The 251,926-nt window shown below is 45.7% G+C and overlaps 4 protein-coding genes and 2 long non-coding RNA genes across 8 annotated transcripts in view; 3 read left to right on the top strand and 3 right to left on the bottom strand.

Moving 5' to 3' along the window:
- Positions 1-16,470: 16,470 nt before the first annotated feature.
- On the top strand, positions 16,471-34,118 carry LOC143963278 (proteolipid protein 2-like). The gene is made up of 5 exons (XM_077472876.1): positions 16,471-17,585; positions 21,214-21,369; positions 21,819-21,917; positions 27,710-27,800; positions 28,407-34,118. The coding sequence occupies exons 1-5, from the start codon at positions 17,472-17,474 to the stop codon at positions 28,448-28,450; spliced, it is 504 nt and encodes a 167-aa protein (XP_077329002.1). The 5' UTR covers positions 16,471-17,471; the 3' UTR covers positions 28,451-34,118.
- Positions 34,119-64,952: 30,834 nt separating this feature from the next.
- On the top strand, positions 64,953-69,312 carry LOC143988274 (uncharacterized). Its single transcript, XR_013276811.1, has 3 exons — positions 64,953-65,052; positions 66,332-66,422; positions 69,008-69,312. It is a non-coding gene; the product is annotated as an uncharacterized LOC143988274 (long non-coding RNA).
- A 9,194-nt stretch (positions 69,313-78,506) lies between these two features.
- PRICKLE3 (prickle planar cell polarity protein 3) lies at positions 78,507-122,331 on the bottom strand. The gene is made up of 8 exons (XM_077472718.1): positions 122,201-122,331; positions 98,315-98,400; positions 92,293-92,473; positions 92,088-92,201; positions 90,321-90,461; positions 88,782-88,985; positions 83,352-83,538; positions 78,507-79,642 (listed from the first exon to the last, which is right to left on the bottom strand). Exons 1-8 carry the CDS (start codon positions 122,231-122,233, stop codon positions 78,951-78,953), a joined length of 1,638 nt encoding a protein of 545 aa, XP_077328844.1. The 5' UTR covers positions 122,234-122,331; the 3' UTR covers positions 78,507-78,950.
- A 5,201-nt stretch (positions 122,332-127,532) lies between these two features.
- On the top strand, positions 127,533-130,009 carry LOC143963217 (uncharacterized). Its single transcript, XR_013270915.1, has 2 exons — positions 127,533-127,820; positions 129,619-130,009. It is a non-coding gene; the product is annotated as an uncharacterized LOC143963217 (long non-coding RNA).
- Positions 130,010-148,007: 17,998 nt separating this feature from the next.
- SYP (synaptophysin) lies at positions 148,008-223,919 on the bottom strand. 3 transcript variants are annotated; one of them, XM_077472615.1, is made up of 7 exons: positions 223,814-223,919; positions 218,916-218,981; positions 189,269-189,393; positions 163,845-164,043; positions 159,616-159,807; positions 154,459-154,780; positions 148,008-149,077 (listed from the first exon to the last, which is right to left on the bottom strand). In XM_077472615.1, exons 1-6 carry the CDS (start codon positions 223,829-223,831, stop codon positions 154,463-154,465), a joined length of 918 nt encoding a protein of 305 aa, XP_077328741.1. In that variant the 5' UTR covers positions 223,832-223,919; the 3' UTR covers positions 148,008-149,077; positions 154,459-154,462. The 3 variants fall into 3 exon arrangements, with proteins under 3 accessions (XP_077328741.1, XP_077328675.1, XP_077328604.1); XM_077472549.1 differs by lacking the exon at positions 223,814-223,919 and adding an exon at positions 220,670-220,723 and having other exon boundaries at positions 154,444-154,780; XM_077472478.1 differs by lacking the exon at positions 223,814-223,919 and adding an exon at positions 220,670-220,723.
- A 19,666-nt stretch (positions 223,920-243,585) lies between these two features.
- The window catches only part of CACNA1F (calcium voltage-gated channel subunit alpha1 F), a 287,992-nt gene continuing 279,651 nt past the window's right edge, over positions 243,586-251,926 (bottom strand). Inside the window, exons 48-49 of the mRNA XM_077472367.1 lie at positions 248,730-248,999; positions 243,586-246,536 (exon numbers count right to left, since the gene is read on the bottom strand). Of these exons, the coding sequence (XP_077328493.1) occupies positions 246,249-246,536; positions 248,730-248,999 (558 nt within the window). The 3' untranslated portion in view covers positions 243,586-246,248. The remainder of the gene's footprint in view (positions 246,537-248,729; positions 249,000-251,926) is intronic.

The raw sequence follows: 251,926 nt of genomic DNA, 5'->3' as shown, positions 1-251,926 counted from the left end.
TATCACCCCTGTATAATTTGTTTTGTCGTCCATCTTTTTTCATCTCACTTGCTGTTGTCTCCTTCCGTTTGCAAGTAGGAGATGTTTGTAAATTGGATGTTTGAAAGTAGGGGCCTGCCCTATATGCTCTGCAGAAATGGCGGAACAAGGTGTTGGTTTTGCAACAACATTGTAAGCCCTCAAAGTGACTCTTGGTGGCCGCTGGAGCGCCCTGCTGTGAACGATTATATCAAGAATTGTAATTACATGCCATTGTTGAACAGTGGTAGAAAAATTGACCTTTGGTGGTTGTGGTGCTGGTGCCACAACACTATAAGTCCTCACAGTTACTCTGGGTGGGCACAGGAAGGGGCCCTCCTGTGAAATATTATATCAAGAATTGTAATTACATGTCCCTGTTAAACAGGGGCAGAAAAATTGGGCCTTAGGCACTGGTGCCATCACACTGCAACCTCTGCCATACACTCTAGTTTTATTGCAGGAATTAGCCCTGCTGCAAAGCATTGCATCAAAAATTGTACTTAAACGCCCCTGTTAAACAGGGGCAGAAAAATTGGGCCTTAGGCACTGGTGCCATCACACTGCAACCTCTGCCATACACTCTAGTTTTATTGCAGGAATTAGCCCTGCTGCAAAGCATTGCATCAAAAATTGTACTTAAACGCCCCTGTTAAACAGGGGCAGAAAAATTGGGCCTTAGGCACTGGTGCCATCACACTGCAACCTCTGCCATACACTCTAGTTTTATTGCAGGAATTAGCCCTGCTGCAAAGCATTGCATCAAAAATTGTACTTAAACGCCCCTGTTAAACAGGGGCAGAAAAATTGGGCCTTAGGCACTGGTGCCATCACACTGCAACCTCTGCCATACACTCTAGTTTTTTTGCAGGAATTAGCCCTGCTGCAAAGCATTGCATCAAAAATTGTACTTAAACGCCCCTGTTAAACAGGGGCAGAAAAATTGGGCTGCTGGCATCACCCAGAACCAAAAATGTTCTTCCAACATATCAGCGGAGGAGGAAGAGGATAGACAATCAACATAACAGGACAGTCACTCAGCATCAGCATAGGCAGTCTTGAAGGGATGTGGTATTTCAAAAAAAATTATTCGGTTACATCAGCTTCAGGTGCTTGGTAGCTGTGGGTGATCCAAGACTGATTCATCTTGATGAAGGTCAGTCGATCAACTGATTCGGTGGACAGGCGCACCCTGTGATCGGTAACGAAGACACCAGCAGCACTGAAGGTGCGTTCCGAAAGAACGCTGGATGCAGGACAGGCCAGGAGCTCAATTGCATACTGTGCAAGCTCTGGCCAGTGATCCATCCTCAAGACCCAGTAAGCCAGAGGATTTTCAGTGGGAAAGGTGTCCAAGTCTGACCTTGCCCCTAGGTATTCCTGCACCATGTAAATTAGACGCTGGCGATGGGTGCTGGAACCAATCATACCTTGGGGCTGCGGACTAAAAAATTGTCTGAACGCATCAGTCAGACGGCCACCTTCTCCACCGCTCCTTCTGACTGATGCCTCAGCAACACGTTGTCCAGGACCAGGAGTTTGTGACCTCCCAGTCTCTGGGAACGCGTTGCACAGAGCTTTCTGCAAGGCCTCCCGGAGATGTCTCATCCTCTGCTCCCTCTGCGATGGCAAGATAAGGTCGGCAACCTTACCCTTGTACCGTGGATCAAGGAGAGTGGCCAGCCAGTAATGGTCCCTCTCCTTGATCCGAAGAATACGAGGATCCTTCCGCAGGCTTTGCAGGATCAGGGAGGCCATGCAGCGTAGGTTAGCTGAGGCATTCGGTCCGGAGTCCTCTGGGTCACTAAGGACAACATGATCCGCAGCTACCTCCTCCCAGCCACGTACAAGTCCACGTGTTTCTTGGGACTGTAAATCATCCCTATAAGACTGCTGCTGCTGATGCTGAGTGCCAGCCTCCACCTCCATGCTGACACAATCATCCTCCTCCTCCTCTTCCTCCTCCTCACCCTCTTCCTGTGTGATGGGTGGCACAGCAGGAACACTGTCTGGATAAAGGGGGCCTTGAGAGGCAAGGAAGTCCTCCTCTTCCTGCCTCTGTTCTGCCTCAAGTGCCCTGTCCATTATTCCACGCAGCGTATGCTCCAAGAGGTGGACAAGAGGTATAGTGTCACTGATGTATGCACTGTCACTGCTCACCATCCTTGTGGCCTCCTCAAACGGTGACAGGACAGTGCATGCATCCCTGATCATGCCCCACTGGCGTGGTGAGAAAAAACCAAGCTCTCCTGACCCTGTCCTGGTGCCGTAGTCGCACAGGTACTCATTGATGGCCCTCTGCTGCGTGTGCAGCCGCTGCAGCATGGCCAATGTTGAGTTCCATCTGGTGGGCATGTCACATATAAGGCGGTTCTTGGGCAGGTTCAACTCCTTTTGGAGCTCAGCCAGCCGAGCACAGGCATTAAATGATCGGCGGAAATGCACACAGACTCTCCTGGCCTGTTTCAGGACATCCTGTAAGCCGGGGTACCTGCCCAAGAACCGCTGCACCACCAGGTTAAGGACGTGAGCTACACAGGGCACATGGGTCAGTTGTCCCTGTCGGAGGGCGGAGAGGAGGTTGGTGCCATTGTCGCAAACCACCATTCCTGGCTTAAGCTGGCGTGGCGTCAACCACCTCTCGGCCTGCCCCTGCAGAGCTGACAAAACATCCGCCCCAGTGTGGCTCCTGTCCCCCAAACAAACCAGCGCAAGCACGGCATGGCATCGTTTTGCCTGCGTACTTGCGTAGCCCCTGCAACGCCTACGGAGCACCGCTGGTTCTGAGGACAGAGCACTGGAAGAGGCCGTGGAGGAAGAAGAAGAGGAGGGGGTGGAGGAGAGAGGTGTGTCACAACCAATAGTAGCATTTTGGAGGCGTGGTGGCGGAACAACCTCCAATACTACTGCACCTTGTCCTGCATCCTTCCCAGCAGCCAGAAGAGTGACCCAATGGGCCGTGAAAGACAGGTAACGTCCCTGTCCATGCCTGCTGGACCATGAGTCAGCGGTAATATGCACCTTACCGCTGACCGCCCTGTCCAGCGAGGCAAGGACATTGCCTTCCACATGCCGGTAGAGAGCCGGAATTGCCTTCCGTGAGAAAAAGTGGCGTTTGGGGACCTGCCACTGAGGAACCGCACATTGTACAAACTCACGGAAGGGGGCCGAATCTACCAACTGAAAAGGCAGCAGTTGAAGTGCTAGCAATTTAGCCAAGCTAGCATTCAACCGCTGGGCATGTGGATGGCTGGGAGTAAATTTCTTCCGCCGGTCCAGCAGCTGGGGCAGGGACATTTGTCTGCTATAATCGGACGTGGATGTACCACTAGCAGAGTTCCCGGAAGCACTTGGCTGTGACACACCTAATTCTACACCTTCATTCCTCTCAGAGCAGGTTTCAGAGAGGACTGAAGGTCTAGTGGGGTTGGAGATGCCAGCTGATGAGGAGCAAGGAGAGGTCCGCTTTGTTCTTTGGTGTGGGTCTTTGAGGTATGCTTGCCAACGAGCTGCATGGCAGGTCAACATATGTCTGGTCAAGCATGTGGTGCCCAAGCGGCTGATGTTTTGGCCATGTGAGATACGCTTGAGACATATGTTGCAAATAGCAGCGGTGCGATCTGATGCACTCGTCTCAAAAAAGGCCCACACCAAAGAACTTTTAGAATAACGCGCAGAGGAAGCGCTCTGCGCAGAGGAAGCGCTCTGCGCAGGCGGAGCTCTGCGGTGTGATTCAGTCGGTGTGCTGCCCCTAAGCTGGCCCCCGGAGGGCATCCTGCCTCGTTGGACATGTGCCTCCTCCTCCTCCTCCTCCTCCTCCCTCCTTCCAGGCACCCATGTGGAGTCAGTGCCCTCATCATCCCCTCCCTCTTCATCGCTGTAGCAAACCTGGCAGTATGCTGCAGCTTGTGGAACATTACTGCCAGATTGCTGTCCTTCTTGAGCATCCCCTCTCTCTGTGCTCACGCTACTGCCTTCCTCTAGCTGAGTGTCATCATCAGAGCCCACCAAACACTGGGCATCCTCCTGGAGCATGTACCCAACACTGTGCTCAAAGAGTTCAGGAGACTCCTCAGGAGGACGTGGTGGGTCTAGGGAAGGAGTCACTGATGATGACATTGAGAGGAGGGACGACGATGTGTTGGCAGCTGCTTTTCTACTACCCTGAGACTGGGTGAGAGAGGATGAGGAGGATGAAGAGGGCTTGGTCATCCACTCTACCAAGTCGTTGGCATGTTGCGGTTCAACATGTCCAGCTGCAGAAAAGAAGGACAAGCATGTCCCATGGCCACGTGCTGATGACAATGCACCGCGTCCCCGACCAGCACTGTTGTCTCTAGACACAGAGCCTGCTTGCCCTCTTTTATCGGCTCGCGCCTGTCTGCCTCTCCTTGCTGGCCTTCCAGACATGGTAATGGCCTGAAGGGAGTTGGGTAAAACAGTAGTTGGGTAGTTTATATTGTGCTGGAGGCACACAACACCCACTAACTCCTGCAGATGCCTTTTTTATAGAACAGCAGAGTTAAAGGGGTATATACAGATGTATACTGTGCTGTGCTGGAAGCACACACAACTTCCAATAACTCCAGCAGATGCCAATCGGGCCCAAATACAGAACAGCTATGTAGGTGGATAATAGCGGTATGTACTGGGTACAGAGCAGGCACACAGCACGCACTATCTCCTGAGTGACACTGCTGACTGCAAGCTCTATTGTTAAAGATGGACCACTAGCTATATAGGTGAGGTGAATATCACGGTGTATACTGCGGTCAGGGCACGCAGACAATAACAAGAAAACAGCAGAGTTAAAGGGGTATATACAGCTGTATACTGTGCTGTGCTGGAGGCACACACAACTTCCAATAACTCCAGCAGATGTCAATCGGGCTCAAATAGAGAACAGCTATGTAGGTGGATAATAGCGGTATGTACTGGGTACAGAGCAGGCACACAGCACGCACTATCTCCTGAGTGACACTGCTGACTGCAAGCTCTATTGTTAAAGATGGACCACTAGCTATATAGGTGAGGTGAATATCACGGTGTATACTGCGGTCAGGGCACGCAGACAATAACAAGAAAACAGCAGAGTTAAAGGGGTATATACAGCTGTATACTGTGCTGTGCTGGAGGCACACACAACTTCCAATAACTCCAGCAGATGTCAATCGGGCCCAAATAGAGAACAGCTATGTAGGTGGATAATAGCGGTATGTACTGGGTACAGAGCAGGCACACAGCACGCACTATCTCCTGAGTGACACTGCTGACTGCAAGCTCTATTGTTAAAGATGGACCACTAGCTATATAGGTGAGGTGAATATCACGGTGTATACTGCGGTCAGGGCACGCAGACAATAACAAGAAAACAGCAGAGTTAAAGGGGCATATACAGCTGTATACTGTGCTGTGCTGGAGGCACACACAACTTCCAATAACTCCAGCAAATGACAATCGGGCTCAAATAGAGAACAGCTATGTAGGTGTATATAGTGGTATGTACTGGGTACAGAGCACGCAGACAGCACGCACTAACACTACTGACTGTAAGCTCTATTATTAAAGCTAGATCACTAGCTATATAGGTGAGGTGAATATAGTGGTGTATACTGCGGTCAGGGCACAGACAGTAACCACTACACAAGAGCAAAATAGTAAATCAGCCAAAAACGATTGGTGTGTAACTGTGTTGAAGGTACACAGAACACCCACTGCTTCAGATGCTAACAAACACTACACGAGGCCGCCTGAAAGGCAGCTTTATATAGTGTGGGGCGTGCACTACACTGTCTGAGCTATGATTGGCCACAGGCAGGATGCCTGTGACCAACCATTGCTCTTCCCGCTACTGGCGCTGCGATTGGCCAAGCATGCGGGGTCACAGTGCATGCTTGGCCAATCGTGAGACAGCAATGCATTGCGCCATCGCAGTGCATTGTGGGCCACACGAATTTTGCCGCGAACGGCCCAAACGTTCGGAATTCGGCGAACGCACGAACGACCGATGTTCGAGTCGAACATGCGTTCGACTCGAACACGAAGCTCATCCCTAGTCATGGTATATTTGCTAAGGGCACAGCACCATCTAGTGCCTGAAGGGGAGAAGGGGCGCCAACATCAGTGCCTGACCTCACAAATGCTCTTCTGGAAGAATGGTCAAACCTTCCCATAGACGCACTCCTAGACCTTGTGGACGGCCTTCCCAGAAGAGTTGAAGCTGTTATAGCTGCAAAGGGGGTGGGCCAACTCAATATTGAACCCTACGGACTAAGAGTGGGATGCCAATAAATTTCATGTGCGTGTGAAGGCAGGCGTCTCAATACTTTTGGCAATATAACGTACACAACCTTGAGATTGCAAAACAGTATATATAAAATGTATTTTAATACTTTTTTTTTTTTGATTAGGCAAATATGAACGATCACACATTTAAATTGACTAAAGCCCCATACATGCTATTAGATTTTCTACAGATTTTTGTTTTCAGATTCACCGAAACCATGTAGTGCAAGGGCCTGCTGATTGCATATAAATTGAAACTCTTAAGATTTGACCTCATATTCTATTATGTTAAATCTGAAGAAAATCTAATAGCGTGCATGGAGTGTACACACAGACAGAGAGAGAGATATATATATATATAATATACATTCCTATACATTATTTATTTATTTTATTTTTTTTAAATCCGGTCATTTTTATTAAACTTTTTTTTGTGTTTAACAACATCTTATGCAGACTAAAAAAAAAAAGTTACAAAAAGTAGAAATCTGCTACAAAGTTTGTTGAACTCTCGGCGATGTCCATTGATTGATCGGACTCCAATTTCCAATTTACTTGAAGGTGAAAGTCTGTCTGTGACCCGTTTTATTTGTAGGTGGGATCCCTGGCAGTGTGTGTGTCATAAAATTTGTGAATGGAAAAAGAAATTGTGGTAGAAAACGGGAAACGCCTTCACAGACTATCGACCTTCCTCTTCCTTTTTTTTTTTTTTTTTTTTTTGCAGAAAAAAGATTCTTATAACCATTATCACCATCCGATACCGAGCGACTTTCTCAATCTTACAAAGATAGGAAACCTGTTCATGCTATTAACCCGAGGGTCAATGTTTGTTAGTGGTGTACCCCAATGTAAGAATACATAAGGGAGGGGGGGGGTATGATCTCCATGTATACATAAGGGGGGGGGGGATATGATCTCCATGTATAAATACATAAAGGGGCGGGGGGAAATATGATCTCCATGTATAAATGCATAAGGGGGGATATGATCTCCATGTATAAATACATAAGGGGGGGTGGGTGGGGGTATGATCTCCATGTATAAATACATAAGGGGGGGATATGATTTCCATGTATAAATACATAGGGGGGATATGATCTCCATGTATAAATACATAAAGGGGCGGGGGGGGGGGAAATATGATCTCCATGTATAAATGCATAAGGGGGGGTGGGGGTATGATCTCCATGTATAAATACATAAGGGAGGGTATGATCTCCATGTATAAATACATAGGGGGGATATGATCTCCATGTATAAATACATAGGGGGGGATATGATTTTCATGTATAAATACATAAGGGGGGGGATATGATCTCAATGTATAAATACATAAGTGGCCCGGGGCGTGGCCTGGAGCGGCATGAGATAGGACGCATGTGAGCTGAGCTCCGCCGGCCGCATATCCTGAAACACCTATCCTGAGACGCAGACTGCCTTTTTTTTCTCCGTTCTGATCGCTCCGCTGACTGGGCAACCACAGAGCACATGTCGCCGACGAAACGGAACAATGCGGCGGCCGCCAGACTATCACAATTCAGGCATGAAGGAACAGGCCCCACAGACCAAGATGGCGCCGCCATGCAGGGGGAGGAGGATGCTATTACAGCTTGCCAGGAAGAGGTAACGAACTGCCAGACTAACCTTACAGCCAGGATTGAGGAGGTAAAGGTAGATATATCACTGGTTAGGCAAGACTTTCAGAAACGAAGGGAGAGGGTCACTGATGTTGAAACCCGCCTGAGCAATGTAGAAGACTCCCTCCCCCCCCCTGCAGATCTCCTCGGAGGCCATGCAGCACTAAGTACATCAAATCCTCCAGAAACAGGATGACATTGAGAACAGGATTCGCAGATGTAACCTGCGTTTCATAGGCCTGCCTGAGGGGGTGGAGGGCAGAGACCCCCCAACTTATTTGGAAAAGTTACTTGTGGACACGTATGGAAGGGACTCATTCTCCCCCATGTTTGCGGTGGAACGCGCACATAGGCTGTCAGGTAAGCCTCCCCCTCCGGGGGCGCCTCTCCGCACTTTTATTGCCAAATTCCTAAATTTCAGGGATAGAGACACCATCCTTCGGCTCAGCAGGGAAAAGGGGAATATCCCTTTTGAAAACAAAACCGTAGCAGTCTTCCCAGATTTCTCCTCTGAAGTTCAGAAAAAATGCAAAAGTTTTATGGAAGTGAAAAGACGCCTGCGCATCAAGAATATAAAGTATGCCATGTTATTTCCTGCTCGTCTACGTGTGGAAGGCACGGACCGGGCCCACTTTTTTGAGGATCCTGAGACAGTGCTGTCGTGGCTGGAGCGCCGGGATGCTGGCAGATGAGTATATGTGCAAAAATGAAAATGCCCTTTCTTTTTCCACCTCCGCACTCCTGACTATGTTTGTTTCCCTGGATTGGGGCCGTATCTCTGCACCTCCTTACTGACTGCGCAATGGCCTGTCAGTTCTCCTTACTAGACACATTACGTCCAGACCCAAAATGCTGTGATGCTGACTGTCTCCGTTTTGCTTCGTGTGATCTAACATTCTCATTGGCGTGCCCGCATGGCTGGACCGGCCATGCTGTGACGGGGCACCTGTCCGCCTAGGCACACCCTTCACTGGATAATACTGTCGCCTAAGAGCATGCGGGCTGGGTCCCCCATCCCATGTGTGCTGGAACTCCTGACTCTGGTCTGGTATCCTATGCAGGATGGAATTGGGGCTGTTTTAGTTACTTTGACTGCCATTTTGGATGGAAGAAGTCCCCTGCTTCATGTGGGGCCCTGTGTTATCTCATTGCGTAATGCGGCTGCCCTTACCAATGTCTGTGCTGAAACTTTGACCTTTTTTTTTTTTTTTTTCTTACTACTTATTATAGGAATGTATTTTCCTGCGCCCTCCTGGCCGGCGGAGGGGACCAACTAACCAGCAAGCTCACCTTGCTCTGTGAGCACAGTCCTATAGTGTCACATAATACAGCGAAGTTTCGCCCAACGTTTTACTATGCACCTCTCCGACTGGAACAACCGCCATAACGCCTTGTTTTTTCCTCCTGCTGACTCTATAGGTGATTCCCAGTTGCGGTGTTGTTCCTTTCCGAGTTGGACACTGTTTATGCCCTGATGGCAGTTTGGGGTCAATGCCCGCACTAATTGGGGCCAGTGCAGGGCGAGGAGGGGGGATGTATGGTTTTCATGGGGTAAACAAGTTTTTTCTGAGTTTTACTATGATTGATTTCTATGGTACAATGTATGTCTGGCAGGGGGGGTGGGGCCCTCCTTTATTAGGGAGGGGCGGGTTTTGGCTGCTCTGACCTTGTGGGTTGATCTGTCTCCTGGAGTCAGACCACTGACTAATACGCACCCATGGCCACACTGAAATTTCTCACATGGAACGTGAGGGGACTGGGGGACCCTATTAAGCGGTCAGCCGTTTTTGGGCAGCTCAAAAAAATGAAGGCAGATGTAGTGGCCTTAGTTGAAACACATGCCGAGGGTCCTATGCTCAGGGCGCTCCGGCGTCCTTGGATAGGCTGGGGGTATCATTCTGTTCATACTACCCATTCCAGGGGTGTCTCCCTCCTGATAGCCAAACACACGCACTTTGAGCTCCAGGATTCGGTCATCGACCCATTGGGTAGATTTGTATTTCTAAAGGCAAAACTGCATGGGGATATGTTTCTTATAATGGCTTTTTATGTGCCCCCACCATTCCAGTTTGGTGTGCTGTCAGAGGGATTCAATTATATGGCTCTTCATCCCGCCGCCTCAGTGGTGTGGATGGGGGACTATAATAATGTGTTAGACAGGTCCCTAGATAGGATGGCGGGCCCCTCTCGAGGCACCCCGAGCCCCTCTCTGACCAGGTTTGCCAGACTTCTCCGCGATTTCCACCTGATGGACTTGTGGAGAACTAGGCATCCAACTCAATGCGTTTTCACATGTTTCTCTGCTACCCATCACTCTATGTCCCGCATAGACCTTATACTCTTCTCCACATCCCTCCTGCCTAGACTTTGCAGATGTGGGCCTGTACCCCAGATCGCTCTCTGACCACTGTCCCTACTGGGCGACGCTCTCCCTACGGCATACTCACCCCCTGACGACTTGGCGCCTTAATCCCTTCTGGTTAACTCTCCTTCCTGACGATGGGGACCTTTGAATCGGGATGGCGGGCTTTTTTTGAGACTAACGAGGGATCGGCCCGACCATACGTAGTTTGGGAGGCTTTCAAACTTCATGCTAGAATGACCTTGCAGACCCAAATTAACCGGGTAAAGCGATCTTCTGCTGCTAATGTAGCTGAGGCAACACATACTCTTCAGACAATGGAACAGGATTTTATGCGGGACCCTTCGGCAGAAAAGGCAGATAGTCTTAGGCTTTGCTCCAGAACACTTGACCTATTGCTTTATGAAAAATCCAAACAGAAGCTGTTCTTTCTCAGGCAGAGGTCGTTTGAGCATGGTGAGCGAGCGGGGAAACTATTAGCTTATTTAGTTCATGGTGAGGAGAGACCCCCTGTGGTGATCTCCCTCCGCTCGTCACAGGGTGTACTTGAGACTGATCCTATATGGGTCACGCAGATGTTTCGTGACTTCTTTACCTCTCTATACACCTCTACTGCCTCGGCCGACCCCTCCCTGATGGAATCTTTCTTGAATGGACTGCAGTTCCCCCAATTGACTGAGGAACAGGTCTCTGGGCTGGAGGCACCTTTGACTCGGGACGAAATAGCTTCAGCTATTGCTACATTCCCGTCATCCAAGGCCCCGGGCTCAGATGGCTTACCGATAGAATTTTACTCTGCTTACATAGAATTACTGGCCCCTAAGCTGCTAGCAATCTATGAGTCCATATTTCAGCACGCCGAACTTCCAATGTCTATGACGGAGGCGACTATTGTGTTAATCCCTAAACCTAGAAAGGACCCACATCTCCCGGAATCTTATCGCCTTATTTCCATGCTGCAGGTAGATGTTAAGATACTTGCTAAGATTCTTGCCATCCGACTTAATAAAGTAATCCTCTCGCTGGTCCATGTGGATCAAGCAGGATTCATGCCCGGTAGTAACACGTCGTTTAACCTCCGCAGACTATTTATTAATCTTCAGACTCCCCATGACGATCCCGGCTCTAGGATAATAGTCGCCTTGGACACCGCCAAGGCTTTTGATTCTGTTGAGTGGAGATACCTATGGACCTGCCTGGCTCGGTTTGGTATAGGGCCTAAATTTATTAGGTGGATCCAACTGCTTTATCAGAATCCGGTGGCTAAGGTCTTGGCGAATGGCTGGCCCTCGGAGCAGTTTCCCCTGTCTAGAGGTACTAGACAGGGGTGCCCCTTGTCGCCTTTGCTGTATGCTTTGGCGGCGGAGCCATTGGCTATGGCAATACGTGAGCACGTGGGCATAGTGGGTTTGTGTAGGGGTGGGATAATGGAGAAGATCAGCACCTATGCTGATGATACTCTACTGTACCTAAACGATTCGGATCAATCACTCCCCCTTGCTTTGACACTGATAGAAGACTTTGGCAAGTTTTCTGGTCTTAAAATTAACTGGGACAAGTCACAGATTTTACCCCTGGACAGTTTCCCGCCCCCTAGAGACAGAGCTCTGCTTCCTCTGCAGAGGGTGGACACGCTTAAGTATCTTGGCATCATGACTTCCAGATCCCTGTCAGATTATATTAAACTTAACATAACTCCTTTGCTTGACCTGATTAAACAGAAGACGCAGCTTTGGGCTTGCCTTCCCTTGGGGGTTATGGGGCGTACAAATCTGATTAAGATGGTTCTCCTTCCCAAAATTTTGTACATGCTCTGGCACTCCCCCGTCTACCTGGTCCTTAAACATTTTAAGGTGATGGAGGCCCTTTTAAAACCCTTTGTGTGGGGTAATAGTAGGCACAAACGTGCATGGCAAAAATTACAACAACCCACTGACCTAGCGGGACTGGCAATGCCGGACTTTAATGTCTATTATATAGCTTCTCAATTGTCGCAAATGTTCCATATAGATAAAACAGACAAAGACAGGTTCTTACACTTTTTGTGCCCGTCATGGATCAGGCTTACCTCAGACCCGATGGTGGCGATTGTTGGGGGGCCGGAGGGGGGAGGGGGGAGGGAGTCTGCCACATCTCTTCTTTACCATTATAGGAGGGTGTGGCGAATTGCCTCTTTGAAGTTGTGCCTTCCGTCCCTGCATGAATACACCCCCATATGGCATAATTGGTGTCTCCCAGAATTCAGACGGATTCTGGATAGCGGATCATGGTGCAGGAAGGGCATATTTTACATGTCTCACATGCTTACTGATGGCAAACTGAAATCCTTTTCTGCCCTACAGGCGGAATACGGGCTCCTGAATCACTTTTATTACAGATACCTGCAGATTCGACATGCCTACCGTGCCCAATTCCCCCTGGATGACCCATCTGTACCCCCCAATCCATTGATGGCGGCAATTAAAAACCCAGATCCCAAAAAATTCATTTCACAATTTTACGCTATGCTATCACTTCCTTCCATGACTGTAGCTGCCTTCACACTTAAAAATAGGTGGGTGGGGGAGTTGGGGCCTATCACTGATGATGAATGGAGTGATGCGTTGGAAACCTGTAAACTAGTTTCGCCCAAACTTTCTGACCGGCTAACCCAAATTTTCATAACACACAAAGCGTATCTCACGCCGCTCACGGTCTCCAGGTACAGGCGCACGTGCCCTGGCACTTGCCCCATGTGTGCGTGTGCATCTGGCACCTTTTTTCATCTTATCTGGGAATGTCCTAAAATTCAAGCGTATTGGTCCCAGGTGGTGAGGTTTCTCCATGATACGATGGGTTCCCCCGTTACACTTCAGCCGAAGCTGTGTCTTCTGGGTATTTTCCCGGACACGGCTTTGAACAAATACACTAAAATATTTTTACACGAAACCCTATTTTCTGCACGGAAAATGATTGCCAGAGTCTGGATGAGATCTGACCCTCCAACGGTCTCCCAATGGCTTGGGGACATCAATGGTGTCTTGCCTTTTAAGAAACTTATATACATCCATAGGGGATGCCCTTCCAAATATGAGAGGATCTGGGACAGGTGGCTTAAAAACTCTGCAACATGCATAGCTTAATCAGTCCCTTGCTGAGTATTGTTTGGTGCTATTTGATAGGACTTAGCAGAAGAGTTGGGTATGGGCGGGTAGGGATGGGGAGGGGTGGGGTGAGTGGATTTCTCGAGGGGATGTTCTGGATCCAGTAACAATTCCATACCGTGTACTGACTTGAACATTTATGCGAGACATGTATATACATTGTATATGATGAGTGCACCTGTGATTATCATAAGATTTGATGAAGACAACATTTATTTTTTCTGTATGTACCGTACCTCCTTTCTTTCAATAAAAAGAAAATACATAAGTGGCCCATCTAGAGAACTTGGCGCAGAGTTTTTGTTTTACTTTCAGGTCATTAAAGAGGTCTTTGAGATCTTTATATGGGGGGGGGCTCCACATCTGGAAATGCTTTGTATGCTATGATCTCCATGTATAAATACATAAGCGGGGATATGATCTCCATGTATAAATAAGGGGGGATATGATCTCCATGTATAAATAAAAAATAAGGGGGGGTATGATTTCCATGTATAAATAAAAAGGGGGGTATGATCTCCATGTATAAATAAATAAGGGGGGGGGGGATATGATCTCCATGTATAAATACATAAGGGGGATATGATCTCCATGTATAAATAAAAAATAAGGGGGGGTATGATCTCCATGTATAAATAAATAAGGGGGGTATGATCTCCATGTATAAATAAATAAGGGGGGGATATGATCTCCATGTATACATAAGGGGGATATGATCTCCATGTATAAATACATAAGGGGGGATATGATCTCCATGTATAAATACATAAGTGGTCCATCTAGAGAACTGAGAGTGCAGAGTTTTTGTTTGACTTTCATGTCATTACAGAGGTCTTTGGGGCCTCTTTATATGGAGGGGGGGGGGGGGGGGGGGAGAGAGGATGGGACCTCCACATCTGGAAACACTTTGTTACAGAGATAAGAAAAATAGCTGGTTCTAGATTTTAAAAAAAATGTAATAGCCGGATACATTAAGTGTTCAAAATATAACTGGACACCAACACTTGTAGGTCATTAACCACTTAAGGACCGCCGTATTGCCAATGTACGTCATTACAATGGCACCGGCAGGCACAAGCACGTACATGTACGTGCTTGCCTTCCAGCGGGTGGGGGGTCTGATCGGACCCCCTCCCACTGGATACGGTGGTCCGTTTCACTTCAGGAGCGATCCGGGATGAGGGGATGGCCGTTGGTTTCTGGCCATCACCTCTCGATCGCTCCTGGCGAATGAGAAGCTTCCTCCCACTGTGTATTGTATACACAGGAAGGAGGAAGTGATGTAATTCTCCTCGGGGCGGTCTTTTTGACCGGACTACGAGGAGAAGACAGAAAGTAAGTGTGCACCAACACTACACTGACATGTAGGCACACACAGGCACACAAACCCCCCCCCCCCCGATCCCCAATAATGGTTTTAACCCCCTGATTGCCCCTAGTTAACCCTTTCACCCCCTTTTGCCAGTGTCACTAAGCGATCGTTTTTCTGATCGCTACATTAGTGTCGCTAGGTAACTAGTTATTTTTTTAGGTTCACCGCCAGGTTTTTATAGCACTAGATACCCCCATATACTACCCAATAATGGTTTTAACCCACTGATTGCCCCTAGTTAACCCTTTCACCAGCGATCACAGTATAAGTGTCACTGGTGACGCTGGTTAGCCAGTTAGTTATTTAGGTTCCCCGTCAGGTTTTTATATAGCGCCAGGGACACCCATATACTACCTAATAAAAATTTGAACCCCCTGATTGCCCCTAGTTAACCCTTTCACCAGTGATCACCGTATAAGTGTTACGGGTGACTCTGGTTAGTTTGCTTTTTATAGCATCAGGGCACCCACCATTTATTACCCAATAAAGGTTTAACCCCCTGATCACCCGGCGGGTGATATCAATTAGGTTTTAGGGTCAGGGTCTGCATCGCCCCAGGCAGCGCTAGGCTAGTGCCAGTACAGCTAACACCCACACGCAAAGCATAAACCTCCCGTAGTGGTATAGAATCTGAACAGATCAATATCTGATCAGATCTATACTAGCGTCCCCAGCGGTTTAGGGTTCCAAAAAAACGCATTGTTAGCGGGATCAGCCCAGATACCTGCTGGCACCTGCGTTTTCCCCCTCTGCCCAGCCCACCCAAGTGCAGTATCGATAGATCACTGTCACTTACAAAACACTAAAAACATAACTTCAGCGATCTCAGAGTCAGGCCTGATCCCTGCGATCGCTAACAGTTTTTTTTGGTAGCATTTTATATTTAAATCTGGAAGGCAGTGCTTGGTTTTCGGGGTCCCGTACGTGGCTAGGCTCCCAAAAAGTCCCCTACATGTGGTATCCCCGTACTCGGGAGAAGCAGCAGAATTTATTTTGGGGTGTAATTTGACTTATGCCCATAGCATGTGTGAGCAATATATCATTTAGTGACAACTTTGTGCAAAAACTAAATAAAATTGTAAAATTCCTGCAACTTGTGGCAAAATATAAAATATTTCATGGACTCAACATGCCTCTCAGTAAATAGCTTGGGGTGTCTACTTTCCAAAATGGGGTAATTTGGGGGGGGGGGGGTTTTGTGTTATTTTGCCATTTTATGGCCTTCGAAACTGTGATAGGTAGTGAGGAGTGAAATCAAAAATTTGCACCCTTAGAAATCCTGAAGGCAGTGATTGATTTTCGGGGTGCCGTACGCGGCTAGACTCCCAAAAAGTCCCACATATGTGGTATCCCCGTACTCAGGAGAAGCAGAAGAATATATTTTTGGGTGCAATTCCACATATAACTATGGCATGTGTGAGCAATATATCATTTAGTGACAACTTTTTGTAAAGTTTTTTTTTTTTTTGTGTCATTATTTAATCACTTGGGACAAAAAAAATATTCAATGGGCTCAACATGCCTCTCAACAACTTCCTTGGGGTGTCTACTTTCCAAAATGGGGTCATTTGGGGGGGGGGGGGGTTTGTACTGCCCTGCCATTTTAGCACCTCAAGAAATGAGATAGGCAGTTGTAAAAAGGGGCGGCACAGTGGTGTAGTGGTTAGCACTCTCACCTAGCAGTAAGAAGGGTCGCTGGTTCAAATCCCAACCACGACACTACCTGCCTGGAGTTTGCATGTTCTCCCTGTGCCTGCGTGGGTTTCCTCCGGGTACTCCGGTTTCCTCCCACAATCCAAAGACATGCAGGTAGGTTAATTGGCTTCTGTCCAAAATTGGCCCTAGTATATGAATGGGGACCTTGGATTGTGGGCGCCTTGAGGGTAGGGACCAATGTGAGTGCGCAATGTACAGGGATGGGGTCTATTGTAGACACTCACTCAGGTTGAACTGGATGGACTGGTGTCTTTATTCAACCTTACTAACTATGAAACTATGAAATTAAAAGCTGTGTAAATTCCAGAAAATGTACTCTAGTTTGTAGACGCTATAACTTTTGCGCAAACCAATAAATATACGCTTATTGACATTTTTTTTACTAAAGACATGTGGCTGAATAAATTTTGCCCTAAATGTATGACTAAAATTGAGTTTATTCGATTTTTCTTATAACAAAAAGTAGAAAATATCATTTTTTATCAAAATTTTCGGTCTTTTTCCATTTATATCGCAAAAAATAAAAATCGCAGAGGCAATCAAATTCCATCAAAAGAAAGCTCTATTTATGGGAAGAAAAGGACGCAAATTTCGTTTGGGTACAACATTGCATGACCGCGCTATTACCAGTTAAAGCAGTGCAGTGCAAAATTGTAAAAAGACCTTTGGTCCGGGGCTGAAGTGGTTAATAATATCAGACATGGTTGGTGATATCTGGTTACCTCCTGAGCAATCCGGGAAGAATTTATTTTCCTAAACTAACAATGTAACTAAATAAGTAATTCTGAGTAATATTTCTGAAGAAACTGAAGCAGGTAACTTCCTCATACCAACTGTGATCTACATCACTTCTGCATGAGGACGGGAAGAAGAGGACATAGACTATCCTGCCCCGTGAGCTGCCCTCACCTACTGCCACCCCACTACCTACCCCCGCCATGATGTCAGATGTAGACGGAGCACCGGAGCAACATCAGCCAGATAATGATTGCATGGCTCTAATCACCGCGTACCTCCAAACCAACAAAGGGAAAATCCTGGCAGCAGAGACGGTAAGATCTCCGCACCTTCCACCCCAAGACCACTTCTTACTTTCTCCTCCAAAAAGAAACCCATTCTTTATTTCATTGTTTTAATTGACTTTTCTCCATTATTACTGTTTTATTATTTAGGGGGTTAATTTACTAAAACTGGAGCATGCAAAACCTGGTACAGCTATGCATGGTAACCAATCAGCTTCCAGGTTTTATTATCAAATGCTCAACTGAACCCTCCCCCAATGGTGGGCCAGTGGATCGATGTGGTCAATAAAATAGCCGCCAATAGAAGGTTTACCAGCGGCTATAAGATGGGGGGAAGAGCAGCACTAATTTTTTATTGAATATATATATATATATATCATTTATTTTTTATATAGATCTATCTATCTATATAGAAATATAAAAAAAATGTATTTATGTATGTATATGTGTATATATAAAATACATTTTTTTTTATATATAGATCTATATATATATATATATATATATATATATATATATATATATATATATATATATATACAATAAAAAAGAAAAAAATACCATAAGCCACTCGCTACTTGAGGTGTGTCCGTTGATAAATAACTTCCAAGTATTTTGGAGCACTATCGAAGTTCTACCAACCCGTGTTCCTAGTTGGGCTCTTTCTTTTCTTATTATTTTACCTTGGAAAATGCTAAATATGAAAGCTTAAGAAGTATTGCAATGTCATGTCTACCAGTTGCGGCTGGTGGTATATATTTTTTGGGGTGGGGGGGCAATGCCGACACTGCCTCCCCCCCGGTTGGCAGTTACCAGCCCCGTACTTACCCCATCTAGGTCGCGAACCTCCTCTGGGTGGCGGCTTCACCCTGCGTCTCCTCATTCCTCGGCTTCGCGGTGGTGTGGATTCCCCTGCGTCTCCTCCTTAATGGCCAATAGGATTGCTTCTCCTCCTGGTCCCAATCGGGGTCTCAGGACCCGCTTCCTGAGCCGGGATTGGCCAGGAGGAGAATTAGGAAGACAATAGCGCAAATGTATTTGCCGTTGTCACACAGCTGGGTGGGCTCAGGGCACAGTGCTCTGCGCCCCGAGCCCATCCTTTTTTAAGCCAATTAGAGCCTCGGACTCTAATCATGTGCTTCTACCAACAAAAAAAAGAACCTCATTGGAATCTGTGTCCGGTGCCCGACATGTAGATTAGGGGCTGGGCACATGGATTGGGGGGCGGCGCCCCTGCGTCCTGTGTTGGAAGGTTGCCCTGGTGTATACACAACCTGCGTTTACAGAGAGCATTTATAGTAAAGGGTTCCCCCCCCCCCCCTCTGGGTTGATCTTTGCGGTCTTGCCCCTATTTTATTACATGCTAAAGAAGCTTTGTCTCCATTCATCTTTCTGTGTATGTAACATGCTGTGATCCATTTTGCTCTGACTGTATGGTATCATCGGATGCACCTCTGTGTTTGGTATCATTACTCCTAATTTAAATATAACAAAAAAAAAGCTAAATGAAACAAGCTGAAGTTAGAAGCTGATTGGCTACCAGATTCCGAGTGCTCAAGTTTTAGTAAATTGACACCCTTAATGTCTTTTGTGACCTTGTCACAGGTATCCCAGGTATTTCTGAATATGAATCCCATCATTTCCCACTAATAAGAATTTTCATTCCCTGGATAAAAATGTCCTAACACCAGGGTGACGATTTCCCTCTCAAAAGTGAGATTCTAGTTAAAGCAGAGATTCTGAAATGTCATAGATACTTCAGCAGAGAGATCTTCCTGACTCCTCTTCTGACCCCCGTCTCTTCCACCCACCTCTGCGTCCTCCAGCTCCACATCCCATGTTCTCCCATTTACAGTGCCTTGAAAAAGTATTCATACCCCTTGACATTGTCCACATTTTCTCATGTTACAACAAAAAACTTAAATGTATTTTATTGGGATTTTATGTGATAGACCAACACAAAGTGCCACATAATTGTGAAGTGGAAGGAAAATGATAAATGATACAAATAAATATGTATCTTCTTTCATCCCTCTCCTTTCATCCCTCTCCTTTCTCCCGCTCCTTTCATCCCTCTTCTTTCTTCCTCTCCCTTCTCCTGCTCCTTTCATTCCTCTCCTTTCTCCCTCTCCTTTCATTCCTCTACTTTCTTCCTCTCCCTTCTCCCTCTCTTTTCAACCCTCTCTTTTCTCCCTCTCTTTTCAACCCTCTCTTTTCTCCCTCTCCTTTCTCCCTCTCCTTTCTTCCTCTCCCTTCTCCCTCTCTGTGCAACCCTCTCCTTTCTCTCTCTCTCTCTCTCTCTCCCTCCCTCTCTTTTCATCCTCTTTTCTCCCTCTCCTCCTTTCTCCCTCTTCTCCATTCTCCCTCTCCTCTCTCCCTCACCTTTCTTCCTTTCCCTTCTCCCTCTCCTCTCTCCCTCACCTTTCTTCCTTTCCCTTCTCCCTCTCCTTTCACCCCTCTCCTTTCATCCCTCTCCTCTCTCCCTTGCCTTTCTTCCTTTCCCTTCTCTCTCTCCTTTTCTCCCTCTCCTTTTCTCCCTCTCCTTTCATCCCTCTCCTTTCATCTCTCTGCTTTCTCTTTCTCTCCTTTCTTCCTCTCCTTTCATCCCTCTCCTTTCTTCCTCTCCTACCACCCTCTCCTTCTCCTTTCTTCCTCTCCTTTCTCCTCTTTTTCCTTTCCTCCCCCCTCTCCTCACGGAAGGACAATTTATACTCCCGATTCTCTGGTGGTGATCCCTCCCAGTAAGATGACTGTACACACCTCCCAACTTTTTGAGATGTGAACGAAGGACACCCATTAACAAAAGTATGTAAGGATACGTCACACCCCTTTAAGCCCTTGTACACACGGTCGGAGATTCCGACAGAATGTGTCCTAACGGATCGTTTTGTCGGATAATCTGACTGTGTGTGGTCTCCATCGGACTGTTTCCGTTGGAGTATCCAACGGACCAAGTTTTCCAACTTGTCTGTAAAATTTTCCGTCAAAATGCTCCGATCGGACATACTCCGATCATGTGTAGCCTACTCCGACGGACAAATTGCCATGCATGCTCAGATCAAATTCCTAGACCAAAGCTATTGGCTCCTAGCCTGAACGTAGTCCCGTCGTAACTAAATAACGTCATCACGTTATGTACAATCGGATTTTCCGACAACTTTGTCCGACCGTGTGTATGCAACAGTTTCTGACAAAATCCGTCGGACAAAATCCAATGGATTTGGTTGTCAGAATGTCCGACCGTGTGTACAAGGGCTAAAGGAGAATTGTAGAACAAAAAAAAATAATTTGTTAAACCCACAAGTGCTTTTTGTTTACCACTACTATTCCTTTATAATGGCTTTTGACATTTGAAAATGCAGCAATATAGAAATTGGATGAGGTTTAGCACTGAGAAAATCTTTTTAAAAGATAAAAAGTGCATTTTATATTCAATACCATCATGAGATCAAAATGAGAGACAAATAAGGAGGAAAGAGGGACAGATTTGTTCTAAATCAGGGGCAGTCCCTCGAAATCTGGGGCAGTCCCTCAAAAATCCGGGACAGTCCCTTGAAATTTGGGACATTTGGGAGCTTTGCTATTGTGTATATATAATCAGGATTCACTAGGCCTCCAGGTCAATACCCTAGAATTGCACGTGGTTTTGTCTCGGCAGGTGCTGTGCCTGGTGATCACGGTGTGTCACGCTGCCTCGTGGACTCCGGGGTACATGGGCTTCTCCCTCTCAGAATTCATATATTGCCTCATTCTTTTCCTGATCTTCGCTACAAAATATGACCTGGAATTCCCCTATGTGCACTGGGGCTGGACAGTAAGTGGCACCTATTTGCCGGTTTCCACATTTGTGATATGGAGCTCTGTGAGTTTTAATGGCTGTGTCCCACCTCTCCAGTCTCTAGAAGGAAGGTTCAGTTGAATGTTCTGTGAATACAGAAATTGGCTGATCTGTATTAATCTATTTATCAAAGAAACATTTTCTGCATTTTTTTTTTTTTAAATCAGAAGAAAGTTTTATTTGACCATAGTCAAGCATACATGTTCCATAAACACTCTCAAAAGAATGCAAAGTTGTAACGTACAAAACAGTAGAAAACAAATAGGCAATTACAGCTTCCAACTGCATAAAACTCACTAAAGAGAGCATGCAGCCCCACCTAGTGGCTAAAAACAGAGATGACAGTGCCAATAGAGCATTAATAATGCACACCCCAAAGTAAGATAGTAATGCTTTTTTTTTTGTATTTATTCTTCCTATTTCAGGATTTCTTTCGGGCCGCCATCGGCTGTGGTCTGTTTTTCATCTTTTCTTTGATTTCTTTAACCTGGAGGTTTATTGATAATTCCGGTATCGCAGCAGCGGTAAGTACTTGGGTTGTCCAAAATATGAATTTACTATGTTGATGGCCTCACAATTTTCACATTTCACATTCTGAATTCACCCCCAGAAAAAAGAAGGAACAGAGAAAACAGACAGGCTTCCCTAGATTGTTCATGAGGCTGAATTTTCTGGCGTGTTAGGTTAGGTTTGTGCCCATGGATGGTGTTTGCTTGCTGAGATTGGCCACCATAAAACGGTTTTGCAGCGATCCGAATAGAGTCTGATGGGCACTGGTAGGCTGCATCTGACGGGCACTGGTAGGCTGCATCTGACGGGCACTGGTAGGCTGCATCTGACGATCACTGGTAGGCTGCATCTGACGGCACTGGTAGGCTGCATCTGATGGGCACTGGTAAGGCTACATCTGACGGGCTACTGGTGAGGCTACATCTGATGGGCCACTGGTGAGGCTGCCTCTGACGGGCTACTGGTGAGGCTGCATCTGACGCCACTGGTAGGCTGCATCTAATGGACACTGGTGAGGTTGCATTGATCTCTTGTATAATGTCTGCAGTCTCTGACCATCTGCTGTATCATGTCTGCTAGAGGTACACCAAATGGAAATTTCGGTGTATAAATGACAATGGTCCCAAAATAGTTCAAAAGTGTCCGATGTGTCCGCCATAATGTCAGTCACGATAAAAATTGCAGATCACCGCCATTACTAATTTAAAAAAATGAATAATATAAATGCCATAAATCTATCCCCTATTTTGTAGATGCTATAACTTTTGTGCAAACCAATCAATAGATGCTTATTTGCGAGTTTTGTTTACCAAAACTATGTAGAAGGATATATATCGGCCTAAACTGAGAAAGAAATACGATTTTTTTAATATATTTTTGGGGGATATTTTATTGTATCAAAAAATATTGCTTTTTTTTCAAAATTGTCGTTCTATTTTTGTTTCTAGCGCAAAAAATTAAAAACGCAGAGGTGATTAAATACCACCTAAAGAAAACTCTATTTGTGGGGAAAAAAAGGTTTGTACAACGTCGCACGGCCACGCAATTGTCAGTTAAAGCAACTTAGTGCCGTATCGCAAAAAGTGCTCTGGTCAGGAAGGGGGTAATTTCTTCCGGGGCTGACGTGGTTGAGCATTGGGATATAATTAGCCTTGTACAGAGTTGCTAAAGATGCAGTTAACTTTATTCCCAAGTATCCCAGTTCCTCTCTGCACCATACAAAGGGGAATTTAGGTTGGGGTAGTTATATTCAGAATTTCTGATTTTAAAGTTTGTCAGCTTGCCATATCGATCCAACTCCTCTAACACACTTGGGATTACTAGCCTGGGATTGGAAATATAAAATAGCAGATCATCCGCGTATACAGCCACCCTATAATCCCTCTCCTCTACTCTCATTCCTCTGATATCTGTGCTTTTGCGGATAACGGGGGTTCCAATGCTATTATGAGCATTGGAGAGGGGGGGCATCCTTGCCTTGTCCTATTAAATAGTTTGAGGGGAGGGGATAGATTGCCATTAGTTCTAATGTTAGCCATTGGGTGATGATCTAAAGCAGTTATCCATCGCATCATCCTTTCCCCCACACCCAAATGTCTTATGCCGTGTAGACACGATCAGACTATCCGGCGGACCAGAGTCCGCTGGACAATCTGCCCGTGTGTGAGCTTAGAAAGTAGTTTTGACTCAAAAATTGTCAATCCGGCCGTCTGTGTGCTAGTCCGCCAGACTTTTGAAATGAATGGACTTTCCCACACACAGAGAAAAGTCCCCCCCAAGGTCCATATAAGACCCTTATCCGAGCACGCAACCCGGCCGGTCAGGAAAGGTGGTGGGGACGAGCCGTACCAGGCCGCGTGCCCTCAACATCGAGGGGAGCAGAAAATAGTGGAGGAGTCCGGGGAGAAGACCCCCCAAGATGGAAGAAGACCACCGGAGCTGTGCAATAAATTATTTTAAAATCTTGTGTTGTGTTTTATTTAAATTTTTTTCACCAGGTGAATGGGTAGGGGTACATTGTACCCCATACTCATTCACATAGGGTGGGGGGCTGGTATCTGGGGGCCCCCTTATTAAAGGGGGCCCCCCGATTCCGATAAGCACCCCTCCTGCAGACCCCGACAACCAACGGCCAGGATTGTTGGGAAGAGGCCCTTGTCCTCAACAACATGGGGACATGGTGCTTTGGGGTGGGGGAGCCGCAGGGCCCCCCCTTCCCCAAAGCACCCCCCTATGTTGAGGGCACGTGGCCTGTGTTTTTTTTGGCAGCAACATTGACTTCCTTCGCTAGTCCCGGCTACCTGGAGCCGCGTTCAAAATGAACGGACTTTCCTCCGTGTGTGGGCAAGTACGCTCATTTCAAAAGTCCAGCGAAGTCCGGTTGCGAGCGGGCAGGTCAGCTAGTTTGGAAAGTCCGACGGACTTTCTGGCGGTTTGTCCGCCAGACTAAGTCCGCCGGATAGTCTGATCGTGTGTACACAGCATTAGTGTTCCAAACATAAAACCCCAGTCCACCCCATCAAAGGACTTTTCTGCATCTATTGACAGCAGTAGGACTGGGGTCTCCTTCCCTCTTACTTCATGTATCAGGAACACAGGGACTTCAGGCAGTTATAGCTCCCCTCTCTCCCCATCACCAACCCTACCTGGTCGTTATGAATCCATCTAGGTAGCAATGGTTTTAATCTCTCTGCGATTATTTTAGTGAAGATCTTTATGTCTGTATTTAAAAGAGATATCGGTCTATAGCTCGCGGGATCAGCTGGGTCCTTCCCCTCCTTCAAAATAAGAGTTAAATAAGTCAGCAGTGACTCCTCCCGTAGATTCTCTACTTCTGCTAGCATATTCAGGTAATCGCATACTTTAGGAATCAGGAGCTTTTGGAATCTTTTATAATATAAAATAGAGTACCTGTCGGGGACTGGGCTCTTACCCATATTTGTTATTGCCCTCAGCACTTCTTCCTGTGTATTCAGAGCCTCTAGTTGTTCCAACTCCTCCTTAGGCACTGTGGGGAGGTCTAGGCCCTACAGGTACTCTTGAACTTCCAAATTCTCTCCTCGTCCACCTCCGTCCTTCCCCTTCGGTCTCACATTATACAGCGAACTGTAATATGAGTGGAATACCTTGGCTATTTCAGGGGATGAATGCACAATCTCCCCTTAATTTTGGGGATAAAGGATGCATTTTCTTTTCCGTTATTGCTCTAGCCAACCATTTCCCGGATTTATTACCCCAATGATACCTTTCATTATTAACTATGTGAAATGCTCGTTTTTTTCTCCTGTTCTAGTAATTCTGCGAGCTCATCTTTTTTTTCGTTAGTTCTTGTTTCTCTGGGATACCCTTAGGTCTCGTCATTTTTTATAAATCCCATATCTCCCGATAGAGGGTGCTCATTTTCTCCTTCTCTTCCTTCTTGCTCCCACCCCTATTAATATTCCCCTTATGTAAGCCTTGTGTGTATCATTAATAGAGCAGGAGCTAGTTTTTTTTTTCTATCTTTTTAATTATCTCAAGATCCTGAATAAGGGAGTCATTTAGTTTCCAATTCTTTCCCCAGGGGGACCTCCCTGTATTTCTAATTGCATCACTACCCGGGGCATGGTCCGAGAGAGTAATTGTTTTTATATCAGCATTTTTAAGACAGGGTAGCAATTGGTGTTCTATTAACACATAATCAATCCGTGAGAATGACCCATGCCCTGAGGAATAAAATGTATAATCCCGAATCTCTGGGTGTCTATTCCTCCATGCGTGTACTAGCGGACACTCTAATAATAATCTCTTTACTTCCCCCGCCTCTGAGCTGGAAAAACTAGGTGGGCCCCCTATAATATCTACCCCTGGATCTATACTCAAGTTAAGGTCTCCTACTATCATAAGTTTACCTTCTTTGAATACCAACAGTTTTTTCAGGGTTTTCCTTAGGAACATATCTGGATCCCTATTTGGGGCGTAAATTCTTGCAAAAGTACAATCCATAATAAACCTCTGCCCTTTTATGAAATTAAACCTTCCTTTGGGGTCTGCCAGCTGCTCCTTTACCACGAATACCATAGCTTTATGAAACCATATGGCTACTCCCGGGATCAGCTAGATGTTGAATCGCCATAGAACCACATGGGGAACAAGTGCGAAGACAATCTGCACCCAGAGGCATGTGCGATGTGCGTTTCCTGGAGGCAAACCCACTTTCGCCAGATAGAAATGCAATTCTTTATTTACTTTATACCTTTTACTAGGAGTATTTAGACAACTCACTAAGTTTATTGTAGCTATGATTCATCAAAAGGAGCACCTACCTGTCAGTCCTTCCTTCCCCTTGATGTCCCTTGAAAGAGAGGGAGAGCAAGAGAGAGAGAGAGAAAAAAAAAGGGAAAAAGACCCCCCCAACACCTCACCCCACCCTACCACCCCCACCCATCCTCTCAGGGAGAATACCCCTGTAGAAGACTGAACAAGTCACCAGCCCTTGTTCACTGTACAGAGCAGGCGGTCCCTATCAATGTGTCGCCTAATGTCCATACCTCCACCAACCCCTCCACACCTCCCCCCCACAACTGCCATCCTACCCTTTGCCCCCCTCCCCCCATTGTAACCCTTTCTTTCTTTTCATCTTCTGTTCTCAGACAACTCTCAGGCCTCTATATTCTTTAAATATCTCTCATTATTCAATAATTCCTCCCTATGAGTCCATTGTGGGGCCCATGATGTTCCTGTACTTTCTTCCCATCCTGGTAATGGTGGAAAGGTAGAGGTTCAGCTTAGTACAGAAATCCCCTAGGTCTTCAGGGAATCTCAGTACTGCGGTGCGTCCATATTTTTTTACTTTAAGGCAAGCTGGGATACCCCAGCAATATGGGATATTGGATGTCCGCATTTTCTCAGTCGGTGGCTTTAAAAGCCTTCTTTTGGTCAGAGTGTCTCCTGATAAGTCCATAAATATCTGCAGGTTTGTTCCTTCATGAGAGATTCTAGTCGACCCCCTTATTTTTTCCATGATTATCGATTTTTTTTCCTCCATATAATGAACCCTCACTATCGCATCTATAGGGGTATCTGTAGCCTGAGTTTGATATCTTGTGATCTTATGCACTCTATTTTTAGTATTTCTGTAGTTTCTTTTCCTAGCATAGGATTGAATAGCCCTACCATAACCCCTGTTATCTTTGTACTTCTCTGGGAGGCCTCTTATGCATAGATTTTTATGGCGGCTTAGATTTTCTTGGTCCTCCATTTTATATAAGAGCGATCTATTGGCTCTCTGCAGAGACCTCATCTGCTCATTAATCTCTTCTAGTTTTTGATCGTACATATCAGTTTCTCTTCCATCTCTTCCACTCAGCCTAAGAACTGTCCATTGTCTGTTTTCAATGATCCCTCTACCTTTGCCAAGATCTTTTTAATTTGAGGTATGCTTATCTGGGCTTCCCCCGGCCTTACTACCTGAAACCCGGACACATTATTCAAACAGGAATGTGGCTCGGAACAGGATTTGACAGGAGGATGAGGGGGCACTGTGCACACTGCATTGCTATTCTCTTTGGAGTGCCCAAAGGTGTCTTAGGCCCGTTACAAACCTATAGTGTATGCTAAAACAAAACCATTTTTACTGTGCGCTGCTAAAGTGTTCAGGTTTGGCTTGAAGAAAAAGTAGCAACCCTGGGTTCAGTCACACCCTCCAGAGGGTCCACAAAAAGCTGTTGGATTTGGCAGCTTGAGCTCTCACTATCAATCAGTATAACATACAAGCGGTGTGGTCACATGACCATTGTATATTTAACAATCGCTCCCATCATTGCAGGTATTCGGCCTATTCACCTCTGTCCTGTTTGGATATGATTCCTACCTCACCTTCCCCAAATTGAGAAAACCAAAAGCACAAGCCGCTGTCAGTAAGTACACTTCTCCTTCTTGTTCTTCTTCTTCCCGATAGGATCTGGTTCATTTGCACAGGATTGCTGGTTTAAAAAATGGCTGGTGTGTTAGAAAAGGGATGTGGTCATTTATATGTGGGAGGGACCCTGCCCCAGGACCTGGCACTAAACAAAAGTGATAGTGATACTATTCCTACCAGTGACCCCAACAATGGGGCACTATTTTCCCCACTGACACCAATGATAGGATGATGGGACACTATTTCTCCTCATGATACCAATGATGGGGCACTATTCCTCCCACTGATACCAATGATGGAACACTATTCCTCCCACTGATACCAAAAAAACTGATTGTGGCTACTAGATGACCATTAGTAATAATTATATTACACAGAAGATTGCAAGTTTTTGGAGCTATGAAGATGTTTGTCACATATGTCTAGAAAACTTTTTATACATAGAGTGTGATTAGCAGCTGCAGATATGTCTATGGTGAAATAAATGCATGCTGCAAATAAAAGCAGCACCATGAGCATTGCAAAAAAACAAAAAACAAACAATAGGTAGATTTGGGACATATGTCTGTTTTATCCAAAATAACATTGTAATATGTGTACACAGATGGACCAGGAGAACCCAAAATGCATCCTCATCAACTCCCATGAACTCTCGACTCTTGGCTCATTTATTGTGTAATGTCCGTTCCTGGCTCCACCTCCTCGCACTGTGAAAACCGGCACCGAAGGATCTGGGATGAGGAAGCTCGGAAATGGAATGTGGGACTGGGTGTGTGACAGAAAAGAAACATAAACAAAATGATCTACTACACAACTACTCTCCAATCTCCCATAGTGCCCCAACCTTCCATCTTACTCTCCAACCTCCCACCGTGTCCGCCTTAACCTTTGATACTACTCTACAATTTCCCACGGTGCCCCAACCTTCCATTCTACTCTCCAACCTCCCACAATGTCCCTCATTAACTTTCAAAACTGCTCTCCAACCTCCCAGGGTGCCCCAACCTTCCATTCTACTCTCCATCCTCCCACAGTGCCCCCCTCCCTTTACCTTCGATACTACTCTCCAACCTCCAGAGTACTCCAACCTTCCATTCTACTTTCCAACCTCTCACATTGACCTCCCTCCTTTAAGCTTCGATACTACTCTTCAACCTGCCGCAGTGCCCCAACTTTCAATTCTACTTTCCAACCTCCTAAAGTGTCCCCCCTTAACCTTTGATACTACTCTCCAACCTCCCCGAGTGCCCAAACCTTCTATTCTATTCTCCAACCTCCCACAGTCTCCCCATGTAGCCTTTAATACTACTCTCCAACCTCCCAGAGTGCTCCAACCTTCTATTATACTCTCCAACCTCCCACAGTGCCCTCCCTTTAACCTTCGATACTACTCTCCAACCTCCCAGAGTGTCCCAGCTTTCAATTCTATTCTCCAATCCCCCCCCCCACTTAACCTTCAACACTACTCTCCAGCCTCCCACAGTGCCCCCAAGCTTCCATTCTACTCTTCAACCTCCCACGGTGCCCCACCTTAACCTTCACTACTACTCTCCAACCTCCCAGAGTGCTCAATTTTCAATTCTACTCTCCAATCTCTCAAAGTTCCCCCTCCCTCCCCCCCCCACTTAACCTTCAATACTACTCTCCAACTTCCCACAGTGCCCCCAATCTATCATTCTACTCTCCATCCTGTCACACTTTCTGCAATGCGCTGCAGCCTACTGCCGAGCCTGCAACGCCCCATACTGCCCTCCAACGGTATGCCACACTGCCTCTCCAACCTCCCCCAGCATCTGCAGCACCCTCCAGTCTCTCACAGCTTCTCTGCAAAGCCCCCAGCCCCCTCCAGAGACCCCCTTCCCTCACAGTCTCCCACAGCCCCTCCAGAAACCTCATCCCCTACAAGGCCACCAAGTCTTCTGCTGAATCTTCTAAGCCCCCTATCCCCCATAGTAGCACCCACCCCCTCCACATTCTTCCAGAATTTTAATACATATTTGGTATTCCCATACTTTTATTGTCAGGGTATAAACTTTTTTTTTTTTTTTTTAAATCAATGGGACATTGAAGACTTTGGACAAATTTCTTGGTCCTGGGTCTCGAAAAGGTTGAGAATCCCTGAACTAGAGGCCGGGTAGATTAGCTACTGCGGTGACTTTGCCTAACTGCTGAAAGGGACCCTGTTAAGTCCTTAAATACATGAAAGCATGATGTGAAAGCATTCAAAACATTTTGATAGGGGTTGTAATGCAAATTTACATAAATGGAAGCATAATTAGGGGGCCACAATGGACCGCAATGGATCCCATTCTCAACGTTTGCTTGACATCTTCATAAAAGGGTCAGACACAACCTGGAAATGTCGAAAAATTTATCAGTATCACATGTTGTCATAGTGCAAAATCGTACCGGCTCAGCTTCACACAGATAAAATAGTAAACATAGACCCTCGAGCTTCAAAGGCATTTTTCCCTAAAAATATGGACCCCTGGAGGACTTCCCATTAGAGTCCACCCAAGGCTGACCTTTCAGTATCAGGTAAATAAGTCTATGTTAAAGCTGATCACCTCTATTCCCTAAGACTCAAGCAGCGTGTCCTCCCTTCTACAAGTACTATTGCCTTGTCTTCCTAAAATGGACCACCTATGTTAGGATTTGATTGTACAATCTTTGTGTGCTGCAAGGTCCCCATAGTATGTCATTTATAGCATGGTCATCAACCCTGTCCTCAGGGCCCACTAACAGACCAGGTTTGCAAGATAACTGAAATACATCACAGGTGATATCATTTGCTGCTCAGTGATTGCAGTATTCTAGTCTGCATCTCCCCAAGGTAATACATAAAAACTGGCCTGTTAGTGGGCCCCGAGGACAGGGTCGATGACAACTGTTCTATAGGATTATGGTCTGGAGATTGGCTTGGCCACTTCATGACCTTAATGTGGTTCTTCTTGAGCCATTCCTTTGTTGCCTTGGTATATTTTTGGTCATTGTCCTGCTGGAAGACCCGTCCACGACCCATCTTCAGTGTTCTGGCTGAGGTAAGAAGGTTCTCATCCAAGATTTTACAATACGTGGTCCCATCCTTTGGCCCTTCAATACGTCAACGTCGGCCTGTACCAGCCAAGAAACCGCCCCAAAGCATAATGTTTCCACCTCAGTGCTTGACTGTAGATGCTGTTCTTAGGGTCACAGTCAGCATTTTTCTTCCTCCAAACACGGTGAGTCGACTTAATGCCAAAGAGCTCAATTTTGATCTCATCTGACCACATTGCTTTCTCCCAATTCTTCTCTGAATCATTTAGATGTTCACTGGCAAACTTCAGATGGACCTGTACATGAGTTTTGTTGAGGATGGGGACCTTGCGGGAGCTGCAGGATTTCAATGCATGGCAGTGTACTGTGTTACCAATGGTTTGTTTGGTGACTGCAGTCCCAACTGCCTTGAGATCATTCACAAGCTCTTCCTTTGTAGTTCTGGGCTGATCCCTCACTTTTCTCATGACCATGGTCACCCCATGAGGCAAAACCTTGCATGGAGCTCCAGACCAAGGGCGACCGATGGTTATTTTATATTTCATCCATTTGAGAATAATCACTCCAACAGTTGTCTCTTTCTCACCAAGCTTCTTGCTGATGGTCTTGTGGCCCATTCCAGCCTTGTGCAGGTCTACAATCTTGTCCCTGACGTTCTTTGACAGCTCTTTGATCTTGCCCATGATGGTGAGGTTTGAATGGAAGAAATATTCTGTGGACAGGTGTCTTTTATACACATAACGAGTTGTCGTTAAGAGGACCTTCCTACATTGACAGGACTAATCTGCGTATCACATGAGCACCTACTGTAGACCGTCTGTGGGAGCCAGAATTACTGTTGGTTGGTAGGGGATCAAATACTTATTTTACTCCATTTATAACATTTGCACAGGGCCGGATTAACATAGGGGCTATTGGAGCTGCAGCTCTAGGCCCCTTTCTCAATTTGCCCATTTGCCCAAAAAAAAAATCAAAAAAAAGTTGACTTTGAGGATTGTAGCTTGGCGATCAGGTGTCACAGAGACCCCAATTTTGGGGGGTAGGTAGCTAAAGACCCACTCCAGCACTGGTTAAAATATGGGGCTGCTATCATCTATGGTTCCAGAGATACAGGGCTCCTTGTGCAGCCTGTCAGAAGCTACATACAGAGCGGCCAGTATAAATACAAGCTGGAACACTCTGCAGCAGACTGAGAGGATGAACTCACAGAGCTTATAATAATTATTTGTATATTACTTATGATAATTAACCCCTTGCCACCCAGGCCCATTCTGAGACTTCTCTCCTACATGTAAAAGTCATCTTTTTTTATGCTAAAAAATTACTCAGAACCCTCAAGCATTATATATTGTTTTAGCAGACACTATGGAATAAAATGGTGGTCTTTGCAACTTTTTATGTTACACGATATTTGCGCAGCAATTTTTCAAACTTTTTTTGGAAAGAAACTGTTTCATTCATAAAAAAAAACACTAAAGTTAGCACGATTTTTTGTTGTGTACTAAGCGATGCTTTACATTTTTTTTACAGGTTACATGTTTAGAGTTACAGAGGAGGTCTAGTGCTAGAATTATTGCTCTCGCTCTAACGATCGTGGCGTATGTAACCTGTGTGTATCTGGCTCTGATACTAACCAGTGCCTACCCAGGGACTGACTAGTATCTCTCCCCAGCCTGTCCCCACACACCCTCTCACCTGCTGACCTGTGAATGGGGCAATCACTCTCGCAGTGTTATTGTGTTCTGCCAGTGAATACAATGATTAGTGTTGCTAACTATAGCTGGCAGCACTGATTGTTTTGGGGAAAACCTGACAGGCTGGTTGTACTCAAGTCGGTTAATAGGTTGACTTGCATAAAACCAGCTAGCCCATACATAGATCCACTATGGCTGGTCTCTGCTTAATTGGTGTAATTTCAATCCATGTATGGCCCGCTTAACCATTACGCAGTCCCTAAACATCCTTCCACAAACCTTTACATTTTTCCTTCCCAAATTACTTCATCTGCCTCTCCTATACTGTACATAGTGCCCACTGTCATACTCTCTACACTTCTCTCCTATACATAGTGCCCACTGTCATACTTTCCACACTTCTCTCCTATACATAGTGCCCACTGTCATACTCTCCACACTTCTCTTCTATACATAGTGCCCACTGTCATACTCTCCACACTTCTCTCCTATACATAGTGCCCACTGTCATACTCTCCACACTTCTCTTCTATACATAGTGCCCACTGTCATACTCTCCACACTTCTCTTCTATACATAGTGCCCACTGTCATACTCTCCACACTTCTCTCCTATACATAGTGCCCACTGTCATACTTTCCACACTTCTCTCCTATACATAGTGCCCACTGTCATACTCTCCACACTTCTCTCCTATACATAGTGCCCACTGTCATACTTTCCACACTTCTCTCCTATACATAGTGCCCACTGTCATACTCTCCACACTTCTCTTCTATACATAGTGCCCACTGTCATACTCTCCACACTTCTCTCCTATACATAGTGTCCACTGTCATACTCTCCACACTTCTCTCCTATACATAATGCCTACTGTCATACTCTCCACCAGGGGTCATGTCCTGGGGAAAAAAGTGTGGGAACTCCCACCCAAGATCCACTCCCCCACCAAAAAAAAAAAAAAAAAAAGATATGCTCATATGCACGAGCCCTTCAAAAGTGGCATTTTTCATCCAATTTTCGTATTGTGTGTATGAAGCTTAACTGTTAGTACATAAAAAAAATAAAAATCCCCAATAAACATAAATACAGCAATTCTCTGAATAATCATGTGATCATTTGCTTCCATGCAAATGTGAACATCATGTTCTGATCTTTATTGGGGAATGTTATTTTGTATATAGAGTGTTTATGTGGTGAGTTTACACTTTTCATTGAACAGAATTTGGATAACGCAGGGTTAAATGGAAAGGTCATAAATGAACTGCACATTATCTGGACAGAATGCTTAAGAGATGTATGTCAGCTTGGGGGGCTGCAAACTCTGCAGGGGCTCCAACACACATTGGCTGCTATTCCAACCCTTCACATATTTCCACATAAACTTCTCTCCTGGCATTAAACTTTGCCAGGTATTGTGCTCAGCTTACCACCCCAAACTGATGTTCCTCACTCAGCTCACCTCTCTCCCTGCATGTCCTGTGAGCAGAATAGCTGTGCTCCTCCTCTGGGTTCTCTCATCATATGGCACTGAAGATAGATGAGGGGGGGGGGGGATTCAGCGGGACACACAGAGCAAGTATGCAGGAGACTGGGGGGGGGGGGGGGGGGGGAATGAGGAGACAGAAAATCAGGAGGGGCTGGCGGGGAGGAGCGCATCACGAGAGTTCTGACTAAATACAATCTCTTAGCAGCAGGGACCTGATCTACCTGTCAGCTAGTTGTGATTGACAGGTAGATCAAAGAGGAAGCTGTCATGGGACCCGCTACTGGCAATGCCTGAATGGTCAGTCCACCCCTGGTGTGCGGCACTTACTATTGCGAGCTGTGCCGTGGCTGCTGGTGTAGCATCTGCCACACAGCTCGCATACTTCAAAGTCTTGCAGGACGCGGCTGCTAACGGGAACTGAGTTCCTGTTGTGGAAAAAGTACAGGAGCTCCATTCCCACAGGAATAACACCCGCTGTCATATCTCACACACTCCTCTCCTGTACATAGTGCCCGCTGTCATACACTTCTCATACACTTCTCTCCTGTACATAGTGCCCACTGTCGTACCCGCCACACTTCCCTCCTATACATAGTGCCCATTGTAATACCCTCCACACTCCTCTCCTTTACATACTACTCATTGTCATACCCTACACACTCCTCTCCTATACATAGTGCCCACTGTCATACCTCCAACATTTCTCTCCTATACATAGTGCCCACTGTAATTCCTTCCACACTCCTCTCCTGTACATACTACTCACTGTCATACCCTCCATACTCCTCTCCTATACATAGTGCCCACCGTCATACCCTCCCTCCACACTCCTCTCCTGTAATTACTGCTTACTGTCCTACTTTCCACACTTCTCTCCTGTACATATTGCTCAATGTTATACCCTCCACACTCTTCTCTTATACATAGTGTCCAATGTCATACCCTCTACACTCCTCTGCTGTGCATACTGCCCACTGTCATACCCTTCACACTCCTCTCCTGTACATAGTGCCTTCTGCCATACCCTCTGCACTCCTCTCATGTACATAGTGCTCACTGTTAGACCCTCTACATTCCTCTCCCTCACCTGCACATACTTCCCACTTTTTTACCATCCATACTCCTCCCCTATGCCTCTTACCCACAAAAAACTGTTCTTTAAAATGATACTGAATATCCTCAATGTTATCAGCTCTAGAATGGGCACACTTTTTTTTTTTTTTTTTTTTTTTTTGCCACGTCAGCGAATTCTCTAGAGGGACATAAATCAACTTTCCGTTCATCACTGTCTCCTTTCGTCTTCACATCATTGTAGCATCTCATTATATATCAGAAAGTAACAATATCAATAACAATTAAATTAACTATTTTTCCCTTATTAAATTCATATCTTTTATTCATCATACACCTCTTTATTATTCCCATTCCCATTACCCATCCCCCCCTCTTTTCCCAAGCTAAATGTCAGCGTTTTCCCCGTCTCCTCTTATCCTCCTCCCATATTGGTCTATTATGGTCTTAAATATTCTGCGTAACTCCAATCCTTCTTAAAATCTTTCCAACATTTCCATTTTTTTATTACTGCTTCTCTTTTATTATCTTCTCCACTACTCAACTTTTCCATCTTATACACCTCTTCAACTGCATCTACCCACTCCCACATCGTTGGACTTTCCACCTCCTGCCACTTTTTAGGAATCAGTTTCTTTGCTGCGTTAAGGAGGTGTGGGATGATAGTTTCTTGATATTGTTTTTCGTTACTCTTTGTTCCGTGGAAAAGTACAATCCAAGGATCCGCCTTCACGCTTATTTTAGTTATTTCTCTTATCTTTTGCAAGATCTTTCCCCAATGGATTTAGATTTTTGGGCATCCCCACCATAGATGTGCCATTGTTCCTGTGGTTTTACAGCCCCTCCAACATTCTGCCGATCTTCCCTGTTGGTATTTTGCAGTCTTATCTGGGGTGTTGTACCATCTAGTTAGGCACTTATAGTTCATTTCGGCTGTTTTACTGTCTATTGCCGAAAAATGTGTTAATCTTAATATTTTGCTTATTGTGTCTTTATCCCTCTGTGTTCCTTTTTTTTTTTTTTTTTTTTTTATAATTCTTTATTTTTCAAGTTTAACAAACAATCTCATTTTAATACAAAATTGATTCCTTTTTAACATTGTCTCCAATAAGAAAACCCCCCGTCCACTCCCTCCCCCCCCCCCCCTCTCACTCGGTCCTTCTATTAATCGGGATCGCTAACATTCAAGTAATTTCCAATAATTGTCAGATTTTCTGAAGTGTAACCACTGTCTCCACTTATTCAGATACCTCTCCTCAACATTTTCTGACTTAAATATCCTAGCTTCGATATTTCTTACTTTTTCCAAACTCTCTACCCATTCCTTCATTGTGGGGGGATCTTGATTTTTCCATTTCCGTGGGATCAAAGCTTTGGCAGAATTCAATAAACAGGGGGTCAAGGTCTGTCCGTATTCTTCCTCTCCAGCTGCTGTGCCATGGAATAGGCACACCCAGGGATCCCTTCTAATCCTTTCACCTGTTACCTCCAAACTTGCTTCTATTATTTTCCCCCAGAATACTTGTATTTTAGGGCAGTCCCACCATAGGTGAGCAAAGGATCCCTCCGCCGAGCAACCCCTCCAGCACCTAGAGGAATTTTCCTTGCTGATCTTATTTCCTTGCTGTGGAGTTATATACCACCTAGACAGTAGTTTATAGGACATCTCCCTAGTTTGTGAGTCTATCGCTACTGAATACGTACGTCTCAGTATTTTATTTCTCTGTTCATCGCTGCTTAGAGAACCTATTTCCCTTTCCCATTTGCCCAGGTACTCAGGATATTTATTTCCCTCTTCTTCTAACATAATTTTATATATTTTTGTTGTTCTTTTTACCAGGCTGTTCCGGTTCGCAAGTAATTTTTCTAAGGGCCTCAACCTCTCCTTACCCCTCAAAGGGTGAGGCAAGGACTGGGCAAAGTAGAATAATTGTGAATGTCTCCATTTGTCTAAAGGTTTATGACCCCATTTCCCAATGATTTCTTCATATGTGCATAATCTATCCCCAACCATAACCTCGTGTAATCTAATACTATCTTTCCTAGCCCACCTACTAAAATATATGTACTCCTCTTGCCCTGGTCTGAAAAAAATATTATCCAACAACGGAATATATGGTGAATTGTATGTCCACCCATACCTCTTATTTATAGTGTCCCAGATCCGTAGTGTATTTTTTGTGAGTGTGCTTGTATTTACCGCTAACTCTCTAGTTTTTGCTGGTATCCATATTAATTCTCCCAAATTCTTTGTGCTTAAATTAATTTCTAATTCTGCCCAGTCCTTGTCCCCCCCACTGTATATCCAGTCCGTAACGCGCGATATCATAATGGCCTCGTAGTACTTCTTAAAATCGGGTAAGGCTAGCCCCCCTCTCTCTTTACTTCTAGTCAGGATGTGATTTGCCACTCTCGCTACCTTTCCTCTCCATATAAATCTACTGATCATAGTTTTAAGTTTATTTAAATACGCTGGGGATAAAACAATAGGGATCATTTGGCAAGTATATGTAAAAATCGGTAAAATAAACATTTTTATAACATTAACTCTTCCCGTCCACGAGAGGGCTCTATATTGGATCTTACTAAGTTGTTGCTTTATTTTATTAAGGAGAGGTATATAATTAGCCTCAAACAGGTCTCCCATTTTTGCTGTCAAGTTAATTCCCAGATATCCTAATTCTTTTGGGCACCATCTAAACGGCAGTTTCCCCTGGAGCGCCTTTTGCTCAGCTGTAGATAAGTTTAAATTTAGAATCTCTGACTTCGACATATTCACTTTGAAGTTTGAGACCTCCCCGAATTTCATCAGTTCTTTCATAGTTCCTGGGATAGAAATCCTTGGGTTGGACATGTAGAGTAAGAGATCGTCGGCAAACCCTGCTATCTTATACTCCCTGTTCAATACTTTAATTCCCTGGATATCTTGATTTTTTCTAATGGTTGCTAAAAGGGGCTCTAATACCATTATAAAGAGAATCGGGGAGAGGGGGCAGCCCTGTCGTGTCCCATTGAATAACTCTAGGGGGCGCGAAAGGGAGCCGTTAACTCTTATTCTGGCTTTAGGGTGGTCATATAGGGCCTCTATCCATCTTCTCATCTTATCACCTATTCCACAATACCTTATTACCTCAGACAGGAAGCCCCAGCTAACCCTGTCAAATGCTTTTTCAGCATCAATCGACACAAGTACCGTGGGGCCTCCCTGTCTGATTGCCTCCTGCATCAACAAAATGGTTTTCAGGGTATTATCCCTCCCTTCTCTCCCTTGAACAAAGCCCACCTGATCTTTCTGAACCCAATGCGGCACATAAGGCCTCAATCGCTCCGCAATAATTTTTGAAAATAGCTTGATGTCTGAGTTCAAGAGCGATATTGGCCTATAGCTTTCAACTGCCAAAGGATCTTTTGCCTCCTTCAGGATTAGTGCTATATGTGCCAGCATTGTTTCCTCCCTGAACTTACCTCTCCCCTCCCCCACCACATTGAAGTACTCACATAGTTTTGGGGCAAGTTGTTTTTTGAATTTCTTATAATATAGGATCGGAAGCCCATCCGGCCCCGGGCATCCCCCCACTGCTGTATTTTTAATCGCTATTTCAACTTCCTCAATCTTAATTGGAGATTCTAATGAGGCCATGTCCTCTTGCGTTAGTTTATGTAGATCTACCCCCCTCAAATAGTCGCCTATTTCCTCCCGGGTCGCGCCCCCCTTATTGTTTCCAATATTATAGAGGGCACTGTAATATCCATGAAACGTCTCCATTATCTTATCCGGCATGATTTGTACTTCTCCCTTCTTGTCCCTTACTCTTGAGATAAAGGTTCTGTTTTTTTTTTCCTTCACCCTCCTGGCCAACCATTTTCCTGATTTATTTCCCCAGAGATATCTCTCCTTTTCTAGCATATGGTAGACAGCCTTCCTCTCTTGTTCCAAACACTCTTCCAACTCGCTCTTCAACCTTTTCAGCTCCTGGCTCTCCGGGCTACCCTCCGTCCTCCTACTCCGTTCCCCTCTCTGTATCTCCTCATACAATGACCGCTTCTTTTTCTCCCTCTCTTTCTTCTTTCCCGCTCCAATCCCAATTAATATACCTCTGATTACAACTTTGTGAGACTCCCACAGTATTGGGGCAGAGACTCCCGGAGTATCATTCAACCTAAAAAATTGTTCCAATTCCTGTTCGATCTTATTAATTGATTCCTTATCCTGAAGCAGTAGTTCATTAAGCCTCCAGCTTGTTCCCGGTACATGTACTCCCCTAATCTCTAACTGGATTATTACTGGCGCGTGGTCTGAGATCGTTATTGATTTTATTTCAGCCTTCTTTAATGCTGATAGAAGCTGATACTCTAAGAAGATGTAATCAATTCTGGAGGAAGTACCATGTACCGAGGAGAAGCAGGTAGAGTCCTTATCCCTTGGGTGTAATGCCCTCCAGGCATCCTGTAGTTGGAAGCATGCCAAAGCCTTTACCAGCTTTCTTTGTTTCTCATTAGGTGGCCTACTTCCTCCTTCCCTGCCCTTCTCTTTCTTCACATCCATATTCCAATTCAGGTCGCCTGCTAGGATCAGGTTCCCTTCCTTAAAATCTTCGATCTTTTTTAGCAACTTCTTTAGAAATTTATCAGCATTCTTATTCGGAGCATATACATTTACGATAGTACATTTCATGTTCTGTAACCTCCCTTTTAGACACAAGTATCTCCCTTCTGGGTCCACCAAACGCTTTTCTAACTCAAATCTCGTTGCTTTACAAAAGCCAATCGCCACTCCTCTGGAGTAAGGAGAGGGGGAATCCGCATATACCCACACCGGAAAATCCCCTGTGTTTATCCTAATTCCTGAAATGTGCGTTATATGTGTTTCCTGTAAGCAGACTATGTTTGCTCCCATATGTCTTAACTCATCATTAATCCTATATCTTTTCTTTTTTGTATTTAAGCCCCTTACGTTGTAAGTAACAACGTTCAATAGTTCCATATTTTGTAGTGTATATTAATTTCCTCTTTCTCTGACGCGTCCAGTGGACCCAGCTGGATCTACTCCTACAACTCTAAAGAAGGACCGAGTGAGAGCCCCCAAAACAAAGAAAAAGAATAAGAAAAATCCCCCCCCCCTCTTCCCCTCCCTCCTCCCCCCCCCCCCTGTCTTATAACGGAACATCTCGAAAGATTGGGTAAGACAACCCTTTTCCCGTTGTTCCTATGGTACTGGACGATCTTCCAACTTGATCGAACCACCTCCATAGTTTCCCTAGGGCTAATTCCGGCCCACAACCATAGGAGACCCCACCTCCCTCACCTCCCCCTCCCCCCGGCCCCCTCGTCCCCCGCTAACTCCGCTCACCACTAATTATCCCATTTCCTCTCTGCTTAGTCCAGGGTTCCTGCGACCTACCATTTTTGGCGATTTTCCCTATCACCTCTACCTGCTCTTCCCTTTCCCATTCTAACTGTGGAGGGGTGTTTATACCTAACCGCTTACAGAAATCCTGCACATCCTCCGGATAACGGAGGATCGCAGACCTTCCCTCTTTCTTCCCAATTAAGCATGATGGGAATCCCCATTGATACGGGATCTTTGCTGCCGTCATCATCTCTGTAAGCGGTTTAAGTCGTCTTCTTCTCCTTAAGGTCTCTACTGCCAAATCTGAATAAATCTGGAGTTCTGCACCCCCATAGGACAGCCCTGGATTAGTTCTAATCTTTCCCATCACCCGAGTTTTTTCCTCCACATAGTGGAATCTCACCATTACATCTCGCGGGTAATCTGACCCCCTTCCTGAAGAACGTGCTATCCTATGGATTCTATCTATTCTTAAAGGTTCTGATATTTCCCTATCTAAGAGTGGATTGAAGATTTGTTGAGCTACTTCCTTAAGTGTCAGGCTATTATGAGACTCGGGGAGCCCTTTAATCCGTAAGTTCTTTCTCCTACTGCGATTTTCCTGATCCTCTAACTTATGCAGTAGTGCCCTATTTCCTTTCCTTAATGCTGTCACCTGCTCTAGTATTTCCTCTATTTTCTGTTCATGGATCTCAACTCTATCTTCTATTTCCTCTACTCTCCCCAATACTTGCCCAATATCTACCCTTATTGTGGCGATTTCTACTTTGAGGGAGGTTTCCATTTTTGCGAACATCTCCCCAATCCCTCTGTGTTCCTAATTCCTTTTCCCACTTTTTGATATATGGCGGGGTCTCCAGCTCTCCCACCGACATCAACAGTCCATACATCCTGGATACGATTCCTTTAGAGTTGTCTAATGTACAAAGTCGCTCCAACATGGTCAGCTCCTCTCCAGATCTTATTGGTTGAGGTAAGCTTCCAATAAAATGGGCCAGCTAGATATACCGCCATTCATACATTACCATTAAGCCCTTATGTGCTAATTCCCTAAGTGTTATGAGTTTCCCTTCTTTCATAATATCTTTTATTTGTATTTTTTCTTTTTTTATCCAATTACCTCCTATTTCCTTTTTCCCCAGGGGAAAAAACTAATTTTATTTCAGTGCTATAAACGGTGAATTAAAGTGCCCATTTAATTTTTTATAAATCCCATCCCAAATTTAAAATGCTATTCGTGTCAGCTCATTTGTGTTCGCATCCAAACCCCTAAATTTTGGAGGGTTCCATACTATTTTATCTAAATGTGCCTTGCTATATATGTATTCTAGGTGTATCCACCTTTTCTCATTTCCTGTCTCGCCCACCCATTCGACAATTCTAGACAGCGCCATTGCCTTGTAATAGTTGTATATATCCGGGACTGCAAGCCCCCCTCGCTTTTTTCCCTGTTTTAATATTGAATAGGAAATCCTTGGTTTTTTATTCTTCCATATAAATTTAAGCAATAAGGATTTCAACTTTGAAAAATAACCAGCAGGAATTTCGATCGGCATCATCTGGAATTTGTACAAGATCTTTGGGAGGATAAACATCTTTAATGCGTTTATTCGTCCCAGCCATGATATGGATTGGACTATTACTGTTAGAAAAGTTTTAAATGTTTATTGTGTGACTATTAGAAAAACAATATTCCTGAGACTGATTTTTTAAAAACTTACTTCTGAGCACATTATTGTATTAACTTGTTGTATTGTTTTGTCTTAATTAACTCCATAGTAAGTTGTAGGATGATTAGATTTAACTAAATATGATAGCCTAAGAATGTACGGGAACATGAATATCAAAATAAAGTACCATCCTGTACCATGACAACGTTATTTATGTTCCCTCAGCCAATAGAAGCATAGAGGTGGTATTCTTGTAGGGTATGAGGAGGGGGGACACATTCTTTTTGGTAGACATTTTTCTTCAGCTTCTGTCCTGTAAGCATGTCTCTCTGTTGTGGGCCACCTCAGAAATAAATTGTCTGCTTCTCAATACATCTGGAGTTTTGACTGATCACAAGAGAAGATTCCTAACATTTTTGGTCCTTCGCAGCTTGAAACAACACGCTGGTTTTCAGATCAGACGGCCCCCACAAAACTTCGGTGAGTATTGGACTTTGGAGCTCACTGAAAATAATAGACCCCCCATTCAATGTTATTTGGTGAAAAAGGGGCGGGGCCTAAGATCTGGATTCCACTGTCTGTTTCCGAACCTTGTGTGATCCAGTCCAGGTGTTTGAGAGGTAAGATAATTTAAATTATTCTTAATTCTTTCTAAGAGTCTTTTCTTCTCTTTCTCTTTGATTCTGGTTTAATGTGTTGTAATTGCCGACATTGGTATTGATAGCTTATTCCAGTGCTCGTAGACAGAGACACTTGGGGACGTTGTCTAGGTAAAAAATTACGTCGCCCGCTGTCCGGACAGATAACAAAAAGATTTGAGGTATACCGAACGTCAGAGGTTGATTGCCTGACGCTGTGGGAGGTTGAATGCCTGACTATTTAAGCGCTGTTTAGTTAAGTGATCTAAAAAGATCGCAAGGCTAACTTTCTTCTGTGTCTGTTTACTTTATCTTTGTTCATGTTTATTTTTTTTTGATTCTCTCGATAGTGTGGGGAGTGCTGATATTTTCACTCTTGTATTGTTACCCCACGGTACAACAGTCTTTGTTCGCTTACATGTTTTGTGCTGCGTATTCCTAAGAAGAAGATAAGAAGTCATTCTTCACGTTCTCATGATCTGTGTGTCTGTAAAAAAAAAAGGAACGCACTGAACTCACTCCCCCCCTCCCCCTCCCCTCATGTAAGGAATGAGGATTGCTCCTGTCAGAAGTTGTAAAAGTTAACCCTTGACTAGCTTTGACAATACAGAAGGGTTATATTGTAAATATTGAAACTTAGCATAAAAGAAAAAAAAAAAAAAGGTACACTGATAACACCAGGTTGCTTTATTATTTTAGCATGCCATGGTGTTACAGGAAGCAAGTGGTTTATAGTTTGGGTAGCTGGGACACATGAAGGTGGATTGCACTGTGGAGTGAATAGAATGTTGTAGAATTATTATCAGGTGGCTTGATGAATGTGAAAAGAAAAGAAAAAAAAAGGCTGAGGATGTTTTTATTACTATGATGGTCAAGAAGCTGTTTCTCGGAAACAAGAAAATGCAGATTGCCTGACAGAGGTCAATGTGTGCATCTGTGAAAATATTAGGACTTTTGGTGGGAAAGAAAGTCTGAATAATAGTCTTAAAGTAAATATTTCTATTGGATGAGTTATTTTTATTTTTAGAATACACAGACTTTCAACTGTGAAATGTTAATGATGCAATGTTGTTTATATTTGGGTACATTTATAAAGTCAAAAGGCTAAGTTCTGAATCAGAATACTAAATATTGATTAAAAAGAAAGAAAGTTCTATTTTGGGGCCCTGTGGATAAGCTTAAATTGTTAGGACCCAAAGTTCAAAAAAGGTATGGGTTGGAAATGGCGGAGTATTGGCTTCAGCATGCTAGAATTAGAGTAGAAGGAAGGAGAACAAAGGAAAAATGCCAAGCCCAATTGTCCCTAGTGGACAAAGAGGATGATCTCATCTGCTATACCCAGAGACCACCTCCTTATAATGGTCCTCCCCTTCAGGTGCAAGCAACTGCCCAGAGTAACACCTTCCCTGTGACATCCACCCCTGTCAAAGGAACCGCCTCTGAACAAAACCCCAACTCCACTTCCTCAATCTCTCCAGACAGTAGTTCAGTCCTGGAGATGAACAGATCGATCCTTGAAACATTAACTGACGCCATAACTCATGCACTAGGTGCCCCAGCAGGAGCCAAGAGACTAAGTAAACCTCCTATTAGGTATGGTGTGGAGCAGGCCCGGACTGGCCATAGGGCAGACCGGGCATTTGCCCGATGGGCCGGGACTGCGTGGGCTGGGGCCGCCCGCTCTGTGGTCTGTTGATGTCCAGGCCGCACAGCGGGAGGTAAGCGGCGGCCTGGATGGGGTTGACACAGGCCTGCGGCCGCCTCTCACCTACCGCTATGAGGTGGCCGTGCATGTGTCTTCTCCGGCGCATGGGCTGAGCTGTGCATCTCTCACACACAGCTCAGCCTCCGCTCTCCACTCAAATAGCTCCTCCTCTTCCTGCCCATCTAGTTCTGTGTCTGCCACGCCCCCACACACTCGGGGAGGTGTAAAGGAAGCAGAAAGCCTGTGCCTGAGCCTTCATTCCTGGGGTGAGTAAGATCACCCTCTATCCTGCCTCCCACTGTGAATTCTGTAGTCATTTAATACCCCCCAAGGCATCTTATTTAAAGAATGTGTGTATTTCTAATGTTGCCATTTGTGCCACATGAAAAAACTGCTCTCTGCTGAGAGAATGTTTTTTTGTTAGCTTTCCATTGGTACATGCTGCTTCATTTCAGTGCCCAGCTACCCATGTCTTTTTTTCAACAACATCTTAAAACAGGCCAGAAAGAAAACAGGTATTTTACACTAAAGAGGAAGTAAACCCTTCCAAACAACTTGGACCTATAGGTAAGCCTAGATTAAGGCTTACCTGTAGGTCCAAGCAATATCTCCTAAACCTATATGGTTTAGGAGATATTTGCCCGAAAATGGGCACCGCTGTCTACGGCGCATGCGCCGTAGACAGCGGCGCGCAGGCGCACTAAATGCGGCAAATCCAAGAATGGATTTGCCTAATTTGTCGACTCCCGTGCGCATGCGCGGGAGTGACGTCATCGCGGCTTCGCCGTATGGCAGCGGCGGAGCTGCGAGACGCGACTCCCGTGCGCATGCGCGGGAGTGACGTCATCGCGGCTGCGCCGCTGTGATTCGTCGGAGCTGCGAGACGCCACCGGCAACATGGATGCGGTGGACTACAGGGGACAGCGGCGACTTCGCTGGCTCCTGTGTCAGGTAAGTGACACATAATGAGCTACTATGCGATGCATAGTAGTCCATTATGCTTTACCTTTGCAGGGAAAAAAAGAGGAAGTAAACCCATCAGGGTTTACTTCCTCTTAAGCTCTGGGTTTTGCTGACTTCCCACTAAGTTCACTTAAACCTGGCTAAAAGTGAATCCTGACAGGTTTGCTTATCTCTAGTGCTCACAGAAATCGTTCAGTGGTTAGAGAATGTCTCCCAACATGTTAGATTGGGGTCTGCTTAATATCACATCCTAATATTAATGGCATTAATAAATGATCTCTGTAGGGCACTGTCACAAAAAGAATTAGATGCTTACAGCAGTTATAGAGAGTCAGCCTGGAACATGGCTAATAAGGGGTTAATTTGGGAGTGCAGGTACGCCCCCCTAAACCAGCCTATTAAAGACAGGAGGACTCACAAATTGGAGATAGGCTTTCAGTAGCTGCTGGGAAGTCATGGGGTAATGCTGAAAGTTGGCTTATTGTGGGCAAAAATTTGAGAGGCATTCTCTAGGAACTTATTGGCTGTTTTGTATTATTGCTTGATTGCGGAGTGTCATACTACATTAACCACGCCCCCATTTCAGCTTGCATATCGCACAACTGTCAGTTTGGAACATGAATCGGATTGCATAGGTGTGAACACCCATGCAATCCGATTCTGATGCAGACCAAAAAAAGTGTCCTATTCATGTTTGGTCTGAATGCATTTCGATATCAGCCATATTATCTGTATGACTGAAATCGCATTGCATGGACATTGCATGTGATTTGCACTGCAATGCAAATCACATGCGATATCGCATAGCACACTAGTGTGAACCTGCCCTAAATCAGGGTCCTCAGAACACCACTTTACATAAGATCCCCCTTAAGGCATGGTTCACACTAGTGCACTGTGCAATATCACATGCAATGTCCATGCAATGCGATTTCAGCCATACAAATAGTATGGCTGAAATCGCACTGTATTTAGACCAAACACGCACAGGACACTTTTTTTGGTCCACACCAGAATCAGATCACATGTGTGTTCACATCCATGCGATCCGATTCATGTTTGAACTGTCAGTTCGCAGTGCAATAGGCGAGCTGAAATGGGAGCGTCGTTAATGTAGTATGACACTCTCCAGCAGTTCGCATATGGCAGTGTGAACTTGCGTGCAAGCTGGGTGCGATGCGGGAACCCGCAGTGGATTCACAGGGTTCTCGGATTGCAGAAATGTGAACCCAGCCTAAATAAGGGTTCCCCTTTACATTGGAGTCCACAGAGCTCCACCTTACAGTAAGTGGAAATTCTGCAGACTCTAAGGGGGATCTGAACGGACTCTGATGTAAGGGGACTCTGTTAGAGGGGTCTGTGTGGACTCTGATGTAAGGTGGCTCTCTGCAGACTCTGATGTAAAGGGGCTTTGATATAAGGGGGGTCTGTGCGGACTCTGATATAAGGGGGCTCTGATATAAGGGGAGATCTGTGCATACTCTGATATAAGGTGACTCTGATATAAGGGTGGAGGTCTGTGCGGACTCTGATATGAGGGGGGTCTGTGCAGGCTCTAATGTAAGGGGGCTCTAAAGTAAGGATGGGTCTGTGTGGACTCTGATGTAAGGGGCTCTGATATAAGGGGGGTCCGTGTGGACTCTGATGTAAGGGGCTCTGAAGTAAGGGGGGGTCTGTGCGGACTCTGATGTAAGGGGCTCTGATGTAAGGGGGGGTCTGTGCGGACTCTGATGTAAAGGGAGGTCTGTGCGGACTCTGATGTAAGGGGGCCCTGATGTAAGGGGAGGTCTGTGTGGACTCTGATGTAAGGGGCTCTGAAGTAAGGGGGGAGTCTGTGCGGACTCTGATGTAAGGGGCTCTGATGTAAGGGGGGGGGTCTGTGCGGACTCTGATGTAAGGGGGCAGGAGGAGCTGGAGAACTGCACAGTGAGCAGAGAGTAAAAGGGGGCACTGTGATTATAGAGAAAAGGGGGGGGGGTAATTGCAGGGGCACTGTAATATAAAGGGGCCTACCTGTAAACGGGCATTGTAATTATTACAGTGCCACTTTACAGTGCTGTCCCCATTTATATCAGTGTCCCCTGTCTACCGAAATCAACCCCCCCCCCGGTTCCTAGAAAAATTGGCTGCTCAGTCTTATATGCCCGGGCCTATTTTTTGTCCCAGTCTGGGTCTGGTGTGGAGGACGGTGAGGAATACCCCTTGATAGAGGTCCCAAACCCAAGGGGAGGACAGAATGATGCACTGGGCCAGCCATATCCCTTGACTATGACTGTTTTTCGACCATGGACTGACAGTGATATACAAAAGGCTACAGAGCACATAAAACATCCAAAATTAGGTCCAGCTGAATTCATTGAAAACATAGAGGGATTACGCAACAGTTATAAATTGAATGGGGTGGAAGTAGAGATAGCCCTGAGGAGAGTATTAGGATCAGATTGGGCCTTGGTAAAGGGGGATTGGGACCCCTGTGCCCCAGCAAATGCACAGGCACGGGGGGATCCATTGCCTCCAGAAAGCCCAGACTTAGGAAACAGGTTGACTGCCCTACTGAACAGATGCCAGCTTAGATGGGTACAACGGACTGATTGGCAAAAAAATAAATAAATTACAGTACAAGAAGACAAGGAAAGTGTCAGTGACTACCGTATATACTCGAGTATAGGCCGACCCGAATATAAGCCGAGGCCCCCAATTTACCCCCAAAAAAACTGGCAAACTTATTGACTCGTGTATAAGCCGAGGGTGAGACATGCCTGTCCATCCCTGTGTGTGTGTCCGTCCCTGTGTGTCCGTCCATCCCTGTGTGTGTGTGTGTCCATCCATCCATCCATCCCTGTGTGTGTGTGTGTCCATCCATCCATCCATCCCTGTGTGTGTGTGTGTCCATCCATCCATCCATCCCTGTGTGTGTGTGTCTCCATCCATCCATCCCTGTGTGTGTGTGTCTCCATCCATCCATCCATCCCTGTGTGTGTGTGTCTCCATCCATCCATCCATCCCTGTGTGTGTGTGTCTCCATCCATCCATCCCTGTGTGTGTGTGTGTCCATGTGTGTGTGTCCGTGTGTGTGTGTGTGTGTGTGTGTGTGTGTGTGTGTGTGTGTGTGTGTGTGTGTGTGTCCAGCCTACCTGTGTCCCGAGCCTCCGTCCCGTGCCTTGCCTCCTTGCCTCCGTCCCGTGCCGTGCCTTGCCTCCGTCCCGTGTCGTGTCGTGCCTTGCCTCCGTCCCGTCCCGTGCCGTGCCTTGCCTTGCCTCCGTCCCGTGCCTTGCCAGGATCGCCTCGGCGGCCATTCTAAAATTCAAAAGCCCCGCCTCCGCCTCCGCCTGTGATAGGCGGAACACTGAATTTCCCAGCAGCCTGTGTTCCGCCTATCACCGATATCGTCTCATCCTCGTACTACGGACGAGGATGAGACGATGTCCGTGATAGGCGGAACACAGGCTGCTGGGAAATTCAGTGTTCCGCCTATCACAGGCGGAGGCGGAGAAGGAGGCGCGGCTTTCAAATTGTAGTATGTCCGCCGTCTGTCTGCTCGATACGCTGATCGAGCAGTCAGACGGCGATGACTCGAGTATAAGCCGAGGGGGGCACTTTCAGCCTCAAAAAAGAGGCTGAAAATCTCGGCTTATACTCGAGTATATACGGTACCTAAATAAATTACGAGAGATTTTTAGAGTGTTCTCCGGGCTCCCCGAAGCTGAGGATGTGAATAGTGCATATTAACAACAGCTAAAGATTGTTTTTTTAAATGGATTGAAACAGGATCATAAGGATTACATTGTTAAAAACATGGTTACTTACCGAACTGCATCAGTTTTAGATGTTTTATAATATGCTACGCATTCTGAGAAGTATTTGAAAACAAAGGCAAAAAAGAATGTGAAAGTAAAGGTTTTTGTGCAAGGTGATGAAGGAGAGGAGGATGCAGAAGAGTACACTGCTGAGGCAGAACCAGAGGGGTCTCATAGCGGGAGAGGCACAGGTGGTTTTAGAGGAAGGACTACTCTACAAAATTAGACAGTGCAACTAGAGCACTTCCACCCTGTGTACAAGCACTGGTAGCAGCAGCGGTGTAGTGGTTAGCACTCTCACCTAGCAGTAAGAAGGGTCGCTGGTTCGAATCCCAATCATGACACTACCTGCCTGGAGTTTGCATGTACTCCCTGTGCCTGCGTGGATTTCCTCCGGGTGCTCTGGTTTCCTCCCATACTTCGGGACATGCAGGTGGGTTGATTGGCTTCTGTCCCAGGTTGGCCCTGGTATATGAATGGGGACTTTGGATCCTTGAGGGTAGAGACCAATGTGAGTGTGCAATGTACAGGGGTAGGGGCTAGACACTCCCTTAGGCTGAACCGGATGGACTGGTGTCTTTATTCAACTTTACTAACTATAAAAAGGTACCACATGCAGTGTCTGTTATCCTGTTACAACAAAAGGTATCACATTTGAGCCCAGCACGACACCTTTCCTGTATGACAATACTCTTGACACAACCTCACTTAACAATACAGAGGTGTACTACATTAAACACATCCACACTACTACCACTTCCTACTGACGGGTATAAACATGACTGCACTGCTGCCATCGCTGAAAAGGTACTGCCACAAAGTCATCTGAAAGATGTACCATTATCTAACCCTGACATGATACTTTTTGTTGATGGTTCTAGTAAGAAAAATCCAGATGGCACAAATGCAACAGGATATGCAGTAGTGACACAGGATGAGATTTTGGAAACGGGGCCACTACCAAAACATTATTCAGCACAAGTTGCAGAACTTGTTGCACTGACAGAACAGGAAATCATAGTGATAGATCATACAGTCCTTACTGATATGCAGCAAAATGCCCCCCCTGGGGAAAAACAATATTGGAAAACAAAGGGTTGCACAATAATTGATGACATTTACACATCACCTGAAGGGAAACCGGTATTACCAAAATCTTTATTTAGGTATGCAGCAGTATTGACACATGGAGTAACGCATGTGTCAAACAGGGGGATGACTGAGATGTTAAATAAAGTATGTACAGCCTATGGATTCACAAATTAGTCAAAAACTTTTTGCTCTCAATGTCTTATATGTGCAAGACACAATGCTCAGGGAGGTATAAGACCACAGAAAGGGAAGTTCCCAACACCGCAATATCCATTCCAACACATTTGCATGGATTGTATTGAATTAGACAAATGTGAAAGGAAGAAATATTGTTTGGTAACCAGGCACCCTGACCAAATGGGTGGAGATATTCCCGATAGGAAGTGCAGATGCACAGACAATTATAATGGACCTCATTTTGTAATTAAAAATATACAACATTTGACAGAAGTGATGAGAATTAAAGTGAAATACCATTGTGCCTATCATCCCCAATCAGCTGGATTGGTAGAAAGACATAATGTCATTCTAAAAAGCAAACTGAGAAAAGGTATGGAATAAATAGGTAAAAAATAATTGAATGTATTGCCTACTAGTAGCTGTGACCAGTATGTATATCACACCCCCAAAAGAAGCTTTAAGCCAATTTGGAATGATAAGGCCATATAAGATACCCTTACAATTAAATGAAACACCTAGTGAGCAGTCTGAGCACACACCAGCAGAATACATGTCTAGGTTGTTAATACAAAGACATACTAATGATTTTGGTTCTGGTCTAGAAGGTCCAATTTAAGAAGATGAAAAGGTGCAAGTGGGAGATTGGGTCTCAATAAAAAGTAATAAGAAAAAAGCAGTGGTACTCCCCAAGGTGGGATGGTCTTTTTAAAGTCCTCTTAACTACCCCTACTGCGATAAGGATTGCAGAGAGGTCTACCTGGATTCACCAGTCCCATTACAAAAAGGTTTCACAGGCAGAATAGGGCCAGTTGGCTACAAGAGGTTCAGAAAATCCGGCTACAAAGGGTCTTGTCTCAAACCGGTGAAGTCTCCCTCCCCTTCCAATTCCCCTAACCTATCCGCTGGAACTCTGTAGCTGGTTAGGATGAAAGGGACAGTAATTATCCTTGGGTTACTGGTGACTCTAGGAGAGGCATCCATAAGAGGGGTTATACGTTATGGAAGAGTAGAGGAGCCTTTGGATTGGGAAAGAACAGGAAAAGCATTAAATCTAACCTTTATAGAGGGAATAACTAGCACTATACTGGTAGACTTCTGTCAGATTGCAGATTGTGGGGATACTACTGGGGCTAGAGGACTTCTATGGGCAGATAAATATATCTGCTGGCTCTGGAATAGGGCAGGATGTCAAGCATGGGATCAGGCCCTGTGGACTACAGCGCATCAAGATTGGGGGTATAATCAACCAGGGGCTAAAAAGAGTGGAATAAAGGGGAGACTCCTAATCACAAAAGCGGCCAACTCCCCCTGCACAAATAGTAAGAACTGTAACCAACTATTAATAACATTAAAGGAGCCGAGGAAGGAAGATCAGCGGTTGTATTCCATGGGAGCATGGGTGTCAGGAACTGACCCCTCAGGAACATTTTTCCTTGAGGTATTACCACCTAATAAAACTAGACAACAGGAAAAGGTAGACTCAGAAGGGAAAGAAGAAGGCCATACTAAAATAGAAGTTCTGAGTAAAACTATAAGATTAACTAACGTAACAATAGAAGATGCCATAGCTTTGGAGACGGGCTACCAAGAAAAAAATGAGTGGTTAGAATGGTTAAGGTTAAAACTCTGAAAAAGGAAAACTGTTTAGTTTGTGCCGGAGCCAGACCACATTTAGCAACAGTTCCTTTTCCTCTAGATCACAATACAGATCCAGAAGGTTTAAAATGTATGTTGCAATTGTATAATAAGAGCTATAAACCTGAAATAAATTCTACTTGTCACACATTGAGTTTGTTGTTTCCCCCAGTACAGAGACCTCAGATACCTCCAGCGGTTACCGCTTATCCGGGCAACTTTACTTGTTTTGCACTCCCAGGGAACCGTAGCGCGGTGGATCTTGGGTCACTTCCCGATGACTACTGTGTGGAGAGGATTAACATGGACAACGGTGACTGGGCCCAACATGACATTCAGAGAGCTGATGTCTGGTGGATGTGTGAGGATAAGAAACTGCGAGCTAGACTACCGGCCAATGCCCAAGGGGATTGCGCTATGGTCCAGCTGGCTATGCCCCTAAGAATCCTGTCAGAATACCCGTGGACTAAGAGTCGCCGACAGTATCGTAGGGACACCTCTCCCTTGGGGTCATTTGACTCTCAGATCTACATAGATGAGATTGGGGTTCCTCGCGGGGTGCCGGATGAGTTTAAAGCCAGGAATTAGGTGACAGCTGGGTTTGAGTCTCTTCTCTGGTGGGTGACTATAAATAAAAATGTTGACTGGATTAATTATATATACACTGGTGTGAAAAAGTGTTTGCCCCCTTCCTCATTTCCTGTTCCTTTGCATGTTTGTCACACTTAAGTGTTTCGGAACATCAAACCAATTTAAACAATAGTCAAGGACAACACAAGTAAACACAAAATGCAATTTGTAAATGAAGGTGTTTATTATTAAAGGTGAAAAAAAATCCAAACCATTATGGCCCTGTGTGAAAAAGTGATTGCCCCCTAAACCTAATAACTGGTTGGGCCACCCTTAGCAGCAACAACTGCAACCAAGCGTTTGCGATAACGTGCAATGAGGCTTTTACAGCGTCCTGGAGGAATTTTGGCCCACTCATCTTTGCAGAATTGTCCTAATTCAGTTACATTAGAGGGTTTTCGAGCATGAACGGCCTTTTTAAGGTCATACCACAACATCTCAATAGGATTCAGGTCAGGACTTTGGCTAGGCCACTCCAAAGTCTTCATTTTGTTTTTCTTCAGCCATTCGGTGGTGGACTTGCTGGTGTGTTTAGGATCATTGTCCTGCTGCAGAACCCAAGTTCGTTTCAGCTTGAGTACACAAACAGATGGTCGGACATTCTCCTTCAGGATCTCTTGGTAGACAGCAGAATTCATAGTTCCTTTTATCACGGCAAGTCTTCCAGGTCCTGAAGCAGCAAAACAGCCCCAGACCATCACACTACCACCACCATATTTTACTGTTGGTATTATGTTCTTTTTATGAAATGCAGTGTTCCTTCTACACCAGATATACTTGGACACACACCTTCCAAAGAGTTCCACTTTTGTCTCATCGGTCCACAGAATGTTGTCCCAAAAGTCTTGGGGATCATCAAGATGTGTTGTGGAGAAATTGAGACGAGCTTTGATGTTCTTTTTGCTCAGCAGTGGTTTTCTCCTTGGAACTCTGCCATGCAGGCCATTTTTGCCCAGTCTTTTCCTGATGGTGGAGGCATGAACGCTGACCTTAACTGAGGCAAGTGAGGCCTGCAGTTCCTTGGACGTTGTTGTGGGGTCTTTTGTGACCTCTTGGATGAGTGGTCGCTGCACTCTTGGGGTAATTTTGGGCGGCCGGCCACTCCTGGGAAGGTTCACCACTGTTCCATGTCTTCGCCATTTGTGAATAATGGCTCTCACTGTGGTTCGCTGGATTCCCAAAGCTTTGGAAATGGCTTTATAACCCTTTCCAGACTGATAGATCTCAATTACTTTCTTTCTCAATTGTTCCTGAATTTCTTTGGGTCTCGGCATGATGTGTAGCTTTTAAGGATCTTCTGGTGGACCTTACTGTGTCAAGCAGCTCCTATTTAAGTGATGCCTTGATTGTGAACAGGTGTGGCAATAATCAGGCCTGGGTGTGGCTAGAGAAATTGAACTCAGGTGTGGACAACCACAGTTATAGTATGTTTTAACAAGGGGGGCAATCACTTTTTCACACAGGGCCATGATGGTTTGGATTTTTTTTCACCTTTAATAATAAACACCTTCATTTACAAATTGCATTTTGTGTTTACTTGTGTTGTCCTTGACTATTGTTTAAATTGGTTTGATGTTCCGAAACACTTAAGTGTGACAAACATGCAAAGGAACAGGAAATGAGGAAGGGGGCAAACACTTTTTCACACCACTGTATTATAACCAACAACGATTTGTAAACTATACTAGGGATGCTGTGAAAGGCCTAGCAGAATAGTTGGCCCCCACATCTCTAATGGCCTGGCAGAACCGAATGGCTTTAGATATGGTCCTTGCTGAAAGAGGAGGGGTATGCAAAATGTTTGGTAGCATGTGTTGTACCTTTATCCCTAACAATACAGCTCCTGGAGGGACAGTGACCAGAGCCTTGGAAGGACTGACTGCGCTATCGAATGAAAACTCAGGTATTAATGATCCATTCATAACCTGGCTTGAAGGATGGTTCGGTAAATAGACTGGATTTATCACATCATGTTTGATCTCAATCGCTGTGGCTTTGGCTGTTTTGGTTACTTGCGGATGCTGCTGCATTCCCTGTATTCGAGGACTTTCATAAAAAACTGATTGAAACTGCAGTCTCAAGAACAATGTATCAAACCCTCTCTACCTCTGAGGAGACCTATGTGGACATTGAAGCTCAACTTAATGACATACAAATATTCCTGAGATTTTTTAACCACTTGCTTACTGGGCACTTAAACACCCTTCCTGCCCAGACCAATTTTCAGCTTTCGGTGCTCTCACACTTTGAATGACAATTACTCAGTCATGCAACACTGTACCCAAATTAATTTTTTGTCCTTTTTTCCCACAAATAGAGCTTTCTTTTGGTGGTATTTGATCACCTCTGGGGTTTTTATTTTTTGCGCTATAAATGAAAAAAGACCGAAAATTTAGAAAAAAAAACGCATATTTCTTTGTTTCTGTGACAGAATTATGCAAATTATTAATTTTTCTTCATACATTTTGGCCACAATTTATACTGCTACATGTCTTTGGTAAAAATAACCCAAATTAGTGGATATTATTTGGTCTTTGTGAAAGTTAGAGAGTCTACAAGCTGTGGTGCGAATCGCACAAAATTGATCACATCTGATGTACTGGTGGACTATCTCGCTTCTTGTGACCCGAACAAGTCAGGAAAGTACAAATGCCCCCCAAATGACCCCTTTTTGGAAAGTAGACATTCCAAGGTATTTAGTAAGAGGCATAGTGAGCTTTTTGATGTTGTCATTTTTTTCCCACAATTCTTTGCAAAATTAAGATTTTTCATATTTTTTTTCTCCACAAAATTGTCATTGTAATAGGTTATTTCTCTCACGTGGCATGTGTATACCACAAATGATACCCCCAAAAAATTCTGCTACTCCTCCTGAGTATTACAATACCACATGTGTGGGACTTTTTCACAGCCTGGCCACATAGAGAGGCCCAACATGCAGGTAGCGCCATCATGTGTTCTAGGAACATAAATTACACATCTAACTTGTTGACTATTTATTACACTTTTGAAGCACCAGGACAATGACATGTGACACATGACACTGATGACAGATGGCACTGATATGTGGCAATGATGACACTTATACGTGGCACTGATGACACGTGGCACTGATGACAGATGGCACTAATATGTGGCACTGATGACATGTGGCACTTATACGTGGCACTGATGACACGTGGCACTAATACGTGGCACTGAAGACACGTGGCACTAATACGTGGCACTGATGACAGATGGCACTAATACGTGGCACTAATACGTGCCACCGATGACAGATGGCACTAATACATGGCACCGATGACGCGTGACACTGATGACAGATGGCACTGATAAGTGGCATTGATGACACGTGACACTGACAACAGATGGGACGTGACACTGACAGGTGGCACTGATGACAAATGGCACTGATATGTGGCACTGATGACAGATGGCACTAATGACAGATGGCACTATGTGGCACTGATGACACGTGGCACTGATGACAGATGGCACTTGGGACAAATGGCACTGACAACAGGTGGCACTGGGCACAGGTGGCACTGGGGGCAGGTAGCATTGGGGGCAGGTAGCACTGGGGGTGGATGGCACTGGGGCAGGATGGCACTGGGGCAGGATGGCGCTGGGGGAGGATGGATGGCACTGCTGGGGGAGGATGGATGGCACTGCTGGGGGAGGACGGATGGCACTGCTGGGGGAGGATGGCACTTTTATTTTTTCCTTTTTTTTTTTTTTAATCAAGACAAAGGAAAGCAGAACGGCTGCCGCTGCAGCCGTTCATCTCTCCCCTCTCACACTCGGTCTGTGTGAGGAGGGAGAGTGGCGCTCAGAGTTGATCTCATATGTTTACATATGAGATCATCTCCCATTGGACACGCCGATCGCGCTGTAAACGCCCGCTGTGATTGGACGTTTACAGCGATCTGTGTTTGCCTGTCCCCGGGGGACACGGCAAACACAGAACTTCCGCGATGCGCGCCCGTGGCGGCGCGCATTGCGGAAGTAAACATTAGGACGTCCAGGGACGGCCTCCCGGACGAACGCGACTGCCCTACGGCCGTCATTCGGCTATAGGGCGGGCGCAAGGTGGTTAAAAACTTACTTCTGAGCACATTATTGTATTAACTTGTTGTATTGTTTTGTCTTAATTAACTCCATAGTAAGTTGTAGGATGATTAGATTTAACTAAATATGATAGCCTAAGAATGTACGGAAACATGAATATCAAAATAAAGTACCATCCTGTACCATGACAACGTTATTTATGTTCCCTCAGCCAATAGAAGCATAGAGGTGGTATTCTTGTAGGGTATGAGGAGGGGGGACACATTCTTTTTGGTAGACATTTTTCTTCAGCTTCTGTCCTGTAAGCATGTCTCTCTGTTGTGGGCCACCTCAGAAATAAATTGTCTGCTTCTCAATACATCTGGAGTTTTGACTGATCACAAGAGAAGATTCCTAACAATTACCAAGTCTTCTAAGTTCTTTTTTAATTTAGTTTAATAGTGGGATGTAATTTAGTTGATATATCTTCTTTAAGGAATTTGCCAGTTTTATACCTAATTTCAACTCTTTACTCCATGTATATTTGCATTCTTTTTGGATCTGTTGTACTTCTTGTTTACTAAGGTTGATGTTCAAAATTTTCAGATTTTATTTGGTTAATTTAAAAATTCGACAATTCCCCATAATATTCCAGGGCCTTATTTAACTCTCCACACTTCTCTTCTGTACCATAGTGCCCACTGTCATACCCTCCGCACTCCTGTACATATTGCCCACTGTCATACCCTCCACACTCTTCTCTTATACATAGTGCCCAATGTCATACCCTCTACACTCCTCTGCTGTGCATACTGCCCTCTGTCATACCCTTCACACTCCTCTCCTGTACATACTACTCACTGTCATACCCTCCATACTCCTCTCCTATACATAGTGCCCACCGTCATACCCTCCCTCCACACTCCTCTCCTGTAATTACTGCTTACTGTCCTACTCTCCACACTTCTCTCCTGTACATATTGCTCAATGTTATACCCTCCACACTCTTCTCTTATACATAGTGTCCAATGTCATACCCTCTACACTCCTCTGCTGTGCATACTGCCCACTGTCATACCCTTCACACTCCTCTCCTGTACATAGTGCCTTCTGCCATACCCTCTGCACTCCTCTCATGTACATAGTGCTCACTGTTAGACCCTCTACATTCCTCTCCCTCACCTGCACATACTTCCCACTTTTATACCATCCATACTCCTCCCCTATGCCTCTTACCCACAAAAACTGTTCTTTAAAATTATACTGAATATCCTCAATGTTACCAGCTCTAGAATGGGCACACTTTTGTTAGTTCAACTAAAGGAAATCTCACAGTCCTCATATTTATTCTGCCCCATTATTAGTACTCATTTAATTTTGTAATTACTATTGTGATGTATAGAGGAACACGGGGGATGTCAGCTACTCTAAATATAGCACTTTAAAAAAAAGCGTCCCTGAAAATATTTTTGAAATGTTGAGAACTATAGTGCGCTTAGGCACTGCCCAAGGGCCACAGGGTCAGTAGGGGCCCCATGAGAGGCTCCTGTGATATTAAAGTGGTAGTAAACTTTTCTAACATTACTGCTTTTTAGAGGCCCTGGGGTAGGTTATGTCATGATGTACAAGTATGCCCAGCATATTAGCACATTAGGGTACACTTAAATTGTCAGATTGAGCCATCCAGTGCTGTGCTGTGATCAGTCTGCCGGGCCCAGGCACTTCCATCTTCACCTGGTCTTTCTTCTGGGTTCTGTGCCTTCGGTGACTTGCCTTGGCCAGGCTGCGTTGATGTCACTCCCACACATGCTCATGTGCATCCTCTCTTTCTCTCATCCCCCCCTTTCTCTCTCATCCTCCCTCCCTTACCCCTCACACCTCTTTCATCCCCTCTCTCTCTCTCCCTCATCCTCCCTCTCTTGTTAATTGAATTTGATATAACAAAACAGTTTTCCTTTTTATTTATTTATTGTTTATAAAAGGCCCCACCAAAATCCTCAGCACCAGGCCCATGATGTTTTTAATCTGGCCCTGCATTTGCATCATGTGTTTTTTCTGGATTTTTGGTTGATATTCTGTCTCTATCATAAAAAAAACACCTATGATAAAAATGATAGACCCTTTCTGCTGCCAGTAGAATGTCATAAAAAACGAAAAATTAACTCTGATAGACAGGAAGCAATATGACAGCTTTTACAGGAAAAAGATTTTCATAACTGTGAAAACCACAAGTTAAAATTCTGATCAGAGTTCATAGGTGTTACAAAAAAACAAAAAAAATAATAATAAAAAACGTGTTTGTTATTACCCAGAATCCTTCACTAAAATCTTTACCTCCTCTCTTTTTTTTTCCTTAAAGTGGACCTGAACTCAAAAAAGTAAAGCTTTGTATGTTATCAGAGATATTTAGAATTGTTAAGTTTTCCCAGAAATGCAACTTTTGTTTGAAATTCCTCCTGAAAAATAAGTGCGCTGTTCGTTATGCCTCATAAGGGTACTTCCTGGTAGGTGCGTGTGCCTTAAACATGTGCGGTCCCATTCCTTCCAAACAAATTTTTTGTTATGACAATAGTAACAAATTTAAAACAAATCCAAAAAAAAAAAAACTAAGCAAAATTTTACATGAAATTCAAATTTGAATAGTTTTTAAATCGATTTGAGAATAAAATAGAATAGAAAAGAAAAGGAATATAATAGAAATGAATAACAAAAGAATAGAATGGAAAATAAAAAAATAGACTATAATAGAGTAAAACAAAAGAGAATGCAAAATAAAAGAATAGAAAAAAAAGGACTAGAATAGAAAATAAAGGAATAGAATATAAAAGAATAGACTAAAGCAGAACACAATAGAGTAGAAAATAAAAGAATATAGAACAACAGAAGAAAAAAAATAACCCGCACCCCCCCCCGGTCAGTCACCAGCTCCGCACTTACACCATCTATCAGGCAGAGCTTCCTCCAGCTTCCCCTGCGTCTCCTCCGCATCACGTCGGCTTCCGTCGTGCATCTCCTCCCTCCTCCTAGGCGGCAAATAGGAGTGCTTCTTCTTTCGGCCAAGTGGGTGACCCGCTTCCTGATTGGCCGGGAGGAGAACCGGGATAAAAATAGCGAATATTCACTCACACAACTACATGGGTTCGGGGTGCATTGCTCTGCGCCCCAAGCCCACCCTTTTTTTCGAATCATGTGCCCCAAAGAAACCCCCATTGGAATCGATGTCTTTGGCTCCCCGCATGTAGATTAGAGGGGTGGATGCATAGATAGGGGGTAGGGGAACGCCCCCTGTGCCCTGTATTACGGGCCGCCACTAAACACTACAAGGTAATAACACCAGAGTTTGTTGGTGATATCTGGTAGCCTCCTGGGGGTGGGGTTAGGAAATATTAACCTATGTAAGAAAATCAGTAATTCTGAGTAATATTTCTAAAGAAGAAGACGAAGGGTGGATACCAAGGATGTCGTGAACTTCCTCTTACGATCTGTTATCTGCATCACTTCTGCATGAGGACGGAGAGAAGAGGACATAGACTATCCTGCTCCATGAGCTGCCCTCAACTACTGCCCTGCCACTCGACTACCTACCCCCGCCATGATGTCAGATGTAGATGGAGCACCAGAGGAACACGAGCCAGATAATGATTGCATGGCTCTAATCACCGCGTACCTCCAAACCAACAAAGGGAAAGTCATGACAGCAGAGACGGTAAGATCTCCGCACCTTCCACCCCAAGACCACTTCTTACTTTCCCCTCCAAAAAGAAACCCATTCTTTATTTCATTGTTCTAATTGACATTCCTCCATTTTTACCCGTTTTATTATTTAGTGTCTCCATGTTTCATGACCACATCGGTAATTTTCCACTATAACGATTTTCATTCCCTCGGTTAAAAATGTCCTCCTAACACCAGGATGGCGGATTTCACTCCCGAAAGTGAGATTTGCGTTATAAGCGGAATGTCTAAAATATGATCGATATTTCAGCAGAGAGATCTCCCTGACACTTCTTCTGGCCGGAGCCACCGGAGACTCATGTTTCTTCCGCCCACCTTTGTGTCTTCCGGCTTCTCATGTTGTGTTCTCAAATATATACCATAATACTTCCAAAAACTCTGAGGTATATAAGACTTGCTAAGATCGTGTATACTATTGATGGAGGTATCTGTTTTGGGTGGACTGATCCATTAAAAACTACCTGCTCTTATCTACAGAATGGGTGTCTCTCCTGCCTCTTCATGTGAAGCGTTTCCATACATACATGGGGGCCCCAATACATCAATATCCAGCACTGCATTGGGGTTGGTCCGGGTTTCTTATAAGTGCCCATGAGTTTGTAATGACTATATGTGCATAAATGACACCGCGCCAGCCGCCAGGCGCATGCAGTGACCATGGGGGCAAAGGCTTTCCAGGATTCTTTTCTCCTCCTCTCTCCTCTCCTCCCTCTCTCCTCTACTTTAATTTCCTCAAATCCATCTCTCCTTTCCCACTTTTCTCCTCTCCTCTCTCCTCTACTTTCCTTTCATCTGTCTCTCCTTTCCTACTTGAACCTGTCAGTGGTGGTAGGTGGAAGCTAAGCTGTTGCCACAAAGGGACCAACCACCTTTACCAGGGACCACAGTGAGTAACTGAAGAAAGTACCAGAAACCATATTCTCACCAAATGGGAATGGTGGAAAATCGGGAAACTTCAGGCGGTGATCAAGTCAGGGACCCAACCCATGGAGGAGACACTTGCAGGACAGTCTTGTGAGTCAAGGGCCAGGGACCTTGCCGGTTAGAATGGGTGAAGCTTGAGAAGTATCGGGAGTGCCAAGCTAGGGACCCAACAGGGAAGCAGGGGTGACGCTTGAGGGAGATACCACCGAAAACCTTGGAGGGGCTCAAGGGACTCAGAGTCAGTGAATCAGAGGGTCTAGTGAGAGACCGGGAGCTCAGTGTTGAAGAACTACAAGAGGCAGTTGTAGTGAAGCTGAAAGGACTGTTACGTTTGAGTTAGGAACTGTTAAAGGACTGTTGCCATAGGAGACAACATTCCTGCATGTGCAGAAGTGGCGCCTTGCTGGGGCCTTTCCCTTCACGGCTGTCCTCCTATTGAAGTCTGAGTCTGACAATTTAATCTATAACTACTTAAGGGTGTCCTGGCTCAAACCCTTTTTCCCCCCAAATATACAAAAAGGACTGTCAAAAAAAATAAAACCTCTTTTACATCCAAGAAGTGTCTGGCGCCCAATGACTTTCACAATTTTTGCACCCACTATGCCTCACAACCCACTACATATTCAAGGATGTCAGCTATCTTTGGCCTTGGATACTCCTCATTAGACTGGACAAGGCCGGAGACCATGCTACATCTCTTTACATCACCCTCTCCTCCATCGTCTGACCTCCTCTCTTCTTCACGCTTTACATCCCCCTCTCCTCTCCTTCCCTTTCCTATCATCCCTTTCTCCTCTACTTTCCTCCTCTTCTCCTTTCCTCTCCTCCCCTTTCTCATGTTGGAACAGGAAGGGGCCCTCCCCAAACTGTTCCCACAAAGTTGGGAACGTAAAATTGTCTAAAATGTCTTGGTATGCTGATGCCTTAAGAGTTCCCTTTACTGGAACTAAGGGGCCAAGCCCAACCCCTGAAAAACAACCCCACACCATAATCCCCCCTCCACCAAATGATTTGGACCTGTGCATAAAGCAAGGTCCATAAAGACATGGATGAGGGAGTTTGGGGTGGAAAAATTTGACTGGCCTGACCTCAACCTGACCTTTGGTGATGAATTAGAGTGGGGACTGCAAGCCAGGCCTTCTCGTGCCTGACCTCACAAATGCTCTTCTGGAAGAATGGTCAAACATTCCCAAAGGCAAGTGTCCCAATACTTTTGGTCATATAGTATACTTGTGGACAGAACGCCATATTGTAATTTTTAACATTCAATTACATGATTTGTGTCACAATTGTATTAGGCAATTTTTTATTTATTTGTTAAATTTTTTTTCCCCACGAAAGTGGAGCTGCCCTTTAAGCTTCTGATTCTCTAGTGGCGATCACTCCCAGTAGGATGACTGCTGTATATATATGGTAATCCAGATTCACTGGCCTCCGGGTCAATAACCTAAAATTGTGTCTCGGCAGGTGCTGTGCCTGGTGATCACAGTGTGTTACGCCGCCTCGTGGACTCCGGGGTACATGGGCTTCTCCTTCTCAGAATTCATATATTGCCTCGTTCTTTTCCTGATCTTCGCTACAAATTCCGACCTGCAGTTCCCCCATGTGCACTGGGGCTGGACGGTGAGTGGCGCCTATTTGCCACTTTCCCCATTTGTGATATGGAGCTCTATACATTTTATTGGCTGTGTCCCACCTCTCAAATCTATAGAAGGGAGGTTCAGTTCTGACTAAAATGCCTGACAGAGGGTCTAACTCTTCCCCACTTCCCCAAAATTAGAAAGACCCACAAAGGTTCAGTGGAGTATCCTGAAGGTGCCTCGTTCATACAATTCAGGTCTCCAGATCCAGTCATATTCCATAAATCCTGATATGATGAAATTACATTGAGCTCCAAACTATGGCCCGCAGGCCAAATGCGGCCTAGAGGGGCTCTAAGGGAAGACATGGGCTTATAGGGAAAACAATGATGGGAAAGGGGGTCACTGATGTGAAGGTAGACTTTGATGGGGACCCTGATGTAACGGAGGAATGTTATGGGGAATCTGATGTATGGAGGACTCTGGTGGGGACCCTGATGAGGACACTGATTTAAGGAAAGTCTATGATGAGGACTCTGGTGTAAAAGGGTTCTCTGATGCCGCGGGGTCTCTGATGGGGACTCCGATATGATGGTAGAATTCAATGCAGACTCTGATCTAAGGGGGGACCCTGATGTAAGGGGGAGTCTCATGTGGACACTGATGTAAGAAGGGAGTCTAATGGATACCCTGATGTAAGTGGGAACTCTGATGGGGGCACTGATGTAAGGAGGGAGTCCAATGGGTACGCTCATGTAAGGGGTAAGTCTGATGGGTACCCTGATGTAAGGGAGTGGGGACTCCGATGAGGACACTGATGTAAGGGGGGAGTCTGATGGTTACCCTAATGTAAGAGGGGAGTCTGATGGGTAGCCTGATGTAAGGGGGAACTCTGATGGGTACAGTGATGTAAGGGTGTGGGGACTCCGATGAGGACACTGATGTAAGGGGGAATTCTGATGGGGACACTGATGTAAGTGGGGACTCTGATGGGGACACTGATGTAAGGGGGAACTCTGATGGAGACACTGATGTAAGGGGGAACTCTGATGGGGACACTGATGTAAGGGGGGACTCTGATGGTGACACTAATGTAAGGGGGAACTCTGATGGGGACACTGATGTAAGGGGGAACTCTGATGGGGACACTGATGTAAGGGGAAACTCTGATGGGGACACTGATGTAAGGGGGAACTCTGATGGGGACACTGATGTAAGGGGGAACTCTGATGGGGACACTGATGTAAGGGGAACTCTGATGGGGACACTGATGTAAGGGGTAAGTCTAATGGGTACCCTGATGTAAGGGGGGAATCTGATGTAAAGGCAGGCTCTGCTGTAAGGGGGATTTGAATGGAGACCCCGATGTAAGGGAGTGGGGACTCCCCTGGGGGGGACACTGATGCAAGGAGGAGTCTGATGGGCACACTAATGTAAGGGGGGTATAATGGGTACCCTGATGTAAGGTGGGGGGTCTGATGAGGACACTAATTTAAGGGGAGACTGTGATGGGAACTCTGGTGTAAAGGAGCTCACTAATGTGAGAGCAGACTTTGATAGGGACCCTGATGTAATGGGGTACTCTGATGTATGGAGGACTCTGCTGGGGACCCTGATGAGGATCCTGATTTAAGGAGAGACTATGATGAGGACTCTGGTGTAAAGGGTTCTCTGATACAAAGGGGGTCTCTGATGAGCACCCTGATGTAGGGGGGTGGGACTCTGATGTGAGGGCAGATTTTGATAGGTATTCTGATATACGGGGGCGGGGGGGAGTCTGACGGGAACCCTGATGCAAGGGGAGACTCTGATATGAGTGCGCTATTTTCTTCTCTATGTAAATACAGAAATTGGCTGTATAGTCTGTATTAATAACATTTTCTGATTTTATTTATATTTATTCTTCTTATCTTAGGACTTCTTTCGGGCCGCCATCGGCTGCGGTCTGTTCTTCATCTTTTCTTTGATTTATTTTGCCCGTGGTTTTCGTGATAATTCTGGTACTGCAGCAGCGGTAAGTACCTGAGTAGACCAAAATACAAATGTTTTCTTTCTCAGGCCTTGTGACATTTCTCTCCCATGTGGTGCCATTGCTGACAGCATGAACTGGGAGGGGTTTTCTTTGCCACTTGTCGACCAGCCGCCGTCATTATACTGCGGCGGGTCGGCTTGTACCAGCAAATCGCCATAGGAATGCGTTGGCACCTTTTAAGAGCGCGGTGAGGGGACACGATACGCATGGCCGGTGGACCAATGTCCGCCAGCCACCCTAGATCACGGGAAAGAGAGCCAGAACGGCGATCTGTCAATGTAAACAGACAGATCCCTGTTCTGTCAGGGGAGGAGACAGAGGTCTGCTGTTCCTAGTGATCAGGAACAGCGATCTCTCTCATCCTCCAGTCAGTCCCCTCCCCCCACAGTTAGAAGCACCTGCCAGGTAACGCATTTAACCCCTTGATCGCCCCCTAGTGTTAACCACTTCCCTGCCAGTGACATTTACACAGTCATCAGTGCATGTATAGATCTCATATTACATTCATTGAGAATAATTAGCCTCCTATATCATGTTTGATCCTGAATTGTTCAGTATTTTTCCTATACATTTGTTTAAACACTTGTTACTAATGTAAGTTTATCATATCAGGATTTATAAAATGTAACTTGCTTTGGATTTGTATGAACGGGGAACATGCTACTGGGCCCTTCCTCTACCGGGCTAGGAGGGAAGGGCTCCAGCCAGGGGTCATGGTCATGGTTTCTTGCACCAGGGCCCCTGAAAGTTCTAGTTACGCCTCAGGATGCCATGTTTAGTCTCTTTCAAATTATAATTTCATTTTTTTAATATTATATTGGTTGTTGGACTGGAAAACCTGGCTGTCTGAAAATATGGAGGCATTTAGAAATCCTGCCAGGTGGGAGGGTCATATGCACATTAGCCCTCCTACCCCACACCCCTCAGGCCATTTGATTGGGGGGGGGGGGTTTATTGGCACCCTCCAGGGGGTCCACAAAAAGCTGTTGATTTTTATTGCATTACTCTTGTCTTTTCATTAAGCAATATCTGAAAATAGTTAAGCATCGTTAAATGCTCTAAACTATAACTTAAAGAACCCCTTGTGAAGAAGTTCCTATACGCTGAACTCCATGCTCCATGGCTGCTGGTGTGTCAGTGGGTGCCACAGACATTTCGTAAAAGTCAGACTTGCTGATTATTCTAATAATCATCAGTATAACATACAAGCTGTGTGGTCACATGACCATGGTATATTTAACAATCACTCCCGTCATTACAGATATTCAGCCTAATCGCCTCCATCCTGTTTGGATACGATTCCTTCCTCACCTTCCCCAAAGTGAGAAAACCAAAAGCACCAGCCGCTGGTGGTAAGTAAACTTCTTCTTCTTAGGTGTATCAATGGGATCTGGATCATTTGTACAGGCTTGCTGATTTAAAAAAAAGGGGTGTGGTTATTTATATGCGGGTGGGACCCTGTCCCAGGACCTGGCACCAAAACAAAGGTGATACTGTCTGGGGCAGAGATCTCTGCCCAATAGTTCAAGGATATCCCTAGGTGAGTGGTCTCCAAACTGCGGCCTGGTGGCCAGCCGAATATGGCCCTTTGCTTGCTTTTATCAGGCCCTTGGAACACTGTTTCTCTGAAACCAGGCACTATTTCTTCTACACCAACAATGAGGCATAATTCCTGTCACTGATACCAACAATAGGCCAGTATTCCTACCAGTGACCACAACAAAGGGGCACTATTCTTCTCACTGACACCAAAGACAGGGGACTATTACTTCCCCCAATACCAACAATGGGACAATACTCCTCCCAATGACTCCAATGTTTGGGCACTATTTCTTCCCCTAATACCAACAATGTGGCAATATTCCGACCAATGATGGGGCACTAGACCTTGCCCTGACACCAACTGTAGGGTTCTATTCTTCCCACTGTCAACAGTGATGGAGCACTATTCCTTCACCTGATATCAACAATGTTATATTACTCCTCCCAATGACACCAATGGTGGGGCACTATTTCTTCCCCTAATACCACCAGTGGGGCAATATTCCTACCAATGATGGGGCACTATTCCTCCCCCTGATACCAACAATGGGACACTACTCCTCCCAATGACACTAATGCCGCGTACACACGAGCGGACTGTATGGCATACTTAGTTCGTCATACAATCCGACGGACAGTCCGTCGTACTTTCCACTGAACGGACTTGACCACACACGGATACACAAACAGTCCGTCGAAAGCTTGCGCGATGACGTGTACAGCACGTACGACGGGACTAGAAATAGGAAGTCCAATACACAGCAATGCACCCTTCCACCGTGTAAATCCTTTCTGGGCATGCGCCATTCTTAGTCCGTCGAACTAGCATACTGACGACCGTATTGTCCGCTGAAACCAAAGTACGACGGACAGAATTTCGAAAAAACCGAAATACTTAGTACTCAGGACTGCACGCTGAAAAAGTCAGCTGAAGCCCACACACGAGCGGATTGTCCGCTGAAATGTGTTTCGACGGACTAAGTACGCCATACAATCCGCCCGTGTGTACGCGGCATAACACTGACACTATTGTGTCTCCTGATATCAGCAACGGGGCATTATTCCTTCCAATGACACCAATGATGAGGTACTATTCCTACCAGTCCCCCCAACGATGGGGCACTATACTACCCAATTACACCAATGATGGGACACTAGACCTTCCCCTGACACCAACTGTAGGGCCCTATTCTTCCCACTGTCACCAATGATGGGGCACTATTCCTTCCCCTAATACCAACAATGGGGCATTATTCCTCCCTATGACACCAATGGTGGGGCATTATTCCTCCCATTGACACCAATGATGGGGCACTATTCCCCCACTAATACCAATGATGGGGCACTATTCCTCCCAATAACACCAATGATGGGACACTATTCCTCCCAATTACACCAATGATGGGGCACTATTCCTCCCAATGACACTAATGATGGGACACTATTCCTCCCACAAACACCAATGATGGGACACTATTCCTCCCAATGACACCAATGATTGGGCACTATTCCTCCCAATAACACCAATGATGGGGCACTATTCCTCCCAATGACACCAATGATGGGGCACTACCCCCCCCACTAATACCAATGATGGGGCACTATTCCTCCCAATGATGAGGCATTATTCCCCCCCACTAATACTAATGATGGGGCACTATTCCCCCCACTAATACTAATGACGGGGCACTATTCCTCCCAATGACGGGGCACTATTCCCCCCCACTACTACCAATGATGGGGCATTCTTTAATCCCAGTGACACCTGGACATTTTCTACTCCCACTGGCAACAGTCCAGCCCCCCTCAAAGTCTGAAGGACCATAAACTGGCCCTTTGTTCTGAAAGTTTGGAGACCCTGTCCCTAGGTGAATGGAGGAGAGAAAAAGTGGCATTGGATTGTGGGATTATGCAGATGCCAATTACCACCAATGTTGATGCGTTATATAGATATATATATCTCTTCTTTGATCGTAAGCGACATCTAGTGGCTATAATGCATATTTAAAAAAAAAAAAAAAAAAAAAAAATATATATATATATATATATATATATATATATATCTTCTTTGATCGTAAGCGACATCTAGTGGCTATAATGCATATTTTTTTTAACAAATCAAAAAAAAAAAAAAAAAAAAGATTGTGGCCACTAGATGGCACTGATGTTCATAGGTCATAATAATATTACACAGAACATTGTAAGTTTCATTGGAGCTGTGCAGATGTTTGTCACATATCTGGAACATTTTTTTTTTTACATGGTGTGATTAGCAAGTTCTCAGTGCGTAATATGTGTCTATGGTGAAAAAATACACGAAAAACGCAAAAAAAATAGGTAGAATTGGGACATATGTATGTTTTATCCAAAATACCGTTGTAATATGTGTACGCAGATGGACCAGGGGAACCCAAAATGCATCCTCATCACCTACCAGGAACTCTGTTCAATGGCTTTGGACCCTGGGCTCAACGACCCATGACACTGATTGTGTAATGTCCGTTCCTGGCTCCACCTCCTCGCACTGTGAAAACCGGCACCGATGGATCCGGGATGAGGAAGCTCGGAAACAGAATGGGGGACATGCAATGCACAAAGGACTGAAATATACATAGATATCCAAGCGACAGATGCATCACTCAGGGTCTACACTAGGGGGCGTAGTTCTAAAAAAAAAACAGCTGTGCTAACCAATTAAAGACTGGGCTTTTTTTTGTCACTTTTTGTTTGCCAGTTTATAAATCAGTAAGAAAATTACTTATAACCCCCAAACATTATACATTTAAAAAAAAAAAAAAAAAAAGCAGAGAGCCTAGTAGAGAATAAAATGGCATTTTTTTTTACGTCACACGGTATTTGTGCAGCGGTTTTAAAGTTCATGTGCGTGTAAAGGCAGACGTCCCAATACTTTTGGTAATATAGTGTATGTGTGAAATGTGATTTTCTATTTATTTCCAATGATCGCCAGCGCCATTTATTCAACCCCTACAGTGCCCCCCCACCCGCTAACTTTCCATAGTGGTCTCCAACCTTCCCCAGCACTCCACAGCCTACTGCAGAGTGTCCCACACTGCCCCCCCCACCTCCCAGAGGGCCCCCTCAACCTTTAATACTACTCTCCAATCTCACCGAGTGCTCCAACCTTCCGTGCTACTCTCCAACCTACCACAGTGCCCCCTCTTCCTTAACCTTTGATACTACTCTCCAAACTCGAGTGCACCAACCTCCCATTCTACTTTTCAACCTCCCACAGTGCCCCCCCCATCCTTTAACATTATTCTCCAACCACCCACAGTGCCCCTCCCTTAACCTTTGATACTACTTTACAACCACCCACAGTGCCCCCTTAACCTTTGATACTACTATGCAACCTCCCTGAGTACCCCAACCTTCCATTCTACTCTCCAACCTCCCACAGTGCCCCCCTAAACTTGGATACTACTCTACAACATCCCCAAGTGCCCCAACCTTTCATTCTACTCTGCAACTTCCCACAGTGCCCCCCCACCAACCTTTACTAATATTCTCCAACCACCCACAGTGCCCCCCCTTAACATTTGATACTACTTTCCAACCACCCACAGTGCCCCCCTTAACCTTTGATACTACTCTGCAACCTCCCTGAGTACCCCAACCTTCTATTCTACTCTCCAACCTCCTATAGTGCCCCCCTAAACTTGGATACTACTCTACAACATCCCACAGTGCTGCCCCCACCCCCCTTCGGTACTAATATCCAACCTCGAGTGCCCTAATCTTCCATTCTACTCTCCAACCTCCCACAATGCGCCCCCCCCCCCTTAATATTGGATACTACTCTCCAACTTCCCCAACCTTCCATTCTACTCTCTAACCTCAGACAGTGCCCCCCTTAACCTTTGATACTACTCTTCAAGCACCCACAATGCCCCCCTTAAACTTTGATACTACTCTACTACCTTCCTGAGTACCCTGAGTACTACTCTCCAAACTCGAGTGCACCAACCTCCCATTCTACTTTTCAACCTCCCACAGTGCCCCCCCATCCTTTAACATTATTCTCCAACCACCCCCAGTGCCCCTCCCTTAACCTTTGATACTACTTTACAACCACCCACAGTGCCCCCTTAACCTTTGATACTACTATGCAACCTCCCTGAGTACGCCAACCTTCCAGTCTACTCTCCAACCTCCCACAGTGCTCCCCCCCCCCAAACTTGGATACTACTCTACAACCTCCCCAAGTGCCCCAACCTTTCATTCTACTCTCCAATCTCCCACAGTGCCATAATCCTTGAATGCTACCCTCCAACCTCCCTGAGTGCCCCAACCTTCCATTCTACTCTCCAAACTCACACAGTGCCCCCCTTAACCTTCAAAACTACTCTCCAACCTCCCACAGTGCCCCCCCCCAACCTTTGATACTACCCTCCAACCTCCTTGAGTGCTACAAGCTTCCATTCTACTCTCCAACCTCCCACTGCACCCCCCCCCCCTTTAACCTTTGATACTACTCTGCAACCTTCCACAGAGCCCCCACCCCCCTCTTAATCTTCTATACTACTCTCAAACCTCTTTGAGTGCCCCAACCTTCCACTGTACTCTCCAACCTCCAGCAGTGCCCGCCTTAACCTTTAATACTACTCTCCAACCTCCCACAGTGCCCCAAACTTTCCATTCTACGCTTCAACATCTCACAGTGCCCCCTCCCCCCCAGCCTTCTGCAGAGCCTCCAGCACCCCATACTGCCCCAGCCTCCAAACAGTATCCTACACAGCTTCCCCAACCTCCCGTAGCACCCTCGTCTTCTGCCCCTGTCCCCTAAACACCCCATCCCCCTACAGTGGCAGTTGCACCCTCCCCATCCACAGTCTACCAGCTTTTTTAATATATACTTTTGATTCCCATAAATGTATTTTCAGATTAGAAAAGTTTATTTTTTTATTTTTTATTGATGGGGCATGGAAGGCTTTGGAAGAATTTGCTGGTCCTGGGTCACAGTAAGGTTGAGTATCCCTGCCCTAGAGGCCGGGTAGATTAGCTACTTTGCCTAACTGCTGAAAGGGAACCCTGTCAAGTTCTTAAAGCTCCATTCACACCTACGCAACCCCAAAGTCACACAATTTCCAGTGCAATTTTGAACCGACTTTACACCCCCTGGCACTAAGACGCATCAAAGTAGTGCAGGCATTTTTATGTGCCGTGCCCAAAGTCGCATGACAAGCCACATATGCGTGAATGAAGCCTTAATGCATTAAAGCATGACGTCAAAGTGTTCATAACATTTTGATGGGGGTTGTAATGCAAAAGTTACATATATGGAAGTAAGCGTAATTCAGGGGCCGCAATGGACCCCTTTCTTGACCTTGAGATCCATTGCGCCCCCATAATGTCAGTGTATTATGCTTCACTGTATATGAAGAGTGGTGTGCTTTTTTGACCAAGAAATGACAATGTATTTTTTCTTAAAAAGTAAATTTTTTTTAATAAACAATAAAAAATGTATCAGTATCACACGTTGTCATAGTGCAAAATCGTATAGGCTCAGCTTCATGCGGATGAAATGGTAAACATAGACCCTCGAGCTTCAAAGGCCCTTTGACCTAAAAATACAGGACTTCCAATTAAAGTCCACCCAAGGCTGACCTTTCAGTATCAGGTAAATATGTTTGTGTTAAAGCCGATCACCTCTATTCCCTAAAAGTCAAGCAGCGTGTCCTCCCTTCTCCAAGTACTATTGCCTTGTCTTCCTAAATTGCACCACCTATGTTAGGGTTTGATTGTACAATCTGTGTGGTGCAGGGTCCCCATAGTATGTTGTGTTCTATTTCTCTCTTTCTTTAATCATGGGGTCAGAGCTGGAGGTGATCAGATTCAGAGCTGGGGATACAGAGTGTCCTGGAGGTGATCACATGGCTTTGTTTATAAACAAAGAGTTAAGCCCCATACACACTATCAGTTTTTCTGCTGAGTTTTTCCTTCAGGTTTACCAAAACCATGTAGTAAAAGGGCCTGCATGATTGCATACACATTGAAACTCCTAAGGTTTGACCTCATATTATATGGTTTTGGTAAATCTGAAGGAAAAACTCGGCAGAAAAACTGATAGTGTGTATGGGGCTTTAGGGTCAGTATAGGTTGCAACACATCGCTCTTTCTTCCTTTCCTCTCTTTTTTTCAACATGTGGTCAGAACTGGGGGATACAAGGTGTCCTGGAGGTGATCACATGGCTTTGTTTATAAACAAAGGGTTAGGGTAAGGACATGTTGCAGCACTTTTTTTTGCTTTCTTATCTATTTCTCTTTTCCATCCATCATTGGGTCAGAACTGGGGATACAGGGTGTCCTGGAGATGATCACATGGCTTTGTTTATAAACAAAGGGTTAGGGTTAGGACAGGTTCTTTCACTTTTCTTTCTTTTCTCTTTCTTTCTTTCTCTCGTTCTTTCTCCCTTTCATCCATCATGGAGTCAGAACTGGAGTACATGGATTATGTTTATAAACAAAGGGGCTATGGTCAGGACAGGATGCAGCACTTTTCTCTCTTTTCTCTTTCTTCTTTTCCCCCTTTCTTTCATCATGGGACCAGAACTGGATATACAGGGTTCTGGAGGTGATCACATGGCTTTGTTTATAAACAAAGGGTTAGGGTCAGGGTAGGTTGCAGCACTTTTCTTTCTTTTTTTTTTCCTTTATTTATTTCTCTCTTTTTTTCATCATAGGGTTTGAGGATACAAGGTTTCCTGGAGGTGATCACATGGCTTTGTTTATAAACAAAGGGTTAGGGTCAGGACAGGTTCCATCACTGTTCTTTCTTTCCTTCCTTATTTCCTCTTTCTTTCCTCTTTCTTTCCTTCTTTCCTCTTTCTTCCCTCGTTCTTTGTTTTCTTTCTTTCTTTCGTTCCTCTTTCGTTCTTTCCTCTTTCTTTTTTTCATTCCTCTTTCGTTCTTTTCTCTTTCTTTCTCTCTCTGTCTTTCCTCTTTCTTTCTCTCTTTCATCCGTCTTGGAGTCAGAACTGGAGGAGGTAATTACATGGATTATGTTTATAAACAAAGGGGTTATGGTCAGGACAGGCTGCAGCACTTTTCTCTTTCTTCTTTTCCCCCTTTCTTTCTTATTTCTCTCTTTCTTTCATCATGGGGCCAGAACTGGATATACAGGGTTCTAGAGGTGATCACATGGCTTTGTCAGGGTCAGGGTAGGTTGCAGCACTTTTCTTTCTTTCTTTTTTTCCTTTATTTCTTTCTTTTCTATTTCTCTCTTTATTCATGATAGGGTTTGGGGATAAAAGGTGTTCTGGAGGTGATCACATGGCTTTGTTTATAAACAAAGGGTTAGGGTCAGGACAGGTTACAGCACCTTTCTTTCTTTCTTTTGTCAGGACAGGTTGCATTTCTTTCTTTCTTGGGCCAAAACTGAAGATAAAACATGTTCGGGATGCAATCATATGACTTTGTAGGGAAAAAAAAGGGAGTTGGGCTTTGTTGTACCTTTTTGCCCATGAACAGTTCCATGATACGTAGGAGCTCCTCTAACCCTTGGGATCCATGTAAAGCCCGTTGCAAACTTAAACCCCAATCTAAACCACTTTCATTCTGCCTTCTCTGTTGACTCCAACACATTTTGGCCAGAAATTTTGCCAAGATATCCTGATTTTTACCAAAATTTCAATAAAAGCTGATAATGCTCATCCTCATTCTGACTGACAGCTCCTTCCCCTAAATAGTCCAACAGGGTGAGAATGAATGAACTATTGTTTGGAAGGTGGTGGTGCTATATACAGGGCCGTCTTTAATATAGATTGGATCCTGGGCAAAAAATTTCTTGGGCCCCCCCCATGCAATTTCCCTTTCCACCTACTCTGACACATACAATAAATAGCAGCTAGATTTAAAATCAGTTTTCTGTATCAGATCAGGCAGCAATTGAGATTGGTTGCTAACATGTAACAGCATATCATTACTGCTTACTGACTAGTTGCTAGAGGTTACAGCACACATTACGGCTCACTGATTAGTTGCTAGAGGTTACAGCACACATTACGGCTCACTGATTAGTTGCTAGAGGTTACAGCACATCACCTCCTCACAGCAGGGGAGTATGATATACATAGGAATGCTGCCTTTATTTGCATATCAATGCCTCTGCCCGCAGCTATTTACTTAGTATTGTCGCCGCTATTTACATAAGAATGCCGGTTATTTACATGTAAACATAGGATCTGCAGGTGAGTCATCTGCACACAACAATAGGGCAGAGCTGGGCAACATTAGTACCAGCACTTCACACTGATATATTGGGACACAGCACAGGAATAAAACTTCAATGGACAAGGGAATTTAAACCTGGATAGTTGGCAAGTATGAGGCAGCTGTTTTGGGCCCCACAACAATGACAGGGCCCAGGGCAGCTGCCCCTTTTGCTCTGCCTTAAAGACGACCCTGTCTATATACCTCTACCTGATATCTTCTACCACCAGAACCTCAGATGGTCATAAGAATTTGCACCAGGTCAGCCTCCATTGAGTAAGGCCATGCTTCTTTTGGGTGGACTTATGCTTTAATAATACTTTGGGCAGCCCAGTGACTTCGAGAATACTCTTATATTGTTTGATCTTTGCATATGTGTGATAAGAATATTCATTTTCGGTCTTTGGTCTGTGCACCAGTTTGGTCTTCCAAAGTCCTTCTCATAACCTCAACAATCTTGAAGGAGTTTGATTAAAAAAATGGCTTTAGGATGTAAACATTGTTTCTAGAAGGTTCCTGAGGCCCGTTACTTCAAGGAGACCAGACGACACAACTGCAAATGTATTATTTCTCTGTCAGTGCATGTCCAGCTTAAACCTTTTAAATGTAAGTTTTAGATACAAGGGGGGAGGGCTAGAACCCCTGTTGGCTTTTTACTGATCTCCAGGGCTCCATTAGAGAGATTTTTTTTCTCTCCTTCTGTCCCGATGACAACGGTTTTTCTCAAACAGGTGAGGGAAAATCGGCAACAACAACATAGACTGCCATAAAAAGCTCAGAAGAATAGATGTGCGTTGTAAGAGTGCTATGAACAAGGATAGGTAGTCAACTTTCTGGGGGGCAACTTGGTTGCACTTACATATATATTGTTTAGTCTTACATACACTTCATTGTTCTATTAAGTTTTCTAGCCATGATGAAGAGGGATTTGTGCACTCCTGCACCAACAGAAGGCCTGCCTCTTTGGTGATGGCTCCTTGTTTTTTGGGCTCAGGACAGGTTTCAGTTCTTGACCTTCTTTGGTGATGGGACCTATGAATTATGTATTGAGATGACAGTTGATGGGCTCCTTGTTTTTCGGGGTCAGGACAGGTTGCAGTGTTTCTCCTTCTTCTTTGGCGATGGGGCTGGAACTGGAGGTATCGGGTATTCTGGAGGCCTCATGAAAGCAGGTAATGGGATGGGCTCCTAGAAGAAGTTCCCTTTCTCTTCATCATCTGAAGAGGAGGAGGATGAGGAAGTGAATGACGGGTAGGTGAACCTTATGGGTTTGTTGAGTTCAGTACTGAAAGATATACTGAAAGTGACTTAGAGACCTGTTAGGTTTTGACTTTGAAGGTCCAGTAGAGAAGGTCTTTGGGGCGATTCATGCATGAAGTGAGGTGGAGGCCCCCCCCCGAGACTAGAGAGAACGGACCTCACAGGTGGCATGTAAGTGGCATGTCTGTCCAAGACTGATCAATCATAGATATGGAACTCCTTCCTCCTCCCATTTGTGCACTACCAAAACAAGTTGGCTTTTAACCTTTACATTGTATCTAATAAAAATACCCATACTCTTTGTCGATGAGGGTATGTCAATAGGGATATCCTAACATCTCTCTGTTAATATTGGATACTCCAAAGGGATCTCTGAAACTATTGATAGGATATTGGAGGAAAGAGCACCACATTGATTAGTTCAGCCCACATCGGGTATTTTTATAATGTAAAAGTAAAAATCCAATGTGCTTCGTGGGGTTCACAAATATCGGAGACTCCATCAGGGTATCCATTGTCAACAGAGAGCTGTTAGGATACACCTGTTGATATTTATATATATTATATTGTAAAAAGTATTGGGACACCTGTCTTTACACGCACATCAAATTTAATGGCATCCCAGTCTTAGTCCATAGGGTTCAATATTGGGTTGGCCCACAGTTTGCAGCTATAACAGCTTCAACTCTTCTGGGAAGGCCGTCCACAAGGTTTAGGAGTGTGTCTATGGGAATGTTTGACCATTCTTCCAGAAGAGCATTTGTGAGGTCAGGCACTGATGTTGGACAAGAAGACCTGGCTCACAGTCTCCACTCTAATTCATTCCGAAGGTGTTCTATCGGGTTGAGCTCAGGACTCTGTGCAGGCCAGTCAAATTCCTCCACCCTAAACGCCCTAACCCAAGGTCTTTATGGACCTTGCTTTGTGCACTGGTGTGCAGTCATGTTATAACAGGAAGGGGTAATCCCCAAACTGTTCCCACAAAGTTGGGAGCATGAAATTGTCCAAAATGTTTTTTTATGCTGACACCTTAAAAGTTCCCTCCACTGGAACTAAGGGGCCAAGCCCAACCCCTGAGAAAAAAAAAACACACACCATAACCCCCTCCTTCACCAAACAATTTTTGATCAGTGCACAAAGCAAGGTCCATAAAGACATGGATGAGTGGGTTTGGGGTGCAGGAACTTGACTGGCCTGCCTCCACCCAACAGAACACCTTTGGGATGAATCTCGTCCAACATGAGTGCCTGACCTCACAAATGCTCTTCTGGAAGAATGGTCAAAAATTCTCATAGACACACTTCTAAACCTCGTGGACAGCCTTCCAAGAAGAATTGAAGCTGTTATAGCTGCAAAGGGTGGGCCAACTCAATATTGATCCCTACGGGCTAAGACTGGGATGCCATTAAAGTTTATGTGCGTGTAAAGGCAGGTGTCCCAATACTTTTGACAATATAGTGTATATATCGTGACAGGACGAGGCTCTGTCCCTGTGAGAAGATGAGAAAATGTGACACAGAATTCACATTTAGGGTAAATGCAACATTCTGGAACTGGTGTTTCTGGGCAGAGAAAACAATGGATTTTGTAGATCTGGATTGGAACGTTTAGTCCTGGCCCTGGGTCCAGGTTTTGCTAGACACCTGCAACCTGGCTAAGTACAAAGGTGTGCGAGGTCGTTCTATACTCAGGTCTGAGGACAGCTCACAGTTCACAGTTTGGGAGACAGAAGGTCTCATGGAGGGGCCAGAGGGCAAACCTGGAAGCCAAGAGACAAAGGGTCTCAGTTCCAGGAGTCAGGTCTGCTCCTGTTGGGGTATAAGGAGAAGCCCAATCCAAAGGTGGGCCATGCAGAGGGGCATTGTGACTAGCGGCTAAAGAGCCAAGCATTCAAGAGAGTTGGACAACACAGCCTGAGAGACTGGTAAGAGGTACAGCATGGTACTGCAGTTGGATCTGAGTGAGCTTATGAGCCAGGTGGCTCAGCATTTTCCCATGATATGTTCTGCTGAAAACTGGAGAACATCACCTGCGGGGGGGGAAGTCATTATTTTAAATAGGGATGCACCGATACCAAGTATTTTCACAAGTTCTTGTACTTGTGACAATGCCCCTGGTACTGAAACCGATACTTTGCAGTGCAATTTAAAATGAATGGGTGCAAATCGCACTGCAAAGAATTGCATGTGATTTGAACAGGAATGCAGTGCAGTTCCTGTCTGAATCCCATGCGGTTTCCCGCACCGCTTCTGTGTGAACCCAGGCTTGTCATAATGAAGTTCACACAGAAACGTATGTGTACAATGGGTTCCATCAGCTCCGGCTCTCATCCGACTGTGGACATCTGTGGCTCCTCCGGCCTCTCCCATGGCTTTGTTCTTGCCTTCCTCTATTCTACTAAAAAAAAAAAAAAAAAGGGGTTTTATCTGCTTCTGTGAGAAACCCCTGAGCCCCAGATTTTGGTAAAAACCCTTCAGAAGTCCTAATCCTTCATCAATGTTTTGCCTGGACAGACCCTATGAATTATGTATTAAGATGACAGTTGGGTTCCTTGTTTTAATCGGGGTCGGGACAGGTTGCAGTTCTTGTCCTTCTTTGGTGATAGGACCTATGAATTATGTATTAAGATGAGAGTTGATGGGCTCCTAGTTTTTCGGGGTCAGGAAAGATGGCAGTTCTTGTCCTCCTCCTTCTTTGGTGATGGGACTTATGAATTATGTATTGGGGTGACAGTTGATGGGCTCCTTGTTTCTTGGGTCAGGACATGTTGCAGTTCTTGTCCTTCTTTGGTGATGGGACCTTCAAATTATGTATTGAGATGACAGATGATGGGCTCCTTGTTTTTCGGGTCAGGACAGGTTGCAGTTCTTGTCCTTCTTCTTCTTTGGGGATGTGGCTGGAACTGGAGGTACCGGGTATCCTTGAGGCCTCATGAAAGCAGGTAAAGGGATGGGCTCTCCTAAGAAGTACCCTTCCTCTTCATCCTCTGAAGAGGAAGAGGAGGAGGAAGTGAACGATGGATAGGTGAACCTTATGGGTTCTTTGAGTTCAGTACTGAGAGGAATACTGAAAGTGACCCGGGGACCTGTCCGGGTTTGACTTCGAAGGTCCGGTAGAGAACGTCTCTGGGACGATTCGCGGGTGAAGTGAGGTGGAGGCCCCCTGAGACTGGAGTGAATGGACCTCACAGGTGGCATACGTGATTGACATGTCTGTGGCGTCCGAGACTGATCAATCATGGACATGGACCTCCTTCCTCCTCCCATTCTTCTCTCCCCAAAGCTGTCCCCTTCTGGGTCGATGTTTGTAGAAGTGCCAATATCCCTCGTCTCTTTACGTGGAGAAACCTCCGACTGCGTTGGACTGATGGAACGTTCGCTGCTTGCATGCGGCAGGCTGCAGGCCCGGGAGCAATAAATCTGGCCGTGGCGTGGTAGGAAGGGTTTACCAAGAAGGGAATTTCCACACTTTCCGCAACAAAAGCAGTGATCCGATGCGTGCCAGTGCTGTGCTCCGTGTGATAACTGACCTTCATCCACACCTAAAGGCAAGAGAAGTCCTATAATTATCACTGAGAAGTCACTTTATAACTGAAATGCATAACATAAGTAATCCTGTTGTTTGGAAAAGGGTTCGTTCCAGTAAGAGCGGTCAACCTGTTGGAGGTCCTGCCAATTGGTCCGTTATCATTCCTCTTCCTGTACCAGGCTAAGCTGTCCAGCAAACGTGACAGTTGCAGGAGTTGGGATGGACCATATAACACTAGACATGTGCTGAACAAAAACATTTGTTTTGTTTGATTCATTATTTAAATCATTTTGTTTTGTTAAAGTCGTTAAATTTGTTTAATTCGTTTTCGGAAATTCGTTATGTTCGTTTTCGAATTCGATTCAAATTTTCTGAATTTGGTCAAATTCAATTCGACTGATTTTGGAAAATTTTAATTGACATTCGAATTGGAATTCAAACTTATTTTATTTGAATTTCAGGAGATGGTTATATATATATTTTATTATATTCTATTCTTTTATATTCTATGCTCTTCTGTTTGAATATATTCTATTATATTCTAATCTATTCAAATTTCAGATGGTTATATTCTTTCTATTTTATTCTATTCTATTTAAATTTATTCTATTTGCTTTTTGGAAGTTGGTTATATTCTTTCTATTTTATTTTATTACATTATATTGAATTGTATTTTTTATTTTTTTTCTATTCTATTCTATTCTATTCTATTCTTTTATATTATATTCTCTTCTGTTCGATTTATATTCTAATCTATTCAAATTTCAGAGGATGGTTATATTCTTTCTATTTTATTCTATTCTATTTAAATTAATTCTATTAGATTTTTTGGAGATGGTTATATTCTTTCTTTTTTATTCTATTCTATTTAAATTTATTCTATTCGAAATTAGATTTTTGGAAGATGGTTATATTCTATTTTATTTTATTCTATTATATGGAATTGTATTTTATGTTTTTTTTTCTATTCTATTCTTTTATATTCTATTATCTTCTGTTCGATTATATTCTAATCTATTCAAATTTCAGAGGATGGTTATATTCTTTCTATTTTATTCTATTCTATTTAAATTCTATTCGAAATTCGATTTTTGGAAGATGGTTATATTCTTTCTATATATATATATATATATATATATATATATATATATATATATATATATATATATATATATATATATATATATTTTTTTTATTCTATTATATTGAATTGTATTTTATTGTGTTTTTTTTCTATTCTATTGAAATTCAAATGTATTCTATTTCAAATTCAAATTTTGGAAGACGGTTATATTCTATTTTATTCTATTCTATTGTTTTTTTCTATTCTGTTGTATTCTATTTTAAATTCCATTCTATTCTGTTTTACCCAATTCTATTCTATTATTTTCTATTCTATTCTATTTTTTATATTCTATTTTATTCTATTATTTTCTTTTCTATTCTGTTTTACTCTATTCTTTTAAATTCTAATCCTTTATTTTCTATTCTATTTTATTCTATTCTTGTTTTCAAATTTGATCTGAATTGAATTAGAAATTCGGCCAAATTTCATTATTTTTTTCATTATTTTTTTCAGTATTGAAATTTTGGAAATTCAGATACATTTTTGGATGATTTTGAAAAATAAAGGATCTACTGCCAAAGATCAATCAGTAAGAAAACTGTTACGGGGGGGGGGGGGGGGGCTCAGAAAAAAAACCTGCTGTATTAAAGGCACAGACCACCTTTTAGACCATGCTTTGTGGTTCACCCATATTTAGGGTATACCATGAACCAGGACCCCCCAAAGGGTGAAGCCATTCAACGCCGGCAAGGTAAAACAGTTGGCCAGACTCTTATTAGGGAGGGCAGGTGGGCACTTTTAAGAAGGCCGGTCAGGTCGGGGGGTCCCACCCCTCATACACTTTAACCTGCTTCTACTTCTCCTCCCTTATTCTGGCTCTGGGCCAATCATTAGGGGAATAGTCTTCCCAAGGGAGGGGGAAAATTCTAATTTGCTACCTTTCGCCGTCCATTATGGCTCCATTTCCTTTAAGGGGCCTTAATTGCAAATGTTTCCAAAATGCTAAGACCATTATTTATGTTGCTACCCGGACTCAAATCATCCAAAAACAGCCAATGCGTTTTGGGGGGGGCAACACTGCTCTCCCTTCATTAGGGCTCAATACCGATTGGATGGACTCAAGAGGCTCCATTGCTACTCAAACTGTTACACTGTCACTACATGATGAGAGTTTAATACTGGTTCTAATATAGACCTGTTAGGTCACTGTCCATCCAAGTTATATCCTGATGAGCAATGTTGCCTCTGAAACGAGTTGTCCCCCTGACCTTTTCTTAAGGTCAAGGAGCCTTCATTATAAATGTTTCCAAAATGCTATGCCCATTTTTTTGGTCTAAGATGACATTAAGTGTTGGTAAATAAGTCATATAAAAACGCAATTGTTCAGCGCTTTTCTGGGGCAACACCACTTCCCTTTTATACCAATGGCGGGCCACACTAATGGCGGTTCATAGTAATGGTGGTGCACACTATTGCCGATTCATAATAATGTGAAAAAGGGGAATAAAAACTGAGCTAAGATAAAAAAAATAGTTATGATGATGGTATCTATCATATGTTGGAAGCAGCGATTCTTCTGTGCAACATCAAACAGAAAAAATAAAAAAATAAAAATTATAGAACCACTCTGTTTCTCGGGCAACACCATTTCCCCTTACACTATTGGCGGCCCGCACTATTGGTGGCCTGTACTATTGGCGGTTCATAATAATGGTGGCCCACGCTATTGGCGGGCCACACTATTGGCAGTTCATAATAATGGCGGCCCGCGCTATTGGGGGCCCACGCTATTGGTGGCCCACACTAATGGCAGTTCATAATGGCGGTCCACGCTATTGGAGGCCCACACTATTGGCGGCCCACACTAATGGCAGTTCCTAAGAATGGCAGCCCACACTAATGGCAGTTCCTAATAATGGCGGCCCACACTAATGGCAGTTCATAATAATTGCTGCCCACGCTATTGGTGGCCCACACTAATGGCAGTTCATAATAATAGCGGCCCGCGTTATTGGCGGCCCACACTATTGGCGGTTCATAATAATGACGGCCCGTGCTATTGGCGGTTCATAATAATGGTGGCCCACGCTATTGGCAGCCCACACTAATGGCAGTTCATAATAATGGCGGCCCACACTATTGGCGGTTCATAATAATGGTGGCCCACGCTATTGGCAGCCCACACTAATGGCAGTTCATAATAATGGCGGCCCACACTATTGGCGGTTCATAATAATGGCGGTCCACGCTATTGGTGGCCCACGCTGTTGGCGGCCAACATTAATGACGGTCCATTCTAATGGCGGTCAATACCATTGGCAACATCACTCCCTCTTCATCAGGGCACAACACAGCAATGGAGTCCATTGCTGCTCAGCAACTGTTACATTGTTACTCCATGAGGAGATTTTAATACCAGTTCTGTTTCTCTGAGTCCATCCAGGTTTAATCCTGTGTTGAGCCCTGATAAAGGGGGAGTGGTGTTACCCTCGAAACGCGTTTATCATTTTTATATGACTTATTTACTTGCAATTATAACGATTTTAAACTCTTTTTGTTTGGTGCTCCTTTCTGTATTTCTTTGGTCTCTTTGGTTCACTAATGTCAGAAACAACTACTGATATCATTATTAGGATGTGTAGCTGCCTGTCCTTACCAATGCTTTCCCCGCAGCTGTCGCAGTACTGTGAGAACAGCCTCTCATAGCACGGGCAGCAGTAAGGCCTCCGCTCTTTCATTATGTAGCGCTGCCCTACCAGGCCGCATTCACACTCAAAACAGCAAAAGTGTCGAGTGTGCCAGTGGTAGCCCTCTGCCTGGGTGCACTCCCCCGAGAAGATCACCTGAAAGAGGAAGAAAAAATTAAAGGGATTTATGGGCTGTATACTAGAGATTAAAGCTGAACCCCAGGAACAAAAAAAAAATAACTTATAAGTAAATCAACCACCAATGCTGATGGAGGCGTGGAAAGTTTATTTACAATAAAGTTACAAAGTAATCATAAAACTTAAAAAGCAGAGAATCATCTATTACAAGAGACATTCATTTCTGGTATTTTGGAACACCTTCTCAGGTTGACTGTGACCCAGGACTGTCGTCGTAGAGCATGGAGACTAAACTGTTTGTCTACATTGTACAACAAACCATTCCAGAGGCACATATGCAAAGAACTTGGCGCACCGCTAAAAGTGCTACAAAGCATGGGCGTCCGCAGAACTTTTTCCAAGGGGGGGGCATCATTTTAAGGCCACTCATGCTCCGCCCCTTTTCAACAATCTCATGAAAATCTTTCCACTGGTAATACATACGTGTTATATAAGAGATAATTCATCTTCACTTTGTATTGGAAGTTACTCTGGCGGCTCTGTTCCATGCCCATATAGCCTAGAGAATGCACATCTTTTTACATTGCAATACATCCGTTGTGGCCATATTTTGATCTCATACTGTCACTGTATAGGCTGTTTTCATCAAGATAAAAATATGGCAAAAACAGATGTATTGCAATGTAAAAAGATGTACATTCTTTAGGCTATATGGGCATGGAACACAGCCGCCAGAGTAACCTTGCGGATGCCCATGCTTTCAAAAACCAGCCCTGGAAAAAATTTCATACCAGCCTCACAGCATTATTATACCAGCCAAACAGCATAACGTCATTATTTTCTTGTTCATGAAAGGGAAAACCATACATTTTACCAGTTAACCCCAGGAACTCAGAATGTGGGGGGGGGGGCACCTTCTGCAGAAAGAATACTTAAAGGTAAGGGGGGTGGGTTACAAATATAAGGAGGAAACCCTTTATATCAGTGCCCCTTACATTATCGTATTCACTCCCCCCTTACATCAGTGACCCCAGACTGGCCTGGCAGTGCTTTCACTGACCTCCTCTCGGGTGCACTGTGCAGGGCTCAGTCAGTCGGCTCCAGCTTGGTGGCTCTGGTTTTATCCTATAGTCTTCTGTCCACAGTCCACACAAGTCTGACTTTTCCCATGACCCCCATCCCGGCGGTGCTCCCACTCTTGACTCCTCTCCAGACTCCCTCAGAGACTGCAGACATGCTACAGGAGATGGTCAAAGACTGCAGACTTGATGCAAGAGCTCAATGCAGCCTCACCAGTTCCCATGAAATGCAGCCTCACTGTGCCCACCAAATGCAGCCTCACTGTGCCCACCAAATGCAGCCTCACTGTGTCCATCAAATGCAGCTTTACTGTGCCCATCATTGCAGCCCCTCCTGTGCCCCATGTCCCAGTCTGCAGTCCCTGTCTGTAGGAAGGTGTGTTGTTGATGCTTGGTACGGTACCTTGCATGCCAGCAGGATATCCATGACGGGCAGCAGCAGGCAGGGTCTGTTCTCGTTTTGGATGGGGACGGTGCTCCTTCCAGAGGATCTGTCTGCTGTGAGATGGAGTGGTCCCTGGCCACCTGCACCTTCAGCCATCCTCATTTTCCGGCCCCAGTCAGCCGGTTCTCTGGTCCTGGGGAAGTGGAGAGCACTGGGTGGGAGTTGGAGAGAAGGGGGAGCGTACTAGAGAGTAGAGAGTACTGGCGGGGTTGGAGAACACATGGGTGGGGGCAAAGAGCGAGGGGGAGTGGAGATCACAGGGGTGGGGAGCAGAGAGCGCTGGGGGGAACTTGAGAGCACTGGGGGGCCAATAAGAACATGGGTAGAGAGCACTGGAGGGAGTGGAGAGCACTGGGGGGGGCTAAGAGTGTGGGGCGGTGAAGAGCACTGGGGGGGCAGAAAAACAGGGGTGGAGAGCACGGGGGCTGGAGAGTACTGGGGGGGTACAAAGAGCAGGGGGGAGTGGAGAGCACCAGTGGGGGCCAGAAAGAACAGGGGTGGAAAGCACGGGGGACTGGAGAGCACTATGGGGGGTGGAGAGCACTGGTAGGGTTGGAGAGCACATGGGTGGGGGCAAAATGCAGGGGTGGAGAGCACGGAGGGTAGAGAGCACTGGGGGAGCTGGAGAGCACCAGGGGGGCAGAAAGGACAGGGGTGGGGAGAATGGGGGGCTGGAGAGCACTGGGTGGGGGCTGGAGAGTGATGGGGAGAGCTGAAGAGCACTGGGGGGGAGAACAGGGGGGAGAGCACGGGGGGAGCACTGGGGGGAGTGGAGAGCACTAGGGGGGAGATCAGGGGGGGAGAGCACTGGGGGGAGTGGAGAGCACAGGGGGGAAAAGAACAGGGGGAGAGCACTGGGGGGGAGTGGAGGGCACTGGGGGGGAAAGCACTGGGGAGGAGAGAACTGGAGGGAGTGGAGAGCACTGGGGGGAAAGAACAGGGGGGAGAGCACTGGGGGGAGAACAGGGGGAGAGCACTGGGGAGGAGAATGGTGGGAGAGCACGGAGGGGAGAGGAATGGGGGAGTGGAGAGCACTGTGGGGGGAGAGCACTGTGGGGAGTGGAGAGCACTGGGGGGAACAGGGGGGGAGAGCACTGGGGGGGGGGGGCAGGGGGGAGAGCACTGCGGGGGGGAACGGGGGAGAGCACTGGGATGGTGGCTAGAGAAGGATGGGGAGAGCTGGAGAGCACTGGGGGGAGTGGAAAGAAGAGGGGGGAGCACTGGAGGGAGTGGAGAGCACTGGGGGGGGGGGGAAGAACAGGGGGGAGAGCATGGGGAGGGGAGAACAGGGGGGAGAGCACTGGGGAAGAGAACGAGGGGAGAGCACGGAGGGGAGAGGACTGGGGAGGAGAACGAGGGGAGAGGACGGAGGGGAGAGGACTGGGGGGAGCGGAGAGCACTGTGGGGGGGGGGGGGACGGGTTGGAGCACTGGGGGAGGGGAGAGCACTGGGTGGGGGGGAACAGGGGGGGAGAGCACTGAGGGGGGAGAGCACTGGGGGGGACGGAGCACTGGGATGGTGGCTAGAGAAGGATGGGGAGAGCTGGAGAGTTGGGGGGGGGGCAGCAAGAACAGGGGAGGAGAAAGCTGTGTGGGGGCAGGAAAGTGAGGTGGAGGAGAGGGGGGGGGGCAGGAGAGTGTGGTGGAGGAGAGAGGAGGGCAGGAGATTGTGGTGGAGGAGAGAGAGGGGCAGGAGAGTGTGGTGGAGGAGAGAGAGGGGGGCAGGAGAGTGTGGTGGAGGAGGGGGGGGGGGGCAGGAGAGTGTGGTGGAGGAGAGAGGGGGACAGGAGAGTGTGGTGGGGGAGGAGAGCACTGGGGGGGGGGGGGAGGGAGCACAAGGTGAACTGGGGACAGTAAAATAAGTTGGATAGGAGAATTGGCAGCCCCCCCCTCCCTATCCAGGCACTGTGGCACATAGGGCAGGCTGTACCTGCAGCATCTCCTTCTCTTGATCATAGTGCTCTATGGCTCTGTGTACTGCGGCCGCTCTGTAACATGGCCCCGCCCCCCCAGACCGGCTCGTGTGATAGGGGGAACGTTGATTCTCTTTACTATCACACGAGCTGGTCTGAGGGGGCGGGACTGTGTTACAGAGCGGCCGCAGTACACAGAGCCATCCAGCGTTCTGATCCAGAGGAGAGGGCAGAGGATGCAGCCGCCAGCGGACAAAAAAATGAAAAAAAAGTGAAAAAAAATGCAGCATGGCGGCGGCTACGGCAGACACCTTGGGGATTCCAGGGGGGGGGGCACTTGACCCCTCTTGCCCCCTGCTGCGGACGCCCATGCTACAAAGCCTTTCCACTGCAGTCCAAAGCACAAAACGGGCTCCAACTAGTATATCCAGGCTAGTAGAAGCAAATTTAGAAGACAGAATGGTGGAAAGGCCACACACCGGAGCCTAGATTCAGCCTAAGAGCCTCCTGACTACACTGCCCTGACATGTTTCGCCCCACTTATGGGGCTTAATTATTGAGATCCCTATGATTAAGCCCCATGGGTGGGGCGAAACATGTCAGAAAGCCACTCCAAGGAGACAGAATGTTTCCTATCACTTTGAAATGTCTTCTTGTACAGATAGGAAACATGTCTGTTTCCTTTTGGAGTGGCTTTCTGACAAGTTTCGCCCCAGCTATGGGGCTTAATCATAGAGGTCTCTATAATTAAGCCCCATGTCTGGGTTGAAACATTTAGTTGGTGGGAGCTTAGACTTAAGCCATATCTTCACCTTTCTATACAGTGGCTAGGCTCCAGTGGGCATTGTTTTGACCTTTGGTCTTTTGATTTGCTTCCCCTAGCCGGGATGAGCTTCTTTGAAGGGCAACATCTATCTTGTGCTGTGGACTGCAGGGGCAGGCTTTGCAATGCTTGGAGCAGCGCTCCAGATTCTTTGCATTGGTTGCTTGGAATAGCTTGTTCTACAATGTAGAGCAGTGGTCTCCAAAGTGCGGCCTGAGGCCAGATGCAGCCCTTTCCTTGCCTTTATCCGGCCCTTGGACACCAACAATGGGGCACCATTCCTTCCACTGACACCAATTATGGGACACTATTCGTTCCCTGTAATATCAACGATTGGCACTATTACACCTCCTAATACATACATACATGGGACTATTCCTCAGACTGACACCAACAATGGAGCACCATACCTGCCACTGAAACCAATGATGGGAAACTATACCTTCCCTTGATACCAACATTTGGCACTATTCCTCCCACTATTAGCAATGATGAAGCGTTGTATAATCCCATTGATGCCATAGCATTTTCTACTCCCAATAGCCACATTCCAGCCCCCAGAAAGTCTGAAGGACAGTGAACTTGCCCCATGTCCTACAGTGAGAGCCTGGGTCATGGTCACACTAAAAAGTGTTCCAAAATACCAGGAATTAATGTCTCTTGTTCTGCAATATGCAATGTTTCTGCAATATGCAATGTATCTGCAAAGTCAGTCTAGCAAACAAACCTTTTATGATATAAAATTGTATTGTAACTGTACTGTCTGCCCTCATGCTGTAAAGCACTGCGCAAATGGTTGGCACCATATAAATCCTGTATAATAATAATGTAAAGAACCTAACATGAGCAAATAAGCACTAGAAATTTTAATTCAATCCTTAGTAACACGTAACTTTATGATTTTTTCTTTATCACAACACAACCTACCCACACTACTGAACACAGGTCGGCAATTTGCATACTTTAAAGGCAGTGCTTACTGTCTTCTGCGTCCACACTCACCTCATCGCACGCCGAGCAGCGCGGTCGCTGAAATTCAGCGTGGTGGCGACCGCAGTATACTTGTCCATTCTGATAGAAGTAGATGAGGTCACACAGGAGCTCCGAGCAGCGGGTGCACGTGAAACACTGAGGGTGCCAGCAGGCGCCTAGGCCCGCCCTGGATGCAAATACAGCCACATCACCACCGCTGATCTGATGACCACACTGCAGAATAATAGGTAGGGGTTTCTGTTATAATTATCTAATTATTCTGTATATATTGGCATCTGTGTAATGTATCATCTTCATGAGAAGAAATCCCTACCCAGGGACGTAACACGTAAGTGTGGAGCACAGGCATTAACATTGTTACGTTTGCTGGCTCGGCTCAGGCGAGCAAGCAGAGGTTGTATACTATCTTGTGTATCTTTATGTAATATTTATCTATTCTAATTGGAAAAAAATGTCTTACTTTACTACAGCTCCATCTTGTGACATGATACAAGTAATGCATGACTGTAGAGATCCTCGACACTTTTGTTATGGGTAGATGTTGGAAATTTTGCTACCTTTTTTAAAGTAAATGGAAAAAATATAGTGCTGTCTCCATTTCTGAAAATGCTAGTTACCAGGCTGCTACAGTATGTAAACCATTTGAATTTAGTGCTGGTCCCCACCCAGGGACGCAACGCGTAAGTGTCTCGGCACAGGTGGTTGTATACTATTTTATGTATTATTTATCTATTATGTATACAGAATGTATCTTATTGGTTCTGTCGGCACATTTAAAGGCCAAACTCCACCCAAAACCAATATTTCAAATCTGCATGGGCATTTGTGGGCTGAATAATCATCCTCTGGCATCACCATAATTAAAGGGTCACTCTCAGCTGGAATCCCAAAATTACTTATGTGTTGTAAAATATGAAGAGTTCATTATGGTGTCGGGGATCATCATTTGGCTTGGGTGATTCTGGGTTGGGGGGTTTCTCACCACTGCCATTTCTATAAAAAACTGTAAATTGCTTATTACATTTTATACCTTTTTTTTATACTGTATTTTGTCTAAACAGGATCCAGAATAAGGCAATCAGCTACCAAAATAAAAAATATCCAACATTACTACAGCGCCATCTAGTGAGATAATATAAGTAATGCATGACTGTAGTAATGCTCAACAGAAATTTGTACCCCAGGCCATGAAGGGGAGACCATTTCAACATGAGAAGCCTTACCAGAGAAATTGAAACATGTTTCGCCCTTGAGCTGGGCTTCTTCAGGGCGATGAGGATGAAACATGTTAAAACATTTCTTTCTTTTAATATTTTTCTCAGCTCTATTTCCTTGTGCATGCACCTTAAAAATCCCATAACAAACTCTAATATTTTTCTCCTCCTATCATTAAATTTTTAAAACATTGTCCGGGGAACATGCTGCACACAGCTACCTGCATTTTATGAATGATTTTCTAATTTAGGAATGTGGTGCTAATCTCAGTGGCTTTGCACGTGGTTTAGGAAATATCCTCCATGATAGAAGGAGAGCTTACGAGGCTCTTACCTTATTGCATACTGTCCCATTCGTGCTTCTGGGGATGGGACGCACTGCTCCGCGCCCGAGGTTCTCTAGTTTCCGTTTTTGGCTAAACAGCGTCAGCAGCTCCTGCTCTTCCTCTCCCTGCAAAGAGCAGCAGTACCGGACCTGGGGACAGGATTGGCTTACAACTATCAGCGGGTCTGGGCCTGGGACAGATCAAATGGCAGCGCTGGGTCTGCCGCAGAACCATGCAAATACCACCATAGAGAATGGAAACGAAAGAAGAGGACATTCAACCCAAGCAGGAGGAAGAGGATGGAGGATGAGGACAGAAATCTGCTAGATGGGTGTAAGTGGAAGGAGATAAATGACGTTATGGATGGGCATAGGTTTGCATGGATTCGTGGACATAAAAATCTAACTGCACACATCCACTGCAGCCAAGTGGGCTATTTAAACCTCAATTCTTTACAAGCTCTTTGCTGACTGGTCTTCAGTCTTGCTCCTGCGTTCCTGATTTTCGTTCTGATCCCATCTTCCACCTGACCTGCTTTCGGATTCCACCTGCCCCAGCTTCCACCTGACCTGCTTTCGGATTCCACCTGACCCGGCTTCCACCTGACCTGCTTGCAGATTACCCTCCTCTACTTATATTCGCCGTCTATCTCCGCAACCAGCCTCCGCCTGGAGTGCTAACCTTCTACTTTGTGAATTTGTACCTCGCTGCCCGCCTGTTGCTGACCGTAGCCTGTCCCGGACTCCGCTCCTGCCTATGACTTGGTGTCTTCTTGTTCGGCTGTCACTTGACCAGGCTTAGGACCTGACTCCAGCCTGACTCCACCTTTTAACAGAACTTGGCACTGCCAGCTGTACTCCTGCTCACCTGACACCGTTGCTCTCACAGAAACGCATGTAATGTGTGTTAGCGCAATGCAGTAGCGTAACTGGGCCATCAGACTTCCAAGTTTACATCTGATTGGTGGCTTAAACAGTGCTGCCATTTTTTTTTTTATATCTCTGCTGCATACACCTTTACTGACAAGCAATATGCTAACAGGAGAGAACAGAGGAATAACCTCATTAGACTGCTGCTGCCCCTTCACTGTCCAGTCACAGGCTGGGGGTGGGGCAGTGTCCAAACTGTATTCACCTGCAGTAGAGAAAAATCAGGTCACTGGCCTGGCTCTGTGGCAGAGTTGTGTAAATCTCAGATGAAGAATTCCGCAACCCTCAGACGCACGTAGCAAAGGGACGGAAATGCTGGTGATGACTTGACTTGAAATGCTTATGACATCTTTGACTTAATATGGTGACATTGACCTAACATGGCCACATGACCTCATTGACTTTTATATAGTGACATCAATGACCTATGGTGGCCACATGACCTCACTGACCTAATATGGTGACATGACATCATTGACCTAATGTGGCAACATGACATTGACCTAATATGGTGACAGCATTGACCTAATGTGGCAACATGACATTGACCTAATATGGTGACATCATTGACCTAATGTGGCCACATGACATCAATAACTTGATATGACCACCTGACCATATTTGGTCAATGACGTGATATTCACAGATGTGAACAGGCCCTATCTGTAACATTGCCTTGGATGACGCATGTGTTTCCAATGCAAATGTGTGAATGGGGCCTAAGAGATGGAGGGAAGAGGGGAAAAAAAAGAGAAGGATAAAGTATAGACCTAAAGAACAAAACAGGCCTGGCAAAGTAGGAATCCTGGGCGTTACCCCAAGCCTTGGCTTGGCCAATGTCCTCACCTCGCTGTCATGTGGGGGTAGTTGGCGGAGGAGTTGCCCCAGCCGGTATCTCTCTCCTGGGCTCTGGACGTAGGGGATCTTGTCTTCTGGTAGACATCTGAAATACTGGTGGACCTGGGACAAAACACAGAAAACATAGTTACATTTCTTACAGAGAACAACGACCACCGGTGGGAATCATCAAAGTGGTTGGTCAAGGTGGTACCTGCTCCGGCGACAGCCCAGGCGGTACCCATGCGTATTTCTCCGAAGCCGTATCTGAGCTGCTTTCCCCTGAGGAGAACCGGTCTGCGCCAACCAGCCGGCACAGAGAACGCTCCAGGTCTTGTGGAGGCGCCGCGCTGCCATGTTCTTCCCAATGGCACTGACAGTGCTGGCAGATCTTCCTGAAACAGAAACTGCGTGTGACCACCAATGGTCTTCAACAACCCGCCATGGTCAACATCTCACCATAACTTGCAGCCACATCTATGGCTTTTATACACAAGCTGAACTCTTTTAAAAACTCATCTGTGGTAGATCACGTTCCAATGCTTTTCAGTGGACAGTGGTTTCCAGGGTGTTATACTGCAGCCTCCGGAATTGGCAATTTTTTTTTGGGGGGGGGGGGTTGCGGCATTTAAGGCGGTTATGGGCAACTGCAATTTGTTTGCAATAGGATTTTGGTTATTTCCTCTGTCCGCCCCTCCTATTTAGGGCTAGATAGCTTAGTCCTACCTGGACCCTCTCCTGTTTTTAGCATGTTTCCTCTGTCCGTGTTAGTTGTTCACATTCTATGTGCTCCAGTTTTAGTAAATCTCCCCCTTTTGTCTAATTCAAAAGACTGGAAAATTGAAGAGTCAAGCTTCCTGCGGATGGTGCCAAGTCAGCAGGTGACCATACTGTCCATACAGACTGGGTCTAAGGTATGTCAGTGCATTAAGTTAGGGTGACCAGACATCCCTGGTTTCCGGGGACAGTCCCCAGATTGAGGACACTGTCCCCAGACCAAGTCTGTCCCTGGTTTTGTCCCCAGATTAGATTTGAACAGGGGCTGGGGCAATTTCAAAGACAGTCAGCGCAGAATTAAAAGAAAAAAATCTGAATTACACCCCCGCTCTGCCGCTCCTACTAGCTTAGGGGGTGGGGGTGTATTTTTTTCATTATCTGTGCCCCTTTCTGATGATCATGTGCTGGTCAGAGCGGAGAGAATATTTCTTCAGTTTCGGGTGCATGCCCGTTCCGCTCCTGCTTGCATGTTCCTCTGTCTTGGCTCAAGTCCCGGCCAGCCACCTGCCCATCTCCTTGCCTTCCCTGGCGGAGTGATCTTCCTCCGCTCCCCACCTAGTAGTAGCCAGGGCCCAGAGAGTAAGACTTGACAGGCTGTGAGGCGGGTGGCGGGAGTGACGGGCAGAGAGCCGCTAATTGCCACCATTACTAGTAAAAAATATATGTCCCCGGATTTCATTTTAAAAAATCTGGTCACCTTACATTAAGTGACATTTGAAACAGAATAAATGCTGTGCCAAAACTGTGGGGCAAGCATTCATTTGAATGGGCCGCATTTAGCAATGCTCATTGCCTGGCAAACATGACCTGTTGTATAAAATATTGCCGTACAGCACCATGACTGGGGCAGCTGTTTGGGGGAGGTAAAATGCAGGTCAAAAACCTATTTTATCACCTCCCTGGTATCCCATGTAAAGGAGGCCTTGGAGCAGGAGTCTCCAAACATTCTAAATGAAGGGCCAGTTTACTGTCCTTCAGAATTTAGGGGGGGCAGATGCTGGTGTCAGTGGGAGGAATAGTGTCCCATCATTGACGTCAGTGGGAGGAATAGTGCCCCATCATTGGTATCAGTGGGAGGAATAGTGCCCCATCAATGGCGTCAGTGGGAGGAATAGTGCCCCGTCATTGATGTCAGTGGGAGGAATAGTGTCCCATCATTGGTGTCAGTGGGAGGAATAGTGCCCCATCATTGGTGTCGGTGGAAGGAATAGTGCCCCATCATTGGTAAACATTGGAAGAATTATGCCCCATCGTTGGTGTCAGTAGCTGGAATAGCCTCTTGTATCAGTGGGAGGAACAGTGCCCCAAGGGCCGAATAAAGGCAAGCAAAGGGCCACATCTGGCCCCTGGCCCGTAGTTTGGAGATCACTGCCTTAGAGGGTCTATTTATAGATGTTTTCATAAAATATTCAGAAAACTTTCACCCTAGATTTACAGTGCCTTAACGTATTCATGCCCCTTGACATTTTCCAAATTTTTTGTTACAACCAAAAATGTAAATGTATTTTTATTGGAATTTTATGTGATAGACCAACACAAAGTGGCACATAATTGTGAAGTGGAAGGAAAATGATAAATTATACAAATATGTGAAAAGTGTGTGTGTGTGTGTGGGGGGGGGGGACATTTGTATTCAGCCACCTTTACCCTGATACCCCTAACTAAAATCTAGTGGAACCAATTGCCTTCAGAAGTCATCTAATTAGTAAATAGAGTCCCCCTGTGTGTAATGTAATCTCAGTATAAATACAGCTGTTCTGTGAAGCCCTCTGAGGTTTGTTAGAGAACATTCGTGAACAAACCGCATCATAAAGGCCAAGGAACACACCAGACAGGTCAGGGATAAAGTTGTGGAGAAGTATAAAGCAGGGTTAGGTTATAAAAAAATCTCCCAAGCTTTGACCATCTCACAGAGCTCTGTTCAATCCATCATCGGAAAATGGAAAGAGTATGGCACAACTGCAAACCTACCAAGACATGGCCGTCCACCTAAACTGACCGGCCGGTCAAGGAGAGCATTCATCAGAGAAGATCCAAGAGGTCCATGGTAACTCTGGAGGAGCTGCAGAGATCCACAGCTCAGGTGGGAGAATCTGTCCACAGGACAACTATTAGTCGTGCTCTCCACAAATCTGCCCTTTATGGAAGAGTGACAAGAAGAAAGACATTGGGGAAAGAAAGTCATAAGAAGTCCTGTTTGTAGTTTGTGAGAAGCCATGTGGAGGACACAGCAACCATGTGGAAGAAGGTGCTCTGGTCAGAGGAGACCAAAATTCTACTTTTTGGCCCAAAAGCAAAACGCTATGTGTGGGGTAAAACTAACACTGCACATCACCCTGAACACACCATCCCCACCGTGAGACATGGTGGTGGCAGCATCATGTGGTGGGGATGGTTTTCTTCAGCAGGGACAGATTACACATCTAGGGCAATCAATGGGTTAAATGTGTGCCTAACAAGTGTTTTCTCACTGTGGAGGAGGTGCTTTTACTAAGGGAAGACATAGATCCGTGTACCCCCTTTGCAGGAACACAGGATCAATGTCTTCAACACTGACAGACTGGCGAACTGCCTTGTTTACATAGGCAGGCCACCGAATCCGCTGATTGGCTCTTACACCCAGAAATGCAGGATCACGTATATACGTGATCCTGCGCAGCGCGACCCCCCTGTAGCAGTAAATCTGCTCTCAGGCGATCGGCAACTGGTTAAGATCATCAGCATTATGATAACTCACAGGCAGGGGGCACTCTATCATGGCTCTGGCTGGCTCTGTCACAGTGTGTCACATAACATGTGTAGCGCCACCCCCACAAGGGCCACTGTAATATACGGGTCTTCTGTCCCACACCAGTGATGACTCACCCTCCCCAGGATCTCAGTAACACCAAAACACAGTTTAAACTTTTAGCTGGGCTTTATTATAACTAGCAAAAAGCCCTGAAAAGAGATAAACTGATTAACAGAATACAAATATTAAGTGCAATAATGTACTACAACTTCTCAGTAAAGGAAAACAGGATCTGTGTTCATTCACTTTAACCGCCAGTGGGAGGCCTTGCCTGAAATGCACTGAACAAGTGGTGAACAAACTGTACAATACAATACAAAGAATAATGTTCAATAATTTCCCAAAAGTGATATTACTGACTATAAGATCCTACCTAGGTCTTGTAGGTTCTAGCTAACCACTGGCCAGTGGGAATTCTATTCACACAAACACACACAGAGTCTGCCAGCGTTGGGGCCCTTTAAATCCTATGTTTGAGTACTCAGACTTTTGTGAAGTAATATTTGTAATCCACAGAATGGAAAGGGATATCTTTACAAAGTGTCACAAAGATTAACAGATGTGGAGATCCACCTTTAAATAAAGCTGCATTAACAGTAAATAGGACCTAGCAGCTAGATCCACATACACAAGGATGGCAGAAGATCTCCCACCATTAGATGCACTTGATATATCTTCCTTCCAGCAATTGGAAGATTGATCGCTGTCTCAGTTGACTGAATGGTGATGTGAGCAACACATGCCACAGAAACCTCCAAACAGGATAATGATGATGATTGCTGCAGCACTGAAATTGGTCTCTAGATTTCGCACATCTTCAGTAATCAGGCAGAATAACACACTGCAAACTCCCTTCTCAAGTGTGCACCTTCCTTTAGGAGAGTCACAGGCTCTGGAAGTGCTCAAGAGATAAACACATGGGATACTTTCTTCTGTCTGCCTGCCACAATGCCAGTCTGTCTCTCCTCCTGTGTCCTCCTCTCTCTCCCCCAATCACAGCTCTCCTGGGCAGCTATCCAATCCTGTCTTTCATTGTTTTTGTTGTTAGGGGTGGGCTTCTTTCTTAGCTACAGCAGGACCCAATCTGCCTTCAATCCTGCAGCTGTACCCAATAGAGTCTCTCCTCCTATCAGTTTAGCCAGAAAATGCAATGCAATGTTTCAGAGAGCAATATTCTGCATATATTACAGAGGCAATACTAAGCCTGTGCTACACATGGCTGCTGGGTGCTGATTTTGTTAACTTATGACCAATAATTGCCCACTGCCTGTGAGTTCTGATACCATCCATTATGCCAGAGAGACAGACACAGTGCAATGTAGTCTATTCACAGACACCCCCAAAGCACACCCGTGTTGAAGCCTTGAAGGCACTGGCAGCCCCACGATTGGATCTGCTTCCCCTCTATTCCTGCTGCTGGACATCTTCAGCTGAGCTCAGCTGCCTCTCTCTGCCCGTTGCCCCCTCCACCTGCCTCACAGCCTCTCAGGTCTCACTCTCCGGGACCCGGCTACTACTGGGTGGGGAGCGGAGGAAAATGATTCTACCGGGGAAGGCAAAGAGATAAACAGGCAGGAGGCTGGCCGGGATTTGAGCAAAGGCAGAAGAACATGTGAGCGGAGCTGAATGGGCATGTGCTGGAAACTGAAGAAGTAGTCCATCCGCTCTGACCAGCACATCATCATCAGAAAGGGACACAGATAATGGAAAAAATACACCCCCCCTAAGCTAGTAGGAGCGGGGGTGTGTAATTCAGATTTTTTTTTTTTTTATTATTCTGCAGTGACTGTCTTTGAAAATTGCCCCAGCTCCTGTTGAAGTCAAAACCGGGGACAGAATTGATCCGGGGACAGTGTCCTGAATCCGGGGACTGTCCCCTGAAACCGGGGACATCTGGTCACCCTACTCTAGATGTGCAAAGCTGGTAGAGATACCCCCAAAAAGACTTGCAGCTGTAATTGCAGAGAAAGGCGGTTCTACAAAGTATTGACTCCAGGGGGCGCCATACAAATGCCCCTCCACACTTTTCACATTTATTTTTAAAACATTTTTGGTTGTAACATGACAAAATGTGGAAAATTTCAAGGGGTATGAATACTTTTTCAAGGCACTGTTCATGTTTTTGCCAAATAAATCCAACTAAGGAAAAAAGTTGAAAACAATGTATAGGGTAATGTCCCTTTAAGGCATAGTTTTTGCATTGATAAGCAATGTGTCCTCCTGATGATATATGCTGAGCTTGGGGAAAGTCTGTGAGCTGGGAGTAATTTTAGGAACGTTGTGGAATGCCAAACTAGAAATAACACAGAGAGATGTGAGATTAGCCCATCGGTGTCACCGGGACAGAAATTTCCTTGTATAGATAACGGCTCACCTCCAGAAACCTACCCATACCATGTTCCTGCCTTTTTAAAGGGAACCCACAATGGTTTTTGATTAACTCTCAACCTTGACCCTGATCTACATCAAACCATGATCTCGTTATTTTATCTTTTATTTAAAAAAATTTCCAACTTTTTTTTCATCGACATACTTCTCTTCTAGCAATCCCTCTGCTTAAACAAAAGGGATTTCACTGGGCCACTGAGAGCTCCCTCTAGTGTCTAGTGGAAGCATCCAATAATGCAACCGTTTATTTCATATGTCATGTCCCAGTTGTTTTACCCACCTCCATCGGTGGGCCAGAAAACCTGGACAGCGTTCCTTGCAGGTGTAACATGGCTGACCTTGACCCGTGACATTGATCTCCACTCCCTGTAAAATAAAGGCAAAAAATAAATGTGGAATCATAATCTTCCCAGTCAATAATTAAAAAATCTTCAACATAACAGCTGTTACTTTAGGTCTTTATGCACATGGAACGTTTTATTTCCTCCACTAGACGCCTTTGCCTTTGGAGGAAAATGCAGCCTAAAAAACGCGCTTGAGCTTTCATTCATTCAATGACCATTATGTATTTTTCTTTTTCTGGCCAATGGAATGAATAAACACCCAAATGCTTGATACGCCTCTAAGCGCCTAAACTCGGCTTTAAGCGTGTTGTGGTTTGTGTTTTTTTTTATTTATTTATTTTTTTTAAGCTGCATTTTCCTCCCCTGGAGCAAAGACATCCAGTGGAGGAAACAGTGTCCCATGTGCATGAGCCCTAAGCTGTCAGTCCATCCATATTTTAGAGCACACATTCTCAACCAGGGTTCCTCTAAAGGAGGGAATATTTAAATTAGCTGTGGCTGACTGACCTCATCTCATGGTGCCGGCATGGTCCAATGGTGCCGGATAGGGCCAATGCTACTTAGCAAAACCAACACCGTTGTTTATCTGTCTCTTAGGGTGGAATTCTGACCACCATTGAAAGGGTTGCATTCTTCCTACTAACCACCAATGTAAGGGTAGAATTCTGGCCACCATTGGAAGGGTTGCATTCTTCTATATACCACTAATGTAAGGGTGGAATTATGACCACCATTGTAATGGTTGCATTCTTCTTACTGACCAGTGAATACAATGTAAGGGTGAAATTATGACCACCATTGGAAGGGTTGCACTCTTCTTACAGACCCACCAATGTAAGGGTGGAATTCTGACCACCATTGGAAGGGTTGTATTCTTCTTACTGACCACCAATATAAGGGGGTATTATCCCCATTTCATCCCAGCTCTATTAGTTTTAGTAAAGGTTTCCCAAGACCTGAATTTTTTTTTCTCTGTTTTTCTAGGCTACCAACCTGCAGATCGCCGCTTTATAAATGAATGAACAAATCTAGTGAGACAATTGGCAACCAAGACCTGTTAACTTGAGTCAGTTTGGAACTACTTCATTAAGAGGCCCAAAAATGTAGAGTATGACGTGGGAAGGGCCATTAATATTGGCACTGCGGTGGCTGGTTAGTGTTAACCAAACACTGAAGAAACATTGTTACAGCAGCAAGCTGGCATTAGGCATCAATGGGATTTCTGTGAGAAGGAGGTGGTTTTAATGGAATGCACTCACAAGTATAGACATTAGGTGTAGTCTGCCTGAGGTCTGTGTGGGTGGAGTTGGCTGGTGAAAATAACCAATGTATTGTACAATAAAAGATGTACACAATCTGTGTCTTATTCAACACAAAAAAGTCTCACAAGAAAAGGTCTGTATGTTATGTTTTGGTCACAAATGAATAGGACCCCAGCAGGCCACAGGTTCAAACTGTCCCACCGGAGCCTCACTCATCTGACAGTATAGGGACCCTTCCAAAAGCTGGTGTGTCCCTATACCAAATATAGTGGGCAGCTAGGCTATAGTCATCCTGGGCTCTGATATTTTTTTGTCTGCATTTCTTGGGTGTCTGCACTTGGGGAGCGTTCCTCAGAAGATAGAGAAAGAAGATACAATGTAATGGGTTATGCATATTTATCTCACTGGTCCATCATGGGGGGTTATTTCCAGTGATTTCAGCTGGGGATGAAGAGGATGTATTGTGTTGGAGAGCCCTTTGCCTCCCAGGCCTACTGTCTGAGGAGGAGGTATCTGAAGAAGAGGCCTAGAGCCTGGAGAGGAGATATCTGAAGAAGAAGCCTGGAGCCTGGAGAGGAGGTAGCTGAAGAGGCCTAGAGCCTGGAGAGGAGGTAGCCGAAGAAGAGGCCTACAGTCTGGAGAGAAGGTAGCTGAAGAGGCCTACAGCCTGGAGAGGAGGTAGCTGAAGAAGAGGCCTACAGCCTGGAGAGGTAGGTAAAGAAAAGGCCTGCAGCCTGGAGGTGATGTGGCTGAATAAGAGGAGGTAGCTGAATGAGAGTCCTACTGCCTGGGGGGGAGGTAGCTGGAGAGGAGGTAGCCAAAGAAGAGGCCTACTGCCTGGAGAGGAGGTAGCTGAAGAAGAGGACTACAGCTTGGGGAGGAGGTGGCTGAAGAAGAGGCCTGCAGCCTGGAGATAATGTGGCTGAAGAAGAGGAGGTAGCTGAGAGTCCTTCTGCCTGGGGGGAGGTAGCTGGAGAGGAGGTAGCTGAAGAAAAGGCCTACAACCTGGGGGGGGGGGGGGGGCTGAAGAAGAGGCCTACTGCCTAGAGAGAATGTAGCTGAAGAAGAGGCCTACTGCCTGGAGAGGAGGTAGCTGAAGAAGAGGCCTACTGCCTGGAGGAGATGTGGCTGAAGAAGAGGAGGTAGCTGAGTCCTACTGCCTGGGGAGAGGTAGCTGGAGAGGAGGTAGCTGAAGAGGCCTACAGCCTGGAGAGGAGGTAGCTGAAGAAGAGGCCTACTGCCTGAGGAAGAAATAGAAAGTTGCAAGGTTCGGGATGAACCTATGCTAAGGCCTGGAAGACAGGAAGTGTGCTGGTAAAATTGAAGCACCCTTGGGAAAAATATTGCTCAGTCCATTGTCAGTCTTGGCTTAAATTCACACTACTGAAGACTGTGTGTCTTGGTTTGAAGGCACACCATTGGCTTGTTAGAGGGCCCACAGAAGTTTCTTTGGAGGGAATACTATGTTACTATATTATGTCCTGTAATTCCTAACCCTCTCCTAACAATAAAAAAAAATCCTACAAGAAGAGGTTAAAGGAGTTGATATCAGTGGCAGGGTAGGTAGGTCGGTGAATGTTTGGGGCAACAGACAGTCAATGCACCATGAGTGAGGCTAGGAGGGACCCAACTTTCCAGTGGTTTCCTTGGGTAAAGCGCTACAACAGCACACCATTTTTTTGATTGGGCCTTCTGAAATATGTTATATACTTTATAACCCAGTTGACCAACTTCCTTCTTGTAACTGTTCTAAGTGGTTCTGCAGATAGGTTAATGGATAGGAAAGCGTTCTTAGTAGACATCATTTTCTTTTGAACCAAAATGGGGCAGTTTGTACCATCAGTATGTAGGAGCGAGGAGGAACTCAAGGAGGGACTCTGCAGACCAGCCCTGACAGTCCAGTAAGTTGGGTTGGTGGCTCCAATGCAGTGGGCATTCTCTGTAGTACTGAAGGGAAAACAAACTATACCACCTTGTAAAAATTGGAGGCCAAGGTTCCCTTAACTTAAGTATAACTAGTGTTGGAGCCATTCTCAACCAGGATTATGTGGAACCCTAGGGTTCCTCCAGAGCTTGCTAGGGGTTCCTTGAGCCGTGGCTGATTGACCTCCTATTTGGTTGTGCCATCAGACTTTTGGAACCAATGCCACTATGCAAAATAAGCAGCATGACACCAACGATCTATTTTAGCTGTCTTTAACAATGGCATTCTGAACACCAATGTAAGCAGCGCTCTACCCACTGACCACCAACGTAAGGAGCATTCCTCCTATAGACCACCAATGTAAAGGACATTCTTCCCACTGACCTCCAATGTAAGGAGCATTCTTCCCACTGATGACCAAGGGAAGCAACATTCTTCCCACTGATGACCAAGGGAGGGGGCATTTTCCTATTGATCCCTGATGGACTAATCATAGCAGGGGTTCCCTGAGACCTGAAATCAATTTCAGATCTTCCTCTGGGGTAAAAGGGTTGAGGGAGACTGCCCTAGACATATCTCACTTCCAACCTGTATGTTCCTAGACTGTACATCAGGGACATTCTTCCCACTGACGACCAAGGGAAGGAACATTCTTCCCACTGACGACCAAGGGAAGGAACATTCTTCCCACTGACGACCAAGGGAAGGAACATTCTTCCCACTGATGATCAAGGGAAGGAACATTCTTCCCACTGACGACCAAGGGAAGGAACATTCTTCCCACTGACGACCAAGGGAAGGAACATTCTTCCCACTGACGACCAAGGGAAGGAACATTCTTCCCACTGACGACCAAGGGAAGGAACATTCTTCCCACTGACGACCAAGGGAAGGAACATTCTTCCCACTGACGACCAAGGGAAGGAACATTCTTCCCACTGACGACCAAGGGAAGGAACATTCTTCCCACTGACGACCAACGGGAGGAGAATTCTTCCCATTGATGACCAACGGGAGGGGCATTCTTCCCACGGACGACCAACGGGAGGGGCATTCTTCCCACGGACGACCAACGGGAGGGGCATTCTTCCCACGGACGACCAACGGGAGGGGCATTCTTCCCACTGACGACCAACGGGAGGGGCATTCTTCCCACTGACGACCAACGGGAGGGGCATTCTTCCCACAGAGACCAACGGGAGGGGTATTCTTCCCACGGGTGACCAACGGGAGGGGCATTCTTCCCACGGGCGACCAACGGGAGGGGCATTCTTCCCACGGACGACTAACGGGAGGGGCATTCTTCCCACGGACGACCAACGGGAGGGGCATTCTTCCCACGGACGACCAACGGGAGGGGCATTCTTCCCACGGACGACTAACGGGAGGGGCATTCTTCCCACGGACGACCAACGGGAGGGGCATTCTTCCCACGGACGACCAACAGGAGGGGCATTCTTCCCACTGACGACCAACGGGAGGGGCATTCTTCCCACGGGCGACCAACGGGAGGGGCATTCTTCCCACGGGCGACCAACGGGAGGGGCATTCTTCCCACTGACGACCAACGGGAGGGGCATTCTTCCCACTGACGACCAACGGGAGGGGCATTCTTCCCACGGGCGACCAACGGGAGGGGCATTCTTCCCACGGGCGACCAACGGGAGGGGCATTCTTCCCACGGACGACCAACGGGAGGGGCATTCTTCCCACTGACGACCAACGGGAGGGGCATTCTTCCCACTGACGACCAACGGGAGGGGCATTCTTCCCACTGACGACCAACGGGAGGGGCATTCTTCCCACTGACGACCAACGGGAGGGGCATTCTTCCCACTGACGACCAGCGGGAGGGGCATTCTTCCCACTGACGACCAGCGGGGGGAGCATTCTTCCCACTGACGACCAACGGGGGAAGCATTCTTCCCACTGACGACCAACGGGGGGAGCATTCTTCCCACTGACGACCAACGGGAGGAGCATTCTTCCCACTGACGACCAACGGGAGGAGCATTCCTCCCACTTACCACCAATGTAAAGGGTATATTCCTATTGAGCACTGATGGAATATTCATAGCAGGGGTTCCCTCAGAACTGAAAGTTATTTATTTCAAGGATCCCTCTGGGGTAAAGGGTTTGAGGAAGGCTGCCCTAGACATATCTCACTTCAATACTGTATGTTCCTAGACTGGACATCAGGGACATTCTTCCCACAGACGACCAATGTAAGGGACATTTTCCCACTGACTCCAGATGAGTTGGTTTATGCAGGGGTTACCCAAGACCTAATAAGTTATTTTAGGGGTTCCTAAATAGTTGAGAGAGCCTGGAATAGAAGAGGATCACGACAAGGGCCTCCTGCCCACTTCAGGCCCACGCAGGACCCCTAGGACTCTGTTCCTATACCGAGGCTTCCATGTGTAGGTGACAGGTCCACTTAACAACAGGACTGGGAGAACACAATGTAATTAATCCTGCTTACAAAACACAAGGCGTCCAAAAAATTCCAGAGACAAAACATCATCGATAAGACGCCACGCACGCCTATAAACACCAGATTCTACGAGTGTTGTGTGTAATTAGGGGGCTTCAAATACCGAGCTCAGGAATGGGAAGAACAGATGGGAAGACGCTGACACAGCCAAGGAATATGTGATCATGGGGGTGATATTTGGTAATTGCAGAGCAGAAGCTAAACTGTTTGAAGGTCATAGTTGTTTCGAGATCATTTATAAAGCGGCAAAATGGAGGCCTTCTGGGTGACTCACTAACATGAGCCACGTCCTGGACCAGCTGTCGGCTTCAAAGGGTCCCGTGGAATTCAGATTCTCTGGGCAGGGGAAATACATTGCTTAGTAAATATCTTGTGTTTTTTTTTTTTGTTTTGTTTTCAGCTACAAGCACTTGCCCTCTCAGAGATTTTTTTCCCCCCTTCATGATCATGCTATTTTTTTCTATTCAACACTGTGCTACTTTAACTGGCAATTGCATGGTCATGCAACACTGTACCCAAATTACATTTTTAGATAATTTTTTTCACACAAACAGAACTTTCGTTTGGTGGTGTTTGATCACCACTGGGTTTTTTATTTTTTGCAAAATAAATGGAAAAAATGCTGAAAATGTTGAAACCCCCTTTGATATTTTCTACCTTTCTGTTATAAAACCTCTCATATGAAAATCAAATTTCATCATAAATTTAAGCCAAAATGTATTCTGCTATGATCACAGAATCTACAAATTATGGGATATGTCTGAAAATTGATCAATCCTGATGTGCTGATGGCCGATTTTATTCCTTAAAGTCTGAAAATGCTAAGATAGTACAGATCCCCCCCCCCCCCCCAAACTTACCCCTTTTTGGAAAGTAGAGAGTCCAAGGTATTTAGTAAGAGGCATGGTGATTTATTTACTTTTTTTTTCTTTGTTTAAATTTTAGGGAAAATGTAGAAAATTATTATTATTTTTTTTTCTACATACTGTCACCAGTGCAGTACAGTGCCATCATAAAACCGATGTGGTGGTAATCAGGGATACAGACTGGTGACAGTATGTTAAAAATAATTACTATTCAATATTTGTAAACCTTTTTTTTAACATTTTTATTTTCTTAACTTTGTTTCAATTTTTTTTTTTTTTTTTTTTTACATACTCTCATCAGAGTAGTTCATTGTCACCATAGTACCACTGTATTACTCTGTGGAGTGGTCAGGGATTTTTTTATTTATTTTTATTAGTTTTTTTGATACTTTGATTGCTGTTACAATGATAATTGTAACATCAGTGTTTTGAACTGTCATAAATAGGCTACATTCATACCCACTGTGATTACTAGTGATCTATGATTGGCTACAACTAATCACATGGTGCAGGGTACTGTGATTGACCCCGGTACCATGTGATAGCTGTGGGCCAATCACAGCATCACTCAATTCGAAACACAGTTGTTGTGAATAAATTAAATTCATTCAGAACAGCTTTGTTGAAATTATTATACAATGGCATAGTGATTGCATGATCCAGTGGCTGCCTAAAGCATGGTAAAGTGACGGGCTGCCACCTGAGCAATAAGTCCATCCGTGTAATTTCCTTGCTACTCCAATATTCCATGGTCAACAGTTAGTGGTATTATAACGGGGTGGAGGCAACTGGGAACAACAGCTGCTCGGACACGAGTGGTAGGCCACAGAAAATGACAGAGCGGGGGTCAGCGCATACTAAAGTGCACAGAAGTCGGCAACTCTCTGCAGAGTCAATGGCTACAGACCTCCAAACTTTGTGAGGCCTTCAGGTTAGCACAACAGTGCATAGAAACCTTCATGGAATGGGTTTCCATGGCCGAGCAGCCGCATCCAAGCCTTACATCACCAAGTGCAAGCCATGTTGTAACGCACGCTGGACTCTAGAACAGTGGAGACATGTTCTCTGGAGTGACCAATAGCGCTTCTCTATCTGGCAATCTGATGGACTTAGCGGTTGCCAGGAGAACGGTTCATGGCTGAATTGTGCAAAGTGTGAAGTTTGGTGGAGGGGGGAGATTATGGTGTGGGGTTGTTTTTCAGGGGTTGGGCTTGGCTCCTTAGTTCCAGTGAAGGGAACTCTTAAAGCGTCGGAATACCAAGACATTTTGGACAAATTCATGCTCCCAACTTTGTAGGAACAGTTTGGAGATGGCCCCTTCCTGTTCCAACTTGACTGCTCACCACTGCACAAAGGAAGGTCCATAAACACATGGATGAGCGAGTTTGGGGTGGAGAAACTTGACTAGCCTGCACAGAGTCCGGACCTTAACTTGATAGAACACCTTTGGGATGAATTACATTTCCTTTATTTTGACTTTTATTGCTGGACTTTTCTATTTTCATGACATATCTTATTTTAGACCCAGTCTTCTCTATGCAATGCAGGCAGATAATGGCAGGTGGGAGGGGCTGGAAGGGTGCTGTACATCCGGCGGTTCAGGTAGCCAGCCAGAGAGGTGAACAGAGACCAGAATGTCTCTGATGACCTCTATGGTCTAGGATGCGGAAAGCGACATTTTGACATCACTTCTGGTTAAGGGCACATGTAAACACCCTGCCATTTTCAAGGTCCATAAAGACGTGGGTGACCGAGATTGGGGTGGAGGAACTTGACTGTCCTGCACAGAGTCCTGACCTCAACCAGACAGAACACCTTTGGTGATGAATTGGAGCGAAAACTGCGAGCCAGGCCTTCTCATCCAATATCATTGCCTGGCCTCACAAATGCGCTTCTGGAAGAATGGTCAAACATTCCCATAGACACACTCCTAAACCTTGTGTACGGCCTTTCCAGAAGAGTTGAAGCTGTTATAGCTGCAAAGGGTGGGCCAACTTAATATTGAACCCTACGGACTAAGACTGGGTTGACATTAAAGTTTGTGTGTGTAAAGGCAGGTGTCCCAATACTTTTGACAAGTGTGTATGTGTAATATAAATATATATAATGTATGTATATGTATGTGTGTGTGTGTATGTATGTGTATATATATATATATATATATATATATATATATATATATATATATATATATATATATATAAAATATAATATATATTTCTTTTTTTTTATGAATTTGTTTTTTCATATATTATATTATATTATATTATATATATATATATATATATATATATATATAATTTTTTTATTTTTTTTTGTGGTTTTCTCTGTGCACACCAGTCCAGTATTACTGGTCTTGTACACCCCCGGGGGCTGCTTCCCTGTTATCAGATTCCTCCCAGAGATCAAAGCCCTCCTGCACCTGGGGCCATGCACTAGAGATATATAATATATGTATAATCTCACCCAGTATACAGGAGACAGGTCTGGGAAGGTACAGCACCTGCCGGCTAACAATGGGTTAAAGGCGCTGGGCTGGAACAAACCTTGAATAGGAAAGTGAGAGCATTAATAGTTAACTGCGACCTTTGTAATCATTCACCGGCTGTTCAGCTTTAATTGTCACCTGTGAGAGCAACGCATGGTGGGAACCGATATGAACTGAAGGAGAGAATGTCACCGTCCAATCAGATTCCTCTGCCCATTTGCTCATTTCCTCCAGAGATATTAGAAAAGAACTGTCATTTGGAAACTTCCCACACTTTTTTTATTTATTAATTTTTTTAGATTCGGGGCTGTGCACCCTCACGCATTTCAGATCAGTTTTGTACTGACTGACATGCATGGGGACACACGGAACACCTGTGTGGGCAAATGTGACCCCTGCATCGGCGTATGGAATAAATAAATACATTTATTATTATTTTGATCACCCCTGCGGTTTTTATTTTTTGCGCTATAAACAAAAAAAAGCGACAATTTTTGAAAAAACACATTATTTTTTTACATTTTGCTATAATATTTTTGCTATAATAAATATCCCCCAAAAATATATAAATAAATATATATAACTTTATATATATATTTTTATAAATATATATAAAATATTTTATTTAATAATAATAACATTTTTCCTCAGTTTAGGCCGATACGTATTCTTCTACATATTTTTGGTAAAAAAAAAAAAAAAAAAATATCACAATAAGTCTTTATTAATTGGTTTGCACAAAAGTTATAGCGTTTACAAAATAGGGGATAGTTTTATGGGATCTTCAGTAATAATTTTTTTTTTTATACTAGTAATGGTGGCGATCAGCAATTTTTATTTTTAATTGTGACTATGACATGGCGGACACATCGGACATTTTTACATTTTTGACACGTTTTTGGGACCATTGTCATTTATACAGCGATCATTGCTATACAAATGCACTGATACCTGTGTAAATGGCACTGGCAGTGAATGGGGTTAACTAGGGGGCAGTGTAGGGGTTAAGTGTGTCCTGGGGAGTGTTTCTAACTGTGGGGGGGCGTGGCTACATGTGACACGTCACTGATCTCTGCTCCTGATGACAGGGAGCAGAGATCAGTGACACTGTCACTAGGCAGAACAGGGAGCTGCTTGTTTACATTAGCATCTCCCCATTCTTCCTCTCCGTGAGGCGATCATGGATATTTCCATGGCTACTGAGTCTGCAGGACCCACGACCGGACTCACGGAGCTTGCCGCGGGCGCACGCCCACTGGCCGCCTCTTAAAGGGCAATGAAAATTAGCCCTCGGCGGGAAGGGGGTAAAAGTGCCCGGTATTGAAGGCTTTTAAAAAAAGGTAATTTTCTTATACAGGATAGGTGGTGGTGGCGGTGGCAGGGGGGATGGGCGAGTCTTGGGTTAGTAAGTCTGGATGTTCAAATGTTCAAGGAATGGGTCATAGACTATAGATCAATTACTTTGATCAGGAGGGATCAATTGGAAAATAAATCGATCATTTATTGAAGCGTCTATGGGCAGCACAATACCTGGATCGATGTGAATGAAGTATGATACAATGTAGCGGTCTTCATTCACATGTAGGGATTTCCCCAGAAAGTTACAATGTGTATTTGTTTTGATACAATTAAATAATTCAGTGCAGATATTTAACATTCACTCCTCTTAGGATAATGGTAGACTTAGTTTATCTTCTCGGAGCGTTCATGTTTTACGACGCGGCGGAGACGGCTTCTTTGTGCGTTAGAAGCATGCATCTCCCCGGGTGCCGAGTGTCAGGTTAAGCCTTTAATTTGTCGGAGCAGAGAGATAATTGTTGTCTGGTTCTCGGGGCAGGGATTCTGGGAAAAGATTCTGCAGGTTTCTCTTTTCTGCATCAGGAGAGTTCAATCTTCATAGCCTCCCCCTGATTTATGACCACAGCCGCTAAGCCATGCACAGTTCTAAGCTGGAGATAACAAACACTAAATAAGTAAAGAAGAACGACGCTGAGAGATTTAATTTCCCCAAAATTACAGAGACATTTTTACGATGTTGACGAAACGCGCTGGAGTTCGAGGAGGATGGCAAATATAGAGTGAGGCTACCTTTTAAAGCTGAACTCCAGACACAAACTTTCATTTAAAAATATTTATTTTAAGCCACAAACGCTATAAATCTACATTGTGACGTTGCAAACTCAGATATTACCTTGTAAAAGTAGCGGTGACGTCATCACGGTGCTGTACATAGCCTGTGCAGAGAGCAGAGGTGTGGGAGGGTCCCGGCAGGCTCCACCCACTACAGAAAACTACAGAAGGGGCGGAGACGAGATTAGTCACCCTGCACAAGGAGAGAGCAGGGATGTAGGAGGGACGCAGCAAGCTCCACCCACTACAGAAAACTACAGGAAGGGTGGAGACAAGGCCAGTCCCCCCTGCACAGAGAGCATAGATGTGGGAGGGACTCAGCAGGCTCCACCCACTACAGAAAACCACAAGAGGGGCAGAGACAAGACCAGTCCCCCTGCACAGAGAGCAGAGTTGTGGGAGGGTCCCAGCAGGCTCCACCCACTACAGAAAACTACAGGAAGGGCGGAGACGAGACCAGCCCCCCTGCCAAAGAGAGAGCAGAGATGTGGGAAGGTCCCAGCAGGCTCCACCCACTACAGACAACAGGAGGGGTGGAAACAAGACCAGTCCCCCTGCACAAGGAACGAGACCGGAGATGTGGGAGGGACCCATAAGCTCCACTCACTCCAACCTGTCTGCAAAAAACTACAAAAGGTGGGCGGAGACAAAAAGCTGTTTTGTGTTTTGTCTTTTCAGCTCTAAGATTATAGAGATCCATACAAGGGGACCCGATCTTTCACTGCTACAGTTTCACTTTCACTTACAGGTCCTTTCACCACCCCCACCCTGTGACCAGATAGTAAAAGTAGAGACAAGGCACTAAGACGCTAATCTCCCCGTCACTCTGATCTCTACTCATATCAGCATGCATTTTTTTTTAGCATGGCAACACACCTGATTGGCTCACTGTGCTTCTCCTCCCTCCCCATCTCTGAGCTCTGCTGTAAGGACCATGCAGTAGAGGAGACTGAAAAAGGATGGTCCCATTCAGGTACTTCTACTGCTTGTTTTTTTAAAGAAAAATACCCTTAGCTGCAGTAATTTGTGTCTTTTATATCTGCCTGAAGTTCATCCGAATATATCAGCCCCCCCTTCAAAGCATGAGGGTAATAGGAAAACAAACTGTGCAGATCAAAAAGTAATGCTGTAAATGGTGGGATTTGGGATCAGACTTGCTAATCACTTGTGGAGGTGTGAGGCGGTGCCATCCAGGTGTTACCTGGGGGGGGCGGAGCCAGGTAATGACATCCAGGTGAGCTGTCATTGTTCTTTGCTATAGAACAGGAGAAGATGGGATTTGTGCCGTCTGAGGAACTGCCTGGCATGCTGGGACTTGAAGTGCCTTATACACAGTATGGTCCCTTGTTGTGTACAGGTAGGTGGACGTTCACCTGGTCCCTTGTATACAGGTAGGTGGATGTTCACCTGGTCCCTTGTATACAGGTAGGTGGACGTTCACCTGGTCCCTTGTATACAGGTAGGTGGACGTTCACCTGGTCCCTTGTATACAGGTAGGTGGACGTTCACCTGGTCCCTTGTTGCATACAGGTAGGTGGACGTTCACCTGGTCACTTGTTGCATACAGGTAGGTGGACGTTCACCTGGTCCCTTGTTGCATACAGGTAGGTGGACGTTCACCTGGTCCCTTGTATACAGGTAGATGGACATTCACCTGGTCCCTTGTATACAGGTAGGTGGACGTTCACCTGGTCCCTTGTTGCATACAGGTAGGTGGACGTTCACCTGGTCCCTTGTTGCATACAGGTAGGTGGACGTTCACCTGGTCCCTTGTTGCATACAGGTAGGTGGACGTTCACCTGGTCCCTTGTTGCATACAGGTAGGTGGACGTTAACCTGGTCCCTTGTTGCATACAGGTAGGTGGAAGTTCACCTGGTCCCTTGTTGCATACAGGTAGGTGGACGTTCAACTGGTCCCTTGTTGCATACAGGTAGGTGGACGTTCACCTGGTCCCTTGTTGCATACAGGTAGGTGGACGTTCACCTGGTCCCTTGTTGCATACAGGTAGGTGGACGTTCACCTGGTCCCTTGTTGCATACAGGTAGGTGGACGTTCACCTGGTCCCTTGTTGCATACAGGTAGGTGGACGTTCACCTGGTCCCTTGTTGCATACAGGTAGGTGGACGTTCACCTGGTCCCTTGTTGCATACAGGTAGGTGGACGTTCACCTGGTCCCTTGTTGCATACAGGTAGGTGGACGTTCACCTGGTCCCTTGTTGCATACAGGTAGGTGGACGTTCACCTGGTCCCTTGCTGCCTACAGGTAGGTGGACGTTCACCTGGTGCCTTGCTGCATACAGGTAGGTGGACGTTCACCTGGTGCCTTGCTGCATACAGGTAGGTGGACGTTCACCTGGTGCCTTGCTGCATACAGGTAGGTGGACGTTCACCTGGTGCCTTGCTGCATACAGGTAGGTGGACGTTCACCTGCTGCCTTGCTGCATACAGGTAGGTGGACGTTCACCTGGTGCCTTGCTGCATACAGGTAGGTGGACGTTCACCTGGTTCCTTGCTGCATACAGGTAGGTGGACGTTCACCTGGTGCCTTGCTGCATACAGGTAGGTGGACGTTCACCTGGTGCCTTGCTGCATACAGGTAGGTGGACGTTCACCTGGTGCCTTGCTACATACAGGTAGGTGGACGTTCACCTGGTCCCTTGCTGCATACAGGTAGGTGGACGTTCACCTGGTCCCTTGCTGCATACAGGTAGGTGGACGTTCACCTGGCCCCTTGCTGCATACAGGTAGGTGGACGTTCACCTGGCCCCTTGCTGCATACAGGTAGGTGGACGATCACCTGGTCCCTTGCTGCATACAGGTAGGTGGACGTTCACCTGGTCCCTTGCTGCATACAGGTAGGTGGACGTTCACCTGGTGCCTTGCTGCCTACAGGTAGGTGGACGTTCACCTGGTGCCTTGCTGCCTACAGGTAGGTGGACGTTCACCTGGTGCCTTGCTGCCTACAGGTAGGTGGACGTTCACCTGGTGCCTTGCTGCATACAGGTAGGTGGACGTTCACCTGGTGCCTTGCTGCATACAGGTAGGTGGACGTTCACCTGGTGCCTTGCTGCATACAGGTAGGTGGACGTTCACCTGGTGCCTTGCTGCATACAGGTAGGTGGACGTTCACCTGGTGCCTTGCTGCATACAGGTAGGTGGACGTTCACCTGGTCCCTTGCTGCATACAGGTAGGTGGACGTTCACCTGGCCCCTTGCTGCATACAGGTAGGTGGACGTTCACCTGGTCCCTTGCTGCATACAAGTAGGTGGACGTTCACCTGGTCCCTTGCTGTATACAGGTAGGTGGATGTTTTTCTGGTCCCTTGTATACAGGTAGGTGGACATTTATCCGGCACATGTCTAAACACGGTTCAAGAGTTCTGGGTTCCAGGTGAGTGGAGGTCGATTCACCTGCATCCCCCCCCACCCAACTCCATAGACCGATCATTTATATGAATGAGCGTCCACATGGAGGATGTCACTAGATTACTCGGAGCAGAGATGACCCACCAGAAGACATTCGATGTGACCATCACTTACCTCTCCTACAGGTGTCTTCAGGCACAGACGTGGTCACTGCTACTTTTACAAGGTAATATCTGGGTTTGAAAGGCGTGTTTGGGGCACACAGAGTGGATCCAGGTAGGTGGACATTCACCTGGTGCCTTGCTGCATACAGGTAGGTGGACGTTCACCTGGTGCCTTGCTGCATACAGGTAGGTGGACGTTCACCTGGTTCCTTGCTGCATACAGGTAGGTGGACGTTCACCTGGTCCCTTGTTGCATACAGGTAGGTGGACGTTCACCTGGTCCCTTGTTGCATACAGGTAGGTGGACGTTCACCTAGTCCCTTGCTGCCTACAGGTAGGTGGACGTTCACCTGGTGCCTTGCTGCATACAGGTAGGTGGACGTTCACCTGGTGCCTTGCTGCATACAGGTAGGTGGACGTTCACCTGGTGCCTTGCTGCATACAGGTAGGTGGACGTTCACCTGGTGCCTTGCTGCATACAGGTAGGTGGACGTTCACCTGGTGCCTTGCTGCATACAGGTAGGTGGACGTTCACCTGGTGCCTTGCTGCATACAGGTAGGTGGACGTTCACCTGGTTCCTTGCTGCATACAGGTAGGTGGACATTCACCTGGTGCCTTGCTGCCTACAGGTATGTGGACGTTCACCTGGTCCCTTGTTGCATACAGGTAGGTGGACGTTCACCTGGTCCCTTGTTGCATACAGGTAGGTGGAAGTTCACCTGGTCCCTTGCTGCATACAGGTAGGTGGACGTTCACCTGGTCCCTTGCTGCATACAGGTAGGTGGACGTTCACCTGGTCCCTTGCTGCATACAGGTAGGTGGACGTTCACCTGGTGCCTTGCTGCATACAGGTAGGTGGACATTCACCTGGTGCCTTGCTGCATACAGGTAGGTGGACGTTCACCTGGTGCCTTGCTGCATACAGGTAGGTGGACGTTCACCTGGTGCCTTGCTGCATACAGGTAGGTGGACGTTCACCTGGTGCCTTGCTGCATACAGGTAGGTGGACGTTCACCTGGTGCCTTGCTGCATACAGGTAGGTGGACGTTCACCTGGTCCCTTGCTGCATACAGGTAGGTGGACGTTCACCTGGTCCCTTGCTGCATACAGGTAGGTGGACGTTCACCTGGTCCCTTGCTGCATACAGGTAGGTGGACGTTCACCTGGTCCCTTGCTGCATACAGGTAGGTGGACGTTCACCTGGTCCCTTGCTGCATACAGGTAGGTGGACGTTCACCTGGCCCCTTGCTGCATACAGGTAGGTGGACGTTCACCTGGTCCCTTGCTGCATACAAGTAGGTGGACGTTCACCTGGTCCCTTGCTGTATACAGGTAGGTGGATGTTTTTCTGGTCCCTTGTATACAGGTAGGTGGACATTTATCCGGCACATGTTTAAACACGGTTCAAGAGTTCTGGGTTCCAGGTGAGTGGAGGTCGATTCACCTGCATCCCCCCCCCCACCCAACTCCATAGACCGATCATTTATATGAATGAGCGTCCACATGGAGGATGTCACTAGATTACTTGGAGCAGAGATGACCCACCAGAAGACATTCGATGTGACCATCACTTACCTCTCCTACAGGTGTCTTCAGGCACAGACGTGGTCACTGCTACTTTTACAAGGTAATATCTGGGTTTGAAAGGCGTGTTTGGGGGACACAGAGTGGATCCATATTCCTTGTAACCATCAAGGAATAGATTTAAATTACATTTTGTGGGCGGAGTTTAAGATGTCATTGGCATGAATGGGTGAATGGTGCCCATCGGCAACGACAGGCCCGGTCCTGTTTCTCCTCCATCACCGTGTGATCAGAGCATGTCATGTGAGGACATCATTAAATATTCAGCAATCGTTTAACCCTTTCCAGCCCAGCCCTGGCATCCCTATCGGGTCCATAAGATAAGGGGGTACCACCAGCCCTCCTGTACGGGGCCTGGGAAGCAGAGTGAGATGGATGTGGGCAGGAAGGGTGATTGGCCCCCTCCGGTTTTTGGCTTTCAGCTGCTGCAGAGAGAGCCATACAAAGGATCTCTTCCAGTAATGGCCCGTGCCGCACCGATCACCCACCCTGTGCACCATACTTTTTCCCCTGCTGCCCAGGCCACCCCGTGTGCCCCCCTATACCCACAGCGCTTCCCTCCTCTTCTTCCTACTGGCAGTTGCAAGCACACAATAGGATCGTTCAAGCTTGAGAATGGGGGAAGGGTCTGGTAAATATGTAATTTACCAGCTCCTTCCTTTCCTGAATGAAGACAATCAGTGATCGGTACCGATCAGGCACTGTGTTCATTCAAAACTGAAGCATTGGTTGTATGGGGCCCCATGTCAGGTTATCTGTAGGGGGGGGGGGGGGGCACCTGTGGTTTCTAACAGCAGGCGTGATCCTTTTAATAGGGTCTTGATGATGGGGGAGGGGGGATTGGCAGGAAGCAGCAAACGATCGTGGGACCACTGTGAGCTCAAAAAAAAAAAGTCGCCCATTATGCGCTTTCTCTGGCATTTTTTGGTGATTATTTTGGCTCAGCTCTGTGTGCCCAAGAACTTCCTCTATTCATAGCCAATTATTGTTGTCTAATCATTTCCTGTCTCCCCCCCCCCTTTTATTTTTTTTTAATTCCAAAAACTTGGCGAGGAAACGTGATGATTCAGACGGAGTAAGTTAATTATATTATTATTTATTTGTGACTGGCTCGTACAGTAAGGGACTGTTCACACTAGGATGCAGTGCAATGCGGTCCCACATTTCAGTGGAGGTCAGTACAAAGTTGAGCCCCCCCCCCCCCCCAACACAGGTTGCAAAGGAATTTAATAAAGCTGCTGCACCACTCTTCTGACGTTAATCTCTCTTGTTAACCACTTGACCTCCGGAAGATTTACCACCCCCTTCATGACCAGGCAGTTTTTTTGCGATCTGGCACTCCGTTACTTAGACAATTGCGCAGTCGTGCAACGCTGTACATGAATTCCATTTAAACAGTTCCCACTTTAACCAAGTTTGAAGGGGGGGTGGGGGGGGGGGAATTGCAACTAAGTAATTTTGCTTCTACTCTGATCAGGCCACAATGATGAGCACTGATGAGGGAGCTAAAGAAGACCCACTAATGATGGTCCTGATGGGGCCACGCTGATGAGGGAGCTGATGGGTTCTGATGAAACCCCACTGATGGGTTCTGACGAGGGAGCTGATGGGTTCTGATGAAGCCCCACTGATGAGGGAGTTGATGGGTTCTGATGAAGCCCCACTGATGGGTTCTGATGAAGCCCCACTGATGGGTTCTGATGAAGCCACACTGATGGGTGCTAATGAGGGAGTTGATGGGTTCTGCTTAAGCCCCACTGATAAGCGCTGATGGGTTCTGATGAAGCCCCACTGATGGGCGCTGATGAGGCCCCACTGATGAGCGCTGAAGGAGCTGATGGGTTCTGATGAAGCCCCACTGATGAGGTAGCTGATGGTTTCTGATAAAAACCCGAAAAATCGGCCACATTCTAAATGATTTCAACCAAATTCGAAAATATTTCTACCGGATTCGAAATGATTTCAACATGATTCGACATTATTTCAACCACATTCGAAAATATTTTGTGACCCGACTTTAGGGCCATGTATCTCGGGGTCACTTGGTGCTAGACACTTCAAATTTGGATATGCTGTAGTGCTAGTATTATTGTGTTTGAATACCAAATTTGGGGTTTCTAGCTATAAGTGACCCCGAGATATGTGGCCCCAAAATCGGGTCGCAAAATGTCATTCTCTGCTCTAATAACTAATAACATTTTGCGACCCGATTTTGGGGCCACATATCTCGGGGTCACTTATAGCTATACACCCCAAATTTGGTATTCAAACACAATAATACTAGCACTACAACATATCCAAATTTGAAGTGTCTAGCACCAAGTGACCCCGAGATACATGGCCCTAAAGTCGGGTCACAAAATATTTTCGAATGCAGTTGAAATAATTTCGAATCATGTCGAATTCATTCGAATTCAATCGTTATATTTCTTTCGTATTCGTTGTAATTTGTTATTTTTTTATTCGGACATTCGGATGCATCCGAATGCCCGAAAGATGCAAAATTCGGCCGAATTTCGATTCGTTACGAAACGAATTGCACAAGCCTAGGCGCTAATGAGGGAGTTGATGGGTTCTGATGAGGGAGTTGATGGGTTCTGATTAAACCCCACTGATAAGTGCTGATGAGGGAGCTGATGGGTTCTGATGATGGAGTTGATGAGTTCTGCTTAAGCCCCACTGATGAGCGCTGATGAGGGTGCTGATGGGTTCTAATGAAGCCACACTGATGGGCACTGATGAAGCCCCACTGATGGGCGCTAATGAGGGAGTTCATGGGTTCTGCTTAAAGTGGTTGTAAACCCTTACAACCAACTTTTACCTACAGGTAAGCCTAGATTAAGGCTTACGTGTAGGTCCAAGAAATATCTCCTAAACCTACACGGTTTAGAAGATATTTGCCGAAAGACAGACACCGCTGTCTATGGCGAGCAAACGCACTGAGCGCGCTGCGGTCAACGGCGATATGCCGCGCGCATGCGCGGGAGTGACGTCATCACGGCTCCGCCGAATGACAGTGGCGGAGCAGCGAGACCCACCGAGAAGATGGATGCGCCGGACTACAGGGGACAGCAGTGACTTCGCTGGCTCCTGTGTCAGGTAAGTGACACATAATGGACTACTATGCAATGCATAGTAGTCCATTATGCTTTACCTTTGCAGGGAATGAAAGAGGAAGTAAACTCATCAGGGTTTACTTCCTCTTTAAGCCCCACTGATGGGCGCTGATGAGGGAGCTGATGGGTTCTTATGAAGCCCCACTGATGAGGCAGCTGATGGTTTCTGATGAAAACCCACTGATGGGCGCTGATGAAGCCCCACTGATGGATTCTGATGAAGCCCCACTGATGGGCGCTAATGAGGGCGTTGATGGGTTCTGCTTAAGCCCCACTGAGCACTGATGAGGGAGCTGATGGGTTCTGATGAAACCCCACTGATGGGAGCTGATGGGTTATGATGAGGGAGTTGATGGGTTCTGATTAAGCCCCACTGATGAGCGCTGACGAGGCAGCTGATGGTTTCTGATGAAGCCCCACTGATGGGCACTGATGAAGCCCCACTGATGGGTTCTGATGAAGCCCCACTGATGGGTTCTGATGAAGCCCCACTGAGGGGCGCTAATGAGGGTGTTGATGGGTTCTGCTTAAGCCCCACTGATGAGCTCTGATGAGGGTGCTGATGGGTTCTGATGAAGCCCCACTGATGGGCACTGATGAGGCAGCTGATGGGTTCTGATGAAGCCCCACTGATGGGTTCTGATGAAGCCCCACTGATGGGTTCTGATGAAGCCCCACTGATGGGCGCTAATGAGGGTGTTGATGGGTTCTGCTTAAGCCGCACTGATGAGCTCTGATGAGGGTGCTGAGGGGTTCTGATGAAGCCCCACTGATGGGCATTGATGAGGCAGCTGATGGGTTCTGATGAAAACCCACTGATGGGCGCTGATGGGTTCTGATGAAGCCCCACTGATGAGTGCTGATGAGGGAGCTGATGGGTTCTTATGAAGCCCCACTGATGAGGCAGCTGATGATTTCTGATGAAAACCCGCTTATAGGCGCTGATGAAGCCCCACTGATGGGTTCTGATGAAGCCCCACTGATGGGCGCTAATGAGGGAGTTGATGGGTTTTGCTTAAGCCCCACTGATGAGCGCTGATGAGGGAGCTGATGGGTTCTGATGAAGCCCCACTGATGGGCGCTGACAAAGCCCCACTGATGGTTTCTGATGAAGCCCCACTGATGGGCATTGATGGGTTCTGATGAGGCCTCACTGATGAATGCTGATAAGGCCGCACTGATGGGTTCTGATGAGGGTGCTGATGGGGCCGCACTGATGAGGCCGCGCTGATCTGTTCCGATGAGGGTGCTGATGGGGCCGCGCTGATGAGATTACACTGATGGGTTCTGATGAGGGTGCTGATGGGGCTGCACTGATGGGTTCTGATGAAGCCCCACTGATGGATGCTGATGAGGCTGTGCTGACGTGTGCGCTGATGAGGCCACACTGATGGTTCTGATGAAGCCCCCACCGATGGATGCTGATGAGGGTGCTGATGGGGCTGCGCTGATGAGTTCACACTGATGGGTTCTGAGGAAGCCCCACTAATGAGTGCTGATGAGGGAGTTGATGAATCTGCACTGCTGGGTTCTGAGAGCCCCACTGATGGGCGCTGATGAGGGAGTTGATGAAGCCGCACTGATGGGTTCTGATGAAGCCCCACTAATGGGCATTGATGAAGACGCACTGAGGGGTTCTGAGAAAGCCCCACTGATGGGCGTTGATGAGGGAGTTGATGAAGCCGCACTGATGGGTTCTGAGGAAGCCCCACTGATGGGTGCTGATGAGGCCACACTGATGAGTTTTGATGAAGCCCCACTGATGGCCACTGACTGGTTCCGATGAAGCCCCACTGATTGGCACTGATGAGGGAGTTGCTGAAGCCGCACTGATGGGCACTGATGAGGCTGCATTGATGTTCAGTGCAAATATGTGCTGTCACAAGATTGCCGGTTATTGGCTTTCCTTTCCTTGCACAGAGGAAAGGAAATGTGATAACTGGCATGTGTTTACATGGGATCAGCTGTGATTGGACACAGCTGATCACATGGTAAAGAGCCAATATCATTAGCTCTTTACCCTGATCAATGATGCGCTGTGCCTGAGACACACGGCTCACAATCGATAACCGTACTGGGGGGGGTCGGCACGAGCGGTGTGACTGGCAGGATGTCCTGCCTGGCTGAGCAGACTGATGGCTGGGTGGGATTCTCCTCCTTCCAGGTGGACATCAAATGATGTCCTCCCGGTCACGTCTATGGTGCGCACCGATCAATGGTGGGCCGTGTCCCTGGTTAAGCTGCCACGGTGGCTGGACGGGGTGGTCCACATACCGCAGCTGGGATGCTTTGCAGCCATTAAAAAGAACCCCAAAATACTCGTGTTGCGTCTGGTGGAGCTGAACATGGGCCATTAAAGTGAATAGGACTGGGCGATTTTTAGCTAGGACTATCATGCGGCAAAACGCAAGTGCAAAATCGCTCCCAAAATCAGGGCCAAAATCTGGTGCAGAAATCGCTCTTTAAAATACCTTTTTTATTTATTTATTTATTTTCCTGCAAGGAAATTCAAAAACGCCGGATTCCAGACACTTAGTTGCACTCGCCTCCACCGCTTAGTGCGGCCCGTTGTGGATCACTTTTCAGACAGCTGTCCCATTTGACAGGCGCTGAGGAGGCCCCATGTCACCCCCCACCTGTTTTAACCCTCAAAAGCCCCTCCCACCGCACTGCAACTGAATGCGTTTAATGCGTGGTCCCATTCATTTTGAAAGGGATGTCATTGGAGGATGGTACTGACACAAGAGGTTGTAGAAGTTGTGGCACAAGGCTTTGGAGCCGAAGCATGTTCTGGGGGGGGATGGGGGTGGTAAAACCGCAGGCCAACTTCTTGTTCTTACTGGCCCCCTTGGAAAAATGGCACATTACTTAATGCTAATGTTCGAGGCGCCACGTAAACCCAAAGAATACGCCTGGGAATTCCTTCTGATTTTGAAGGGCTTTCCAGCAGTGTGAGTGGGATCAATGATGGCGAGATCGAATGTTCAGGGGAATGAATTTTCAGAATTTTTGTACGAATATTCCAATGAAATTCTACCAGTGTAGGGCCTTCTGATCCCTCCTGTATATAATTGTACTGTGTCCCTTTATATTGTAAAGTGCTACTATTGGCTCTACATAAACCCTGTATAATATTATTATTATTATTAATCAGGCTTTTTATTATAATAATAATGCAGGGTTTTTAATAATAATAATAATAATAATAATATTATTACACAGGATTCATATATTAAGATAAATTCTGAATAATAATATATAAACAGTGTATAATCATAATATAAACTCTGTATTCATATTATAATATTAATAATAAAAATCCTTAATAATATAAACCCATAATAATGTATCATATTATTATTATTATTATTATTAATAAGGCTTTTTTATTATAATAATGCAGGATTATTATTATTAATAATAATACAAATTATAATAATATTATTATAATACCGGTTTATTATTAATATAAATCCTGAATAATTTATAAACACTGTATAATAATAATTCTGTATTAATATTATATTAAGAAAAATCTTTAATAATATAAACCCTGTATAATAATCATCATACAAATAATATATATCCTGAATAATATTAATCCTGAATAATATATAAACCTTGTATAATAATATAAACCCTGTATTAATATTATTATAATAATAAAAAATCCTTATCAATCATAATAATATAATCCCTGTATAATAAAAATCCTTAATATCAACCCTGTATAATAATCGTAATAATATATATCCTGAAGAATAATAATCCCCATAATAATAATTTAATAATAAAAATCCTGAATAATAATATGAACTCAGTATTATAATATAAATCCTGAATACACTGTTGTTCACACTGCCACGGCTTCAAATCCGACATCTTTGCACAACTTCATCGCAGCTTGCATGCGACTTCCTCTTTAATAGAAATCAATGCAAATTGTGTTTTTGAAGTCGCGCCAAAGTAGTGCAGGAATCTTTTTCTGAATTGGAGAGACTTGAGCCGCACCGATTTTAAAACGGTTCCATTGCGGTTTAAAGGGGCGCAACTTGTCATGTGACTTTGAAGTTGCAGGTCACATGACAAGTCGTGGCAGTGTGAACTGGGGCTAATGTAAATCCTGACTAATAATAGAAATACTGTATAAAAATATAAATCTTGAATAATAATAATAATAAGAAGAAGAATTAATTACAATATAAATCCTGAATAATTATAATATAAATCCTGAATAATAATAATAATATAAATCCTGAATAATAATAATCCGTAGGCTGCATGTTCCCGGGGGATGTAACGGGTCGGCTGCATACATCTCGGCTCTCCGGATTGTTGCAGACAAAGAAAAAAATAAAAAGCTGAGAAGAAGAGACACGGCTTCCGGAAGACGAGAGAAAAGAAGAGCGCGGGCTGAACGCCTTACCTGAGAGCGGCGCCTCCTGGAACTGCGGAACATCCCGACCCTCCGGAGTGTCTCTGCTGACTGTTGCTGGAAGTCCTTCCTGGTATGTAGATCCGTTCACCTGAAACCTGAACCCTCCCCCATCCCTCCCCGGGGCACAGGCCGCCCTACCTGGAGAGACACTCCTAGACCGGGAGAGGACAGCACCGCCCCCCCCCCCCCCCCCACCACACTGTATACACCGGGATCACAGGAGGATATAGACAGCGATGACATCATATACACACTGAGATCTGAGGAGTATATATACAGATATGACATCACACTATCAGACTGTATATAGATACACCGGGATCCGAGGCAGTATATAGAGAGGGATGACATCACACATATGATGTAATGGATCGGCTCCTGCAGAAGGTGATTGGCTACACAGAACGGATACAATGTTGCAGACGGAGACCTGAATTCCGTATAATCGCTCGCCCTCTGCAGGAGCCGATCTATTAGTGGAATTCAACTCTCTCGTTTATCACTGACTATTTGTGTTCCGTATTCTGCCAGTGTTAGTAAATAGATAGGAAAGGAGATTATATTGACTTGTTTTATACTGTTTTTTTTGTTTTTGTTTTGTTTTTTACATTTCCTCAGTTTACTTCCAGGTTTCTGGCCTAGGCTAAAATAAGGTCCTACATCCCATGAGCCTTCATGGGAGGAGGGGCTTTCTCAGCTGAACACACCCTCCTGCCTGCATGCCTGAGCTAAGGGCAGATGGATTCCAGGAAGTAAATGCTACTTGAAACATCCGACCTTACTCAAGTCGGCCACAGCCAGAAATGCTGGGGGGGGGGGGGGGGGTGAGTGTATTGCAAAGTGATTTCTCAGAAAGATAGAGCAGGGAAGCATGGGCAGTGGAAGGGTGGATGGATGGAGACATGGATGGATGGGGGAGTAGATGGATGGAGACGTGGATGGATGGATGGAGGAGTGGAAGGATGGATGGAGACCTGGATGGATGGAGGAGTGGAAGGATGGATGGAGACATGAATGGATGGCGAAATGGATGGAGACATGGATGGATGGGGGTGTGGAAGGATGGATGGAGACATGGATGGATGGGGGAGTGGAAGGATGGATGGGGGCGTGGAAGGATGGAGACATGGATGGATGGAGGAGTGGATGGATGGATGGAGACATGGATGAATGGATGAGTGGAAGGATGGATGGAGATATAGATGAATGGAGGAGTGGAAAGATGGATGGAGACATGGACGAGTGGAAGGATGGATGGAGACATGGATGGATGGATGAAGACACGGATGGAGGAGTGGATGGATGGAGACATGGATGGATGGAGGGGGGGATGGATAGAAGAGGGAGTGGAAGGATGGATGGAAACATGGATTGGGGGGGTGTAAGGAGTCATGGATGGATGGAGGAGTGGAAGGATGGATGGAGACATGGATGGATGGAGGAGTGGAAGGATGGATGGAGACATGGGTGGATGGAGAAGTGGAAGGATGGATGGAGACATGGGTGGATGGAGGAGTGGAAGGATGGGTGGAGACATCGGTGGGTGGAGACATCGGTGGATGGAGGAGTGGATGGATGGCTGGATGTAGACATGGCTGGATGGAGGAGTGGATGGCTGGATGGAGACATGGATCGATGGATGGGGGGCTGGATGGATGCGGGAGTGGAAGGATGGATGGAGGAGTGGATGGATGGATGGAGACATGGGTGAATGGAGACGTGGCTGGATGGAGGAGTGGCTGGATGGAGGAGTGGCTGGATGGATGGATGGAGACATGGGTGGCTGGAGACATGAGTGGCTGGATGGAGACATGGGTGGCTTGAGGAGTGGATGGCTGGATGGAGGAGTAGATGGATGGTGACATGGATGGAGGGAGGAGTGGATGGAGACATGGGTGGCTGGATGGAGACATGGGTGGCTGGAGGAGTGGAAGGATGGATGGAGACATGGATGGATGGGAGAGTGGAAGGATGGATGGAGACATGGATGGATGGGGGAGTGGAAGGATGTATGGATGGGGGAGTTTACTTTGAATATCATGAATATAAGTTTGTGACTCTCAGATACAGTTCAGTTCTGCCTTAAATACCCATTTCCTATGATCATCTGCTCCATCTAGAGGTTATATGTGGTATTTTCCTGACTCGCTCTATTCTTATTCATTTAAAACATTCAAACAGGAGAAATTAACCCAATAACACGTAGTGCTCTATCATGTCACACATTAGAAACATCACCGTTATTATGTGTGACTTTCGGGGTGATGCGGACCCCCTCCGCACTTTTTATAAGTGGACCCCTCGGTATGACAACGAATGTTTTGTTTTTTCGGTGTACACAGGAGGAGAGTTTTGCGTAAAGACGCTCCGAACGTTTACTCTTCACAACCACCAACCCTGTGAAGGGTGACGGCTCGTTAACTTCCACCTCTCTCCAGTTTCAGGCAGTGGAAGGCGCTAATGAAAAGTAAACACTGGAGCGAAAGGGTTGCAATCTAAATTTTTTTTTTGGGTTGGTCACTGATCATGTATCTTCAGCCATCATACACAGGAGGAGATGGAAATCTAAAAAAAAAAAAAAAGATACAATGTATTCCCTCACCCACCAGAGAAAATAAATCATGTGTTCTGATTGGCAATGAAATAAATGCTCAGTTGTGGCACAGTCCAGCAATGTAAAAATCTGATTGGCTCACAGGGCTCTGCCCACTGAGCGAAACAATTTATACAATGTTTCGGCTTTGTAAAGGAGAGGAGGGTGACCGGTTCTCTTTAATAAGAGTAATTAGCAGGGAAGTATAATGTGAGTTGGGATCTCCTGTTCCCTTTGATGGTGGGAACCTGGATTGCTCGGTTGGGTGGGAGATCTCCGGAGATAGCAGTGAAGAGTGGAGACCCCCCACCCCCAACCTGTGAGGACACGGCGCCCTCTACTGAGCGATACCTGCGTTGCCTCTCTGCCATCAATGGTTACTTTGTTGCTGTAGAGGTGTGAGCTTCTGGAGAATTAAAGGGGAACTCCCGTGTGTTTCTTCCTTCTACAGATGATGTTCAAGAAAGTCCACAAACCGTTTGCTGAAGACAAGCAGACTAAGGACATGGATTACTGGAACCATCTCCTGTGGTCTGATGGGACCAAGATAAACTTATTTGGTTCAGATGGTGAGAAGCGTGTGTGGAGGCATCCAGGTGAGGAGGACAAAGACAAGTGTGTCTTGTCTACAGTCAAGCATGGTGGTGGGAGTGTCATGGTCTGGGGCTGCATGAGTGCTGCTGGCACTGGGGGGCTACAGTTCATTGAGGGAACCATGAATGCCAACATGTACTGTGACATACTGAAGCAGAGCATCATCCCCTCCCTTCAGAGACTGGGCCGCAGGGCAGTATTCCAACATAACGGCCCCAAACACACCTCCAAGATGACCACTGCCTTGCTAAAGAAGCTGAGGGTAAAGGTGATGGACTGGACAAGCGTGTCTCCAGACCTAAACCCTATTGACCATCTGTGGGGCATCCTTAAACGGAAGGTGGAGGAGCGCAAGGTCTCCAACATCCACCAGCTCTGTGATGTCATCATGGTGGAGGGGAAGAGAACTCCAATGGTGACCTGTGAAGCTCTGATGACCTCCATGCCCAAGAGGGTTAAGGCAGTGCTGAAAAATAATGGCGGCCACACAAAATATTGACACTTTGGGCTCAATTTGGACATTTTCACTTAGGGGTGTACTGACTTTTGTTGCCAGCGGTTTAGACATTAATGGCTGTGTGTTGAGTTATTTTGAGGGGACAGCAAATTTACACTGTTATACAAGCTGTACACTCACTACTTTACATTGTAGACAAGTGTCATTTCTTCAGTGTTGTCACATGAAAAGAGAGAAGAAAAGATTTACATAAAATGTGACTGAGGGGTGTACTTACTTTTGTCAGATATTGTGTGTATGTGTGTGTGTATCTATCTATCATCTTCTTCCTTTTTTTTTTTTGTGGAGACCCTAGAGAATAAAATGGTGATTGTTGATTGTTGCAATATTTTATGGCGCATGGTATTTGCACAACGTATTTTCGAACTTTTATTTTTTTTATTTTTTAATACACTTTCATGAATTTGAAAAAAAAAAAAAACACAATTTACAAGGTCACGCTTTAAAATTGCATACACTTGTAATATAAATAAGGATGACAGGTCCTCTTTATTGAGAAATCTATAAGCATTTTATTTATATTAAGAAATTTTTCTAGCAAAAAAATACTGTTTTTATTTCCAAGTGGGCAAAAAAATAATTAAAAAGCAATGATAATATAAATATTTGGCAAGAATTTTTTTAAGAATTTTTCTCTAGCAAAAAAATACTGTGTTTTTTTTTTTCCAAGTGGGGAGGGGGGATTAAAAAAAATATTAAAAAGCAATGATAAAACTTCCAAACATTTTTATTTATATTATTATCATTGCTTTTTAATATTTTTTTATTCCCCCCCCCATTTGGAAACAAAAAACATTTTTTTATGCTATAAAAATGTCTTAAAGCTTCCAAATATTTTCTTTATGTTATTATTAAGACATTTTTCTAGCAAAAAATACTGTTTTTGTTTCCAGGTGGGCAAAAATAATTAATTAAAAAGCAATTATAATAATATAAATAAAATGTTTGGCAGTTTTTAAATATTTTTTGTAGCAAAAAAATAGTGTTTTTGTTTTGAGGTGGGGGGGGGGGGGGGGTGGGTAGGAAATTAAAAAGCAATTATAATATAAATAAAATGTTTGGGAGTTTTGAGAACATTTTCTAGCAAAAAATACTGTGTTTGTTTTTTTTTTTCTTTCCAGGTGGGCAAAAAGAAATAAATTAAAAAGCAATAATAATAATAATATAAATAAAATGTTTGGTAGTTTAAGAAATTTTTATCTAGCAAAAAAACTGTTTTTGTTTCCAAGTGGGGGGCGGGGGGGGGGGTGAAATAAAAAATGTAAAAAGCAATGATGATAATAATATAAATAAAATGTTTGGCAGTTTTTAAAGAATTTTTTTGTAGCAAAAAAATACTGTGTTTTGGTTTCCAAGTGGGGGGAATTTTTTTTAAAAGCAATAATAATAATATAAATAACACTTTGGCAGTTTTAAGACATTTTTCTAGCAAAAAAATACTGTGTTTTTTGTTTCCAGGTGGGCAAAAATAAATAAATAATTAAAAAGCAATGATAATATAAATAAAATGTTTGGCAGTTTTAAGAATTTTCTAGCAAAAAAAATTACTGTTTTTGTTTGCAAGTGGGGGGGGGGGGGGATAAAAAGCAATACTAAAACTGCCAAACATTTTATTATTATTGCTTTTTATTCCCCCCACTTGGAACCAAAGCACTATTTTTTTTTGCTACAAAAAAAATCGTAAAACTGCATTTTATTTATTTAGCCTTGGCTGAGAAACCTGATCTTTGTTTTATTCCAGACCACAATGTGGCAATCCTTCATCCCACCCCCACGCCATGATGTCATCCCGCTCTGTAAATACACGCTTTTGTCCCGGAGATCACAAATATTTCAACACTTTCCAATACCTGGGTGGGGGGGTGGAGCTACAATGCTAAGACCCTAAAGAGGACCTGTCACAGGTACAAATCTTCTGCCAATCATCTGTTTTTGTGTGGTCGCCCAGCCGCTGTATCCTTTCACCACCTATCTATGAAGCCGATTATGATTTACAAGGCCAGCAGGCATGCAGCAGAGATGGATCCTTGTCTAGAAGCAGTGGTCTCTCTGCAGAGGTCCGCTTGCTGAGTAAGACCCTATAGCTCTCCAATCTGTGAATCTCATGCTGTCTGTTGATTTGGAGAGGGGTGTGCGCGCTGGATCTCTGCAGAGGGACTGCTGTTTAAACACAGAGATCGGAAGTCTTCCGCTGCAGCATGCTGGCAGGGGGACAGGCTTTTCTGCTGGAGCTGTGGCTGCTTTCTGGAAGACTCTGCGCAGCTTTCGCGCAGCTGGAATGCATTGAGTGGATTTAAAGTGGCTAACCCTAACTGGTCTTAAGTTTTCCCTCCCCATCTACATTTACTGTATATCCCGCAGCTGCCCCTTTTGCCCCGGGCCATGAGACGCCTATGGGTGAGATTATGGACCCCCCGCAATTCACAGCTGTTGTTGAGCGCTCCATTACACGAGGTGGGGGGCTGGAGTTGCTGAATCACATGACCTGATTGGATTAAACAAAAAGGGAAGTACACTAATTTATTTATTTATTTTTTGGTGGGGGGGGGGGGGGGGGGCAGGGAAAATGTTTTTAACCACTTGAGGACCAATCCTCTTTTTTTAGATTTGTTAAACAGTTTTTTTTTTTTTTGCTAGAAAATTATTTGGAACCCCCAAAAATAAGACAACAGTAAAGTTAGCCCAAAGATTTTTTTTTTAATTGTGCCCCGCTCGCGGAATTGCGACAAATTTTTACCCTTAAAAAATCTCCATAGGCGACGTTTAAAAATATTCTACAGGTCGCATGCTTTGAGTTACAGAGGAAGTCCAGAGCTGGAATTATTGCTCTCGCTCTACCGATCGCGGTGATACCTCAAATGTGTCGTTTGAACACCTTTTTCATATGCGGTGCTCTCCCACCATCGTTTTAAAAGTGATCTCGCGGCGAATCCGCTGCAGAGACCACCATTATCGGAAACCGGACCACCGGCCGAAGAAGAGGATAACAGGGTTATGGTAGCAAGCTGCTGCCATAATGTTATTGGCCTTTTGGCTTTACTACCACTTTAAAGTGGTTGTAAACCCATCTGGAAAAAAAAAAAAGCAGCAACCTGCAAGGCAAAGGCATAATGAGCTAGTATGCATAGCATACTAGCTCATTATGAATAACTTACCTGAGAACGAAGCCCCCGAAGTGATCCTCCGTCTTCATGTCTGCCGCTGCCATGGATCCCGGAGTGACTTCCGGGTCTCGCTGCTCCGTCGCTGTGATTCGCCGGAGCAGCGATGATGTCACTCCCACGCATGCGCACGGGAGCCGACACGCACGGCATATCGCCGCGATCTGCGGCCTGCCAGGTGCGCCTGTGCGCCGCTGTCTACGGCGCATGTCTTTTTGGAAATATCTCCTAAACTGTATAGGTTTAGGAGATATTTCTTGGACCTACAGGTAAGCCTTAATCTAGGCTTACCTGTAGGTCAAAGTTGTTTGTAAGGGTTTACATTAAGTCCTCCAGTATGAATGAACATTTGTTTATATGGATGGAGATGTTTGCAGCCAATAGGAAAAGTTCTGAAAGCTACCTGGTGCCCCCTTCCCTACACTGATCAAATGCCTAGCTAGACATCACCGCCATCTACTGGTGGAATAGAAGTACCACTGGATTTTGTAGAGGATTGATTAAAAAAATGAAAAAAAATGTCTGTTTTTAAATATTCCAGGTACATGAAATGGTGATGCCCACATCTGGTCCTCCATGATGGAAAGAACGGCCGTTGTCCTCCTCGCAGAGCCCACGTGCCGCCAACATCCATCTTGGAACAAGCAGGAGAAACTTCTCCACCAGAAATCCAATGTCCACGTCCAACAATCTTCTCATCCCCTTCTGGAAGTCCCACCAGTTCCCAAACCAATAAAGACACCCGAGTCCTGGAATCTGGTTCTTCAAAGTTACCACCATGACCTCTGCTGGTTCCTAAACCTGACCTAAAACCGAATATCATTGTGTGACATGCAAGTTCCCTTGTCGTTCTTTGTTATTATTTTAATTATTTCATTTTGTATGGTATTATTTTAATAAAAAAAAATAAAAGTACTTTTTTTTTTTTCGAATGGATGTCCAGCTGTCACATGACTCGGGTCTCTCCCAGCCTGTCTGCAGGGAAACATAATCAGGAGGAGCTTTGAAGGAGGAGGAGCTAATTTGAGATTATTATCTTTATAAATTTGAGCTAATAACGGATTTCTGCCAGTTACATAATGTGTCACGCCTCCCTCCAGCCTGCGTCTTCGAATAAGAGGGAGGTGAAGCCTCCATCAATCACATGTAATATCCAGCCCCCCTATTGTGTTTAACTGGTTAGTGGGCATGGAGGACGGAGGGGGTTGGCATTTACCACTTTATATACGCCCCTAATGTGTGACTTTTCCGTATTTAACTAATTTTAGTTTAGTTAAATTTCGTTTTCAGAATTTGTTTTGTTTTATTCGTTTTCGCATTTGATTCAAACTCAACCAAATTTGGGATATTAGAGATTGGCATTCGAATTTGAATCTATTCAAACTGAAATTCAGAAGATGGTTATATTCTTTCTATTTTATTCTATTCTTTCTTCTTCTTTTTTTTTTTCTATGCTATTCAAAATGGGAATTTTGGAAGATGGTAAATAGAAAAACAATACATTTCTATTGTATTGGTGTTTTTTGTTTTTTGTTTTTATTCTGTTTCTTTAATTTCTAATCTTTTTTTCTTTTCAATTCTGTTTTACTCTAATTCTTTTCTATTTTCTTTTCTATTCTATTACCTTTTATTTGTTTTTCTTATCTATTCCCATATTTTCTTTTATAATTTATTATATTCTTTTATTTTCTATTCTTTTCTATTTTATAACCTATTATATTTTATTTTCTATTCTATTTTTTATTTTTTACTCTATTCTTTTTATTTTATATACTGTTTATCCTAGTCTTATTTTTTGTTTCTATTCCCTTATTTTCTATTCTATTTTGTTCTGTTTATACAATAAAAGAATAGAGTAAGGGGCGTGACCGGAAGCCGACCTGGACAGACGCTTAGCCTAAGAGCTCCTGTCCAGCCCAGCGCTACATAGGCCAGAAACGGGGGCCACAGCCAGCATCCATGGGCCGCTCGCGGACCACCCGCTTCACGTCATCCCGGGGGTCATCACAACCGCCTCCGGGCTCCTCAGCGGCATTCCGGGGCTATTTTATCCAGCCTGAAGACTCCCTGGACGGGAGTAGCAAGATGGCGCTGGCCGCCGCCACGCCACACCAGCCCTCTACACCGCCGCCACTCTCCATTTCGAGCTCCCCGCGGCATGGCAGAGACACCGCTCGCGGATCACCGGGACCGGCTGATACGCTCCAGGGGGTGAGTCCTCAGTATGACTCCCCCATCCCCCCGGCTCCTCACCCGACCGTCCAGAAGACAAGGCCGCACCGCAGCCTCCGGGAAGTGCCAAGATGGCGCCGGCCGCCGCCATGCACCACAAGCCCTGCACACCACCACCTTATGGCTCCCGCGGCTCCCCAGGACGGAACATCTCTCCCAGGCGCAGATCCCCGGACCCGGCCGACCTCCATCAGGGGGTGCTCCGTCAGCGTGACCCCCCCCCCCTACTCACCTGGCCCACCATCTACCCATCCGGAGGACAGGGCCACGCTGCAGCCTCCGTCGCAGTACACACAGTGTACTGCAGCCTTCCCCAGACTGCTCCGAACATGCTCAGACCCGGGGGCCCTTGCTACCAGCAGCCACCCCCCAGATCCATCTGCAGGGCTGGAGGACTTTCCAGAGCTGATGCACCCGAACACCCCCCAATGACATCTGCTTTGGCAGGGGGAGGGGGGCAGTCTTCTGTGTGGCCAGGCCCCACCGCTCCAGGGATCACAGCGAGTCCAGGGGGTGCACGCTCACACCCCCTCTTATGCACAGATAGCACAAGCTCCGCCATCAACCCAAGGAAGGGACCCCCCCCCCCCGGAGCCATTGGTGATGTCCCTACATGGAGAGGCCTGGTCTGAGCCTTGGGACCCCCGATCCTCTTCACCCCACCTCCAGAACTGAGGCCCCCATGCTGCGGTCCCCCAAATACCTCTTCCCCCTGCCCCTGCGACCCAAGACCAGAAAGCAGGATGGGACTCTCATTGGCAAGCTTATTTACAAGCGATCCCAACTAAGGACGATTTCAAGCAACTTATTGCTGACGTGCAAGCCCCATGCCGAGCTGAAATCCAATCTTTACATGCCGGCCTCAAGCACCTAGCGGACCGGGTGGAAATGGTGGAAGAAGAGTTACAAGACACAAAGCTGACAGTTCACCATACCCAAATGCAGGGATCAGACCACCGCCTCATGCTCCGGGAACTGCAGCGCCAAGTGGAGGATCTGGACAATAAGGGGCACCGGAACAATATCTGCGTCTGTGGCCTCCCAGAATCGGAAGGTACTGAAGACCTTCACTCTACGCTACAAGAATTGTTCAATGAAATGCTAGGAGAGCCCACAGACAAACCTATTGAAATGGATAGAGCCCACGAGCCCTCCGCCCTAAAGGCTCCTCAACACAACCTCGGGACATTATCTGTCGGGTCCACTCTTTCCCCCTGAAAGAAGATATCATGCGGAAAGCACGTTCCATCCGCAACCTTACCTTTGATAACTCCCCACTGCAGATATACCTGGATCTTTCCTGGATCACACTCCAAAAGCGCAGACTACTGCAGCCCATTTTGCGCACACTCCAGGACAAGAGTATTGCCTACAGATGGGGATACCCCTTCAGCTTAACCGCTAAACACCAGGGGAAGACGGCCATTCTACGCTATCCGGAAGATCTGGACTCTTTCTGTGACGCCTTGGAGATCCCCGCCCCCAACTTGCCTGTCTGGGACCTGCTGGCCACGCCACCTCCACCGCCGGTGATCTGGCAGAAGGCCCCCCCCACTAAATGATCCAGGGGTCCTGAGCACCCGCGCAGACCCCCCAAACACATGGGATGACCTCTCTTGAGGAGCCATGCAGAACACTGCTTTTTCTACCCTCCCAACCCGACAACGATGGCAACGAATCTGCTCCCCTGAGCTCCCACGAGCACCACTACGTTCTTTTTCCCTTTTTGTCTTGTTTTTTCCCCCCCCTTTTTCTATTGTGCCCCCCCGTTGGCCTACAGCCTAACCACCCCTGCTACACGAACTGGGCTGGCCCTGGACTCTCTTCGGACAGACCGGTTTCTGAGTTAACCACCACCACCACCCCCCCCCCCCCCCCCCCGTGGTTAGCCACTTGATAGTTCCCTTTCTCCCCCTCCTTTTTTCCCCTTTGGTGTTTTTGTCAGTCGTTTTTGCATTTTTATTTGGACTCTTGTTTCTCCAGGTCTCCCTGCCTGGGACCTCCCTCCCCAGATTTTTTACCCCCTTTTTTTGGGGGGAGATCAGGGGAGCCCAACCAGGGAGCCCAATTGGAACTTGGCCCCGGGACCTCGCGGTCCCTGTAGGCCAGACTGTAAATGACTATGTTATTATTTAATTGTGCATGTATTCTAACTCTTTTTCTTTACTCTAGGCTTCTCCCTCCTTCTGCTCTACGGCCCTCCTTATCTGGCACGCCGCCTGACTTCCTATCATGGATGCCGCGCTTCCTGGTCACACACTGCTACTACTGGACTCAGTTAAGTATGCTTCCTACCTACTCCCCATATGACAATGGCTAAGGTACTGTCACTAAACGTCCACGGGCTTAATTTTAACAAAAAAAGACATCTGGCGTTCCGGGAGTTTCGGCGGTCACGGGCCGATATCATTATGATTCAGGAAACACATTTTAACAAGGGGGACTCCTTTGGATTCGCATCCAGTCACTACCCACAGGCCTACCAGGCTTTTAACCCATGTAAGAGAGCGGGGGTCGCTATCCTTTTTAAAAAAGGGGCCCCTTTTACGTGCTCTAGCGTATATCTCGACCCACTTGCCCACTTCGTTATTCTTTGAGGCACCTGGCAAGCGCAGGCCATTACCCTGTGTGCCCTGTACACTCCAAACACACGCCAACGTAGTTTTCTGGCTAAGGTTCTTACCCGGCTATCCCGCACACGCCCTTAGACCTTCTTGTGCTAGGAGGAGACTTTAATCCATCCCACTCAGCCGTCTATGATCGCCTGGCAGCGATCCCTCAAGCCCCACAGACACGGGCCCTCAGGGACTCCAAACTCTTCCGCCAGCTTACTAGGAGACACTGTCTTTTTGACGCTTGGAGGGCCCTTCATCCGACTGACCGCCAATATACTTTCTACTCTGCCCCCCCACCAAACCCACTCCCGCATCGATTACTTTTTTGTAAACAACAACGCACTACGTATCGTCGACTCGGCGCAGATTCTCCCCATCTCATGGTCGGATCATGCCCCCGTCGCAATGTCGCTGAACCTAGGTACTCCTATACAATGGCCATGTAACTGGCGGCTTAACAACTTCCTTCTACAGCACCCCCCATCCAAAATCTAACTAGAATCTACACTGGAACACTACTTTAGGGAAAATGACACCCCTGACGTCTCACTCCAGACCTTATGGTCGGCCCATAAGGCTGTCCTCCGGGGCCGGTGTATTGCCCTTTCTTCGTCTATGAAGAAAGATGCCGGGGCAGCCGAACAAATAGCTTCCAAAAAACTGAAGTCCCTGGAGGCAAGACTCCAAGACTCCCCTTCGGTTCAACTGCTACGACAGATCGTTCCTATACGGGCAACACTGCAGGACCTGGCCATGGGCCAGGTAGAAAAAGCCCTGGTTCGCTTAAAACAGGTGCATTACGATAAGGGCAACGAAGCACAGTCACTCCTGGCCCGTAAACTGGCAGAACGAGCGCATATGTCTGCGCCCCACCAGATTAAGGACAGGCGAGGTGTTCTTTTGACCCATCCACAGGAAATTGTAAACGCCTTTTCTGACTATTACACGGGATCCCCATAATAAAGCCGAGATACCGCATAATCCTCCGTCGCCCGACCTGACGGACCATATTACTCACTACTTAGAGTGCGTGAAACTGCCCCGACTGCGGACGGAAGACTTATTAGGTCTTTAAGCCTCCATTACGGCAGAGGAATTGGAGGAGACGGTGAAAGGCCTGCCCGCCCATAAGTCCCCTGGACCGGATGGACTACCGTATGAATATTACAAGACCTTCCTTCCCCTACTTAGCCCTCACATGACTAAACTATACAACGCCTTTCTCCATCAAACTCCGGACCCTAGTGACATGCAAAGATCCTTTATATCCCTGATCCTGAAGCCAGACAAAGACCCGGCACTATGCGCCAGCTACAGACCCATAGCTCTGCTTGACTCTGACTTGAAAATATTCACTAAAATCCTCTCAAATAGATTGAATGCACTCCTCCCCACTTTAATTCATAAGGACCAGGTGGGTTTTGTCCCTTTGCGTCAGGCGGGGGACAATACTCGGAAAGTCATTGATTTAATTGACATGGCCAATAGGGAAGGCATGGAATCGGTACTCTTAAGTCTCGACGCCGAGAAGGCGTTTCGATCGCCTGAGCTGGCCCTTTATGATAGTCACAATGCAGCATTTGGGATTTAGGGGACCCTTCCTGCAGGCGGTAATAAAACTCTATACTGATCCTACGTCTCAAGTTAAAACCCTGTTTGCTACTTCACCTGTATTCCGGGTGACTAATGGCACCCGCCAGGGCTGCCCCCTCTCCCCTTTGCTTTTTGCACTGTGCGTAGAGCCGCTGTCCATTAGGGGCAACCCGGATATTAGGGGGGTGTTGGTGAGAGGCGAGGAATTTAAGGTGTCCCTGTTTGCGGACGATATCATCCTGACACTGACCCACCCCAGGATCTCCCTGCCCAACCTTCATGCAGAGTTGGATGCCTATGGAGCACTATCAGGGTACAAGATAAATGCAACAAAATCCGCAGCCCTCCCCCTGAATTTTCCGGCAGCGGAGGCTGGACACCTGCAGTCCGCCTTCCCTTACAGATGGGAATCCGCCTCTATTAAATACTTGGGTGTTTATATTACTCCCTCCTATAGCACTTTATACCACACCAACTTCCCACCCTTGTACAGCTCGATAAGAGCCCTTCTCCAAAAATGGAAGCCCCACCAGATCTCTCTCCTGGGCTGGATCGCATCTATTAAGATGGTTATCCTGCCGATGCTCCTCTATCTCTTTCAAACTCTACCCATTCCCGTTCCTTATGCCCACTTACGGAAACTCCAAGGGGACGCGTTGAGGTATGTCTGGAACGATCGGAAACATAGAATACCAAGCTCCGTTATGACCGCGTCCCGGGCCAATGGGGGCTTGGCATTCCCGAATCTAGTGAAATATTATCAGGCATCCCAATTACGGGGGCTGCTCTCCTGGTTTCCCCAGCGGTCCTACAATAAATGGTCGCAAATTGAGAAAATATGGTTGGCCCCAATTCACCCCAACAGCCTCCTATGGAACATGCACGTGACGGTGCCTCCCAACCGATTGTTGGGACCGATGTCCCACCTTCGGCAGCTCTGGCGCAAGTTATCTAGCCCTGGGCTACTGCAATCAAAAAGTTTGGTCATGAATTTGTTTCTTTACAACCCCAAGATCCCAGCTAGCCTCACTCACCAGATGTCTTGGCCTTGGGCCTCTAGAAATCTGTTCCACTTTGGCCACTTGGTACATCCTGTAACCGGTAGGCTGCTGCCGTTCCCGGAGCTCCAGACCAAATTTGACCTACCAAGCTGGACCCTCTTTAGCTACCTCCAGATTAGACACTTTGCCCAGACTATAGCCCCTACCCTGCAATTCTCTCCTCCGACTCCGTTTGAACGGATAATACTTGAAGGACGTAATGGTAAGGGTCTCATATCTGACATATACCAGCTTCTTAATGCAATCCCAATGGACACGAAGGGCAAACACGCCTACATGTTGAGATGGGAGAGGGAGCTGGGGGAGGTACTCCCGATGGAGGTGTGGCAGACAGTCTGGAGGCAGGCAGCCAAAAGCTCTATATGCACTCTCTATAAAGAAAATTCTTATAAGATCCTCTATTTTTGGTATCAGACCCCAGACCTTCTCCATAAAATATACCCCTCCACCTCCGACCGGTGTTGGCGATGCCAGCGCGAAAGAGGCTCTCTCTTCCACATCTACTGGACGTGCTCCCTAATAATTTCCTACTGGACTTCCATCCAGCAATTACTGATTCACCTCTTTGACATACCTATACCCTTCACGGCACAATTTTTCCTGCTTGGCTTATCTCACCCGAAGGTGACCAAGCCGTGCAGGAAATTACTCCGGCACATACTCACAGCCGCCCACTGTCTGATAGCTCTAAATTGGAAAAAAAATACACCCCCATCCGAAGAGGACCTGTACGCCAGAATTAAGGATGCTAAACTGATGGAAAAGTTGACGGCTAGGATGAGGGACAAGCTGGACGAGCACGGTGTGATCTGGGAGCGCTGGAATCTTCGGGAGGACACAAGGTAAGCTGGCCATGGGCCGAGACGCTAATCTACCCACCCTTCCAATCTTTTACCCCCTCCCCCTCTCTTTTTCTTCTCTCTCTTCTACTTCCCCACTCCTCTCTTCTTCTTCTCCTGTTACTCCTTTTTATTACTAACTCCATGAGCTACGATTTAGTACTCTGTATTTCCTGCCGATTGCTTCGGTAGAGCCAAGTGTGCCAGTGATTGTTGATATCTTTCTCTTAAACTGGGCACAGTGGATTCCGCATTTGACAGTTCCATTTTGTATATCCACCCTGTCGCTGTGCCCGCGGCATGTACTGTTTCTGATTGACTGTGTACTGTCGATGTTTTTTTTCTTTTGTTTTTGTATAATCTAATAAAAAAACGTTAATTGAAAAAAAAAAGAATGGAGTAAAACAGAACAGAAGAGAAAATAAAATAGAATAGGAAATAAAATAGAAAAAAATTGAGTAGAAAATAAGGGGGGGGGGGGGGGGAATGAAGTAAACAAAATATAAAACAAAAGGATATTCTGTTAGAGTAAACAGAATATTTTTTTATTCTGTATTCTGTTTACTAATTTTTTCCCCTTATTTTCTATTCCACTCTATTCTTTTCTATTTTATTCCCTATTCTATTTTTTTCTATTCTATTTTGTTCTGTTTTACACTATAAAATAAAAGAATAGAGTAAAACAGAACAAAATAGAATAGAGTAGAAAATAAGGGAATAGAATAAAAAACAATGAGTAAACAGAATATAAAATAAAATTATATTCTGTTTACTCTATTCTATTTCATACTATTCTCTTATTTTCTATATTAAAGAAAATTGGAGTGCCCCCCAAAAGAGAAGACACAAGGGACTTTAAGGGCAACTATAACTATTGAAAAGTCTAACAAATAAATTTTTATATATATATATATATATATATATATATATATATATATATATATATATTATTAAAAAAATACAAAATGTATTTATTAACCACTTGACCACTGGGCACTTAAACACCCTTAATAACCAGACCAATTTTCAGCTTTCGGTGCTCTCACATTTTGAATGACAATCATGCAACACTGTACCCATATGGAATTTTTGTCCTTTTTTTCACACAAATAGAGCTTTCTTTTGGTGGTATTTAATCACCGCTGGGTTTTTTTTATTTTTTGTGCTATAAAAGAAAAAAGACAGAAAATTAATTTTTCTTTGTTTCTGTTATAAAATTTAGCAGATTAGTAATTTTTCTTCATACATTTTGGCCAAAATTTATACTACTACATATCTTTGGTAAAAATAAGCACAAATTGGTGGATATTATTTGGTCTTTGTGAAAGTTATAGAGTCCACAAGCTATGGTGCCAATATCTGAAAATTGATCACACCCGAAGGACTGACAGCCTATCTCATTTCTTGAGACCCTAACATGGCAGAAAAGTACAAATACCCCCCAAATTACCCCTTTTTTGGAAAGAAGACATTCCAAGGTATTTAGTAAGAGGCATGGTGAGTTTTTTGAAGTTGTCATTTTTTCCTACAATTCTTTGCAAAATCAAGATTTTCTTTTCTTTTTTTTTCACAAAATTGTCATATTATCAGGTTATTTCTCACACACAGCATATGCATACCACAAATTACACCCCAAAACACATTCTGCTATTACTCCTGAGTATGGCAATACCACATGTGTGAAACTTTTACACAGCGTGGCCACATACAGAGGCTCAACATGCAGGGAGCGCCATCAGGCGTTCTGGAGCACCCAGGCCAATTCGGACATTTCTCTCCTACATGTAAAAATCATCATTTATTTGCTAGAAAATTACATAGCATCCCAAAACATTATATATGTTTTTTTTTAGCAAAGACCCTAGAGAATACAATGGTGGTAGTTGAAACTTTTTATCACGCACGGTATTTGCGCAGCAATTTTTCGAACGCGTTTAAAAAAAAAAAAAAACTGTTTTGTGCTTAAAAAAAAAAAAAAACAGTAAAGTTAGCCCAATATTTTTGCATAATGTGAAAGATGGAGTTATGCTGAGTAAATAGATACCTAACATGTCACCCTTCAAAATTACACACGCTCATGGAATGGTGCCAAACGTCACTAATTAAAAATCCCCATAGGCGACGCTTTAAATTTTTTTACTGGTTACATGTTTTGAGTTACAGAGGAGGTCTAGGGCCAAAATTATTGCACTCGCTCTAACGTTCGCAGTGATACCTCACATGTGTGGTTTGAACACCATTTTCATATGTGGGCGGGACTTACGTATTCAATTGTTTTTTCTTTTTTATTGTTCATTTTACTTTATTTATTTTAGTTTGACATTTTAAAATTTTTTGGATCACTTTTATTCCTATTACAAGGAATGTAAACATCCCTTGTAATAGGAATAGGCATGACAGGTCCTCTTTACAGTGAGCTATAGGGTCAATAAGACCCCACATCTCACCTCTAGGCTGGGAAGCCTGAAATAAATAAAAAAATAAAATAAAATAAAATGGCAGGGTATTTCAGAGTATTGGCAGGGTATTGGCAGGGTATGGCAGAGTATTGGCAGGGTATGGCAAAGTATTGGCAGGGTATTGACAGGGTATTGCAGAGTATTGCAGGGTGTTGGCAGGGTATGGCAGAGTATTGGGTATTGCAGAGTATTGGCAGGGTATTGCAGAGTATTGACAGAGTATTGGGTATTGCAGAATATTGGCGGGTATTGCAGAGTATTGGCAGGGTATTGGGTTTTTTGCAGAGTATTGTCGGGTATTGCAGAGTATTGGCAGGGTATTGCAGAGTATTGGCGGGTATTGCAGAGTAATGGCAGGGTATTGGTGTGTATTGCAGAGTATTGGCAGGGTATTGGGTATTGCAGAGTATTGGCAGGGTTTGGCAGGATATAGCAGAGTATTGGCAGGGTATTGCAGAGTATTGGCAGGGAATTGAGGGGTTAAATTTTGGTGAGCAGCGATGTGGGCACTGCAGATGCAGCCCACAGCGCTGCTGACACCGATCTCACCCCTCTCACAAACGCTGGTTTGTTTACAAGTGATCGCTTCGTCATTACTGTGATCCGTGATGCAGGACCCGGCGGTCATGGATGCTCTCAAGTGTGCGCCCCAGGGCGGAATTGAGCCGGTTGTTAAGTGATTAAAGAAATCTTAAAAATATAGGTGCATACATCACCATATAAAGGCATAGGTAAAAACCTAAGAACAGTTGATACAATTAGAGATGTTGATCTCCTGTAATCTTGTCCAACGCATTTCAGGATTTCAATGTTAATCCCTTCATCGGGGACATTTGTTAAACTAGAACATAACAGAAAGTTGAGCCTATGAACATCAATTGGACAAAAAAAAAATAGCATCATGGGAGATACAACTATATATTTTTTTAATTTTCTATTCTGTTCTGTTTTACGATAGTCTATTCTTTTATACTCTATTTTTTATTTTCTATTCTATTTTCTATTCTATTTAGTTCTGTTTTACTCTAGTCTATTCTTTTATTCTATAATCATTTTTTTATTTTCTATTCTATTCCCTATTCTATTTTATTTTCTATTGTATCTTGTTCGGTTTTACTCTATTCTTCCATTTTCTGTTCGGTTTTACGCTATTCTATTTTATTCTATTCCCTTATTTTCTATTCTATTCTTGCTTTCAAATTCAATTCAGATTTTAGTTTCCTTTTTTCAGATTCATTTTTAATTTGTTACTATTGTAATTCGGAGTTTCCGAATAACCAAAAATGTGTCCGAATTCCAATCCAGGACTAAGCGAACGGCACATGTCTGCTCTATAATTGCATGGGCTGCTCAATTGTGATAGGGAGGAAATATAGGGAGGAAACGCTCAGCATAGAAACTCACTGAATACTGAGCATGTGCAGAGCTGCCAACTACGCTCTGCAAAATCCCACAACTGCAGTGGGGACAGGGACAGAAGGGGGAGATAGAGAGCAGCAGGATCAACCAGGTTTTTTGTTGTGTGTTTTTTTTTTTTTTTTGCATGATACAGATAACGAATCTCATAGTGACTGAGAGAGTATGAACAGCATGGAATATATCATTTTATTAATAGTTTTTTTATGATGTGGGTTTAGCGACTACTATGAGTACTGATCAAGTCAAGTCTGTAAAATGATTGGAGCCGTTCCTTGTATAAACGCAGCAAGCACAATCAGCTCCTGTTTTGGGATTTCTAAGTAGAGGTGACCCCTATAGACTCCATTGAAAATAGAAAGATTGTCGAGGACAACCACAGCAAATTATGTGATTGGTCGCAGTGATCACATGGTACAGAGAGGGCCAACCGCTGCCTGTCTATACCATGTGGTTCGCTTTGCCAATCACAACAAAATAAACTGAATCGATTTCATTTCAGTAAAATGCTTGTTTGTATCAATGAAATCCACTACTATAGGAAATCTCAATGTGTAAAAAAATAAAATAATAATAATACCGATCACTTCCCCAGATTAGTACAGTGTTACTATGGTAACATTATTCTGCTCTGGTCACAGTGTGTTAAAAAATATAAAAAGAAAAAATATATATATTTTTTTTGTACTGTCACCAGTCAATGTCTGTACACTGTTGACTGCATGTGTTAAAAAAAAATCTACATTTTATTTTTTACACATGCAATGTAGATTTTCTGTTTTGTTTTACATACAATGTAGATTTTTTATTATTATTATTTCTTTTTTTTCCCCCCAAAAAAAACTGACAAAAAAATTACAACTTCAAAAAACTCGCCACACCTCTTACTAAATACCTTGGATTTTCTACTTTCCAAAAAAAGGGATATTTGTACTGTCCTGGCATTTTCGGGCCTCAAGAAATAAGATTGGCCATCAGTATATTCAGGATCGATCGATTTTCAGACATATATCCTATAGTGTGTGGACTCTCTAACTTTCCTACAGACTAAACAATAGACACTGATTTGGGTTATTTTCACCAAAAAAAATGGAGCAGGATACATTTTTGATCTAAATTTATGAAGAAAGATTATTTATTTATTTTAAAATGTTATCACAGAAATGAAGAAAAACACCACAATTTTCAGTATTTTTTTATTTAGCAAAAAAAAAAAAAAACAGTGGTGATTAAATGCCACCAAAAGAAATCTCTATTTTTGTGAAATAAATGATAAAAAAATCATTTGGGTACAGTGTAGCATGACCACGTAATTGTCATTTAAAGTGTGACAGCACTGAAAGCTGAAAATTGGCCTGGGCAAGAAGGGGGTAAATGTGCCCAGTATTGAAGTGGTAGGTACACAGATTTTTTTTTTTTCGTTTCTATAGGTTTTTCACGGTAGGTCGAGGTGGGAGGGAGTCTTGGGTTAGTAACTCTGGATGTTGAGGGGGCTGGTTGTGCTTTGCTGTGGCTCGGCGGGGTTTAGCAGCCAGGCACCAGTGCTGATGAGGTTTTGGGGGTTACGGGTTCAAAGCTGAGGGAATCTAGTGAAGTTTGTGGTCATATTCCAGGTACTAGGTCTTGATTTTGTATGCTACTGTCCTCAGAGCTGGTTGCCTGAGGGTCTTAAGAAGCACCACCCGCCCCCCGAGCCAGTGTAAAAGTTAGCGTGGCCGGTTCAAATCTAGAGTCATCTTGAATTTGTGATGACTTTAACTCCCAAAATAGGAGAAGGAACCCCTCGAGTTCCTGAGCAGAGGTAAGTAGCTCAGTGGATGAGAGTGTTGATCCTTGGCACCGTAGACTCGAGTTTGAATCCTTGGAATGGCTGTAGACCCCCCAAGAGCAATTCCGTGAGAGCACCCGTGACCGTGTGTGCCAAATCCACCAAAGTGCTGTAGACCCCCGAGGATGTATCAATGAAAGTGCTGGAGAACTCCAAGGGTGGATCAATGAAAGCACTGTAAAGCTCCAAGGATGGATCAATAAAAGTGTTGTAGACCTCCAAGGATGGATCAATGAAAGCACTGGAGACCCCCAAGGATGGATCAATGAAAGCGCTGTTGACCCCCAAGAATGGATCAATGAAAACACTCTAGACCTCCAGGGATGGATCAATAAAATCACTGTAGACATCCAAGGAAGGATAAATGAAATCACTGTAGACCTCCAAGGAAGGATCAATGAAAGTGCTGTAGACCCCCAAGGATGGATCAATGAAAGCGCTGTAGACCTCCAAGGATGGATCAATGAAAGCGGTATAGTTCTCCAAGGATGGAGCAATGAAAGTGCTGTAGACCCCCAAGAATGGATCAATGAAAGCACTGTAGACCTCCAAGGATGGATCAATGAAAGCGGTATAGTTCTCCAAGGATGGAGCAATGAAAGTGCTGTAGACCCCCAAGAATGGATCAATGAAAGCACTGTAGACCTCCAAGGATGGATCAATGAAAGCGCTGTAGAGGGCAAATTCCTGGAAGTGCAGTAGACCCTTGAGCTCAAATTCACCAGTGAAAGCTTAGAGGCCATGGACAGCCCACCAGTCCGCTCCAGTCCCAAGCCTGTAACATGTGTAGGCTTCACATTAGGCCGTGGACACACTGCCTCCTTGGGGGGACCCATGTTCTGTGACGTCACTGCAACAGCTATAAATAGAATGGGCCCATTCAAAAAGCTGGGCTCTAGGTTTTTTCTTGGCCTTGCTCCCAGGTACTGCACCTGCAAAAATCCTGTTGCCTTCCGAAGCCTGCTAGGGCTCCCCCATCCCACCAGGAGACCCGAGCAACCAGCCAGCTGGCTGGACAGCTAGACAAAGGCAGGATCGGTGCTGAAGAGTCTTTTGAGGTTGTAGGTTCAAACCTGAACGTGTTTACTGAAGTTTGTGATCACATTCCAGCCACCAGCCACCAGCCACCAGCCACCAGCCCTCAGCCACCAGCCCTCAGCCACCAGCCCTCAGCCACCAGCCACCAGCCACCAGCCACCAGCCACCAGCCACCAGCCACCAGCCACCAGCCACCAGCCCTTGATTTTTTTAAATTTCTGTCCTCAGGGTTGGTTGGCTTGGAGGTTAAAGAACCAGCCTTCCTCCAAGTCAGCAGAGATGTTTGAGTTGCCGGTTCAAACCTAGGTTCAGCTTTTTGCATTTGCGATGACTTTCACGCTTGAAATAGGAGAACGAACCCATGAGTTCCTGAGTGGAGGTGAGTAGCTCAGAGGATGAGAGTGTTGACCATGGGTGCCATAGACCCAAGTTCAAATCCTTACAAGCACTGCAGATCACCAAGGGTAATTCCATGAGAGTGATGAAGACCCCAGAGGATGCATCAATGAGAGCACTGGAGACCTCCAAGGGCAGTAGAACTCAAATCACTGAGTGAAAGCTTGGAGGCCGTGGACAACCCACCAGTCTGCTTCAGTCACAGGCCTGCAACATGTGTGGGTATCACATTAGGTTGTGGACACCCTGCCTCTTTGGTTCACAGTCTGTGACATCTATAGAATGGGCGGTCTTACTGGGTTTTTTGGACACACACACATTTATACTTACTTTTATTTCAGGAGTTGACAAAATGCCCACATAAATAAAATAAAAAACACATCTAATTAAAAGAAGAAAATCAAACACTAAATAAAAGAAGAAAATCAAACACATAATAAAATAAGAAAATCAACAAGTAGAAAAAAATAATAAATAAAAGAAAATCAAACACTAAAGACAGAAAAAAATCAAACACTAAAGAAAGAAAAAAAATCAGACAAACTAAATAAATTAAGAAAATTAAACAAGTAAAAAATAAATAAATAAAATAAGGAAATCAAACACTAAATAGAGAAAAAAAATCAAACAAAAAACTAAATAAAAGAAGAAAATTGAACACTAAAGAGAGAAGAAAATCAAACACTAAATAAATAAAATATATCAAAACAACTAAATAAAAGAAAATTAAACAAGTAATATAATAAATAAATAAAAGAAAATCAAATACTAAAGAGAGAAAAAAATCAAACACTAAATAAAAGAAGAGAATCGAACACTAAAGAGAGAAGAAAATCAAACACTAAAAAGAGAAAAAAATCAAACACTAAAGAAAGAAAAAAATCAAACAAACTACTAAATAAAAGAAGAAAATCAAACAAGTAAAAAAAAAAAAAGAATAAATAAAAGAAAATCAAACACTAAAGAGAGAAAAAAATCAGACAAACAACTAAATAAATGAAGAAAATTAAACAAGTAAAAAATAAATAAATAAAAAAAGGAAATCAAACAATAGAGAGAAAAAAATCAAAAACTAAAGAAAGAAAAAAATCAAACAAACAACTAAATAAAAGAAGAAAATCAAACAAATAACTAAATAAAAGAAGAAAATTAAACAAGTAAAAAAAAAAAAAAAAAAAAAAAAAGCAAATCAAACACTAAGGCCCCTTTCATACTGGGGCGGGAGTGGCGTTGGCGGTAGTGGCCGAAAAAGGGTTAAAAACACCCGCAAAGCACTGAAAATTTGTATATTGTGACTCAAAACACCTGTAAAGGTTTCTTGAGTCTTTAAATGGTCTCTCAGTCTGGTTCAGTAGGTTACCCAATCATGGAGAAGACTGTTGACTTGACAGTTGTTCAGAAGATAGTCACTGACATGCTCCACAAGGAGGGTAAGTCACAAAAGGTCATTGCTAAAGAAGCTGGCTGTTCACAGAGTGCTGTATCCAAGCATATTAATGGAAAGTTGAGTGGAAGAAAAAACTGTGGTAGTAAAAGGAGCACAAGCAACAGGGAGCGGATTCATAGGACTATGAAGCAAAGGCCATTCAAGAATTTGGGGAGGATTCACAAGGAGTGGACTACGGCTGGTGTCAGTGCTTCAAGAGCCACCACACACAGACGTATCCAGAACATGGGCTACAACTGTCACATTCCTTGTGCCAAGCCACTCCTGAACCAGAGAAAACATCAGAAGCGTCTTACCTGCACTAAGGAGAAAAAGGACTGGACTGTTGCTCAGTGGTCCAAAGTCCTCTTTTTGGATGAAAGTAAATTTTGCATTTAATTTGGAAATCAAGGTCCCAGAGTCTGGAGGAAGACTAGGGAGGCCCAGAATCCAAGTTTCACGAGGTCCAGTCTGACGTTTCCACAATCAGTGGTGATTTGGGGAGCCATGTCATCTGCTGGTGTTGGTCCATCAAGTCCGAAGTCAGAGCCGCTGCAAGAGTCCAGGGCTTACTATGCATGCACCAATGGAGCGTTGCCGCAAGAGGAAATCCGTGCCAATTGAGCATGCGCCAAAGACCCCTCAGGGCACCAACCCTCACTTGCGCAGACTTGATGGAAAAGAGCAGGAAAATGCCCAGGACGTGCACAGGAAGTGACCTCAACCTGCTGGAAAAAGGCAAGAAAATACCAAGGAGGCGCACAGGAAATTACATCAACCTGATGGAAAAAGGCGGGGAAATCTCCAGGAGGCGCACAGGAAGTGACCTCAAACGTCCCTATATAAGCCCAGCCCAGACACAGCCAAAATTGCCAAATTGCTGGATTATCTTCAGTCCCTCTTGTTCCTGTGCTAGTGTGTGATCTCTCTAAACCTGTTGTGACCTGGAAACCTATTTGACTACTCTTGATTGCTGCTTGCCGTTGACCTCGGATATGTACCTTTACCATTCTACTTCTTTGCCCCTTTTGTACTCAGCTGCCAGATTGGAACCGACCCCGGCTTGTATCTTGACCAAACTTCTGTGGATTAACCCTTTTATGCTTCGTTGCCCAACTGGACTTGAACTTGGCTTGGATCTTGGACTAAGGCTTGCACGGTGCTCTGCACCCCTGGCACCCTTACCACTTGGTGTCCACCAAGTCTCGGTCTCCATCTCCAGAGACTTTAAAGGACCCAAGGTGCAAGGGAGGCCTCCCCACTACTTCGGTCTCACATCAGGTACGTGGCCCTCATGACAGCCGCCCTCTAGCAGGAAATTCTACAGCACTTCATGCTTCCCTCTGCTGACCAGCTTTATGGAGATGCTGATTTAATTTTCCAGCAGGACTTGGCACCTGCCCACACTGTCAAAACTTCCAATACCCGGTTTAAAGATAATGGTATCACTGTGCTTGATTGCCCAGCAAACTCGGCTGACCTAAACCCCATAAAGAATCTGTGGGGTATTGTCAAGAAGAAGATGAGAGACACCAGACCCAATAATGCAGATGAGCTGAAGGCCACTATGAAAGCAATCTGGGCTTCCATAACACCTCAGCAGTGCCACAGGCTGATCACCTCCATGCCACGCAGCACTGATGCAGTAATTCATGCAAAAGGAGCCCCGACCAAGTATTCAGTGCATACTATACTGTACATGGACATACTTTTCACTAAGCCAACATTTCTGTTGGCTTAGTTTTAATTTTCTGAGATACTGATCTTTGGGTTGTCACTCGATGTAAGCCATAATCCTCAAAATTAAAAGAAAGAAATGCTTGAAATCTATCACTCTGTGTGTAACGCATCTATATAAAATATATGAATCTCACTTTTTGAATTGAATTACTGAAATGAATTAACTTTTGGATGATATTCAGCTTTTTTGAGATCCACCTGTGTTTAGCCGACTTAAACTGAAGGTCAATCGGGCTTTACACAAAGCCCCGGAAAGCCCCAGATTTATGAAGAAACGAGAGACACGGTTTGTTCCAGTCTGTCTTTATTTCCATTCAGGATTACAACACGCAACTTCAGTGTCACAAATACAATATACAGCACAAAGGGAGGGTAACCAGGCATGGGTAACTTGGAGGGGATGTACATCAGAAGCGGGCAGTAATGACGTCGGCTGTGGGCATAGAGGTGGGGGGGTCTTTAGTACCCAAAGTGCACAGGGATGGGATTACCCTCGATATTTTATTGTAAAATCTGGTCCCTCGTCCAATTGTCACCAGAGATGGCCTAACTCTTTAACGTCGGCTGCGTTACCGTCCCGTCCCATCTTACCCATAATGCACAGGGCAGTCCGGCATCCTTCTATAATAATTACATTCAGCATCATCAATCCCTTTTATTGTGCAGAGGATTGGGGGGGGGGGGGGGGGGGTTACAAATGCATTGCAATGTGCAAAACGTCACAGATTGCTAAAGGAAATCTAAAACTAACCAGAAGCTTAAAAACTGTGCCTTGAAATAAATGCTCTGCCAGAATCAATTTCCCTGCCAGAAGAGTCAGAGGATTCGACGTTACGTTTGCTAATAGCCCAATACTGAGTTGTGCTGGCAGAGGGGGCGAGGGGGTGGCATTGTGAAGCACTGCAGCCCTAACGCATCTGTCAGGGAAAGAGATTGATGGCGGCGATCTACAGAACCAGCAGGGAAACGGCTCACACGGCAATGCTCTGCAGGGGGCTCTGGACGGTGGGGGGAAAGGTGGAGGTGCATGGCAATGCTCTGTGAGCTCTGGACGGGGAAGAAGAGAGGGGGGTACACAGCAATGCTCTGCAGGGCTCCGGAAAAGAGAAGGAAAAGGGGTACACAGCGATGCTCTGCAGGAAGACAGTCTCTGGTAGAATGAGATGGAAATTTTCCTGTGTTTTGGTACAGATAGATATCATTAAATATATTTATATATATATTATATTATATATTATATAAACATCACAGACACAACATTCTCCCATTTATATTCACTCTGGCAGCCGGGCTGCAGCACTGCACATCAGAACATCACAACCTGAAGCTTGACCTCAATGATCAGTCGTGGAGAAGCCTGCAAGCAAGAGAAGGGGGCCCAGGAAGGAGGCAAAAAAAAAAGTGAAATAAAAGGCAATGATGGAGCCAAGGTGGGCAGATGACCAGGGCATGAGGTACAGGGAAGAAGCCACAGCATGGAAGTGTTTAGTGATGGATATGAAGGATAGTGGCGCCATGGCAGAGGAATGAGGAAAGTTCAGAAGGACCAACAAAGAGAAGATTTGTAGAGAACATCAGAAAGGGGGTTTCCATGGCGAGGTTTTGGTGGAGCACAGTATGCAGGGATGGAGGAGTTTTGCAAGGGGGGGGGGGTTAGACCACCGAGTTTATATATTGAGCATAAAGGCGTAAGAGTGTTGAAATGGGATCAGGAAGGAGAAGGTTTGGTGATAAGGATTCAAAGAGTCAGGAATGGAATTTTTGGCAGGAAACAGAAAGGGGTAGAGGAGTAAAGATGGGAAGCCAAGAGGGAGGGAGGTGGGCACATGATGATGGACACAGAAAGTAGACATTTTAGAAAAGTGGGTGGTTTGAAGAGCAACAGAAGATGGTAGAAGGATGGCAGGTGGACGGATAAATGGAAAGTCAAGGTGAAGAGAAACAGAGGATAGAAAAAGAAAAAGTGCAGAAGAGTATATATGTTGGGTGAAGAGTGGAAGAGAAGGGTGGTCATGTTGGGTGAAGAGTAGAAGAGAAGTGTGGACGTGTTGGGTTAAGAGTGGAAGAGAAGGGTGGAGGGGAGGGGGGTGAAGGTGAGATCAAATGTAGTTGGGTGGGGAGGAGGCAGGTTTGAAGAAAAGGAGTTTGAATGGAATAGATATGTTGAGTGATGAGGGACAGAAGCGTGGAAGAGAAGGGTGGACATTTTGGGTGAAGAGTGGAAGAAAAGGGTGGACATGTTGGGTGAAGAGTGGAAGAGAAGAGTAAATATGTTGGGTAAAGAGTGGAAGAGAAGGGTGGACATGTTGGGTAAAGAGTGAAAGAGGAGGGTGGATATGTTGGGTGAAGAATGGAAGGGAAGGGTGGACATTTTAGGTGATGAAGTGGAAGAAAAGGGGTGGACATGTTGGGTGAAGAATGGAAGAGAAGAGTAAATATGTTGGATGAAGAGTGGAAGAGAAGGGTGGACATGTTGGGTAAAGAGTGGAAGAGAAGGATGGACATGTTGGGTTAAGAGTGGAAGAGAAGGGTGGACATGTTGGGTGAAGAGAGGAGTAAATATGTTGGATGAAGAGTGGAAGAGAAGGGTGGAAATGTTGGGTAAAGAGTGGAAGAGAAGGGTGGACATGTTGGGTGAAGAGTGGAAGAGAAGGGTGGACATGTAGGGTGAAGAGTGGAAGAGAAGGGTGGACATGTTGGGTAAAGAGATGAAGAGAAGGGTGGACATGTTGGGTGAAGAGTGGAAGAGAAGAGTAAACATGTTGGGTGAAGAGTGGAGGAGAAGGGTGGACATGTTGGAGGGGGTGAAGGTGAGATCATATGTAGTTGGGTGGGGAGAAAGCAGGTAGGAAGAAAGGTATTTTGAATAGTATAAACATGTTGGGTGACGAGGGACAGAGAAGGGTTGATATGTTGGGTGAAGAGTGGCAGAGAAGGATGGGCATGTTTGGTGGAGTGTGGAAGAGAAGAGTGGACATGTTGGGTAAAGAGTGGAAGAGAAGGGTGGACATGTTGGGTGAAGAAAGGCAGAGAAGGGTGGAAAGTTGATGAAGGTGAGGTCATAAGTAGTTGGGTGGGGAGAAGGCAGAAAGGAAGGCAAGAAGTTTGAAGGGAGAAGAGTATACAGGTGCAGGAGAGCATATCAGTGGACGGTTTGGGTGAAGATGGTGAACATCATGTATAAAGAAATTAGGGTGGACGGACAAAGGGGAGGTTGGAAAGCAGATGAGGCAATATGGACACAGAAGATTTAAGAAGGATATGTAGAGAAGGAGGGCAAATGAGTAGAAAAGGCAGATGGAACAAATTAAAAGGGTATCAGGTAGTGATGGATATAATGGAAAGATAATGGAAAGAGAGAGATGTGGTAGGGAAGGGAAGTGGGAGAGAAAGAGAAAAAAGTAAGGTACACAGTCTGCAAAAGAATTACAAAAGAAGTAATTTTTTTTTTTAACTTGAGCTAATATTACCATCAGTGCGCCCAAAGATGAGGTGTACCCATTGGCCCCCCAACCCAACGTGCCCGCTCCAGCAGGAGTGCCAGCTGTCAGTCTGACAACCAAGATCGCGGTATTTGTTTCTATGTTAATACAGAGTGTAACACTTTTCAATTAATAAATACATTTTACCCATATTGTTACATTGTATTTGGTTATCAGTTACCATTTAACCCCTTAGCTAACCCTGATTCGCCCCTAATTAACTCCTCCCCTTAGCTTGTACTTTTGGGCCTTTTTTAAAATCTTTTGTCTACAAACTTGTTTTTTTTAGGTTTTGTTCATTTCATTTTTTTATTTTATTTTTTTAGCACTGCCTTATAGAAATCTTGTGGAAAAATTTATAGAAAATTTCTGAATATTTGTAGAAAATGTATAGCATGCCCCAACATCACACATTCGCTGCAAATAATACCCACAATATGTGTATTTTCTATCAGCTCCATCTAGTGGCCATAATGCAGTATTTCCCCTGATGGTGATATTTCAGATAATTACCGCATTATGGCCACTAGATGGAGCTGATGATCGCAGGAAATGCACATATTGTAAACATTATGGAAATTATTTATGGCAGCTTTGTGAAAGCATCTGCTCCATTTAGTGGCCATAATGCGGTATTTTCCCTGATTGAGGTATTGCTGAAAACAACCACTTTATGGCCCCTAGATGGAGCCGACGATCACAGGAAATGCAAATATTAGTCACGTTGCAGAGGTTATTCATGACAACTGTGTGAATGCTAGGGCATCTGCTCCCTCTAGTGGCCATAATGTGGTATTTTCCCTGATTGAGGTATTTCAGAGAAATACCGCATTGTGGGCACTAGATGGCACTGAGGATCACAGAAATTACACATATTAGTCATGGCAGCTGTGTGAATGGGAAGACTTTTGCACCGAGAATTGTCTTATAAACAGAGCCTGAAGTCAGCGGTAAAACTGTACTACCATAGCCTTTAGAATGTATAGACAATAAAATAATTTTTTGGAAATCAATATTGTCCTATAAAACCTGATTTATATTTTTTATATAATAATAATTATAACGCAGCACAGCGTTTTCATATAACTGGTGTGGCGTTGATCAGGGGCACTGACTGGTTAAAGAATGTAAAAAAAAAATAAAAAAAAAATTCCTTTTTTTTTTACATTTTTTTCTAATTTTTTAAAAAAAAAATTACAATTTTTTTTTCATAGCAATACATTGTAACCATAGTAACACTGTACTACTCTGGGGAGGTGATCAGTTTTTTTTTTTTTGTACACTATGATTGCTTATAACTGTGAATTTTACAGTTCTAAGCAACCATTTTTACTCATTCAGAGTTTACTATTGTGATTAGCTGTGATTGTCCCTGTCTGTACCATGTGATCACTGTACCATGTGATCACTGTGGCCCATCACAGAGCTCATCACAATACTAACCAATGGATGAACCAAAGCCTTTCATTACGTACAATTGTCATGAGATCTGCAGTGATTGGCAACAGCGATCACATGTTATCGGCAGCGGGTCGGTACAGTGATCTGTCATCAGGTGGACACAGCGGGTGACAGATCACGCCAGAGCACATGTGGCTTTTGGGCTGCAGGTTGAACACCAGAGATCTAAGTCAGGGGTCTCCAAACTTTCTAACCAAAGGAAAAGTTTACTGTCCTGCGGACTTTAGGGGGGCCAAACTGTGGCCGGTGGGAGTAGAAATTGTCCTGTTGTTCAATGGGAGTAAAATAATGCCCTATCTTTTGTGCCAATGGAAGGAATAGTGCCCCATTGTTGGTATAATTGGAAAGAATTCTGCCCCATCATTGGTGTCAGTAGGTGGAATTGTGCCCTTTTCGTTGGTGCCAGTGGGAGAAATAGTGCCCCATTGGTGTCAATGGAAGGAATTGTGCCCCATCATTGGTGTCAGTAGGTGGAATAGTGGCCCATTGTTGGTGTCAATTGGAGGAATAGTGTACCATTGTTGGTGTCAGTGGGAGGAATATTGCCCCATTGTTGGTGCCAGTGGGAGGAATAGTGGCCCATGGTTGGTAACGTTGGAAGGAATTATTGCCCACCATTGGTGTCAATGGGTGGAATAGTGTCCCACTGTTGGTGTAAATAGAAGGAATTGTGCCCCATCATTGGTGTCAGTGGGAGGAATTGTGCCCTTTTAAAGATATCAGTGGCAGTGGGAGGAATAGTGCCCCATTGTTGGTGTCAGTGGGAGGAATAATGCCTCATTGGTGGTGTCAGTGGTAGGAGTAATGCCCCATTGTTGGTGTCAGTGGGAGGAATAATGCCCCATTGGTGGTGTTAGTGGTAGGAATAGTGCCCCATTGTTGATGTCAGTGGGGGGAATAGTGCCCCATTGTTGGTGTTAGTGGGAGGAATAGTGCCCCATTGTTGGTGTCAGTGGGAGAAATAGTGCCCCATTGTTTTTTGTCAGTGGGAGGAATAGTAGCCCATCGTTGGTAACGATGGAAGGAATTATTCCCCACCATTGGTGTCAATGGGAAGAATAGTGCCCCATTGTTGGTGTCATTGGAAGGAATTGTGCCCTTTTGATAGTGTCAGTGGGTGGAATAGTGACCCATTGTTGGTGCCAGCAACAGGAATTATGCCCCATTGTTGGTGTCAGCGACAGGAATTATGCCCTATTGATGATTTCAATGGAAGGAATTGTCCCCTATCGTTGGTGTCAATGGAAGGAATTATGCCCCATTATTGGTGTCAGTGGGAGGAATAGTGGCCCATCATTGGTATCAATGGAAGGAATGATTCCCCACCATTGGTGTCAATAGGAGGAACAGTGTCCCATTGTTAGTGTCAGTTGGAGGAAAAGTGCCAAATTGTTGGTTTCAGTGAAAGTATTTGTGCCCCATCGTTGGTGTCAATGGGAGAAATTATACCCCACCATCAGTGTCAATGGAAGGAATAGTGCCCTATCGTTGGTGTCAGTGGGAGGAATAGTGCCCCATCATTGGTGTCAGCGACAGGAATTGTGCCCCATTGTTGGTGTCAGTGGTGGAATAATGCCCCATGGGCCGGATAAAGGCAAGCAAAGGGCCGCAGTCTGGAGACCACTGACCTAGGCCAACATCAATCCTTGTCTTGTAACAACAATTTCTAACTGGCTTTAGTTTTGTGTGTGCCCAGGACACGTCCCTTCCCCATGGACCATGTATGACAATGTTATCTTTCAAGGCACAGTGTAGGCCGGTGTATGTCTACGTAGCTTACCCTGCAAGCACTCACCAGCTCACATCTGGTTGGAGAACGAGGTTGGGACACCTTGCTGGGTATACCCGCCTTGGCTGTACCCCTGTTGGTTGTATTCAGGCTGCTGGCCATAGTAGTCAGGCTGATAACCTCCTGGTTGTTGTGCGTATGAGTCCTGCTGACCATAACCCTGGACCTGGCCCTGGCCCTGGACCTGGCCCTGCCCATAGGAATCGGGAGCTGGATGCTTCTCCTGGGCTGGTGGTGGGTACTTCATGAATGGAGCTGTCCATCCCGTCTCTTTGAATACAAACCAGATGTTTCCCAGCCAGATTATGCAGTTCAGGAAGCCGAAGGCCTGTAGGGAGGGATTTTAAAATTTGTGTTATCACGTAATCGTATGGCTGAGCTAACTTGGACTCAACTTTCAAAATCTATATGAAAAATCTGGTAACAAATAATTTGACCAACCAGCACTAACAATCTATAGCTACTTCCCAAACATATCTAGAAATATGGGACCTATCTCAATATTGGACCTTTGTACTTAGCAAACAATCCATTTCATGGAGTTCATAGAGGGAGGAATTCAGAGACTGTTGGGTTATATTGACACCTACAGGAGGATCAGGGCTTCTTCAGCATTTCATTATGTGTTGGGGGGGGGGGGGGGGGGGCAACACCTGTAAAGTCCATTTAACAAAGCTGCGACCTCACTTTAACCAATTTCATTCTTTAATGACCTGAGCTGCTGCCCACCTGACCAGGAAGAGCCTGAACTGAGGAACAACGATGTCTCCAGTGGTGAGGTCCATTGTCTGCAGCAGGGGGATGTGGGCCGCACAAGGTACCAGCACATTGGGGGTGCCGGCCAGCCGCCCCAACATTTTTTTATTATTAGTTGCGTCTTGCACTCATCAGACAGGGCGCTGTAGTGCTAGTATCATGGATGTAGAAGACTATCACATCAAGGCGCAAAGTTTGGCTCCTTCACCCTGGGCACTGGATGACCTTATCCCGATACTACCCAGCATGCCTCAATGTGGTGGAAATGCAGTACCAAGAGAATGTTCATCAACACATAGCGGTAGGACCCGTGTCCCTCAATTGGCGTCCATCCTCCTAGGCCACTAGCAGAAAACTGAGGCATGCTGATAATGGGATGGGAGTAATAAAGGTTATACCTGGCTGGTCACTGTTTTTTCTTGTCTGGCAGTGTCCAAACCTCCTGTATAACCCAACAGTCCCTGAATGCCTATTTCCCCTCAATGAATGGACACCTCCCACCATCTTTGGACAGACCATCTCTCCAAGCACCAAAGCCAAGAGTCTCTGAGTCATCTTTGACTCAGAAATGTCAATGGATGCACAAATTGCATCAGTAGTCAGCGGATTTCACCATCTCCTCCGCCTGCTACCGGGGCTGGACTGGGACAAAAATTTGGCCCTGGACTTCATCCAGACCGGCGCACTTTAATTTTGCAAACACGCACAAAAACAATATATAAACTGTACACAATTGCACAAAAAAAGCCTCCCCCTTACATCAGAGTCCCTAGAGAGCCCCTCCTTACATTAGGGTCCCCAGAGAGCCCCTCCTTACATCAGTGTCGCCAGACAGTCCTCCATTTACATTGATGTCCCCAAAGAGCCCCCCTTACAGCCTTCCCCTTACATCAGGGTCTCCAGAGAGACCCTCTTACATCAGGGTCCCCAGAGAGTCCCCTTTACTTCAGTCTCCCCAGACAGCCCCTCACTTACATCAGGGTCCCCATATAGCCTTCCCCTTACATCAGGGTCCCCAGAGAGCCCCTCTTACATCAGAGTCCCCAGAGAACCTCTCCCTTACATCAGGGTCCCCAGAGAGCATCTACCTTACATCAGGTTCCCCAGAGATCCTCCCCCTTACATCAGGGTCCCCAGAGAGCCCCTCCTTACATCAGGGTGACCAGAGAGAGGACAGGCAGTGAGAGCTGCCTGCCCGCTCTCCAGCTCTCAGGTGCTGCCAGCCACACGGCTGCAGAGAGCCCATGGCCCGGTAGTAGGTCGGGACCCTGTGGTTGGGGAGTCCTGGTCTGACTCTGGGCTATGGGCCCCAGATTCGGGGACATAGCCCCAAAAGTCCCCCCCAGCGATGCCACTGGCTGTCACTGAAACCGACTCACTGAGCCATCAGCCCACCGGGAAACTCCCGGTAGTCCCGATGGCCAGTAAATGCCTGCCTGCTATGTAGACTCATCTCCTTCATTCCCACTGAGGACAAAGCAGCAGTAGTTGGAACAATCATTAATTGCCGACTCGACTACGCAAACTCCCTTTACATAGGACTACCCTAATATTAACTTGCGCGCTTATAACTCATCCAAAACATGGCGTCAAGACTGATAACAGGAAAAAAAAAACCTGGGAATCCATCTCCTCGCCCTGAGGAGCCTACATTGGCTAACCGTAAAGAATCGGATTACATTCAAGACCCTCTGCCTCACCCACAAATGCATACAAGGAAACGCTCCTCAATACCTACGCGAGAAGTCTAACCAAAGCATCCTCCTCATTCCCAAATCCCGCTACGAGTCAAAAGGGAGAATGACTTACATTCGGATGGAAGAAAACCATCGGGCCTTCAGGAAAAAACTCAAAACCCACCTCTTCTAAGAAGCTAGACAACACAGGACAGATCGAGCAACCTTGAGGCGATTCAGTTCGCATTTGCAGCGCTATACAAATCATTCATTCATTCAATGAGAACTGAAGGCAATGGCTGTCCATTCCAACCAGTGCCAAATGGTATATTGGAAGCCATTCAACCCGGAAATGACTAAGTGCCCCTTGTGGCAGAAAAGAAGTACTGCACGGGACAACTTCAGATTAACCACGTCCCATCCAGGCCGATTCTGACATCCCTCTCCTACATGTAAAAAAAATCATAATATTTTTGCAAAAAAAATAAAAAATTTACTCTGAACCCCCAAACTATATATATATATATATATATATATATATATATATATATATATATAATATGTTTGGGGGTTCAGAGTCATTTTTTTTTGCAAAAAAATACTGATTTATAAATATTTTATATATGCAAAAAAATGATGATTTATATATATAATGTTTGGGGGTTCCGAGTAATTATTATTTTTATTTTGCAAAAAAAAAATGATGATTTATATATATATATATATATATATATATATATATATATATATATATATATTTTTTATATATGAAAAAAAAATGATGATTTATATATATTTTATATAGGCAAAAAAATTATGATTTACATATATTTTAGCCGAGACCCTAGAGAGGGGGGTAGGCCACCTCGGCCCTCCAGCCATGGTGCAACTACAAGTCCCATCATGCATCTGCCTCTAGGAGTCATGCTTGTGATTGTCAGGGTCTTGCAATGTCTCATGGGACTTGTAGTTTCAAAACAGCTGGAGATGCCGAGGTTACCTACCCCTTTTGCCCTAGAGAATCAAGTGGCGGTCGTTGACATTTCACGCGCTACAATGTCACGCGGTATCGGCGCAGCAGATTTCCAAACGGAATTGTTTTTGGAAAAAAAAAATACACTTCAATGAATTTTAATGCAAAAATTTTATTTTGTTTGTAAAATATAAAAGACGATGTTACGCCGGGTAAATAGATACCTAACATGCCGCGCTTTAGGAATGGCGCAAAATTACGGTACTTTAAAATCTCCATAAATTCATTACAGGTTACCAGTTTAGAGTTACAGAGGGGGTTTAGAGTTATGTGCTCTTGCTCTAGTGATAATGTTTGTGGCGATAATTCACGTGTGCTGCGAACTTCGTTTACGTATGTGTGCGAGCACAAGGGGATGGGGACTATTTAAATAATTTTTTTGTTATTATTATTGTTTTTTTTTTATCACTTTTTTCCTATTAGAAAAAATGTAAACATCCCTTGTAACTATTAATATTATTATTATTATTATTATTATACAGGATTTATATAGCACCAACAGTTTGCATTTTACAACATGAGGACAGACGGTACAGTTACAATACAATTCACAATACAATTCAATACAAGAGGAATCAGACAACCCTAAATTCGTAAATTCGAAAATGCAAAAAGAAGAAAGAAAATAAAAAATTTGAAAGAAAAAAAATCTGAAAAATCTAAAGAATAACTAACTAATTAATAATGACTAACTATTAAATGATAGGTTTACATCAGAGTCCACAGTGTTCCCCCTTACGTCTGAGTTCTTCTTTACACCAGAGTCCACAGCGTTCCCCCTTACATCAGAGTTCTTCTTTACACCAGAGTCCACAGCGTTCCCCCTTACATCAGAGTTCTTCTTTACACCAGAGTCCACAGCGTTCCCCCTTTTTATATACTTTTTACCCTGCATTGGGCATTTGCATTAAAAAAAAAAAAAATGCCCCTGTGTTTGGCTTTAACCCTTTATTTTCCACCAACAAAAGGCTTACATTGAGAGCAGTGTTTTTTGTTTTTTTTTACATGCATTCCTGGCTGCTACAACTTCCAAGAATGCGTGTAAATCTGCCAAACCAAGTGTCGGTGGTCATTGTCACCTGGCATTGTACAAATTTGGCAATACATACAATGGCCACAAGATGGCGGTACAACCTCATACAGCAAACCAATAAATAAAAAAAAAATGTAAAAAAAAAAGCAGAGAGGGTGCTGTCATTATCAGACATTGAAAAACATCACCGGACATTTATTATTATTTTTTTTTTTTATGTTTTTCGGCACCAAGCAAAAACGGAATATCTCACTATCACATAGTTGTAATTTTCAAACATTTAAAAAAAAGGAGAACTTAAAATAAAATGAACTTGAAATCCCCCCCTACAAAAAATATTCTGAATGCACACGGCCTATAGAATAAAATGACGGTAGGTGAAATTTTTATATTTCATAATATTATATCAAATCTTTTTTTTTTCCAGTAAAAAATACACTTAAATTAATTTTAGTGCGCACAAACATGATACAATTCCCAATTTTTAGAACAATATTTATATGTTTTATACTTATATATTTTACATTTAAGGCTTGACATGTTTGCTATCCATTTACTCGACGCTAGTGATAAAAAAAAGAGGAGTAAATGGACGTCAAACATGTCAGATGTAACCTATATCTATATAACACATACACAAGGGTATGAATGAATCGCCAACTCACCACAGAGGTGTTGAGCCCGGACATGACAGGATCCCGCTCTTCCTGGCACTTGTTTTCGGGGTTCTCACAGGCCGGGATCTGCTCGATGATCAGCTCGGGGTCTGTGGCCATCTTAATGTCAGACAAACCCTTGGCCCATGCGCTGGAGCAGACCAGCCACATGAAGGTAAAGACAGCCGTCACAATGCAGTCCTGCAGGGGAAGAAAGGGCAGGACAATGAGAAGAAGGCTCTGTGGTTCACCAGGCACATGGGGGGGGGGGGGGGGGTCACAAGATGACACAAGATCTTCTGGGAGATGCTGGAATCACGGGGCACACTGGGGTCACTAGATGACACAGGTTGCTCTAGGGGGGCATTGGAGTCAGAAGGTGACTCAAGATCAAGATGAGTACACTGGACTGATGAAGGTGCACTGGAGTCTCTACACAACACAGGGTGCTCTGGGGGCACTACATAACACAGGGTGCTCTGGGGTACATTGAACTGATGGGGGTGCACTGGAGTCACTACACAACACAGGGTGCTCTGGGGTCACTACATAACACAAGGTGATCTGGGGTCACTACATAACACAGGGTGATCTGGGGTCACTACATTAACACAGGGTGATCTGGGGTCACTACATTAACACAGGGTGATCTGGGGTCACTACATAACACAGGATACTCTGGGGTCACTACATAACACGGTGCTCTGGGGTATACTGGACTGATGGGGGTGCACTGGGGTCACTACACAACACAGGGTGCTCTGGGGTCACTACATAACACAGGGTGCTCTGGGGTACACTGGACTGATGGGGGTGCACTGGGGTCACTACACAACACAGGGTGCTCTGGGGTACATTGGACGGACTGGGGTGCACTGGGGTCACTACACAACACAGGGTGCTCTGGGGTCACTACATAACACAGGATGCTCTGGGGTACACTGGACTGATGGGGGTGCACTGGGGTCACTACACAACACAGGGTGCTAACCAATAAATGGGAAAAGAAAAAACTCCGGATCGAACCAGAAATGATTTGTGCCTTTATTTTTCCAAGTAGAAAATCACATCATACGAACCACAGCAACAAGGGAGAAAAATGGAACAAAAATTTCCGACGCGTTTTGCGTTAAAATTAGCGCTTACTCATAGCCTGGTTAGCCTGGAGCGGTGGCTTTCTCTTCTCCACAACACAGGGTGCTCTGGGGTCACTATACAACACAGGGTGCTCTGGGGTACATTGGACTGACGGGGGTGCACTACACAACACAGGGTGCTCTGGGATCACTACATAACACAGGGTGCTCTGGGGTACATTGGACTGATGAGGGTGCACTGGAGTCACTACACAACACAGGGTGCTCTGGGGTACATTGGACTGACAGGGGTGCACTGGGGTCACTAAACAACACAGGGTGCTCTGAGGTACACTGGACTGATGCGGGTGCACGGGGGTCACTATACAACACAGGGTGCTCTGGGGTAACTACATAACACAGGGTGCTCTGGGGTACATTGGACTGATGGGGGTTCACTGGGGTCACCACATAACAGAGGGTGCTCTGGGGTACATTGGACTGATGGGGGTGCATTGGGGTCACCACATAACACAGGGTGCTCTGGTGTACACTGGGCTCATAGGATTGCACTGGGGTCACTGACATAACACATGATGCTAGGGGGTACACTGGACTGATGGGGGTGCACGGGGGTCACTATATAACACAGGGTGCTCTGGGGTCACTACATAACAAAGGGTGCTCTGGGGTACATTGGACTGATGGGGGTGCACTGGGGTCACCACATAACAGAGGGTGCTCTGGGGTACATTGGACTGATGGGGGTGCATTAGGGTCACCACATAACACAGGGTGCTCTGGTGTACACTGGGCTCATAGGATTGCACTGGGGTCACTGACATAACACATGATGCTAGGGGGTACACTGGACTGATTGGGGTGCACTGGGGTCACTACATAACACAGGGTGCTCTGGGGTACACTGGACTGATGGGTGTGCACGGGGGTCACTATACAACACAGGGTGCTCTGGGGTCACTACATAACACAGGGTGCTCTGGGGTACATTGGACTGATGGGGGTGCACTGGGGTCACTACATAACAGAGGGTGCTCTGGGGTACATTGGACTGATGGGGGTGCATTGGGGTCACCACATAACACAGGGTGCTCTGGTGTACACTGGGCTCATAGGAATGCACTGGGGTCACTGACATAACACATGATGCTAGGGGGTACACTGGACTGATTGGGGTGCACTGGGGTCACTACACAACACAGGGTGCTCTGAGGTACATTTGACTGATAGGGGTGCTCTGGGGTTACTACATGACACAGGATGCTCTGGGGTACATTTGACTGATAGGGGGGCTCTGGGGTTAATACATGTCACAGGATGCTTTGGGGTACATTGGAATCATGAAGTACACTGGGCAGCGGGTCCACTGAAGGGCTGGGGCCTCCCTCCTCCAGAATCTCCAACCACCTGAAGAACCCCTAACCTCCCACAGTTCCCAAAATGCAACCCAACTTCCCATAGCAGTCCACCGTGCCCCTCAAATTCTCATAGCGATCCACTATGCCCCTCAACTTCCCGTAGCAGTCCAATGTGCCCCTCAACTTCCCATAGCGGTCCACCGTGCCCCTCAACTTTCCATATCGGTCCACCGTGCCCCTCAAGTTCCCATAGCGATCCACCGTGCCCCTCAACTTCCCATAGCGGTCCACCATGCTCCTTAACTTCCAATAGCAGTTCACCGAGCCCCTCAAGTTCCCATAGCGGTTCACCGTGCCCCTCAACTTTCCATAGCGGTCCACTGTGCCCATCAACTTCCCATAGCGGTCCACCGTGCCCCTCAACTTCCCATAGCGGTCCACCATGCCCCTCAACTTCCCATAGCGGTCCACCGTGCCCCTCAACTTCCCATAGCGGTCCACCGTGCCTCTCAACTTCCCATAGTGGTCCACTGTGCCACCCTCAACTTCCAATAGCAGTTCACTGAGCCCCTCAACTTTCCATAGCAGTCCACCATGCCCCTCAGCTTTCCATAGCGGTCCACCGTGCCCCTCAACTTCCCATAGCGGTCCACTGTGCCCCTCAACTTCCCATAGCAGTTCACTGAGCCCCTCAACATCCCATAGCAGTCCACCATGCCCCTCAACTTTCTATAGCGGTCCAACATGCCCCTTAACTTTGCATAGCAGTCCACCGTGCCCCACAACTTCCCATGATTTATAATGAGCCTCAGTAGCTCCAGTAAGGGCCAAATTGGGTTGGGACTGGTGCTGGATCTGAAACAATCTCACTGATATTGTACACCTGTGACATAAGAATGGCTATCAGGCTGCTCCCAGCATTTCTAACGCTCCTTGGCCAGTTGTCTCCTGAAGCAAGGTAGGAGTACTCGCCTAACCAACGAGACCACTCCTATTGACTAGGAGGATGACAGTTGGAGCCTAGCCATGAATTCCGGCAGAGTAACAAAGTATAACGGAATAAGAGAGGAACACTGAACTGGCTTTGCTGAATAATAAATTTAATAGGCACCATGTCTACTGTTGGGCGGGACTATAATGGAGAGAAGGTCCATTATAAATAGAGAATTGCTTTATTAATATATATGATGTATACACTTCCATGTCCCAGTCTTGCTCCTTCACTAGGACCATGGGGTGCACACACGCCAGGTGATAAACACCAGGAAGGGGCTCATCCTACGCCTCACTAACCACACAAATCTTGGAAAGAAGGAGAGTGGCGGCACTTTATGTGATTCAACACTGGCAAGCTTTATTGATCCAGACAAACAATCAGAGAGTCCCGCATGGAAATCTTCTACCCAACACGTTTCACCCACAGGACTGGGCATAATTATAGAGGCTGTAGCTAAGCAAGATCGTGTGGGGCGAAATGCATCAATGGAGGCGGTTTCTCGACAAAGACTCTCTGCTTGATCTTCCAGGTCAATAAAGATTGCCAATATTGAAGCTTGCTACGTGTCACTGGTCTACCTCTTTCCAGGACCTTCTCATTTTCTGCTTGAAGAACCCAAAATAAATTACTTCCATGTCTGATGAGTATGTTGGCCCTGAGTTGCCCGAACTAGGACTTTCCAGCATCAGGACGTAGCTCAAGAAATCCCCCCCCCCCTATTCCATTTTTGTTCTCCTTCAGTCCATGTTTGATGGCTTTGCATGGAGTCCCCAAAGGCCGACTTACAATCATTGGCCCTTTGTTGTTCTCTCTGTACTTGGTCTGCAGGAATATGTAGGTGAGGAGCGCCCCCATCGAGTAGAGGAAAGCGAACACCGCGATTGTGACGAAAAACTCAGCTGAAGACGAGTAATCCCCGATTAAGAAAATCTTGTTTGTTGCCCCTCCTCGGCATGTTGGAGCATCAAAATATTCCTGATGAAGCCTGTGGGACAGAAGGGGGAAAAAGAAAATTTAAAGAGAACCTGTCACAAAGGATGTAACCATTTTGCGGACTTAATTATTAACTTACATCATGTCCATGGGGGACACTTGATGATCTGTTACTTTTGAATAGTGATGAGCAAAACTAGAGAGTTTCATTTCCAAGAATTTTCAGGAGATTTCACCAAAATGCCGCCATTTTGGCAAAGTGCTTTGAAGTGCATTGCAACACACTTCCCTGAATCCAGCCGGCTTCCCTTTAAATTTGGTGTGGCTACACCTGCATAGCCATGTCAACCAATCACAGAGATCTGTGCATGTAGAGGATACAAGCAGGGCTGTGGATAAGGGGTCACCCACTGGTCCTCCTGTATGGGGCCCCGGGCAGCAAGGGGGCCCAGGCAGCTGGGTGAATCATACAGTATGTGGGCAGGGAGCATGATCGGCAGCTGAAAACCATCAGGAGGGAGAGGAGACGAAGTCGTCAATCAGCCTCCCTACCCACATATGGTTCACCCTGCTGCCTGCCCCCCCCCCCCCCCGCTCTAAAGAGAGCCATACAGAGGATCAGTTTCAGTAATTTACCCCCCCCCCCCACTCTTCACCATACTTTTCCCCCTGCTCAGGTCCCCCTGTGTGGCCCCCTACCCCTGCAGTGTTCCCGTCTTTCCTCCTCTCCTTCCCGCCGGCAGCTGCAAGCACACAATAGGATCCTTCAAGATAAACAGTGGGGGAAGGGTCCAGTAATTGCCCCCCTGCAGCATTGATCACCCTCACCCTGCACCATACATTTCCCCCTGCTGCCCAGGTCCCCCTGTGAGCCCCCTATATCCCTGCAGTTTTTCCAGCTTCCCTCCTCGGCTTCCTGCCTGTAGCTACAAGCCTACAATAGGATCCTTCCAAATGGAAAGTGGGGGGGGGCAGTAATTTCCCCCCTGCTGCACCAATCACCCTCACTCTGCACCATACTTTTCCCCCTGCTGCCCAGGTCCCCCTGTGTGCCCCCTACCCCTGCAGTTATTCCGGCTTCCCTCCCCTGTTTCCTGCCTGTAGCTGCAAGCATACAATAGGATCCTTCAAGGTGGACAGTGAGGGAAAGGTCCAGTAATTGTCACCCTGCAGCACAGATCCCCCTCACTCTGCACCATACAGTTCCCACTGCTGCCCAGGTCCCCCTGTGTGCCCCCTAACCCTTCAGCACTCCTGGCTTCCCTCCTCTCTTTCCTGTCGGAAGCTGCAAGGACACAATAGGATCATTCAAGGTGGACAGTGGGGGAAGGGTCCAGTAATTCCCCCCCTGCAGCACAGATCACCCTCACTCTGCACCATACGTTTCCCTCTGATAAATTCGATCTGCCTCCCTACCCACATATGGTTCACCCTGCTGCCTGCCCCCCCCCCCCGCTCCAAAGAGAGCCATACAGAGGATCAGTGTCCCCCTGTGAGCCCCCTACCCCTGCATTGTTCCTGGCTTCCCTCTTCTGCTTCCTGCCTGTAGCTGCAAGCATACAATAGGATCCTGCTTGCCCCTCCCCCAGCTCTGCTCTCTCTCTCTCTCCCTATGCAGGGTGACTGGTCTTGTCTCTGTCCCCTCCAGTAGTTTTCTGCAGGCCGCTTGTAGTGGGTGGAGCATGCCGGACCCCTCCTACAGCTCTCAGCACAGGCATTGTACAGCCCAGTGATAATGTCACCGTCACTTTTACAAGGTAATATCTGGGCGTGCAAAAGCATTTAAATGCAACACAGGGTGGATTTTTATAAACTTTGTAGCTATAGAAGAATATATTGAAAAGTTTTTACAAAAAAAAAATTGGATAGAAAATAGAATTTTGGGTTGGAAGCCTAAAATGTAGGTCATTGTAGGTCATTCAAACAAGCATATACTAGTATTAGCGGAGATGATTAATAAAGATTAGACAGGACTTTTTTTTAGCTTCTATCGCTATGTCATATGATCATATGATTGAATAAACACATGCAATATTTCCATCAAAAATAGTGTAGCTCCGGAAGAGGACGTGCTATGTGTTTTTCAAAGTTAAAGTTACGTCTGAACGGCAGTTTGGTTTAGGTACAATTGTCTAAATTTAGACTTCAGCATCAGTCTGACTGGACCGTGAGATGTTCAGCCTGGCCACAGGGGGGGCGCTGTCTCTTCTGGCAGGCATGGAACTATGGTTTGGTTAGGTGCTTAAGTTACTCTCTATCGGAGCCCACCCAGTGGGAGTGGCGCTCTCGCTGTGCCCTCTGGGAGAGGGTATTTAAGATGCGGACGTCACGTGGTTCGGGATTCGGGTCCAGAATGATGTACTGACGTCATGGTCCTGGTCCTCCTGTCCAGCCCCCAGGAAGGCTATGGCCTGGGGTGTGGATCCACCCGATTTTAATGTCTTGGGGCTGGCTAGCCTGTGGCAAGGAAACTAAAGAAGGATCCTGAGGTGGTTGGGTGCAGCCTCCGGTTTGGGAGAGACCCAGTGACTTCAAGCATTCCAGGGGAGGACTCTTCAGAAGAACACCACGTACGGGTTGGTTTCTTAGTAAGAGCCTGGAAGGGCTGAAGTAACCGAGAGAATCTGGTCTTGTGGATATCGCCAGGCTGGCTGAAAGATCCAGGTATCCAACGAGTGCTCTTCAAGTTTAGTTTCCTACGTGTTCTACAACATTGTCTGTGGCAGAGACATTATCGTGTATGTTCTACAACAACGTCTGTGGCAAAGACTTGTTCCTGAATAGGCACCTTGTTGGCTGCTAGGCCTGAGAGAAGGACTGTCCAACCTAAGTGATCATCCAGTTGCAAATGGCTATTCTCTGGATGCAGTCAAAGTAAGCAAGTTCTTCAATATTTTGACTTTGACACTTAAGCCCCGTACACACGAGAGGACTTATGTCCGACAGACTTCCGAAGGAGTTCTGCCGGAGTTCTGCCGGAGTTCCGACGGAGTTCTGACGGACTTTTCGACTGAGCGGACTTGGCCACACACAATCACACCAAACTCCGACGGATTCGAACGTGATGACGTACGACTGGACTCGAATAAGGAAGTTCATAGCCAGTAGCCAATAGCTGCCCTAGCGTCGGTTTTAGTCCGTCGGAATAGCATACACACGAGCGAATTTTTCGGTAGGAACTGGGTCCGGCGGAGTTCCGTCGGAAAAATTTGAAGCATGTTCCATTTTCTAAAGTCTGTCAGACTTTTGCGAATCAAAAGTCCGTTGCAGCCCACACACGATCGAATAGTCTGACGGAATCATCCCGTCGGACTTTGGATGTTGAAAAGTCCGCTCGTGTGTACGGGGCTTAAGAATTCCCGGAACTTCCTTTCCAACCCTCTGATCCCAATTTAAGAGACTGCTCATTGTCTACGTTTTGCAAATAAAATCCATTCAAGTGGATCTGTTGTCAGTCTCTCAAGTTACTGGGCCACTTACCACAGGACACCCCTAGACATGCAACATGGAAAACAGAAAGTAAAGGTAAGCCCAAATCTAACCAGCAGCTCTTTTGGGGGTTAGTGCTACAACAGCATATTAGAAATGGCACTTGGGATTTATTCCGATTCGAGGAACACTCCATCCATCTGCAAAGCGCTCTTGCTTTTAGTTAAGTTGCCTCTTAAAACAGTCATGCCTTGGCAATGGCCCAAGGCCGTCATTAATAGGACTGACTGGAGCACTCCCTTCCTTCATATTCTTTCTTGACCGGTTTCTCCATAACACCCAATTACAACAAGGCGGGGAAGCAAATGCAATTTGTTACATTACGGAAAGGGTTGTCAAGGAACGGGTATGCATCTATTTTCTGAAACAACCTGGCTGGGTGAATGGGAGAGAGAGCCATGTTTAACACTATAATGCAAATTGAATCAACTGCAATAAAGAATTGGCAGGTTTACGGGGAGAATAAGAGATTGGTGACATAATAAAGTCTTGTTTTTAATCCTTCCCGCAGTGCTGTTGCGCTACTTTTTTAACTCATTTGGAAATGTTCAAATGCTAAGGAGCAACTACAAGACCATAATGAATAAAATTCCAGTCGCCTTGGGAAAAATAAAGCATGTGGTCAGCAAAAGTTTTTTTTTTAAATGTATATATATATATATAGTATAAACATATTTTTGTATAACTATATATAATAATTAAACATTTGTAATTATCTCTGCAATATAATTTGCTTGAATGAAGATAATACTTATTTCCATTAGCATGGTCCAACCATGAGTTTGCAACCAGCCACTAGATGGTGTCATTGTTGATCACCACTGTTTGAGACCTGTGCGGAATGACCATCCCTTCCTACAGGACAGCTTTTCTCAACCAGGGTTCCTCCAAAACTTGCTTGGGGTTCCTTAGCAGGGAGCGATGGCAGATTAACCTCCTACCCATTGGTGCTTGCTTAGTTCCAAATCCAACATCGTTTGTCCCACTGAGCACTGTTGTAAGGGGGCACCTATCCCACTGACAACCAGCGTAAGGGGGAACCCTTCTCCCACTGAACACCACTGTAACGGAGTACCCTTCCTACTGATCATCAATGTAAGAGGACATCAAGTGGACACCTCCATCACTGGCCCCCAGTGTAAGAGAATCTTTCTCCCAGTGACCAGAAAAAAAAAGGGGGGATGGCTCCATTGACCACCAACATAAGGGGAGACTCTTCTCTCACTGAGCACCACTGTAACGGAGCACCCTTCCTACTGATCATCAATGTAAGAGGACATCAAGTGGACACCTCCATCACTAACCACCAGTGTAAGAGAATCTTTCCCCCAGTGACCAGCAAAAAAATATTGGGGGGCTCCCACTGACCACCAACGTAAGGGGGAACCCGTCTCCCACTGAGCACCACTGTAAGGGAGCACCCCTACTACTGATCATCAATGTAAGAGGACATCAAATGGACACCTCCATCACTGGCCACCAGAGTTAGCCCTTGTACACACGGTCGGTTGTCGCATTTTTTCAGATGGATTTTGTCCGAAACTGGTGTTGCATACACACGGTTGGACAAAGTTGTCAGAAAATCCATTCGTTTTGGAACGTGATGACGTCCGTTTGTTATGACGGGACTACGTTCAGCCTAGTAGCCGATAGCTTTGGTCTCATAATTTGATCCGAGCATGCGCGGCACTTTGTCCGATCGGAATTCTCTACAAACGATCCGACAAAGTCCGACAAGATCATGTTGTTGGAAAATTTTATATCCAGCTCTCAAACTTTGTTGGTCAGACATTCCAATGGAAAAAGTCCAATGGAGCCCACACACGGTCAGATTATCCGACAACACGGTCCGATCGGACATTTTCCATCGGAATGTTCGACCGTGTGTACAAAGGCACAGAATCTTTCTCCCAGAGACAAGCAAAAAAAAAAGGAGGGGCCCTACTGACCACCAATGTAGGGGGGACCCTTCTCCTATTAAGCATCAATGTAAGAGGACACTTCTCTTACTGATCACCAATGTAAGGGGGGCACATCTCCCTTTGAGCACCATTGTATTGGGAGACCTCTCCTACTGATCAGCAATGCAGGGAGGACAGATAATACTTATTTCCATTAGCAGGGTCCAACCATGAGTTTGCAACCAACCACTAGATGTGTTGTTGTGGATCACCACTGGAGGGCGCTGTCTGAGACCTGAGCCGGATGACCTTCCCCTCCCACGATTTTCTCAACCAGGGTTCCTCCAAAAGTTGCTAGGGGTTCCTTAGCAGGCAATGGTGGTAGATTAACCTCCTACCTATTGGTGCTTGCTTAGTCCTGGGGCCAACATAATTCACTGGACTGAGTACTGTTGTAAGAGAGCACCTCTCCCACTGACCACCAACGTAAGGGGGAACCCGTGTCCCACTGAGCACCACTGTAAGGGAGCACCCCTTCCAATGATCATCAATGTAAGGGGGCAGCTCCTCTACTGAGCACCTTTGAAAGTGGAGACCTTCATCACCGACCACTAGTGTAAGGGTAATCTTTCTCCCACTCACCAGCAAAAAAGGGGAGGCTTTCCCACTGACCACCAATGTAAGGGGCAGCCTTCTCCCATTGAGCACCAATGTAAGGGGATAAATCTCGTACTGATCACCAGTGTAAGGGGCACCCTTCTCCCACCAACCACCAATGTAAGGGGCCCCCTTGTCCCACTGAGCACCAATGTAAGGGAGGCCCGTCTCCTATTAAAGAGGAAGTAAAGCAACATTTTTTTTTTAAAAAAGCACACCCTGTAAGGCAAAGGCATAATGAGCTAGTATGCATAGCATACTACCTCATGAATAACTTACCTGAGAACGAAGCCCCCGAAGCAGTCCTCCGTCTTCCTCTTCGCTGCTGCCATGGATCCCGGAGCGACTTCCGGGTCTCGCTGCTCCGGCACTGTGATTCGCCAGAGCCACGATGACGTCACTCCCGCTCATGCGCACGGGAGCCGACACTCGCGGCATATCGCCATGATCTGCGGCCTGCCCCAGTGCGCCTGCGTGCTGTAGACAGCGGTGGCTGTCTTCGGGTAAATATCTCCTAAACCGTATAGGTTTAGGAGATATTTCTTGGACCTACAGGTAAGCCTTAATCTAGGCTTACCTGTAGGACAAAGTTGGTTGTAAGGGTTTACAACCACTTTAAGCACCAATGTAAGAGGACACCTCCCTTACTGATCACCAATGTAAGGGGGGCACATCTCCCATTGAGTAACATTGTATTGGGAGACCTCTCCTACTGATCAGCAATGCAAGGGGGCAGATAATACTTATTTTCATTAGCATGGTCCAACCATGAGTTTGCAAGCAACCAACCACTAGATGTGTTGTTGTGGATCACCACTGGAGGGACGGGAATCTTTCTCCCACTGACCAGCAAAAAAGGGGAGGCTCTCCCACCGACCACCGATCTAAGGGGCACCCTTTTCCCATTGAGCACCAATGTAAGGGGATAACTTCCGTACTGATCACCAATGTAAGGGGCACCCTTCTCCCACCAACCACCAATGTAAGGGGCACCCTTTTCCCATTGAACATCAATGTAAGGGGATAACTTCCGTACTGATCACCAATGTAAGGGGCACCCTTCTCCCACCAACCACCAATGTAAGGGGCGCCCTTCTCCCATTGAGCACCATTGTAAGGGGATAACTCTTGTACTGATCACCAATGTAAGGGGGACCCTTCTCCCACCGATCACCAATGTAAGGGGCACCCTTCTCCCATTGAGCACCAATGTAAGGGGATAACTTCCATACTGATCACCAATGTAAGGGGCACCCTTCTCCCACCAACCACCAATGTAAGGGGCACCCTTCTCCCATCAACCACCAATGTAAGGCGCACCCTTCTCCCACCAACCACCAATGTAAGGGGCACCCTTCTCCCCTTGAGCACCAATGTAAGGGGATAACTCCCGTATTGGTCACCAATGTAAGGGAAACCCTTCTCCAATTGAGGGGACAGTGTAAGGGGACACTTTGAGTGTCAAGTATTCTCATAACACAAAGGACTTCTAGTCTGAATGATGTTGCTACCTGCTATGTGTCAATAAAGCTGTTCTTTGGCTTTGCCAAAACCCAGAAGGACCGATCATCCTTTTGTATTTATTTCAGCCCATAGTTATCCTCTTCTTAAATTGAGTGGAATTCAAATTCTCTGAAGGCCTATGTCATCGATGGCAGCTCAATGGTGATCAAATTGCTAGAGAAAGCACCTACCTGCTCCTAAGGTGTCACTTCTTCCCTGGCCAAAGTGCTGTAGGATCTCGCTGGTCAGCAAGGGAGTTGTAGTTCCTCATTGGGCTGACCAGCAAGGGAGGGACACCTTTAGGAGCAGGTACGTTGGCTCTGCTCTCTAATTCAGTAGTCATCAACCCTGTCCTCAAGGCCCACTAACAGGCCAGGTTTGCAAGATAACTGAAATAAATCACAAGTGATATAATTTGCTGCTCAATGGTTGCAGTATTCTGGTCTGCATCTCCTCAAGGTAATAAATACAACCTGGCTTGTTAGTGGACCCTGAGGACGGGGTTGATGACCACTGCTCTAATTGATTCTGTTGCTACCCACTGATAGGACTGCAAGTGTGACACGGGCCCTTGATACTGTCATAACACTATTAGAATGGCTAAGTTCCGCACCACTAATCCCTTTTCTCCTGATGCACGTCTAGTTCTTCCCTCTCGGGATCAGTTGGTTTTACCCCCAACTGGAACCTCATCCAGATGTGATCAGGAACTCTTTAAGTATAAAAACAGACAAGAGGAGGCAAAACACATTATGAGTGCTGCCAAAGCACAGAAAGAGAAGGAAATTTCGAAATCTATTAACCACTTGCCTACCGGGCACTTTCACCCCTTTCCTGCCCAGGCCAATTTTCAGCGCTGTCACACAATTGCACAGTTATGCAACATTGTACCCATATGACTTTTTTATTATTTCTTTCACACAGATAAGAGTTTTCTTTTGGTGGTATTTAATCACTGCTCAATTTTTTTAACTTTTTTGCAAAAATTTTTTTTTAAAAAAGACCGAAAAATTTTCTTAGTTTCTGTCGGAAAATTTTGTAAATAGGTAATTTTCCTCCTTCACTGATGTGCACTGATGAGGCTGCACTGATGGAAAATGATGAGGCTGCACTGATGGGCAATGATTAGGCTGCACTGATGGGCACTGATGAGGCTGCACTGATGGGCACTGATGAGGCTGCACTGATGGGCACTGATGAGGCTGCACTGATGGGAAATGATAAGGGCTGCACTGATGGGCAATGAGGCTGAACTAATGGGCAATGAGGCTGCACTAATGGGCAATGAGGCTGCACTGATGGGTAATTAAGAGGCTGCACTGATGGGCACTGATGAGGCAGAACTAAAGGGCACTGATTAGGTGGCACCAGGGCCAATGCTACCACTTGGCCAACTAGGCAGCCGCCTAGGCTGCACTGATGCCTAGGGCGCCTGGACACTGGTGTTCCTACTCTCTTCTCTCTGCAGCAAGCAACTATATCTCAGCATCAGCAGGCAGCGCCGCTCAGTTCGCACATAGTGTCAGAGGCGCAGCGGCAGTGGAGCACTGTGTCTGTGTCCCGACTCCCGAATTAATGGAAGCAAGCAAACATTCATTGATGGGCGCTGATAGGCTGCATATGATGGGTGCTGGCGAGGCTGCATTTGATGGACTCTGGTGAGGCTGCATTTGATGGGCGCTGGTGAGGCTACATTGATGGGCGCTGGTGAGGCTACATTGATGGGCACTGGTGAGGCTACATTGATGGGCACTGGTGAGGCTACATTGATGGGTGCTGGTGACCCTGCATTGATGGGTGGTTCATTAAAAAGTTGGGGTATACATGGGCATAGCAAAGGGGGTGGAGCCAGGGGTGGGGCCAAGGGGGACGGCAAAATGAGGTTTTGCCTAGGATGTCCAAAATCCTTGCACCAGCCCTGGGTGGCACTGCTGAGGAGGCACTAATATGCTGGACTGAGGGCACTAATATGCTGCACTGATGGGAACTGATAGGCACTGATAGGAGGCACTGATGGGCACTGCCAGGCGGCACTGGCAGGCAATAATAGGCAGCATGATGGGCGGCACTGATGGGCTCTAAAAGGCAGAACTGACTGGTATCACTAATGGGCACTGATTCGTGTCACTGATGGGCACTGCTGGGGCTGTACTGTCCCCTGCAAGGAGATGCCACTGATCGGATCTTCTCGCCACACACTCTATCAGTGTGGAGCAAGGAGAGACAATAAATGTCACTTCCTCATTTACATGTGACCGGCTGTGATTGGACGCGTCATTGGCTCTCTCCTGAGGTTGGGGGTCATGCCGTGTCCTAAGAACATCCCCGCCCGCACTGCCCCCCCCCCCTCCCCCTGCGGGAGCGAGAAAGGGCCGGTTCTGGGGCACCGTCATATGACGCTGTCCTAGAACGAGAGTGCATTCTGCCTGCCCTCATTTTACTATACGGTGGGGGCGGGAAGTGGTTAAGAAAGGAGATAAAACCTTTTTTAGGTACATTGGTGACAGAAGAAAAAAATACAATGGGATCGCTAAAATGAAAACCGGGCACCACACTTACAGTATGTTGAGGGAAACCAGGATGTAGCAAACCATTTAAACAATTACTTCTGTTCAGTCTTCACAGAAATAAATTGCACTAACGATAACAAATTGGGGAATCCTATTGGTTCTAGTGAATTTTTAGGATTTCTGGAGACAGAGGTAGCACAGGAACTGGGTCGGTTGAAGCCTAAAAAAGCAATGGGTCCTGATGGTATTCATCCCAGAGTTCTAAGTAGAGTTCCCACCTTTTCTTCAAGCCAAACCCGAACACTTTGGTGGTGCAGGGCATTTTTCTTCCCGTAGTATACACTATAGTATCATAAAAGACCTGGGACACCTTTGGGTGCCCCAAGGAGAGTAGCAATGTGGCGCGCATAACGTGTGGCCAAATTGCTCTTGCTGAAATGATAGGTATGTGGAGCCACCACTGACCGTCCTACACTCACCACACTGCAAGAAGAAGCCAGCCCATCCTCATCACCGTCTGCCTCTATAACTTCATCGCTGTCATCACCACTGATTCCCACTCTACTCCCCCCCCCCCCAGTCTCTGGTCTAGGTGGAAGAGACCACTGTGATGGGGCAGGTGGTGGGCAGTGACAGACCAGAGCCGGACGGAGAAGAGTCATGGCCTCCATTGCGAACCGGCAATGTCCACCAGGGATAAGTGAGGATGAAGAGCTAACCGATGGCTTTAAAAGCTGAAGGACAAGGAGAGGAGCGAAATTAGAAGAAATGGCCGCACGCCACTGTAGATGAAAATCCTTTTTTATTTGGACATCCCAAAAATGACAGGAATCAGAATGCTGGGAAGACGCATTTTGCAAACTTCACATGCACTTAGACATTACCTCCCAACCGGCACTGGGCACCCCAACACTGCTCATCCCCCAGCCACAGTCTGGTCTGAATAATGTGTCACTGAAACCTGGACACATGATTCAAAGCCCTGACTGTCCAGGTGAATCTCAGGCAGGTGGCAACCCTAGTTCTAAGAGAACTTTGAGATATATTTGTTGGACCATTAACCAATGTTTTTAATCAGTCTCTTCTAACAGGAGGAGTTCTACATGACTGGGCGCACAGCTAATATTGTTCCTATCCACAAGTAGGGCAGCAAGGTAGAAGCTAGCAATTACAGGCCAGTGAGATTAACATCAATTGTTGTCAAGTTAATGGAATCACTCCTGAAAAGAAGGATCATTGATCACCTGAAAACACACAACTTGATGGACCCAAAGCACTGAGGGCAGATCATGTTAGACTAATCTTATTGAATTGTTTGACTATATCACCAGTGTTTTGGGCCAGGGTGGTGCTGGGGACATAGCATATCTCGATTTCAGCAAGGCATTTGATACGGTTCCACATAATCATCTAATACAAAAGTTGTTCCAGCTAGGACTTAAACCTTGGGTGGTTCAGTGGATATGCAGTTGGCTAAAAGATAGATCCCAGAGTGTGGTTGTAAATGGGGTTCACTCAGAACAGAGACCACTGGTGTGGTACCCCAAGGCTCTGTACTGGGTCCTGTTCTATTTAACCTCCCTGGCGGTAATCCCGAGTCTGGCTCGGGCTGGAATTTCAGTACCACGAGCCAGACTCGGGATCGCATCGCTGGATACAGGGAGACTTACTTACCTTGTCCCTTGGATCCAGCAATGTCCCACCGCTGTGTGTGCGAGCCGTCCTCCGCTCGATTCACACAGTGCCCGAGTTGCGCCGAGCTCCGTTCCCTGCGACGTTACGACGCACGGGAGCAGAGATCGGCGCCAAAATCAAAAAAGTATTAAAACACAGTACACATACAGTACTGTAATCTGTATAAAAAAAATACACATCCCCTTTGTCCCTAGTGGTCTGTCCAGTGCCATGCATGCACTTTTATATTATAAATACTGTTTTTTTCTGCCTGGAATTTGGAGATTGTTCATAGCAACCAAAAAGTGCCCCTTTATGTCAAAAGTGATTTTAGACCAGCTAGAAAACAGCAATAATAAATTAGAATCACTTGCACAATTGAGCTATAGCGATTTGTGGGGAGATGCATCATCAAACACTAAATCTAATGACAGCGACAATTCTGCAAATGAGCAAATTTCTGTGTTTTTGGATTTAATTACATTATTGAATAATTTTTATTATTTGTTATCATTATTTATAGTTATTTATTATATTATAAACTTTATCATACCCGGGATGTCTACTAGACTCTTGTTTGAACAGATTTAAGAGAGTTATTTCTAAGAATTGCAGGCCTACAATATAAAATGCCAAATTTCCATGCAAAATAATTGTACCGCTTTCAGCACCTAAAATCAGAAATAATCCTACCACCAGGGAGGTTAATCTATATATAAGTGATATAACTAAAGGTTTGTTGGGCAAGGCATGTATTTTTGCTGATGACACAAAGTGTAAATAGGGTTGATATCCCTGGAGGTGTAACATGGAACATGATTTGGCATTGCTAGAAGATTGGTCAAAGCAGTGGAGACTGCAGTTCAATGTTTCTAAATGTAAAATAATGCACCTAGGGAAAAATAATCCTCTGACAGACTACTACGCTGGGGGTACAGTGTTGGTCAGCACTACGGAGGAAAACAATTTGGGGGTACTTATTTTCGATGATTGTAAAAATTAGCAAACAATGTGACCAGGCAGTGGGACAAGCGAATAGAATTCTGGGGCGTATCACTAGAGGGATCACCAGCAGCAGGAAGGAGGTCCAGATTCCTCTATATTATCATTAATGACAGGAATAGTACCACTGGATTGGCGCAGGGCCAATGTAGTGCCTATATTTAAAAAGGGAACAAAGTCTTTACCAAGTAATTATAGACCCATTAGTTTAACTTCTATAGTTGGGAAGATACTGGAGGGATTAATAAAAGACCACATAGACGAGTTCTTGCAGGAAAAAAATATTTTGAGCAACAGACAGCATGGATTCATGAAAGACAGGAGTTGTCAGACAAACCTGATTTCTTTTTATGAGGTGGTAAGTAAAACCTTGGACAGAGGGGTGGCGGTGGACGTGATATATTTGGATTTTGCAAAAGCGTTCGATACAGTTCCGCACACACGGCTCATGTGTAAGGTAAAGTCTACAGGTTTGGAAACATCAGTTTGTAGATGGATAGAAAACTGGCTAAAAGACAGAATTCAGAGAGTAGTGGTTAATGATTCTTACTCTGAATGGTCTAAGGTTATGAGTGGTGTACCCCAAGGTTCAGTGCTGGGACCCTTGCTTTTTAATATCTTTATAAATGATATTGGGTCTGGGATCAAGAGTAACATTTCCGTCTTTGCAGATGACACCAAGCTATGCAGTGCAATAACGTCCTTACAGGATGTCGCCAATTTACAAACCGACCTCAATGCTCTGTCTAATTGGGCGACTATGTGGCAGATTAGGTTTAATGTTGAGAAATGTAAGGTTATGCACTTGGGGGCTAAGAATATGCATGCATCATACACGCTAGGGGGAGTACAACTGGGGGAATCCATAGTGGAGAAGGATCTGGGGGTTTTGGTAGATCATAAGCTCAATAATAGCATGCAATGCCAAGCTGCGGTTTCCAAAGCGAGCAAAGAGAGATATCATTTTGCCCCTGTTCAAATCATTAGTAAGACCTCATCTGGAATATGCCGTTCAGTTTTGGGCACCAGTTCTCAAAAAGGATATCGGGGAACTGGAGAAAGTGCAGAGAAGGGCAACCAAACTGATAAGAGGCATGGAGCAACTCAGCTATGAGGAAAGATTAGAGGAACTGAATTTATTCACTCTTGATAAGAGGAGATTAAGGGGGGATTTGATCAACATGTACAAATATATAAGTGGTCCATATAGGGAACTTGGTGTCGAGTTATTCACTTTACAGTCAACAAAGAGGACAAGGGGGCACTCTTTACGTCTAGAGGAGAAGAGATTTCATCTCCAAATACGGAAAGGTTTCTTCACAGTAAGAGCTGTGAAAATGTGGAATAGACTCCCTGCAGAGGTGGTTATGGCCAGCTCAGTGGATTGCTTTAAGAAAGGCCTGGATTATTTCCTAAGTGTACGTAATATAACTGGGTACTAAAACTTATAGGTAAAGTGGATCCGGGGAAAATCCGATTGCCTCTCGGGGGATCAGGAAGGAATTTTTTCCCCTGCTTTAGCAAATTGGATCATGCTCTGCTGGGGTTTTTTGCCTTCCTCTGGATCAACTGTGGGTATAGAATTGGGTATATGGGCTGGTATATTTTATATATATATATATATATATATATATATATATATATATATATATATATTTTTTTTTTTTTTTTTTTTTTTTTGGTTGAACTGGATGGACTTGTGTCTTTTTTCAACCTGACTAACTATGTAACTATGTAACTATATAGATCTTTATATCACTACAGGGGTCACCAACAGGAGGAAGGAGGTCCTGATTCCTCTATATAGATCTTTATATCACTAGAGGAGTCACTAGGAGAAAGAAGGTCCTGATTCCTCTATATAGACCTTTATATTACTAGGGTGGTCACCAGCAGGAGAAAGGATGTCCTGATTCCTCTATATATAGATCTTTATATCACTAAGGGGGTCCCCAGCAGGTGGAAGGAGGTCCTGATTCCTCTATATAGATCTTTATATCACTAGAGAAGTCACCAGCAGGAGGACGGAGGTCCTGATTCACCTATAAAGATCTTTAGTGAGACCTTATTTAGAATACTGTGTCCAGTTCTGGAGACCTCACTTACAAAAAGATATTGATAAGATAGAATGAGGAAGGAGGTCCTGATTTCTCTATATAGATCTTTATATCACTAGAGAGGTCACCAGCAGGAGGAGGAAGGAGGTCTTGATTCATCTATATAGATCTTTATATCATTAGAGGGGTCACAAGCAGGAGGAAGGAGGTCCTGATTCCTCTATACAGATCTTTATATCACTAGAGGGGTCACTAGAAGGAGGAATGATGTCCTAATTCCTCTATATAGATCTTTATATCCCTAGAGGGGTCACCAACAGGAGGAAGGAGGTCCTGATTCCTCTATAAAGATCTTTAGTGAGACCTTATTTAGAATACTGTGTCCAGTTCTGGAGACCTCACTTACAAAAAGATATTGATAAGATAGAACGAGGAAGGAGGTCCTGATTCCTCTATATAGATATTTATATCACTAGAGAGGTCACCAGCAGGAGGAGGAAGGAGGTCCTGATTCATCTATATAGATCTTTATATCATTAGAGGGGTCATCAGCAGAAGGAAGGAGGTCCTGATTCCTCTATATAGATCTTTATATCACTAGAGGGGTCACTAGAAGGAGGAAGGAGGTCCTAATTCCTCTATATAGATCTTTATATCACTAGAGGGGTTACCAGCAGGAGGAAGGAGGTCCTGATTCCTCTATATAGATGTTTATTTCACTTGAGGGATCACCAGCAGGAGGAAGGAGGTCCTGATTCCTCTATATAGATATTTATATCACTAGAGGGGTCACTAGAAGGAGGAAGGAGGTCCTAATTCCTCTATATAGATCTTTATATAACTAGAGGGGTCACCAGCAGGAGGAAGGAGGTCCCGATATCTATATATAGACCTTTATATCACTAGGGGGGTCACCAGAAGGAGGAAAGGGGTCCTGATTCATCTATATGGATCTTTATATCACTAGAAGGGTCACCAGAAGGAGGAAGGAGGTCCTGATTCCCACATAGATCTTTATATCACTAGAGAGGTCACTAGCAGGAGGACGGGGGTCCTGATTCCTCTATAAAGATCTTTAGTGAGACCTCATTTAGAACACTGTCCAGTTCTGGAGACCTCACTTACAAAAAGATATTGATAAGACAAAACAAGTCCAGAGACGGGTAACAGAAATGGTGAAAGGTTTGGGGGATAAAACAAATCGAGAGAGCCTTCAGGAAACTAATATGTACAGTCTGGTGGAAAGAAGGGAAAGGGGAGATGTGACTGAAACCTTTAAATACATCCAGGGGGTGAATAAGGTTCAGGAATAGGGATGAGCTTCGTGTTGGAGTCGAACGCATGTTCGACTCGAACATCGGTCGTTCGTGCGTTCGCCGAATTCCGAACGTTTGGGCCGTTCGCGGCAAAATTCGTGTGGCCCACAATGCACTGCGATGGCGCAATGCATTGCTGTCTCACGATTGGCCAAGCATGCACTGTGACCCCGCATGCTTGGCCAATCGCAGCGCCAGTAGCGAGGAGAGCAATGGTTGGCCACAGGCATCCTGCCTGTGGCCAATCATAGCTCAGACTGTGTAGTGCACGCCCCACACTATATAAAGCTGCCTTTCAGGCGGCCTCATGTAGTGTTTGTTAGCATCTGAAGCAGTGGGTGTTCTGTGTACCTTCAACACAGTTACACACCAATCGTTTTTGGCTGATTTACTATTTTGCTCTTGTGTAGTGGTTACTGTCTGTGCCCTGACCGCAGTATACACCACTATATTCACCTCACCTATATAGCTAGTGATCTAGCTTTAATAATAGAGCTTGCAGTCAGTAGTGTTAGTGCGTGCTGTCTGCGTGCTCTGTACCCAGTACATACCACTATATACACCTACAAAGCTGTTCTCTATTTGAGCCCGATTGTCATTTGCTGGAGTTATTGGAAGTTGTGTGTGCCTCCAGCACAGCACAGTATACATCTGTATATACCCCTTTAACTCTGCTGTTTTCTTGTTATTGTCTGCGTGCCCTGACCGCAGTATACACCGTGATATTCACCTCACCTATATAGCTAGTGGTCCATCTTTAACAATAGAGCTTGCAGTCAGCAGTGTCACTCAGGAGATAGTGCGTGCTGTGTGCCTGCTCTGTACCCAGTACATACCGCTATTATCCACCTACATAGCTGTTCTCTATTTGGGCCCGATTGACATCTGCTGGAGTTATTGGAAGTTGTGTGTGCTTCCAGCACAGCACAGTATACATCTGTATATACCCCTTTAACTCTGCTGTTCTATAAAAAAGGCATCTGCAGGAGTTAGTGGGTGTTGTGTGCCTCCAGCACAATATAAACTACCCAACTACTGTTTTACCCAACTCCCTTCAGGCCATTACCATGTCTGGAAGGCCAGCAAGGAGAGGCAGACAGGCGCGAGCCGATAAAAGAGGGCAAGCAGGCTCTGTGTCTAGAGACAACAGTGCTGGTCGTGGACGCGGTGCATTGTCATCAGCACGTGGCCATGGGACATGCTTGTCCTTCTTTTCTGCAGCTGGACATGTTGAACCGCAACATGCCAACGACTTGGTAGAGTGGATGACCAAGCCCTCTTCATCCTCCTCATCCTCTCTCACCCAGTCTCAGGGTAGTAGAAAAGCAGCTGCCAACACATCGTCGTCCCTCCTCTCAATGTCATCATCAGTGACTCCTTCCCTAGACCCACCACGTCCTCCTGAGGAGTCTCCTGAACTCTTTGAGCACAGTGTTGGGTACATGCTCCAGGAGGATGCCCAGTGTTTGGTGGGCTCTGATGATGACACTCAGCTAGAGGAAGGCAGTAGCGTGAGCACAGAGAGAGGGGATGCTCAAGAAGGACAGCAATCTGGCAGTCATGTTCCACAAGCTGCAGCATACTGCCAGGTTTGCTACAGCGATGAAGAGGGAGGGGATGATGAGGGCACTGACTCCACGTGGGTGCCTGGAAGGAGGGAGGAGGAGGAGGAGGAGGAGGCACATGTCCAACGAGGCAGGATGCCCTCCGGGGGCCAGCTTAGGGGCAGCACACCGACTGAATCACACCGCAGAGCTCCGCCTGCGCAGAGCGCTTCCTCTGCGCAGAGCGCTTCCTCTGCGCGTTATTCTAAAAGTTCTTTGGTGTGGGCCTTTTTTGAGACGAGTGCATCACATCGCACCGCTGCTATTTGCAACATATGTCTCAAGCGTATCTCACGTGGCCAAAACATCAGCCGCTTGGGCACCACATGCTTGACCAGACATATGTTGACCTGCCATGCAGCTCGTTGGCAAGCATACCTCAAAGACCCACACCAAAGAACAAAGCGGACCTCTCCTTGCTCCTCATCAGCTGGCATCTCCAACCCCACTAGACCTTCAGTCCTCTCTGAAACCTGCTCTGAGAGGAATGAAGGTGTAGAATTAGGTGTGTCACAGCCAAGTGCTTCCGGGAACTCTGCTAGTGGTACATCCACGTCCGATTATAGCAGACAAATGTCCCTGCCCCAGCTGCTGGACCGGCGGAAGAAATTTACTCCCAGCCATCCACATGCCCAGCGGTTGAATGCTAGCTTGGCTAAATTGCTAGCACTTCAACTGCTGCCTTTTCAGTTGGTAGACTCGGCCCCCTTCCGTGAGTTTGTACAATGTGCGGTTCCTCAGTGGCAGGTCCCCAAACGCCACTTTTTCTCACGGAAGGCAATTCCGGCTCTCTACCGGCATGTGGAAGGCAATGTCCTTGCCTCGCTGGACAGGGCGGTCAGCGGTAAGGTGCATATTACCGCTGACTCATGGTCCAGCAGGCATGGACAGGGACGTTACCTGTCTTTCACGGCCCATTGGGTCACTCTTCTGGCTGCTGGGAAGGATGCAGGACAAGGTGCAGTAGTATTGGAGGTTGTTCCGCCACCACGCCTCCAAAATGCTACTATTGGTTGTGACACACCTCTCTCCTCCACCCCCTCCTCTTCTTCTTCCTCCATGGCCTCTTCCAGTGCTCTGTCCTCAGAACCAGCGGTGCTCCGTAGGCGTTGCAGGGGCTACGCAAGTACGCAGGCAAAACGATGCCATGCCGTGCTTGCGCTGGTTTGTTTGGGGGACAGGAGCCACACTGGGGCGGATGTTTTGTCAGCTCTGCAGGGGCAGGCCGAGAGGTGGTTGACGCCACGCCAGCTTAAGCCAGGAATGGTGGTTTGCGACAATGGCACCAACCTCCTCTCCGCCCTCCGACAGGGACAACTGACCCATGTGCCCTGTGTAGCTCACGTCCTTAACCTGGTGGTGCAGCGGTTCTTGGGCAGGTACCCCGACTTACAGGATGTCCTGAAACAGGCCAGGAGAGTCTGTGTGCATTTCCGCCGATCATTTAATGCCTGTGCTCGGCTGGCTGAGCTCCAAAAGGAGTTGAACCTGCCCAAGAACCGCCTTATATGTGACATGCCCACCAGGTGGAACTCCACGTTGGCCATGCTGCAGCGGCTGCACACGCAGCAGAGGGCCATCAATGAGTACCTGTGCGACTACGGCACCAGGACAGGGTCAGGGGAGCTTGGTTTTTTCTCACCACGCCAGTGGGGCATGATCAGGGATGCATGCACTGTCCTGTCACCGTTTGAGGAGGCCACAAGGATGGTGAGCAGTGACAGTGCATGCATCAGTGACACTATACCTCTTGTCCACCTCTTGGAGCATACGCTGCGTGGAATAATGGACAGGGCACTTGAGGCAGAACAGAGGCAGGAAGAGGAGGACTTCCTTGCCTCTCAAGGCCCCCTTTATCCAGACAGTGTTCCTGCTGTGCCACCCATCACACAGGAAGAGGGTGAGGAGGAGGAAGAGGAGGAGGAGGATGATTGTGTCAGCATGGAGGTGGAGGCTGGCACTCAGCATCAGCAGCAGCAGTCTTATAGGGATGATTTACAGTCCCAAGAAACACGTGGACTTGTACGTGGCTGGGAGGAGGTAGCTGCGGATCATGTTGTCCTTAGTGACCCAGAGGACTCCGGACCGAATGCCTCAGCTAACCTACGCTGCATGGCCTCCCTGATCCTGCAAAGCCTGCGGAAGGATCCTCGTATTCTTCGGATCAAGGAGAGGGACCATTACTGGCTGGCCACTCTCCTTGATCCACGGTACAAGGGTAAGGTTGCCGACCTTATCTTGCCATCGCAGAGGGAGCAGAGGATGAGACATCTCCGGGAGGCCTTGCAGAAAGCTCTGTGCAACGCGTTCCCAGAGACTGGGAGGTCACAAACTCCTGGTCCTGGACAACGTGTTGCTGAGGCATCAGTCAGAAGGAGCGGTGGAGAAGGTGGCCGTCTGACTGATGCTTTCAGACAATTTTTTAGTCCGCAGCCCCAAGGTATGATTGGTTCCAGCACCCATCGCCAGCGTCTAATTTACATGGTGCAGGAATACCTAGGGGCAAGGTCAGACTTGGACACCTTTCCCACTGAAAATCCTCTGGCTTACTGGGTCTTGAGGATGGATCACTGGCCAGAGCTTGCACAGTATGCAATTGAGCTACTGGCCTGTCCTGCATCCAGCGTTCTTTCGGAACGCACCTTCAGTGCTGCTGGTGGCTTCGTTACCGATCACAGGGTGCGCCTGTCCACCGAATCAGTTGATCGACTGACCTTCATCAAGATGAATCAGTCTTGGATCACCCACAGCTACCAAGCACCTGAAGCTGATGTAACCGAATAATTTTTTTTGAAATACCACATCCCTTCAAGACTGCCTATGCTGATGCTGAGTGACTGTCCTGTTATGTTGATTGTCTATCCTCTTCCTCCTCCGCTGATATGTTGGAAGAACATTTTTGGTTCTGGGTGATGCCAGCAGCCCAATTTTTCTGCCCCTGTTTAACAGGGGCGTTTAATTACAATTTTTGATGCAATGCTTTGCAGCAGGGCTAATTCCTGCAATAAAACTAGAGTATATGGCAGAGGTTGCAGTGTGGTGGCACCAGCACCAGTGCCTAAGGCCCAATTTTTCTGCCCCTGTTTAACAGGGGCGTTTAAGTACAATTTTTGATGCAATGCTTTGCAGCAGGGCTAATTCCTGCAAAAAAACTAGAGTGTATGGCAGAGGTTGCAGTGTGATGGCACCAGTGCCTAAGGCCCAATTTTTCTGCCCCTGTTTAACAGGGGCGTTTAAGTACAATTTTTGATGCAATGCTTTGCAGCAGGGCTAATTCCTGCAAAAAAACTAGAGTGTATGGCAGAGGTTGCAGTGTGATAGCACCAGTGCCTAAGGCCCAATTTTTCTGCCCCTGTTTAACAGGGGCGTTTAAGTACAATTTTTGATGCAATGCTTTGCAGCAGGGCTAATTCCTGCAAAAAAACTAGAGTGTATGGCAGAGGTTGCAGTGTGATGGCACCAGTGCCTAAGGCCCAATTTTTCTGCCCCTGTTTAACAGGGGCGTTTAAGTACAATTTTTGATGCAATGCTTTGCAGCAGGGCTAATTCCTGCAAAAAAACTAGAGTGTATGGCAGAGGTTGCAGTGTGATGGCACCAGTGCCTAAGGCCCAATTTTTCTGCCCCTGTTTAACAGGGGCGTTTAAGTACAATTTTTGATGCAATGCTTTGCAGCAGGGCTAATTCCTGCAATAAAACTAGAGTGTATGGCAGAGGTTGCAGTGTGATGGCACCAGTGCCTAAGGCCCAATTTTTCTGCCCCTGTTTAACAGGGGCGTTTAAGTACAATTTTTGATGCAATGCTTTGCAGCAGGGCTAATTCCTGCAATAAAACTAGAGTGTATGGCAGAGGTTGCAGTGTGATGGCACCAGTGCCTAAGGCCCAATTTTTCTGCCCCTGTTTAACAGGGGCGTTTAAGTAAAATTTTTGATGCAATGCTTTGCAGCAGGGCTAATTCCTGCAATAAAACTAGAGTGTATGGCAGAGGTTGCAGTGTGATGGCACCAGTGCCTAAGGCCCAATTTTTCTGCCCCTGTTTAACAGGGACATGTAATTACAATTCTTGATATAATATTTCACAGGAGGGCCCCTTCCTGTGCCCACCCAGAGTAACTGTGAGGACTTATAGTGTTGTGGCACCAGCACCACAACCACCAAAGGTCAATTTTTCTACCACTGTTCAACAATGGCATGTAATTACAATTCTTGATATAATCGTTCACAGCAGGGCGCTCCAGCGCCCACCAAGAGTCACTTTGAGGGCTTACAATGTTGTTGCAAAACCAACACCTTGTTCCGCCATTTCTGCAGAGCATATAGGGCAGGCCCCTACTTTCAAACATCCAACTTACAAACATCTCCTACTTGCAAACGGAAGGAGACAACAGCAAGTGAGATGAAAAAAGATGGACGACAAAACAAATTATACAGGGGTGATAACCCTTCCCTATGTTTTCCAAAAAGCTTAAAAATATTTTTTTTGACTGGAGCTACACTTTAAAAATGTACCAGTTGAAAATTACAAACAGATTCAACTTAACACAACAAACCTACACAGTCCCAGTCTTGTTTGCACCGCCTGTATACTGCTGTTCTGAGTATATAGGGCCTGGGGGCCACACGCATTTCCTTTTTTTAATATGGGTACAGGGTTCCCCTTAATATGCGTACAAGACCCAAATAGGCTGGTAATGGGCAGGGAGGGCTACCCATGCCATTTTTCTGAATGATTTTCAACCATATTGCAGGAACCAGATATACCGTATATACTCGAGTATAGGCCGACCCGAATATAAGCCGAGGCCCCCAATTTACCCCCAAAAAAACTGGCAAACTTATTGACTCGTGTATAAGCCGAGGGTGAGACATGCCTGTCCATCCCTGTGTGTGTGTCCGTCCATCCCTGTGTGTCCGTCCATCCCTGTGTGTCCGTCCATCCCTGTGTGTCCGTCCATCCATCCCTGTGTGGATGTGTGTCCATCCATCCATCCATCCCTGTGTGTGTGTGTGTCCATCCATCCATCCATCCCTGTGTGTGTGTGTGTCCATCCATCCATCCATCCCTGTGTGTGTGTGTCTCCATCCATCCATCCATCCCTGTGTGTGTGTGTCCGTGTGTGTGTGTGTGTGTGTGTGTGTGTGTGTGTGTGTGTGTGTGTGTGTGTGTGTCCAGCCTACCTGTGTCCCGAGCCTGTGTCCCGAGCCTCCGTCCCGTGCCTTGCCTCCTTGCCTCCGTCCCGTGCCGTGCCTTGCCTCCTTGCCTCCGTCCCGTGCCGTGCCTTGCCTCCTTGCCTCCGTCCCGTGTCGTGCCTTGCCTCCGTCCCGTCCCGTGCCGTGCCTTGCCTTGCCTCCGTCCCGTGCCTTGCCAGGATCGCCGCTCTTCGTCGGCGCCTCGGCGGCCATTCTAAAATTCAAAAGCCGCGCCTCCGCCTTCGCCTGTGATAGGCGGAACACTGAATTTCCCAGCAGCCTGTGTTCCGCCTATCACGGACATCGTCTCATCCTCGTCCGTAGTACGAGGATGAACGGATGTCCGTGATAGGCGGAACACTGACTGCTGGGAAATTGAGTGTTCCGCCTATCACAGGCGGAGGCGGAGGCGGAGGCGCGGCTTTCGAATTGTAGTATGTCCGCCGTCTGTCTGCTCGATACGCTGATCGAGCAGTCAGACGGCGATGACTCGAGTATAAGCCGAGGGGGGCACTTTCAGCCTCAAAAAAGAGGCTGAAAATCTCGGCTTATACTCGAGTATATACGGTAACATTAAAACCGCAAGCAGTTTTAAATGGTGTTATTTCCGCTTAATGTCATTTTGTGCAGGGACTGTTCTAAACACGGGAAACACGTGGCACTTCACAGGCATACTACAGACACCCACCAGGCACCATATTTAAAGGAATATTTCACTTTTTTTTTTTCACTTTAATCGTCATTAAAATCAGTACTCCCACCAAAACGGTAGTTTTTAAAACTTTTTTTTGCAGTGACCCATGTCCCCTGAGGCAGGAGGCAGGTCGCCAAACCCTTTTTAGGACACTATCTTGCATATTAGCCGTTAAAATTAGCACTTTCCAATTCGAACGTTCGAGTCCCATAGACTTCAATGGGGTTCTAACGTTCGTACCGAACGCGGGGGTCGTTCGCAAGTTCTGGTGCGAACCGAACCGGGGGGTGTTCGGGTCATCCCTATTCAGGAAGATAGTTTTTACAATATGAAACTAAAATCAAGAACACCAGCAGAGGTAGTGAGACAGTCAACAGTAAATGGCTTCAAACATGCGTGGGATAAACATAGATCTATAGTCTGACAACAAAGTTAACGAAAAAACAAAAATGGGCAGACTTGATGGACTACTCTGTCTTTTTCTGCTGTCACTTTTCTATGTTTCTGTGTAAAACTGCCTTGTCTACAAAAAAAAGTACCGTTATTATTATTACTCAACAAAAGATAAGATCCAGAAGCTCCAGCACATACATAGTACATACATACATACATAGTCCTCTTCCTGAGTACCTTGGGAGTCTGCAACACTGGGGTCCCTTATTTAAATACTGTATCTGAGGTCCAAATTCTAAGTTCTGGCCAGAGGCTTTACTAGAACCTTTAGGGCCTTGGTGCAAAAAACCATGAAGCCCCCCCCCCCCCCCCCGTTGATGTCCTGGGACCCTATCTCATGTTCTTCAGCAGGCCCCCTTCCTGCTGTCTTGCCCTGACCCTGGTAGTTCTGCCACTGACCTTACCATTACTAGGGGGCATTTTGGAGGATGTTAGGGAGCACTCTTGAGGCACTAAAATAGAACCTCCAGACTGCCCCCTTACATCCTCCAGAGGGCCCCCTTAATGCAGTCGGAGTGCCCCCTTTGGTGCCTCCAGGGTGCCCCCTTACATCATCCAGAGTGCCCCCTTTCATCCTTTAGAGCAGGGGTCTGCAAAATTTCTAAACAAAGGTTTACTGTACTTCAAACTTTTGGGGGGCCAGACTGTGGCCATTGGGAGCAGAAAAGGTCCTGATGTCAGTGATAAAAAAACAATGCCCCGTTGTGCCCTGTTGTTGTTGTCATCGGGAGGAATTGTGCCCCATTGTTGGTGTCGTTAGCAGGAATTGTGCCCCTTCATTGGGGTCAGTGGGGGGAATTATGTCCCATTGTTGGATGAATTATTGCCCCAAGGGCTGAATAAAATAAAGGAAAGGTCCGCATCTAGCCCCTGAGCCACAGTTTGGAGACCAATGATATCAATGATATAGCAACACAAAATGGCTGGCAACTCAAGAACAAACCAGCAATGGTGGCTCCCATATCTCTACCTTGACAGATCCCCTTTAAAGAAAACCTGTACTAGTTGTCTGGATGCCACCAACTGTAATACTCTTGAGTTAACAAATTATTATGGTGGCCAGGCACCAAGAACTTTTCAGAAGAAGATGTTAGCAAAGGTAGCCTAAAGTATTCCTCGTACCACAGGTTGCATTGAACTACCTCCATGCCTGACTTGCCGTATCAGATGCATAGGAAGCTCATGTTAGGTCATACAAAAAGAAAATGGTGGATGACTACGAACTCACTTGAATGGATATTCAAAGTCCACTTTAATATTCAGCTTGCTCTCGGTTTTGTTGCTACAGTCGACGCTGAGCATGAACTGTCCAGAGTAACTTCCACATGTCGCAAAGGCAAAGATAGAGAACAGCTGTAAAAGAGACAAAGAAGGTGGCAGAAAAATAAGACAGGGTGAGACACAAAGATACTGAACAATGAAATGTACAAGACAGGTGTATCCAAAGTCATATCTACAGATTTGGAGGGTGAAGAAAAGTGAGCTTTTGAAAGGATCAAGAGGTGGGTAATTCACCATAAAACATGGTTAGATACATACATGGTTAGATACATTTTGTTGGTCAATGAAAACTCAGTGCTGAGCAGTTATTTAACTCAAAGTGTAATGGAGGCTTTGAGACTACACTGTGGGGGCTATGGGCTAGGCCTGGGGTCTCCACACTTTCTAAACAAAGGGCAAGTTTACTGTCTTTAAGACTTTAGAGGGGCCGGCCTGGGGTGCAAGTGAACAATACCCTATCATTGGTGTCAGTGGGAGGAATAGTGCCCCATTGATGGTGTCAGTGGGAAGAATATTGCCCCATCATTGATGTAAAATAGAAGAATAGTGCCCCATCATTGGTATCAGTGGGAGTAATAGTGCCCTATTATTGGTGTCAGTGGGAGGAATAGTGCCCCATCAATGGTATTAGTGGGAGGAATAATGCCCCATCGTTGGTGTCATTGGGAGGAAAAATGCTCCATCATTGGTATCAGTGGGTGGAATAGTGCCCCAACATTGGTATCAGTGGGAGGAATAGTGCCCCATCATTGGTATCAGTGGGAGGAATAGTGCCCCATTATAGGTGTTAGTTGGAGGAATAGTGCCCTATTATTGGTGTCAGTGGTGGGGGGGAAGGGGGGAATAGTGTCCCATCAACGTTGTCAGTGGGAGGAATAGTGCCCCATCATTGGTGTCAGTGGGAGGAATAGTGCCCCATCATTGGTATCAGTGGGAGGAATAGTGCCCCATTATAGGTGTTAGTTGGAGGAATAGTGCCCTATTATTGGTGTCAGTGGTGGGGGGGGAAGGGGGGAATAGTGTCCCATCAACGTTGTCAGTGGGAGGAATAGTGTCCCATCAACGGTGTTGGTGGGAGGAATAGTGTCCCATCATTGGTGTCAGTGGGAGGAATAGTGCCCCAAGGTCCGGTTAAAGCCGAGGAAAGGGTCCCACCTGATCTGCAGTTTTGAGACTACTGTTCTAAAGGGAACACGGCAGGTGAAGAGAGTCACAGGGAACCTGTAAAGGTTGCTAGCTATAAGTGGCCCCGAGATACGGGGCCCCAAAGTCAGGTCGCAAAATGTCATTCTCTGCTTCAGAAAGGTGCTTGACATTTTGCGACCCGAATTTGGGGCTCCATAACTCGGGGTCACTTGGAGCTAGAAACACCAAATTTGGTATGCAAACACAGTAGCATTCTCTTCTGCAGAAAAGTAATATAAATGAAATAAGATGTGTGTGTTTTTGCACTGTACACTGCAAGTATGAGAAGTTGATGTGACAGATGTATATAAGTAACTAACCATCTTCCAAAATTTCTAATTCAAATAGAAAAGATTAGAAAAAAATATAATTTAATAGAATAAAATAGAAAGAATATACAACCATCTTCTGAAATTCAAATTTCAAATAGAATAAATTTGAATTTCGAATAGTATGAATTCAAATTTTTAATTAATTAATTTTAAATTTGGATAGAAAAGATTATAATAAAATAGAAAATAGACTAGAAAAATGATAGAACAGAACAGAATAGAATATATTATTCTGTTCTGTTCTATTGATTTTCTAGTCTATTCTTTTATATTCTATTAAAATCTTTTCTATTAAAATCAAAATCATTATATACTAAATTCGAATTTTGGAAGATGTAACTTCCACATGTCGCAAAGGCAAAGATAGAGAACAGCTGTAAAAGAGACAAAGAAGGTGGCAGAAAAATAAGACAGGGTGAGACACAAAGATACTGAACAATGAAATGTACAAGACAGGTGTATCCAAAGTCATATCTACAGATTTGGAGGGTGAAGAAAAGTGAGCTTTTGAAAGGATCAAGAGGTGGGTAATTCACCATAAAACATGGTTAGATACATACATGGTTAGATACATTTTGTTGGTCAATGAAAACTCAGTGCTGAGCAGTTATTTAACTCAAAGTGTAATGGAGGCTTTGAGACTACACTGTGGGGGCTATGGGCTAGGCCTGGGGTCTCCACACTTTCTAAACAAAGGGCAAGTTTACTGTCTTTAAGACTTTAGAGGGGCCGGCCTGGGGTGCAAGTGAACAATACCCTATCATTGGTGTCAGTGGGAGGAATAGTGCCCCATTGATGGTGTCAGTGGGAAGAATATTGCCCCATCATTGATGTAAAATAGAAGAATAGTGCCCCATCATTGGTATCAGTGGGAGTAATAGTGCCCTATTATTGGTGTCAGTGGGAGGAATAGTGCCCCATCAATGGTATTAGTGGGAGGAATAATGCCTCGTCGTTGGTGTCATTGGGAGGAAAAATGCTCCATCATTGGTATCAGTGGGAGGAATAGTGCCCCATCATTGGTATCAGTGGGAGGAATAGTGCCCCATCATTGGTGTCAGTGGGCGGAATAGTGCCCCATCATTGGTATCAGTGGGAGGAATAGTGCCCCATTATAGGTGTTAGTTGGAGGAATAGTGCCCTATTATTGGCGTCAGTGGTGGGGGGGAAGGGGGGAATAGTGTCCCATCAACGTTGTCAGTGGGAGGAATAGTGTCCCACCAACGGTGTTGGTGGGAGGAATAGTGTCCCATCATTGGTGTCAGTGGGAGGAATAGTGCCCCAAGGTCCGGTTAAAGCCGAGGAAAGGGTCCCACCTGATCTGCAGTTTTGAGACTACTGTTCTAAAGGGAACACGGCAGGTGAAGAGAGTCACAGGGAACCTGTAAAGGTTGCTAGCTATAAGTGGCCCCGAGATACGGGGCCCCAAAGTCAGGTCGCAAAATGTCATTCTCTGCTTCAGAAAAGTGCTTGACATTTTGCGACCCGAATTTGGGGCTCCATAACTCGGGGTCACTTGGAGCTAGAAACACCAAATTTGGTATGCAAACACAGTAGCATTCTCTTCTGCAGAAAAGTAATATAAATGAAATAAGATGTGTGTGTTTTTGCACTGTACACTGCAAGTATGAGAAGTTGATGTGACAGATGTATATAAGTAACTAACCATCTTCCAAAATTTCTAATTCAAATAGAAAAGATTAGAAAAAAATATAATTTAATAGAATAAAATAGAAAGAATATACAACCATCTTCTGAAATTCAAATTTCAAATAGAATAAATTTGAATTTCGAATAGTATGAATTCAAATTTTTAATTAATTAATTTTAAATTTGGATAGAAAAGATTATAATAAAATAGAAAATAGACTAGAAAAATGATAGAACAGAACAGAATAGAATATATTATTCTGTTCTGTTCTATTGATTTTCTAGTCTATTCTTTTATATTCTATTAAAATCTTTTCTATTAAAATCAAAATCATTATATACTAAATTCGAATTTTGGAAGATGGTTATATATATATATATATATATATATATATATATATATATATATATATATATATATATATATATATATATATATATATATATATATTTCCGACATTTGAATTTCGTATAGAATGAATTCGAATTTGAATAGAAAAGATTAGAATAGACATAGAGAATAGACTAGAACAATAGAACAGAATAGAATATAGATACTATCTATTTCATTTTTCACATATTTCACTTTTGTGCAGCAGAGAATGACATTTTGCGACCCGAATTTGGTATGCACAAATAGACACAATAGAACTAGCACTACAACATATCCAAATTTGGGGTTTCTAGCATTAAGTGACCCCGAGATACATGGCCCTAAAGTTGGGTCGCAAAATATTTTTGAATCCAGTTGAAATAGTTTCGAATGCGGTTGAAATAATTTCGAATCATGTTGAAATCATTTCGAATTCGGTAGAAATATTTTCGAATTTGGTTGAAATATTTTCGAATGTGACAGATTTTTCGAATTCGGCAGAAAACTAAACGAAATACAAAAACGAATTTAAAAAATATAACTAAACAAAATAAATTAATTAAGGAATTAAAACGAAATGAAACTAAACAAATTTTTTCCTTTTGCACATGTCTAACATGTCCTACATTTAATGCTTGGAGGAACTATTCCTTCAATATGGAAAAAGGGTATCCGATTCTGTGGGAGATGGTTAACAATGTTCTCTAGGTTAGGCCACCAGGCCTACCACTTAATCCCTCAAAGAAACTCCCATGTGCTGGGAGGAACAAAATAGGGATGCCCAAGAGCCTCTTGTAGAGAAGAACGGCTACATAGTAACAAATGCATCAACCAAGTGAAGTTACATTTTTATTGAGGTTCAGTTGAGTGCCTGATCTAAAGATCAAGAATGGGGCTTAGCCTCATTCCTCTACTTAGTAGAGTAACAGATGTCCAATGTTTAAGATGGGAGGAAATAGAAAAAAGGCACCAGGTTCTAGGGGAGATGGTCAAAAATGTTCTCTAGGTTAGGCCATCAGGACTACCATTTGATCCCGCAAAGAGATTCCTCTGTGCTGGGAGGAACACAAGGTGGGGGCCATGTTCCCTCAGAGAGGTCTTATCCTTTAGAGATGCCCAAGAGACTCTTCTAGAGAAGACTTGCTACATAGTAACAGATGCAGCAACCAAGTTGAGTTATGTTTTTATTAAGGTTTGGTTGAGTGCCTGATCTACAGATGAAGAAATTGAGTTCTACATTAAGAAGGTTTTGGTAAAGGTTCTGCGGCATGAAGGAGACGTGTGACCCATGCCTCCAAAGGTGCCATGAAATAATCTGTGTTGGGAAAAGTGAAGTAAGTTCTAGCTGGGGGATGAACTTTTTGCAAGGAGTACAGTAGAAAGCAATCAAATGGATGTGGCTAAACTGGGAGAGGAGAGTATGCTAGGCCTGTGCGAGGAGTAACAATGGAGGAGGACTAACGCTTTCCATACTAAGTACCAATGAGTGACACCAATGGATGAAAGTTGACCTACCTATATCTGTAGAGGATGAGGACAAAGTCTCAGATGTAGAGTCACTACAACCTGGAAGCTCCTGGTGGCATCTCAGTAGATGTAACTGTATGCAAGTAAACATGTAATGATTCCTCCCTTCACTTCACATATGGCCCTGTAAACTGGACATGGAAGTCTCCAGCTCTCCAGGCATTTGGGCTTCGCAAGAGGCCATGGAATTGACCAGCTATTCTCAATAAGGGTTCCCTGGAACCCGAGGGTTCCTCCAGAGGTTGCTGGGGGTTCCTTGAGATTTATGCTGATCTTTAAACCCACTGGCGTAAATGGGCCCCCTAGGAGGTTAGGTTAACTGTTGAGGTATGGGTATTTTTGATTAGATTTTAGGGCAGCTGCATATTTTTCAGTTATGTTTGCAGCCAGAAGTCCCCACACCAAAAGCTACTTATATCACCATAAACACACAAAGATATATAAATAAAACAGATCTATCTTTTTACGTGTATCGTCACTAACATGAACAAAATGTGAAAGGCACGAAAAATATGTGTGAAGTAAATGTAAGAATAAGAAATGGCGCAAACAATTGTAACGATTTTTTTACTTATTGACAACACTTCCCAGTTTGCCATGAAATAGGGGTGTGGTGGTCAGGCAGTCAAGAAATGATTATTGAGAGGAGTGGGGTGAGGCTTAATTATTTTGCAGGTGAAATTAGGGGTGTCTGTAACAGATTGTTGCAGACCTCTGACAGGCTCCAAGATAAGAACGATAATAATGTCATTAGTGAAATCTAGAACAAGGCTGGGCAAATCCCATGAGCCAGGGAGCCAATGTGCTAAACAAATGACAGCTGCTACCTATTTAAAGGATAACTGCACTTTTATTAAAGCAACAGGCACTCAAACAGTTAAAGTGATTAGAGTAATACAATTCTAATGATAATGCTGTAACTTGTAGATGGAATAAAGTCTTTAACAAGCTCTTCCTCATAACTCCCTAGTCCATTCTTTCCAACACAGAGGAACCCTTGAAATAGTTCTCCGGTCTCGGGGGAACCCCTGCTAAAAATAGAAAATCTACAACTCATGATACATTAGTGTGATGGTCAGTAGGAAGAAACCATACACTTGTGGTCATTGGGAAGAATTACCTCCTTACAGATAGTTAAAAAGATCGATGGTGTCAGTGGGAACTTATTTGAGAGCCAGAAATTGCCCAGTGCTGAAGGAACCCCTAGCAACCTCTGGAGGAACCCTAGGGATCCACGAAACCCTGGTTGAGAATCAATGCCCTAGACCTACACCAGCCATTCCCAACTAGGGTTCCTCCAGAGGTTGCTAGGAGTTCCTTGAGCTGTGGCTGATTGGCCTCCTGATCTGATAGTGACTCCATATTTCCAGGGCCATCCCCACTTGAAATGGCCAGTAGAATGTCACCAATGATCTTTTTTAGCTAACTGTAATGCCCCGTACACACGGTTGGATTTTCTGATGGAAAATGTTCAATGGGAGCTTGTTGTCGAAAATTCGACCACGTGTAGGCTCCATTGGCCATTTTACATAGGAATTTCCGTCACACAAAATTTGAGATCTGGATTTCGATTTCTCCGACAGCAAAATCCGTTGTCGTAAATTCTGATCGTGTGTACACAATTTTGACGCACAAAGTTCCACACATGCTCGGAAGTAAGCAGAAGAGCCGCACTGGCTATTGAACTTCATTTTTCTTGGCTTGTCGTATGTGCTGTACGTCACTGTGCTCTTGACGTTCGGAATTCCCGATAGGAATTGTGTGACTGTATGTATGCAAGACAAGTTTGAGCCAACATCCGTTGGAAAAAATCCATGGATTTTGTTGTCAGAATGTCCAATCAATGTCCGATCGTGTGTACGGGGCATAAGGGTAGCATTCTAACCACCACAGTAAATGGGAACATTCTTTCCACTGACCCCCAATTTAAGGGGGATTAAGAGGGGTTTTCCTAATGACCTCTGATGGACTAATCTTAGCAGGGGTAAGCCGAGACCTGAAAATTAATTCAAGGGTTCCTCTGGGGTAAAAAAAGGTTGAGAAAGGCTGCCCTGGACATACACTATATTACCAGAAGCATTGGGACGCCTGCCTTTACATACAAATGAACTTTAATGGCATCCTAATTTTAGTCCGTAGGGTTCAATATTGAGTTGGCCCACCCTTTGCAGCTATAACAGCTTCAGCTCTTCTGGGAAGGCTATCCACAAGGTTTAGGAGTGTGTCTATGGGAATGTTTGGCCATTCTTCCAGAAGGGCATTTGTAAGGTCAGGTATTGTTAGATGAGAAGGCCTGGCTCGAGGTCTCCAATCTAACTAATCCCAAAGGTGTTTTATCGGGTTGAAGTCAGGACTTTGTGCAGGCCAGTCAAGTTCCTCCACACCAAATTCGCTCATCCATGTCTTTATGGACCTTGCCTTGTGCACTGGTGTGCAGTCATGTTGGAACAGAAAGGGGCCATCCACAAACTGTTCCCGCAAAGTTGGGAGCATGACATTTTCCAAAATGTCTTGGTATGCTGATGCCTTAAGAGTTCCCTTCACTTAAAGGGGCCAAGCTCAACCCCTGAAAAACAACCCCACACCATAATCCCCCCTCTACCAACTGATTTGTACCAGTGCACAAAGCAAGGTCCATAAAGAAATGGATGAGCAAGTTCCGGGTGGAGGAACTTGACTGACCTGAACCGGATAGAACACCTCTGGGATGAATTAAAGCGGAGACTGCGAGCCAGGCCTTCTCGGCCAACATCCCAAACATTCCCATAGATATACTTCTAAACCCTGTGGACGGCCTTCCCAGAAGAGTTAAAGCTGTTATAGCTGCAAAGGGTGGGCCAACTCAATATTGAACCCTACGGACTAAGACTGGGATGCCATTAAAGTTCATGTGTGTGTAAAGGCAGGCGTCCCAATACTTTTGCTAATATAGTGTATCTCCCATATCTCATTTCCACCCTGCTTGTTTCTTAGACTGGACGTACTGATCGTTTCTGCAATTCTGACCAATCACATAGATTGTAAGCTCTAACGAGCAGGGCCCTATGATTCCCCTTGTCTTGAATTGTATTGCATTGTACTGTCTACCCCAATGTTGTAAAGCGCTGCGTAAACTGTCGGCGCTATATAAATCCTGTATAATAATAATAATCACATAATGATACAATCCTATAGTTGGAAGATCACCTCCAGTTTAAAGTTGTACATGTGAAGGCATGGCTGAGGCTTTACTAGTAAAGCCAATCTATTGCAAAGGGTTGGACTCCCCCCATCTTTAGGGCTTGTGTTGGTAGATTAGAATAAGTGCCGTGGAACTACTGAGAGACCATGTGCAAGACTTTGGGTCAGTCCAAGGTGATGGTGTATCTCACAAGTAAGAAACCTGGCTGTATCATTTTTCCAATAATGTCTGGAACCATACCTTAAGATCAGTGGTCTCCAAATTGCAGGCCAGGTGCCAGATGAGACCCTCTGCTTGCTTTTATATGGCTGATGGGGAACTATTTAATTCACTAACACCAATGAAGGGCCACCATTCTTGCCAATGACACCAAAGATAGGGCACAGTTTCTCCCAATGACACCAGCAATTGGGGCCCAATGACACAAATGAGGGGACACAATTCCTCCCAGTGACTCCAGTGATGGGGCACAATTCCTACCAATGACACCAATGATGGGGCACAGTTTATTCCACTGACACCAACAATGGGGCCCAATGACACCAATGATGGGGCACAATTCCTCCCAATGACACCAACCATGAAGCACAATACCTACTAATGACACCAATGAAGGGGCATAGTTCCTCCCACTAACACCAACAATGGGACCCAATGACACCAATGATGGGGCACAATTCCTCCCAATGACTCCAGCGATGGGGCACAATTCCAACCAATAACACCAACGATAGGGCACAGTTCTTCCTACTGACACCAACAATGGGGCCCAATGACGCCAATGATGGGGCACAATTCCTACCAATGACACAGACAATGAGGCACAATTCCTCTCACTGTCACCAAAAATTGGGCATTGCTGACTCCAACTGATGCTGGTACATTTTCTACTCCCGATGGCCACACTCCGGCCCCCCTAAAGTCTGAAGGACAGTAAACTGGTCCTTTGTTTAGAAAGTCTGGAGAACCCTGGTTTAGATGTATAACTATTCACTTAAGGCATTCCTCATTGCATACACTCAGAAGTCAGTAGTCTCTATGAGTTGAGCAGCCCAGGTCCTACATACTGTATGGTCCCCAACAAATTCCAGACAGAGAACCCAAAGGTTGGAAATCTAAGACTCTACCAAAACCAACTCTGATGTACATTCAGCGCCGCCAGAGACATCAAAATATTCCTCCAGCTCACCCTCTGGCTACTGATCAGTGAGGTTGCTCATTGAATGACTGAGGGATTCATCAATATAATCCTTAATGTCTTTCCAACCTTAAGCACCATGGATGTAAAATTGGCCATACCAACTCTTTATTTAACAAGTAACCTTTAAAAAAACAAAAAATCCCATCAACATAAATAAGATGACAACAGTCAGCAAGTGTTACAAGGAGGGGGTCTTTTGGTTGTTCCCTAACCTAAAGGCTGGACCAAGATCCACCCCTGGCCTCCAGCTGTGCTCCACTGACTTGAGGACCTTTCCAAATAAGGTACTTTATGACTTGCTCTAAAAGCCCAAGCCCCTGGCTGAACCCTCATTGATTGGCCAAATAAAAGCACCATACCAACAGATGGGTCCTTGGTGGTATTAGACTGAAGCACATGGATATAAAATTGTCCACACCCTCCCTATTGGACTGAGCAACATGGATGTAAAATTGGCCATGCCAACTCTTACCCCTTCAACTAAAATAAGATGATAACAGTCAAAGTGTTATGAGGAGAGGTCTTTGGGTTGCCCACTAACCCAAAGGTTTGGCTAAGATCCACCCCTGAAACCCAGCTGTGTTCCACTGACTTGAGGACCTTTTCAAATTAAGTACTTTATGACTTCCTCCAAAAGGCCAGGCCCTAAGCTAAACCCTCAACAACCGACCAAATAGAAGCACCATACCAACAGATGTGACCCAGGTGGCATTGGACAGAGTCATATGGATGTAAAATTGGCCACATCATCCCTTTAATTTAAAAAGTAACCATTCCAAAAAAACAAATAACCCCTTCAACATAAATAAGATGACAGCAGTCAGCAAGTGTTACGAAGAGAGGTCTTTGGGCTGTCCACTAACCAAAAGGTTTGACTAAGATCAACCCCTGGCCCCCAGCTCTGTTTCACTGACTTGAGGACCTTTCCAAATTAAGTACTTTTTGACTTCCTCCAAAAAGGCCAAGCCCCTGGCTGAACTCTCAAGAACTGATCAAATAGAATCACCATACCAACAGATGGGACCCTGGTGGTATTGGACTGAGCCATATGGATGTAAAATTGGCCACACCAACCCTTTATTTAAAAAGTAACTATTCATAAAACAAATAACCACTCCAACACAAATAAGATGACATCAATCTGTAATTGTTATGAGGGTAGTCTTGGGGTTGTCCACTAACCTAAAGTTTTGGCTAAGGTCCACCCCTGCCCCCAGCTGTGCTCCACTTATTTGAGGACCTTTCCAAATGAAGTATTTCTAACAAAATAGAAGAACCATACCAAGTCAGTGGAGCACAGCTGGGGGGCAGGGGTGGATCTTAGTCAAACCTTTGGGTTAGTGGACAACCCAAAGACCCCTCCTCGTAACACTTGCCAACTGTTTTCATCTTATTTAGGTTTAAGGGGTAATGGTTCACATGGCCAATTTTACATCCATGTTGCTCAGTCCAATAGGGATGGTGAAACCAATTTTATATCCATGTTGCTCAGTCCAATACCACCAGGGTCCCATCTTTTGGTATGTTGCTTCTATTTGGCTGATCATTGGGGTTGGCCTTTTGGAGGAAGTCATAAGGTACCTTATTTGGAAAGATCCTCAAGTCAGTGGAGCGCAACTGGGGGCCAGGGCTGGACCTTGGTCAAGCCTTTAGGTTAGTGGACAACCCAAAGACCCCTCCTCATAACACTTGCCGACTGTCATCATCTTATTTGTGCTGAAGTGGTTACTTGTTAAATAAAGGGTTCGTGTGGCCAATTTAAAAAAACACATCGAAAGGGTGTATTTATAAAAAAAAAAAAAAAAAGCTGGGGTGGCCAATTTTACATCCATGTTGCTTAGTCCAATACCAAATAGTGACCCATCTGTGCTTCTATTTGGCCAATCATTGAAGGTTCAGCCAAGGGTTTGGAGGAATTCAGAAATACCATACCAACATAAAGGTCACTGTTTGGTATTGGACTGAACAACACGGAAGTAAAATTGGCCACCCCAGCCCTTTATTTAAAGAGTAATGAAACGTTCGCTGGGTTAATTGCTATGAAACTTTATTATTTATAAATACATCCTTTTGAGGTTGTTTTTAGTGAAACCCGTCTCTTTTATTGCATGATTCGTCATACAGCTACCTTGAATACCTCAATTTCTTGTCTGGTTTACTTTAATCCAGGAAATCCAAACTGGAGCGTTATACAAATCATATGTAAATGAATCGCAGATAAAACATGTCAACCTCTTGTGTTGCCAAATGTCGCTGGGGAGTGGGTGGCATAATTTGAGCTGCTGGGTACGCTCCAGAGCTAGCAGCTTCTTGAATGATCTGCTTAATAAATACTTAGGATTGCATCCATACCCCACAGAGCAAAGAAACTGAGGGGTTAATAACCACATAGGGGTGTATATCATGACTGTTATATCAATATTGTTTTCTGATAACTGTAGATGATTAATGCATTCAGAATATTTATGATATTCACCCTATTGTGGTTATTAATCCCTTCCTGCTCAGCCCTGTTGTCCCTTTAATTGGGCTATTACACACGGGGGGGGGAGGAAGGGGGGGGGGGTCTGTCTGTTCACATGACCACTGAAATTGGCTATCACCGTGGTCACATGATCGAGTGCTGGTCCCCTCAGCTCCCGATCATTACTAGAGACCAGGAGGTGACGGGACTGCCACCTGATCACGTGACCACTGTGAGAACCAATGACAGTGGTCATGTGATCAGACAGACCTTCCCGTCCCCTGGGGCTTAATAGCCGAATAAAAGGGACACCAGGTCTAGGCAGAAATAGGTTAATAATCACAGCTCGGTCACTTTGCTAGGAACAAAATTGGCCATACCGACCCTTACCCCTTGAACCTAAATAAGATTACTACACTCAGCAAATGTTACAAGTCGGGGGTCTTTGGGTTGTCCACTAACTTGAGCTTGACTAAAATCCACCACTGACCCCCAGCTGTGCTGTCCACTGACTTGAGGACCTTTCCAAATCAAGTACTCTATGACTATATCCAAAGGGCCAAGCCCCTGGCTGAACCCTCAACAACCGACCAAATAGAAGCACCATACCAACAGACGGGACCCTGGTGGTATTGGACTGAGCCATATGGACGTAAAATTGGCCACATCAGCCCTTTATTTAAAGAGAAACATTTAAAAAAAAAATCCCTTCAACATAAATAAGATGACAACGGTCAGCAAGTGTTACAAAGAGGAGGTCTTTGGGTTGTCCACTAACCTAAAGGCTTGACCAAGATCCACCCTTGGCCCCCAGCTGTGCTCCACTGACAGTGAGTGCCCTCTCAGCGCAGAAACCTCTCCTGCCCATGGACACATAAGTACAACATGGGGGCTTTAAAGCCTACCCTTCTTTGCCACCGCGCATACGAATAATGCGTAAGTTAAGCGGTTAATTCAAATTTTTTTTCATATGTTGGTATTCTTCTCCACCTTTACCTAAAGACTAGTGATGAGCTAAGGTTCTCCGCAATAGGCTGTCATGTAATAGGATGCCATTCACCAAATCAGCTGTGGCCAGGGAATGCCATTTAGCAAATATGGCCATGTGAGTCACCAAAAGTCAACAAAGTCACCAGCATCTCCGCCCTTTTGGTTTTGGGATGCTGGTGACATCATTGACCTTATGATGGCCACGAGGCCTTATCCAAATATCCCAAATTATCCAAATATGGCCACATAGACAATGCCCTTGTGGTACTATTTGGATATGGTCCCATGGATAATTCTTGGTCTTAGATCCACATGGATCAATCTACCCAGTATAAATCATTCCCCCATTTCCGGTCCCTGATGAAGGAGGGTGATTTTTAGGCCCCTGAAACACATTGGCTCCCTCTTTTACCATAATTCTTATTGGAATAAATTCATACCTGGATGGTTAATTCTTGATCTTAGATCCATATGGATCATTATATCCAGTATACATCATTCCCCTTTTTTTTGTGCCCTGATGAGGGGGGGAGCAATTTTGAGGCCCCCGAAACACGTTGGCTCCCTTTTGTATCCTAATTCTTATTGGAATAGACCAGGGGTTGTCAAACATTTTAAACAAAGGGCAAGTATACTATCCTTCAGACTCTGTGGGGCCGAGCTGAGGCCAGTAGGAGTAAAAAATGTTCTGGTGTCAGTGAGAGTAAACAATGCCTCATTCATTGGTGTCAGTTGTAGGAATAGAGCCCCATAATTGGGGTTATTGGGAGGAATTGTGCCCCTTCATTGGTGTCAGTGGGAGGACATATGACCAACTGTTGGTGTCAGTGGAAGGAATAGTGTTCCATTGTTGGTGTTAGTGGGAAGAAGTAGCACCAATAATGGGGCAAGTTTTGCCCCATTGTTGGAGTCATTGGGAGGAATTGTGCCCCTTCATTGGTGTCAGTGGGAAGACATATGACCAACTGTTGGTGTCAGTGGAAGGAATAGTGCCCCATCGTTGGTGTTAGTGGGAAGAATTTTGCCCCATTGTTGGAGTCATTGGGAGGAATTGTGCCCCTTCATTGGTGTCATTGGGAAGATATATGACCAGCTGTTGGTGTCAGTGGAAGGAATAGTGCCCCATTGTTGGTGTTAGTGGGAAGAATTTTGCCCCATTGGAGTCATTGGGAGGAATTGTGCCCCTTCATTGGTGTCATTGGGAAGACATATGACCAACTGTTGGTGTCAGTGGAAGGAATAGTGCCCCATCGTTGGTGTTAGTGGGAAGAATTTTGCCCCATTGTTGGAGTCATTGGGAGGAATTGGGCCCCTTCATTGGTGTCATTGGGAAGACATATGACCAGCTGTTGGTGTCAGTGGAAGGAATAGTGCCCCATCGTTGGTGTTAGTGGGAAGAATTTTGCCCCATTGTTGGAGTCATTGGGAGGAATAGTGCCCCATCGTTGGTGTTAGTGGGAAGAAGTGACACCAACAATGGGGTAAGTTTTGCCCCATTGCTGGAGTCATTGGGAGGAATTGTGCTCCTTCATTGGTGTCATTGGGAAGATATATGACCAACTGTTGGTGTCAGTGGAAGGAATAGTGCCCATTGTTGGTGTTAGTGGAAAGAATTTTGCCCCACTGTTGGAGTCATTGGGAGGAACTGCGCCCCTTCATTGGTGTCATTGAGAAGAGATATGACCAACTGTTGGTGTCAGTGGAAGGAATAGTGCCTCATTGTTGGTGTTAGTGGGAAGAATTTTGCCCCATTGTTGGAGTCAGTGGAAGGAATAGTGCCCTATTGTTGGTGTTAGTGGGAAGAATTTTTGCTCCATTGTTGGAGTCAGTGGAAGGAATAGTGCCCCATCATTGGTGTTAGTGAGAAGAAGTGACACCAACAATGGGGCAAGTTTTTCCCCATTGTTGTTGTCATTGGAAGAAATTGTGCCCCTTCATTGGTGTCAGTGGAAAGACATATGACCAGCTGTTGGTGTCAGTGGAAGGAATAGTGCTCCATTGTTGGTATTAATGGGAAGAAGTAGCACCAATAATGGGGCAAGTTTTGTCCCATTGTTGGAGTCATTGGGAGGAATTGTGCCCCTTCATTGGTGTCAGTGGGAAGACATATGACCAACTGTTGGTGTCAGTGGAAGGAATAGTGCCCCATCGTTGGTGTTAGTGGGAAGAATTTTGCCCCATTGTTGGAGTCATTGGGAAGAATTGTGCCCCTTCATTGGTGTCATTGGGAAGATATATGACCAGCTGTTGGTGTCAGTGGAAGGAATAGTGCTCCATTGTTGGTATTAGTGGGAAGAAGTAGCACCAATAATGGGGCAAGTTTTGTCCCATTGTTGGAGTCATTGGGAGGAATTGTGCCCCTTCATTGGTGTCATTGGGAAGACATATGACCAGCTGTTGGTGTCAGTGGAAGGAATAGTGCCCCATTGTTGGTGTTAGTGGGAAGAATTTTGCCCCATTGGAGTCATTGGGAGGAATTGTGCCCCTTCATTGGTGTCATTGGGAAGACATATGACCAACTGTTGGTGTCAGTGGAAGGAATAGTGCCCATTGTTGGTGTAGTGGAAAGAATTTTGCCCCACTGTTGGAGTCATTGGGAGGAACTGCGCCCCTTCATTGGTGTCATTGAGAAGAGATATGACCAACTGTTGGTGTCAGTGGAAGGAATAGTGCCTCATTGTTGGTGTTAGTGGGAAGAATTTTGCCCCATTGGAGTCATTGGGAGGAATTGTGTTAGTGGGAAGAATTTTTGCTCCATTGTTGGAGTCAGTGGAAGGAATAGTGCCCCATCATTGGTGTTAGTGAGAAGAAGTGACACCAACAATGGGGCAAGTTTTTCCCCATTGTTGTTGTCATTGGAAGAAATTGTGCCCCTTCATTGGTGTCAGTGGAAAGACATATGACCAGCTGTTGGTGTCAGCGGAAGGAATAGTGCTCCATTGTTGGTATTAGTGGGAAGAAGTAGCACCAATAATGGGGCAAGTTTTGTCCCATTGTTGGAGTCATTGGGAGGAATTGTGCCCCTTCATTGGTGTCATTGGGAAGACATATGACCAGCTGTTGGTGTCAGTGGAAGGAATAGTGCCCCATTGTTGGTGTTAGTGGGAAGAATTTTGCCCCATTGGAGTCATTGGGAGGAATTGTGTCCCTTCATTGGTGTCATTGGGAAGACATATGACCAACTGTTGATGTAAGTGGAAGGAATAGTGCCCCATCGTTGGTGTTAGTGGGAAGAATTTTGCCCCATTGTTGGAGTCATTGGGAGGAATTGTGCCCCTTCATTGGTGTCATTGGGAAGACATATGACCAACTGTTGGTGTCAGTGGAAGGAATAGTGCCCCATTTTTGGTGTTAGTGGGAATAATTTTGCCCCATTGGAGTCATTGGGAGGAATTGTGTCCCTTCATTGGTGTCATTGGGAAGACATATGACCAACTGTTGATGTAAGTGGAAGGAATAGTGCCCCATCATTGGTGTTAGTGGGAAGAATTTTGCCCCATTGTTGGAGTCATTGGGAGGAATAGTGCCCCATCGTTGGTGTTAGTGGGAAGAAGTGACACCAACAATGGGGTAAGTTTTGCCCCATTGATGGAGTCATTGGGAGGAATTGTGCCCCTTCATTGGTGTCATTGGGAAGACATATGACCAACTGTTGGTGTCAGTGGAAGGAATAGTGCCCATTGTTGGTGTTAGTGGAAAGAATTTTGCCCCACTGTTGGAGTCATTGGGAGGAACTGCGCCCCTTCATTGTTGTCATTGGGAAGACATATGACCAACTGTTGGTGTAAGTGGAAGGAATAGTGCCTCATTGTTGGTGTTAGTGGGAAGAATTTTTCCCCATTGTTGGAGTCAGTGGAAGGAATAGTGCCCCATCATTGGTGTTAGTGAGAAGAAGTGACACCAACAATGGGGTAAGTTTTTTCCCCATTGTTGTTGTCATTGGGAGAAATTGTGCCTCTTCATTGGTGTCAGTGGAAAGACATATGACCAGCTGTTGGTGTCAGTGGAAGGAATAGTGCCTCATTGTTGGTGTTAGTGGGAAGAATTGTGCCCCTTTATTGGTAACATTGGAAGGACATATGCCCAATTATTGGTGTCAATAGGAGGACACATGCCCATTTGTTGGTGTCGGTGGGAGGAACAGTGCCCCAAGGGCCACATCTGCCCCAGGCCGGAGTTTGAAGACCATCGGAATAGACTTATACCCTGATAGTATATTCTCTGTCTTAGATCCGTACGGACCACTTCCTGGGTTCGCAGAACAATGCTGCACTGAATGGAGCTCACATGTCACAACACCGTCTATGCAGCAAGGAGGACTGCCCCACCTCCAAGGTTGGAGAACAGGAAGGACTCAGCTCATCACATGACTGGAAGTACGTTTTTTTAAAGTCTGGAGTGGGGCTTTAGAACTTGGAGTTGGGCTTTAACTCTAAAAAATATTGTTTAAATACAAAGAGCCATGTATACTTCTTACTTTAGTGTTCTCGGACTATCCTCTCTGCAGTTCAAAAGTGTGAATGTGGAAAATACCATATACTGGCCACTAGATGGAGCTGAGGAGCCTATGGTTTTATTATGATATTCAGTGCCATCTAGTGGGCATAATGCGGCAGTTTCACACATTCTCAATCAGAACATTTGATTTTTGCCACATTCACAAAGAACAAATTTATATGCAATTTCGATGGATAACCAGGTATGCATATTTTTAATAAATACACCCCCTGGTGTCCCAAAGCTGTAGTATAGTCCAGCATAAAACACCCTATAGTGGGTGGAGCCTGTTTTGGCTCCTCCCGCAGCCCTGGTCTCTTTTTTTGTGTGCAGGGTGACTGGTCTTGTCTCCGCCCCCTCCTGTCGTTTACTGCAGGCAGCCTAGAGTGGGTGGGGCCTGTTTTGGCTCCTCCCACAGGCCTGGTCTTTTTTCATAAATGGTGACTGTACAGAGCCATAGCTTACCCCAACCTCCATCACTGTTATTTTTTCTGGACAGCTTGGCCCGTAGGAGTGTACAGCAATATATGAATTCAAAATAATTTTATTTTTTTAAATTGATATGCTAAATACTATCATTAAAAGGTCAACATCTTGCTGTTCTTAGAACATTTTTTGCAGTACCGGCCCTTTAATAAGCAATTGGCGGGCGATTAAAGGCAAAGCACTATCATCGCTGAGCAGATCTCGCACATTTCTGCCTTCTTCGTGTTAATGAAGGCGGATGATGTTCTGCATTAATAGGTAGGAGCAGGAGTCTGCAGAGCAATGTGTCCTCGTCTGCGTGCGAATTCCCAGCGAGCGGGGGATGGGGTCGGCATGCTGTGCCTACGCTCTCTCTGCATGCCAGTTCACACTGGGCAGCCTGGGTAGGATTTATTCTGGTGGTAATCCAGATTGTGACCTCCCGAATCTCCGCAGAGACCGAGGATTATTTTTAGAGCATCGGCCATTTCCAACAGTAAAGAGGATTACAGTGTAACCCGGGGTGTGAGGATGAACAAGTCCGAGCGTCGGCAGAGGGCAAAAATGGAGTCACAGGCAGCAGTCCAGGGCCCCTTTAAGGTCTGAGGGGGGAGGGGGCTATAATAAAATAATGGGCATTCATTTATTTAAAGGGTCACTTAAATCTGACCTCCAGCATTTCCTTGAGTCTTGCACAGGAGTTCCCACCATCCCTGTGCTGAGTTCCTAGGTCTGTACACCCGCTGTGCCCATTATGAGGGGTTCCCACCATCCCTGTGCTGAGTTCCTGGGTCTGTATACCCGCTGTGCCCATTATGAGGGGTTCCCACCATCCCTGTGCTGAGTTCCCAGGTCTGTACACCTGCTGTGCCCATTATGAGGGGTTCTCACCATCCCTGTGCTGAGTTCCTGGGTCTGTACACCTGCTGTGCCCATTATGAGGAGTTCCCACCATCCCTGTGCTGAGTTCCCGGGTCTGCACACATGCTGTGCCCATTATGAGGGGTTCCCACCATCAGCTGTGCTGAGTTCTGAGGTCTGTACGCCCGCTGTGCCCATTATGAAATGTTCCCTTCTTCCCTGTGCTGAGTTCCTGGGTCTGTACATCTGCTGTGCCCATTATGAGGGGTTCGCACCATCTTTGTACTGAATTCCCAGGTCTGTATACCTGCTGTGCCCATTATGAGGAGTTCCCACCATCCCTGTGCTGAGTTCCTGGGTCTGTACGCCCACTGTGCCCATTATGAAATGTTCCCTTCTTCGCTGTGCTGAGTTCCCGTGTCTGTACACCTGCTGTGCCCATTATGAGGGGTTCTCACCATCCCTTGCTGAGTTCCCAGGTCTGTACAACTGCTCTGCCCATTATGAGGAGTTCCCACCATCCCTGTGCTGAGTTCCCGGGTCTGCACACCTGCTGTGCCCATTATCAGGGGTTCCCACCATCAGCTATGCTGAGTTCTGAGGTCTGTACGCCCGCTGTGCCCATTATGAAATGTTCCCTTCTTCCCTGTGCTGAGTTACCGGTTCTGTACATCTGCTGTGCCCATTATGAGGGGTTCGCACCATCCTTGTACTGAGTTCCCAGGTCTGTATACCTGCTGTGCCCATTATGAGGAGTTCCCACCATCCCTGTGCTGAGTTCCCGGGTCTGTACGCCCGCTGTGTCCATTATGAAATGTTCCCTTCTTCGCTGTGCTGAGTTCCCGTGTCTTTACACCTGCTGTGCCCATTATGAGGGGTTAATTTTGTTTATTGAAAATCTTACAAACAACAACTTATATACAATAAAACCATAATAAATAAATAAATAAAATATATTTACAAAATAATTGAATATAATTATACAAACCAGAAAGAACAAGAACAAAATAAACGGTGCAAACTAAATTGCGCACAACATAATCCCTACAGGAGAGCCAGACTGAGGAACATCACCGTCACAATGCATGTAGCATTCTATCAAAATTATATTGGATCTGAAAATCTAGGGGAGTGAAAGAAGAATGCAAAGAAAGCCGCACACCCCGAGATCAACAGGCAGCAGCTACAGAGTCCTGATATTCCTCCTTGCCCTTATCCAGGCCTCCTGCTGCCACCTGTCTTTCTCCAGACCCCGAATCTTCCCAACCTCACCCAGAATGTTCTGCATCACCACTTCCACAGGGAGGATTTTACCCGACACCGTGCACTCCACATGAAATAACGGACTACTAAACTAACTAAAAAAAGTGTTTCCAAATCATAATCCCGATGAGTCTGGAAAGCTCCATACACCCACTCTGCATAACTCATATGGGGGAGAAAGGGTATACTCAGAGCCCTCTCCACCCTCTTGTACACCTCTATATTAAAAGGGCACTGAAGTAGAAAATGATCCATGGACTCCACCACTCCTCCACACTCCACTCTCGGGCAGCTCCGATCACTCATGGGAAGAAACTTCAAGTTGCCCTTCACATATAGTTTTCCATGAAAGGCAAGCCAAGCCTGATCCCTAAACTTCATTGGGATTCTCTCCAAATTAATCAACCGCAAACCCACCCCCAAAACCAGGCTTGGGCAATCCTTCAAGGCCAGTGGCTCGCAAAAAGCAGAGCTCATGATCCGCTTCTCAAGAAGTTTCCTTGGAAGAGATCTGACTTCTCCTGCTGTTACTTGCCACTGCCGAAGTATTTTCAAACACGGGGCAACATAAGCCGGGAGCTTATCATGCTTGACCCTCAAGCTTTTCACTGGCCCACCATTTTCCCAGTCTCGCAGAAAGAGCCTAAACCAGGACTGGAAAATACCAACCCACCCAGGCAGCCTCTCTGCCAACATGTTACCAAGATTGTACGTCACAAACATCAGAGACAAAAAGACTACAGGGTTGATCATCCCTAGATCACCCTCCCGCCTAGAAAGGTAAGTCACATTCCTTTTGACAAGGTTTATTCTGTTCCCCCATAACAGCTGGAAGAAACAAGTATAGACCCTGGTATAGAGAGAAGCTGGCAAAATGCAAACAAAACTGACATATAGGAAAATCGGAATCAGATAAGTCTTGATCAGATCAACCTTTTCCCTCAAGGAAAGCTGCCAACCTTTCCAGCTTGCCACCTTGGCATCGGCATTCTCCAGTCTGTTCACCCAATTTGCATGACCATAGTCACCTGGGCCAAATTCAATGCCTAGAACTCAAATTTTTTGCTGGGGCTCCGGGAAGTCTTCTGGGAGAACAAAGCTATCACCTTCCACGCCCATCCAGAAAGCTTCACACTTGTCCTGATTGACCTTTGAACCTGATGCCTCTGTATACTGCCTCATCACTGAGACCACCTCCTGCGCCTCCCCAGTCCCAGAGACAAAAACAGAAACGTCATCAGCATAGGCCACACCCTTCAAAGGAGGCTCACCAGCGATGCCCATAGGTACCCCACACAATGGTCCATTCTCCAGCCTTCTAATGAAGGGGTCGATTGCAAACACATATAACAGAGGACTCAATGGGCACCCCTGATGCACACCCGAGCTGACCACAAAGGGTTGCCCGACCCAAGCATTAACCAGAGGAAAGCTTTCAGCCCCTTTGTACAAAATCTTGAGCCAATCAATGAAACCCTCCTCCAGTCCATATCTGCCAAGAAGGAGCCATAAGTACTCATGATTAACCCTATCAAAGGCCTTAGCCTGATCCAATGACAGCAAAAATGTACCCCAACCAGCAGTCCTACAATGCTCCAAGGCCTCCTGGACAGCTAACACTGCTGAGAAAGTGCTTCTACCTTGGACCAAACAGTACTGGTGGTGGGATAACAAACTGCCTGCCACTGGTGATAATCGCCAGAAAAGAATCTTTGCCAGTATCTTTCTATCGACATTAAGAAGGCTAAGGGGAGCCAATTCTCAATCATCGAAGGATCTTTACCCTTTGACAGAAGGATCACTGCAGATTGCCTCATGGAGGGAGGGAGATAACACTCATACAAACAGCCATTAAAAACCTCCACAAGGTAGGGAGCCAAGATCGTCTTAAAACATTTATAAAATTCAGCTGTCAACCCATCTGGCCCTGGCGTTTTCTTGATGGCCAGTTTATCAATAGCCTGGACTACCTCAGCTGCAGTGATTTCATCTGTCAAACGGATCAAAGGAACATTACTTTCCAGTCCTGGTGTAGAGTCCAAAAATCCCAACATCCTTGTCCGATCAAGGTTCCTTCCTCCCATGAGATCGGCATAGTATGACCTGACAACCTCCAGGATCCCTGACCTAGATTTCGTCAGAGAGCCCGTACTGTCCTTCAGGCCATTGACCGTCTTAACTGCTACGTTCTGTTTACAGTTCTGGTAAGGGTCAGGCGAATGGTATTTCCCGTAATCCCTCTCCTGAACCAAAGAGGCGTGCTGATCATATTCATGTCTCCCAAGGAGGAGCTTCACCTCAGAGATCGCCCCAGAATCTCCTCCATTCGAAACAAGGCGGTCAAGTTTCCTCCGCAAATGCTGGTAGGTAATATACTTATACTTAGAGTGCTACGCTTTGTAGCACTCTGGCACTCATCATCCATAGAGGACGCTGAACTGAACGAGACCCAATCATCATCATCATCATCTGACAGGATCTTAAACTTATTTTCCAAAGGCAAAACTTTAGGATTGAAGGAAACTGAACCCCTTTTTTTCCTTCTTTTTCCCCTCCTCCTCCTATCCTCCAACCACACCATATCATCCTTGGATAAACCAGAACCAGCCTCCCCACACCTATCCTCCCCTTCAACCCCCTCCCCCCTCTCCTTATCTACCACCAGGCCAGCCTCCCCACTATTTTCCCCACTCCTCTGCACCCCACGATCTGCAATAGAAACCCTGCAGCGTCGGGGGAGGGGGACTGGCACCACACCTGATGCACCAGCCTCAGCACCTCTTGCTGCCTCTGCAATTTTAGAAGACACAGAAGGATTGGACACATTCTCGGCAACTGAAACTTTACATACAGACTGGGAAGACACGGCACACTAGGTACACACACAGACTGGGGAGACACAGACATTCTGGGTATTGGCACAGACTGGGGCACCACAGACTGGGGAGACACAGACACATTGGGTATTGGCACAGATTGGGGCACCACAGACTGGGGAGACACAGACATACTGGATATTGGCACAGACTGGGGCATCACAGACTGGGGAGACACAGACACATTGGGTATTGGCACAGACTGGGGCACCACCGACTGGGGAGACACAGACACATTGGGTATTGGCACAGACTCAGATGGACTCACAGGCCCTCCAGCTGCTGAGCTCTGAGCATCCTCCATGTCCAGACGAAAGAATTTCTCATGAGCTTGGGCTTGTTGTGCATTGCCTCAGGACATTGACTGTAAGGATGTCCCACTGCATTGTACAGGTTACACCTGATGATATTACAGTCCTTTGCCAAATGTCCTACACCCTGACACAGAGAGCACTTCATCACTGGACAGGAGGATGTAAGATGCCCTTTATCTTCACACTTGTTGCAGAGCTTTCGCTGGCCTGGATAGAAGATGGTCAGCCTGTCCCTCCCCAGGAAAGCTGAGGATGGCAGATGCTGGAAAACGCTGTCAATGACTTTTCATTTTAGCTGCACAGACCATCCCCCTGTCCATATTCCTGATCGTCCAAAATATTTCTTAGGGGGCTCAGGACATCCCCATACCTCCTCAACCATACAGTTAAATCCCCTTGTGGTATGGATTCATTGCGTACAAGAATTGTTATCATTTTAATGAGGGGCTTGCGTGAAATACGTTTGGGGATGAGCCCTCTCCAGTCCGGCAGGCCCCTACACACGTGTTCATACTTCTCCCAAAATATGTCCAAAGACTCCGGACGGATAAAGGACAACTCATATTCATAGGAACCTGCCGGATCAGGGCGAAGATATCTGCAGGCCTAAACCCCATCTGCAGGATTTTATCCACCACTGTCCTCCTATGTGGGGGGTTTCCATCGCCTTCCCATTTCAACATTCCTCCTTTTAAACAGGGAGGAAGATAGAACATTCCCATGCTCCCTCCCTGCTTGCTCCCCCTTCCCAGAACCTGTGGCAGCAACACCAGCATAAATTTTTCTTCCACCACCAGCATTTGCAGTCTTGTCCTTAGACACATTCAAACCTGCTGGCAGAGAGTCTGAATCAGCTGGGATAGCAGTTTTCTAATTAGCAGAGGCAGGACCCACCCCCTCCCCCGAACACTCAGCTTCAATCCTGGGAGCCATCACAGCCTTGGCTGCTTTAGACTCCTGGAGAGTTGTAGCACTACTGCCCCCAGCATCTCCTCCACCATTCACAGGAACAGCCGCTGTGCCTGGTCTAGGCAAAGTCTCTGTATTGTCCATGGACCTCTCTGCAGACTGAAGCTGACAGTTATTAGCAGATGTTATTGCTTGCTGTATATTGTCTATGGGTCTGGGCTGACTGTCTGTAGTACTACAACCCTCAGCAGGCCCATTGTCATTAAAGTTCACACCATCCTGCACACACACTTTACCTGCACCTGCTCTCTCCACAGGTCTTTCTTCCACAGGGCTAGGAACGGTGTCCATCTTCTCCTCACCATCCTGGGGAGCTGAATCTGGACTGCACTCCAGTTTATTGATGAAATCTAGCATGTCAGAACCTTCAACCTTCTGCTCAGATGTTCCACATTGCTGGGGAGGGAAGGGGACAGAGGCCTCCGCCATTGAGGGCTCAGCAGATGTCTGAGGTGTTGAAGAGCTGGGCTCATCCTCCGGGCCCACTTTCTCACTCTTTGCTGTCTGTACCTGCATCTCCTCACTCTCCATGCAGGAAGCGGCTCCTCTTCTCATTTGGTTAAATCTTTCTTCATTCTTATATTTTTCTTTAAATGCTCCACTATTTTCCTTCAGAGAACTCACCAATTCCTTCCGCAGAGCTTGTTCCAGATTTTTCAATTTAGGCCTCAGAGCCGGTCTCTTCTTGCTGGAGACTTTAGCACAAATCTGCTTTTTCTTTTTAAATTCAGCTTTCAAAGCTACCAACTTCTGCTCTTCCTTCTCAATCCGTTTCAGCATTTCCACAATCCTCCATCTAAAGGCAGACAGAGATTCATCTTTCCTTGGTCCAGGCCCAGAATCTTCCACAGGCTGAGGCCTATCCAGGGGGCCACCGCCAGGGTCCTCCCCAGGATCCAGCATCCCTCCTGGGGCAGAGAAGCAACTATAGCCCCTGGTTTCTGGAAGCACAGGAGCAAAAGAACAAGCAACCTCACACCTCGCTGTCAAGGAGTGGAATGGCAGTTTCCCACCATCCCTGTGCTGAGTTCCCGGGTCTGCACACCTGCTGTGCCCATTATGAAATGTTCCCTTCTTCCCTGTGCTGAGTTCTATGAGGGGTTCCCACAATCACCTGTGCTGAGTTCTGAGGTCTATACGCCCGCTGTGCCCATTATGAAATGTTCCCTTCTTCCCTGTGCTGAGTTCCCTGGTCTGTTCACCTGCTGTGCCCATTATGAGGGGTTCCCACCATCCCTGTGCTGAGTTCCCAGGTCTGCACACCTGCTGTGCCCATTATGAAGGATTCCCACCATCCCTGTGCTGAGTTCCCGGGTCTGTACACCTGCTGTGCCCATTACGAGGGGTTTCCAACATCCCTGCGAGAAGGGAATCTACAAAACCAAGGAAGGACTCTGCATGAGGGGAATCCACAAGACCAAGGAATGACTCTGTGAGAAGGGAATCTACAAGACCAAGGAATGACTCTGCAAGAGGGTAATCTACAAGACCAGTGAAGGTCTCTGAGAGAGGGGAATCTACAACACCAATGAAGGACTCTGCAAGAGGGGAATCCACAAGCTCATGGAAGAACTCTGCCAGAGGCGAATCTACAAGACCAAGGAATAACTCTGCTAGAGGAGATTCCACAAGACCAAGGAAGGACTCTGCTGGAGGGGACTCCACAACACCAAGGAAGGCTACTGCTAGAGGGGAGCCACAAGACCAAGGAAGGACTCTGCGAGAGGAGAGCCACAGGACCAAAGAGGGACTGTGCCAGAGGGTACGCCATAAGACTACGGAAGGGCTCTACCACAAGACAAAGGAAGGACTCTGTGAGAGGGGAATTCACAAGACCTAAGAAGGACTCTGTCAGAGGGTAATCCAGAAGACCATGGAAAGACTCTGCCAGAGGGGATTCCACAAAACCAAGGAAGGACTGTGCTAGAAGGGAATTCACAAAACCACGGAAGGACTGTGCTAGAGGCGACTTCCCAATGGTCTATTTCCAATGGCTTCTAATTGCCTCATCCCGAAAGAATCTAGCTCTGGTGCTATTTCTTTTACAATATCTTTTTTTGTCATTAACCGGTTTTCTACCCGAAAAATTACAAATTCTGCTAATGCCTCTCATATTCCTTTAAACTTTGGGTCCGTCATTCCTGGCTGAAATGTCGGAGTACCCAAGATTGGAAGGAGCGGGCTGGGGTTTCTCGAGATAGGTGTTTTTCTAAATATCTTTTTGATCGTTGGTATTGTTTCGCCTATTGTTGGGTGTTTTCTCACTTCTATTGGCACCTCTACATCCGGAATCCACACTAGTCCTTCCAGTGGGATTTCTGTCGCTGCTTGTTCTGTCTGTATCCAAGGTTTATCTTTTTTAAGCTTACACCATTCCACTACTCTAGCTAAGTGTGAGGCTTCATGATATCTTATTGGATCTGGGAGCCCTATCCCTCCATTTCCTTTGGGGAGTACCAGGATTATTTACGTACTCTTGCTGGTTTCCCAGCCCAGATAAACTTCAAGAATCTTGATCTAAGATCTTTTAAAAAAACTTGGGGGGATCTAGAATTGGTAAAGTCTGTATTAAATATAAAAGTCTTGGCATCACATTCATCTTGATAATATTAGTTCGCCCAAACCACGTGAAAATCTCTTTATCCCATTTCTGAAGATCACTTTTGATCTGTTTTACCAGTGGAATATAATTAAGTTCGAACAGCTCATTTAGATTTTTTTACATTTTTGTTCCTAAATAACTTATATGTGAATTCGTCCATCTAAAATAGAATTGTGTAGATATTGCCTGTAAACGGGACGAATTTATTTCTATCCCCATTGCTTCTGATTTTCCGTAGTTTGCTTTAAAATTAGATATTTTCCCATATTCTCCTAACTCCATCAATAAAGATGGGAGAGATGTAATTGGGGCAGTTACAAAGAAAATCTAATCGTCCGCATAGGCTGCCAGCTTCTGTTCTTCTTTTCTTATTTTCACCCCCTTAATATTCACATTAGCACGGATTTTCCTTAGAAAGGGTTCTATTGTCAAAATGAATATCAGGGGTGAAAGAGGGCATCCCTGACGTGTTCCATTTAAGATGGAAAAAGGTTCAAATATTCTATCATTTATTTTCACCCTGGCACTTGGTTTGGAATATAAATTAAGGAGTTAGTAGATTCTGAGCTCTGCGCTCTGTGTTACTTACAACTGACCACTGAAATCTACATTACATATTATAGACCTCTGAACTCTGCATTACGCAATACTGCCCTTTACACTCTGCATTACTTACTACTGACCTCTGCAATCTGTATCATTTAATATTTACTCTGAATTCTGCATTACTTACTCCAGACCCCTGCACTCTGTGTTACATATTACTGACCCCTGCACTCTGCATTACACACTTATGACCTCCAAACTGACCTCTAAACTATGTATTACCTACTAATGACCTCTGGACTCTGTGTTACTTTCTACTGACCTCTGAACTATGCCTTACTACCGACCTCTGAATTCTACATAACTTAGCACTGATCTTTGCACTCTGCATTGCATACCACAGACCCCTGCACTCTGTATTGCTTACTACTGACTCCTGCACTCTGTGTTGCATACCACTGACCCCTGCACTCTGTATTGCTTACTACTGACCCCTGCACTCTGTGTTACATACCACTGACCCCTGCACTCTGTATTGCTTACTACTGAGCCCTGCACTCTGCATTACATACCACTGACCCCTGTACTCTGCATTACATACCACTGACCCCTGTACTCTGCATTACATACCACTGACCCCTGTACTCTGCATTAAATATCACTTACCCCTGCACTTGGTGTTACATACCCCTGACCCCTGCACTCTGCGTTACATACCCCTGACCCCTGCACTTGGTGTTACATACCCTTGACCCCTGCACTCTGCGGTACATACCCCTGACCCCTGTACTCTGCATTACATACCCCTGACCCCTGCACTCTGCATTACATACCCCTGACCCCTGCACTCTGCATTACATACCCCTGACCCCTGCACTCTGCATTACATACCACTGACCCCTACACTCTGCATTACATACCCCTGACCCCTGCACTCTGCATTACATACCACTGACCTCTGCCAATGGGTTTCTTTTCCCTGAATATAGCCCATAATATGTATCATCTCCCCCATAGATCCTTATCCTGCAAAAGGTCTCCAAAAACACCAACACAGACCACGGAGGCCAAAATAAATCATCCCACCTCCCCACACTCCTCCTTGGATCACCCCCAGTAAGAAGCCGGTACATGGTATGGACAGTGCCACCTATCTGATTTATATATATACGAAAAAGCACTGAGCAAACCCACAGATATCCCTTATAGAGCATGTGATAAGATGTAGTGATAATAACCTTCAACAAAACACAACAAAATCATCAAAAACTGTATAAATTACTGAAACAGAAGAGTGTTAGATTTGTTATATCTGTTTTAATTTAATTATGTGTACCCCAGTATATAACATATTAGGAGATAGATAGATAGATAGATAGATAGATAGATAGATAGATAGATAGATAGATAATATATAATGCAGTATATAGTTAATATTAGATAAATAAAAAAGAAAGAAAGAAAATAAGACAAATAGAGATAGATAGATAGATAGATAGATAGATAGATAGATAGATAGATAGATAGATAGATAGATAGATAGATATTAAGTAGCGAATAGATGATTGATAACATATAATATAGTACACAAATCATATTAGATATGAATAAATAGAAAAGAAACAGAGAAAGAAAGAAAATACGGTAGGATAGATAGATACTGTAGTATGAATATATATATATATATATATATATATATATATATATATATATATATATATATAATATCAAAGAAAGAAAGAAAGGAGAGGAAGGAAGTAGGATAAATATATATATATATAATATTAGAGAAAGAAAGGAAGGAAAGGAAGGAGAGGAAGGAAAGAAATGAAGGAGAGGAAGGAAAGAAAGGAAGGAGAGGAGGGAAGGAGAGGAGGGAAGGAAAGGAAGGAGAGGAAGGAAGGAAGGAAGGAAGGAAGGAAGGAAGGAAGGAAGGAAAGGAAGGAAGGAAGGAAAGGAAGGAGAGGAAGGAAGGAAGGAAGGAAGGAAGGAAGGAAGGAAAGGAAGGAGAAGAAGGAGAGGAAGGAAGGAAGGAGAAGAAGGAGAGGAAGAAAAGAAAGGAAGGAGAGGAAGGAAGGAGAGGAAGGAAGGAAAGGAAGGAGAGAAAGGAAGGAGAGGAAGGAAAGGAAGGAGAGGAAGGAAGGAAAGGAAGGAGAGGAAGGAAAGGAAGGAGAGGAAGGAGAGGAAGGAAGGAAAGGAAGGAGAGGTAGGAAGGAAGGAAAGGAAGGAAGGAAATGAAGGAGAGGAAGGAAGGAAAGGAAGGAAGTAGGATAAATATAGATAGACATAGTGACTTACCCACTGCAGAACTTTCATGAAGCCTAGAGGTTCCTTCACTATACGGAATTGCCCCCCTGCCACCAGCTGCAGAACAGAAGAGAGAGATCAGCGCATGCAGACAGTATAATGTGGACAGCTCTGTCCATGGTGCTGAACCTCCACCTATAGGGATGTATGTGACCCTTATGACCAATGATTGTCAATGTATGGAGGCGATAAGGGCCCCTGTCCATGGTGCTGAACCTCTACGTGTATAGATGTATGTGGGCCCTTATGATCCATGATTGTCAATGTATGGAGGAGATGAAAGCACCTGTCCATGGTGCTGAACCTCTACCTCTAGGGATGCATGTGGCCATCATGACCCATGATTGTCAGTGTATGGAGGTGCTAAGGGTCCCTAGCCATTATACTGATCCTCTACCTGTAGAGATGTATGTGGCCTTTATGACCCATGATTGTCAGTGTATGGAGGAGATAAGGGCACCCGTCAATGGTTCTGAACCTCCACATCTAGGGATGTATGTGCTCATTATGATCCATGATTGTCAGTGTATGGAGGTGCAAAGGGCTCTGTCCATGGTACTTATCCTCTACCTGTATAGATGATTGCTAATGTATTATGGAGGAGATAAGGGCCCCTATCCATGGTATTGATCCTCTACCTGTAGAGATGTGTGAGGGCCCTTATGGAGGAGATAAGAGCCCCTCTCCATGGTGCTGAACCTTCACCTTTAGGGATGTATGTGGCCCTTATGACCAATGATTTGCAGTGTATGGAGGAGATAAGGGCCCTTGTCCATGGCACCGATCCTCTACCTATAGAGATGTATGTGGCCCTTATGACCCATGATTATCAGTGTATGAAGGAGCTAGGGGCCCCTGTCCATGATACTGATCCTCTACCCGTAGAGATGTATGTGGCCCTTATGATCCATGATTTTCAATATCTGGAGTAGATACGGGCCTCTGCCCATGGTACTGATCCTCTACCTGTAAAGATGTATGTGGCCCTTATGACCCATGATTGTCAGTGTATGAAGGAGCTAGGGGCCCCTGTCCATGGTACTGATCCTCTACCTGTATAGATGTATGTGGCCCTTATAACCCATGAGTTTCAGTATATGAAGGAGCTAGGGGCCCCTGTCCATGGCACTGATCCTCTACCTTTATAGATGTGTGGCCCTTATGATCCATGATTGTCAGTGTATGGAGGAACTAGGGGCCCCTGTCCATGGTACTGATCCTCTACCTGTAAAGATGTAGGTGGCCCTTATGATCCATGATTGTCAGTGTATGAAGGAGCTAGGGGCCCCATCTATGGTACCGATCCTCTACCTGAATAGATGTATGTGGCCCTTATAACCCATGAGTTTCAGTATATGAAGGAGCTAGGGGCCCCTGTCTGTGGCACTGATCCTCAACCTGTATAGATGTGTGGCCCTTATGACCCATGAGTGTCAGTGTATGGAGGAGATAGGGGCCCCTCCAGGATGCGATGTCATCCAGCTCACATGACAGATCAGCAGACGTTGCCATCATCTGGCTGATCTTTTCCTCAGAATAACAATGAAATGTGCCATGACAGACGCTGCATGGAGTGTGCTCAGCCCCGGCCCCCCTCCCCCCACCCCCCGATCCCAGCTCCCCGCTCCCCTGTTTTGTTCTGCAGCCATCACAATATAATGATGACTAATGTGATAATGAGACACCCCTCCGAGGATTTCCATGCTGCCAACCAAAAGCAAATTCCTATTTCCTTTCATCTGCACCTGATCGGGTGTTCGCGGTGAGCGGGGGACTGGCGTCATCACGTGATTGGATGATATTCACACCATTTTCTGGGTGAAGATCCTCCACTCCTTCAGTAAATCAGCTTTGATGCATCTAAAGCACTTCTCTCAGATATTCCAACCATCCAACCTGATCTCTGGGGGGAGGGGGGCCATGAGTCATCGGATCCGGAGAAAATATCACTGTCCTTTTTATATTCCATGGAGTGTCATGGGTGGATGAGGACGGCGGGATGTCCTTGTGTGCAGAAAAGGCCATAATAATACACCGAGACCACCGAGCCGGTGAATAACAAGACCCCCGAGACTTACAGTATAAAGATTTATAGCACTATACTATGAGCCCTTCCCCCACACGCTGCATTCACCAATGACAATGTAACAAATGCATAGAAGTCGGATTCATCGATGACATGCGCCAATCTTAACCTAGAATCTATATATACACATCTACAGTATATACATAGCGTATTCATAAATGACAGATCTATCTCTAAAGGTCTCTGTGTAGTAAATATAATATACAAGCAAGACAAATCATAGAAATATATATTACTATACTCCAAGGCCTTGGGCCCTTCCCCCACACTCTGTATTCATCAATGACAATGTAACAAAATGTAACCAATACATAGTACTAAGAATTTAGTAGCCTGAGATCTACATGTCTCTATATTATGTATCCCTATGTTTATACATTGGGCATCTCTATGCTGTTATATTGTTTCTCTATGTTTATATAATACGTATTTTATGTTTCTATATTATGAATCTCTCTGTTTATATATTATGATTCTCTATGTTCATATAATATGTATTTTTTATGTTTCTATATTAGGTATCTCTATGTCTTTATATTATGTTTCTATATTATGATTCTCTATGTTTCTATAATATGTATTTTTATGTTTCTATATTAGGTATCTCTATGTTTCTATAATATTTATCTCTATGTCTTTATATTATATTTCTATATTATGTATCTCTATTTTTTTATAATATGTATCACTGTGTTTATATAATATGTATTTTTATGTTTCTATATTATGTATCTCTATGTTTTTATATTATGTTTCTATATTAGGTATCTCTATGTTTTTATATTATGTTTCTATATTATGTATCTCTATGTTTTTTATATTATGTTTCTATATTATGTATCTCTATTTTTTTATGATATGTATCACTATGTTTATATAATATGCATTTTTATGTTTCTATATTAGGTATCTCTATGTTTTTACATTATGTATCTCTATGTTTTTATATTATGTTTCTATAAGTATCTCTATGTTTTTATATTATGTACCTCTATTTTTTCATAATATGTATCACTATGTTTATATATATATATATATGTATTTTTACGTTTCTATATTAGGTATCTCTATGTTTTTATATTATGTTTCTATAAGTATCTCTATGTTTTTATATTATGTTTCTATATTATGTATCTCTGTGTTTTCATATTATTTTTCTATGTTATATATCTCTGTGTTTTTATATTATGTTTCTATATTATGTATCTCTATGTTTTTATATTATTTTTCTATATTAAGTATCTCTAAGTTTTTATATAATTTTTCTATATTAGGTATCTCTATGTGAATATAATAGGTATTTTTATGTTTCTATATTAGGTATCTCTATGTTTTTATGCTCTCTTTCTATATTAAGTATCTCTATGTTTTTATATTATATTTCTATAAATATCTCTATGTTTTTATATTATGTTTCTATATTATGTATCTCTGTGTTTTTATATTATGTTTCTATATTAAGTATCTCTAAGTTTTTATATAATGTTTCTATATTCGGTATCTCTATGTTAATATAATAGGCATTTTTATGTTTTTATATTAGGTATCTCTGTGTTTTTTATATTATGTTTCTATAAGCATCTATATATTTTTATATTATGTTTCTATATTAGGTATCTCTATGTTTCTATAATATGTATTTTTATGTTTCTATGATATGTCTGTATACTTAGAAGTGTATTTAGTAGATCTTTGCTTGGAGCTTATATACAGTATATGAACTGTATTTAATAAATAAGTAGTAAATATTCAGTAGCCTGCGATCTATGTGTATCTACATGTTTCTATGATATGTCTGTATACATAGAAGTGTATTTAGTAGAGGATAGCGGACATTCTCATAGATGAAGTGTACTTAGAAAAGGACATTCTTGGCCTGGAACCTTTACCCATGACCTAATATCTATCTAATTATTATTATGAAGAATATTAATAGTATTATTATGTGTCTGTGATGTAGACCCCCCCCCCCCCCCCCCCATCATCATCAGTCTCTGTATGGGACACACAATACTCCATCTAGACAAATCACAGATATTATATTACTATACTAAAGACCTGGAGCCCTTCCCCCACACTCTGTATTCATCATCAATGACAATGTAACAAATACATAGAAGTGGATTTAGTAAATCTCAGCTTGGAAGGTGTATATATATATATATATATATTTAACAGATGAATACAATGTAGGTGTACAAATAATAAATATATAGGTGAGGTCTGCTATAGATGTTCGTATATCTGTATCCCCCCCCCCCCCCCATGGTATATATTGGGTGTTCTGATCTCTCCTCTAATATATAATAATTGAATTCAATGTATCTTATAAGTAGCCCCTTCTCTCTGTATATATATATATATATATATATACAGTATAGATGGAGTTGAGATCTAGTATGTGTATATATATATATATATATATATATATATATATATATATATATATATATATATATATATGATGGGTGCTCTGTGTGTTCTGATCTCTCCTCCAATATATAATAAATAAATACAATGTATCTATTATCTTCGTTCTCTCCATATATATATATATATATATATATATATATATATATATATATATATATATATATATATGTATACAGTATACAGATGGAGGTGAGGTGTGGTATATAGATGTATATATATGTATCCCCCCCTCCTCCCTTCTCTCCATCTGTTTCTCTCTCTCCATCACCTTCGCCCTCCATCCCTCTGCCCCCCTCTTACCCTTCTCCCCCCTTCTCAGTGTCCCCCCTGGGTGTGCCCCCCGCCCCCCGTCCCCCCTTCCGGCTCTTACCTGGTTGATCACCTCCATGTCTGCAGGATGCTGGTGAATCGCGGCAGCGCAGAGGGCGGAGCGGCTTTATGTGGAAGAGCCGAGCAGGAGGGGGGAGGAGAGTGTCTAGAAGAGCTGTCAGAGGAGCGGCCAATGGGGAGCCGGGACAGGGGGGTGCTGGGTGACGTCGGTGGCTTCCATCTTAACTGAGGGCAGAGCTGCCATAAATAGAGCTGGGGGAGGCTGGTGGTTGGGAAGGAGAGATGACTTCTACCAGTATAGATGCTACCCAGTATGCAGCCAGGTGCATGGGCATCTTCTAGCCAGGCCACCCCCACTGCAGCCAGGTGCATGGACCTCTTCCAGCCAGTTAACCCCCACTGCAGCCAGGTGTATGGACCTCTTCTAGCCAGGCCATCACCCCTGCAGCCAGGTGCATGGACTTCTTCCAGCCAGGCCACCCCCTCACTGCAGCCAGGTGTATGGACATCTTCTAGCCAGACCACCCCCCTCACTGCAGCCAAGTCCATGGACCTCTTCTAGCCAGGCCACCCCCACTGCAGCCAGGTGCATGGACCTCTTCTAGCCAGGCCACCCCCCCCCCCCCCACTGCAGCCAGGTGTATGTGTATGGACCTCTTCCAGCCAGGCCACCCCCACTGCAGCCAGGTGTATGGACCTCTTCTAGCCAGGCCATCCCCCCTGCAGCCAGGTGCATGGACTTCTTCCAGCCAGGCCACCCCCTCACTGCAGCCAGGTGTATGGACATCTTCTAGCCAGGTCACCCCCCTCACTGCAGCCAAGTCCATGGACCTCTTCTAGCCAGGCCACCCCCCCCCCCCCCTCCACTGCAGCCAGGTGTATGTGTATGGACCTCTTCCAGCCAGGCCACCCCCACTGCAGCCAGGTGTATGGACCTCTTCTAGCCAGGCCATCCCCCCTGCAGCCAGGTGCATGGAGCTCTTTCAGCCAGGCCATCCCCATGGCAGGCAGGTGCATGGATCTTTTCTAGCCAGGCCACCCCCACTGCAGCCAGGTGCATGGGCCTCTTCTAGCCAGACAACCCCCCACCCCACTGCAGTCAGGTGCATAGGCTTTTTCCAGCCAGGCTACCTCCCCCCACCCCACTGCAGCCAGGTGCATGGGCCTCTTCCAACCTAGCTACCCCTCACTGCAGCCAGGTGCATGGGCCTCTTCCAACCTAGCTACCCCCCCCCCCCCCAGAGCACCTAGCAGTGTACAGCCAGGTGCATGGGCCTCTTCCAGCCAGGGTGCTTACCAATGTGCCCAGCAGTGTGTAGCCAGGTGCATGGGCATTTTCCTACCTGGTCGCTACCCAGTGGGCAGCCAGGTGCATGGGCCTTTTCCAACAGGCTACCCCCACAGTACAGCCAGGTGCATGGGTCTCTTCTAGCCAGGCTATCCCCAGTGCACCTAGCAGTGTGCAGCCAGGTGCATGGGCCTCCTTCAGCCTGGCTCCTGCGCCTCTTCATACCTGGTTGCTACCCAATGTGCCCAGCAGTATGCAGCCAGGAACATGGGCCTCTTCCAACCAGACTACCTCCCCCCCACCCTATTGCAGTCAGGTACATGGGCCTTTTGTAGCCAGACTACCCCTCACTGCAGCCAGGTGCATGGGCCTTTTCCAACCTAGCTATCCCCAGTGCAGCCAGGTGCATGGGCTTCTTCCAGCCAGGCTACCCCCCGTGAATCCTATACTCCTCCTAAACTTTTGTGCAATTTGTCATGTGGTTTTGGACACCTAAAGTCACATGACAAGTTTCAGCCCTCGAAGTTCAACAAACGCTGTTCAGATCTATGCGGCTTCAAGTCGCAGCGACTTTCGAAAGGTTCTGCATGAATTTCCTGCAACTTTCCTGCCACAGACTGGAATATAAACTCTCAAAAGTCACATGAAAGTCACATCCTAATGTTATCAATGCGACAGTCACCCCCCTTAACAGCAATGCGACTTGTCATGTGATCTGACAGATCAAAGTCGCATAACAACGTTGTATGCGGACCTTCAGGAGACGCCCCCAGAAACGCCATTGCTGGGTTTTTAGACAGGAAGTCTATATATAGATAGGAAGTATACAGTGCTTGGAAAAAGTATTCATACCCCTTGACATTCCCCACATTTTGTCATGTTACACCCAAAAACATAAATGTGTTTTATTGGGATTTTATGTGATAGACCAACACAAAGTGCCACATAATTGTGAAGTGGAAGGAAAATGATAAATGATACAAATAAATATGTGAAAAATGTGGGGGAGGGGCTTTTGTATTCAGCTCCCTTTACTCTGATACCCATAACTAAAATCTAGCGGAACCACTTGCCTTCAGATGTCACCTAATTAGTAAATAGTGTCCACCTGCGTGTAATGTAATCTCAGTAGAAATACAGCTGTTCTCTGAAGCCCTCAGAGGTTTGTTGGAGAACCTTAGTGAACAAACAGCATCATGAAGGCCAAGGAACACACCAGACAGGTCAGGAATAAAGTTGTGGAGAAGTATAAAGCAGGGTTAGGATATAAAGAAATCTCCCAAGCTTTGAACATCTCACTGAGCTCTGTTCAATTCATCATCGGAAAATGGAAAGAGTATGGCACAACCGCAAACCTACCAAGCCATGGCCGTCCACCTAAACTGACCGGCCGGGCAAGGAGAGCATTCATCAGAGAAGAGCCAAGAGGTCCATGGTAATGGGGGAGAGGCAGAGATCCACAGCTCAGGTGGGAGAATCTGTCCACAGGACAACTATTAGTCGTGCTCTCCACAAATCTGCCCTTTATAGAAGAGTGACAAGAAGAAAGACATTGGTGGAAGAAAGTCATAAGAAGTCCTCTTTGTAGTTTGTGAGAAGCCATGTGGAGGACACAGCAAACATGTGCAAGAAGGTGATCTGGTCAGATGAGACCAAAATTCAACTTTCTGGCCTAAAAGCAAAACGCTATGTGTGGGGGAAACTAACACTGCACATCACCCTGAACACACCATCCCCACCGTGAGACATGGTGGTGGCAGCATCATGTGGTGGGGATGGTTTTCTTCAGTAGGGACAGGGAAGCTGGTCAGAGTTGATGGGAAGATGGATGGAGACAAATACAGGACAATCTTAGAAGAAAACCTGTTAGAGTCTGCAAAAGACTTGAGAACGGGGCGGAGGTTCACCTTCCAGCAGAACAACGACCCGAAACATCCCGCCAGAGCTACAATGGAATGGTTTAGATCAAAGCATATTCATGTGTTAGAATGGCCCAGTCACAGTCCAGACCTAAATCCCATTGGGAATCTGTGGCAAGACTTGAAAATTGCTGTTCACAGACGCTCTCCATCCAATCTGACAGAGCTTGAGATATTTTACAAAGAAGAATGGGCAGAAATGTCCCTCTCTAGATGTGCAAAGCTGGTAGAGACATCCCCAAAAAGACTTGTAGAGAAAGGGGAGTCTACAAAGTATTGACTCCGTGGGGTGCCATACAAGTGCCCCTGCCCCAAACTTTTCACATATTTATTTGTATCATTTATCATTTTCCTTCCACTTCACAATTATGTGCCACTTTGTGTTGGTCCATCACATAAAATCCCAATAAAATACATTTACGTTTTCATCAGAAATTTTAAGGGGTGTCAATACTTTTTCAAGGCACTGTACACGTATTTATAAACAGGAAGTATTTATTTATTTATGGACAGGAAGTATAGGAGGGGTATATTTAACAACAAAAAACAGGAAGTATATATATACATACATTTGTACATATATATGTACACACTTCCTGTATATATATATATATATATATATATATATATATATATATATATATATACAGGAAGTATATATTTATAGACAGGAAGTGGCTGCAAACAGACTGCAGGTGTCACCAGCACTGAACTGGGACAAAAAGAAAGGAAATTAAAAAAAATGAAAGTATGGATTTTATTTAAAAAAAATGTAATTTCTTGTATCTGTGTTGTCACATGAGCCTGCCCTGCAGGTGACATTCTCCTCAGGGCTCATTGCGGGAGGTGAATGGGGGTGGAGGACGTGAGGGGGGGAGGACGTAGGACAGGCTGACATTCTTTGTTGCGGGTATTGGGGGATTTTGCCCTCAGCTAAGATGGCACCCGCTGCGTGCAGCAGCTGTTGTCATGGTAACCCGGTAATGTCGGCGCAGTAATGAAGGCAGGGAGAGTTCTATTATCTGCCCAGCTTTGTGTGGGCGGTAGAGGAGGGGACGGGGGCTGAAAGTCCGGCGGGTGGAACATTTCGTTATCATTCCAGTGCTGCATCGATATTAAACAGACCCCTGTCATAAGATGGGCTCCTGTCATAAAATGGCTGCCCGTGACGTCACCGGAAGTGCGCCTTGCCATCTTGGATGGGTGAGGGCAGGGATGATCACCACAACAATAAAAAATAATAAAGTAAAAATAATAAGAAAAAAATCATAAAAAATGATATTTATATATTTATTACCAATTAAAAATCTCAAATATAATTGTCAGTTTAATAGCACACTCGTGTATTAAATATGAGGTTTGTTTACACTGGGGGGGGGGGGGGGGGAGCGGTAAAACCCATGGTGGCACTGTGTTTTTTCAGCCCCTCCTCCTTTCACTGGAAACACATTATGCAGCAAGAATTATACCCTGTGTCCGTTGCGCCCACCGAACGCGACCCATTCAAGTGAATAGGGCCGTGCGGCAAACACCCATTGTGTGCGGTTCAGTTATCCGGCGTCTACGGTGTTAAACCTGGTGGCGAGGAAACAATAGAACGCCTCCTCACCACCTGCCAAAATGTTTCCACGAAGAGCGACCCAAACACGGATAGCTTATCAGAGAGCAACAACACAAGTGTAAACAAGGCCTTCATATCAAAATCTGTCCTTGCGTCTAATCGCCGCACATTCACATTTTAGTGCGATTTTCTGGCGCATTTTTGCACTTCTTTTAGGCTTGATTGCTTTTGTTTTTTTTAGCCAATGGAAATCCAGTTACTAGGATGCATGCTTTTAGGCCCCTCTCCACAGAAGTGCCTCTTATGTAGCCAGACACTACAAAGGGGGGTCTTCTCCCAAGCACAATATAATTCATCCCTATAATTGTTAATATATTATTATTATTATTATTATAATACAGGATTTATATAGAGCCAACAGTTTGTGCAGCGCTTCTCAATATATCAGTAAATGTATTTTTTTTGTAAGTAAAAAGCAGTGTAAGAACCTGCATCTGACCTGATATCAGCCTCTTGTAAGACCTGTACAGCAGATCTCAGACTGGAAGAGGGAAAAGCAGCATGAGGGGTCAGTCAGCTGTGCTGCAGTGCTCATATACTAACAAGCAACATGCTGATAGGAGGGGAGAGTGGAGATGAGATGAGCTCATTGGTGTGCAGCTTCTCCTTTGGACTCGGTTCACAGTATAGCTCATGCTCTCAAAAACATTGCACTCTACGGCATATACTGTATATAGTGTGCTGCAACAAACCTGTGCTATAGTACAGTACATTGTGTAACTGCAATTGCTTGCTGCCTTAGGGAGAGAGATTGGAGAGAGGGAAGGATCACTGTTATATGGACGAAGGATCACTATGGTACATGGAAGAAAGGAAGGAGGGATCACTATGGCACATGGAAGACAGGCAGGGGCGGATTGACCATTGGGCCACTCGGGCACTGCCCGAGGGCCCCGAGCCACTAGGGGGCCCCATCAGGGTTTCGAGCCTCAGTAAAACCAGGAACAGTATGTAAAAATCTGTGTTTTTTTACATCTGTCTCTCAAATGTCCCTTACCAACATCCTTTTGGTCTAAAAATGCTGATATTATAGCTGCCCCACCTCTCCAGTACCTTCTCAGCCAATAGAAACATGTCTGCGTATACTGTGTGTACATGTATGCATATACTGTGTGATTATATACTGTGTGGCCCCATAATCTCGGATTGCCCGGGGGCCCCATGAGTTGTCAGTCCACCCCTGAAGGCAGGAAGGATCACTATGGCACCTGGAAGGCAGGAAGGATCACTATGACATACAGAAGGCAGAAAGGATCATTATGGAACATGGAAGGCAGGAAGGATCACTATGGCACATAGAAGGCAGGAAGGAAGGATCACTATGACACATAGAGGCCAGGGAGGATTACTCTGGCACATGGATGGCAGGAAGAAAGGATCACTAAGGTGCATGGAAGGTAGGAAGGATCATTATGGCACATGGAATGCAGGAAGGATCACTATGACACATAGAAGGCATAAAGGATCACTATGGCACATAGAAGGCAGGAAGGAAGGATCACTATGGCACAGGGAAGGCAGGAAGGATCACTATGGCACATGGAAGGCAGGCCCAATATGGCACATGGAAGGCAGGAAGGATCACTGTGGCATATGAAAGGCAGGAAAGAAGGATCACTAAGGTACATGGAAGGCAGGATAGATCACTAGGGTACATGGAAGGCAGGATAGATCACTAGGGTACATGGAAGGCAGGATAGCTCACTAGGGTACATGGAAGGCAAGATAGCTCACTAGGGTACATGGAAGGCAGGATAGATCACTAGGGTACATGGAAGGCAGGATAGCTCACTAGGGTACATGGAAGGCAAGATAGCTCACTAGGGTACATGGAAGGAAGAAAGGATCACTAAGGTACATGGAAGGCAGGATAGATCACTATGGTACATGGAAGGCAGGATAGATCACTATGGTACATGGAAGGAAGGATCACTAGGGTACATGGAAGGAAGGAAGTGAGAGAGGGGTGCATTCAGTCACAGAATTACACTCATCCAAGGCTGGCTGTTCTCCGGAGGCTCAGGCAGTGACACTGCTTCAAAATTCGCGCCCACACAACACCTTCACAGCCACAGGATTTGCTGTACGCTGGGGTTTGTGGATAGACACAGGAGGATACGGGAAGGAGGTGGAGCAGATCTAGCCTCCCTACTCCCCCATTCTGTAAAGCGAGTGGGCAACCAGGTGGGCGGTGGAGGTTTGGGGACTGTGCCGGCTGGGCACTGCACGGCCCACACTGACAGGTGGAGTCAAGCTGGGACTCTAGGATTTACTTGAAATCCCGGGACGGTCCCTGCGAATCTGGGACGATTGGGATGTATGGGCAGGACCCATTTCCTGTGTTTTTACTACTCACTGCCACCCCAGACAGGAATGTAACAGAGTTTACAACATGGCGTCTCCTTTCGGATGCAGAAGTTCCTTCAGTTTCTAGAACTAATGCAGTCATAGAATCAACTTAAAGTGGTTGTAAACCCTTACAGACCACTTGTACCTACAGATAAGCCTATAATAAGTCCTAGATTGGTGCGGCGGTGGGGGAGTTACAATCACTGATCTTCCTGTGTGGCTTTCAATAAAGCAGCTGACAACCGCTTAACCCGCCCCCCCCCCCCGGTGGCTTTCCGCTGCTTTATTGAAAGCCACACAGGGATATCAGTGATTGTAACTCCCCCCACCGATCACCGCTGACTGTCCCCTGTGTCCTCCTCCAGTCCACCTCTATGTCCTCCTCTGTGTTCTCCGGGTACTCCAGTCTTCCTCCAGTTCCTCCCGTGTCCTCCTCTGGTTCACCCCGTGTCCTCCTCCCTGTCGACCTCTGGTTCCCCCTGTGTCCTTCTTCCGTGCGCTTCTCCCTTTGATCCACCAGTTCCTCTTTGTCCTCCTCCGATCCCCCTCCATGTCCTTCTCTGTGTTCTCCATGTGCTCTAGTCTGGTCCCCCCCCCCATCCTCCTCCGGTTCCCCCGTGTCCTCCGGTTCACCCGTGTCCTCCTGCGGTTCCCCCCCCCATCCTCCTCTGGTTCCCCCTGTGTCCTCCTCTGGTTCCCTTCCATGTCCTCCTCTGTGTTCTCCATGTGCTCTAGTCTGGTCCCCTCCCCCCCCCCCGTCCTCCTCCGGTTCCCCCGTGTCCTCCGGTTCACCCGTGTCCTCCTGCGGTTCCCCCCCCATCCTCCTCCGGTTCCCCCTGTGTCCTCCTCTGGTTCCCCTCCATGTCCTCCTCTGTGTTCTCCATGTGCTCTAGTCTGGTCCCCTTCCCCCCCCCCCGTCCTCCTCCGGTTCCCCCGTGTCCTCCGGTTCCCCCGTGTCCTCCTCCGGTTCCCCCCGTGTCCTTCCCCGGTTCCCCCCGTGTCCTCCCCCGCATACTCCTCACTTTACTCCTTTGGTTCCCCCCCATTTCCTCCTCCGGTCCCCTTCTCTGCTCCTCCACCCTCCCCTGTCCCAGATCTGTCAGGATGGAGAGAGGAGGAAGGAGCCGATAAATATGTCATTTATCGGTTTCTTACTTTTCCGAATGGACAGTCACTGACTCTGTAATATCTTCATGTAATATCATAACTGAGCAGAAGAAACTGTTTCTTCTGCTTAAGTTTATGAATGGAGAGGAGCCTCTGTCTCCTGGCCATTCATCTTCAGTGCAGCTGAGGCTTCTGAGAAAGGGACTGAGGAATCTGTGTCCTCAGTCCCTTTCTCTGTCTCAAAGGGGAAATATCAGGGGTCTGATATCTCACCACAGCACCCCCCCCCCCCCCCAAACAGGACTGATAAAACAAATAATAATAATAATTAAAAAAAGTAATAAATATTTCAAAGTTAAATTGTAAAAAAAAAAAATAATTGAATAAAAAAACACTAACACCGTCCACTACCCCCCCCCCCCCCCAAAAAAAAAACAACAACAAAGAAAGCATTGCAAAAGAAACAAAAAATATAAAATTGTAGAAAATAATAAAAAAACAAACTACTGACACAGTCCACGCTTCATCAGTGCTGTCTATTAGTTTAGACCCGACATCTCACCAAAACTTAACCCCCCCCCACCCCAACAGGGTTGATTAAAAAAATAATTAAAAGAAGGAAACATTGTAATAAAAAAATTTAAATGTAAAAGTGTAAAAATAATAAAAAATACAATTAAAAAAAAACATTTACACCATCCACTCAATTGTAAAAAATAATGGAAAAAATAAAAATTGTAAAAAATAAAATTGTACAAAAAATAAAAATAAAAAACGACTGATACAGACCACGCCTCATCGGTGCTGCATATAAGTGCCTCAGTTCCAATAGCCCGATGCCTGTAAGGTTCCTCGCTGCTGGCGGCATCTTCTCCCCAGGTTCTTCCAGGTGCTTTGTGAATGACCAGAGCGGAATGGCTGCGTCACACGGTGACCGTTTTCGCTGTGGATTTGCCATTTTTAGAGCTCGTTTACCTTTGCGTTAGTCTGTGAAAAGAGATCAGCCGTGGATCACTTTCACAGAGCAGCATAGGCATGGCTGGCAGGGATTCAGGAAACTATACTGCTACCTCTTGAACACCTGTTTTTTTTTTTTGAGGGGGGGGTGGAGGGTGACACTTTGTTCATTATGAGGTCCCCCTTCTTCCTAAGCAGACCTGATTATCATCACATACTGGAGGTACGGCACCTAGTATTTGGCTCATGGTTGTGGTGTGGCCCCATTCACCAAAGAAATGGAGGGGGGTGGGCGTCCAGTGCCATAGATCATTTTTTTTTTCCTGGTGAGGGGGTGGCATGAGAGGCAACTGCAGAGCTTCCAGAGTGCACCTAGAGTGCAACCTGGGCTAGCTGTGATGCTGGATAAGGTTTCGACCCCCCCATCCCCCCCTTTATCTACACCCCTTGGTGGCACTTTGTTCAGTAAGAGGTCTCCCTTCTCCCCACACAATTTAGGATTGGCCAGACCTCAATATTGCCACACGCCAGCGGTTGGGGCAACATTTAGGATCCTATCCTATTTCACTTTGGCAGAAAAGTGTGTGATTGATGTACGTAGCGTATTGTAGGGAAGCACCATCTGAGAATGTTCTGTACAACCTTCCGACTCCAGCCCAGCGCGGGACAGAACAGCTGCACCCATACAGACAGCTCATTCATAAATGAGTACTTGGCTCAGCAACATTCTGCTGTGTTCTTATCCTCTGTAGAGGTCATTCAAGCCTCCTTTGAAGAAAATCTATTGGGACTTGAAAACCAAAACCCTGCCCAAGAAAACTGCAAGCACTGAAGTCATGACAATGCTTTGGCTCGCTGAAGTATAGATGTGAAGGTTTTTTTGTTTTTTTTTTACCGCTAGGGAAAACCTAAATAATTTTCCTCAACCTCAAAAGAAAACAATACCAACAGCTAAATACACAGATGAAATGCACGATATTGTCAAAAGTATTGAGACGTCTGCCTTTACACACAAACTTTAATGGCATCCCAGTCTTAGCCCGTAGGGTTCATTATTGAGTTGGCCCACCCTTTGCAGCTATAACAGCTTCAACTCTTCTGGAAAGGCTGTCCACAAGGTTTAGGAGGGTGTCTATGGGAATATTTGACCATTCTTCCAGAAGCGCATTTGTGAGGTCAGGCACTGATGTGGAGGAGAAGGGCCGGCTTTCAGTCTCCACTCGAATTTATTCCAAAGGCGTTCTATCGGGTTGAGGACAGGGCTCCACCCCAAACTCGCTCATCCTCTTTGTGCACTGGTGCACAGTCATGTTGGAACAGGAAGAGGCCATCCCCAAAATGTTCCCACAAAGTTGGGAGCATGACATTGTCCAAAATGTCTTGGTATGCTGACGTTTTAAGAGTTCCCTTCACTGGAACTAAAGGACCAAGCCCAACCCCCTAGAGACAACCCCAAACCATAATCCCCCCTCCACCAAAAGATTCGGACCAGTGCACAAAGCAAGGTCCATAAAGACATGGATGAAGAAGTTTGGGGTGGAGAAACTTGAATGACTTCCACCCCAAACTTGCTCATCCATCGGGATGTAGAGACCATTCTCCCGGCAACAACTGTTGACAGCTCCGAAAATCTGCCTTCCAATTTTCCACTCCTGGAATGTAAATTGCAGATAGGCAAGGAACATGTTTCTCTGCCCAAGGCAGAATATGGTCCACCTCCCTTTAGGCAGCGTGGTTTGATTTTTTGATCTTGGTGATTGATATAGGCCACTGCTGTGGGATTGTGGAATTGTATCCTAACAGGAGCATTCTGCAACCTGGACATCCAGGTTATTAGAGCCAGACGTACTGCCCGCATCTCTAGGAAATTGACAGTAATTTACCTACCTACCTACAGTAAATTCCTGATTATCAACTACCAGTTGAGACTCTGGCATACCTTTGGAGCCAGATTCATTAGATAATCCAATGCTTGGATCCGTTTGTTCCAAGCAGACAGAATTCTGTGTTGCAATAGGCTTGAATGAAACTGGGCATAGGGAACCACTTCGAAGTAAGCTACCATCTTCCCTAGTAGTCTCATACAAAGACGACTGGAAGGACCCTTCTTTGCATTGAACGCCTGGACCAGCTCTCTTAGAGCATTGACCTTTGCCTGAGGCAAGAACACCATTTCCTGGGTTGTGTCTATGACCAGGACCAAATACTGCAGCCTTCTTACCGGCTGCAAGGATGATTTCTCTAGATTGAGAATCTAATCCAGGTGTCTCAGATAATTGACTGTTCTGGACACCCCTTGATTTAACCCTGCTATTGGCTGATCTACCAGTAAGCAGGTTGTCTAGGTATGCTATTACTGCTATACCCTGGCCCCTTTGTCTTGCTAGTACTGGGGCTAACAGTTTTGTAAACAGCCGGGGAGCGGTGGCTAACCCTAAAAGGCAAGGCCACAAACTGAAAGTGGGTGCTGCTCTACCACAAACCGCAGGAACTTCTGGTGAACGGGAAATATTGGCACATGTAGATACGCATCCTTGATATCTATGGATGCTAGAACCTCTCCTCCCCGTAGGGTGGAAACAACTGACCGAATCGACTCTATTCGAAAGGAGTGGATGTTTAGGAAGTGATTCAGATTCCTGAGATGTGGGGTGTAGCCTGAAGCAGCATGGTGTAGGACACCTGAACAAGCCGGCCGTTGATCCGCTAGTTACTGATCCTTGGGATATTTTATCCAGTACTGCTACTTACCTGCTCCGTGAGTTCGTCTGGCACCGACACAGCGCGATGGTACCCCCTAAAAGAGCAACCGACGCTGCTAATAAGCTTAGTAAGTTTCGCCACGAGGAGAAGGAGGCCGGGAAACAAGATGTCGCTGAGCGTGCGGAGGTGGAGCAGGGCACAGGCGACATAGCTCGAGTACTCGAGGCCATAGCGCAGTGTCATGGAGCGATCTCGCAGTACCAGACTACCCTAACCTCGAAGATTGAGGAGGTGAAGGTGGACTTATCTTTACAACGACACGATTTCCAAAGGTTGAGAGACCGCGTAACTGAGACGGAACGCCGCATCGGTTAGCTGGAAGATGACATTCTGCCGCTGCAGCAGTCCACGGACCAACTACTTCACCAATTGCAGTCAGTTGTCCAGAAACAAGATGACATGGAAAACAGGCTGCAGAGGTGTAACCTCCGCTTTGTTGGTATATCGGAGGGAGCTGAAGGCTGAAGGATGGAGCAGAGCTCTCTATGGGCGCGCTTCTTACTACTTGGTACCGCGTTGTACTTACCTTTGAAAGATTTTACCAGTTCAAGCTTGGTTTCCCTGCACCCCCGGCGGGTCGGTGTTGGAGAGTGTCAGCGCCTGGCTGGACCATTGTGTTCTCTGCATCACATGCTGAACTTTTTGCTTTATTTACAGTTTCGTTAATTCCTACGTTTTTTTCCCATCCCTGTTCCTTTGGTTTTGTGTATTATTTCTGGACAATGTGCAACCTGAATAGACATTTTGTGGATGGTGTGTACTGTAAATGTGTAGTGCCTAATCTTTCTGTACTGTGGTCTGCTCTGGGTGTCCGTCAGCTGCCCCCTAGCCCTCACTGCCCGACATGGCGCCATTTAAGTTTCTAACATGGAACGTTAGGGGGTTATGTGACAGGTCAAAGCGCAGGGCTGTTCTCTCACATCTTAAAACTCTACGAGCGGAGGTTTATGTGCTTCTAGAGACACATTTGACTGGGCATCTCCAGCTCACTTTAAAAAAGCTGTGGATAGGCTGGGTATACCAGGCACCCCACACCCCGCAGTCTAGGGGAGTAGCAATCCTAGTATCTATGACTGTTCAGTTCCATCTTATACTTCTGCAGACGGACCCCCAGGGCAGGTATATATTTATGCGTGTGCTGCTGGGATGAAGGGAGGTATTGATGCTTGCATACTACGTTCCCCCCCATTTCAGTTTACGATTGTGCAAGAGGGCCTGGGGTTTATGGCACAGCATCCCAACACGCCTGCTATCTGGTTGGGCGATTTTAATATGGTGGTCGATCCCCAGATATACAGGTTAGACTCGGGGGCGTCTGGCCCGCGGCCCGTGGACTCACAAGGTTTGGACGACTGCTGGGTGAATTTGAGCTGGTGGATGCCTGGAGGCATAGGTGCCAGACCCTTCCTGGGTTTTCATGCTTCTCTGCCTCTTACTCCACCATGTCAGGGATAGACTATATCCTTGTCACCCCATCTCTGCTGCCAGGACTGGGGGAGGTGGGATATGGCCCTAGAATCCTTTCCGATCATGCCACATACTGGGCCATGCTTGACCTACGGACGCCCCCCACGACACCGACATGGCGACTCAGCCCTTTCTGCTTGACTGTACTACCTGACATTGATGTTATTCAGGCGGAGCTGGCTTTCTTTTTCACCAACAATAGAGGCTCGGCCCTGTATGGGACAGTGTGGAAGTTCTTTGAATTACACGGCAGGATGATCCTCCCCAACCGTATAGCTAGACACTAGCGATCCTCTGTGGCTGCGATGCGACAGGCTGAGACACAGCTGGACATGGTCGAGCAGAGACAATGCCCGTTCGGTTGGCCTACAGTCCAGGATAGCCAACAACATGCATTTTGAAAGAGCCAAGCAGAAACTTTTCTTTATTAGGCAGAGAGTCTTCAAACACGGGGAGCAGGCAGGTAGACTACTAGCCTATCTTGCGCATCTGGAGCATAGGCCCCCGACTGTGGTATCCCTATCGGACTCTATGGGCGGTCAGATTACTAACTCCGTGAAGGTGGCAGGAGAATTTTGAAATTTTTTTTTTTTAATTTATATTCCTCACAGGCTGATTACACCCCTGATGAGCTGGCGGACTGGTTGCGGGGACTAATTTCCCACGCCTGTCACAGGCTCAGGTCGCTCAACTTGAGGCCCCCATTACCACTGAGGACATAAAGGAGGCCATCTCAAACCTAGCCACAGCTAAGGCTCTGGATACGGATGGTCTCCCTTTGGAATTTTATTCCCAGTTTGGGACTGTCTTGATACCCAGGCTCTGGGAACTATTCCAACATATATTCGATACTTCCATCCTCCCGCAATCTATGAGAGAAGCTCTCATTGTCTTAATATCAAAATCTGGCAAAGACCCCTCCCTCCCAGAGTCCTATCGCCCCATTTCTTTGCTCCAATTGGACATTAAAATTCTAGCCAAAATACTTTCGATGCGCCTGAGCAAGGTTATCTCCACCCCGATTCACCCGGACCAGATAGGCTTTATGCCAAACAAAAACACGGCATTCAACTTGAGACGCCTGTTCCTGAACCTACGGGCCACACACAACTCAGTGGGGTCTCACGCAGTTGTCAGCCTAGATGCCACCAAGGCATTTGACTTAGTTGAATGGGGGTATCTGTGGGAATGTCTACATGGGTACGGGATGGGGCCTAAATTTATCACCTGGGTCAAATTGTTATATCAGTCCCCCGTAGCTAGAGTTTTGGTGAATGGCGTGACCTCAGATGTGTTTCCGCTGTCTAGGGGTACGCGTCAGGGCTGCCTACTGTCCCCGCTGCTATACGCGCTGGCAGTGGAGCCACTGGCCTTAGCCATTCGTCAGAACCCTGCTATAAAAGGCCTCAGAGCTGGCCCTCTTACAGAAAAACGTAGTTTATATGCTGACGACATGCTTCTGTACCTAGAAGATGCAGGCCCCTTGCTGTTGGCAGCTCTGAGTCTCATAGAACGCTTCAGGAAGTTTTCAGGCCTCCACATAAATTGGGACAAGTCCCAAATTCTCCCACTGGATATTGGACACCCTGACCTGGCACAGACACGTCTACCCTTGTTAAGGACGAGTCAAATTATGTATTTGGGGGTTCAGGTTACCCGCTCCCCGAGACATTATGTTGAACTGAATATAGAACCCCTGTTTACACTACTTAAACCTAAAACACAGAATTGGGTGCTCCTCCCACTTGGGGTGATGGGCCGCATCAATCTATTTAAAATGATTCTGCTACCAAAGCTTCTATATGTTTTCTGGAACTCTCCAGTATACCTGCCCCTACGCATATTTAAAAAAATGGAATCCCTTTTCAATTCCTTTATATGGGGAACAGCTAGGCACAAGGTGTCGTGGATATGGGTGGGGCAGCGTTACCTGATCTGCATGCATATTATCTTGCATTACAGGTATCCCAGTTCTTCTATCTTGATAAGGACGATAAAAATAGGTATCTGGCCCTGGCGTGCTCATCGGACCTTACTCAGAATGAACATCCCTTCCAATTTATATTTAGCAATCTGAGAAACCTACATAGACTGGGAGGGCGGGAGGGGCAGGTATATCACCATTGTAGGGTCTGGATGGCAGCCCTACGTAACATGCGAAATTCCTCCATACACACGTATACGCCACTGTGGCACAATTATAACCTCCCCGAGCTACTCACCATCCCAGACATGGATCCTTGGATCACTCGGGGGGTGTTGTACCTCCACCAAGTGATAGATGATACAGGGGTCAGGCCTTATCTGGATTTTAAGCAGATGTTTGACTTACCTAACATGATGTTCTTCCGCTTTCTCCAGCTGCGTCACGCCTTACAAGCCCAATTTGCACATACTGGGGTCAACCTTCCATCGGTGGGTCTGGTGGACGTTTCCAAAAAACTAATATCAGCTTGTTATCGGACTTTGACTCTGCCCGTGGCTGCGGAACTGACTGGTGCCCTAAAAGAGAGATGGGAGCGGGACATTGGGGGATTGGAGGAGGATGAGTGGATGGGTGCATTGGCGGCGGGTAGATTGGTTTCCCCCCGGCCACCAGACAGGCTTGCGCACCTTTTTATGTTACACAGAGGTTTCCTGACCCCGGCCCAAATAGTAAAATATTCCCCACAGTGTGAGCCACGATGCCCTAGATGCAGAGACCCAGATAGCTCCTTCTACCACTTAATATGGGCTTGCCCAGCTGTTCAGTCATACTGGGAGCAGGTGGTCAAGTTTCTATATGATGAGATGGGCTCCCCCTTGACCTTGTGCCCCAAGCAATGCCTGCTAGGGATTCTCCCCGAAAATGAACAAAACAGATCCCTCCACGTCCGGGAGTGGATGACTGCAGTTAACCAGGTTCTACCTTATAAGATCATCATCTATAAGCACCGAGGCTGTCCGGCTAAATATGAAAAGATTTGGGGCCGCTGGCTGGAGTCTTCACTCACAACGGGGGCTCGGAACTAGGGTTGGAGGGACATGGGGGGAGTGGACTTCACCATGATTAATGGACACGATAGCGCAACTATACCATCCGATCTAGAGGATACTAATATGGTGATACTCATGAGCTTGCACATAGTGCCTGCGAGTCCTGCCTCTAAAATAGGTCTTGTCTAGATTTATACCTGTCTAGTACCTGCAAATTTTACCCTAGCTTTGGATATGCTGACTGTGAGCGCTGTATATGTTAGAGTATGCACATTGTATGTAAAAGTTATTTCATCCTGTGTCTACTTGTTATTATTCTGCAGAACCAGAAATAAAAGTTGTTCTTGATTGAAAAGATTCCTGAGATCTAGAAAGGGTCTGACATCGCCAATCACTGCCTGATACAGTAATCAGTCCAGTGCCAGAAATAAGGACTTTTTCTTTACTAGGTCCTTGGGAATGTTTGATCTTAGAAAACATCATGGTGGAAACTCTTGGAACTCTAGTTTGTAGCCTAGGGCTACTACAGAGAGGACCCAGCTCCTGGGAGGAAGACGCTAACATCTCGGCTATTTTCCCTTCCAAACCAGCCAAAGCCAAATTGTCCTTAGTGATGTATGCAGAGGCTGGGACATTGGAGGTAGCCACCATGCCTGTGAGACAAGATGTCTCAGATTCGCCAGATGCTCCAGGTCCTTCTGGAGACGATGGAACTGTGGGCGTGCGACTAGGAGCCTCAGGCTCTGACCGCAACGACTTTGCACTCCCCCTGATGAATTACCCCTCCTGGGGGAAGACATAGCCCTAAGCACAAAAAAAGCAGAGGTACTAAACAAAGTGCATCTACTGCTGAGCTTTAGTCTAGCAATTACATAACATTCTGCTATAAATGCTCAGTCTCAATGCTGAGTAATTAAGGGTTGGGGCCTAAGTCTGGGGAGGGGGCGTGGCTTAAAGGATCCCTTTCCCGCACTCTGCACGGGGATAGCCGGCACTGTAGTGACGGGGGGGGGGGTCTTCAGCAGGGGGAGCCTGACCTCTCTGATGGTGGATAATCCCCTAAACCCCTACTGATGGCTGACGCTGACAGAGCAGGAGAAATAGCAGTGCTGCCGCGGGAAGCCTTTGCTGACACTTGAGCACATGACAGAGGAAGCATGGAATGCTGGAATCCAGGTGTGTAGCTTTTACACCCTCTAGTGGAAAAACACAGACAAGGCATCGCATACTCACACCAGAAAGATCAAGTAAATCATATATAGCTATATATACACATTCCCTGTCTTTCAGACTTACCTGATCCCCGCCGCAGGACTGCTGGAAATAATCACAGGCAGATCCAGCCTTCACCCATCACGGCGGGCCGTGTCATGCCAGACCTTCAAGGACCGGATCCCCTTTCATGGGTCCACTCCCTTGGACCTGTACAGTACCACTGCCGGAAAACTCTTTGGCTGTATTAACATGCCCAAGGTGCCGGATCTCAGGCTCCAGCTCTCAAAAGAAAAGCATAACAGGCAAAATCCTTGTTTCTTCTTGTACGAGGCCCGGGTACCATCAATTTGGCTTTCAAGCGCTTTAGATGGAAGCGTTTGCACAGCCCCTTGATCCCGCCAGGGATTACTTAGCGGAACTCTCTTAGCACTACATCAGCCGTGGCCAACACCTTAGACACTGGCAAAAAAAACTGAGATACTCCCGTTATGGGAGGGGCACTTCCTGTTTCCTTTTTGGTTAGACCAGTGTCCATTCACCTAAAGGTGGCCTATAAGCTATTACTATGGTGCTCTGTGTCCCATGATGTACGATAAAGAAAGGTTGAGAAAAGATGAGCTAGTGCTCATTATTTTCAGAACCAACACCACTTGTCAGAGCCAGCTACAGGGCACCAACAATCTTTTTTTTACAGTTTTCAAGAGTGCCATTCTGACCACAACTAAAGGAGGGGCATTCTTCTTACAGGCCAGTGGCCACCATTGAATTCGTTTTAGCAGGTGTTCCTAGAGAAATTTATTTCAAGGGTTCCAATGGGGTAAGAACAGGGGCGTAACTATAGGGGGTGCAGCAGTCGCGACCGCAACCAGGCCCTGTGATGCAGGGGGCCCATGCAGCCCCCTCTACATATGGCCAGCAGCAGCATAGGCAGCTAGGGGTACCAGTGCACCATGCACACAGGTGGTGGAGGTGGAGGGTGACTAGCAGAGCTCCATGCTCGACTATCGCACTGGCTGCTCTTTAGTTGTGCATTCCCCGCATGACCTGTGTCCTCGGCCGGCTCCTCAGAGTACCCCTCTCCTGCTCCATGCATTGCCGCTCAGTCCGATGTCTGTTATCCCCAGCCAGAGTCCCGCCCCCCCTGAGTCCGGCCCACACTGCACTGCATACTTCTCCCGGGTAAACAAACTTTAAGCACACAGATGCAGTGCAGCCCTATGAGAGCCCCCCAGAGGACACTGCAGGCTTGTCTGCCAGCCCCCCTCCTACCCCGTCATACACAGATGATGAAAGGTCTTTCTGGGAGATATGCTGATCACCCGTCCAGCACACTGGATGGAGCCCAGGCCAACATGGATGAGTGTGCGAGCTACAGCTTGGTCATGGTGAGTGAGAAGACCTCATCCCCCACACACTATTACATACCCCCTCCATCTCCCCCTTCTCACGTGGGGACAGGGACCCGTTCTCACCTGGGGTCAGTAACTTCATCTGCCCTGGAGAAAAGGACCTCATCTCTTCTGGGGACGGGGACCCCATCCTGCCTAAGGACTGTCCCCCAATGGGGCACCTACAAATTTTAAAACTAATAGGCCAAAAAACTACTGATACCAGTGGTGGAACTACAGGGCTCACAAAGGTCATACCTGGTACCACGCCCTGGAGTTCCACCATCGGACTCGGAGGGAAGGGCCCTGGCTGGGGTTCAGGGGGGCCCTTTATGGTTTCTTGCATCGGGGCCCTGAAGGTTCTAGTTACGCCACTGGGTAAGAAGGTTGGGAAAGTCTGATATCGAGCTCATTAGTTGCAGAACAATAGCCACTTGTTAGAGCCAGCTACAGGACACCAACAATCTTTTTTGAAGTCTTCAGGAGTGGCATTCTGACCACCACTGTATGAGAGGCATTCTTTGTTCTGGCCACCAATGAATTGGTTTTAGCAGGTGTTCCTAGAGAAAACATTTTAAGGTTTTCTCTGGGGTAAAAAGGTTGTGGAAATGCTGATCTAGAGCTTATTTCAATTCTCAATTTTTCCCACAACCAATTTCAATATATATATATATATCACCCAAGAAGCAAAGTGCTAAAGAAAAGCAGTTTCCATCTGTATGTAGATATAAAGAAGAGACAGACAATACCAGATCCTTTTATTTAATTTTTTTAATAAATGAAAATTCCTATTTACAGTTTTAAAAAAATTAGAAAATAATAGATAAACATAATAAATTATTAATTACCAAAACTGTCTGCATTATCAATGCAGGGACATTAACTCCTACGTTAACCTCCTGGTTTTTCACTGCATTGTAGGAAAGCTAAAGCCTGCATAGAAAAATATGTTGTATGTTCACAAATAAATGTGTTTAGGTAATATTAGGAAACCAAAATCCCTACTTTGTATTCGACTGTAAAAGAATTAAAGACATCGAACTAGAAAAAAAAATAATATGCAGTTGGTTGATAAAATTTTAATTTTAGTGGAAGCCTTATAATGTGGGTGTTTACCCAGAGCTTTCTAGATGCACAAACTTGTCAGATTCAGGAAGAATTGACAGCAGCACATATCTCCAGAACCTCTAGTTACTATATATACACAGGTCTAGACTGTTGTTAGGGCACATAGGCCAGAGGCTAGGGTGTCAGGACTGCTAGAAACTTTCATAGTATAGCTGATAAACTGAATTTTCATGTATGGCCACAAGTTGGTCACACTTGACCATCACAACCACTATCTGGCTGAAGGTTTGTGGATGTCCCTCCACATTACTGGTTGAGGTGTCTACACTAGGATTTTATTACTTCGACAACATACAAAGGCATTTTAGACAACTGTGTGCCTGCAACCCTTTTGGCAATAGGTTGGGGGAAGACCCTTTTCTGTTCCATCACAACTGTATACAAAGCCAGCTTCATAAAGACATGGTTTGACCAATTTGGTGTGGAGGGACTCTAGTGTCCTGCACTGTGCCCTGACTTCAACCCTACTGAAAACCATTGGGATCAGGTCCTCCCATCCAACATCAGGGCCTGACCTCAACCCTACTGAACATCTTTGGGATTAGGTCTTGCTATTAGGGTAGAAGACTTGTTATTACATACAAGCATCCAGCATTGTCTTTAGTATAGCTACTTGTGGACCATTGCACGGTTTTACCAATTTGGTGTGGAGGGACTCTAGTGTCCTGCACTGAGCCCTGACTTCAACCCTGCTGAAAACCTTTGGGATCAGGTCTTCTCATCCAACATCAGGGCCTGACCTCAACCCTACTGAACATCTTTGGGATTAGGTCTTGCTATTATGGTATAAGGCTTGTCATTGTACACAAGCATCCAGCATTGTCTTCAGTATACCTCCACGTGGACCACTACTGGTGGTTCCTTGATATTATGGTAGAAGACTTGTCATTGTAAACAAGCATACAGCATTGTCTTCAGTATACCTCCTCATGGACCACTACTGGTGGTTCCTTGATATTATGGTAGAAGACTTGTAAATGTATACAAGCATCCAGCATTGTCTTCAGTATACCTCCTCATGGATCACTACTGGTAGTTCCTTGATATTATGGTAGAAGACTTGTCATTGTATACAAGCATCCAGCATTGCCTTCGATATATCTATTTGTGGACCATTACTGGTGGTTCCTTGCTATTAAAGCGGGATTCCACCCTAAAGTGGAACCTCCGCTGATCGGATCCCTCCCCCCCTCCGGTGTCACAATTGACACCTTTCAGGGGGGAGGGGGGTGGAGATACCTGTCAAAGACAGGTATTTACACCCACTTCCGGGCATAGACTCCCGTGGGAGTCTACGCCATTTCCTGCCTGCTGGGACACACATGGGTCCCAGAGACAGCGCAGAGATTTCCTATTGCGCGGTGCAACTCACGCATGCGCAGTAGGGAACCGGGAAGTGAAGCCGATTCGTTTCACTTCCTGATTCCCTCACCTAGAATGGTGACGGCAGCAGCCGAGGGCCGAGCTATCGATCGACCTAGGCATCGCTGGAACCCGGGACAGGTGAGTGTCCATTTATTAAAAGTCAGCAGCTGTAGTATTTATAGCTGCTGGCTTTTAATATTTTTTTTTTGGTGGAATCCCTCTTTAAGGTAGATGGCTTGTCATTGTACACAAGCATCTATCATCGTCTTCAATATATCTACTTGTGGCCTATTACTGGTGGTCCATTGCTATCAGCATACAGCGCTTGTCTATTTCCTTCTTTAGTAAACATACTGGTCTTTCCACTTCTCTTAGCAGATTGTTCATTGATGACCTGCAGGCGTTTCTTCTAACTAGGTATTTATGCTCGATCACCATATGTTGCCATCATACCTTGCAGCAATAGGAACCCGACAGAAGTTCTAACCCTTCCCTACTCTATTCAAAACAAAAAGCTGTACTGTTTTGCCTATGCAGATGAAGTATGAAGCTTGAAAATTACAAAGCTACCACCTCATGGCCAGGAAACAGAATACAAGTGCATATGAGGGACATTAAGGGACATATAGTTGGCTCCATTGGTGTTTCCCAAATTTTTTCTACAAGAATGACCAACAATGCATGTTTTGCAGCTTACATAAACACTGAAAGGTTATTTGTTTCTTAGCAGTGTTATGAGGTGTATGTGTAGATCAACAAAACATGCACTGTTGGTGGGACATGATGACAGATTTAGAAGTTCTAGATGAAGTAGCAAGGCAAGCTAGTGTACTTTGGCTCCATTGTATGGCTGGAGCTTAGCTAGTTGTCCATATTTGCTAAATAACATTAGTGTTGCTTTGGCTAGGCTCCCTCTCAGAAGGAATAGAGTCTCAGAATGAGGACACACAAGCCATCTCATCTCGCAGCTCTTCCTCATCTCTACAGTGCACAGATTCTTCATCGCTGTAAAAAAGCCCTTGTCCCATCATGTCCTCTCCACCAGGTTGTCCAGTGGTGCTCCCAGCCCAGCTGCCTTTACGGCTCTGGCTTAGAAGGTCACTGGCCGCGCTCTCCATTTCGTCGATGGTCATATGACAGGCGTCTGCAATCTCCCTTTTAGCAAACGCAACAAACTTGGGGTCTCGTGCATAGAGCCCCAGCCCTTCGGATATCAAGACCTATGAAAAGACAAATGAATAATTCGCAATGAAAACTCAGCCTTTTAAGAAGGACATTTTTCTTTTTAAATTCAGGTTCACTTTCAGATAAATCTAGTAGAGAAAGTGTGGTGATAGCAAGGTGGATTTAAACAAACCAAAAATACTGTCACTAAACAAAGGCCAAGCATGGCAGGACCTTCTTAACCCCCCCCCCCCCCCCCCCAAAAAAAAAACCTGTATGTCCTACGTCCATCCCAAAACCCCAAAAATTAACTTTTTTGTTCTCATAAAGATCCCTCCTCTTTGCCTCTGGGCAAGAGTTGGCATATGAGGCACCCTAATTTCCACCTCTACTAGGCTTTCCATACTTGCCCTCTTCTTAGTTAGTCTCTGGAGCTTGGTCTAGATGCAATTCGAATCTTTACCTTCCTCTTCTCTTTACCAGTGGTTGCAAGGTATGGTGGACCAGTTTCTAAAAGTATAGTGGTGGAACCCTGGCCAAATCCCAGGGGAAGTATGCCCAGAAGGGGGAGGAAGAGCCCATGAATATTCTTAGGAATGGCAGCAGAGTGTAGAGTACAACCTAAAATTGTGGTGCTACCTGCCCCCCCCCCACAGGAGCCTCTGGTATTTGGACCTATTTCCCTCCACTCACAAGATGCAAAACTAGGCATGGGGCTCTATTTAGGATTTGTATTGGGAACAGGAATTTGGATAGGGATGGCGAGCGTGGGATACCCCAAACTGTAGAACTTGAGGGCTGCTAGGCTTCTAGCTGCTCTGGATAAAATATGCAGGCTGTATTGCACATCCTAAGACTGCATTGTACTTCGCCCAGACCATCTGGCTGTAATGCACAGCTCCTGGCTGCACTGAGCACACTTTGGCAGTATTGCATGCTCCTGGCTACACTGTACTGGCTTGTAGGATAAATCATCCCACAACCACTTTACCTCCTTATAGCAGGATCAAATACTCACTCAGTCTCAGAATAGTGAAACTTCCTGAAACCTGCTCTCCTGGTTCTATACAGACTCTAAACCAGGATTTCTTCGGTATCCCCCCCAGCTAAGCCTAGCTGGGACCTCTCTGTCCTCACAGGACTCCTCAGCTTCCTCCCCCTCTCTCTGCCCCAGGGGCAGAGCCTCCAGCACCGAGGTCTCCTCCAGAAGGCTGGACCTTGGAACTCTGCTGCCAGGCCCTCAGAATATTTATGGGCTCTCCCGCAACCTTCTGAGCACACTTCCCCTCAAATTTCCCCTCCGAGTACACACATCCCTGCACTTCAGACCCCCCCCCCCAGCACAAATCCCTCCTTCTAGCACAAATCCCCCCCCCCCAAAAAAAATCTGGCACTAATCTGCATGCTTACCCCTAAGCATGAATTCCCTCTCCTCCCAGTACAAATCCGCCCCCCTCCCAGCACAAATATTTGCCCACTCATTAGCTCAAATACCCCACCCACGCAAAAAAAAAATCGCCCCTCCTAGCACAAATTCCCCTCAAATTTCCCCTCCGAGTACACATATCCCTCCACTTCAGACCCCCCCAGCACAAATTCGCCCTTATAGCGCACCCCCCCCCAAAAAAAAATTCTCTTCCTAGCACAATTACCTCTCAATCATCCCTACTAGCACACCCCCCCCCCACCAAAAAAAATAGTTTCCCCTCCCCCTTTACCATATCAACTCTTCTAGCATGAATTGCCCAAATTCCCCCTCCAAACACAAGTCCTCTTCTCCAACCCCCCCCCCCGAAACACAAATCCCCCAAAATCACCACTCCTAGCACCCCCCCCCCCCCTCCAAACTTTCCCTGCTAGAACAATTCTTACCCCTTTGTCGCCCCCCCAATACCCCCTCCCAACACAAATCCCTCAATCTCCTCAAAGCGCCCCCACCTCACATGATATCACGGTGCCCAGTGCAGCCACCCCCCTTCTGTCCACTCCTTGTCCCGGCAATACACAGTAGGTCCTTTCAAAGACAAAAAAAAAGTATCCACATGTCTCAATATTCTGATTACTGGTACTATCCATACGATGGTGCTCATTGAGGCCTCCAAGCCAAGCTGAGGGGTCTGCTGGCTTTGGAACCTGTATGGCGTACCAATCCAAAGGATGGGAAGCAGAGAATTTTTATTTTACGAGGGGGGCAAAAAAAAGAAAAAAACAAGTACAGTCTGCTTTGGAAAGCCGCTGACCCTACTTACCGCCTCTACCAGGCTGTCCGCACTCCCCCTCTTCTCGGTCAGTCTCTGCCCGGGAACGCAGAGCTGGGTGTAGGTGCAATAAGGAGTCTTGCCCTCCTCCTCCCTATACCAGTGAGAGCAAGGGATGGTGGGCATGCTGCTGTCTTCTTCCACCAGGATAAGTGGGGCGTAGAGGAGGCGGCCGCGTTTTGGAGGGTTGGCCCAGGAGTTGGAACCGCCGCCGTTAGATTGGTAACTTGACCTTTGCCAGGAATCCGAACTTCCATAAACCTGAGGGAGCAGATTAGAGGATTACACTGAATAGGCACAGAGCTGTATAAAATGAGCGGGGCAGCAACACATTAAAAATGCAGATAAACATGCGTTGTAGCAATGCACACTAGGGCGTGGTCACATGACCAGGAGCCTATCCCGCTGGTTCCTGGTCATCATGTCTATGACAGCTCGGTCACTGTGCTGGGAGCAACACAGGAACCTCAGCCATTCATGGACGCATACACTATATTGTCAAAAGTATTGTAACGCCTGTCTTTACACACACATGAACTTTAATGGCATCCCCGTCTTAGTCCGTAGGGTTCAACATTGAGTTGGCCCACCCTTTGCAGCTATAAAAGCTTCAACTGTTCTGGGAAGGCCGTCCACAAGGTTTAGAAGGGTGTCTATGGGAATGTTTGAACCAGTGGCGGCTGGTGCTCCAAATTTTTTTTGGGGGGGGGGGGGGGGGGGGGGTGCAAACAAAAAAAAACCCCATCAAACGCTGCCACTGTGCCCCAAATGCTGCCACTGTGCCCCGTGTGTGCTGACACTGTGCCCCGTGTATGCTGACACTGTGCCCCGTGTGTGCTGACACTGTGCCCCGTGTGTGCTGACACTGTGCCCCGTGTGTGCTGACACTGTGCCCCGTGTGTGCTGACACTGTGCCCCGTGTGTGCTGACACTGTGCCTGGCACCTTGTCTCTTCTGTGCAGCGGGTGACGGCAGCAGGCGGCGAGTGATGTCCGGTGTCCTTCAAATCCGGCCCTGATGTCTTCTTCTGCACTCCTCCTCTCGTCTTCTGCAATGATTGGACGCCTTGTAGGCGTCCAATCACAGCGCCTGTGATTTCAGCCAATCAGATGACAGGTAACACAGACCCGGCAACCTGATTGGCTGAGAGGCGGGTCAGTGTTAGGAAAGTGATGCAATTGCTTCTCTAACACAACACTGTGTAAACAGCGAACGCACAGCCGTGCACCCGCTGTTTACCCCTTTGGAAGCCTATTAGAGCCCACAGCTCTAATCAAGACGCCTATCAGAGCCGACAGCTCTAATCAGGCGCTTCCAAAGAAACCCCGCCGCTGTAACTCAGATGCCCGGCGCCCGACAAGACACCATGTTTTACTGCACCAGGTGACAGCAACCCTAGCGATGCCATTGGCTAGACACCCATTTAAACCCTTTCATCATCCTAGATGTTTAACCTCTTCACTGCCAGCGTCACTAGTACAGTGACAGTGCATATTTTTAGCACTGATCACTGTATTAGTGTCAAAGTGACAAAATTGTCAGATAGTCCTGCTATAAGTCACTGACCACTACCATCACTAGAATAGAAAAAAAATTGAAATTCCATAAATATATCCCATAGTTTGCAGACGCTATAACGTTCACGTAAACCTATAAGTTATGCTTATTGGGATTTTTTTTTTACCAAACATATGTAGCAGAATGTACTTTGGTCTTAATTGATGAAGAAATTAGATTTTTTACATTTAGTAAAAAAGAAGTAAAGTAAAAAAGAAGTAAAATATATAATTTTTTTTTTTTAATAACTCAACACACAGCCATTGATGTCTAAACCACTGGTAACAAAAGTCAGTACACTCCTAAGAGAAAATGTCAAATTTGGCCCCAAAGTGTCAATATTTTGTATGGCTGCCATTATTTTCCAGCACTGCCTTAACCCTCTTGGGCATGGAGGTCACCAGAGCTTCACAGGTCACCACTGGAGTCCTCTTCCCGTCCTCCATGACGACATCACGGAGATAGTGGATGTTGGAGACCTTGCGCTCCTCCACCTTCCATTTGAGGAGGCCCCACAGATGATCAATAGGGTTTAGGTCTGGAGACATGCTTGGCCAGTCCATCACCTTTACCCTCAGCTTCTTTAGCAAGGCAGTGGTGGTCTTGGAGGTGTGTTTAGGGTGGTTATCATGTTGGAATACTGCACTGCGGCCCAGTCTCTGAAGGGAGGGGGTCATGCTCTGCTTCAGTATGTCACAGTACATGTTGGCATTGATGGTTCCCTCAATGATCTGTAGCTCCCCAGTGCCGGCAGCACTCATGCAGCCCCGGACCATGACACTCCCACCACCATGCTTGACTGTAGACAAGACACACTTGTCTTTGTACTCCTCACCTGGTTGCCCCCACACACGCTTGTCACCATCTGAACCAAATACGTTTATCTTGGTCTCATCAGACCACAGGACATGGTTCCAGTAATCCACGTCCTTAGTCTGCTTGTCTTCAGCAAACTGTTTGTGGCCTTTCTTTTGCATCATCTTTAGAGGAGGCTTCCTTCTGGGACGACAGCCATGCAGACCAATTTGCTGCAGTGTGCGGCATATGGCCTCAGCACTGACAGGCTGACCCCCCACCCCTACAACCTCTGCAGCAATGCTGGCAGCACTCATACGTCTATTTCCCAACCCAAAGACAACCTCTGGATATGACGCTGTGACCTCAACTTCTTTGGTGGACCATGACAAGGCCTGTTTTGAGTGGAACCTGTCCTGTTAAACCGCTGTATGGTCCTGGCCACTGTGCTGCAGCTCAGTTTCAGGGTCTTGGCAAACTTCTTATAGCCTAGGCCATCTTTATGTAGAGCAACAATTATTTTTGTCAGATGCTCAGAGAGTTCTTTGCCATGAGGTGCCATGTTGAACTTCCAGTGTGAGAGGGTGAGAGCAATAACACCAAATTTTACACACCTGCTCCCCATTTACACCTGAGACCTTGTAACACTAACGAGTCACATGACACCGGGGAGGGAAAATGGCTAATTGGGCCCAATTTGGACATTTTCACTTAGGGGTGTACTGACTTTTGTTGCCAGCGGTTTAGACATTAATGGCTGTGTGTTGAGTTATTTTGAGGGGACAGCAACTTTACACTGTTATAGAAGCTGTACACTCACTACTTTACATTGTAGA

Source organism: Lithobates pipiens, unplaced genomic scaffold (genome assembly GCF_037356315.1).
Source record: "Lithobates pipiens isolate NorthernLeopardFrog02 unplaced genomic scaffold, aLitPip1_a1.2 Scaffold_1, whole genome shotgun sequence".
Taxonomy (NCBI): domain Eukaryota; kingdom Metazoa; phylum Chordata; class Amphibia; order Anura; family Ranidae; genus Lithobates; species Lithobates pipiens.
This window is presented reverse-complemented; position numbering and strand designations above follow the sequence as displayed.

Excerpts from the sequence above, each read along its gene's own strand:
- LOC143963278 (XM_077472876.1), top strand. The coding sequence starts at position 17,472 with ATGATGTCAGATGTAGACGGAGCACCGGAGCAACATCAGCCAGATAAT. Across the intron at positions 21,370-21,818 it reads ATGTGCACTGGGGCTGGACA|GATTTCTTTCGGGCCGCCAT; the intron begins GTAAGTGGCACC and ends TTCCTATTTCAG. Across the intron at positions 21,918-27,709 it reads ATTCCGGTATCGCAGCAGCG|GTATTCGGCCTATTCACCTC; the intron begins GTAAGTACTTGG and ends CCATCATTGCAG.
- SYP (XM_077472549.1), bottom strand. The coding sequence starts at position 220,708 with ATGACGCCAGTCCCCCGCTCACCGCGAACACCCGATCAG. Across the intron at positions 189,394-218,915 it reads TCATGAAAGTTCTGCAGTGG|CTGTTCTCTATCTTTGCCTT; the intron begins GTAAGTCACTAT and ends TCTCTTTTACAG. Across the intron at positions 164,044-189,268 it reads GACTTTGAATATCCATTCAA|GCTTCATCAGGAATATTTTG; the intron begins GTGAGTTCGTAG and ends TCTGTCCCACAG.
- PRICKLE3 (XM_077472718.1), bottom strand. The coding sequence starts at position 122,233 with ATGTTCCGCAGTTCCAGGAGGCGCCGCTCTCAG. Across the intron at positions 92,474-98,314 it reads TTTCTGGCCCACCGATGGAG|GAAGATCTGCCAGCACTGTC; the intron begins GTGGGTAAAACA and ends TTTCTGTTTCAG. Across the intron at positions 79,643-83,351 it reads CAGCTGCGGGGAAAGCATTG|GTGTGGATGAAGGTCAGTTA; the intron begins GTAAGGACAGGC and ends TCTTGCCTTTAG.